We start from the raw sequence: 230000 nt of genomic DNA, 5'->3' as shown, positions 1-230000 counted from the left end.
GCACTTATAAAAAGCCAGCATTTGCACATTCACGTTCGCGAGAGCATGGGACATCGATATGGTAGAGAAGTTTTTTTATTGACGCCATCAGCGAATGGAATACATTACAGGAGTACATTCTCGCTTACGTATTTCTTGTTAAAATTTCTACGCACGTGAGGATTTCACGAAGAAAATACTACTAACGTTTGTTCCGATAGCTGTATGAAGCATATTTTTTATCTTTAAGCCTTACAACATTACATGATAGACAACGCATAGAGTAAAACACAGCATTCGAGGAAAATTACGCGTAATAAGATCATGTTATTTGAAATTATATATATCATTTTGCAATAATATAAAGTACATACCGCATAACATCAAGGCCAAAAGTCGAACATATCGCATATTTAATCAACACACGCGCACGAAAACAACACAATGCAGATGTATGTACATTCAGTGACAGAACGATTACTCGAGTGAACCATGTATAGTATCGCTCTCCTTAACTTGTGGGGGAAACAGTGCACGGAGGAAATATATGTTTATTCCATTTCATGGCGTGAAGTTTTCCCTCGAAGAAACTCCGTGTTGTAGACAGTTCACGGAGGAAATACATTTTCACTCCGTTTCACGGGACGAGGTTTTGACACTAGTAAACTGTCTATTGTAAACAGCGCCGGAGGAAATACATTTTCACTCCATTTTACGGCAATACATTTAACAAACTGCCTATTGTAAATGGAGTGATATCGTCATTCCCTTTATTTACTCCGCCATTTGGTTAACGAGGCAAAATCATGGTTTTATTCTTTTTACTCCATGGTGATGGAGTAAATATATCGAGCTGCAAAATTTTATAAGGCAATCAACCATAAGAACACCTATTCAGGCTTATTTATGTTTACAACAAACCGGTTTTGGTTTCGATAGTTGGAGCGGAGATACGCCATGACGTTGTGATTTTACTGGGTAGCTCCATTACAGGTGACCGCTAAACGCGGATTTATACCCCCTCCCCTCCTCTTCCTCCTAAAAAAAAATAGAATTAAAAGAAATCGCAGCACTACTTTGGTTTTTCTTTTTTATTGAGCGACACCATTATGCACAGACTCACTGCTTCAGTACTTCGCCAAACATTCCTCTGTGGTTTGACGTTACGATAATGCCGACGACATGATGTCCCGAATTGAGACTAAGTTTGGTCTCAAATTAAAATATGAGCGTTTCCCAAGCTTCATGCTCGCTGAATGTCATCCACTTACGCGTGAGAAGCGTGTATAGTATACAACTTCTACAAGCTCGAAAATAATGTGTCGATACTCTTTTGAAGGAGGGTATATTAAACCTTTCACTCCCCGTCTGCGCAGGTTCGTCGCGAGCACACGTGGGTGATTTTGCTGGTGCGCATCGTGGCCAACATAGTGTGCGCCATGGTGCTCGAGAGCGCCTTCGTCGACCCCGGCCTCCTGGACTCGGCGCAGGTCCTGGCGGCCCTCATGGTCGTCTTCGCGGGAGCGCTCACCACCTTGCACCTGCTCGTCGAGGGCCACGAGAAATCGCCCGTGGTCGCTGCACACCGCTTCCTGCAGCTGTTCACGTAGCCGAGGCCCCGGAGCGCTACCTCGAAGGGCCTCATTTCCCCTCGCGGTTCCCGAAATGCTATCTTTCGATTTAAATACAGCTTTTGCAGAACCTTTGATCTTTAGCTTTTCTGAGTGCAGATCCTCCCCCGCGTTTCTTTTGACTAAGCATATATGGACGATCAAGGCATGTCGCGGGAGCCAACTTTTCAACAATTTCAACAAGGGGAGTTGTCTTAGTCCGGCCAGCAAGTGGCTTTACTTTACAGCGGTAAACGTTGCTTTACAAATTACAGTAAGCGTTAGAAGTAGCGCAAGACGTTGCCAAGGAAAGCCCTCACTGCCCTGACGAAGGCAAGTCTCTTTGTGGAAGCGCTGGCTCCAGCGACATTCCTTGTTCGATAATTGTTTGCCCCTTCACGCCTCCATATTCCTGTAAACGTCTGCCATGTCCGGCTTTCTTTCTTACGTGAGCACTATACTCACAACTCTGCCCGTATTCATCGGTACATATTAACATTGCGTGCATCGCCCTCATCTCTGGTAGGTTCCATAACATATAAGGGCTTCCTCGGTAGCCACAATGACCGTTAGGACGGCTGGTGGCGCCAATGCGAGTAGTTAAGGCTGACCAGAACGGGCTGATGAAATAGACGCTGTGGGAGGGCGGATAGGCGGAGGCCGAACGAACAGTATGCCCATGAAGAGGCGAGATCGCAGCAACGTCGGTATACGAGGGCAGCTGAGCTGAAGCGTCGGGGTTCATAAGCGAAGTTTACTTATGTTAATTCTTCTTTAATGATTGCCTGGATGCCAGGGTCAGAGGAAGGAGAAGGGAGCCGTAGCAGGTGGTCAGAATGAACATTTACTGTGAAGGTCTTCATGAACGATGGTGCGTGTCAGCGTCCACAGGACAGTACCAGTAGGAAGGTGAACTTCACATGCATCGGTGGTATACATTTAAAGACTGCAACTCAACGCGCCGGTATGTAGTGGTGGCATCCTATGCGGTAGTTGAATTGCAAGCAGCGTGTTGAAGGCGAAAAAACGAATCCCTTTGAGGATGTGTCGGATATCGTCACTTTGTGACATGGGGAGGATTCTGCGCGAACAAAGCGCCAGCAGCGTTTACTCAGTGTAGGATTGTTCGAGCGATTAGATGCGGTCATAGGGTTTTTTTTCTTCACCATCTCCGCGCGTAGAATTGCTGCACCAAAAATCGGACGCCACATTGTATGTAAAAGTACCCCATTTTCAGGGTCCGGGTTGTGATTTAGGAACCATGTCTTGAGACGTGCCAGAGGTAGATAGAGATATTGCCAACTTTTTTTTGCAAACTTTGCTGCTTGTCCCTTCAAAGGCATCGTTTTCGAAAGTGGTGAACCCTACTTCCTTTCCCGTAACCCTTCTTTATTGGCCTACGTCAAGATGAATTCTTTTTTCACTAATGGCGAATTAGACTGTCGTAGCATATTAACTAAACGGTACCGAACCCGCTCGGAAACGAAAGTCTGACAGCGGTTGACAGAATACCTACTATTCCATGGAAAGCTTTCTGTACATGTGTGAACATTATACACATATGTCGTATGTATGAAAATAATTTGAACAATTGATGTTATGTGTTGTTATTTGAATTATAGACATGAACATTACATTTTGTGTGCAGAAGGCGAGCGGCGAGAGGTAAAAACATTGGGTTAATTTGTGCCGACATAAACAGATGAACTGATCAACATCCTTATACAATCACACATTCTTTTGTACTTCATAGCTGCCAAAATTATAGCCAATATGAGAAGCAATAAATAGAAATCGAAGAAACTCAGTGACGGGTTAGCGGCGAGCGTGGTCAGTGGTTGTTAGAGGTGTGTAGCGATTGATTGATTACACATGGCTGCGGTTTGATTGCATGCGTTATATTACGTTCTAGTCGACTGAGTGGCTCATCGCGAAACATAAAGGTGGTGTAACCTAACGTCAGCGTGCGCAATATGGATTGCTATTGTCACAATAACAGCTCGTGCCGAGAAGTACTAACTTCGCGCCTCAGCAGTAAGATGGAGGCAATGCTCACTCAGTGGCATCATTATGCTGAAGCGTGTCATCCTGAGCGCTGTTTACTTGAAGATCAGTTGCTTCTAGCTCATCGCAAGCGGGCTCTCTCACGGCAGCTTCGGCGTGCTTTCGTTTACTTTCCTCAGGCTTCTTTCACGAGTGATCATTGAAGCGATTCTCTCGCATAAAGTTAAACTCGGAAATACGTTTCACTTCGCAGATTGACGTAAAACAAAACAAACGCAAATTTAGAAAAAGGAACCCGCGAGACGGGGTTTACTGCTTCGCAAGGGCCATATGCGTGCAATTGTTCTTGGTTGCCAAAGACAACATGGCGCCGAGAGAGAGACAAAAGGAGGCGCATTGATGGAAACGTCAATATTAGCCACTGCAATGCAAGAACTGGGCTAATTACAGACATGAACAAATTAGGACATTCGCACACTACGAAACCTTGCAGTACGCTCTTTCTGGAAGGCATTTTTCGTTGTTGTCAGTCGATAAGTACACTGATCGTGTACTCGCGATGCACCTGCAACTACATCGCTATATATATTTGTGGGCGCTGCTCCATGAGCTGAAAACAGCGATCCGTTGAACCGTGCACCTGCCAACACACCGATTCCAGCCTTTACAACGGAAATCCGTACATTGTTGTTTGGCAGCTGCAGGTACATTGGAACTACGTGGTGCACCATGTAGTTCTACGTGCGTCTTCGCACATTTCAGTGCGACGAAGAAAGGGCCAAGAAACAGTGATTGTCTGACCGACAGACAAGGCAGCGAGTTCACTGGAAGGGGGACTCTAGAAGATAACGACAGTAGGCAGAAGATAACGACAGTGGGCGAAAAAGGGACAGTCTTCTCAAACGATCTTCTAGTCAAATCTCTTTCCTCTACTCCACAGATGGACGAAAGGATCCTACGAGCTCCTCTTTGAAACGGGGCGGTGAGTTGCGCCACCGAGCTCTTTTGCTTATTTCGCCTAATGACTTAGCCACATTACCTTAGCTACTTAGCTAGCCTGTTCTGCTACAACACAGTAAAACTCAACTGTCTGACAGCCGATGTAAAAAAAAAAATAGTAGTTTGGAAATGAGGGATCTGAAATTCTCGGAACTATTAGTGGGAATGAACGAGGCTGGGGTTGACCAAGATGTACCGGCACTGTGACGACAACGTGACACCCCTTGGGTGGTGTTTGAAAAGTTATTTCACGGCACGAGCTCAGAAGTCACGCAACATACAAGCATCATGCGTGCAGTATGTGTAGCTGAAGTCGCTACGACAGGGCACGTAAACTTCACATTTGTTGCCACAAACGCTAGTGGACGGATTACGAGTTTCTTCGTTTGACAGGCGTCGGACTCCTGTTCCCGTCGTTGCACGTGAATTCCGTGGCTCGTCACGTTCTTCATCCATGTTAAAAAAAAATTGTCTCTGCTCTAGTAGTTGTGATAGTAAAGAGATCACCAAAGCTGCTATGGACATCGCACCACGTCAGAAACGACGACAAGGGGGCCTAGAAAGAGCTGTCAACTTGCTAATTCCAGTAAAGAACGAATGAGACTCAAAGCAACAGCACGAGCACGTGTGTGTCTTGACTTCTGGTCGCGATGTTTTTTTTTGTTCTAAGCTTATGAAAAGTTTATTTCGCGTGTACGGTCACAAAGGTTCTGTGTTAGGAATGCTGAGGTTTCGAGTACGTTCATCAACCCTGTGGTGAGTGACGAAAGCCATATTAACACAACTGCATGGGTTGCACAAACGCAATGTTCCGTATATTTGCTTCGTTCAGCGTTGAGGTTGTAGTCCTACCACTACTGAACTGCTCCACCGTAATATCGTTGCTTCAGTAAATAAGTGCAAATCGAAGTAAAATTAACAAGTTTAGGCATATGCAGAGAAATCGTCCCGAAGGTGCAATCATGAGCTTCGAAATTCCCTGTCCGCGAATACGCACGTACTGTAAAGCGTGCGCATACCCAGTTGCACAGAGACAGTGTGCGGTGCAGCTCTCATCATGAATTTCATTGTTCGTTTGCCTCCAAGAGTGGCTCATGCCCACTATGGGGGAATGACCAAAATCAGGTGAGTCAACAGAATGATATTAAGAGCCTAAAAAGAAGGGCTTTAGAGAACTTTTGATTAGCTGAAAAGAATGAAATCAGGCAGAAATTTAAGAATTTAGCAATGAAATTGTCTTGATTCAGTTATATACGTCACAACAGCTGCACCAGCATCCCTATTATAATGTCCCAGAGAAGAGGCTCCCAAAATAGAATATCGGGAATCGTTACATTCACTCCAACATAATGAAATTCTCCTTCTCAAGTATGTTTTCTCAATGACGAAAAACGGCGACACGACAGGAAGAAGTGCTCCATTGTCTCATCCTCACCACAGTATGATCACAAGGAGGAGGCCGCCAGATCGTATCGATGCAGATATGTAGGTAGATATGTAGGTATTCGACATGGGAATTGGGTGAGCACGACTTCAAATTTTCTATTACGGTCGAAGTTTCTGCTCCAAGCAAATAGGAGGTGTCGGTAATCAGTGAAATTTCTTAATACGTTCCAAGAGTCATGCTTGTCTCTCTAAGCTAGTCGCAGTTATGAATGCCGATGCAGGAAGAATCGGGAGAATTGGACCACCAAGGGACGCTCTCGGAAAGCTGTCTGCTATTGCATTCGCACCTAATCCTCCGTGACCAGCTACTCATACCAATCTAATTAGTGTTAAGTGAGAAGTTATTAGATAGTTAAATGTACGCGAAATATGTGAGCCACGATTTGCAGTGACAGCTGAACATAAATGTGAGTGATCCGTAACCCCTACAACTTTCGAGATTGATGAGTTCACTTTTCGTAGAGGCAATGTAACCATGAGAAACTCAGCTAAACATACCGGTATGTAGTCAGGAAGTCTAAAAGAAAACGGCTAGTCAAAAGAAAGAAAGAAAATTCAAATTCCAGATTTTTCATCAGCTTGCGTTGCATTTGTCGCAATGACGACGTTTATTTCTAACTCCAATAAGTGATATTGTGATAGCCCATTTATTGCAGCGTAAGAAAAACGTTTCGCTTTGTTCGGATATACATCCTCAAATATAATCTGGAAATTCTCTCTCTGACTGCAAATAGGAGGGATCTCACATAGTCGTATACGTCTAAGGCACAAACAAGTGCCTGTACGAAGACGTCCTGAGGAGTATGGAAACGAGGCCAGGAAGATTAAAAAAAAACCAACAACAATATTACACGCTTAGAAATAAATATGATTTGCAGTTTTATAGAAAAATCATTCATCTTGAGTAACGTCTGGACCGTTAATCACCGAAACCTACTCAAAACGAACGGTAAGCGCGCTTATACGTATAGTACATTGTTGGCAACGAACTTCGGTAAACCAAGACAGAGACGTAAACTTTCCCGTTCCTGAAGAACAAGGGAGTGTAATTTATATGCCGGCGCACCTGATCATAGAACACATCCAATATCCTAAATTGGCGGCACGAACATTTCATAAATCATCGCAAGAGAGTCTTTCCGCATCCCCGAGCGACCGTTGCAAAGCCTTCTTAGCGTTCCTACCACTCGCACTCCTTTTTTATTGATGTATTCAATGTGCGCGCGCCAACTAAGTTGGTTATATATTATGAATGGCTATTTTACCGAGTACACCAGAGGTATATGCTACAGGCGGCAGGTAAGGTTTATATGTGTTGGATCCCTTAAAGGAAAAACTAGGATCGAACATTTTCTGACGTTAAGGGGGAGGTTAATATTCCGGAACGAGTTTTCTATGGCTCACAGGTAGGTTCGCAATCGACTATATAAAGAGTGGATGTCATTGACTGATGAAAAAAAAGAAACGCAACGTCATCTGCGTATACGCATGTGCATATGCCATTATGACAAGGTAGAGCTTGGTAATATGTTCAAGAATAAAAGTGAAGCGACAGCTCCTTGTGGAACCCCATGCGACTGTCGATGCCTATTTGGATAAAATCCTTTCAGAGAGCAATACAATGCTCTGTCAATTAGAAACTCACTAAACCATTTTATTATATATTTTGGGAACTCAAGCTTTGTTAATCGATTCAATAGAACTTCATGCTCTACATTGTCATAGGCTTTTGATATATCTCAAGTTGCTGGAGCTGTAACTTAAGAAGTACTTCTGGCAGGGCGAGTTTGTGCATGGCTATGCTAGGAAGAGTGGCGCGTATAAAAGGACGAACATAAGAAAAAAAAAACGAGGTAGAGAGAAAGAATGTTTTTTCCGTCTACCTTGTTTTTCTCCTGTGCTCGTACTTTTATGCGCGCAACTCTTCATAACGCACATCTATAACTGTAAGTTGTTTCTGGCATCGTGCTAGTTTTATGCGGCTATCCAGAACAACATGAGCATGCCAAATGGAACAGCCAGACCTCAGTCCAATTTGGCAAGGGCTCAGTATGAATTTCATACCTCTTCCTTCCCTCTTCACATTCTTCCTCCGTCACTAACCCAAACTCCGCCCCTAGCGTGGAGTTGCAGGCCAGAGGAGCCTCACTCAGGCCGACTTCTCCACCTTTCTTCAATTGACATGTTTCTCTCTCTCTCTCTCTCTCTCTATGGAAAGCCCTGCGAACCTTAGAGAAGGACATAAAAACTCCAGGAAGGCCAGCGACGTGATACTTAATCTTTGGTGTACGACCACTCAGTGAGTGAAGGAAGAGGGACGAACGTGAATTTCGCAGGCTTCTCTCGTTTAAAATTTAGTTTTGCCGAATTGGGTCAAGCCCGCTATGGCGAGGGTGTTGCCGCTGCTTTGTGTTGACCCCCCAAACAACGTCCCAGGAGATAGTAGTTGATACAGCAGAAGCTGGCAATGTATTTTCATCTTTTTGGAAGGTTAACCTCCCGTCGCCCTTCGCGCATTCTATGGTAAACATTATAGACAAGATGTGGACCTGTAAGACAGAAAAAGCCAACGTGAAAGGCAGGAACGTTACGAAGTATCGCGAACTGTGCGACCACTCGCACCTCTGACATATTTTCCTGTTTTCTTTCTTCACTCGGCGCTTTTGAGGTCAACTGCAAGCAGACAAGCGAAGTTAAAATGAATGTTCATGGACAAATAAGTGTTTTTGAGGCTGGCCTCGAACGCACGCTGCTGCGAAGTTGATTCTGGCCTCTAACTTCCCCCGTTGTGACGAGCATTAGAGAAAAATTCCAGAAGAAGCAGAACAAGAATGACAAGAAAACTGACATATGTGCAATGCGAATTTTTAGATTCTCAGTTAATTTCTCTTTTTTGTGGCCAACGGTCTCGCCATATGTTGAAAACAAAGAGTTTAAATGGAAACTGCTGGAGTGGAAACGATGTACCGAAGGTGAAGCTGCACAGGAGGGGCACAATAAAACTATAAAGAAGCGATATAAAATGGTGAACAAGCGCTCTTCGCACACTTCCCACGAGTTAATCAACCTCCTTAGTTAATCATGACATATTTTGCCCGGCAAATACTTATCTACGTGTGTCTCTGTATTACTGGTTTTAGTGTGAAACCTGAATATCCTGGCATATTGTATTGGGAAGAACGTCATCAATATTCAGAAGAAGTTACTATGTTTATTGGGAAGAACGAGCTCTTATTTTCTAATTAGCCTGGCATTACAATAACAAAGCCAAATCACTCAATCTGTAAGCGGAGATCAGCCAACAAGGCTCTATTTCAGGTGAAGGAGGGGCGAGCATTGGCTTCACATATACGTGTAAGAAGCTGCGGGAACTTTCACTCCAGCAGTTTTCATTTAACCTCCTCGGTTGAAAAGGACTCAACGTCGACATCAACAAGATGAATCGCGTCAGTGCGCTAGTCGTGGATGCAGGCGAAAAAGCTGACTGTTAGGCCCACGGAAAATAATAAATAAAGAAAGGCGGTGGTAGCAGCTGAGGTTGGACCGAAGTTCGACGTCAGTGCGCACAGATGCGTAAGCTTGCCACGCATACGAAACAGGCCGCTCGCGGGACGTCGATTCCCTGCTCTTGAATTTGGCCCCAGCTGCGTGCGCGCGCCGAGAGCGAACAGTGCGCGGCGTAAGTCGTGTAACAATGGAACAAACCATGAAGTAAAGTGAAAAGGACGCAGAGAAAGCTTGCTGACGCCGATGTGCGACCTGTCGACAGAAAAAAGAAAACAACTATTCTTTTGTGAAGAGAAGAGGGGGTTGTGTGTTCGTTCGGAAATATTGTAACAGCCCGCACACGTTATTGCGCACCTGTGATATAGGAAGACGAGAAGATAAAAAAAAATAACGAACGATTTACTTTATTCTACTACGCAGTAACCTCTCGTTAGGCAAGAAAGAGAAAAAAAAAGAAAGAAGCACAAATACCCACTACGCTTTATGACTCGAATACGCCAAGCATATACTTTTTCATCACCGCGATGCTTTCGCTCATATTTCAGTTGGCCATGCTCATTACACATTTAGAAAGGTTCATGCTAGTTTCATAAGGCTTAGTCAATGTTAAACCGATCCCCCGATAACGGAGTAAAACAAATCTGGCTGCGATGTTCAACGGTCGCGCATGTTTCGAAGTGCACACGCTCAGAGAAAGAAGAAAGCGGGAACACCGTGTCCGATGTGGGTATGTGCCACTAACGTCAAGGCTCTCCATCTACATCCTTTGGTCGTCGTCTTCTTTGAAGCGGCATAAGCGCCCGCACACAGGTCTCGGTGCGGCACAGCAGGGGCAGCAGAAAGCAGCAGCAGAAGTGTCCGGTCGACGTGAGCCGGCAACGCCGCGAGGCCCGATGGAGCGCAGCCCGTTCCGCAAGGTGCTCAGGCGCAGCTGCAGGTACGAGTTGTGCCTGCAGTGCCTGCGCACCATCCAGAGGAGCGTCGGCAAGCAGGCAAGGCCGTACAACGCCTCGCGGGCCCAGATGACCGAGCTCGTGAGGGAAGTGTTCGGCGAAGGCACGTTCACGGCCTGCGCGCAGCAGCTCGAGCACGACAAGAGCGGCGGCGACGGCGACGGTGGGGAAGTGCGCTTCCACTTACAGGTGAAGCTTCTGGACGCCGAGGGTCTCTTTGACGTCAGCTATAGGAAGTACGCTCACTGCCGCCTATGGGTCAACGAAAGCGACGGCAATACCTCGGAAGTGTCCAAGCGGAAGTGGCTTCCCGAGTCCACCATCGAGCTGTCCGCCGAAGTGCGCGAACCTTCGAAGAGCAGCCTTGTCCTGGAAGTGCTCGCCAAGGAGCCGCAGAACGCCTGGGACGCCGTCAGAATGCTCGCCCGTCCCACTTCTCTGAGCACACTGATCGAGTCTCTGAGGCAGCTCTTCAGCCACTACTTCAAGGCTCAGTCGGCGCTGAAGCTCGTAGGACGGCTGGAGAAGCCGCTGCAGGAGATACCATGCGTCGGTGTCGAGGAGTGGTACGCGCTTAAGGACTCCTCAGGACGAAACGTAGACACCAAAGTCCAGCTTTCGGTCACGTACCACACCGTGACGACCGCCGACATCAGCGTGCTGGAGAGGATACGCGAGCACTATGCGTTGAGCTTCGTCTTCCTGGAGCACAACGTCGAGAACACCGCCGAGGACAGCGTGGCGCGGTGGACGAAGTGGGCGGATTGCGTAGGGCGACGCGGCCTCACACTGCTCCGGCAGCACGCTATGCAGAACAACATGCAAGACGTGGAGGCCCACTGCTGCCACCTGCAGGCAGTCACAGAGCACAGAATGAAAGTGAATACGCAGATCAGTTTCGTGGTGATGTATCTGCTCCTGAAAGAACTTCAGCTCGAGTTGGGCAGCACGAGGCATCGTTTCGTCAGTGACGCCCTTGATCAACTTATTCAGGGTCTTTCAGAACACATAAACGCTCAGTTGGCGAACCTCCACAACCAGTATTACCTGGAGTTTGAGCTGCACGTCACGGACCTCTCCGGTGCACTGTCGGTGTGCGCGCTCATGGAAAAAATGAGCTCTATGCCCATCGTAGAGTCGGCTCGAGTAGCTCTTCAGAAGAACGAGAGAGAATGGTACCAGCAGCTCGCAGAAAAGTGGGACGAAAACACCACGCTGTCCATCGTCGCGGCCACGCTCGAAGAAATTCGGAGCCACCAACAGAAGGCGAACCGTCTGTTCCAGCAATCCTGGAACGAGACGTACACTAACATCGTCATGCACCAACTCGACGATTTCCTAGTCACTTACCTGCGGCCATGGGTAACTCGGCAGGTCGATGGCGTCATCGCATCTTTGCACGGCGAGGAGGAAGAAAAGACGCTGGCTTCTATAGAAGCCTTCCTGGTGATCAAGACGTTCTTAGAAGAAATCTTCGCCATGCTGAACGTCGACCCCGACGTTCTAAAGGTGGAGCGATACCGCGAGTGGTTCGGAGCGAGAGTCGTCGAGCGCTGGTTTAACCTGGCGTCGCGAGCCAGCGAGGTCGTAGTCGAATTCGCGGCCGCCGATGACCTAGCGCCGCTGAACGCCAACGTCAAATACAGTTCCTCTTTCGTGAAGACGGCGGACGCCATCAACGCCAGCGTCGTCAGCATCTGGGTTCTGCTCGAGTGGTCCGAGCACGCGTGCAGCTTCGCGTTCGTCGAGTGTGTGCAGCAGTGGGTGACCGTCTACGCGGCCGCCATCGAGCGGAAGATTGAGGACGAGCGTGGTAGCCAGAACGCTGCCAGCGGCAGTGGCTGTGCGGTGCCCGCCAGGCTCTGCGTCGCCGTCAACGACTTGATGGGCATCCTCGCTTACGTTCAGCAGATACGCTCCAAAATTATCGACACGTACGTCGGCTCCGGCGAGGGGTTGTCCAGATTCGCGGACGTTGACATCAAAGTCCACAGCACCCTGGCTGTCGTCGGTGCCTCCAAGGACAGACTCCTGGAAATCATTGTGCACCGGCTACTGCCCGGGGTTGAACCCCGGCTCGAAAAGGTCCTCCGGGCGCAGACCACCATGGCGCAAGAAGCAGACGTGGACGGCCTCCTGCGGAGCGTCATGGCTTGCGTCACCTCGCTTAGGGTGAACCTGGAGGCCGAGGCGTTCGAAGCCGTGCTCGGTTCTCTGTGGGCCAAGATGACCACCCTTCTCAAGCAAGCCATCTCCCGGCTCCGCACGCGCTGCGGCGTCGACGCGCGGGCGTACTCGACATCGTACCTGGGTCTCTCTGTGCTCATCCAGCATCTGCCAAAGTGCTTCATCATCAAAGACAGCGGCGGCCTATCGCCGGCGGCAATGGCGGCTGATGTTTCGGCCCGGTTGAGAGAGCTCAAGGAGGTGTTCCGAGACCAGCATGGCGCCGGAGATGTCTGACAACGGCCGGTGACGCCATGGTCTCTCTCGTCCTTATCGAGACAAGCTCAAGTTGGTCGGCCGGGTGACAGGATAAACGTTTGCTTTTTCTTTCTCTCACAATTAAAGGAAGCCCATCGGTCGGTTGCGCTGTTTGTGCTTGAGAAATTATTTTTTGGCTAAAGGCGAGATATCGGAAGCTTTATTATTTACAGCCTTATGATTAGACAGTAGACATGTGGGATTGATGTGGAGGGGCAAAGAATAGTAGTTTATGGGCGTCTAATTAACGCTGTTTCTGGCTCAGTACCAGCTTTATACCTGTAAAGTGGCAACAACGCCCACGAAGGGCTAATTATTCTGTTAAGAATGAAACAGCTCGGCTTTTTATAGGTATAGCGTGAATCGAAATATATATCTTGCAGTAAACAGAACTTCAATTTATTTTTTTCCTTTTCGAATAAGAGTGATAGCGGTAAGAATGTTGAAGCGCAATTCCTAGCGTTACAAAGCCAAGCTGAACGAGATACATAGTCCTGTTAGCTGTAGAAGCAAGAATTATCCGGGGGCGAAATCGCAGGCGATTTTTCCCTAGACCGTGCCGGAGCACTATTTGTTAACATTGTAGCTGCCACAAATACTGCATGTTCTTTTTAGCGCAACAAGAGCCCTTTCACATGTGGCTTCCTTCTTGTAATGTTATGAAATTGAGAACAGGAAATTACTAATAAAGAAGACTTTGCGTGCATAACCGTACTCTCATTTTGTTGTCTGCTGCCGTTATTTACTTGACACTCGATCATTTAATGTATCGCGTGGCAAGCACTTATACCGTCATTCACAATGTCCTCGACACAAGTGCAAACGCGCGCACGCACGCACGCACGCACACGCACGCGCGCCCACGAGCACACACATGCACGCACACACGAGCACACACGCACGCACGTGGCCGACCTGCCCGTAATACCAGGCGTACGATTGCAACTTGTTGGGCTGCACAGGATTATGTGTAAAGTTTATGCGGATTTCACTGAAGGACCTACACGTAGGTAGTGAAACCGCAAACAATATTTTATATAGGCTAGATTTTTGATTATTTACGGTTCTTTCAAGGTAAATGGTACTTGAATGCGGTGTTCCACCTCCTGCTAAAGTCTTACAAGTGAAGCGAAGCCACATAGCGCGTGGTAAACTTTGGCGCCACTTCCAAGCGCTGCGCTTCGCCTTTTTAAGGTCGACTAAAATATCGGCTACACCCCCTTGCTTTTTTTCTTAAGGTTACTCCTAAACATTTACAATTACAGTGGTTGATCTGCAGTCCTCAGCTTTTTATTATTGCGATAGCAATATATGGACACTCCAGGCTCATTTCTGCCGTCGCCGTCGCCGTGAGGTCGGTATGAATGAAAGCGTGTGAGCTATGGTGTGAGGGTGAGCCGGCGAACGTGGTTCAATCTCGCAAGCGCCAGCGAGGAACGCGGCCCGGATGCGTGCCCTCTCCCGTGGCACCAGAGACAGGGTGGTGAGGCGAGGGAGGAGGGGCGTTCTTCGCCGGCGGCTGCTACGGTGCCTCAATGTCCTCCTCGTCCGCCGCTACATTTTTCGTTCTCTATGGCCGCTCCGTACAGAGTGGAGACAACCGTGGCGTCTACTACGGCTTTGCCAACGCGAATCGCGGACGCCGTAGTAGACGCCTTTGGCGGACGCCGGAGGGACGCGTTGCCGGCGCTCGTGTGTCTTGAAAACGGCCGGCGACGTGGCTAAAGTGGGCATCCACGCGGGCCTCATCTTCAAAGTGATCTCCGATGTTTGCAGAGTGCGCGTAGTGCCGGTAGCTTCGTATGCGCTGTGCTTTCGACGTTTCGTACGCGTTGGAGCGACACATGCACGGATGCCAATTGGCTCGCGGCTGCTGCCGCGATTCCCAACTCTAGCGTTTTCAAAGACAGTTTCCGCTGTCATCGAGCGATGTGTGTTCATGTTTACTTGTGCGCGCGTGAAACCATGCTGGTTAATTTAGGTAAAACACGGGCTAGTTGACGGGCTTGTTGGTTTGAATCCTTTATGTAAGCGCGACTGAACAAGGACGTAAAAACAAGCAAGCAGACTAAGACAGCGCTGTCTCCGTGTGCCTGTTTCTTTATACGCTTTCGTTGTGAGTCACGCTTACACATTCTATCGTTGGTAATTTAGTTAGTAAGCTGATAAAACTACTGTCCTTACTTCGTACAGCTATCTACTAATTTGCCATCGCAATCAGTGCTTCGACTTTCCGGTGGAACTTCGGATTTTTTTTTGTCCTGCGAGGTTCAGCTGAACAGATTAATACTGGTTGGTACCGGTTCCGTACTTTTCTTTTGCAAACATATCTGCAACCAGCTGTTCATGTCCTGAGATTTCCTGCCTTATGCCTACCAATTCAATTTTATTCGCCTAGGAACTTTATTCTTACGAATCGCGTACCTGTGAAACAAGCTGAATTCACAAAATTTGAGAGAGCCCGAGCTCAAGTTTCCCCATTAAGAAACAGGGCACTTTCTAATATTTCGTGCTTACGCCACAAAACCGCAGTTTCTTAAAATTTGATTCTTTTAGCGCGTCACAGAGCCGAGCAACAATGCAGAACCATGGTGATATAGGTTTATATTTAAGCTACTAGAACAGTGCCGTTCTATTGCGTAATTTTGCTTTTTTCGCAACGGACAACGTTGCGCACATATTCTCAATTTCCTCTCTGGTTCTTTGCCTTGATAGAACAGCTACTGCACGACACTTCACGTGCTTTTTTTTTTAACCAATGTTGCCACTAACTGCTCCACCCCGCTAGCGGGAAGTGAGCGACGCTCTTTTTTTTTCCTGCGACGACCGTACTGCCGTCGTGCTGCGCAATTCGGATGGTGATGTCGGTCACGAATGCCAAACCTTGTGTCTCGTTGCAGTTACCGAGAGGCGTGCATTGAAGGAGGCACTGCGTTTGCAAAATAAGTACCAAGTCTTCCGTTTTTCAGAGCGTATACAGAGGCTCTAGCAACCGGAGGCGGGAACTCGCCGTGGCTTTACCAGACGTTTAATGTGCGCTTCTTTCGACGGCATACAGAGTCGGATGCCGCGGTACCGCCAACGACCACCCGTCAAGCTGACAGGTACGTTGCTTACGCTCCTGATGCTCATGCTCCACGACGACGTATTGCCGTTTACCTCACTTATGGTGAAAAGCCGATGCAATTGTAGTAACGAGCCACCACAATAATTATTGCGACAACACGACGCACCACGTAACTGAAACGCCATTGCGTTAAAGCCAGCGACGTTTTGAAACCTCACAAGGATTAGGACGGTTTCCATCTGAAACACTTGGGAGCGTCGGCACACTACTGGCACCACGACTCAGTTTTCTTTTTGCGTAATTTGCGGATACATGTCTGAGTTCGACGAGTTGCGAATACATCGAAAGCACATTGGCGTGACCGTCGCGTGGGTTTTCTCAACCTGTTGAAACTTGGAACTCAGTTCGTTGGAGACCACTTGCCTCAACCCGTTGAAACCTGGTGCTCACAGTCGACTGGATGACATCTGTTGTAGAATGTGGTATAAACTTTTTTAAAACAGGGTTGAAGTGCCTCAGACAGGCTGGCCAACGTTTCGATAGGTGGACCTATCTTCGTCAAAGGCGGCCTCGTCATCCTCGGCGTGTTAGTTTTAAAGGGTTGGTGCAGTGACGTCACGTGCGGGTGTTGTCGCTGGCGGCTGGTTTTAAAGAGAGAGATTACAAGAGGGAACAGGCGTTGTCGTCCGACGTCTGTGAGCCTCATTCTCAAGACGAAGGGGCACGCGGGGAGGAAAGAAAAGAAATAGAAGCAGAAAAAAGGCGAAAAAAAAGGAAAAAAAAAGGCAGGGGGGAGCCTGGGCCGTACCAAGACACAACAAAGGGGGGGGTGAAAGAAAAAGAAAGAGAAAAATGAAATCTAAGAAATACGGGGGCTTGGGAGCGTGTTGGGGATGCGAAAGGTTAGGAGGTATTCAGGGGAGTCGTTGGCGGCATGTTTTTGAGGCATTAGAACGGCCGGTCAAGCAATGGGTCGAGTAATTTTGAAATAGTTAAGGTGGCGCCGAGGAGTCTGCGGTGCAATGTGTGGGGTGACTGAAAGGCAGCGGCATGGTCTTTCAAGGGGCACTGCCCCACGCGCTTAACGTAGGTGTCGTTACGGCGGCATCCAGAAGGCGATACTCCGGGTTGAGGCGCCGAAAAAGGCATATTGACTTCGGAATGTGTTGTCGAGGGGGTTTCAAAAAAAAAGAAAAAAAAAGACTAAAAAAGGGGGCAGGGGGAAGGGGGGGGGCGAAATCGGTATAGCAAACAGGAGGGTGACGCGTGCAGAAGCGGGCGCGGGCAAGTGTACATGGAAGAAGGGGATCGTACACTTGGTGTAGACGTAAAATCCTGAAAGAGTACATTAAATTGAGTAGTAGGCAGGAAATTTTTTTTTCTCTTTCCCTTCCCCCTTCCTACCCTCTCCCCCCTTTTCCTCCGAAATGAAAGAGTAGGTGAGGTTAAGAATTAAAGTTGGCTGGTGGCCTAATGTGTTTTGTGTATTGGTTGATGATATGAGAGTTTCAGATTTAAGTTACAGCTTTTAAAGATTCTAAGTTGCCGCGTGCCAAATTAATTCCTGTCGGGTGTAGGCAATTAAACTTGTGTATGAGGTATGATTCCGTGTACTTCCTTTCGCGAGGGGAACGGAAATTTGTTTGTAGTATATAGAGCCTTGCTTTGTCAAACATATGTCCATGTTCATTAAAGTGGCTGGCTACTGCTTTGGGTAAATTGTGTTTTGTGTCCGCGCGGTGACCATTGAGTCTTGTATTGATTTGTTGTCCGGTCTCACCTATGTATTGTTTGCTACAAGCGGCGCATTCTAGACAGTAGACTACATTGCTTGATGTGCAGGTGAAAGCCGAAGTTACCTTGTGTGTGTAATTCGACGCTGTACTTTTTACTGTAGTAGTGGATTGAACGTGTTTGCATGTAGAGCACCTGGGGCGACCACAGGGATTGGTTCCCAACTTCTTCTTTTTCTGTAGTTTGGCGTGCACAAGAACATCTTTAAAATTAGTGTTGCGTCTGTAGGCTACTCTGGGAGGGTCGGGAAAAATCTTCTTAAGTTTCTGGTTGCTGGTGAGAATCGGGTAGTATTTACTTAGGATGTTATTCACGTTTGGGAGTGCGTTTGAGAATTTAGTAGTAAGAAGAGGCGTTGTTGTTCTTGTGATCTTCGGGTGGGGCTTGAGGACCTCAGCTCGATCAAGTTTGGTTGCAGCGATGTAAGCTGTTTGAAGGTCACTGTTTGGGTGGTTCCTGTTTGATAGCGTTTCTTTAAGGTGATCGAGTCTATCTATGTAGTCTTGGTTTTCAACGCAAATGCGACGTAGTCGTGTGGCTTGGCCTTTAAAGATGCCTTGTTTGCAATGTCTGGGATGGTGGCTGGTATATTCTAGGTACTGTTGTTTGTCGAAAGGTTTCCTATACAGCGTTGTCTTTAGTTCACCATTGTCAATGTATATTGTTGTGTCCAGAAAGTTTATGCGCTCAGTTGAGGATTCTGATGTGAATTTTATTGTTGGGTGAACAGAATTTAGAAAGGACACATATTTATCTAGACTGTCTTGGCCATGTCCCCAGATTATGAGTATGTCGTCTATGTATCGTAGGTATGTGTGGGGCTTGGTAGTGCAGCGCGATAGGAAATCTGTTTCTAGAATCCCCATAAATATGTTCGCGTAGGTTGGTGCAAAAGGCGTACCCATGCTTGTACCATGTATCTGTAGGTAGTAACTCTCTTCAAATTCGAAGTAGTTATGTGTGAGAACTAATTCAAGGAGAGACAGGTAAACTTCAGTAGAGTGTTGTGCACTGTGTTTAGACAGCGTTTGTTTTATCGAAGATAAACCATCAGGGATTGGAATGTTGGTGTACAGCGCCGTGACGTCTAGTGTTGCGAGAATTGTGTTGTGGGGTAGTGTGCCTTTAGTATTAATGTCTTCTATAATTCTCAGCAGGTGGGGCGTATCTTGTACAAATGACGGAAGTGTTTTCGGCAAGTTACCAAGGTAGTGGTTAAGGAATGTGGAGATGCTCTCTGTCGGGGTGTTGTTGTTTGATACTATCGGACGGCCTGGTATAATAGCAGTGTATATAGTTCAGCGGATGGAATTTTATGAATTTTCGGAAGGAGGTAAAAACGTCCGGCAGTTTTGTTGCTTGGTTTAAGAAATTTGTATTCTGATGGTGTTATCAATTCATCAGCCAAAAGTGATTTCAGCCTGTTGGTAATTGTCACTGTATAGGACAATGTCGGATCGTTATCTAGTTTGCGGTAATGTTCTGGGTTGTTTAGTTGTCTGTAAGCCTCGTGCTTGTATTTTTCTATTGGCCAAATAACTATACTTCCACCCTTATCTGCTTCCTTAATAACAATGTCATTCCGGCAGCTCAGATTTGAAATGATATGACTCTCCGACGCAGTTGTGTTTTTAGGTCGCTTAGATGTCTTGGATTGGCTTATAACTTCTTTAGTGATAGTTTTAAGGTATATGTCAAGTTCTATGGCTTGTTCTGGTTCGGGAGTCCAAGTGGATTGGGCTCTAAGTGGTGTCGTCCCGGTGTCTGGTGTGTCTGCAAAAAAGTGTCGGATACGCATTCGTCGGGAGAATTCTGAGAAGACAGACTGACGCAGCCAACACCTGCCTCAGTAGGTCTTTGCAACCACGTGCCCAGGGCTTTTGAAAGCAGCTTTCGCCATGTCATGACACCCGGCTTGTGTAAAGAACGGCCTTCACCAGAAACGCCAGCAACCAAGTTGGACTATGCAAGCAATATTGCACGCCGGGCATTTCATCTTGAGCCAAGGGAGAGGAAACTACGTTAAAACTTAGGCACGAAGTTTATGAAACATTATTGGGATTATGAAACATTATTGAATTATTGGGATTTACACCTAAAACGAAAAGGCCTCGTCGGTGCATCTGCATTATCCAGCACAGAACGTTTTTTGTTCGTTTGTTTGCTTGTTCGGTGGACAACAAAGCCATGCGACCCCAGACAACGAAGATAGCGGCCATTCTTGTTCGACCTTTGCTGAAGCCATTTTGAAGGTCGAGTGCTACTGATAAATTCAGAATAAAAAGTAACTCCGAAAAATAACATGAAATCGTTCTTACTGCCCAAACAATGCAAGGTCATTATTTTTTTTAATCGTGCTGTAGAATTGTTCGATAGCAGTGTTTTCTGCTCGCGTGAAAGTTCGAGTGTTCATTCCTGTTTTCTCTTTTCCAACAATTGTGAAAATTGAAACGCGTTCAATTCGCTAATCTAAAGGCAATCATTACATAGGCGTTTTATAGTAACAGGATTGTATGCTGTTGGGTTACCTATTAGATTACTATAAACGCTATCGAGATTCATTGTTTAATTGTGTTAAACAAAAAAATAGAGAGAGAAAAAAAATAACATTTAAATGTCCCAAAAGAACTATGGCCCCAGTCCAAGCCTCCTGGTAGGCGCATGCCTCGTGGCCCAGGACTTTCTTGACATGCTGCGCCAGAAGTAGCGCCATATAGCTTTTCAATCTTTCGTGGGAGAATGGTCCACTCCTCCTAGCTGCCGGCACGCTCATTGTGTGGTAGTTTAAAAAGTAATGTCTTTCTGAAGATGGCGTTGGCAGGGCACTCCCTCAAGGTGTGTACATTTGATGGATAGGCCTCTCAGTGTTCGGAAGTGGGGGAGCCTGGATCCCTGTTAATATAATGCGTATAGGGTGGTGTTGGTAATGTGTGTTCGTACTTTATGCATGATCGATGTGTCCTCTCTTGAATGCAAGCAGGATGGTGCGACGCCCCCACTGGCACTCCATTGTAGGTCGAAACACCATGGGTATAGGAATCAGTCGAAGGCCCTCGGGTGTAGGTAGTGCGAGAAGTGTTTGTATGCGAATGTGGCGTGCGTATCTGTTCTGTTTAGGATTGTTTGTGTAAGATGTGTTTACTTGTAAATGTGCTATTTCTACCCGGGGCCGGCTCATAATGTGAACACACACACACACACACACACACACACACACACACACACACACACACACACACACACACACACACACACACACACACACACACACACACACACACACACACACACACACACACACACACACACACACACACACACACACACACACACACACACACACACACACACACCTTCCTTAGCCTATGTTTTATTTGCGCTATTTTTTGCGTTTTGTCGACCAGCTAGGGAGAAAGAGAAGAGGGAAGGCCAGCATGGGAGGGAGACAATTGCACTGACAGACACATCTCCAAGAGCTACTCCAAGAGAGACTCCAGGATTCTCTTTCTATGCAGAGGTTCCCCTCCTGGCCTCATACATAGCTGGAAACTTCCAGGACGCAGGGCGGCGGCTAGTTTGCGTGTCTTTAATAGTGTCAGTGCTGGGAAAAGGCTGTGCAGTCCCATAAGAGGTGAAAGACGCCGCCTTGCCTTTCGGTGTTGCACCTCAAACTGCGATCTACAGGTGCGTCTGGTCCGCCAGGGCCAAAATTTTTCCCCCAGAAAAAAACAAAAGTGCCACCCTCGACGATGTCAGAGTGAATCGGCTAAAGGAAGGCGAAAACACTTTTACCGCAGGCACGCTGCGCTCCACTTGGCCACTACTGAAGCTCACCGATTTCAGCCGTGACACGGCCTCATTTCATCGTGACATCGAGATCACGCGCGACGACGTCATTCATCCATACGGCACGTTTTTGAGCGCCTCTCGGGAACTCGTTTTCGCCTCGACGACACACCGAATCGTTGTCCAACTGCTTCGCATTTTCTCGCGAAGAGAGTCGTAGGTTCACGGCGCACGGTACAATCCACGTCTCAGGCGAAAGTTGCTTACACCCGGCTGGCTGCTTTACAAATTGAGCACCTCGAGGAAATCGTGAGTCATGCGCAATTCGGAGTGGGTGGGCGCTCAACGTTGAAGGTCGTGCTTTGAATGTTTCTTTAGGTGGTATACAGAAACGTGTGTTGCCGCAGGACATCGGGAAACCGTATGCTACCTTTCTTTTCGCGAATTCGTAAGATAACGGAGACTGGCGTGCATTGTTAGTAATTCAAACGACCTTTCTCGTGCTTCCCACCGAAGGCACCTGCTAGGGCGCGACGAAAAGGAAACAAAACGTATACGAGCGTTAGAAACCAACCAGGCACGCGTGCTTATATATTTGCATGTCATGGCTAGGACGCCAAAGAGCGGGCGCATTTCTCTCTTTTATGCTTCTGTACACATAGAGGGTATAAAGCGCAGTTCTGCACGAAGAAACGCGTCGCGCAAAACGCGGGAAAGGCTCAGAGGCAGCAGTCATGCGAAGGCATCGACGAATTCAGGGTGCCTTCGGAGAAGAGGGAAGGTACAGGTCTTTGACAAGCGCCATACGCACGCCTACCTCAGGAAGGTACATACATCACGAGCAGCCTGCCATAGCTGCGATGTTTTCGGAATCGTTGACGACAGTAGGATGACGATGACGCAATGACGACGATATCATGACGTTGATGACATGACGACGATGGAGTGCCGATGACGTCATGACGACAATGGTATGATGACACTGGAAAGAGTGCGACAGAATGACAACGATGGAACGAGAACGATGGCATGACGACGATTTTATGACAACGATGCAACGGCGGCGAAATGACAGCGACGGTAGGATGACAATGCGATGACGATGTCGGAATGAGAATGACGGCGTGACGGAAACGGTACGACTGCAATGGTATAGCGATGCTGGAATTAGGACGATCGTAGTAAAGACGACGGCTTGAGGACGATTGCATGACGATAATGAAATGACGACGCTGGAATTACGACGACTGAACGGCCATGATGGCATCGCGACTACGGCTAAGAAAGGCTAACACTTGAACAAGCACAGGCTTGATGTATATAATATTCAAATATTAGGATATTCCCATACTAAGGCAGCATGGGCCATAGCGTATTCATGCGAATGCGTAACTCGTATCAGAAACGAGGAGAACGACCGAAAAGCGTGCCTAGCTCGAGGTAGAGTTGTAACCAAGAATCGCAACTCATCCTTGATGGCTCTTAACATCCTTTGCATAGTCAGCCATCTGCAAAAATATAACCTACCAAGTGTAGCTTTACACTAAGTAGCCACATGCTTAAGTAAACTTGCGAGATTATGTATCTCGTTTATATGCGAAGCATATTACGAGAGCTCAACCCAGCTCCTCAGGCGCGGCGGTGTCGCCTTGAATACCACGTGACAACGTGACGTCACGACAGAGGAGAAGTGGCTTTGGCTCAACTCTTGCAAGATGGGCTGGGTGGGAATCGAACCAGCGTCTCCGGAGTGTGAGACGGAGACGCTACCACTGAGCCACGAGTACGATGCTTCAAAGCGGAACAAAAGCGCCTCTAGTGAATGCGGTGCTGCCTTAGAAACGAGCTTTTTCTAAGGCTCAGGCGTGCGTCGCTTGCTCAGGCGCACATTTCGTTGTCGCGCCGAACGCTGCGTTGCTCGACGCTCACCGCGTCCAATGCGGGGCGTCCAAGGCGAAGCAGAGTAACGCATGAGTTGTTTCTTCGTCTAGCCGAACCAAATATAGCCAAGCAACAGCAGTTCACCAAGCTAAACAGTGGTTCAACAACTAAGATAAAGGCTAGTATGCTTCGCATCCTGGGCTTAACCTTACCTAAGCCACAGCCATTTTTTTTCTTTGTCGTATTTGTTGATAAGCATGCCGCATATTTCTTATCAGTTAGCGATATGACTGTGAGCTGGTATGATGAGATGCCAGCGTGAGGGGACAAGGACTGGAAACAAAGGTGACACAACATAGCCCCGAACTATAACAATTCAACCTTTATTCTGATACGCGTCTGAATAAATACTGACCTGGGACAAGCTAGGGAAGACGCTTCTGTCTTTATATAAAGAAATTATACTGCCATATGACGACGGTACGAAAAGAAAGTGAAAAAAGACGACACCGCCCCCCCCCCTCCCCCCCAACAACCACCACCAAGAAGGGAGGAAAGACAAGGATGTCATTGCGAGAAAAGAATGGAGGAGTGTTCGGCGATAGCTCATCACAGCTATCGCTGTAGTTATAAAATTGACTGGCTGCAGACCTCTTCAAGATCAATTTGTATGATATAAAGGGAATATATACATGTCTATGCGTCACAACAGCTATCAACGTTACCGAGCCTAGGTTGTATATGGACATATTTTTCAGATCACTTCAATTTTAGACTATTTGATTTATGTGCACGTTAAAGAACCCCAGGTGGTCGAAATTTTTGGTGCCCTCCACTACGGCATGCCTCATAATCAGAAAGTGGTTTTGGCACGTTAAACCCCATAATTTTTTAAAATTTAGACCACTGGGTATAATCTCTAGACAACTGCGCATAAGAAAGGGAGAAAAAAGATAATGCAGGGATGTTAACGAGGAAAGCGTCTGGTTGGCTACTCTAGACTGGGGAAGGGAACAGGGAAAAGGAACGAGATGGTGAGGAAGACGGTGAATACCGTACATACTTGTGTAAGGGCAGCACTTTCATTTCACAATATTCTGACGAGGCGAGGCAATTATACGGGACCGAGCCTTTTGGTCACAAAGGTGCCGCCGCAGCCGGCGACTTGTGCACACCCCGGATACCCCGGACATACCATTGCATCAGAAGTCAACGCGGAGTCCTCGCCATCTACTAGCGGCACGCGGAAGTACGCAGAACGCGAAAATTCGCCGATGCGCGCGCGCTGCGCTAAAATATTGGTAAGACAAGTCACTTTGAAGGGGGAGCGCCCCAAATGTTCCCATTAGCTGAAAGATAAACGGACGATTAACTTCTATAAAAAAATCTGGAGAATTCGGCCAGATGCATGTCTAATGCTGATGAGCGTGTCTGTTCATTAGCCGTGTGTTCAAAGGGGCTGGTTGTTTCATATTTAAAATAAAAACAGGAACAGCGCAACACAGGGCAATCGAGTAAATAGCAGCGCTCCGTCCTGTGCTCTTTATTCGCTCGTCCTGGGTTGCGCTGTTTCTGTTTTTATTCTAAATGCCTGCTCAAGCCCAGTGTATTTCTTGTTTTTTTTTTGCTAGGTGTGCGAAAGTGCTTCTTTTTTGCACCGAGTGTGTGAACAATGTAAGTCGGGAGAGAATCTAACGCACCGAATGCCTTTCTGAAGGTCAAGCTCATCCAACCCCAGCGCGCTCACTCCAGTAAATGCCCTACAGCAGTCAATAGTGCGCGCAGATTCCATGCCACAGCTTGCATACTGAGCCCAGAATCAATGCAAGTGAACGGACGGCTTATGCTGAAGTAACAGTCCACATTGTTAGCGTTTAATATGTTCTCCGTGGAAGAAGCACCATTGTTCTCGAAAGTGCGAGCTTGCTGGACTTTGCAACAGCTGCGGAGTTCTCGGCAACTGATGTTATTCCAGAGAAGTGCATTTGCTTCCACTAAAAATCACTGACCGAGAATACAACATAGCACTCACAGTCCTCGTTCCTAGCCGCCACCAACACTTTGTACACGTGTTCTGGAAGACATGTTTCGAAATAAACAAAAGCAGGGCCGCCTGAACAAAGCAGTATGCACTTCATGTGCAAGATAACTCTCGTCACCTTGAGGCAAACATGCCCAGGGTGTGAGCGCAAAATTAATTGCCCGCCTATGTAATAAGGGAAAGAAAAAGGCAGCAGGCTTGAGCAATTTCTCGGGCTTTGAATTCATTTATCGTGGCAGCAGTTATTTTACTACAGTGAAGACCCCCACATTATTTTTGTAAGCCTGGTTTTTCCTTAAATGAATGCGCTTATCCATGCGGTATGGGGGAAAAGGACGAAATGTAGCGGTTACAGCGTTGGTGGTTGAGGGGGAGGAAGGGCTATGGGCTCGGTCGCAGTATGACGTAATGATTGTAAGAATTTGAGAAGACATATTTATAATGAAGTACTTATGTGTGATACTTATACGTTGTGTGGAATTAAGAGAAACAGAACTATTGAGAGAAGTAAGCAGCGCACTTATCTTTTTTTTTTGTAATGTGCACAACTCTGTTCCTGTATGGCAAAGTAATGCATTGTAGGAAATTCGAATACGTCGACAGACTTTAGCACTCTCAGACTGTCCGTGGCTAAGCAGGTATAATTTATTTAGAGCAAGTTCATAGTTTTATGGAACCTCAAGTTTGGGGCTGCTCGCTAGAGGCTTGTGCATAACTGTGTTGTTCAGACTGGTGCTTCCTGCCAACCGTCTTGGTGCTTCATGTTTATTTCGTTTCTTTTGTGTCACGATTATCATGGTCAGGTTACGTTGTGGTTAGTGTAGTTAGTATCCAGTAGTTGCGTAAAACAGTCATACTTTCTGGTTACATCCTTCAGTACACGACGAAGTCGGAGCACCTACCTTGCCGATCTATGTTCCAGCTACAGGCCGTGTCATGGTCCTGCATTAAAGGCTTCTTGCTTTTCAGGTTCGATAAGTCGTTTTGAAGGCTCTAGTTGGAAACTAAATCAATCAATCAATCAATCAATCAATCAATCAATCAATCAATCAATCAATCAATCAATCAATCAATCAATCAATCAATCAATCAATCAATCAATCAATCAATCAATCAATCAATCAATCAATCAATCAATCAATCAATTTCCGCAAGGGGTCGTAGTAATAGGTGACGTTCAGGGGGTGCATGCGAAGTTACTCACATATTGTTTTTGCAAATTTTTCCATGCTTTAACAAACGCTCAGCTCTGGCCAGCACCCCTCCGCCCCTCTCCCCGAGGTGTCGAGTTTTACATATCTACCTTGTACTTCGTTTTGTGTGCCCTTTTTCCAGAAAATGTAGGTGTTTAAAAAATTGGTCAGATCACTAACAAGCCACGCCATTCTGTAGATGTGGGGACACTGCGTGCGAATTTCCCAGCACACGTGACTTGTAGGAGTGTGTTCTGTTATTTTTCGATAGTATTATATTGCCACGTGTGCTAATTTTGACCGTCACCTACGTCGCCGCCTTGTTATCGCGTTTTCGTTGTTGCACGATGGTGCGCTAGCGATGCAAGATCGTTCATGCGTCCTGGAAGATGTCGTTTTCTTAGATAGATGGGCACGTTTCCTAAGCTTAATGTGCGAGCTCGGATATGCTGGTGACAGCTATAAATAAAGAACAAATGAGGCGGTGTGCATTGAATCCGATGTCCGCGCTTCCTGCCATGGTCGCCGGTCGAGCCAAGACAACACATGACTACCTGAAATAAGGATCTTCATGCCCCGTATCCTAAACTGCACAATAAATATATTCTCTCTCTCTCTGCGCGCTTGCTGGTTCCACCGCAGCCGAGCTGTTTGACTTCTTTGCGGGCATAAGTCCGCTCGATAAGATACTTCAGTTTACTGCTGACTATATGTATATATATATAAGTATATGTGTGTGCAGCATAACAACGCACCACATTCCGTGCAAATAAGGCAGAGCATAACTACGGTCGTCGTAGAGGTTCAAAGCACCTTGAATGTCAACAGACACATCTGCATTCTCCCTATATTGTTCTCCTCATTTGCACATTCGACTTTCGTGCACGATTGTAAAACAAAAAAGATAAGGCACTGGGTAAGAACCGCAAAAGAGAAAAACGTGACAGGAGAGCAAGGTCGGAAACTTGCATAGCGCCGTGAATTTGACAAGAATTTGACAATGCCATGGTCGATTTTGAAAAATCCGTAAAACTCAATAATGTATGATCACTCCACAGACGCCGTGATCATTTTTAGGCTTTATACAGAATGCTTTAGAATTCGCCTGTGGCAGATAGCATGATTCTAGTCCTCGAGTTGGATTATTCAAAGATGCGGGCATTAGTTGTGCAAGAAATCGAAAGACATTATATAACCTTACTAACGAAAAAAAACAAACATCAAACAACTTCTTTAATAACTACTTTACGGCAGACATTGGAACTTGCGAATCGCAGCTGCTGAGTTTGCAAGGCATATCCAGAGAGAGCGAATACTGAGGACGGCGCCAGTTTCGAGATATGCGCCGTCAAAGTTGCGGTAAAAATGCACTGTTTTTTGCACTTGAGGTAAAAATGCACTTGCTTTTTTCAAGAAAAACGTTGCTTCTTGCAATGAAGCGGAAGAGTAACTGCGACACCGATGTATTTCATCGCCAACTTCGGGGATTATTATATCGAAACCGGTGTCATTGTGAAATCCCGTTCCCAGTGGATATGCCTTGCGAACTCAATGGCTTTCGTAAACTGCGATATAAGGCGTAACGTATATGTGGCCTAATCAGACGAGTAGCCACACGACACCGCGGTATGAAGGAGGCCGATATCTGCCATTTGACGCAGGCTTTCCTAATCAGTCGCGTCGTGTATTCCTTCCCTTACTACCACCTACGCCTTTCTGACAAGGAAAAAGTTAACAGCGTCATTCGCACAGCTCATAAAGCTGCCCTTGGTCTCCCGAGGTATGCGAACACTGAACGATTACTTGAGCTAGGTGTATACAATACCCTAGACGAACTCGTGGACGCCCATAAAACAGCCGAACGTGAACGACTCTCCCGCACCGAAACTGGCAGGGTTATTCTAAGTAAACTCGGGCTGAATCCCGTTATGAATTCAGCAGGAAGAACAACATTACTCGGTGCGGTCAAAAGGCGTTTGGTTATAAAACCGTTACCTAAGAACATGCTCTCTGGGAGACACGACAAGAGGCGGTCTGCCAGAGCCAAGGCCCTTCAAGAAAGGTACCAAAGCAACCAGCACACCGCTTATGTCGATGCGCCAAAGCAAAATCACCAAACTTACGTAGTGAGCGTCGTGACCGGAGAGGGAAGTATCCTCAACGCCGCGACCATAAAAACAGCGTCCACCGTGGAAGCGGAAGAGACTGCCATTGCTTTGGCCATCATGAATCCCTCCGTGCAAACTATTGTAAGCGACTCCAAAAGGGCAATAGTCAACTTTTCGAGAGGCAGCATAGGCGTCTGTGCAGCGCGAGTCCTACGGGACTTTAATAATGAAAACACTGTTGAACTCGTATGGGTCCCTGCCCATTCGGGGAATCAAGGGAATGAGGAGGCGCACTGGGTAGCCCGAGGTCTAATCAACCGGGAGATGTGCCCCTCAGACTCGGATCCCATGGATGAGGCACCGACGACATACCACGAAATAACAAACTATTACAAGCAAAAAAAGGCGACTCTACCCGCCTCCAAACGCAAGCCTCACGCGAGCGCAAGCCTCACGCGAGCGCAAGCCTCGATCCTGCGTCGAATCCAAACTAAATCGTTCCCCAGCCCACATTGGCTAGCCATAATTACCAACGGGCAATGGAACCCAATATGTCAAAATTGCACAAATCAAACATTGGCTACCCAAAATCACATTCTTTGGGGGTGCGAGGGCTTACCCCTCCCAGGTCGCTCCTGCCAGCTCCCTCACAACAGACGTGGGAAGAGCTGCTCAGAACGCCGGACGTAAAAGTACAAAAAGCCCTCGTTGCCTGGGCCGAAAGGGTCGCTCCTCGTGAGGGGCCATCCTAGGACTCGGGCCTGCCAGAACATAACTGAGCAGAATGTCAATAAAGTTGTTACCACCACCACCAAGGCGTAACGTAAATGAATGATAAGTTAATTAATTGTTTAAGTGTTTCGATTTCTCATGCAAGTCATATACGCGTCTCAATAATCCAGGTCAGGGACTACAGTCACGCTATCTGCCACAGGCAATCTTTAAAAATTGTGTAAAAGCTTAAAGATGATCCCACCGTATAGCATACAACCAGCAAGAGCAGACAGTGATTTTCGACGACTGTTTCTTGGCTTCCGCTCTTCGCCGTTCTCGAACTTCCTTGGCGTCTCTGCCAAGTAGCCTTTCGAGTGCCTAGACCGCGCGTGATAATGTTGCGATCAGAGAAAATTCACGTCCTTAGAATTCGAGCGAGTGATTTTGTAACATTGTTTTTTTCTCGCCTGCTCTGAATCTGACGGCAGGGTGAACAAATGTCCTGGACACCATGCTCCATGGCTTCTCGATAAGACCCCTACCGCAGAAAAACATAAAAAAACGAAAGAATAAGGAAACCCGCCGTGGTTGCTCATTGGCTATGGTGTTGGGCTGCTAAGCACGAGGTCGCGGGATCGAATCCCGGTCGCGGCGGTCGCATTTCGATGAGGGCGAAATGCGAAAACACCCGTGTGCTTAGATTTAGGTGCGCGTTAAAGAACCCCAGGTGGTCGAAATTTCCGCAGTCCTCCACGACTGCGTGCCTCATAATAAGGAAGCGGTCTTGGCACGTAAAACCTCGTATTTTTTTTTTCTAAGAATAAAGAAACGCACACGAAAATGGTTTTTCGACAGACAGGTGTGCGACCGTCTCCATAGACGTGTGGAGCAGGGGTCACGAAATCATGGTGTGCACTGTGAAAATGATAAGAGGATCCTCTCTCCGTCTCTGTTCGAAACTGTGTGTTCGCCTGCAGAGGACACCTCAACCGCGCTGCACAGGGGGTAGGGAATGAAAGTTGGTGCACTTTCTCTCCCTCTACTTTCATTCCCTACCCCCTGTGCAGCGCGGTTGAGGTGTCCTCTGCTGAGAGACAGTTACTGCGCTGCACTTTACCCCAACCTTTCCTTCCCATCATCAAGAATCTCCTTCTCTCACCAAAGGAGGCGCAGCAAGAGAGGACACCATCTGGAACAGCGCTCTCCGTTGCGCGTGCCTTGGCGTCGGTGCGCGGCCGGCTCTTGCGTTTCGCGCGAAGCGACGAGCTCCCGCAGCCAATCAGCGGCCGGTGAGGCGAGGCCCGAAAAGAAAGCGACAGGTATAGCAGCAGGCGGGCGGTCCGTTAAACAAGAAACACAAGAAGCGCCGCCGGCCGCTACCGTTGCGGCGCGCATCTCCTCTTTCCGCTTTCAGTCGGCACTGCCGAGTTTGTTCGCCGGGTTGGCGATACGCGCAACACACGCTCGCGTCCCGCTGATCCCGAGCGCTGCTGCTGCTGCTGCTGGAGATCTCGATCGCTTACGAACTCTCTCGCGTTTGCGTGCGTGCGTGCGCGTGCACGTGTTTGTGTGTGTAAGCGCGCCAGCAACCACCCGCCTGGGACACGGACGAAGTGCCTGTTGCGGGCGGTATTTTTACCGCGACAGTTTCTGTATAGCACTGCCGAGCCGAAGCAATCGTGAATTGCACCAGTACACCGCATATTGTCCGCCTTCCCCCTCCACGCGCGCGCGCACGCACAGATTCACCTCTCTCTCTCGCTCGCATACGCGAGATCTGCTGATAGCGGAACCCTGCTGTGGGAGGTCGCTGTCGCAACTCCTGGCTCTTTACGCCCGACCGTCCACGTGCGTGTCGACCCGCGTCGCACTGTCAACCGGATCGGCTCAGAGGTCATCGTCGCCGTCGGCTTCCTTCGAGATTCCGGTGCCGTCGAATCGTGGGGTGAGTTGCCACACTTCCTACTTCACCGTTTGTGTACGCGTGCGCTCGTATGCAATGCGAAAGGGACGGTCGCGCGTATTTCAATGCCGTAGATTACTCGTGAGGTGTGGATTTTAGCCTGACGTTGACAGATGGGTAGAAAGTGTGTTGGTGTGTTTTTTAGGAGCTGGTGATTCTGTCTTGAGGAGCACCTCTCCTGCGTTCGCCATAGACCAAATTAAATTTATTGGATATAACCCCCCCCCCCCATAAAAAAAAGAAAAGAAAGAAAAGAAAGCTCCAGGCTAGGCTGTGAGAGCCGCGTTAGGCAGAGGGTAGTAGGTTGGTTTTGAATACCCACGTTTTTTTTAACGCGCTCCGAAAACACTCTACGCGAGCGCTAGCACTCCCCCACCAATGAAATATGGCCGCAGCGGCCGCAACGCGAACCTGCCACCTCCACACGAGACGCTGTGTGTTCTTGCTTGCAGATTTGGGAATTCGATGTCATAACGCTTTAGAGAATATACAGTTTGCTACAGCCAACGATCGTAATCAAATGTTTCCAAACCTAAACGCCATTCAAACGAAACGTAAGCAGAATGGTGCCCATTCAAACAGAACATAACGGTTGTGCTGATGGGTCCAGAGGCGGAGGGGGGGGGGGGGGGGGGTTGGAGTATGTATCCACCAGTATACACACTAAATTAGGAAGTAAGGAATTGGAGCCGGGATGTCAGGTACAAGCAACGTAGCTAATTCAGGACAAATGGCAAGATGACAGAAAACATCGTCCTGTGTTTTTTTTTTGCCCGCGTGCCACCTTAACACCTGTTAATTGTCAATATCAACTGCCCAAAGTATGCAACATTATATATCTAGCTTGTCCTTTTTCTTAAGCACCCCGTGCTGTAGGTTTGAGCGCGTGCGCAGGGTCAAAGGCAGCTAACGTTAAAGCCACCGTTAAAGAGTTAAGAAAAATAATGACGTGATTCGGAGCGTAGAGAAAATATGCTGGAGCTGGAGATGCATCCGCAGGAACGCTATAAAGATTGCGTTTTGCAGCGAGGCGAACGGTATATATATATATATATATATATATATATATATATATATATATATATATATATATATATATATATATATATATATATATGTATATGTATATATATACATATATGTGTATATATATGTATATATATATATATGTATGTGTATATATATATATATGTATATATATATATATATATATATATATATATATATATATATATATATATATATATATATATATATATATATATATATATTTTATATATATATATATATATTTTATTTACCTATCTATCTATCTATATATATATATATATATATATATATATATATATATATATAATTTATTAGGAAGGCAGAGAGGTCGGCCTGAGCTATCATGCTCTCGCCTGTTACTCTGTACAGGAGAAAACGGGAAGGGGAAAACAAAGAGCGATGAAAGATGATGATGTGGACAGGAACAAGGGATGCATAGTACAATAACACAGGGATTTCCTTAAAACCTGCGCCTAGTGAGGTGTGTTCTTCAAGTGGCCCAGAGCAGCCCTTGTTGCCTGTTGTTGCACATTACATCATACATTGCGCACAAAATGACACTTTCAGGCAATGTTTGCTGCCAATGCCTGCTAGCACAGAAGCCAGCGTGCTCCGCTGCAATGCGAGAGAGGGAAGTCGCGAAACAGATGCTGGAGAGTATCAGACACTTGGCCTTGGAAATTGTGCCTTGCAATTTCACCAGCTACAATTCGTGGATTAATATATTTGCCGTAAATTAGCTAATTACTTAATCGCAGTAATTGTGGTAATTATTATTTTACCCAATATAATGTCTCGTAGAACTAATTTTTATTTACCTATCTATACTATCAGCCGCATGGCCGTTACAGCGTGAGTGCAGACAATACAACTCAACAAGTGTACACAACCGCAAGTACAAACTTTTATACAAACCTAGTTCAATCGACTAGAAACCGACAACCACCATAACAGAATCTGCTAGCGGTTTTGTGGATAGAGTGCGCAAGTGTAACAGATTTACCGACCAATGCTCACAACAGAGCGCTGGGCCTCATAGCAACGTAATAATGATGGCGGACGCATCTGGACACATCTGGCCTACGCGCTTCTGTCCTAGTCTGTAATATGTTCAGGCGGCTTCATTCTGGAGACCTCGTCGTGCCCACCGGATTGCTCGATGTCGACTGAGCTTAAAGGTCAACTCCAGCGATTTTTCGATCTGAACGGATGTCGATGAAATTCTCTGGTTACGTTCCTCTGAACACTTCCGTCATGTCCTCAAGAAAGCAGGTTTGAGAGTTGCAGAGGTTTTTTTAGAAATGAATTTAATTGATTTCCCTGAACACCCTACGTTACCTCCGCCTCAGTTACATGCCACATTGTGTATGACGTCAGAAGTGTTTCATACTGAGTATGTCGGGATCATGCAGACGACAGTGACGAGAGCGTCGAGGAGTCGACGATCGTGAGCTATTGTATGGTGTGAGAAGTTGCTGTCGCGAGAAATCGCGTTTCCTGCAGACAGGCAAGAGGTGGGAAGCAAGTGGTGTTGCGTTGTTGGCTGCACGAACTTCAGCACTCGCCATCCGCACGCACAGTTTGAGCTAATGCCGATCGCGTTCAGCCGAGGTTAAGCCTATATGTCACAGTCGCGTAGTTCATCTACTGCTGGCAGACCTGAGCGACTGACCTGAAGCTAATCAAGCCATAAGGATGAGGAAAGCTCCTTCTGTAGTTGAGTTTTGACTATACGGATTTGAAATAAACCATTGTTTATTTCGTACAGTGCACACACAAAAAGCGAGAAGCGACGACATGGGGAAGTATCGACATCGGTACATTGCCGTTTTCGACGGAAAGCTGCCGGCCGCACTCACCGGCACTTCTCTAAATTAAATGTGACTACAAAAGTGGGTTTAATATTAAGTATTGTCATGCAAACCCATTATTTAGCTTCCGAGGTGCACTGCTTGCCTTGTATCCCAAATGGGCAGCAAGCGTGTTCGCTTCGATACAGCGGCGTAAACAGCCGCGTCGATCAGCTGCCAACGTTGTCGATAGTGTAATCGGCATTGCTGTGAGAAAACTACGCGTTCTCTAAGTGAACGATCATACGCGCGAAGTCCTCCTCTGTGTCTGCTTAACGGAACGTACTATGTGCGTGAAGAGAATACGAAGAATGATAACAGGCAGCATAACAACACCCCGTACCTTGGTCCCCCGATCTCTGATTTCGAAGGTGTAATGGTCGCTCATATCAGCGGGATTCAGAGCGATGCGGTGGTGCTTACATGCACAAAATCTGCTTGTTTTGATATGTTCTGACGTTATTTGATGTCACCAATGAGCGGCTAGCATTATGTCTCAAGCGAACGGCGAGGGGTCGCTGGGCCTGTCAATCTAAACAAGTGCACCAGTCGGTGCTTTGGACTCTCTGCGGCGTTCTTGCGGGATGCAAACGCGGAAAGTCCTGCTCCACATCTTACAGTGACCACGCGGAGCGCTTCTCCGAGAAGGGGTGAAACGCCTGAAACACCTGCCTTGCACGATTGGCATGCAAATACATAATATTAGAGCAAATACAAAAACATAATATTACATAATACATAAGCGAATACATAATATTAGGGCACCGTCCCGAGCGATCATCGGCTCAGAAGGCAGTGAAGGCACTTTTGTGTTCTCTCAGAACTTCTGGTTTGCTCGAGGGACTTTCACTGAAGTGCTGTCCGTACACGTATCTACACCTTCTCTCTCCCTTCTTTCTCTTCCCCTTCTCCCATCCCCCAGTGTAGGGTAGCCAACCAGACTACTGACTGGTTAACATCCCTGCCTTCCCGAATTCTACTCTCTCTCTCTCAAATACATAATGTGAGCCGACGGCATGGTAGTGCGAACGGTGGGGACCCGGGGCGACAGGTGACTATACGTAAGCGCGGACGTAAGCTGCGACACAAACGCGCAGTCATCGTAATGGCGTGGTCGTTATTCCGTCGTCGTCGTCTCATCGCCTTCATTCCGTTGTGCTCATTCATCCGTGGTCACGCCGTCGTTTCCGCCGTGTTCATTCTGTCGTCATCACTATACGCTGTCATTTCGACGTCATCGCGACGTCATCATTTCACCGTGAACACGTCACTGTAATTACTACGTCGTCATTCTGTTCTCGTCATTGCGTCACCGTGACACGGTAGCGGTCGTATATTCGGGGTCATGCCGGCCTCGTGACGCTGTCGTGGACCTTCCGCCATGGTCATTCTAGCTTCTTCATCTGAATGTCGTCTTGCCGTCCGTCGCTCCATAGCCATCTTCCTTCCTTCGCCGCTTGATCGTCATGACTGCAGCGTCGTCATACAGTAGTCGTCATTCCGTCATTGTAGTTAAACTGTCGTCATTCTGTCGTAGCCATTACAGCGTCGTCATGCCATTCCGTGCTCCAACTCCAGTTAATACAGCGCTACCGATTTTTTTGCAACGGGTTTTGCTACCATCGGCCATGTTGCGGATTGTCAAATTGTGCCGAGAAAACATTACTCTGCACTTTTCCCGGCAGTCTCTGAAAACAATAAGCACAGCGAGATGTCTTTTACCATTCTTTATATCCTACCGGCAGATATATATTTTTTTCTACGCTAGAACGCTCAGACGCGGCGTCTAAGTGTCCGAACTAGCAGTCGACAGGCCGGAGCGTGGGGTGTAGGCCCTTGCAGCCTCTGGGCCGCACTATATATAAAATCAGATGACACACGCCGCTCAAGAAAGCCTCTGGCGAACAATACAGAATACAAATCGGCGCACTTGAGAGAGACAGGCGGAACGAACAAAGGGTGTTTGCACGCGGCTCGGTCCATCAAGCACTATTCTGTCGGCAGAAGGGGCGGTGGAGTTGCCTCTTTTGTACACACGTTGTCCAGCCTGAGGGGGCCGTCCTTAAGCGAGATGTCAGCAGAGAAAACGCGACGCAGCGGAAAACCATTTATCCGGCAGAATATTCATTGTTGTGGGGCTAACGTATGCGCGCGGAAAGCTGGTGTTATGAAGGACAGAGTTTGGAAGAAACAGGTGTGCGAAAGGAAGACTGCTCTATAGTATTTTACATTTCGTCAATGGCAAATACGGACGCCTGACAAGACTTGGGTACGAGCTGACACTTTACGAGAAATTACCAGGGTTTCGGGCAGTTATACAATTTTTTCCTGTATTGCGCTCAATGCCTATATGTGTTGTATTCGTCCTCGCCGGAGTCAAATGGTCCAAAATGGTCCCCTTCCTTTTGCTAGATAGTTTGTGACATTACTGAAAGAACAAAATTGGAGTCCCTGTCAACACCCGACCAAATACAAGGAGCCAATCAACTGACGAAGCTTTACCCACTGAGACCAGGATACGAACTATCCTTTGTTTTCATCAGCGAGGATCTCTCGTCCGTTTTTGAGAAACATGCCATTCATTTAGGAGCAGTTAGGAAATACGTACAGTGTCGTTTTGCCGTGTACTGTCGCATGGCAGATGTAAATTGCGTCTCACGTTTCTGTCGCGAACTTTGTCGGGTGTCACTGATCTCGGGGGCGTGCGGACGTTAGAAGAGATGGAGTCGGAAGACGCAGGGCAACACAGCAAACAGATTTTAATTAACCCAAACTCAAAGTAAAACTCATGCAAACAAAAACACAATGAAGAACTAGCACTTATGCTACCGACTTAATAGTCACTAAACAGGGCTCACTTACCGGCCACGTCAGTCCTTAGCACTTTCAGCGCGAAAATCTGGAAACCCCAGCCTATGGCTGCACACTAACAGAAAGGATCGTCCTTACAGACTTTTGACGTTGTACGCATCCTACGAGTCCGGTGCCTGTCAGATCTTCGTCATCGCCGACACCGTAGAACTTGCTGCCTTGATGTCGGCCAGTCCACCTGTCCGTCTTTGAGGCCAGTGTCCCGAACTCCGTCGGTGACGTGGCACTCCGGCCTCACTGGCTACGCCTAACGCCGGGTTTTGCCGCTACTTCTTCGAGTGCCGATGAGACGCCCCGGGGTCTGTCGTACGTGCTGGTCTGCCTCTGAAGGGGGATCATTCCTGAAGTGCCCGGCACCGCCGTGAGAGGCTGCAGCAGGTTCAAGGAGCCTCGCTCGAACGTCGCCGATGTCGACGGCCACACCCTGGATCGCCAGCGTCACGGGCTTGACCGAACATCCATGGCTCCCGTCGCCAGCGCGATGCTGACGCTCCAACCGTCATGGCCCAGAGCCACGTCGATAATGCCGGCTCAGCGCCGCTTCTCTCCCGATCACAGCTCGGGTCAAGCGCCTCGAGGATGATGATGATGATGATGATGTCCTTGATGAGTGTGGTGCTTACCCACTCGCGGGGATTGGCCAAGAGTCGGGCAGACTTTGCTTATGTGTTCAGAAAACGGAGGTAAAAATATAAAATTTTGTTACATGAATTTAGGCGAGGGGCTCCTGCCGTTCGGACGGATCCGCACACATCATCCTCTTCCTTTCTTTTTGCCCCGCATGCTCAATGTGAGATTCTGTACTCCACGAGTGCTTAAAGCAGATCGAATGCATCCAAAGTTACATGAAGTGCAATTTGCGAAGGCGACAATGAGCCGAAGACGATGCAGCTAGCCTTCCGTGTTTCGCGGCGGGGATTGAGCTCGGTTGCCAATTAATATATGATTGCATTCATGCGACTCAGCTTTCAGCATTATCATGTTTCAAATTAAGGGCAAGTAAGCCATTTCCTGCGGCTTACTTCTCACACCGCATTTTTCACATTACATTTTTGGCCATCTGTAAGCGAGGACGCCCTGCGGCGGGAGCTGGCAGTGGAAGCAAGATGAATTCGTGAGAGAATGCGTTTTTTTTCAGTACATGCCAGTTTGAAGTGCCACTGGTAACAAGTTGTTGGATGTGTACGGCGGCTGCGTACGACGGATGTGTACTACCACCATAGAAATTTCACAGTGGTAGGTGCTCTGTCTCACTCCCTTAGTTGTTTTTTGCCCGGCCTTGACTATCGCAGATATACCAAGTGCTCTGAGGGAAGTTCAAACAGACAGAAAGAAAGAACGAAAAAAAGAAAGAATGAAAGAAAGAAAGAAAGAGAAGGCTACACACCCACAGATTGGCGCTCGAAGGTTTTCTTCAAGAAAGAAAGCTCTAAGCCAGTAAGCTTATGCGCTGCACTAGAGACGAACTGACACCACGAGGTGAAGGCAGGCGTAAGATGGGAATTTCAGGCTATAGTTAAGAGAAGGAATAAAACGGTGCCTATCTTCGATTCGCCACCGAGGAGTGCCAGGTCGGCAAATAGAAGACCACTCGGACTGGCGTCCGATGGTTGGTTGATTTCCATCTAAGTATAGCGCATACCGTTTATGAGCGAATCCCAAACGATGCCGCGCGAAGCTGTGCGAGATCTACACTGCGCATACTATCGCGCCATCTTTCGCGTCGTCACTTCGCAATACTCGTGCAATTGCAACTTTGTTTTCCTCGGTCTATTGAAAACAAAGGGTTGAAATGTTCGATTTACAGGCCCGAAGCACGCTGCACCCCTGTGGGCTTTTAAATATGTCCTCCCTCCACAAAATAGCAAGGCTGTGTTTGGTGTGAGGAAACGCCAGTTGCGTTCGACCTGTGTCGTAGCAAATGTTGTACGATGAGCTGCCTGAATTTGTGCGTGGCTGAGGAAAACACCATTCCAACAGAGACAGTCGCAGTTGCTCGTGGTGAATGCAAGATATTTCGCCAGTCTACAAAGCCATATTTTAACGCTTTCAGGCTTCCGACAGCGTAAAGACATACATCAACGAGTGTGTGGTCGATACATTAGAGATAAGTCTATTTAAAAAAAAAAAGCATATGCTTCAAAGCATTTGAAGCGCATAAAGACAAAACATAGTAACATGAAGTGCAGCCTGCGACCTATGCGAAAGTAGTGGTTTAGCGGATGACGTCGTACATGGCATTAGCAGCAAGAGAGAGGGAGAGAGAGGGGGGGATAGAGAGATAGAGAGAGAGAAACAGAAGGGGAGGAAAGACAGGGAGGTTAACCGGTGTAACTATCGACGGGCTGCCCTGTGGTGGGGAAGGGGATAAAGGGAATAAAAGGTTGAAAGAAAAAAACAAAATTGAGAAAATTCACAAAATAATGCGACGCTACGCGCTACAACATTCAAAGACGGTCGCACAATTCACAAGCCCTTAAAAAGTTGAGCAGAGCCCTTAAGGCCGTGAGTGTCGAAACCCGTCTGGACCAGTCTCCTAGAACTGTTCTTCTGTGAAGGGGCAATTGTCCAGTTTTTCGTGCGTGGTCACGAGAACCTCTCTTGACACATTGTAACGGTGACAGTCACAGAGGATGTGCTCGGTCGTCTCCTCGCAGTCGCAGGTGTCGCAGGTAGGGCTGTCGGCCATTCCAATGCGGAAGGAATAGGCGTTCGTGAATGCCACGCCGAGCCACAGTCGGCACAGAAGTGTTGCTACCGCTTGTGGTAACCCTGGTGGAACAACAACTGTTTCAGTATAGCTAACCAGCCGTAGTGGAGAGATTATCATTATTTTATAACAGATATATTTTCCCTTGCTTATTTTTTGTAACGTGCCATGAATAATTTAAACACGCGAGTTTTTGCATTTTGTCCCTATCAACATCGCGGCCGCCGCGGCCGGTGAACCGAACCTGCTGCTCAACAACCACAAACCCCGCAGTGGTTATTGTACTTTCAGCTAAAGAATTTGCGATATCCTATAAGCATTTTATTCGCACTTCCAGCGCTGTGTGCATTTGACTTAAAACTCATTAAATTAATTCTGTTCGGGCCGTTCGTTCTCAGTCGATTACGAATCATCAACTCGCCCGAGCATCCACTTTAAGGTTTATGCTCTTAAGGTACCTTTTTCTAAGTACTATTTTTATTCTCCCGATGGATAGAGGTTGGCTATAACTCGTCAAAACAAAATGCGGAATCCCATTTTTTAAGTCTCCGCCTCGAGACCTCAGCGCCGGTGTACCAGTGGGGGTGGCGTCACAGATTTCGAGGTACTTTCTCATGAGATGTTCTGGCTCAGGGAAAGTTACCGCGATTTGCTAGGTTGATTCTTTAGTTCGCTTTAAAACACAACGTCGTCGCAGCTGCCCTTCGATTTCGCACCTTATCTCGCCTTACCAATGCTGACATTCGAACAACTGGGGTGCGTTCGGAGATGGTTGTTCGGCACGTTCGTTCGGTTACCGGCGCGCGCGATTGGCCTACTCCGCGCCGACGTCGCCAGCCGCGGGGTGCGGCCACATTTTTGGTGACGTCAAAATGAGGACACGTTCCTGTCAATCATCCTCCCACCGAGCATTTCGTCTGCTAGGCGCCGAACCCGACGGGAGCTGGGAAGTTTGGAGCGATCATACGGCTTCGCATGGCGCGTCTGGTGGATTAGATTGGATCCACCGGCGGCTGCGGCATGGCACGTTTGGATCCAATCCATAGTTTAATTCGAGAAAATGGCGCTTCCGTTGGGAACTTCGGTTGTTGCGCTGGCGTTTCTAGAGGAAGGAGGAGAGCGGGTGGCGGTGCGAAACGCGTTTCAAGAAATGGCAGAAAGTGAATTCCGGCGTCGTTTTTGTTTCTCGAAATAAGTAATTCGTTGGTTGTACAGCGAAATAGACCCCATCATCGGTGCCAGCGAGCCACTGGAATGTTGTCGCTGCCTCTTGAAAAGTGCGCCACTCTTCCCGTCGTCTCTTCTTCCTTTTTTCTTCTCGCTGTGCGCGACACCACCTAGGGACGACGCAAATAAACTAATAGTTATAAATTGCATTAATCACACGTACTACTATTTGAAAACATGTTTGGGCTTGAGAAGAAAAAATACATTTTTTTTAGATAAAGATTTCATTCATATGGAAGACGAGAAACATTTCGTTTTGTAGTATATACTGTCTGCAAGCAGACGACAAACGACGGAAGTAAACTTCCGGGGAGGTCACCGCTTCCTGATTGGCTGCTCTCTCCACCCCGCTGTCACAAATTTTGCATACTGCAACTTTGTGACGTTCCAGTAACCGAACAGAACGCGTATCGAACAATATATCTACGATCGCGCCCCTGGTCCAAAAGAAGACGGACCCGTAAGATTTGATGACAGGACAGGGGCTCCCTGTAGTCTGTCACTTTCTCGTGGTGAAATAAAAAAAAAAGTTTAACGTAGCCACCCCTTGCGACATGCCACCGACGCGACCGTGTCCGAGCCTGCAATTCTCATGGCTCGTCTCGGGGCGCTGCTTCGCGCGCCTTGTCGAGTGGTTATCGAGTGGGAGCTCCTGCAGGCCACTGTGGCAAGAACAATGTTATCCTCGGTCACGTGAAATACAAGAGCAAGCTCACTCTTCGCGCAGTGTGAACGGAGTGATGACACTTTCAGTGTTTTTCCCCCGTGAAGTGTCTCTCTTACCCCTCCCATTGAAAACTAAGCCTTTTGAACGAGTTTCGCAAGCCGCTTCCGCGTTTCAGCGATGCAGTCGAGTGGCTCGATAGCTCGCTGTAACTTAGTTGCGTGCAGCACCGACGTGACAAGGAAGCGAAACTGCCTCCCGCGTTGGAGCTCAAGAATTCAAGTTCAAGACAGCTTTTTTTATTGATGCGCATATAGAAAGAAGCATAAGCAGAGTTCCACCGATAGCCCAGTTGGCATAGTGTCTGTTCTAACCCGGAATACATATTATAGGTCAGCCTTGGAAATGCGAAAGATGGCGCTAATGCAAGGTAGTTCATAAGCGGAAACCAATAATCACACGATTTAATATTTCAAGAACACTCAAAAATATTGTAGAACATTTCGCACGCGATATCTCAAGGTTACAGCGTAAACGCAGAGAACACTTTCGATGACTGGTCGAAGCATGTCGCTTGCAAGTTTTGTTGTACTCGTTCTTTCTTTTTTTTCACTAGTCGGTGCATATTTCTTCGCAGATGGGATCTCGTAGTCACGTAGCGAATGGGAGTAGTTCTGTGTTTGCGCACCCACTGAGCCCGGCCGTTGTGCATGGCTCATAGTAAACTCTTCGCGAAGCAAATGCACTCTGCGGCCTCCCCTGTCGGCGGCACAGCGATAACGTCTAGCATAGCCGATGCCAGCGAAGTTCTGTAGTGACCAGTTTGTTGTCGAGCAAGATTGTGTGTTCTTTTTTTTCTAATTAGGTGGCTCGCCGCATTTAAAGGTAAACTTGCAAAGAAAACTTCACTTCGGCTAGATTGGTCCCGAACAAGTCGTACGTGCTACTGAACCAATCTTGGCAATTTTGGAGGACTGGCGGTTGTCTAATTTTCTTAACAACAGCGTTTGTATATAAACCAACTAGGCGCCGCGCGCACTGTGACGCAACTCCCCCACCACATCGCCTCCGAGATTTCCAACGCGCCACGCGGCCGCTGCATTATCTATGAGGTCCATGCCCGAGGAGCCGCGCGGGTTGACTATACGTTCTGCATTTTGCGTTACTGTGGGCGAGCAGTGATGGCGACGTCTTTATTTCGAGTTTCGGTGCCAAAATTATTGATGTTTGCGAGCTTTGCGTTATACGCTTAGATACGCATTTCAAAGGCAAAGATTTCCGCAGAGACCGCTCTACATGCAAGCTGTGTCAGAGAATACTTTCAAAAATGTTTAAAGGTTGCCTGTGGCAGATAGCGCAATTATAGCTCGGGAGCTGGTCTACTGGAAGAGCTGGACATTAACTTACGCAAAAAATTGAAGTGCGTGATCGACTAATTAATAAAAAAAATACTGATTAAATTTTAACCAATTACCTTAAGGCCCATATTGCAATTTACAAATTCCAGCCGTGGAGTTCGCAAGGCGTATCCGACTTGGAACGAATTCTCAGGATGGCACCAATTTCGAGATAATAATTTCCAAACTTTGCGGAGAAATGCACTGGCGTTCCAGTTACTTTAACGAAACCTCGTTTTGCGCATTGAAGCACGATTGTAAATTGCAATATGTGCCCTAAGGTAATTAGTTGAAAACTGAATTAACGAATTTTGTTATTTAGAATTTATGAATTTCATTTTTTTTTGCACCACCCTGACGTATGCACCGCCCTGACGTACATTGCCAGCATGTCAACGAGGGTCTTGTTCAGTCGTTTCGTTAGGCCATTCGTCTGCGGGTGATAGGCAGTGGTCCTCCGGTGACTAATCTGGCTGTACTGCAGGATGGCTTGAGTAAGCTCAGCGGTAAAAGCCGTTCTTCTGTCAGTAATGAGGACTTCAAGCGCACCACGTCTCAGCAGCTCTCTCGCCTTCGGCCCCTGTTATCCACCGCCTTTCACTGAAGTTCCACCGTCGTTCACTCAGCTCAAAATAACGTGCTTAACTAAATATTTTCGAGCAAGTAATTTTTGAAGCCAACAGCGCCTCGCAGAGGTAATAAAATGAGCACCACTCCGCCCGCCCCACTCTTTCCTATTGTGCAAAGTTGCTGTTGAAGACGCATTACGTAAAACTATTCTTTTCATTTCGAGTTGTTCTTGGCCTTCTTGATTGGCTGGCGGCATGCCACGTCTACATTATCGACGATATCGGCCACTCGTTGCGATGGGTAATCTTTATTCTAATGATGCCGAATTCGCAACAATTTTCGCTCGTGAACGCTGTTCCCGATTGGTTGGCCGCCTCTGCTAGTTATATATCCAGCGTCCGGTTAGGGTGAAACTTTATCTTATAAGTAATTCTAGTGGATAATTTTCTTGTGAATATGGTCCCTGATAAGTGACAGTTCTTAAATTAATTTCAACCCTATCTGAAACGTTTTGGTGGATCCCGTAATGCGTGTTAATTTCTCGTGCCTCTCCTTATCAACTCCAACATTTGCGAAATGTCCCCTAGATCCTATGCAAAGTCCTTTGTCGCCATGCAAATTTTCATTCTGATCAAGGGCGCAATCCACAAAGCTTTTCGTTCGTAAGTGCTGTCTGTCATTGGGGTAGGCCACCTGCGTCAAGTATACCTTTTTCCCTTCTACTCTGTTTCTCTTTTTATCCCTCTTAACCCTTCCTCCTGCGCAGGGTAGCCAACCGGAACTACCTCTGGTTAACCTCCCTGCCTTTCTCTGCATTATTTTTTTTCTCTCTCTCTCTCTGTATACCTATGTCCGGCATCGTTCATTACTGGCTAGGATTCTTTCTTACTACCAATCGTACCATAAGAGGTTTTGTGATTACAGGCCCAAGGGTGAAAATCACAAAGCTTTTCGTTCGTAAACTCCTCACAAGTGGCTGGCCGCGGTCGATAATATAACATGCCCAACACCCGCGTTGGCTGGCATCCGTTCTGATGCTAGAAGTCGTGATGTCGCGATGAATTTACGCAGCTATTCGTGATGTAGGACACATCATTAGTAAAGGTGGTCAGACAATGAGAAGTAACACTTTTCAGCAAAACTTTTTTGTGAATTCGGCGCCATGTTTGTTGTTTTGATATACGACTACCTCTTTAGTCGCTCTGTGATCTGTGCGGCGTTCTCAAAAACAGTACAAGTTATTGTGATATACCTACAGTTATCGCGTATACATCAAAGTATCTAGTATACTATGCAAGATACCCACTCCGTATTTTCAAGATTTCCTTCTACTCACACTCTAAGTTATCTTACAGTAACCATCAAAAAGAATCCAGTGGATATCATCTGCGAATATCAAGACTTCGGTCATGTTTTAACACGGACACAGTTAAAGCCAGATATTTATCATTATCATTATCATTTCATCATCAGCAGCATTCCTGAACAGTTTAATTTCGGTTCGAATGATAACGATTGCTATTATTATGATGATGAGGATCTCTTCGTTTGCCTTTTATTGCAGACTCCGACTATGCTTTTTGTTTTCGTTGCGGATGCTTTCCGCGCAGGCGTGTTATGGATGTGAGGAGTGGTTAGTGCCATTACAAAAAAGAAAAAGAAGAAAAGGGACGCAGGTGCAAATAAATGTATCGTAGCTTGACGGACATGCGACGTAAACAAGTACATGACATTTCCTAGGTGACAGGAAGCCATATAGCAATCAGCTGTCAGTGGTGAGGAAAGGTGAAGGAGGAGGTAGGCAGGTTGCGAGGCATTTTGCAAGTGAGAAGATTTAGCACTGGTTTCCGACTCACCGCTTCGCTCACGGTCGCCGGCAGCTGCGACATGCCCTTGAACAATGCGCCGTAGCGTATATAGCAGCGTTCGACGAAAACACCTTCGCCGAGGAAAATAGATGTTGCAGCGAGTGAAACAGGCACTAGTCAAAATGACAAGTGGTAGACGGACAATAAGTGTACAGAGACATTGCTGCAGTTACTGCACATGCAGAGTTGAAAGCTTTTATTTGATTATATTTTATTCCCCATATGGATTGCGGCAAACCCTATGGAACAGAAAATAAAATAAAAAAAGTATACAAAGAACAAAGAAGAAGCCGGAAAAATTCACGTTTCCGGCACCGTACGCGGTCTGTCTGCTGTACGTTGTAGTTGACGTAATAGTGTTACAGTGAGTACCTGCGCCAAGTTTGCATCTGGCCGTGGCGGTATAACGGCAAAGGTAAGGCTGTAACGGCAGACCGACACGTCCCTAGCGTCAACCGCTAGGTATCGTCACCATTTCCCGAACTTTGTTTATCATTTGCATAGTAATCTAGACTTTAACCAACAGACCAACGCCATTTTCCTAAATTTTTCAAAAGCTAGCGTTAGACAAGGTTCCAAATCAACATTTACTAGTAAAGCTTTCCTGTTTGAATATTGCGCTCTATACCTTAAGATGAATCAAAGAATTCTTGACTAATCGCTCACAGTTTCTTGCTATTAACGGTCGCAATTCCCTTACCCTACCTGTAATATACGGTGTTCTCCAAGGGTTGGTATAGGTCCGCTGCTATATTTAGTTTTCCGTAATGATTTACCGACCGAAGTATATTCTAATATAAGCATGTTTTCCGATCACGTCGTGATTTAACACATTGTTACTAATACCGCTGACCAAGAAATGCTTCAGGACCACCTTAGCAGCATTAAGGAATGGCGCGACGATTGGTTAATGGAACATAATCCTCGTAAATGTAGACGCCTGTCTTTGCACTGCCGCTGTCATTCACTTGATTTCCCATACGGAATAGCCAATATCCCTGTACAGTCTGTCCCATCATATAAGTACTTAGGTGTCACTGTGTCTAACGATTTGTCCTGGGCTGCGGACATTACTAAGGTAGTTTCGTCTGCTATAATGGGATGCTTGGATTCTTGCGTCGTCAGCTCCGCCATGACCATCAACACGTAAAATTAATAGCATACAAAACTCTCGTCATATCGAAGTTGGAATGCGCATAACCTATTTGGAACCCCGCGTCACGCCTCCTTTACTAATGCACTTGAATTGCTTTAAAACAGAGCAGCCAGATTCATTCGCTTTTCGTATTCATACGACATCAATGTACCATTCTTGAAAGCGGAATCGGATTTATTACAACTTTCACTCCGTCGCCGTATTGCCACTCTTTGCTTATTTCACACGCTTTTCCACCGCTCACTATGCTGCGTACCCTACATAGTCCCCACCAGCCCGCATATCTCACCGCACGCGTCATCCATTTCAAGTTTCCTGGCCACATACCCGCACTGTCACTTTTGCCACCTCATTTTTTTCCAGTGTTGCAGCAGACTGGATTGACCTATCCTACGACATCGCTGCCATAACGTCCTCATCCACTTTCGCGGAAATCATCACAAATCATTTTTCATTGTATTGAACAATATAAGCCTTTTGAATGTTTGTTCCCACCCCTTATGCAACACCTCTCGCGGGTCTTTTAGGTAATAAAGTGACATGAAATGAAATTATCGTCATTTTTATACCCACCTCGCCAACGCCACTGTCACGATTTCTCACTAATGACGGTACCACAGAGTTCACGTACCATTTCACTAGGTGGTCTATACATATCAGCGCCCCAGCGAAGGTTACCTAAACTGACATGGCCAGTGTAATGGCGCTAGGTTGTTGGATCTCAGGCCGGTAGGGAGTGGTGCCAAGCAAGAGTGGTGCAGGATATATCGTCCTGACGTAATAACGGTAAAGAATGAAGCGCTGCCAAAAACCGAGTAAAGGACGTACGATTTTTTTACTGGAAGAAATTTATGTCAAATAAACAAGCAACGCGCAAAGCACAACGACAGCGGCGAGCACGGTTTCTTCGTATTTGCAGATTGATATTGGTTGGCCGCCTTCAGTACTATTACATACAGCATCAGAATTGGCTAGAATTCCATCTCACAAATAACTCCAGCATACAAACTTTTTTTTTGTGAATACCGGCAGAAATGATTTGTTAATTCAGCCTCTGGGCACGAATTCAACGAAAAAGAAGTTTTTGAACTACATCTGTTCGCAAGAATTGACAATATCCAATGACACAATGTTTAGCGAAAGCGACCGACCGACGTCAGACAGCTCTAACGAATGAAAATATTTCTGAGTTGGGTACCAACTCCTCCAGGCGGACTTGAGTCCGGAAACCAAAGCAGCACTTAGGCGACAGGGACAGAGGCGAGCACGATCACCGAACGCCGATTCGAATCGCACCGGCTCGGTAGCGGCAAGCTATTTGCGCATGCCTCGTCGTCCACTTAGGCCGAGTAGACTCGAGCCCGCGCAGTTTCGAGAACCGTACTTAACAGCATCCGAGACCTGCATGCAACCCGATCAGCACGCTCGCATCTCGACACCGCAGCGATGACAGCGTCGGCCGATTTTCCGATGCAGCAAGTGCGTCCTGCGCGAGAACGGAAACGCGATCGACGATACGGTGATCGCTTTACGATACGACGTAAAGCGATCACCGGCCGCAAGTCATACAAGGTACGCGTGGCAGTACGATAACACATGTGGGTCGATCGAGGCTATAGGTGTTCACTGCTTCGGTTATAAGCCCTCGCGATACGATAGACAGCACACTGAGGAAAATTAACACCCTCGAGGGTGGATTGGATGTCAAAACACCCTCCTTGTACCCTTAGTTGCTGTGAAACTTTAAGAATTTATTGCATTACTTAGCACAACACCCTCAGTGCACCCTTTCATTATTTCAGGATGCCAAAAGGATGTTTTTCTTGAAATACAGATTGCACAATTTAAGGGTGCTCGGGCGCTTCAACATTTCAAGCAAGTGAAAAGCCATAAATGTCTATTTCCCAGTGGTTTGCGCCATGTGATTGTTCGATCACGTCATATTGTCACAGTAGGCATCGGATTTCAACTTGGTACTTGATCTACATGGCGTCCACGGTGGTAAAGAGGAAAGACATAGCTTTTTGTTAGATTTTCTGCCCTGCCTTTCGCTATTTGCTACCGGCTTCGTTTTAGTTAATTGATCTTGGAGCTGTTTCAAGATCAACTGACAATCGTTAGCGAATCATAGGATGTCATCCAAGCGTAGTTATTCAGGCGCAAGCTCTTTCTGGTACGGCATCGGTGCTGGCACAATATTATGCGCAGAAACTCTTGCGCTGTTTTTGCAGTATCGGTTGTGATAAACATTCGCAGGTGCATGCAGAGTATTCTACTACCGATGAGAGCACAGTAACTTATTGTGGAGCTCGACATTAAGAGAAAAAAATGGCGCTGGGCAGGTTATGTAATGCGCAGATTAGATAACCGTTGGACCATTAGGGTGACAGAATGGGTACCAAGAGAAGGGAAGCGCAGTAGAGGACGGCAGTAGACTAGGTGGTGCGACGAAATTAGGAAATTTGCGGGTGCTAGTTCGAATCGGTTGGTGCAGGACAGGGGTAATTGAAGTTCGCAGGGAGAGGCCTTCGTCTGCAGTGGACATGAAACAGGCTGATGATCATGATGATGATGATGGGGGCTTTCCGGTCTTAAAGTGGAAAGACACAACTCTACTTTGTCCTGTTCTCTCCTTCCTGTATTTAACATCTTACTGCTAGCGTTGCTTAAATTATTTCACCTTGGTGCGGATTCAAACATGAACTCATGTCTTGAAGAGGGTGGTGTCAGCCTGTCAGAGCAGCTAGAGGCACTACTGAACTTGTGTTGTCGTATTATTGTTTTTGGTTGTGTCGTTGGACTGGTCGGGATATAACACTTCCGACTGGAGATCTGGGGCGCTATAATGTAAAGCTATTCCAAACTTTTCTATTCCCCTTCTACAATCAGCCCTCCATGATAGGTAAAAAATTTTCGGCTCACCCCCACTTCGCCCGTCTCTCACGCGACATCATGAAAACCGCGAAAACGTCCCATCTGATATGATGTGCGGACACAGATTATGCGTGATTAGACCGAACTAAAGAAAAATAATGATTTCTCATTCGACGCCTTTTTCGCTATAATACTCTGCCATTTGTCAAACCTCTTCGGGCTGCGCCCACTTCACCTGTCTGTCACGCGACATCACGAAATCGCGAAAACTCATGGCGTCAATGTGACGTGTACGGGTAAAACACGCATTAATATATTCCGAACAAAGCTGATTTTTTTTCTGAATAGCCGGAGGCTGCCCCGTTCCGAAAGGAATAGTTGACGGCTGCCCACCGATTTCTCTGGCACTAACTACTGGGAGCGGCCACGGAGCATAGATTTATTTGCGTATAATTACCAGTTTATTGCGATAGCAACTATATGGACACTCCAGGTGCATTTCTGCCGTCGCCATCAGGTTCCGTATCAGGTTCCGTAGGACTGAAAGCGTGTGAGGGTGAGTCGGCGAACGCGGTTCAACCTCGCGTGCACGAGCGAGGAACGCGGCCCACATGCATGTCCTCTCCTGTGGCTCTCGAGGCAGAGGAGAGAGGCAAGGGAGGGAGGGCGTTCTTCTCCGGAGGCTGCTAGAACGCCTCGATGTCCTCCTCGCTCGCCGCTCTGTACAGAGTGGAGAAAACCGCTGCGTCTACTACGGCGTTAGCCACGTGAATCGCGGAGGCCGTAGTACACGCCTTTTGGCGGACGCTGTAGGGACGCGTTGCCGGCGCTCGTGTGTATTGAAAGCAATCTGCGACGTGGCCAAAGTGCGCGCCCGCTCGGGCCTTATATTCAAAGCGATCTGCGATGTTTGCTGAGTGCGCGTAGTGCCGGTAGCTTCGTATGCGTTGTGCTTTCGACGTTTCGTACGCGTTGAACCGACAAATGCACGCGTAGGTCAATTGGCTCGTGGCTGCTGCCGCAATTCCTAACTCCAGCGTTTTCACACACAGTTTCCGCTGTCATTGAGCGATGTGCGTTCATGTTTACCTGTGCGCGCGTGACACCGTGCTGGTTAATTTAGTTAAAACACGTTGACGGGCTAGTTCGTTTCAATCCATGATGGCATGTGTAAGCGCCACTGAACATGGACGTACAAAGGTGCAAACACACAATGATAGCGCTGTCTCCGTGTGTCTGTTTCTTTCTGCGTCCTCGTTGAGTCGTGCTTACATATTCTATCAGTGTTAATTTAGTTAGTAAGCGAATGTTTAGAAGTTTATACGGCCCATAATACCACTATCCTTGCTTCGTACAGCTATCTACTACTTTGGTATCGCAATCGGTGCTTCGCCTTTCCCGCGGAACTGCGAATTTTTCCGCGGCACTATAACATGCTACAACGTTAACGAGCTATTTCGGCACGCATTCGACATCACTTCGCCAACTATTCTTTGTTGAAAATCCATTGTGGCGGCCTTTTTAACGTTCCGTTGCACGCCGCCGCGATTTTCGACCATCCCCCGCAAGCGAAGTAAGGGGAGCGGATGAATCACAGCCGACGGCACCACCCTCTTCAGCCGGTAACCTACTTTCACTGTTTTGGTTCGACCCTATCGAAACCCTCACCACTTGAGCGTCCTTATTGTCTCTTGTCAGCCAGTTAGATGAGGAAGTCTGCTCAATGTAGGCAATGCTATTCGCTTTGAAAGCAAAAAAAAAATGGCTGTGGCTTAGGTAAGGTTAAGCCCAGGATGCGAAGCATACTAGCCTTTATTTTAGTTGTTGAACCACTGTTTAGCCTGGTGAACTGCTGTTGCTTGGCTATATTTGGTTCGGCTAGACGAAGAAACAACTCATGCATTACTTCTTCGCCTTCAAGAGTGGAACGCGACAGCGTTCCCGTCGACCCGCCAAGGGGTGTAAGACAATGGGCTACAGGGCAGCGACTACGCGCCCCGCATTGGACGCGGTGAGCGTCGAGCAAAGCAGCGTTCGGCGCGGCAACGAAATGTGCGCCTGAGCAAGAGACGCACGCCTTAGAAACAGCGCGTTTCTAAGGCAACACCGCATTCACTAGAGGCGCTTTTGTACCGCTTTGAAGCGTTGTACTCGTGGCTCAGTGGTAGCGTCTCCGTCCCACACTCCGGAGACCCTGGTTCGATTCCCACCCAGCCCGTCTTGCAAGAGTTGAGCCAAAGCCACTTCTCCTCTGTCGTGACGTCACGGTGTCACGTGATTTCATGGTCACCGCCGCGCCTGAGGAGCTGGGTTGAGCCCTCGTAATATGCTTCGCATAATAAAAGTGGCCTCCTATAAACGAGGAGCGCGTTTCATTGGGCTTTTCAAACAACGCTCTGGGTTACCGCCCGATGATTGCGTCGGTGGTTGCGTAAATTTGGCGTCAGGAGATTGGAATATGAACAGATCGGAATAGTTTTGCGTTGGAGGGCCCTGGCGCCCACAATTCGAACCTAGTCCGCGTGACGCTTTTTTTGTGCTGTGTTTTTGTAAACACTGCTGAAAATACTTCAGCATTACTTCGGTGGGAGGCGTACAAAAGTGCAGGATAATTATAGAACAAAAGATAACGCTGTAAACACGAAACGGGCGTAGTGTGCGTTTCGGCCAAACACACATCGGCGGAAAGGGTGCAATTTCCAAAAATAATCCTTTCACATGGGTGTACCAGTTCGCTTAAACAACTTTTTCTATAGTAGTAATTGGTTGAGTTGTAGACCCGAGGAAAAACCCTTAAGGGTGCAATTTTCCTTAGTGTGTAGGGAAAGCTTCTTGCATAAAGCTGCAGGAATCGTGCAACAGGGCCTGTACTCGCAAAAATATTCTTACACTGCACAAGCGTCCGTCGGACGTATTATTGCATAATTAACCCATGAATGAAAAGCCTACAATTAAAATGCTTTCTGAGCCGAATTCACAAATTGTTTTCGTTCCTAAGCGCTCTTTACCAGTGGCCAACAGCCTTCGACAATAATATATCCAGCATCAGGATTGGCTGTATTTTGCTTTTATGAATACGCTTATAGGAGGTTTTCGTGAATACGGCCCTGGGGCCGAATTGACGAAAGCTTTTCGTTCGTAAAATTCGTATGGTTGTTTACCAGCCGCGTTAACTAATAATATGTCAAGCATCATTATTGGCTCTTGCAAACGCATCGAGCGTAAAGAAAGTTTTTGTGCATGCGGTTCCAGATGTTCATTCACTGTATAACGCCTTCCTACGATGCAATGGTGGAAAAGAACCTATGCGTTCAAAATTGAAATGCCAAGCGTGTACTTTATTACAGCTGTTGACCGTGTCGTAGAGTACCAGCATGATTGCGACGCCTCTGTGAGATCTCGCACGTCCTTACATTGTGCCTTTGAGGTAGATGTAACAACTCTCTACCTCGTCCTACCCCTATCAATCCTTCGGGTATCATTTTTGTTGTTATGGTGTTTAGTTCCCCACCCACATCGTTCCTAAGCGCAATTGAAAGGGCAAAGGCGAAAGGGAAAACGCTGCTCGAAGCACTCTACGTGTGCACGCAAGGCAAGGGATGTATCGCGCAAGACATAAATTATTCTGTAGACGCCTCGAGTTATAATTAGTCGTGCGGGGGCGTACTCGGAAAGCGGCGATAGCACACGCAACAGAAGCCAGGTTACCGTGATGCAACTCACGGCCTTAGCAAGGTGTTCTCTCTCGATTTGCTTTACTTTTCTATTGTAGACCGTGCCGAACGTTATCTTGATGATGGATAGAAGCACGCAGTTATGTAATAAGCTCGTACAGTGTCGAAGAGAACGAAGTATTGCGGCTGTTTTTGTTGGATAAAAACCTACATAATAACCGTGGAGGTTCAATGCCTGCGGCACTGTTTTGCTGGCAACCAGGTCGGCGGCTTCAATTACTGACTCCGGTGGACGCGTTCGCGTTCTCAAACTTTGATGCGGGTTAAAGGGGCACCAAAGATAAACACCTGCGTCGGTTCAATTGAGAACCTACTCTTTGAAAAATAATTTTGTTATATTGAGGCAAGTGGTTGATTACTAAAAGAGAAAATGAAGGTCCACATCTACATACATTTTTTTAAAATTTTGTGATGAAGCCGAACTCCAGCGAGACTTCACAGATGTCAAAGCATTTTCTCGTATTTCTGCCATTGTGGCTGGGTGAAATGCTCTGAAAGTGGCTAAGTTCAGTACTTGTTTCGTTTAGAATGCAACGTGGTTGACGTTTAGGGGTGAAAAAAATATTGTGAGCTAGAGCCGAGCAGACGTCGTCGAAATTCGTGACGTCAACGCGTGCTGGCGCGGGAACTTGAAGGGGACGAAGGGGAAGGGTGCTCCTGCTTTTTGTTCCGGCGTCTTTCGTGCCTTAGCAAGCCCCTTGGGACGATACAAGTGGCTTTATTGGTATTTCAGAAGAATAACTTGCTATAATGCCGTTTAGGTTACTTTTATCTTAAATGTTCGTTTAGGCTACCTATATGGTCAAAATTTACTCGGAACCCTTCGCTAACAAGAATGTCTCATACCTGGGGCATCATACCTGGGGCATGTCGAAGCGGACATTTTGCTAGCGTCGAGTAACTAACAGGTTCTCGCTTAACGGAGCTTATAGAGACATCGATGCACAAACTCAACAGGTAAATTCGTCGACTTGCGTGACCGTGATGCAAAACAAACAACCCGGCATGTTGGGTGACAGCCAGCGCAATATCTCGACCTACCAGACTCGCCAGCCTCGAACTTTGGCACGTAACGCTACTAGAGCTGGACGACGATGAATGCAATAGCAACGCGGAAAATAATGAATTGAAGGGTGCGAAAAAGAAAGAAATTGCTCCAAGTCGCCGCAGCTATGGACGCAGGTAGCGAAGGACGTGAAAGTTCACCGCGTGGAGGTTGTTTGTAGCTTGGCAGACTTCACTTTTGTGAGTTAATGAGCGTCAAAGTTGGTAGGCTAATTTGTATAACGACTCTCATACAGGCAGGGGCGATCCATTAAGCCGGCTTGGTGAGATCAACACCTGGTAAGGAGGGTGTGGAAACTTGTTTGGCGAAGATAGGCTGTTCAGAAAACAGCACAGTCGTAACGAGAAGCTTGTGCCTTGATGATGGGAGGAGTGTCCTCAAGGCCTTTAATTTTTTTTTGTGTGTGGCTATTATTACAGTAGCACAGAAGCATAGTATAGTCGGTGGACGTTCTAAACGGGACGATGACTAACTTAGTTGTTTTTTTTATAGCGCTCATGGCGTGCTTTCTCATGTTAACAACTTGTACAAATTAGTCTCAATCAAGACTATTCAAGAAAAAAATGGAATGGCGTTTCGCGGAGCGCCATGCGCACGTAAACGTAAACCCTTGGGCTGCAGCTATCAAGCATTTAGCGTAAAGCAGCCAGGAACGTCTCCTTACCAATTAGGAGGAAGCTTTAACTCCAAGCCCTGACGTATATAACACTGGAGCACGAGGAAAGAATAAGGAAGCTGTGATGGTTCATTAACCGCAAGGCCTCTGTACTTGAAAATTCATAACCAAAAGTCTAGTTAACATTGCGTTATCCACACGTGGCAAGTAACAGCCAGAACGCTTTCAATGTGCCATCTCTTGGACGAAAACTGAGGTGATACGTGGTGGTCCATGCATCGCTACGCCATTCGGCATCTCCCGGCGATCACAACCCTCGCTGGCTTTCTCGCGGCGTCCTAATAGGTAAACGTGATTATCCGACCTCCTTTCATATTTCTCAAAGCGTGCCAAGAAGGAAGCGGCTGCGAGGATTTGTCTTAAAGGCGAAATGCACAAGACGCACTTGCTTTAGTTTTCTGCCAAGGTTTCAGCCTGATTAGATATTCAACACGTGCAGTCCTATATCTTCTATGCAGATCTCTGGAGAAAAAAAAAGAGAAAAAGAAAATGAGCACGAAGCGCAGCAACTGTGGCAAACATTTACTTACCCAAGCTTGGACACGACATGCGCATGAAGTTGAGCAGCAGATTCTCAAATATAAAATAAACCGCTCGCGGCGTTTGCGAGAGAGAGAGCGTTACGTTTGTAACGCCGAGTGCGCGGGGCTGGTGATTGCGGCAAACAACGTCTGGCAATTTTGGCGACATGCTTTAAGGCTTCGCTTCGATGAGTACGACTAGTATAAGGACGAGGAGGAAGGAACAAACGTAACGAAGTCGGAATGCTACGAAAAAGTAATTGAAACAAAACCGAACCATCCACACGGCCAACTGCGTATCTTCATTCTGTTTTAGGAAGTACGTGTCGCAAGGAAAAGCGCACGCATCGCTGTCGCCTCGCCCGTTCAGTGTCAGCTCGAGGGTCTTTGCGTGTGTGTGTGTGTGTGTGCTGCGTTCTGGACTGGTCAACGCCGATATAAGAAGCAGCGCCACTGTTGAAATACACGCACTGCACTTAGGGGAGGCATATCTCCTGCACTGAAGAAGGGAACCGAAGCGTGCATCTCGATCTGGTCCGTGAGTTTTCGGCTTTCTTTTTTCCTAATTGAAAGCGACGAAGACGCTTTTGCTCCATTGCCGAAGTGGCCAATACCGGGAGGAATAGTATATATAAGGTGCGCGGAAGCCAATTTAATTGCGTTAAAGGGCATTGGGCCCTGGCCGAGGTTGCATGGGTTATAAAGTCGTTACGAAATGAACACAACTGACGTCACCGTGTTTGTTAGCGAAAAGTACAGAAGGCAAAAGAAGAGCGAAAAGACGGACAAGGAATGAAACCTGAACGAGTTCCTCTAGCTTTCTCTAGCTCTACCTCTAGCTCTACCTTTCTGTTCGTGTATTACTAGGCGTATATTTTGCGCCTCACTTTGAGAATTATTTCATTTCTCTTAATTCAGAAACGCGATCGTAAATAACGCATCACTTTATTCATTCTTCAGTATGGTCTTGTATGTTTTCTTTAATATTTCACGCATGCATTATGTGACCGCGTGCAATACCCTAGCGACTATGCAGTAAATGCTTTTTTTTCGTCTATTATTATGAACATGTACTAAGAGGAAATTGTACTGTATGTTTTTGTTTGTTTGCGGGTGACGAGACCTTGGACTTCTTTTTTTTTTTTCGTAGTCTGTCATAATTATTGCCACCTGCCGTGATATATTTTTGTGTTTCTTCTGCCACGATCTATACTTTGTCGTTGCGTTAGTTTAGTCATTGTTTAATCTGTCATCGTTTTCTTTCTCTGCTTTCTTTTCTTGCTATCTCCAATTTATACCTCTCCGTGCTCTCATTGCCGAAGAGTATAGGCAATCACTGCTTCCCTTCCGGTGGCATTTGCCAGCCTTTTTCTCTGGCTTTCATCTTTTTCTATAGTCTATATGTTAAAATGACATCATCGCTACCACCTTCAATCTCTGTAACAACCATTATAACATCAGCGGAAAGTCATCCCCCCCCCCCCCCCCCACTTTCCCGTTCCCCTCTTCTATTTTTATGGGCATTTCAACCAATTGGAGGCTCCGTTTGGAGTGGTCTGCTTTATGCGCTTATTGTGTTTTCGATAAATGAAATAAATCCAGTCATAATTTGTCCCATCGAAGAGAACCCTAAAGTGGTCATTACAGTTTTTCACTTAACTGAGCTATCAGTGCATAAAAACATGTGGCCCCGAAGCGTACGGTACGTTTGGTCAATGGCTTCGGCTCTGTTGTACACAGCAAAAAGCACGCGCATGCGCTACAGCACTGTCTCCGGGTGCTGCTGACGTTGCCTCGACTATTCGAGAAACGGGAATAAAAAAGGTGTCCTCGTACACGACTTCAATTTTCATACCTCAGCTTCGCGGTGCGCCGTTTCTTTGCCGAAAATGGTGTCTTGCATGCTGCGGCGTTAGTGCACTCGCGGCATCCCAGTATAAACCACATGTTGGATTAATATCCATGAGGTGTTCTCGGTCACGTAGACGCCTCTACGATGTGTTGTTCTTAATCTATTTTACTAAGAATGATTGTTCCCACATCCGACAAGCGGCGGTTACAATTATGTTGCAAGAATGTGGCCCAGATGTAACACCCGGATATTTAAAACGTATCGCAGACATCCCTACTGTAGATATAGGCGTACAATCATTGAAATATACCGGTTCCGCCATATGGGGCAGAAACTTGGAGGTTAACAGGGAAGTTGTAGAACAAGTAAAGGACCACGCGATGAGCGATGTAATGAAAACTATTAGTAGTTAATGACAGAACCATGGTCAATCCACCCGTCTGTACCGCCCTTGTCCGCCCGCGTGGGAAACGGGGCGGCCACCCAAAAGGCGGATCTTGTCGCAAAATTCGGTCCACGCTCAATCCGTACAAGCGGATGGGATCACACGCGCACTCCTATTGACGACGCGGTCTGTTGACAGCTGGCAACCATTCGGCGGAGAAAAGTTGTTAAAGGTTGGCGACTACCTTTGACAGCAGGCATCGCCTACTTTACTAAAAGTAGAGGAAGCGCTGCAGCAGACGACACTCCCATACTTTTGCAGATGTGATTTCAAGTTCCCGCGTCACGGCGAAAATGCGACCCCAGGCTGTCACATTCTGTTCTGCAGGTTCATGTGTTGGATTGGCACACGTCATCCTTGTTCGAAGCACTGCACAGTCATCTTATCTGCGCCACATTTTAAAAATGTATTGCAATCGCATCATGTCGCAACATGGGACGTATTTTCGGACGATCACTTCTACTGCGTGCTGCCTTGGCTGGTTGAGCAAACATCTCGAATCATCAAACGTGCCGCGTTCTACACCACGCGAAAGTGGTAGTATCGCCGGAAGTGATTCGTCGGAAATGTTTGTCTCCGGCGCGATGACTCAGTTTCTGTAGTGCTAGTTACAGCTTGCAAGAATATGGAATGCACGCATTTCTGTCGCGGAATACAGTTGCGTAGGTCGCTAAGTCGCCCTCCTTCCCCCGCCCCCCTCTGCACCTCTGAGCACGCGTATGAGGCTCCGAGTACAGCTTGCTGATATGCTTGAATCTGCTTACTCATGCGATTTTGTTTTGTTTTTTATTTTTCACACTGCCAATTTTAAGAGTGTGCTTAAAGCATTTCAATGCATGAAATACCTTTTTCTTTTTTCACATATATAAAACCACCAAAGACGAAGTGGCGCATAAAACATGATTCTTAGAAATATGGTGATTGCTGCATATAAACTGCTTTTATTTACCGACTGTGTACATGTTACAAAGTTGCTTGTGATGTCCGGAGACATTGAGCTTAACCATGGCCCTGATCCCAGTTGTAGCCCTTACCTGGTTCTCGAGGCCATTAACTCTCTTGCTACTAAAATGGATGGTCGTCACGCTGAGCTAATCTCAACTCTTAATGAAGCGAAAGCCAACCAAAAATTACTTGAGGAGCGTGTTGCAAGCATGAATGCCAGATTAGCGTCCGTAGAGCAGGAAGTCGCCGCACTTGAAACTCAGAAGGAACCTGCTCATATCCGAGGCATTATTACCGGGACCATGAAAACTGAGAATGCATCAGTGCAATCTCGTCTGGACGATTTCGAGGACAGGTAAAAGAGGGATTACTTGATTTTCTATGCTATCGCCGATAGTACCTCTGAAACTTGGACTGAAACAGAAAAAAAAAGTTCGTTCAATTCTTGTGCAATCTCTCGCGCTGCAATTACCCGAAGAGGGAATTGAGCGTGCGCATCGCTTAGGTGCCTTTATAAATAGCAAATGTCGACCAGTGGTAGGGAAACTGGCATCATTTGAGGTAAAGGAAAACATATTAACACACACCCACACACACCCACCTATTTCTTACACACCCACACCATTACCGGAAATGGAAAACGTTTCAGTGAGCAAGGAAGGAGTGGAGGCTTTGTTGTTTAACCTAAACCTGCATTCAGCTCATGGACCCGATGGAATTTCTAATCATGTGTTGAAACAATGTTCGAGACAGATAGCGCCTTTCTTAGTATTATTATTCAACAAGTCACTAGATAATCAAAAACTGCCCGAAGATTGGAAGACAGCTAACGTGACTCCGATATTTAAAGAGGGCGATCGTACACACGTAGGCAATTACAGGCCGATATCTTTAACTTCCGTTTGCTGTAAGACTCTCGAACATGTCCTGTACTCTAATCTGATGAAACATTTGCAAACAAATAACTTTTTCACTTCGGCTCAGCATGGGTTCCGCTCTGGTTTTTCGTGCGTAACACAACTAGCCGAATTCACTCATGACATTGCACTCGGCCTGGACCATGGTGAACAGATAGATGCACTCTTTCTTGATCTGCGGAAAGCATTTGACGTCGTCCCCCACAATCTACTTTGCTTAAAATTATCATTCCTAGGCCTTCCTGAACGTATTTTTGGCTGGATAAAGGATTATTTACACCTGCGCAAACAGCAAGTTGTTCTTAATGGGGTAAACTCGGCTCCAATGCACGTGCTATCGGGAGTGCCTCAAGGCTCTGTGCTTGGGCCTCTTTTGTTCCTAATTTATATTAATGATTTAGTAGTAGGCCTTAAATCAACAGTTAGACTGTATGCCGACGACTGCGTCATGTATCGTGCAGTGAAATGTTATGCCGACATGTCTGTCTTACAGGACGACCTTGAAAAAGTATCTATTTGGTGCAAGCGGTGGCAGATGACTCTGAATACTGGTAAATGCTACCATGTGCAGTTCACAAAGAAAAAGAAAAAATTCCCCAGTTCCTATTGCGTAAATAATGTTGCACTCAGTACCGCTAATGATGTTCAGTACCTTGGAGTTACGTTTTCTGAAACGCTTGACTGGACTAATCATGTTAACTTAATTAGCGCGAAAGCTTACCGTCTTCTTCACTTTTTCCGACGAAATTTTAAGCATTCTCCTTCATCACTGAAAGCAACCTTGTATTTAACAAATATCAGGCCTATTCTAGAATATGCATGCGTTATCTGGGATCCATACACTAAAAACCTCACAGAAAAAATAGAACGCGTCCAAAAGCACGCAGCACGCTTCGTAACAGGAAATTATAATTTTACTACCAGAGGATCCAGAATACGGGAAGGGTTGGGTTGGAAAACTCTTTCTTCACGCAGGAAAATCCTAAGATTGAAATTCCTTTATAATATATATAAAAGTAAAACTGGTATCAACAAAACACTGTTCATCAAGGAGCCGCATTACGTTTCATCTAGGAGAGACCACGCTAACAAAATTAGAGCTTACCAGTGCCGTACCAATGTGTTTAAGTATTCATTTTTTCCTAACACGATTAGCGATTGGAATGAGCTCCCTAATGAAGTGATGGCAGCTTCTAGTTTTGAAAATGCTATTGAGAGCCATATTCTTTGATTGTTCTGTTATTCAATTCTGTACATACGCTACTTTTTTCTGTTTTGTTAGTTAGTTACTTTGTCACTCACTTTGTTTTGTACTTTCGTAGTTTCTATTCCGCTTTTGCGAATTTCAGTGCTTAAACTATGTTGTATTTACTGATGTATTCTTTTGATGTTGCTAAATATGTTTCCATTGTGACAAACTGTATTTTAACCCCCCTACGATAATGCCGTACAGGCGATGTAGGTATACCGAATAAATAATAAATAAATAAATAAATAAACACAAAAGCAGAAACTGAAAGGATCCGGGGTATCCATTCAAGAAGGCTTCTGTCGGGCAACTGGAATGACTAGGAATAAGTTAATTGCATTTGGGAAGTCTTCCGGTCAATTGTATCACCTCAGGCACAACAAATTGTTCATCAACAAAACGTGCCACGTGTATTGCTCTCAAACCGATACTGTTTATGAACTTCAGCAGAACAGTATTGCTACTGCCATCGGCAATGTAGGCAGCAGCGCAATAAATTTACCCGCGAATACCCTGTCCCCCATTTCGAATTAGCATCGCGCGGTCGTACAGAATAAGCATGACAACGATTACTCTGTGCTGTTCACTGACATCCGCTCCATCATGAATAAGCGCGATGCCCTGTCTGCGCTGATCGACACGTGTAATGGAGATATTGTTGTTTTAGGTAGCAAACCGGATGCTCCCTGCCTTTCCTTGTTTTCTTTCTCTCTCTCAGTCGAGACCTGGCTTTCAGATAAAATTGAAAATTCCGAACATTTAGCGTGCAGTAAGACTTACAATATTTATAGAGATGACCGAATAGGACGATGTGGCGGTGGGCTCTTGATCGCTGTTTCATCTGATATCAGCTCTTTCGATATACACGTGCCTTCGCAGATTGAGTTCTTGTGCTGTTGTATTCACATAAATAACAAAGGCGTGATATTTGCGCTTCCTTTCGACCACCCGATAGTACATTCACATTTTGCAATGATATATTTGACTTTCTTAACCAAATCGTTGTTAAACATCGAGCAACACCAATATTCTTGCTCGGTGATTTCAATTTCCCTGGCATTGACTGGGTGGTCGACTTCCCATCAGTGACTCTATCCTCATCCCAATGTTCAACCTCTCTTGATATATGTTCGACCATTGGCCTCACCCAGTTTGTTAAAGAGCCTACCCATGTCACTGCAATTTCTTCCAACATCCTTGACCTCGTATTCACCACATCTTCTGATTCAATTTCTTCATTATCAATTATACCTGGTTTAACCGATCATCCCGTGATTCACTTTGCAATACCCTTACGCTCGCCCCAGCGTCTAAAATACTGTAAGAAAATTCGTGACTACAGTCGAGCAGATTTTTCCTCGATCAATAACGAATTACAAAGTTTTGCCGATTTCTTTTTTCCACAGTTCTGGGAAAGGACTATCGCAGAAGACTGGCTCCTTTTCAAAAACAAGATTGAAACTAACCAAAAAATATACTCCCACTCGCCTACTATCTCCATGCAATCGGGCTCGTTGGTTTAACTTGTGTTTAAAACGGCTTCTTAACGAGAAAAAACGCATTTTTCGACGCTTCAAGTGGTCTGGGGAAACCAAAGCAAAAGCTGCCTACCTAGCTATCACATCTGTATATAACATGGCCATCCGCTCAGCCAAGAATTACTTTTTTTCTGAAACACTACCTCATTTGCCCACAACTAATCCTAAGAAGTTTTGGAACGTTATCAACGTACGCAAACCTAAAGAAATTGTTCTGAAAACTGGTGCTGGATTTCCTGTCCCCCGTGAGCTTTGCTCAACGGATTTTAACAACACATTTTCACAATCTTTTTCTGACGCTCTAATAGATACTTCACCGTTCGCACGTGCCTTTACGTACCCTGACATGGAGTCGATTCCGATCGACTTTGATGGCATATACAATTTGATAAGAAAAGCTAAACTTTCCTCATCGGCAGGTGTTGATACCATAAATTACAAATTCCTTAAGAGTACTGTAGCGTATTTACCTGCTTTCTTGTCATATATTTTTATACAGTCTTTGCAGAGTTCAACATTTCCGGACGACTGGAAGACGGCGAAGGTGATTCCAGTCCGCAAATCTAGTGATACACATAGCCTCTTAAACTACCGGCCGATCTCCTTAACTTCTATTCCATGCAAGTTATTAGAGCACATAATTTACTGCAACCTGATTAGTTTTCTCGAGTCTAATAAATTTTTGCGTCACAGCATGGTTTTCGTAAAGATTATTCTTGTGAGACTCAATTATTAACCTTTACTAATGATTTGCCTTCCGCTTTAGATCGAGCTTCAGTTATTGACTGCATCTTCCTTCACTTCGCGAAATCTTTCGATACCGTCCCACATCGACTACTATTACTGAAACTTAGCACACTACATGTTGATTGTAGCTTGCTTAAGTGGACTGAATGTTTCTTGCAGAATTGAACACAGTACGTTTCTGTTAATGATCATGACTCTAAATCATGCAATGTAACATCCGGTGCTCCTCAGGGGTCAGTCCTTGGGCCTCTTCTTTTTCTAATTTATATTAATGACCTGCCTGATTCTGTTACTTCTAACATAAGGCTATTTGCAGACGGCTGCGTTCTCAACCGCGTAATTTCTAATGAGTCTGACTTCTCCGTTCTTCAATCTGACCTAAACAATATTTATTGGTGTGATACATGGCTTATGAAACTAAACATTCACACATGTAAAGCAATGAGGGTGTCTCGAAAGATTAACTGGTCCATTTCTCAGGGATATGATCTTAACGGTTGCCCTCCTCAGTTCGTCGACAGCTACAAGTATCTAGGTGTCCATATCACTAATAACCTGTCATGGCAGAAGCATATCCACCATGCGATTAACAAAGCTAACAGTTCCTCTTAAAACTTTTTGTGCGCAAACAAACAGAGACGAAGAATAGGGGCAACACAAGGACGAGCGCTTTTAGAAAGCGCTCGTCCTTGTGTTGCCCCTATTGTTCATCCCTGTTTGTTTGCGCACAAAAAGTTTTAAGATGAATCTGTTCCAACTAGGCCGACTCGCAGTTATGCTAACAGTTCCCTTGGTTTTTTACGGCGGAATGTCCGCCTCGCTGCCATTCCGTTGAAACTACTACTATATAAAACACTAGTGCGTTCTAAACTCGAGTACACTTCACCGATATGGGACCCGTACACCAGCTCGTTAACACAGTCCTTAGAATCGGTTCAAAACCGCTCAGTTAGGTTTATCCTCTCTGACTACTACCGCTTAGCCAGCGTTTCTCGCATTAAGCGAAAGCTTGACCTACCTCTCCCCTCTACTAGACGTTGAATTTCCCGCTTATGCCTGTTTCATAAAATATACTACACTAATAGTGACCTAAAAATGACACTTTTTTTGCCTCCGAGCCATCTGTCATTCCGTATTGACCATCGTATGAAGGGGGGTGCCTCAGTGTAAAAGCAATCTATACCTCGAAGCCTTCACCCCGAAAACAAGTCAAGACTGGAATAGCCTTCTCGCCTCCATCGTCACTATAACAGATCATGATGTGTTCAAGTCGGCTATCTATGACCATGTGCTGCCTCATTAACCATTTTTTTCTTTTTTCTATTGCCACTCCTCTCTGTAATGCTTGTATGGCCTTGAGAGTAAATAAAAGAAATGAAATGAAACAAACGTTCCAAACAAAATAAAACATTAAGTAAAGGAGAAAAGTAAGAGATGGGCTCAGCCAATAATTAAGTTCTTACGATGTGTACCAATGTTGTGCATAAGTGGTTAACTTGGCGCAGCAAGGATTTGAAGGTTAAGCAGCGAGTGTACAATTCATCATGACTAGCGTGAAACATGAACGCACAGCGGTTACCTTACCCAACTCATGAGATATTTTCAAGGAGAATATTTATTCAAAAGCAAATAATTTATATTGCTGATAAGACAACTTCTTTCGAGTGAGATCAAATAATTACATTCTTTCTTGCTGGCCTGGGTGGCCGATTTGTGGTTTGCTTACTACTTAGACATACTGAATTTAGCATTTAAACAATGTACAAAACATACCACAGTACTCAAGATTGAGCAGCACCACGGCAGGCATGCTCCCTCTGTCAGCCGTGGCAGCAAACAAGGACGATTGGCTTGAGACTTTGACACTGCCCGCGTCATACATGCCTGTTCTATTTTGATTACTCTATATATGTAAAACAAAGCACGCACAGGACGCACATGATAAGTGAACTATTGTAAGCTATACTCAGGTCATTTCATTTAGTCGGGCAGGGGCTACATGTTGTCTATTTATTTATGTAGTAACAACCTGCTAGCTGACCCAGAGTCATATTTTAGGAAAACGAAAAAACAGCATCGCATGACATAAACAGTTGACCAGTACCTGTTCTTTATTTGAAAGCAAACCAAGATTATCAAGCGATTTAGCAACGAGTTCAGTGACCTATCATGGTGTGAAAATATTATTATATTAAGTGGTTTTTGTTTCTTTCTTAATTAGTAGCTGCTTTAACATCTACAATGAAATGAAGGCTCATATAGCAGAAGACAGGCCCGTACATTAAGTGAGAAAACATCCATTGCCATTTCTTTCTTTGATAACAAATCAACAAACAGTTCCTTAGGTTCAGCTTTGTGATTAATGTAGGAGGTGTTCCGCGTAAAACTGCAAGATTGGTGACCTCCATTATCTATTCACTATTCGAGTAGCCAAATGAGTGATACCCATTTGAGCACTGTGGAAGAGAGCACGGACATTTGCAATCAGGAGGCCACAGTAGCTCAGCCTGTGTGCCAAACATAAAATTGTTCCAGAAGAAATCATGCATACTGGTGAATTGGGTATGCATTCACATATACTATTCAACTCCGCATATCACAACTAATCTTTCATTTCTTGCAGCATTGCTCACCATTGTACATATTTTATTGCAGCGCTGTCAGTGTGTGCAGTAATGTAACTTGACAAATAAAAGCTGTGGTAATTCAGTACACTGAAAGCAACTTTGCGTGTGGCTTAGATAATAGAATTGTGCTATATACGGGATCAGCTTAGTATCAGCCGCTTTCTTTACTAGTTGCTCTGTGTTACACTTGGACTATATGGTGCCACCGGGCACTTCTGTATTCCTGTAGGCACGCTAGCACAGCTTGGATGTGTGCACACACACACACACACACACACACACACACACACACACACACACACACACACACACACACACACACACACACACACACACACACACACACACACGCACACACACGCGCACGCACGCACACACACACATACACACGCACGCACGCACGCACGCACGCACACACACACACACACACACACACACATATATATATATATATATATATATATATATATATATATATATATATATATATATATATATATATATATATATATATATATATATATGCACTGTTTGTAGCTGAATGCAGCATGCATTTCATATTTAGAGCTCAGTATGATCAGTGCAAAAGATTTTTCTCCATTGCTCGACCACCGATAGCTACGTCTGGTGCAATTTGAGTAACATATTCATAATGGACTACTAGATACAACATCTGTTGTGCACCTCTCCTTTGATATTCTACTCTCCAAGACAGAAGACATAAGTACAGACTTGAATTTTTCTTTACGTCAATATTCAAAAGGCAAGCAGGTTTCCGGCTCCACACGTCTCCATCTTTCACACATTGCACTAATTGCATGCTCTGAATGTGCATTCATTGCCAATGGTACATCTTCTAGTTTGAAAATATTTTGCTAGACAGTTTTACCTGTATATTTTTTTAACTTACCCTTAAGTTCTCTGGGCTCTACTTGTAGAGATGCCTCCTTTAGTAGGGGTATCTGTGCTGGACCTTAATTAGTGTAGTAAATGTTATGAAAGCTTTCAATTCATAATATAGAAAACCTATCAAAATAATCAAGAAACCTGCAGACAAGAACATCAGGGCAAGCCAGCTGAGATGGTGGCACTATTCTACTTGTTCTCACTCACGGTTGCGGCCGATATGCTCACAGATGCTCTCGCAGAGGCTCTCGCGCTCTTGCAGATGAAAGTTCACTCAAGTATATTTTCACTCGGGATGAATGTTCAGTCACAAGCACTCATGCAGTGCGGTTGTCTTCAAAAAAGCGCATTAACGCTTTGGTGGCGTTGTGCGTACAAGAGGTCTGCGGCTAGGGTCCTAGGACTTTAGCCTCCGAGAGGGGTCTATCGTCTAAGCGCCTAAGACTTTTGCGTCGAACATCTCGTTGAGAGTTGTAGGCTGGACAATGACACAGAATGTGTTCTATGGTCTCGTTTTGTGAGTAGCATCATCCCGTCATTGATGACGATGTTGGAGATTCCAATGAAGAACGAGTAAGGGCGTAAGCATCCCACAAGAGCAACGCAGCATATTTAAATATAACTCGCAAATGAGTTTGTATCTACAGCATTCTTCCCAGCATATTTCAATATAACTCGTAAGTGAGTTTGTATCTACAGCATTCTTCGCAGCCATCCTCGCCACGAAAGTAGGAGCAGAGGCCAGCGCAGGAAGAAGAAAAACATCGCGAGTATCCGAAACAAAAGCTACCTACTCCCTTATAGTCAAAGCGAAACACTTGTGCAACGTTGCAGCTGCTGAAGCTGAAACTGGCACGCTTGAGCAAACAAAACACTTGGCCTTCTCGTTTTTTTATATTCCTCGCTAACGCTGTTCCTTTCTCGTCTCATTTATTCGGCTCCTAGTGCAGAACGTCAAGCGCGGCTCAGATGCAGTGCCTACGTGCCTCACCCCCCCCCCCCCCCCCCTTTTTTTTTTCAGTGACCGTGGCCGAAGGTGAGCTGGCGCATGACCGGTACTGTCGTCGTAGTATTGCGCATGGAATTCGTTCTTGTTATTTCGCATACGCTTGGTATGCTCTGCTAGAAGTCTTAACACCTAGCAAGTTATTTTCTGAAATCAAGCTTTATTGGCGCCTAACCTGTGTAAGACTATGCTTTGCCAGCAACACCGCAATATAAATCAATAAACAAAATGAAACCAGCATAAGTTGCATTCCTTTAAAATTTATTGAAAAACCCGGTTTCATATAAAGAAAGATTAAGAAGGCCCGTTAGGAGCAATAGCGCTGTCATATGTAAAGTGACAATACCAACATTGGGTGGGAAGGGATTTACAATATGTATCAGTCACGAAAGTATTTTTGCTTTCGTGGCAGTATGTAGCTTATAGGCACATCATTAGAAAATTAGCATTACTGCCAACAGTTCGCGCTGAATTCGAATTTGTCGCTTTTTCGGCGCCATTCATTATTCAGCAAAAAAAAAAAAAGAACACGTGTTAGGTTTGTGCTGTATTCCAAGTCGACGCAGAATGAGTCGTTCAAATATGCCTTGTTGCGCCTGCGACCATTCATGGGAGAACGTAGAACACGTTGCTTTACGCTCTCCTATGCATGAACAGCAAATATGTATTTTGAGGACAACATTGATGACCCGTGATCATCGTGTCTTGAGCATAGAAAGGTTGCTTGGGTCATAACTATCATTACAGCGATCAGCTCTGACAGCTTCAGCAACCTTCTTTACTGAAAGTGACATTGTACCTATGTACTAAGACCTTGTATGTCCTTGTGTGTTATTTTTACATCGCAGCGTTCTGTGTAGGCTGTAGAACGATTAGTGTGCTTTTCTTTCTGTGTTGACTGTTGTTATTTCAGCATGTTTACGGAATCTGCTTTAGTTCGGGACCATTCGCTCGCTTGTTTTTCATGTCATCTCATATTGTTAGACGAACTATTACTTGCGGAGAAGCCGGCGCTACATCGGCTGCCAACATTTAAATGTTATCAAATTAAGTCACTCATTCGCAGAAATATTTCAATAAGCAGTTCTTGGAGATAGGACTTTTTTCATACGCGAAACAGCGGCCAGCAGCATAAAGCCTACCTACAACACATTTTGGACATGATTCCTCGTCTGCACTGCCGAAAAAGCGTATATTTACACCGCGCTGAACACCCTTCTTTGCTACCGCATCTCTCTTTCTATGTCATCATCATCCCTCATCACGCCTTTGTGTCCCCGCTCCCTCTTCCGCTGTGCAGAGTAGCAGGCTAGAGCGCGTTAGCTCAGGCCGACCGCTCTGTCTTATTTAAGATAAATTATCTCACTCCCTCTTTCTCTACCCATCAGAATGAGCGTTCAGTGGAACACATTTTGGTTATTGTAATAGTGTGGCTGCCGCGGTAAGCGAAATGGACGTGCCCCCGCCGGCTGAATCGGAGAATATGCTGAAGATATGCCGACGATGCGGGTGAAATACTTTGATGCCAACTATGAAAAAAAAATGTGAAACACTGTGACATGGCAAACATGATGGCACCTCGAAGGACTGTCTGAAGATTAAACGAACGTCATCAATCTTATGAGAAATTGCAAAAAGCAGATTACTTGCAAGAAAGCAGTCGTGGAAGTCCGAAGCCGCAGCGCACTCTGTCAATCACGTGACGACACTCCAGTGCAGGAGAAGGAGCACAATAATTTCTTCGAATAGTAAGGGACTTGGTAACGGTGGAAGTGCTTTCGCAACTGCTTCATGTTCTGACGCGTATTAGTAAGAACCCCAGCTGCCTGTCGTAGGTATGCTGCTTTCTCGCAAAAGCAACAGGTGAACTTTTCTGCGTGCTGAACCTATGAAGAATATGATGGTGAAATCATTAACCTGCTAAAGACACTTGTCAATACTATTCGAATGCTTATTAGGCGGCGCAATACCTCTGTGGCATTAGTGGCAGAAAAGATTTTGACAGCTCTGGGTCCTGTCCTGCAAAGATAAAAAAACAATGATTCCGGTTAGATGACACCTAGACACGAATAATGAGGTTGCACTGTACGAAAACACCCACTCGGCGTCTTGTCCTGCAGTTCAATGGAAGGCCACTCCAAACTCGTTCTGCTGACTTAGCCATTAAACTCTTAAAAAATGAAAGCCCCCCTGATATCATAGGATTTCAAGACGAAGACTTGCGTTAATGAAGGCGAGCTCCGACTGCTTGGACATACCGTAACACACAGTGCGGTATGCACCTTGTGTATCTGCATCATGTGGCTCTCCTCAGTGTGTAGTGTAGATAGGAGTCATCGGAGCGAACTCTCAAAAGCTTCAATGTATGTTCGCGCAGATTGAGTTTCTCCGCGATAGACATCATGAACATTTGTAACTCCGCTTTCGAGTTTCCAGGTGTAACTGTGCGTCTGGGCGAAACAGTTACAACTATACAACAACCAGTTACAAATATACAACCAGTGTATATTTTCACCCTACGGGGTATTCATCGGATGCTGGTATCTGGGCATTGTAATGCCTTGTGCTGGCGACTCTTTTAACATATGTGGCTATTTATAGCACATAATGTATCACGATGTACGCATCCGCAAGGTCGTCATGGTGCAGAGATCTATGAACCAGTCATCAAACGTCATTATGTGAATCTAAATTTTGGTGCCACTCTAGAGGCATACACTCACCGTTTTTTTTGTTCGTATGCACTGAACAACATTTTCTTGAGCAACGTTGACGGGCTTATTTCGTTGCGTTTGAACGACTTGGCCTTTCAAATATTTTGTAGATGATTACTTGATCCTGTTTGAAGTGAGCGACATGAACAGAAGAGTACTAGACAAGCTAAAGTTGTTCAGGGAAAGTGGGGGCAGCCTGAATTTTACAGTTGAGCTACCAAAGGAACAACAGCTCCAGTTTTTTGTACCTCAGGAGCCCTATAACGTAAAACTATCCCAATCTGTTTTTATGTATTCTCCTGGCGTCAAATATGCGTAACCACCGATGAAAGCATCGGGCAGTCACCAGCATGGTTGTCTCAACAAACCAATCAAACGCTCTCCTCGTTCATAGGAGGTCACTTTTCTTTGCTTGAAAAACGAATAACAGCAATTGCCTACAGTGACCGGTTTTTTTGTTTTATCTAATTGGCCGACAAGAGGCAAGGAGCACAGTCATGTGGAGAGGACTTCGATGGGGCCGAGCTACTGCACTAAATATCGATGACAGGATGAAAAGGGCGGTGCCTACGTCTGCGATTAGTCCGCTTTCCTTTACATAGCTGTTGGTGGGTGGTCGAAAATCTCGGCGTCATGCAACGGAAGCTGAAGAATGACGCTAAAACGGATCCTCAGCAAAGAATAGTTGGCAGAACGAGGTCGTAAACGTAGCGAAAGGGCTCGAGAACGTTACACGGCCACGCAAGAAGGTTTATTACACGCAAATAAACCCATGCTCTCCGCCAGGTCCGAGTAGCCGGTGGCTGAGCGATCGCCGGCAGCCTTCTTTTATTCCTTTCGGAACGGGGTAGCCCACGGCTATTCATAAGAAAATTCAGTTTTGTTCGGCATATTAATACATCTTTAATACGTATACGTCACTTTGAAGCGGTGAGGTTTTGCGGTTTTGGGACGTCCCGTGACAGGCGGGTGAAGTGGGCGCAGCCCGAAAACTTTTGACCAATAGCCGAGGGCTAATGGCGAAAAGGCGTCGAATGAGAAATAACACTTTTTCTTTTGCTCGGTGAAATCGTGCATAATCAGTGTGTACATGTCATATCAGATGGGGAGCTAGTGCTGTTTTCGGGACGTCGCGTGACAGACAGGCGAAATGGGGGTGGTCCAAAGAAGTTTTTGACCAATCGCGGAGGGCTGACTGCAGAATTGGAATAGAAAAGTTTTGAATAGTTTTACGTTATGGCGCCCCGGGTTAAGGTCCCACTGGGAACATGTGCGGGGGTAGAAAGCACCTAGATCGCAAAAAAACACTTTTGCTTTACACCTCAGGTCTTTCAAATATCATTAAGGACGGTATATCTGTATCTGTAATACAAGCGCCGGTGTCAGACATGTGTTGACACAGCGCACACCATTGTCTTTGACCGAATTGAAAAGCTAGATAATGAAAGTATCTGTATTACATTGTAACTAGGTCTTGCGAAAAGGTGGCAAGATGGATGAAGGCACCTAGCAGACACGAAGGCCAACAGAAAGTCGGGATAATCTAGCTCGCCGCACTGCCACATGTTCACAAGCTTATGCACAGTTTACAAAATGTTGCGTCCCTCTATAGTGTGAAGGTTATTTGCACATTCCCTAATAAGTCGGAAAGCATTTTCGTGCATATGAAGCGCAAGGTTCAAGGCGATTCTAAGAAAGAAAGAAAAGTGCGCCGTCAAACATCGAATGCCGTTCATTCCCTCCACAGCAAACGTACTATGGAAGGTACCTTTGCCCTGTTGCAGTAGCCAATTAGGACAAACTGAAAGATTTGCAAACATCAGATTACGAGAACACCAGAGAAAAATTAAAGAGGAAGGATCGGTTCTCAAACATTATAGAACACTGCACCAATGCGAGCCAGCTTTTAATTACACGATAAACTTAGGCAGGCACGGCGACATGAACAACAGTAATTTTAGAAGCATGTCAGATTAGTAGGAACAGTGCGCAGGGTATCAGTCAGCCTTCTATCTCATTAAGCGATAAGAAGATCGAGTGCTTCTTGAACATAGGCAAGCATTCAACAGATTGGCTTGGCTTCTGTCTTTTTCTCTTCTTGTGGCACATGCGCATTCTTTTAGCGTTCGCGCCTTGCGTAATAAGCATTCAGTGGATAGTCAGCGCTGTCCGCGTGTGCTTCTTTGTCATCCGGGTCGTTTCTTGCGCTGAAAGAGCTGTTTGCAGATGTATGAGGTAGGTACCCCAGCCTACGCGGATGATATCGCCTTGTGGATCAGTGGCCTTTCATGCGCTGGTTCGCAACTACGAGCCACGTTGTAAACTGCACTGGATGCAGTGGTAGAATATCGCGATAAAATCGTCCTTCAGATTTCTCAGTTTGAGTCGGCAGCTACTGCCTATAATACTAGGCAGCGAGCACGACCATCAGTGACGCGTTCACGACTTAACAATCCTTCTGAACCATGGGCAACACAACATGATGCCTGTGTATCAACTGTGTATCAACTGGCGACCTGCTTTTAGGGCTGTACGCCAATCATCTCGTCCTGTTCTAAAGTATGCATGCGATAGCAAGGAGAACTAGTGGGCATGGCTGCGATCAGTCAACTGTTCTAAGAGTTTTTGAAGCAACAGTGCTGTCAGGAGTACCTTTTGCTTTGCCTTTGGTCAGTGCTCCACCTCGACTGATGGCTCAGCTGGAGAAAGATCACTGCGCAGCCTTTCGAGCAGTACTGGGCATTCCGTGATCCGAACAATCTACTTGTCGAAGCCAGACCAATAAGACTAAAAGCTGTCAAAGGGCCTTGCACCGTGCAGATCGTTTCTGTCGGGCTTGCGACAGGAAGCTTTTCGAACAAATGCTCAGCAGACCAAAGTCGCGAATGGGGAAAATGACCTCTGTCTTCTGCGAGATCGTGAATGTCGTAGAGGACGAGGCTCTTGAACAAGAATACAACCATGCTCGGCGGCTCTTCCCTATTCACGTTCCCAGGGTTCGAAAAAACAAACAAACAGCAGTATGCGCTGCAGGTCTATGTCAGCTGTCAGCGTCCCTTCTAGGAAACGCACAAATGTTACTAAGGTTTACACAGACAGCTTTGTTCACGAAGGCAGCATAACTGCTGCGTTTTAGTGTATAAAACCTGCAGCATAGCGTTCTATTCGAATAGATTACACGGTATCCTCAACATCTGCAGAAGTATTAAGCACTAATATGGCGCTGAAGTATACCACCCAAAAAACTAAACTGTAAAAGGCTGGTATTTTAAATTACTCACGCGGAGCTGTCAGCCGGCTGCCTAGCACCAACGGTAACTCCCCTCTTTTACACCAAGTGCTTAAGATGCCCTATCAACTCACATATGAGGGCATGACAGCGATGTTTCAGATGGTACTATGGCACATTGGTATCCCAGGAAACGAGGCCGGTGGTTCTCTGGCGGTGTCAGCGCATAACCTTGATATCACCGATGGTAACTTAGGCAAACTTGACGACGCAAGACTGGCTATACGCCACCACCTGCAGCACTCACACCCGGATGAAAGGGCAGTGCCACAGTAGGTCTCTATTGCTCAAGTTACGCATCGGGTGGGTTAATGCCACGCATCACCTTCACCGACAAGGACGTGTCTTGTTTGTGGACACTAAAGTGAAACTCATGAACGTATACTTTAGAGTGGTCAACCTTGCACAGTTGCCGCTGTGTGCTGCTGAGCGAGTTCCAACTATTCAATCTAGCTCGAACTACGCTTATGACATCTCGTTTTCGAAAGGCCGTGCTTCCGCTCGATATGAGGCTCACAAAGCTGCGCTGGAATTCTCATAAACCTCTCAGTCTAGACTGCCGTCTGTAATGCTCGTACGCTGCGTGTGGCCATGTGGCTGTGTCACGGGGTGCGCCTTACTCACCCCTGCTTCCTTTTTTATCTTCTTCTTCTCTTTCTCTCCTTTTTTCTCTCCTCTGCATGCGGGTGGGCCATGTCTCTTTTAAGAGACATGGCCCACTTTTTTTAAAATCTTTGGGGTGCTTACACATGTTTACACGCTTAATAATAATAATCCTTCTTTCAGACCACCGTGGCATAGATTTATCGCTATGCTGTATTTACCGAAACTATGATGGCTTGCAAATTTAGCTAATATATAGTTTAATAAGTAAAGCTCAAATAACTTATCCGGCTGCAAGCACCAATATTGCAAAATCCGCGTACTACTCGTCGTTCCTGTTGTAGGTGAGTACCTTCTCGTAATTTTTGTGGGAAAATCTTTGGTCTCTACGACACCTCAGATGGTCACAATGAGGGTGGCCGCGTGTTTCCAGTGTGGCCTCGTGAGATGAGACGCATGGTGGGACGCAACCACTCTTGTGTGACTCTCTGGCCCAGGGACGATGGCCCGTTGTTTTGCTTCCGTCGGTGCATGGGTGCTTTGTGCGAGAAGCGAGACCTGTCACCTAAGCCATAATTTGCGACGCTGGTATTATGAACTTGTCAGTCACGCTTTGCTAGCAAGACACGCGCAAACAAAACCTCAAACAAGTAAGGCATCCGGTGGGCGATAAGAATGACGCTGTCGAAAAGGCGTTTCGAGGCCAAAGTGGCGACATGTGAGAAATTCCAGGAATCGTCCGCCTCCCGCTGCGTCGCGATATCCTTGCTTCGTAGAGAGAGCTTGTAAAGAGCGTTAGAGAATGTGTGGGCGTTGGATCGGATGGATAGGGAAGAGTGGTGATTTGGGCTTGTTGGTACACTTTGGCTGGAGGTGGTTGAGCGCAGGAATATACAAGGACAAAAGGAGGCACATTGGACGCAAAATGCGGTAGATTTGTTGTAGCTTATAAGTTTACATATATCTCCACTATGTTATAGCAATTCTTCATTTTCATGCTTCCTATGCTAGCCATTCGATCTCCAGTGTACAGATTAGGTGAAGTCATTCGATGCAACTGATGAGGCATTCTTGCCTCTGCTAATGTGTTTTTTTTTCATTGGTATTCTTATTTCTCCCCCGTAAGAACGCACACTTCTACAGATTTGTAGAGCCAACTTGCCTTGCTATTCTTTGTGCATCTTTTTTCATGATCTGGCTTGTTACCTTTAGTGAAGTAAGTATCTCCTTATTATTACCAGCAAATTAAGATAATTTTTGAAAGCATGGGAATAATAATATTGTTTCGAAGGATAGATTAGGAACGAATATAAATAAGGCACACCAGCGCCACCACCTGCAACATTCTTGCCAGAGTAATGCAACAACAACCATGCTGTGACGTACACCTCCCTCAAACATACCAGTTGCGTTATTTGTAAATAGGACTTCTGAAAAAACCCCATTGTCAAGCCCAAAGGAGCCCGTCGAGCGAGTTGGGCGCCAAACGAACGAACGTGAACAACGTGGCCGACGTGAACAGTGCTCTGCAGACTGGAGAGCAAACGGGCTGGTCGACGACGGGTGCTGATAGCAGGACACTGCAGCGATAGTCGATGGATCAGCTTGCGGAACAGCCAGACCACTTTCCACGCACCGTACTCGTGCATTCTTTCGGCTCGATGCATAATCGTCCGAGGGGCAGACCGTGAACTGGACATGGGAAAGGCGTTCACCACCCGACCGCTTGCAAGGCACATTTCTGCAGGGGTCATTCGTCACCTCCAAGCGAAGGCAATTTAATTGAACATGTGCACGATGCAGGAGAAGGGGATTTCTAGAAATGCGCGCCATGGTGGCGTTCGAATGTTCATACGGACAAGGGATCCCAAGTGTGAAATCGAAGACCCTGTGTGTGGCCACATGTTGTGAGAGCCAGCAACAACACCGACATAACAGTGGCTCTCACGCTGATCTATACTATAGTCTGCGGGGGCGAGAGAAGATGGGAGTGATCGGTGACCTGCGAGAGCCAATGATTGTAGCGGTCGGGCCGTGGGAGAGGTTGCGGCCGAGTCTGAGGCCAATGAACAATTCGTGGGAAAGACTACTGCTGAATTCTGGAATAATAGGCAATTCCTCGGAAATAAGAACTGTCAGTTGATTGGAAATAACTGTGCACTGTAGTATGAAATGATATTGCTAAGGGGATAAAGGCAACATTTAATAATAGGATCCTACATTTGTGGAGACGACGGGATGGAGAATAAAGATGTGACCAATTTCCACTGCTTGTACGAAGATATCTTGTATACTTGAGCGGAGAGTAGCAGAACAGAAACATTGTTGTGAATAGGAGTCTCGGATCATAAATTGAATTGAATTGAATCATAAATTGAACATATAAGGTCGCATAAAACAGTCACATCAAGCCTCCTCAACATATCTCCCAGTAAAATATGCAACAATGTCGCGCTGAGGTGTGAACTAATACGTCACAATTTTCCGCTTGATATGCTCTAACAGATGCAGTTTCCAGAATTGTACAATTTTGAAACGTTCTTGTTTCAGTGCAAATTTATGACTTTGTAAACATTCTGCTCATAATTTACTGACATTATCAATTTTCGGCGGTTTCTGTAAAAACGCCGAGGCTCTCAATTGAAATTCGGCTTCCAGCAGTTGATAGAACTTGGCTTTTTCTCTCAAATGCACGTAAATTTATTTCAAATTTGTACAGCAGTTGTATGAAGAGAGAATTCCTATCTTTCATATGTGTTTGGGCAGGTAAGTCGGACACGGAGCCTTGAGCTAACAGCTTTCTCTCATGCCATACTATAGGAGGCCCGGAGAGCACTTTTCGGGAAAAAGACAGAGATAGACTTGTTTTCAGAACGACTCGCAGTCCAAGTTGCCACTTTCGAAGTTCAACTGGAACCCCGGTCGTGGGGTCAAGTCCAGACGTCTAGATCCGTTGGCGAGCTTATGTCGGCTTCTAGCAGCGGCCATAGTGTAGCCAGCGCATTACTAACCTGAAAACGAAGCATGTTTGAGTTAACGAGCTAGCAGCAGCAGGGTATCACACAATCTTCGTTGTATCACCCGCCAAAACAGCACTTCAAGGACTGTGGTGCAGATTATCAAAGACCATGTGGTTCGATGAGTGGACCAACTCGTATTTCTTGTTCACGATTGGCTCTTATTACGTTCTTCACCAAACTTCAAGGCAGAACAGGCTTTAAACATACTCGTTCATTGTTTACGTCTCGAAGTGATGAACACACTACGTTTTTATGGCGCACATGGGGAAGGCCCTCTTCAGAATGTGTACGCGTTGTGAAACTTTGGAAGCCTCTGTAAAACATATCCTCATCGAATGTCTACAATCTGACTAACGTTGGGAGCCACTTCGAGATCCTCTCGACGCCTTAGATAGACAACCCGTTTCTGTGGAAAAGTTGATTCGTACCTCGTCTTGTTCCTACAAACAAAGAGAAGCTGTAAAAAAACCTTGGCGTGGTTTTCTTGTGGACAGTGATCTCATTCGTTCTTTGTGAATATTTAAATTAAGTGACATGAATTATGCCTCACAACAGCGCCATGATGACTGGCCTTGTGTAAGACTTGACGCTTTTTGTATGTTTTGGTCGCGCCGCAGACTTCTACACTCTGCTTTTAACTAATGCATTCATACATGAGTACAGTAATTTTGCTTGTCGCAGGTCATAAGCTGACTCAGTATCATGCATGCAGAGATGTACAGTTTTTATCAGGACCTTTGCATATTTATAGATTGAGTCTGAAGAGTTTCACCCTGAGGGATTGTGAAAGCTTCTGGCTATCCATTCTTATTTTTTTATTTATACTGTTCCCTCGTGCAACTTTTTAGTATATATATATATATATATATATATATATATATATATATATATATATATATATATATATATATATATCTGTGTGTGTTTGTTAGCTATGATTCTGGGAATAGCAGGCTCATCAGTAGCAAAACTGGTCATATTGTCACAGTTCATAAACAAAAACAGCAACAACAAAAACCCTGTCACGTGTATAGCTGTTAGTTGCCTGTGTTATGAGGGCGAAGGCGATGCGTATTATGCTTGCCAATGAAAGAACGTTGATGGGATGTGTATGGCAGAAAGAAGTAGGACACATTCCTAATTACCTGTTAGATATGTGGGTTACTACGGTTACACCTTGAGAAAAAATGGTAAATGCCAATTGTAAAGGACTGACCCGGAATGGGGATATACCCTGTGACACAAGTCTAGTTGCACATATACTCTGTGGCTCAAGTAATTGTCGATTTGGCTAGAAGCGTTGCTTAAGTACCCGCATACACTTACACCGAATCCCAGGGGCAGGCAAAGAACGCTTTACTGCAGTACTACTGACGACATGCGGAAGACTTGTCCAGACATCGTGATACATTGTCGATTTAGATTCAAAACAACAATGAAACAAGCGCGATGCTTGCATTGTAAAGAGGACCGACAGAAACCACTGCTTCAGTGTTGTGGGCACATTGAGTCTGTCGGCGTCGTACCAGATCTGCTTTGCTTCTTAGCCCTTGTGCCAGTGATAGCGCGCGCAGCATGGACCTCTAGAACTTTGGTTTTTAGGGTTGCCTTCGTTCGCTTTCGAACTGCCAATCTTCCTTTAAAAAGTGAAAGAAAGAAGAGAAAGAGCATATAATTGCCCAAGAAAAAACGGAATAACCGATGGGTCACGAGCTAGAGCACCTTTTCCTCCCCCTCCCCGCTATTCATATGCAATTCACAATTCTAAAGACGTTTTGGAGGTTTCGCAACACCTTGTTTCTTGGGAAGTGCGGTAGCGCGTGCATAGATGCCGTTGTAGGCTGGACTCGCACTCATTTCCATTTCAAGTGTGGTGCCCGACGCGTGCATCACTGCAGCCGGCGAATCACGACGGAACGAGCGGCAACACGTATTTGTAAGACGATATCTGGGCAAGAGAGAGCCCCGATTTTTAGTAAAAGTCCCACGAAGCCACTATGAAAGAAGCCAAGAAAAATTTCAACCACAAAATCACTGCTATGGATATTAGATACCGCTGAGTTGCAGAGAGACCTATGTTGGGCTGACCGGCCGTTGTGTGAAAGACCGATCGAGTGAGGGAACACGCAAATAAAAAAGGATATGAGCGCCAATCTCTCTGCGCATTGCAGATCGTGCTGCTGTAAGCCACGTTTATCTGAGATGAGAATCCTAGGTAAGAGTAGAGGTACAACCACGCAGGAACTGCTAGATGCACATCACATTCATATCAGCGGTCAAGCATGTGTTAGACAAATGTATGTTTCGCTATATGATGCGGAAATGAAACTATGAGGTTTGACGCAAACAAAATGACTTGTCGCTTGCTGTTTGCCTCCCCCTGCTACCGAGAGTGTGCGCTGTATATATGTAGCAAGCTTTGTGAGTTTAGCGCCATCTCTCTCTTCTGTCTGTCACTTAGAATATTTCTTTTCCGAATTTTTGAGCTACTATATCAGTCATTCTGAACACTCAAAACTTTTCGAGATGCAAGTATCGCCAAGCACCGAGCTTTCCTGTTAACCCTGGGCTTGAAACAAATAGCCGTGACCCCATTCCACTTCTTGAAGCCGCCGTTTCGATAGCCCCACGGTACCGAATCGCCTCGTGCATAACGTATACCTAGAAGGGGTCGTTACATTCCGCTCTCCTCGCGGGTAGTTATCCGAGCCTGGTGTCCGTTTCCCAACCCGTCGCTTGCCGTGCCGTGAGCGGCACCGCGTTATCTGCGGAACCGGTGTCTGTTATCTCTCGCATGTGCGTTATCTCTGCCTCTCCTCATCGCGACGACGTGCGGCATCTGAGCGTACGGTATAATATTGCGAAGTGTACAGCGCGCACGCCGGCAGTGGATACTGGCGCTCGACCATTTGTTTATGGCGCGTCGTTTGCTCCCCTCGCAGCACCGGTGGCCCTGAGCGCGCGGTCGTCCCGGCCTCCGACGACGCTGAACTCGACGCCGGTGGACGCCGCGTCACCGAACCGGACGAAGACACGGCGAGGCGAGGACGCTCGCTGCCCCTCCTGCAGCTGAGATGGCACAGACGCCGGGAGGTCGGATAGGGTGAGTGGTGTGCCGGTGCGGGATTCGGCGTTTACTTCGCGCGTCGTGGAATCGGTCTTGGGGTTGTGTTGGTGCAGAAGTCGGCTCGCAGAAGGTGCCCAAGGTGTGGTATAAGTACGACGCAAGATCGAGCGGAGTCGTCGCCTGACGGACGCTGCCCGAGCCACGCGTAGTGCGGATACCACGTGGCGGCGTAGTCTGCTGGCGACTACGTGTTTACGTGTGCGTGTGACGTGCACGACCCTTAAAGACTGTTTATTCTGTTGTCGTAGCACAGTGGTCAATGCTGGCACGCATGTTTCGACGATCTAGAGACTCATATTGCCATGCGCTGCAGTCTTTGCTCCGTAATAAGATGAGCGACGGCGCATGTCGAGAGCGTGATGTGTGATCGTCGCGCATTCGGTTCGTTATAAACATCGTAACTATACTGCTGCATCGTGTTTCAAGCAAATCACAAAAACGCACTCGGCCTGGTACTAAACACATGAAGTGGCGGTTGCGAGACCTGAATGCAACGCTTGAGCGATTCCTTCACGCGATGTGGTGATCCTTCGGCAATTTGCGGGAGCGCACCACAAAACAGGAACGAGGTGGCCTGAAGACCACTCTGCAGTGTGGGAAAGAAAGGAATCTTCAGCACTCAAATAATATTGCAGGATACACTTGGTATGCATATAACTGCATAACTGTCGTTTAGCAGTTACGCGACCATCCTTAGCTGTTTCTGGGTGTCCTTCAATTGTGTGAATATTCCTCGCATGTGAATATAGGCGCTTTGTTACCTTGAATCTCTGCTACAAACGGGAAGTGGAAATAGACTATTACAAGGGGATCGTACGTGTGTGATATTGCAGCTGCTAGGTGCAGGTCTTCAAAACACTGAGTTGCTACAGGCTATTGAAAACCTCTCCTTAGCGTGGCGTTGTCAGCTTGACAGAATGTAGCAGCAAAAAAAAAAAAACAACGAAATAACGAAAACGGCTGTAAAAGGTTTGCTCCTTCAAATAATTGGAATTTTCGTGCGTCCGTCTCACGTATAAGTACTCGTGCAACGAGAGCTTTGGGCCTAAATGCTAAGTATATACTGTTGCTGCAATAAATAAATAAATAAATAAATAAATAAATAAATAAATAAATAAATAAATAAATAAGAAATAAGTAACTTAATAAACGCGTATAAGCACACAGATGGCAATTCGGCCAAAGTATTGTCACTCATAGTGGCCTACCTTGTTTCACTGAACTTAGAAACTATTTTGTATTTCAAAGAGAATTGAGAAAGGAAAAAAAAAAGAGTGGTTATAAATGCGTACAAGCGGTGAAATACAGGTTACCTTAAGTAGTTACATTAGCTTAATTGTACAGAAATACACACATTTTTATAAACAGTGGAAGAACAGCGGCAAATGAAGTTCAAAGAGGTTTACAAGATAAAACCACCTTAGTTACTCAACAGAAGTGCCGCTACAATAGGCAGAACGCAAGCTGAACGCGCGCAAAAAGCATCAAAGAAGTACTGGAACACAAACCGTGTTTTCCGCTTATTCCACCTACAGCAAGAACTTTCTGTGCCTTCCGTGCAAACTATGGCGTCATAGGGCAATATTTTATCAGTTCACTGCACTCAGCGTGTTTCATTACTTGCGAATCGCCTCAAATCACTCACAGCGAGCCACCGCCATGTACATTTCAATGCCTGCCGCTGACCGCCTATCCACACCAGCGCGGCGATGATGCTGCCACCTATAGCTCGATCTGGCGGCCAATAGGCATCGTAGCTATCACCTGAAAATATGGTACCGATAATAAATATATCTTATCTATTCCTCAACTATATTTCTCGTCATTAAAACCCCTCTGAACGCGCCATACTCCTCTGGAAACGATCCTGTGGCCATAGCCTCCGCGAGCATTGTCCGATTTCAAAGGCCATGTTGTCACATTCTTGAAAGTACCATCTGCCACCTACGTTACGCTATGCAAACGTTGCCGCAAAACTCGTGTGTTCTTTCAACTTTGACAGTCATCGTTCACGTTGCCGCGCTGTCGGTGATACATACCTTGCCTAAAGCTATATTTAGACGACTTACATCTCCCGGCCGTCGTGTGGCCGTCATTATACGCCAATCCGCAGGTCCCGCGGAATAAACTTGAGGGCGAGGTCGACCTGCAGAAGATGAAAGCTAACTATCACCTCCACCACCGGGACCTTCGTATTCACCGTTTGTACCATCCCCGTTACGGCTGTTTAGAGTGCGGCAGCGGTGACCCTTAATGCCACCTACTGGAGGAAGCTGGAACGACAAAGCTCCTTGTGAGCATGTCCTGTTAGGTGGGCAGGGTTCCGCCGCTCACTGCCACATGCCCGTGTATTAGTAGCGCAGCTTGCCCAAGCCCACTAACTCGCCGGACGCGAATTGTTCTGATTTGAAATAAAGTTTCCTCTCTCTTCTACACTCACGGACCCTTTCTGATGACTATTCCCGATGACAGGAGAAGCCGAGATAGGCACAAGGCGGCGGGAGACGGTTCTTTATCGGCGCGCGAACTTGCACGACAACGCAACCGTTCATCACGCGCCGAGAAACCACGTACTCGTGTAACCTGTCACTGGGCGGAATCACCAGAAAAGGCGGAGCTGCTAAGGAGGCGTGGCTATGACGTCGAGCGGCGAAACCCTGTCCACCTTGCAGCGCACGGTCCAGAAGAAACTGAAACTGTCGCTCGCGACAAAACTGACTGCGTAGCTGGGCGATACGAAATGGTGCTGAAAGAAGATTTCATAGGCGATTTCCAGACCTCACACCGCAACAACGATCCCCAGTGTTGAAGCAAAAGAAACTGGAAACAGGACTAGGGTGGTGGATTGGGCTAGTTGGTAATTCATGATCAAAAATAACGTACCGCGTGAAGGACAAGGAATGCGAGAGACGACATACACAGCGCTGTGTATGTCGTCTCTCGCAGTTCTTGTCCTTCGCGCTGTACGTTATTTTCGATCATGGAAACAGGAAGGGCGAGGCTGTACCGGCACTCGGGAAGGGCGAAATCGTCTGCGTGAGAGACAGGGCGTAGACCTACAGGGTCCAGGTCCTCGGTCAGCAAGCACCGTGGTTATACTAAATGGTACCCGAAGAGAACCGTCTAGTACGACGAAACAGGCGGAATCTGCTTAAGACACGCGGGCTATTCCCGTGCGAGACTGAAGTGTTCAATGACTCAGCGTGGTTCAGCCTTTGGCACGGTGTATAACAGTTCTGGTTCCAAGGGTGCAACCTTGTGCGCCAGGTCGAATACCGACGCCGGCACCGCGAGGGGATCTGCGCGTCGAACGAGACAACCGCTACGTTTTCATTACGACAGTAATTTCAAGCAACCCTGTTCAATTTCTAAGCAGAACTAACTTTGCTTAGACAAGGGAAAATATATAACGGAAGTCGTCATGCTATGGCGACATATGGGCATGTCAATCAGCCATGGTTCTTTTATGTATGCGCGAGCGATCGGTGAATGAACGTTCTTCGTTTGGGTTCACCATAGTGTCGGACACAGTCTGCACGTGTCGTTAGGGGCACCGCTTCACGCCGTACAAGTATGGCGGCCATTATAAGATCAGTGCACCTTACTATCACTGTTATTCATTTGTCGCTCGGCCGAAGACGCGCCTGTCGTGCTGTCACGTTTCTTTTTTACGTAGCTTCTCGACGTGCTCGTCCACAAAAATGGTGGCCACGATTATTTCCCTGCGTAATTACAATTCCAGGCCTCAAGTAATGAGAGGCCCGAAGTTTGTATGGATAGAAACGCTACTTATTTATTTTTAAAAATGGGAAAATGCGCAACTTCGAAAAAATATATCACTCGGTTAGAATGTATTATGCGAAGACGACGTGATGCATAATAGTCTTTTATGACACTCTCCCTCAGGCAGTGCAGTAGTCCTATCCGGATGCAGTTATTCAAGGCACGGAAACTGCCGTTATCGGAAACACCGAAAAAACTGAGCTCCCAATGTTTGTAAAGTCTGACAAATATACCGTAAAGAAATCGACGGTGATCACGTTAGTTTTACTTTGATCATACGTGTTGGTTTTGATTCATTATGAAAACGAAACGTTTACACAAAGCCCCACAAAGCTACGGAGTCGGTAAATTCATAATTCTTAATACGTTCACACCAGAGCATCTTTAACATTTAAGGTGATCTATCGATATTACCGGCTATGGAAGTTCGGGCTGTGCCACATTGCACACCAACGATACGCTCCACGATTTCAATGAAATTTTCTCGCACGCGACGGGTATTACTAGAGGCGTTGAACATTCGCATTCTCGTCTGGGTGTATACTGTCAGGGCTTCTTCACAACTTGGAAATCGATTTTGGAATTTGCGCGCTCCTCACAAACTGTCCAAGATGTGAAGTCTGTGCTCGTGTATTGGAGGTCACGACAGCAAATGCCGTAATGAACCAGGGCTAAATCGTGTGCACCCCAAATACGTCGTCTTGAGGAGACAGAGAGCGATTGCCGAGAGGAAGAGGCGATATATTTTCTGCAACCCTTTAGGGAACGCCAAGACTCAGCGCCTTGGGGAAGTGGGTGGGGGACATAAAGAGGAAAGAAGGGTGAGAAGTGTTCGTCGTAGTCGCAGGAACCATGCCTGGCACTGACCGCTGTGAGAACCTCTTTTCCTCACCGTCCTCCTCCTCTTCGTCTCATGGTCTTGATTCAGCTTCATAAGAATAAAGAAGGAGAAAGAAAAGAGAGCAACTGATCAGGTTTCACTTTTGACCTGTCGCTGCAACCATGGCTGTACCGCCTTTAAACCGTCTTATCAGCGTTAATAAAGAAATGGTCCTTCGCTACACCACCATTTAACACGATGCTGCGGGGTGCAGGCGCACAGTGTTTTTTTCTCTCTAAATCGTGCCACCTGTGCGCTGTAGTTTAACGCATGAGTATTAAACTTGAAAATGTTGTTTACTGGCCTCTTGCACACGATCACATGCTCAGGCATCTTCGCCGTTTTGTTTCGAGCAGTCGGCTTGTCGAAAGAAGATGAAAAAGAAGGCAGCTGGAGGCACCTACGTTGTTGCTGTGTTAGTGGTATGCAATAGTCGTGCGATGGTGTTGGAAGCAATTTGGCTCTCGGAATACACATCTTCGTAGTTCAAGCAGGTAAGCTGAGAAAATGCCATTGCTTATCGAGTGCGGGTATCATAGGAGAGTTGCGAGGAATACTGCGGGCCTGGAGTCATTGTTAAACTAATAATAAGAATAAGAAAGAGGATGAGGAAAGCCACTTGTTGCTAAAGTGTTTAGGGTAAACGTTTTTTAAAACAATGCTTCAAGGAAGTCTGACAGCAGCATGCCGTTTCGGCGAAGCGAAATACTGCTCGAGAAAGGGCAAGAAATTGGGAACACACAAGGTACGAAGAGTTTGTTGCGTCGCCTGTACGTTCATAATCAAGTGACTATTAAGATAACTATTGCTTTCTTGTCGCTGCAAGAAGCGGACTTTCGTGCCGTTTCGTTCAGTACAAGTAACATTGGCGAACAGTGCATTCAGCGTCTTAGTATAGCGTAAAACACTTGCGTTAGCGTATGACGCAACGCTAACGCCAAGATATATGTTACACTGCCCGGCACCGAATAGTCTTCCAGACTAGCGGGAAGGTGGGAGACGTTAGTTTGTTTCGATCGAAACGCTGCTTATTTAACAGAAAGTCTGAAAATGTGCAGCCTTGTAAAAAAAAAAGAAAAAAAACACATTCGTTTAGAGTGTGTTAGCGATGCGAAAAGGGCGTGACGCATAACAGTCTTTTACGGTCGACTTACTCAGGCAGTGCAATAGATATATCCTGATGCAGTGACTGAATGCACCGGCATCAACTTTGACGCCACCTCGACGCGGCTGCAGCAGATATGAGCAAAATTTCTCGTTAAGCCTACTGCGCCACTAATCGAGAGCTTATCTCGAAAACAACGCCCATTTGTCGCCAGCTAACCGCTGTCGATGCAACAGTGCACAAATCTAAAGCAAATATGAGAATTAGTGGGGAAACAAGCGAGTTGAACAGTGCAGGCCGACGACTCGGTATACTTCTGAAGCAGGCGGTTGTGGCTCTCACCTCGAAGGGCGCGCCACCATGTTCCCCTATGCATATAAACCTTTCTATGCGTGCGTTAGCGTTGAGCGCTGAATCCCGGAAATAGCGTACGTAAGAGCCCCAGCGCCGTTTACCTACAGCGCATGCGCACTACGCAACGGTTACGCTAACGTCTTGCGCTTACTGCTACGCGTATGAGCTATACTAAACTGTCTAATATAACGTGCGAAGCTCCTTTATATCCCCCCGAAAGATACACGTCGCTTTCCATAAGGCACGAACCGGGTGCGTAGCCGTGGCTGCGACGACGACACATGGTTTTCTAAGTTACGATAATGGTAGGACGACTTGGCCGTTCAGAGACTACAAACGCGAACTGATGGATGAACACGCACCATCTGGCAACGAAAGTGCAACTATGCAGGCGTCATCAAAGCCCATCAAACCCTGCATAGCTTACCATTGAAACATGTTTTACAGCCAGTTTGCAAAGTTGACCTCTGAATACACATGAATACGTGTTGACTAGCCGGCGCAGTTGCCAATCTCGTTCGGACTGTCGAATCTCACACCTTCGTAATCCGCCATTTAGACTAACAGGATAAATGCAGTTGCAGGAACATCGCCCGTAATTTGTGCGTGTGTGCGGATGGGAGATTTTATCTGCGGACCAAGCAAAAATAAAGCATGGGTGCTATAACATCAAACTATTCCAAACTTTTCTATTCCAATTCTGCAATCAGCCCTCCGCGATTGGTCAAAAACTTTTTTGGACCACCCCCACTTGACCTGTTTGTCACGCGACGTCACGAAAACCGCGATAGCTCCCCATCTGATATGACGTGTTCACACATAATTTGGCCGAACAAAAGAAAAACAGTTATTTCTCATTCGACGCCTTTTCGCCATTAGCCCTCGGCTATTGGTCAAAAGTTTTCGGGCTTCGCCCACTTCACCTGCCTGTCACGCGACGTCACAAAACCGCAATGACTCACGGCGTCAAAGTGACGTGTACGCGTTAAAGATGCATTAATATGCCGAACGAAACTGAATTTTCTTTTGAATAGCCGCAGGCTGCCCCGTTCTGAAAGGAATAAAAGATGGCTGCCGCCGATCGTTCCGGCACTGGCTACTCGCACCTGCCGGAGAGCATGGGTTTATTTGCGTATAATAATACTTTTTGCACGGCCGTGTAACGTTTTGGAATACTTTCAGCAGGTTTACGACCTCGTTCTGACAACTCTTCTTTGCTGAGTATCCGTTTTAGCGTCGTTCTTAAGCTTCCGTTGCATGCCGCCGCGATTGTCGACGAGCCACCGCAAGCTATGTCAGAGAAAGCGGAATAATCGCAGACGGCGGCACCACCCTCTTCATCCGGTTATCTATTTTCAGTGCACTGTCTCGGCCCTATCGAATCCCTCTCCACTTGAGCGTGCTCCCCGCCTCTTGTGAGCCAATTAGATAAGACAAGCCGCTCAGCGTAGGCAATGTTATTCGTTTTTCAAGCAAACAAAAGTGACCTCCTATGAACGAGGAGAGCGTTTCATTGGTATGTTCAGACAACCCTGCGGGTGACTGCCCGATGCTTGCGCTGGCGCTTACGCAAGTTTGACGTCAGGAGATTGGAATAAAAATATACTGGAATAGTTTTACGTTATGCGGCCCCATATGTCGACTCTTTCAAATAGGGAAATGTACTTTTCTGTCAGGAGTATAAATACGAGGAAGTCAGGGCCTGAGACCAAACGGTGGTTTTTTCGCACATGTGTGGTCTCAGGTGCGGCAGGCAAGCTGCCGGTTCCCTTCACACGTGCGATCTTTTAAAAGGGTAGAAATTCAGCCCTGTCGGTACGACGTACTGCAAGTGAAGCGCAATAAACAGGTACAGATATAGGGGAAAACCCTCCGAAGCAAATGCTCCGTCTGTCCTACATTTTTTGGGGAGGCTTCAGGCGCAGTACGATTCTTTAACTTCGAAGTGCTGAGCAAGGGTGGACTATCATAACTTCGTTGCGAAGTCGCTCGTGCGGCGTGCTTGCATGACATCATCATTGCTACGCAGATCGTCTGGCGAGTCACCATGACCTGTCTGCTTTTCTTTTTTTGCGGTATAAGGCAAAGAGCTCTAACACGAATTATGAAAACGAGTAGCAGGGCTGGACAACGGGTCTTGACTAGGACAAACGAAGCGCTGACTTTCGACGAATATTTTATTGCGCATGCAGCAATATATACAGGGGCTTGAATAGGCGGGAGGGAGAAGAGAGCATAACAGAGTAGGAATACATTGTCAGGAAGCTAGCGACGATGACGAGTGTAAAAACAGCACAACTAAATGGTCGCAATTATCCACGTGCAAGATACGTGAGTTCCTTCGTGAGGAGCGATAACGAAGGCACACTCACGCGCATATTGCCTTTATTGTCGATGCAAAAGGCCTCATATATCTCACGGGCACGCTGGTTGCCATAGTGCCTTAGTACTTCGCATTTGTCAAACAATGCACAACAACCACACCGGGAGCTGTGCACGGCTACGTGGCGGCCGACGCACGCCTTCATTAAGTATGAATGTTCTCTGAGGTGGTCATTAACACAACGGTCAGTTTTATCGATGTAGCAACGACGGCAGTAGAGGAGGATCTCGTTCACTATCTTGTGGCATCAATCAACAGGCATTTTAGTATGTTTCATATCACGCGTGCGGGGCCCCACATCTCCCTCATTCACTTTTCGGCACATACTGGATAACTTGTTTTTTTGCAAAAAAATAAAAAAATAAAAAGAAGAACTAACTCTAATGTCGGCCTTATGTGCTACTTTTTTTTGTACGACGACAGACCAGGAGTGCGTAGGGAATGACCGCGGTTCTTGAATGCGAACTTTCCCCTTTTTGATCGTTATGTTTGTCAGGCCTCGGTTATTTTAAGTCTGCTAAAGGACATTCGGCAATGGTGGACCGTAAATTGTCCGGGTAGCCTGCCATTCGTAGTCTGAACACCTGGGTATTAAAACTGCTGCGCATTGTGTGAAGGCACGACAACGACAAGGCAGCCCCAAGGCAAGATTTGGCAATCACACGCTTCACAAGTTTCGAATGCGCCGAGCTGTAAGGTAGGAGGTTCTTCTTGGAGCGAGGGGCATACCGCCAGTACACATGGTCAGATTAAAAAAAAAACAGTTACAGGTCAAGGAGCTTAAGTTTGTTATTATTGGGAAATTCAGTAATTAGTTCTAGTTTCTTCATGCAGGAACGAAATAGGTCAACAATTTGTCCAGCACAACGCCGAGTGTCACAGGTGTTACATCTGTAAAAAGCTAAAGAAATCGTCTAAAAATCTGAAACTTCTTATTCAAAAAGACTGTGCATGCGAAGGCTCGTGTCTTGCCCCGATGCTTAGTGACGTTCTTTTCGCTAGTTATGACAACTGCCTCATGGAATGCCGGCTACAGACAAGCCCTGTAATGGTGTTGAGATTCGTAGACGACTTTTTAGTTTTTTTTTTTGCAGATCTAACACCTGTGACACTCAGCTGTGTGCTGGACAAATTTATGACGCGTTTTGTTCCTGCATGAAGAAACTAAAAATAACTGCTGAATATCCCTATAATAACAAACTTAGGTTCCCTGACCTTGAACTGTTTTTATCTGACCATGTGCCCTGGCAGTATGCTTCTCGCTCCAGGAAGAGCCTCCTACATTACAGGTCGGCGCATTCGAAACTTGCTCCTGGGCATGCATGAGGCACGAATGAAAAAATGGAACGCCGGCCATGAACTAAAACATATATTTATTAAAAAATAAAGAAACTAGTAAATAAAGGAAATAAAGGAACAACCATATGAATAAGGCTTTTCCGCGTGCCATCTGAAACGTCCATTATTCTCCTCTAAATTTGATCGAGACAGTTGCGTCGAAGAAATGACAAGAAGCGAAGAAGCGAACGTGAGGCACACCCTTTCAAATTAGACTGGACTTACGCGACAACCGAAAATACATAACGGTCACGCTTTACTGTGTAGTCAACGCTCAGTTTGATCCCGAAAGATGCCGACGTGCGGTACAGCCGTGACACTCAGGCGATACGGGCACTGGGTGCAACGAAAGCTATCCTTCGCTTCAAGGCGGTGCGTCTTTCTTTTTGTTTTTACATATTGCGCTCCATTCTCGGTGATCCACTTTCGCAAGCCGGTTTCGTTGCTCCGAGACCCGCCTCGGTTTTTAGAGCGCTGGAATCCGTCCAGCCGGGCAGCCGTGATCGTATAGTGGTTAGTACCTTGCGTTGTGGCCGCAATAACCCAGGTTCGAATCCTGGTCACGGCATCGCTTTTTTTTTCGTTCCCATTATTTGATTTCTTGTAGCAAATCACACTTTTCGTATACCTATACACATTAACGCGAAACATCAGGGTTGGGTATACCGGTTTTTGTTCGCGGTTCACTGACAGTCGCGTGGAATCTGCAGCTGATTCGAGCCCGTTTCATTCGCTGTACTTTCCTTTCGTGTCCTGCTTCACTGTGCATTTTGTGCGCTAGATTACTACGCTGTGGCCTTTGCATTGAGCGCCAATCGACAGCTTCCATGAGGGTGATCAGGGAAGATTATATTTCCGTCCTCCTGGGCAGCCGTGATCGTATAGTGGTTAGTACCTTGCGTTGTGGCCGCAATAACCCAGGTTCGAATCCTGGTCACGGCATAGCTTTTTTTTTCGTTCCCATTATTTGATTTCTTGTAGCAAATCACACTCTTCGTATACCTATACACACTAACGGGAAACATAAGGGTCGGGTATATCGGTTTTTGTTCTCGGTTCACTGACAGTCGCGTGGAATCTGCAGCTGATTCGAGCCCCTTTCATTCGCTGTAATTTCCTTTCGTGCCCTTCTTCATTGCGGTTCTTGTTTGCTACATTCCTATGCTGTGGCCTTTGCATTGAGCACCAATCGACAGCTTCCATGAGGGTGACCGAGGAAGAGACCAATTCCATCTTTCTTGGCAGCCGTGATCGTATAGTGGTTAGTGCCTTGCGTTGCGGCAGCAGTAACCCTGGTTCTAATCCTCGTCACGGTGTAATGCTTTTCAAACTTTTCTTTCATCCTGACGCCTGCACTACGAAGAAGCGTTAGGGATGACGTGATACTTCGCGCTTCTTTTTGCGCCTTTGTACGCGGTGTATTCCGTGCCTGATAGCGTGACAGCTGGGTGTGTTGCGTCTGTTGGTTTACTGACAGGCGTTCGGCAACTTTTAATCTGCGCGCACCCTATGTATTTAGGCCCTGCTTTTCCTTCAATAAAGCAAAGCAAGGTGTGTAGTAAACGGCAGTTGTCGGTTGTGCATTGTGAAATGATATTTACCGTATGCGCTGGCGTTGGGGTGCTTTTGTAATTGAAGATGTATAGAAAAACTGTAGTGTACATAAGATACATTATGTGAATGTATTCGCAAAGCATTGCATGCGAATTGTGGAATATGTGCGCTCTTCTCTCTCCTGCGGCATGTTATAGTTTCGTATACTATAGCTTGTTTTACCTTTTTAGTTCTACATTTTAATTAAACATAACAATTACTTTGCTCTACGCATTCTTTGGCTTCACTGCCTGTATCTCCTGATGGTTGTGACTAACCGAGAATGAAGCCGCTCTGATCCCCTAATTCTGGTCGGTCATTGTGTACATAGTGGCCAGGTTACCCAAGTCGTGTCTAATGTAACAGCTGTGTAGCTCTTTTAACGAAAGCTTTACTGGCCGCGAACTTGCGATTTCGCAAGTGGCAGAAATACGAACGGGTGCGAAATCCGGATGCGCTAGTCGTGCGCTATAATTTAAGCAAACGCTGAAGAACCCCAGGCGGTGAAAACTAAACCGATGCTCTCCACTGTATACGTCGTCTCCCATTGCCCCATGTACAGTGGTCTTGGGACGTTAAATGCCACGAATCAATCAATCAATCAATCAATCAATCAATCAATCAATCAATCAATCAATCAATCAATCAATCAATCAATCAATCAATCAATCAATCAATCAATCAATCAATCAATCAATCAATCAATCTTAAGTCTCTGTTCTAATTAGCTCGGAGGCTGCGGGAGCGCAACGTTCAAGTAATATGGGCACGCAATGCCAGTACGGCCGCTCCTATGCTTCGGGACCTCTCTTTTTGTTATGCTTTTAAGTTTCTTTTTTTTTGTTTTTCACCTTGCGCACCGTTCACGGCGACCCAGTTTCTCGCCCGCCTGTCGGGTTGTTGTGCGGTTCTGCCCGGTTTTTCTCTCCCTGCCCGTCGTCCAGCCGGACAGCCGTGATCGTATAGTGGTTAGTACCTTGCGTTGTGGCCGCAATAACCCAGGTTCGAATCCTGGTCACGGCAAGCTTTTTTATTTGTTTTTTTAATAGGTGTTCATTGGTTTTATTTTCTGGAACAACATTGGCTACATAGCTCCTGTACCGGATTAATCTGGACGCAGTGAGTCATGACGGTTAGAAAGCGGTGCTTTGTTTATTATCTGATACAATGATAGCAATGTAGGATGCGTTAGTTTTAATTCAAAGAATTACTACGTGTGCGAAGCAACACAGCGCACAAACAAAGAAATGACAACGCTACAAACGAATAAAGGGACAGAACGTGCATGTAACTATACGCACCTCGCAAGTGTCCGCACAATCAATAGAAGTATCGGCGTTGAATGCCGAAAGCCTCGGTAAAGTTCATAAAATTTACCCAAGTACGGCGCATGGGTGCGCTTTGTACTAAAGAAATCGCAAGGATTGGTGAGCGCGTGCTCTGCTTTGAAATATGTAGCCTATAATCAGTTGTAGAAGCACATCGTTGGTATTGTAATTACAGCTTAAGGATCTCGAAGATAATGAAAATCAAATTGTCTTTTCTTTATGTTGCTGCGTGCGCGCCTAGCGAAGCCAGTGACTATTCTTATTTTAAATGTACGCGCGAAGCAAAGTTCTGCTTTAAGAGGAATGACATCGTACCAATAACTCTTATTAGAAGGCTCATAAAGCTTCGCGATATTTTCGAGTTCCGCGTAACGCGATGAACACGAGATCTGCAGCATCGACCTAACGAGGGCGCACGCGAGGCCGCGCGAGGACTCACTGACCGCGCCGCCTCAGCAGTCCCCCTGCCCCACGGGGAACTCTTGCTTACCTTTAATGAAATCACCACACACTACTATCTGTCAAGACGGGTATTCCCCCTCTCGCACCCTGCCTTATGCAGGGCGCAGGCGGTTACCCTTCGACTTTTACAAGCACGTGCGTACCCTAACCTCGCGGTTCTTCATGCCATATACCCTGAAAGATATCCCAGTGCGGACTGCCCTGCCTGTGGACTAAGGGCAACATTGGACCATGTGTTGTGGGAGTGTGAAGCCATCGGCTCCTCCTTCAGCGAGGACAGGTGGGCGGCACTCTTGGGCAGCCTCGAACTAAACGACCAAACCCTGGCCGTCCAGAGTGCCCGCGATCGGGCCGTCAAGTTCGGCTTGGCGGTCCCTACGTGGGAATAGCCGGGTGGCGTGGGGTCTTCCCTGCGTCTTCTCTGGACCTAATAAAGTTATTTCACACACTCACTCGACATTGATAAAGACGGTGCGAGCAGCTGCAATATCAGTGTATGCCGTACATTCTTCCGCAAGAACGTCACACAAAGGTAATAAATTGTGCGTTCAGCGAGGCCTGCATAAATATTCGTAAGCAAAGTTTAAAGCTTAGCTATAAAAGCTGTTTCCTTCCATCCTTTTGCCCATAACAACTATACTTTCTAATCACTACGCGCTTCCCGAAGCGAGATATGAACAAGGTGGAAGTAGCTGTAGGGTTTCAGTTTTTTTTTTTACTGCGCAATCAAGTCGTACTCAGTGCAGTGACGTCGGGGCATATTGCGATAGCACTGAGAGCCCATAGAAATTTGTATCGGCCAGTGTACATTGATGACATTGAATCTAAGGTGCTTCTCTTCTTTTTTGCGTAGTTGTCTGAGGAATATTTCTACAGCGGCTTTGTCGCACTGGTATACCAGAATACTCCCAAAGGTATCGCGGCACTTCATCTTACTTTATAAAAGAACGGACGACATTGAAAACTAGTGTTCATATATTCTGTCTAAGTAAATGTGCTACACAATACTGTTCAGAAACTGGGTACAGTTTAGTAAGCAGTAGGCACATTGCCGACCGCGAAGGATCGAGCCTGTGGTGTGCTTAGCTATAATCTCGACACCTGCTGATAGATATGAAGTTTGCTTGCATATAGAACGCGCTGTTCCGGGAAGCGCCTTCAGCGCGCTGCTACTTTTGCGAACTCCACGTTCATGGCTGCTCACTGCTGGTGGCGCATGACCTACGCTTTAAGTGCGACTCGCTGTTTTATGGCAATAGCATATCAGCAGCTTCAGAATTGGGGCTTCAAGATTAAGGCGCCCCAACAAGGCACCGCTTTGCTCTGCCTTGGTAATCAAATCGAATCAAACCGCCCGCGAAAACATTGTCGCTGCACGCGTATACACTTTGTGCAAAAGCCATGTAGTTTCGCTGAGAACACGCGCACAGCAGGACAGAGCAGCCAATGATAAGCTCGGGTGGTCAGTATGCGTCGAAGTAGCTCACACGACGATCTATCGTCTGGTTAAAAAAATTAAATTATGGGGTTTTACGTGCCAAAACCACTTTCTGATTATGAGGCATGCCGTAGTGGAGGACTCCGGAAATTTCGACCACCTGGGGTTCTTTAACGTGCACCTAAATCTAAGTACACGGGTGTTATCGCATTTCGCCCCCATCGAAATGCGGCCGCCGTGATCGTCTGGTTGGGCCTTTTCCTTTATATCCATTAGTTTGGTCTGCCTCAGTTCGTTATAAGGAGGTTTCTTTTGGTGCACTAAACACACGGCAACACCCGACAAACAAAGATGTCTTATTGACGCCAAACAGGTCCTCTAAGAAACTTAAAGAAGTACATTCGGGATATCTCTTCTTTTTAAATGTTCAGCTGTCGAGAGGTGCAATTTCCTAAATAAGTCTTCATAAATATTGTATTGCATGTACTGCCGTTTACATATGAAATTCATGCATATTTTTCAAGCAAGTTTTCAAGAGAAACGTTTGCGGCATGACGACGACTTGTTCACGACGACCGTCAGCGCGGGCGAGACGCTTTCAGCAAAGCCAGTTTCGGGCTTTTGAGTGCTTTGGCAGAAATACAAGAAATGAAATAACCATGTCGTATCGTCCAGTCCCGAAAGAGCCGGGATGGAGCCGCACAGACTTCAAACATGTGCCCCCAACTGTGTTGCTCGTCAAGAGAAGCTCACTGTTCTTCTGCAACACTAAATAGGTCACACTTTGTACTTCTACACTCTCCACGTCTGTGTGGTGGTGTCTGTGCTCAGTTGATGCGCTGCAGGTAACAGAGCCACTCCGACGCGTTGCGGCAATTGCTTTTCATTTTATTTTTCTTGTGATCGTTTCGTCTTGTGTGACGCTCGCTCTAACTGATCCACTTTTGCCAGCCGGTTCCGTTGCTCCGAGATCCGCCCCGGTTTTTTGATAGCTGGCATACGTCCAGTCGGGCAGCCGTGATCGTATAGTGGTTAGTACCTTGCGTTGTGGCCGCAATAACCCAGGTTCGAATCCTGGTTACGGCAGTACTTTTTTTTCTCCCGAATGATTTAATGTCTTACGCTATCACGCAACTGATATTTGTTTGCGTGCATATGACGTGCGGAAATTGCAGCCAATTTCTAGCCGTTTCATTTGCTTTGTTTTCCTGTGACATCCGGACTGAGGGTATTCCCCCCCCCCTTTTTTTTTCTCTTTCCTTCAACACGGCATCGTCCCTGAGCTCCCATCTGCACTTTCCATGACGGCGATCAGGGAAAGGTGCCGATCCGTCCAGCCGGGCAGCCGTGATCGTATAGTGGTTAGTACCTTGCGTTGTGGCCGCAATAACCCAGGTTCGAATCCTGGTCACGGCAATACCTTTTTTTCTCCCGAATGATTTAATGTCTTACGCTATCAAGCAACTGATATTTGTTTGCGGGCATATGACGTGCGGAAATTGCAGCCAATTTCTAGCCGTTTCATTTGCTTTGTTTTCCTGTGACACCCGGACTGAGGGTATTCCCTCCCCCCTTTTTTTTCTCTTTCCTTCAACACGGCATCGTCCCTGAGCTCCCATCTGCACTTTCCATGACGGCGATCAGGGAAAGGTGCCGATCCGTCCAGCCGGGCAGCCGTGATCATTCTGCTTCCGGCAGCCGAGCTGAGCGGTCAGCAGAATCATGGGCTCCAGTGGAGCAGCGACAGCGGCCACTTCTGGCCGCGGATCCAGGGTAAACGACGATAAGGATTACGCCTTTATTTTGCCGCAACTTCCTAAAGGACAAGTGGTTATTAACACCGTCTTTTTGCACGGTGATGTTCGCGCCAGACCTTATAAGGTGGAAGATTTCCGAGACGCCCTTCTGCCGACGGGCCTGCTGCCTGATGTGGTATGCATAGGGGCGTACCAGATCAACCACGTCTGGGCAGTGACCCTCAGCGATGCGACTGCCACAAAGAGGCTTCTGGACCTTAAGGAACTTCAAGTTAAGGGACGGCGGTGCGTCATCGTTGACCCGCAGGATCAGCAGGTGAAGCTAAGACTTCATTGGCTGCTGTACGGCGTTGCCGACGAGGACGTTCGGACGGCATTCGCGGCTTTCGGCAAGGTGGAGGAGGTGAGCCGGGAGCGGTGGCGCGTCGAAGGCATGGCAACGAAGACCTCAACCACCAGGACCGTCATTCTCAAATTGAAAAGCGGCATGAAAGTAGAGGACCTGCCACATCAGATACGCGTCGGCGGAGAGTTGGCCTTGGTCGTCGTGCCCGGTCGACCGATGCAGTGCCTGCGCTGCCACGGCACGGGACACGTCCGCCGTGAGTGCAGGGTCCCCCGCTGTACCTTATGCAGACGTTTCGGCCACGTCGACGCTGACTGCGTAAGATCTTATGCCACCGTAACAGGCCCAGTAACTTGCGACGTTGCGGCAGAGCACGTCATGGACGTGGCCGAGGCGGAGGACGCTGCTAAAGGAACGCTAGACGCGGCCTCTACAGCGACAGCCAGTGGGACGACGAGTTCGGCCGTAGACAGCAAGGTGGCTGAGCCTACCCTGAAGCCGAGTGGGACGGCACAGGTCGCGGCCGCTATGGGCCCGTCTACGCGGAGCAGGAGTGAAGACCCTCTCGACAATGGCACGACGGCGATGCAGCAGGACGGGGCCGTCCTTGACGGCGACCGGACTTCGACTCCTGGTGCCCCAGTAAAGCGCCCCCATGACCAGACCAAGGACCGCAACGACAGTTGGACCAGCACCACCGAAGGGCCGCCGACAAAGACACCACTTGGGAGGCGGTCGAGCTTGAAACCGAAGCCGAATGTCCCACCTGAGCGAAAGCCTGCGGACAAAGTGCCGGCCACAAACAACGCCGGGAAACCGGGAGGTCCCGGAGGCGGCTAGCCTAGGGCTAGTCGTGAACGGTAAGCACCATGCTCCGGGCCTACTTTTCTCTTTAGCTCAACATGGCTCAGATACCGTCCCTTAAAATTGCCACTTTAAACGTGAGAGGGTTGGCGGCTAGTCGTAGGCAAAGTCAGGTCCTACGGTTGGTCACTGACCACGATGTCGACGTACTAGCCGTCCAGGAAACTAAGGTTGACGGGGAGGAGGAGACCGGGAGCATGGTGCGCCGTTTCACGACTAGGTATTTTGCGGTGGTAAGCCATGCGTTAGGCACGGCCGGGGGGTGCATTATTTTTGTGAAGAAACTGCCTGGACTGGAAATTCAAAGTACCTTTTCTTGTCAGTCTGGAAGGATTGTTTTTTGCGATTTTGTTTCGTGCGAATTTCAGTTCCGCATCATATGCGTATATGCACCCAATTCTGTGGAAGAGCGTGCCCATTTCTTTTCGAACCTTTCGCAGCGTGTTCGATGCGATAAGCGCGTCATGCTGTTAGGAGACTTCAATTGTGTAATGAGTGCTAGAGACAGAGCCAATAATGCCGGTATGCGTGACAGAAGCAGTGAAGTCTTGTCAAAACTAATCAGTGAAAATGAACTCGATGACGTTTTTGAGTGTCTGGAAGGGGGGCGTGACGTGACTTTTACACGTTTTCAGGGCAGTAGCCATGCGCGGTTGGACCGAATCTACATTTCGCTGGATACAATTCCAAGCTGCCACGGTTTTTCTGTAGTGCCCGTATCGTTCTCAGATCATTGTCTCGTAATATGTAATGTCGGTATAGGGAAACGCAAACATGAGTTTAATTGGGAGATGTGGAAAATGAATGCCTTGTTATTAAATGATGAATCTTTTGTAAAGGCAGTACGGGAGGCCATTAATGGAATACGAGAAGATGCAGCTGAAACAATAGCTGAAAAGTGGGAATGTTTTAAACAAGAAGTTAAAATGAAAGCCTTAGAAAGGTCAAGCTGCCTCAAATTTGAGAGGGAATATAAAGAAAAGGGTTTGCTAACACTACTTCAGCAGCTGATAGCTCTTGAGTGCAGAGAGCCTGGTCTGTACAAAGACGATGTGCGGAGCGTCAAGGAAAAGCTGGAACAGTTCGATAAAGAACGCTATCAAGGTGCCATCGTGCGAGCACGAGCAGATGCATTAGCGGCGGGGGAGACGCCCACAAAAAGGGCGCTTGGACTCGAGAAGGCGCATGGACGGCGAAACCATGTCGATAAGATTTTAATGAATGGGGTTGTTGTCGACGACAACGAAAGCATAGGACGCGCCTTCTTTCAGTACTACCAGTCGCTCTTTGCATTTCAGCCAGCGAATGTAGAGAGTTTCAAAGCCGATTTTCTTCAGCGGATGCCGAGGCTGGCAGATGACGATAAAGAACGATTGGAAGGCAACATTACCGAGCACGAAGTTGAAAAGGCAATCGGCGATTTGAACTCGGGCAAGTCGCCCGGGCCTGATGGACTCTGTGCGGGGTTATATAAGGCTTTCAAAAGAGAACTGGCCCCGTTGTTAGCAGACGTATTTAATGACGCGTACAAGAAGAAATTATTGCCCCCATCTTTTGGAAAAGCGCACACAATACTAATCCCTAAGAGTGATCAAACAGACAAACTCAGATTCGTGTCATCTTATAGACCTATATCACTAACAAACATTGATTACAAGATCTTTATGAAGATTTTAGCTGCGAGACTTCAAGGCGTCATCAAGGAAATTGTCGGAGACCACCAAACTTGCGGCATCAAGGGGCGGTCCATTTTTTCGAACATCCATCAGATGCGGTGCGTGCTGGAGTGCTGTGACGTCGCCGATGGTGGCGTTGCAATACTTCAGCTCGATTTGGAGAAAGCATTCGATTGTGTCGCTCACGTTATTTTGTTTGCCATCTTGGATCATGTTAATGTCGGTTCCATCATCAGTGAGGGCGTGGCCTTGGCGTACCAGAATTGCACGACAAGATTAATTGTCAGTAAGTCTCTGGGGGCCCCCATTAACATCAGGCGTTCAGTACGCCAAGGCTGTCCCCTCAGTCCGCTGTTATTTGCCATCTACATTGAAGCAATGTGTGTAGTAATTAACGGAAATGACAAAATACGTGGTTTCAAATTAGCAGCGACAGAGGTGAAGTTGCTCGCATACGCAGATGACATCGCAGTGTGTTGCACAGACAAACCAAGTGTAACGGAAACAGTATCGGTAGTGAAACATTTCTGTGATGTCACGGGTAGTAGAATAAATTGGGGCAAATCCCTAGGCCTGTGGCACGGGAATTGGGTGGCTGCACCGGACAACTTCGCGAACCTCAGATGGGTCAAAACGCCGACGAGGTATTTGGGTGTTCCTCTCAATAGCTACAATAGTAGTGATGAATATTGGAGGAGCCAAGCCGATGAAGTGAAAGAAAAGGCGGACAGATGGAAGGGTGCGAAGCTGTCTATTTTTGCAAGGGCTACAGTATGTAATATGTTTTTTGTCACCAAGTTATATTATGTCATGCAAGCGTTGTATTGTTCGAGAGCAAATGTGCAAAGGCTGCACAGAGTGTTTGCTGTTTTCATTTGGGGGTCAACATGGGAAAGGTGCAGCCGAACAAATTTGTTTAGAAGAGTGAAGGACGGGGGTGTGGGTTTGGTTCATCTTTTTGTTAGACAACTCGTAAACAGATTCTTGTTTTTTCGCGATGTGCGCCAACCTTTTCTGCGCACCGTATGTCAGCTCAGGTTGAGCGGCGCTTTGCCGGCACATGTTGTTAGTACGGCAAGCGTTACCGGATCACTTCGTGGCTACTTTAAGGAAGTGGTCGACAGCGTAAGATTTCTTTCTGTTCGGTTTTCCATGGATTACCTTTGCGAAGTGACAAGGAAAAAATTGTATAAAGATGTGTGTGACATTGTTTTTCCAGTGCCGTTATACAGAGCCATTTACAGTGGAGGGCCAGGACAAGACGTCCTTAAACGGGTGAAACGAATGCAGGTGCCACCAGGAGTAAAAACCTTTTTTTTTAAGCTTCACACCGGAACGCTCTCCGTGAAGACTTTCATGGAAGAGCGAGGTTGTACCGTACCATGGGGAACGCATTGCTTGATCTGTAAAAAGCAGGAAACCATTGATCACGTTTTCTTGGAATGTTTGGAGGGCTTTTTTTTCTGGGACGTCTTAAAGCGAACCCTGAAAAAAGAGTTACCGGTGGACCCCCAAGGGATAAGGTATCTGTCAATTAAGGATGATGACGGGGTTCCATATGATTTTATTATGTTGAACGCTCTCCACTGTATATGGCGGGCTCGTATGGCAGGGTACTATTGTGATCCTGATGGTAGGCCCGCTCGCGTTTATTTCAGAGAGTGTATGTCGCGATTTATAGAAATTCAGAAAATGCAACAATGTGTTCCGGAATGGCTGTGGAGGCTAGAACCTCTGACAGCCATGAAGGAATTTTAAGTTGACAACGCCTGTCCAATCGGGACAGACGGCTTTGTTGTACGGTATGCCTCTTTTCTTCCTTTTTTTGTATTGCAATGGTGATACTGTTATGTGTGGAAACTGAACGTTCTGCGAAAAACCGGTAATAAATAAATAAAAAAAAAGCCGGGCAGCCGTGATCGTATAGTGGTTAGTACCTTGCGTTGTGGCCGCAATAACCCAGGTTCGAATCCTGGTCACGGCAATACCTTTTTTTCTCCCGAATGATTTAATGTCTTACGCTATCAAGCAACTGATATTTGTTTGCGGGCATATGACGTGCGGAAATTGCAGCCAATTTCTAGCCGTTTCATTTGCTTTGTTTTCCTGTGACACCCGGACTGAGGGTATTCCCTCCCCCCCTTTTTTTTCTGTTTCCTTCAACACGGCATCGTCCTTGAGCTCCCATCTGCACTTTACATGACGGCGATCAGGGAAAGGTGCAGATCCGTCCAGCCGCGCAGCCGTGGGATTCCATTTCCGGCCACCGCAGTGAACGGACGCGGAATGCCTTGCTCCGTAGGGGCGGTTACAGCGGCCCTTGGCCGTGGCACCAGGTGTACGGATAAGCCTTACCCGGATTATCAAGTTGTTTTGCCTCATCTGCCTTCAGGTACATCAGTTTTGCATACAGTATTTTTGCACGCGGATGTTAAAACCAGGCCGTATCGGGTAGAGCACTTTCGAGATGCGCTCGAGCGTCTTGCACTGCTGCCGGAAGTGGTGGCCCTTGGCGCCTTCCAAATGAATCATGTATGGGCGGTGACCTTCCGTGATGAAGCTTCCAAGAAAAAGATGCTTGCGGCAGAAACATTCAACGTGAAAGACCAGCCCTGTGTCGTTTATGATCCCTGCAACCAAGGCATCAGACTGAAGCTTTATTGGCTGTTGCATTTCGTTCACGACGACGAGGTTCGAGCAGCGTTAGCCCCTTACGGAAAGGTTACAGATATCGCCCGCGAAAAGTGGCGAGTACAGGGATGTAATGATAAAGGGTCCACCACCCGTTTGGTGACACTTTTACCAAAGCCTGGAATTACAGTTGAAGACTTGCCTCATCAGGTGCGCGTCGCGGAAAACTTAGCGCTCGTGCATGTACCAGGAAGGCCCCCGTTATGCCTCCGGTGCAATGGAACTGGACATATCAGGCGCGAGTGTCGCATACCACGCTGTGCACTCTGCCGACGATTTGGCCACGAAGAACAAGACTGCGTGCGATCCTATGCAGCGGTAACGAGTCCAGTTAAAGGCGACAAGATGGCTGAACACATAATGGACCATGCTGATGCCGATGCAGCATCCCGAGCAACGACCGAAGAGCCGGCGGCAGACAGCACACCCTCTGACGCGTCTCCACTTCAGGAAAACTCCACTGGGCCCGGCGACAGCCAATCTGGCGAGGCAAAGAGCGTGCTGGTTGGGAAGCCGACTAACGACCAAAACGTCAATGAGAGAAAGGACGCGATTTTAGTAAGCGCATCAGTGACTACCGCGAAAGACGAGACCGAAGGCATTGAGGATGTTGAAATGACAGCAGCCGCTAAAGCAGCTGCAAAGAGGCCTCGCGAGGCCACTGACGGATCTCAAGCCTCAACCGAACCATCGAGCAGCGGCGAGCCGTCGCCGAAGACCGCTATAACGAGACGAATGGGACTCAAACCGAAGCCGAAGATACCGCCTGATAGGCGGACGGCTTCAACATTGACCCCGACTTAGGGGCGCGAAGTGTGTTCAGCCAGCCTGTCCTCAGTATAAGACGTTACATAGCGGACAAGTAGAATGTGACCTGTGCTGGTTTTTGTTATCACTGCCTGTCCAGATGTGAGTACCGTTCCGTCTGTTTGCTAATCCAAAAAAATGGCTGTTAATCTGACATTTCCCCTTTGTGTAGCTACGTTGAATGTGAGGGGTTTGGCATCCCGCAGGAGGCAGTGCCAGTTAGGCCGCCTCTTGTTGGAAAATGACATTGACATAATGGCAGTGCAGGAAACCAAAGTAGAAAGCGAAGAGCAAACGCACAGAATGGTCGAACCTTTCAGGGATAGGTATAATGTATGTGTGTCTCATGCTAGAGGCACTTCAGCGGGTTGCATGATACTCGTTCGAAAATGCACCGATATTGTAGCGCAATCTGTAAAATCCAGTGATGATGGCAGGCTACTATTCATCGACTTTGGCATTTGTGGACTCCTCTGGCGCGGAATATGTGTGTATGCTCCGAATAACATTAACGAACGTGTAGAATACATAGAAAACCTGAGAACATGCATGACGTACGAAAGGAACATAATTTTATTTGGAGACTTTAATTGTGTGTGCAGGCCGCAAGACAGAGTCAACAGATTGACTTACCGCGATAGAAGTGCGACACTATTAAACGCACTTGTAAACGAGCTTGAGCTGGACGACGTTGGTTGTATTTTTGACGGCGGCGAGCACGTACAGTATACGCACTACCAAGGTGTAAGTCATGCTAGACTAGATCGCATATATGTTCCGGCAGTTGTGATACCACACATTACTGCATACAAAGTAAAGAACGTCACATTTAGTGATCACTGCTTGGTGATAGCGACACTAGGAACCAAGACAAAAGTGTCAGTTTAGTTGGAACTTGTGGAAATTAAACGATACACTGTTGGATGATGAATTTTTTGTTAAAAAAGTAAAGGAAAGGATAGATGAAATATGTTCGGTTGAATCTTCCAATTTCACAGCGCTTTGGGAGCAATTTAAAAATGAAGTAAAGATTGCGGCGATTGAACGAGCTTGCGTGCGGCGCAGCATTGAAAAACAGCAAGAGAAAGAACTTAGGAGCACGCTAGATTATATGATTGCGGTTGAGAGTGCTAACCCTGGACACTTTAGCAAGGAACTACGTGACCTTAAAAGTAAGCTCGAAGTGATAGATGAAAAGAAATATCGTGGAGCGATCGTCAGAGCACGGGCTGAAAGACTATGGCTAGGGGAAACGCCTACTAAGCGGGCACTCGGGGAAGAAAAAAGGCAAGCAGTAAAAAAAAGAGATAAAAGAAATAAGATATAAAAACGATGTGACGCGCGACAGGGAACTGATAGAGAAAGCGTCTGTTGAATGCTATCGAAAACTGCTAAGCCCAAAAATAAAAGATACAGAAGCCTTTCGAAACGAATTTTTGTCGCTCATGCCAAGGCTAGGCGATGAAGTAAGACAAACGCTTGAGCGGCCAATTAGTCTGAATGAAGTAAAACAGGCCATTGATGAACTAAACACTGGAAAAGCACCTGGGCCTGATGGACTAGGGGCTGCCATTTACAAATGCTTCAAGGAAGAACTGGCACAAGTGCTACATCGCGTGATAAATGAGTGCTATGAACAAAAAAGAGCACCGTTATCTTTTAGAAAATGTCACGTAGTACTCATTCCAAAATCGGATGATCCCAGGAAATTGTTGGATGTTGAGGCCTATCGACCTATAAGTCTTACGAATGTAGACTACAAAATATTTACGAAGATGCTAGCCAAGAGATTGCAGAGCGTTATCACACACCTCGTATTACCTCACCAGACATGTGGCATCAAAGGAAGGACAATCTACACAAATATACACACCGCTAGAACTATCCTAGAATGCTGTGACATGACTCAAGATAACATAGCCATGATACAACTGGATCTTCAGAAAGCATTTGATAGAGTTAATCATGACATACTACAGTTATTACTAGAACATTGTAATGTAGGTAGCGTTATCAAGGAGGGCATCAAGATGGTGTATGAAGAGTGTGCAGTAAACCTTATAATTAACAACACCGTAAGTGAAAACATTCCAGTACTGTCAGGTATAAAACAAGGGTGTGCGTGTTCGTCTCTTCTTTTTGCACTTTATTTGGAACCCTTATGTTTAAAAATTCGCATAAATAGAATGGTGCATGGTTACTCCTTTTATGCTACTGAAGTAAAGATACTGGCATATGCCGATGATATAGCCATATTCTGCAAAGACAAAGACAGTATTAAAGAAGCTGTTAAGGAAGCTACATCATTCTGTAGTGCTACAGGGAGTGCCATTAGCTGGGATAAATCTCTGGGCATTTGGCATGGAAATTGGGGGCAAACGCCGGAGGCGTATGCAAACATGAGATGGACAACTATTCCTGCTAGATACTTGGGGGTTCCTCTCCAACATTATAGAAATACTGCAGAATACTGGGCAGGAGAGACAGAAAGGCTCAAGGATCAGTCTGAAAAATGGGGAGGGCATAACTTTTCTATGTTTTCCCGCGCTACAGTCTGTAATGTGTTTTTTGTTGCAAAAGTGTTTTATGTACTTCAAGTGTTCAGTATGAGCAGAACTTGTGTCCAAAAATTACACAGAGTGTTTGCCACCTATATATGGAATTCTACCTGGGAACGCACCAGTCGGTTACACTTGTTCCTTTCGGTGCGACACGGAGGGCTTGGTCTGTGTCATTTATTTTTGAAACAAATAGTTTCAAGGTTTTTCTTTCTGAGAGACCAAAGCGATGTTTTCTTGCGTACTGTTATACACATGAGGCTGTGTAATCATATCCCGGATTATATTGTCTCATCAAATGTAGATACGCGTGGAACACTGAGCAGTTTTTGGCGCGAAATAGTGTCTGCATATCAAGTACTGAAGCCACGGTTTTCCTTAGAATATTTGAGCGCAGTGGCACGTAAACAATTGTACAAAGATCTAATTGATGTGTTTGTACCAATACCGTTGTACCGATCCATCTATCAACTAGGACCAGAAAGAGACGTGTTAAAACGAGTTCGAAAAATGCCAGTAAGAGCGTCATCTAAATCATTCTTTTTCCAACTGCACACGGGCACGCTCGCTGTAAAACCATGGCTTCAAAGCAAAGGCATCTTTGTCCCATGGGGATTACACTGCCTGATATGTCGAAAGGAGGAAACGATAGAACACATCTTTTTGGACTGTCACGATGCTGTTTTCTTGTGGGACATCCTTAAACGGACACTTCAGAAAGATTTACCAGTAACACCCTTTGGTATCCGTTTCTTGCCATGTGAAGATCCAGATGAAATGCCATGCGACATGTTCATGTTACTGTGTTTGCATAGTGTGTGGAAAACGAGGATGGCGGTCAGAAATGCGGATGTCGACGCAAGATCGGCCATGCAAAACTTCAGTGAAAACTGTGTGTACATACGAGATATTCTCAAAATCCAGAGGAACCCACCGGATTGGATACCTGTGCTTGATAAGCTGGCTTCTCTGAAGCCATTTTAGCTTCACACTCCAGCCATGAAAAGGCTCACGCGTCTTTTATTGTACTTGTAAAATTGTATTTGAGTTCTGTGTTCGGAAGTTCCAATCCGGTAATAAAGAAAAAAAAAAGCCGCGCAGCCGTGATCGTATAGTGGTTAGTACCTTGCGTTGTGGCCGCAATAACCCAGGTTCGAATCCTGGTCACGGCAGTACTTTTTTTTTCTCCCGAATGATTTAATGTCTTACGCTATCAAGCAACTGATATTTGTTTGCGGGCATATGACGTGCGGAAATTGCAGCCAATTTCTAGCCGTTTCATTTGCTTTGTTTTCCTGTGACACCCGGACTGAGGGTATTCCCTCCCCCCCCCTTTTTTTTCTGTTTCCTTCTACACGGCATCGTCCTTGAGCTCCCATCTGCACTTTACATGACGGCGATCAGGGAAAGGTGCAGATCCGTCCAGCCGGGCAGCCGTGATCGTATAGTGGTTAGTACCTTGCGTTGTGGCCGCAATAACCCAGGTTCGAATCCTGGTCACGGCAATACCTTTTTTTCTCCCGAATGATTTAATGTCTTACGCTATCAAGCAACTGATATTTGTTTGCGAGCATATGACGTGCGGAAATTGCAGCCAATTTCTAGCCGTTTCATTTGCTTTGTTTTCCTGTGACACCCGGACTGAGGGTATTCCCTCCCCCCTTTTTTTTCGGTTTCCTTCTACACGGCATCGTCCTTGAGCTCCCATCTGCACTTTACATGACGGCGATCAGGGAAAGGTGCAGATCCGTCCAGCCGGGCAGCCGTGATCGTATAGTGGTTAGTACCTTGCGTTGTGGCCGCAATAACCCAGGTTCGAATCCTGGTCACGGCAATACCTTTTTTTCTCCCGAATGATTTAATGTCTTACGCTATCAAGCAACTGATATTTGTTTGCGGGCATATGACGTGCGGAAATTGCAGCCAATTTCTAGCCGTTTCATTTGCTTTGTTTTCCTGTGACACCCGGACTGAGGGTATTCCCTCCCCCCTTTTTTTTCGGTTTCCTTCAACACGGCATCGTTCTTGAGCTCCCATCTGCACTTTACATGACGGCGATCAGGGAAAGGTGTAGATCCGTCCAACCGGGCAGCCGTGATCACCTATTTTTGTGAATGTGAAGTGGACCGTTGCGCCGACAAAGTGTCTTGGGGTGCCGATTGAGCACTACAAGGAGACTGCGGGATTCTGGGAAGACGAAACAAAGAAAGTGCAAGAAAAAGCAGTTAAACGGGGTGGCCGTAGTCTTTCAATGTTTGCCCGCACGAAGGTCTGTAATTTATTCGCCGTTGCAAAAATGTGCTATGTATTGCAAGCATTGTCTATGACTAGATTCCACGTGCAGCGTTTGCATAGGGTACTGGCAGTGTATGTATGGGGGTCAAAGTGGGAGCGAACCAGTCGAACAAATTTATTTCGATCCGTCAAAACAGGAGGGCTTGGACTGGCACATCTATTCTTGAAACAGATAGTGTTTCGTTTTGCGTTTTTTAGAGACCAAAAAGACCCATTCCTCATATATGTGATGCAACTGAGACTAGGTACGGCTCTTCCTGAATCCATTATATCTAGGTGTGTAGTCAACAGTGCCCTATGAGCGGATTTCTGAAAGAAGTGATATGGGCATTTTGGTTTCTGAAGGTACGCTTTTCAATGGAATACCTCAGTCACGTTACCCGCCGTGGTTGCTCAGTGGCTATGGTGTTGGGCTGCTGAGCACGAGGTCGCGGGATCGAATCCCGGCCACGGCGGCCGCATTTCGATGGAGGCGAAATGCGAAAACACCGGTGTGCTTAGATTTAGGTGCACGTTAAAGAACCCCAGGTGGTCAAAATTTCCGGAGTCCTCCACTACGGCGTGCCTCATAATCAGAAAGTGGTTTTGGCACGTAAAACCCCAAATATTATTATTACCTCAGTCACGTTCCTAAAAAGCGGCTGTATAAAGATTTAATTGATATAGTACTGGCAGTACCGCTGTACAGATCGATGTTCAGTTTAGGTACTGAAAGAAATGTGCTGAAAAGGGTAAAACGTATGCCTGTCAGGCCATCGGCAAAGTCTTTCTTTTTTCAACTACATTCCAATACACTACCAGTAAAACCGTGGCTTCAGGAAAGAGGTAGTTTTATTCCCTGGTCTCTAGACTGTTTACTATGCCGTCAGCAAGAAACAATTGAGCACATATTCATAGACTGCTGGGACGCCTTGTTTCACTGGCGTGTCCTGCAGCGAACTATAGAGAAAGACTTGCCGATAACACCCTATGGCATCCGTTTTCTCCCAACGGAAAACGAAGGAGTAGTGCCTTACGACATGTTTATGTTATTAGGGTTGCACAGCCTGTGGCGCACGCGCATGGCCCTTAGACATGCGGATGTACGTGCTCGGAGTACTCGCGAATATTTTATTGAAAGTGCCTGTTACATTAAAGAAGTATACGATGCTCAAAATGAAAAACCAGAATGGATTAGATTATTGAACGAGCTTGCTAAACTTGGGCGTTTTTAAAGCCACGTGCACACCAAAGACTGGTGGCACTTTTACCATTTGTAAAGTGTGTATATTTTGCATGTACCATGAAAACGGTAATAAAGAAAAAAAAAAACCCGGGCCGCCGTGTTCGTATAGTACTTTTAAAGAAAGAACTCCCTATAACACCATACGGTATTCGTTTTCTGCCGGTTCAGTGTGAAAGTGGCATACCGTATGATATGTTTATGTTGTTGAGTGTGCACGCAATTTGGAAGACGCGTATGGCGGTGAGGCATGCGGATGTAACCGCACGCCCAGCCAGAGAATACTTTATAGAAAGTATAGCTCACACCAGGGATGTATATTGCGCAGGCGAAGAACAGCCGGAATGGCTACCCGTTCTGAATGACCTCATGTCATTATAATCATCCCCACGTCAAACAAAGCGTGTTTGAAGTTTTTAAAAATTTTTCAGTGTCATATTTTCTGTAAATGCGTTTTGTTCTGTTGTTCTTTAACGTGTGATGTATCAATCAGCGAATTAAAAAAAAAAGCCGTGTTCGTATAGTGGTTAGTACCTTGCGCTGTGGCCGCGATAACCCAGGTTCGAATCGTGGTCGCGGCAATACTTTTTTTTTCTCCCAAATGATTTAATGTCGTACGCTATCAAGCAATTGATATTTGTTTGCGTGCATATGACGTGCGGAAATTGGAGCCAATTTCTAGCCGTTTCATTTGCTTTGTTGTCCTGTAACACCCGGACTGAGGGTATTCGCCCCCCCCCCTTTCTTTTTCTGTTTCCTTCAACACGGCATCGTCCTTGAGCTCCCATCTGCACTTTCCATGACGGCGATCAGGGAAAGGTGTAGATCCGTCCAGCCGGGCAGCCGTGATCGTATAGTGGTTAGTACCTTGCGTTGTGGCCGCAATAACCCAGGTTCGAATCCTGGTCACGGCAATACTTTTTTTTTCTCCCCAATGATTTATTGTCTTACGCTAATAAGCAATTGATATTTGGTTGCGTGCATATGACGTGCAAAAATTGGAGCCAATTTCTAGCCGTTTCATTTGCTTTGTTGCCCTGTGACACCCGGACTGAGGGTATTCGCCCCCCCCCCCCCCCCCTTCTTTTTCTGTTTCCTTCAACACGGCATCGTCCTTGAGCTCCCATCTGCACTTTCCATGACGGCGATCAGGGAAAGGTGTAGATCCGTCCAGCCGGGCAGCCGTGATCGTATAGTGGTTAGTACCTTGCGTTCCAACAACAACAGTCGCCGATAATAAGCGACATGCCGATTGTTTTGCCTAAGGGCGAGTATGCCCACCTTGAGTAGTTTGAGTGATATTGGTTTGTGATGTTTTAATTTGTGGAATAGATGGTTGAAGGTCGCGAAACTTCCCAAAAGTTTACGAGGGGCGCCTTGTATTAAAGTGGCAGCGGATTAGTCCTGACCAGCTGGGGTTCTTCAACGTGCACCTAAATCTAAGTACACGGGTGTTTTCGAATTTCTCCCTCATCGGGATGTGGCTGCCGTGGCCTGGACTGGATTCCGTGACCTCGTGCTACGCAGCCCAACACCATAGACACTAAGCAACCACGGCGGGTGTTGTAGTATAGCAGAGTCGAATACTTTGACAGGCCTTTTTTTCAGTATACCAGGTCACTATTGGACGATCTCGTATTACGTGGTGTTCCTCTATGCATCCAAACGTTGTTCGAGCGGTTGTGGCCGCATGCCACTCAAGTTTTCTCTTTATTCTAGGCCGCTTTAACAAAACACGAAAGGTTTCCATCGAGCTGTCGCGCTTTATCAAACGCGTTTGTCCATGTTACTTACTTTTCACTACTTCCGATAATCACTTGTGAGCAGTACCTCCACATGTTTTGTCATTTTTTCTGAGGCATGTTGTTATGTGCTTGATCATGCCAATAAAAAGAAAGGGAAAAACGTTGGGGGGGAGGGGCAGAGAGTGAGAAATAGAAAAGAGGAAAGGAAGGGTGGGGGTAGTTCTAAGAAGAGCCAAGGGTCTGCGCCGAAATCTCGGCGTCAACAGCCGCCATTCGTCCAGCGCGTGTTAGATGGCGGCGCAATACAGTACCCTTGCAAACACAAAGGTTTTACCAAGGCACGATTAGTATATCGTCTAACTTTCCTACCGAACGTTCATCATCGTGCCCTCCAAGCGATGATCCATTAGCCACGTGTCCCTGCCGCACCGCGGGCTGGAGCGACTATTGCACTTTCTTTTGCCGCACAGTTTCGAGAATAGCGCATTGATTGATTGTTTGATTGATTGATTGTTTGATTGATTGATCGACTCATTCATTGCTGCAAGAACGCGACTGAAAACACTGACGAAACAACGATATGACGGGATACCACACGACGCCATGTGTGGCGCCCTCCTTTTCTTTGTCTTTAGTCGCGATATTGCAGTCGTGAACGCGCACCAGCTTAATCCCTTGTCCGTCCTTCGGATTCATCCATTCATTCATTTGGTGTAGCGTCCAGTCTCACACGTGCGCTTTCTTTCTTTTTTTTGGCGCTGGCGGCTAGCGAGATTCCGATCCCCTTTACTTGGCGCAGAGCCACATCTGTGAGAGCGCATCGCGAGAAAGCAGGCGGCGAGGGGAGGAGAAAGACGCAAATGCACGCAGCGACAGGAAGCACGTATTCCCGCATATGCGAGGCGCCCCACGTGGCCCGGCTAGCTCAGTCGGTAGAGCATGAGACTCTTAATCTCAGGGTCGTGGGTTCGAGCCCCACGTTGGGCGTACATTTTTTTTTTAAACCAATCACTCTACAGCGGTGATATGCGGCTACGCAGTAATTCATAGAAGTTTCCACTAGTTGTCTCCTTTATGACGTGGCTGAATTTCACCGTAGCGTTTCTTTGTGAGCTGTCCTCTGTTCATCGTTGTCACGTCTTCTCGCGGCAATCATTGATGATCTTGATGTTTGCATACGGTATATGTTATTAAACTGATATTGTTCAGTGTTAAGTGTCTTGTACGTGCACTGTGCGTTAGTATTTTGTCTCGTTCGTTTGCATGTTTTGCTGTCAGATGAATATAATTTCGAAATTCTCGTTTTCCGGCAAAGCTACTCCTAGACTATTCCATAGAGGTACCAAACTGCGTGTAACTTATAAGGCATCACGTATGAAATGATGCTCACGTATGATCTCATGCTGTATTGTGCGTAATATGTATATTTTGTAGAGTTTCTGTATTTCTCCGAAGTTTTGGTTGGGTGACAAGTTCAAAGTAAATGGCTCAGATTGAAAAAATAAACATGACATCGCTAATGTACGAGAAAGTAAAAAAATATGGTGTGCAAATGTAGAAGCTCGGGTCAGTTGGAAGCAGTTTATTTTGAATGCTTTCAGAGGGTACACATAGCTTAAAAAAATTAGAAAGAAATGAAAGAGCGCTGTAGTTCCCAGTCGGGAATCAGCCCTCTCTGCCGATCCATTGTTCACACAAAAATGCGTAAGCTGCGAAAGCGATCGACATAAAACTCGTAGAACATTGGAGAGAAAAAAGAAAGTAAGTCGAACATGCTTGCGTTGAAGAATTCTGGTTTTCATGGTAAAGAAGAAGCCTATCAACTCGGAATCCACTGCACCGAATTTGACCAGGACTGTTACATTTAAATAGAAATGGCAAAATCTACCGATTGTACCAAGTAAATATTTTTATCGAGGGCATCAGTACAATAAAAAATACATGATTCATGAAAATCAGGAAGAAATGCGATGAAGATGCAAGCTTAAAACAACAACAACAACAACAACAACAACAACAACAACAACAACAACAACAATAACAACAACAACAACAACAACAACAACAACAACAACAACAACAACAACAACAACAACAACAACAACAACAACAACAACAACAACAACGACGACGACGACGACGACGACGACGACGACGACGACGACGACGACGACGACGACGACGACGACGACGACGACGACGACAACAACAACAACAACAACAACAACATGAAACCACTGTCACGACTCTGCAAAATGCACTTATTGAGACATTTCAATCGTACAAAATGTATATATTATATGGCACTAATTCGGGAACAGTACTTTTTTAAAACTCCCGTAAGGTTTGTAAAGCGAGAACAAGGTGAAAGCTTGCGCCAACATTTCAACAAGTGGACTTGTATTTTTCAAAGCCTTGAAAAATCCAAGTCTACTTGTCGAAACGTTGGCTCCTGCTTTTACTGTGTTATCGTTTTGCTCATCGTCTTGAATTTCCATCTGCCTCCTTCGCCGCGTGTTCCCGCAAGGATTGTAACAAGATAACGTAAGCTTTAGGGTGACATATGATATTTCCCCATTTTAAATTATCTAAATGAAAGGTGTTGTTTACAGGGCTGTGATATCCGACTGTGGAAAGTTGGGCGAGTTAGGGATTATTCATCATACCTTGGTGGGGAATCCGCGCACTGACAAGGTCAAGGCGAAGGCACACAAGAAACCGCGACACTCGCTGCACTCGCATATAGTACTTCATTTCAGAACACGCACTGCATATTTATATATCTGCGGACCATCAGAACTCAAAGATAAGTAAGACAAAACGGCATTTTGAAATTCATTTCCCCGCGCGTGCTCGGGCATCAGAAACAGGCAACATATCTATCATGGTGTGCAATCCTATCCTATTTGCTGCACCCATAATGCAACTTTTTTATTCAATATGTTTTTGTCTTTCTTTTTTCTCGTATTCTTCCAAAAAGGTAACCTCATGGTAGACAGAGCGTCGGGAGTGTAGTGCTTTCTTGTGTGTTTTCGCTGTGTCCTTGTAAATGGGGTGCTTCTTCACCAAGGTATGTCGCACTTGATTTTAGTAAGGTGTTAAGGATCTTGTACAATGTCGTTTTCAATAACGAACTGGATTGCTACGGAGCCCGAGACTGATGAATCGCATGTACCCCGAGACATGTCCGACCGATAAGTGCAGAGTCTGCCGGAGGGAGACCGCAGACTACACGCACATCTTGTGGGTCTGCGTTAAATATCCTGAAGGAGCAAAATCAAGAACGCTCCCTCCATGGTTCGAGGCAGCCACGAAGAGCTACGACCGAGACGATCAGCTCTGAGCCGTCTAGTAGGTCCTCGAGGCACCCGAAAGGCACCAACCCATTGAGCCGGCAACGGCGAGCGGAGACCCGCGCCGAGTAACGGCGACTTCGTAGATGACGTAGGCCCTCGTCGGGGCGCGCGAGCGCCCAACTGCAGGCATAAATAAAGTTGGCTCCAATCCAATCCAATGTACAATGTTTATATTCTTCACGAAACTAGCAAATATTAAAGCTTTACAACCATCGAATAAGAGTTATCGGTAAAGACCATCTTTTTTCTCAAAAGGGTACATTTATAAATGGAAAATCGTGCCATTGGTTCGCAAGAACTCGCATGTCGCACTGTGCGTGATGCATGACAAAGAGAAGGCAACTTGGTTCTCGTTGTTTTAAATATCCTTCTAAGATGCAATCGCTACAACATAACGACGCGCTTAAGACTTGTAAACCGCGAGCACGCGTTCACCAGCTCTTGCGGTTTTCTATTCCAAACTGAACAAACACGTCGTTCCCGCAAATCAAATGAATCTGACCGAGGCTTTCAGCTTTCGATGCTCATGATGCGTCCGTTGGCTGTTGATTGGGTGCCCACTTACGGCTGGTGCATACCAACACGGGCGTGTTGTCTTCCTCTGCCCGCTAATATCCTTGCCAATCTTTCTTGTTTGATTGCGCAAAGTGTTACTGCTAAGGCATATTTCTAATAATTAGCGAGCGGTGGGCTAGCAGCCTGCATTGCCACCTGACTATCAGATAATAAGAAAAGCAACATTTTCTGTCATGACTCACTGTGTTCATTGACGCATCCAGCACACGAGCTAGTACAGGCAAAGTTGTTTCTGGACATAATACCAGAGGTATATTAAAAAAAATTAAAACAAAGATTATGCCGTGACCAGGATTCGAACCTGGGTTATTGCGGCCACAACGCGAGGTACTAACCACTATACGATCATGGCTGTCCGGTGGGACGGTTGGTAGGGAGAAAGAAACTGGGGCGGAGCTCAGGAGAGTGCGACCGGCGGAAGAAAAACGGGGTCACCGTGAACGGTGTGCGAGATCGAAAAAAAAAGCAAAACAAAAGAAGAACCATGTTCGAGTGATTGTGGCCGCATGCCACTCAAGTTCTGTCTTTATTCAAGGCCACCTTAACAAAATGCAAACGGCTTTGGTCGAGTTGTCGCGCTTTATCGGACGCACTTGTCCATGTTACTTACATTTAAGTACTTGCGATAATCACTTGTGAGCAGTATCTACACAAGTTTTGTCATTTTGTCTGATGCACATTATGCGCCCGAAAATGCAAATAATAAAAGAAGAAGACGTCGGAGCGGATGGGGAGAGACAGAGAGAAATAGAAGAAGGGAAAGGCAGAGTGTTGGGGGGGGGGGGGAGGTGGAAGAAGTCGTGAGGGGTCTGCGCCGAAATCTTTGGGTCAACAGCCGCCATTCGTCCAGTGCTTGTCACAAGGCGGCGCAATACAGTACCCCAGCAAACACGAAGGTTTTACCAACACAGGTGTAGTATCGTCCAATTTTCCGAGCGAACTCCAAGCGGTGATCGATGAGCAGGAACACGTGTGCCTGCCGCATCGTGTGCAGGAGCAAGTAAGTATTACATTTTCTTTCGCCGCACAATTTCAAGCATAAAGGATTGATTCATTGTTTGATTGATTGATTGATTGATTAATTAATTAACTAATTCATCCATTCATTCATTCATTCGTGCAAGAACGCGACTGAAGACAATGACAAAAAAAAAACTATGAGGGGATGTCACAAGACGCCCTCTGTTGCTCCCTCCATTTCTTCGTCTTTAGCTGCGATGTTGCAGTCATGAACGCGCACCACCTTGACGCCTTGTCCGTCCTTCGGATTCATCCATTCATTGATTTCGTCTAGCGGTCAGAGACCCCCACGCACCATTTTTTTTTTTTTGCGCTGGCGGCTAGCTAGACTCCGATCCGCCTTACTTGGCGCAGCGCCATATCTACCAGAACGTTTCGGGAGAGGGCAGGAGAGCGAGAAGGAAACAAAGACGCAAATGCTCGCAGCGACAGAAAGCACGTATTTTCGCATATGCGAGGCATCCCACGTGGCCCGGCTAGCTCAGTCGGTAGAGCATGAGACTCTTAATCTCAGGGTCGTGGGTTCGAGCCCCACGTTGGGCGTTGGTTTTTTTTTAAACCAATGTCTCAACTGCGGTGATATGCCGGTGCTCACCAATTTTTGAAGTTTGTATCAGTTGTCTATTGTATGGCGCGGCTGAAATTCGCAGTAGCTTTTCTCTGTGAGCTCTCCTGTGTTCATCGTTGCCACGTCTTCTCGCGGCAGTCAATGATGCTCATAATGTTTGCATACGCTATGTTATGTTAAACTGATGTTCTCCAATGTTAAGTGTCCTGTACGTGCGCTGTGCGTTAGCATGTCGTCGTGTAGTTTGCATGTCTTGCTGTCAGAGGAGTATAATTTCTTAATTCTTGTTTTACGGGAAAGACGGTATAGTCCCAGACTATTCCATAAAGGTACCAAACTGCGTGTAACTTATAAGGCATCAAATATGAAATTATGACGTCACTTGCTGTATTGGGCGTAACATGCATAATTTTGTAAAAATTTCTGTATTTCTTCAAAGTTTTGGTTGGGTAACAAGTTCATAATAAATGGCTCGCTAATCACATCGCTAATGTACAAGAAAGTCGAAAAATATAGCGTGCAAATGTAGAAGCTCGGGCCGGTTGGCGGCAGTTTATTTGGATCTCCGTTAGAGGGCACACATATCTAAGGAAACAGAACAGTGGAAGAGAATGAAAGAGCGCTGTCTTTCCCAGTCGGGAATGAGCACTCTCTGCCGATCTGTTGTTCACATAAAAATGCGTGCGCTGCGAAAGTGATCGACATAAAACTCGTAGGACATTGTAGAGAAAAAGAAAGCAAGTCGAACGTCCTTGCGTTGAAGAATTGTGGTTTTCATTGGTTAGGAGAAACCTTTCAACTCGGATGCCACTGCACCTAATTTGATCAGCATTCTAACATTTAAATGGTAAAGGTAGAATATACCGATGGTACCAAGGAAATTTTTTTATCGAGGTCATCATGTCTCATAAAAGGAGTCTTGAAAATCACAAGGAAATGCGATGAAGCAATAAGTTTGAGCAATGAGTGAAGCAAAGTTGTAACTCAGCAATTGAATAATAATAATAATAATAATAATAATAATAATAATAATAATAATAATAATAATAATAATAATAATAATAATAATAATAATAATAATGTTTATTGCCACACAATATACAAAACAACACAAGCAGGCCGGTCTAAGCCTTAGTTGGCTTGTAGGACTGTGCCAATGAATATGATAGACAAGGCAAAAAGATGTGCAAAAATTGATGAGAGATGAAAAAAAGGTTAAAAATTTGAAAGGCAAAAAATTAAAAAGAACAAGATAACATTTGGTTATCTAGATATAACAAAAATTGAAGAGGTAAATATTGCGATGCAAAAAAAAAATTATGTACAAGAGGGTAATTTTACTCTAGCTGCTTTAAGATATGTTTGAGCGTTCTTTTTGATGTCGCGTTAAATATCTCTTCTGGTAATTTGTTAAATATGTCAGGCACATAAGCACAGCGTCTGGCCGCGCCATACCTTGTGGCTGAACGCGGAACTACATAACGGACATGTTTTCTAAGCTCCCTTGCGGCGGCACGTCTTTGTTTGAAATGGGAATTCCAGAAATGTTTAACGACAACTGTTTCTATAAGTAATGAATGGAAGTTTGGTAGCCCAAGTTCACGGATGATGTTTGCAGATGTTACTATTGGGGAATTGTACGCAACGTTTTTAAGAATGTTTTTTATAATCCGGTCAACCCTGCATCTCCAACGATCCGAACAAAAGCCAAAGACTGTAATGCCATACCTTAACACACTGTAACCTAGTGCCTGTGCTATAATCTTTTCTACAGACAAGGGTGCAATACTTTTGATATTAAATAACAGCCAGGCTACTGACCTCAGTTTGGAACAAATAAGTGATAAGTGATGTTGCCACTATAAATTACTATCGAAATAGATTACGAGATATTTCAGACAATCCACCTATGGAATAGGTGCGCATTTACAATGAACTCAGTCTGACTCATGCAAGTAGAGAGGCAAGGTAATAACAGTAGTCTTAAGTGAGGAGCGAAAACAAACAAGTTTTGTTTTTTGGGCATTTACAACACTTCCATTGTTAGAGAACCAAAGCATTGCCTTGTGCGCGTCATTTAATATAATAATAATAATAATAATAATAATAATAATAATAATAATAATAATAATAATAATAATAATAATAATAATAATAATAATAATAATAATAATAATAATAATAATAATAATAATGATGATGATGATGATGATGATGATGATGATGATGATGATGATGATGATGATAAAACCACTGTCAAGATTCTGCAAAGTGCAATCATTCAGTATATTTCAGTCGGAAAAAATTTATATATTATATGCGACTCTGTAATATGCCACTAATTCGGGAATAGTACTTTCTTTAAAGCTCCCTGAAGGTTTGCCCAAGAAGAAGGTGAAAGCCGGTGCCAACGTTTTGACATGTGGACTTGTCGTTTTCAGAGCCTTTTATAATACAGACCTACTTGTCGAAACGTTGGCTCATGCTTTTACCTTGTTGTCATTTTGCTCATGGTCTTGAACTTCCATCTCCCTTTTTCGCTGCGTTTTCCCGTAAGAATTATAACAAGATAACGCAAGCTTTGGGTGACTAATGAGATTTGTTCATTTTGAATTATCTTAATAAAAGATGTTGTTTACAGGACTGTGATATATGAATATGGAAAGTTGGACGAGTTTGTGATTATTCATCATACCTTGATGGTGAATCAGCGCAATGAGACGGACAAGGCGAAGACACACAACAGAACACGACACTCGCTGCACTCGCAAATACTTTATTTCAGAACGCGCACTTCATATTTATACACCTGCGGACCATCAGACGTCGAAGATAAGCAAGACAAAAAGCATTTTTCAATTACCTTGCCCATGCGTATATATATGATCCGGTGTCATATATATGCCAGCTATCTATCATGATGTGCAATTCTATCTCATTTGTTGCACGCCTACCACAATTGTTTGTTGCACATTTCATTCTGCTTTTTTCCTAGCCTCCTTCCAAGAAGGCAACCTCATGGTAGCTCGTGTGTCACGAGGGCAGTGTTGTCTTGTGTGTTTTCGCCTTGTCGTTATCAGTGCGCTGCTTCTTCACTTTGGTATATATATATATATATATATATATATATATATATATATATATATATATATATATATATATATATATATATATATATATATATATATATATATATATATATATATATATATATATATATATATATATATATATATATATGTATGTATAAATGTAATATATCAATTTGGTGCGTTGCTAAGGATTTCGTATGGTGTTCATATTCTTCACTAATCTTGGAACTATTCTAACTTTACGACAGTCGAATAAGAGCTATCGGTATAATCACTTTTTTTTATCCACGAGAGGGTACCTTTAGAAATAGAAAATCGCACCACTGGTTCGGAAAAACTCGCACGTCAGAGTGCGCATCATGCCTGACAAAGAGAACGCAACTTGGTTCTCTTTGTTTTCAAGATCCTTGTAAGAAACAATCGCTACAACAAAACGACGCGCTTAAGACTTGTAAACCGCGAGCAAGCGTTCATCAGCCCTTGCGGTTTTCTATTCCAATCTGAAAACACACGTCGTCTTTCGGCAAATTAAGTGAATCTCACCGAGGCTTTGAGCTTTCGACGCTGATGATTCGTCCGTCGACTGTTGATTGGGTGCGCACATGCGGCTGGCGGATAAGTACACGGGCGTGTTGTCTTCCTCTGCCCACAAATAGCCTTGCCAAAGTTTTTGCGTTTTACTGTGTGAAGTGCTTCTTCTGAGCGATATTCCTAACAATTAGCGAGCACTAAGTAGCCTGCATGGCCACCTTACTATCAGATAATAAGAAAAGCTTGATTTCCTGTCACGACTTACTGTGTCCATAGAGTCTTGCAGCACACGAGCTAAGCACAGACAAAGTCGTTTCGGGACATAATACCAAAAGAATATTAGTAAAAAAAAATCTGCCGTGACCAGGATTCGAACCTGGGTTATTGCGGCCACAACGCAAGGTACTAACCACTATACGATCACGGCTGTCCGGTGGGACGGTTGGTAGGGAGAAAGAAACTGGGGCGGAGCTCAGGAGAGCGCGACCGGCGGAAGAAAAACGGGGTCACCGTCAACGGTGTGCGAGATCGAAAAGCAAAAGCAAAACAAAAGAAGAACCATATAAGAGCCCCAAAGCAAAGCAATGGCTGTGTTGGCATCGTGCGCCTGTATTTCTTGAATGTTGCAGCTCAGCTGGCCTCTGAACGATTCAGAGAAGTAAGCTTTTGATTGATTAATTGAATTACAAATAAATAGCTTTATTGAGTTATCAATTGATGGAGTTTACCGTCGCAATGGAACTCCAGAGTTAAGGAAGATGGCTCCAGAAAATTTTTACCACCTGTGGTTCTTTAACGTGCACGCATTGCACAGGATGCAGGCGTTTTCGAATTTCCCCCTCTTTGAAATGCGACGGTGCCGCGGTCGGGATGGAACACGTGACCTCGTGATGAACGGCGCCATGTTGTAAACCCGAATGACAAGCTTACTGTTTAAGCCTTGCCTGTGTCGTCGTTTTCTATGCCGCACAATCCCAATAAGACGATGAAAGTGGTGGGCGTGAAATACGATTCTGGTGAAGGTGAGCGCAGCAAGTTGAGTTACTTATAAACTTGACAATATCTGGAATATTTGCAACGCTTTTAGGGAAAAAGATGGAGGTAATGGGATAGAAAACAACAACAACAACAACAACAACAACAACAACAACAACAACAACAACAACAACAACAACAACAACAACAACAACAACAACAACAACAACAAACGCTGTTTAATGAATGCGGGAAACACACAGTGTCTCTTGGAGCGTATGCCTTGCTGGGTCAGTTGGTCTGCTATTAAGGCAATATCGGGTGGTCCTTACGAACTAGGCAACTGCGGAACCCCTCAGGGCTTGGTCCTATCCCCGCTACTATAAGTTCTCCGAAAGGCTGGCCGCACTCCCAAAAATAGGCCGCGTAATCTATGCAGATGATGATGAAAACGTTTTATTTAAAGAAAAAAAAGGGGAGAGGGGAGTTAGGAGAAGGGTGGTCGGATTCCTATTCCGGAATTCCGTTGGTGAAGGCCGCCGCCCTAGCTCTTTCCACGAGGGCTCGCTGGTCCTTGAGGGTTGAGATGGACAGGGCTGCCTCCCATCCTTCCCACATTGGCTGTTTCATAGTTGCAGACGATCACAATCTCGTCCCCGGGGGGATCTCTGGCCGATCTAGAGCAATCTTTCCAGGTGGACATAGATGTAACGGAAGAATTTCTTGCATGCACGGGTGTCAAGCTGTCGCCAACCAAATCTGAACTCCTCCTCTAGAGACAGTCGAGGCAGGGCGTTAGGAACTTCGAGCCTCTGGAAACGCTGCCTGTTGAAATTACAACACGAGACGGGCCCCCCATTCCGAGGGTGAACTTCATCAAAATTTTAAGACTTTTAATCAACGCCAAAGGCTGTAATGCAGAAGCTCTAAACAAGCTGGGTGCGCAGGCGAAAAATATACTAAGACTCATAACGAGAATCGCAAGCAAAAGGGAGGGACTCAATGTGGACAACCTACTCATGGTCTTCCAAGCTTTCTTCATCAGTCATATTACTTGCATGGCACCGTACCTCAAATGAAGCAAAATCAAAAAGAACAAATTCGACACGCTCATCAGGTCCGGTGTCAAAAGAATACCCGGTATTCTAAAATCCGCCAGCACGGTAAAACTACTTGAACTAGGGATTCACAATACCACAGACGAATTAGTTGAAGCACAGTTTATTGAACAGATCTTTAGGCTTTCGTCAACTAAGCTGGGAATCAAGATTCTTGATGAAGCTGGTCTACTCCCTATACAGGCACCACTCGACAGACACCCCCTGTCTAAATTAGCCCGGGAAGGTATAAGAGTTGAGCCCGTACTGAGGAACATCCACCTAATATATAACGAAGGTCGCAAAAGAACAGGGGCTACAACCATCCTTCGACGAATGGATCCTTACGGGGCAGATGCATTCTTCGTCGACGCCACCAAATACGGCAGCGAAGACAGGTTTGCAATCTCCGTCGTTGACGCACGAAAAACACTCATCAGCGCCGCGTCAATCAGCACTAAACACACGAATGAGGCGGAGGAAACCGCGATAGCCTTGGCTCTTCAAGCCGCAAAAGGCCCGACGACCATTTTCTCCGACTCGCGCACGGCGGTCAGGGCTTTCTCGTCCGCTCTAGTTTCTAAACACGCAGCCGGCATAGTCAACAGATCATTTTGTATTAGTACGGGAGAAGAAACTAGAGTTCATACCATAGCGTGGTTCCCGGACCACGTGAACGATCTAACCAACCAAGCGGGTTGCAACCCTAACGAGCGGGCCAACTGCCTGGCGTTTGAATTCACGAACCGCGCCCGAGCTAATGGTCTGGCTCTCCCACAGAATTGCCCCTTCAAAGATCATCTTACCACCTTTCACAAAATTACATCGAATTACAGACACAAGGGGAAGAAATTCCCTCCCCCCAGCCCGAAACCTAACAGGGCTCAGGCCGTTACTTTCAGGCTCCTACAGACCAGGTCCTACGTCACCCCCAGAGCGCTTAGTTGAGAAGACCCGAACTTTCCGCAGTCATGCTCCAAATGCGGTCACGCATGCTGCTCCTTCGACCACATGCTCTGGCTGTGCCCGTACAACGCGGGCTCCGACCTTCAATACAAGTCCAAGTGGGACGCCTTGCTGACGAGCCCGGATATCACGAACCAACCACAGGCAGTCCAGAGGGCCCGCGATGTCGCGGAGAGTCACAACCTCCCTGTCCCGTCGCGGGCGGAGCCACCAACTTGACTGGGAAGCCTTCGGTTCACCCCAATCAAGTTCCTCAGGACACTCTGATAAAGTTCTTGTCACTGTCACTGTTATTAAGGCCTCGATAATGTGTCTGATAGTTGTATTGTTTAGTGGACGTGCGCGAATAAGGACGAGGGTTTAGGAAATGATGAAAAACAACGTGTCTATATCCATATGCGATTCTTCAGGCACCTGGTATCGCGAAGTGTTCGCTTTTCTTCTGCGAACCAGTCACACTACAGTACCGGTTTTTATAGGAGAGAGGTAACGCGCGAGCGAATGCAGCAATAAATAGTTGCTTTTAGCCGAGAGAATCTAGTGTCGGCGCATTTTTCACTTTCGTGAAAGCAATATTGTTTAAGGACTCCGGTGCGGGATATGAAGTTTGGACTGCTCTCCTTTGGCTCTCGTTGAAGCAAGGCTGTTGACACTGGTAACTCATAGCAGACTTGCGGACTCTGACTGTGCAATTCATTACTCCAACGACCACAGAACAGGTGGGCAGTCTCGAATGGCGTTCCACAGCGAGTACGTACCAAGCCTGTTGCGCAAGTCAACTGAAAAGCCGAAAACGATGAAGAAAAGCAAAACCTCTTGCCCGTCTCTCTCCGGTTAAACGGAAGCCTTCTTTGGCCTCATGGTCAAAGGTTGCGAGGTCCCGAGTTCGGTAGCTCACGTCCGACGCTGCACCGTCCGAGACTGGAATGCGAGGTACGGTGGGCCCGTGTAGAGGCTCTGCGTTGTGGCAAACTTCATCGGTAATATTTGGGCAGCAACGACGGGCGCAGCGCAGGAAATCGTCATCGGAGACAATATGGGCGCGCCTGTGTTGTGCAGCCATTCTTTTTGCACAGGGGGGATTACTTTCTACGCGGGATGCAAATGCGGACCGCGGTCGCGCGAAGCGCTGTGGCATTGATTTGTATGGCTTTATCTCTGCTGCCGCCTACACTCTTAGGCAAAGTTACACCCTTTGACTTGCCCCTTCTGCCACACAACAATAATCGTTACCTGCCTTGATGCGTTTCCTTTCTTTAACGCTGCGAGCCCGGAACTTTCTAGTAACGAACGGCGCGCGCGTTATCAAAAGGTGCCCTCTAAAGGGTGTAAATTGCTCTATGCTGATAACGCGCGTGCCGTTCGTTACTGGAAAGTACCGGGCTCGCAGCGTTAAAGAGAGGAGACGCATCAAGGCAGATAACGATTATTGTTGTGTGGCAGAAGGGGCAAGCCAAAGGGTGTAACTTTGCCCAAGAGTGTACGGCGGAAAGATAAGCACGTCCGCTCTACGCACGCCGCGCCACCGCGTCTTCGAGGGGTATACGTCATTGGTGGAGCTATTCGGGGCCAACCATTGTCGGTGCGCGTGTTTCAGTGAACTCTCTACGAGCCATACACTCCACCCCATCAGCCCCCTTCTCGGCCATGCGATTAGAGGTATCGCTGCTCGTAATCGTTTGTGTGAGCTCGCATGATGAGACACTTCTTGAGCCATTGACATTAAGTGGACATATAGCCTCCTATTGGCACGGCTGGGACGCCGGTCTGGCATGGAGCCAGGATGTCCCTTTCGGAAGCTGCAATGTGTCGCTCTGCAGACCGATGAGCTCTCACGATAAAAGGCAGCCATACGCGGAAATCGGGTTTATATATGTAGGAGAAACTGCTGGATTAGCGCGTTGTTTTCTGACTAACGATAGGCAAGCTTTGTGGGTGATAGTTAGATTATGTGTTATCGACTATTGTTATATAGTATCGAAGAGTCGAATACTTTGCCTGTTCTTTTCTTATTTTTTTCGTATACCAGGCTATTATTGGTGGATCTCGTAGCAGGTAGTGCTTCTCTATGCGTCCACTCCATGTTTGAGCGAATATGGGCGCATGGAACTTAAGTTCTCTCCTTATTCCAGGCCGGTTTAATACTGTCGCGCTTTATCAGATGCACTTGTCCATGTTACTTACTTTTCATTACTTGCGATAATCAGTTGGGAGCAGTATCTACACAAGTTTCGTCAGTTTGTGTGACGCATGCTCTTGGGTGCCTGATCATGGTAATAAAGAAAGAAAATGACGTTGGAGGGGGGGGGGCAGAGAGAGAGAAATAGAAAAGAGGCAAGGAAGGGTGGGGGGAGTTCTAACAAGAGCCAATGGTCTGCGCCGATATCTCGGCCTTAAAAGGTACGATTCGTTCAGCGCTTGTTAGATGGCGGCGCAGTACAGTACCCCAGCAAGCACGAGGGTTCTACGAAGGCACGTGTAGTATCGTTCAATTTTCCGAGCGAACGTTCGTCAACGTGCCCACCAAGTGGGGATCGATGAGCAGGAACACGTGTGCCAGCTGCACCATGTGTAGGAGGAAGTATTCCAATTTCTTTCGCTGCACGGTTTCGAGCATAGAGCATGAATCTATCAATGAAGTAATGAAATAATTAATTAATTAACTCATTGCTGCAACAACGCGACCGAAGACACTGACAAAAAAAAGGAAAACAATATGAGGGGACCACACGACGCCATGTGTTGCTCCCTCCACTTCTTTGTCTGCGCTGTTGCAGCCATCAACACACACCACCTCTACCCTTGGTCCGTCCTTTGGATTCTTCCATTCATTCATTTGGTCTAGCGTTCACTGTCTCGCACGTGTCTTTTCTTATCTTTTTTTTTTGCGCTGGCGGCTAGCGAGATTCCGATCCCTTTTATTTGGCGCATATCCACATCTGTTAAGGACGTATCGCGAGAGGGCAGAATTATGAAGAGAGGAGGAAAGTGCAGAACTCGCAGCGAGAGAAAGCACGTATTTCCGCATATGCGAGGCGCGCCACGTGGCCCGGCTAGCTCAGTCGGTAGAGCATGAGGCTCTTAATCTCAGGGTCGTGGGTTCGAGCCCCACGTTGGGCGTAACATTTATTCTTTTTTTTTAGACCAATAACTCCCAAGCGGTGATATGCCGATACTCACTAATTTTTAAGTTTGCATCAGTTGTCTATTTTATGGCGCGGCCGAAATTCGCCGTAGCTTTTCTCTGTGAGCTGTCCCATTGTTCATCGATGTCACGTCTTCTCGCGGCAGTCATTGGTGCTCTTAATGTTTGCATCGGGCATGTTATGTCAAACTGATATTGTCCGATGTTAAGCGTCCTGCACGTACGCTGTACATTAGTATTTTGTCTTGTTTGAATGTTTTCCTGTAAGATGAGTATAATTTGTTAATTCTTGTTCTCCCGCAAAGCCTGTATAGTCCGAGACTGTTCCAGGTACCTAACTGCGTGTAACTTATAAGGTATCAAATATGAAATTATGACGTCACATGCTGTATTGCGCGTAATATGTATAATTTTTGTATAATTTCTGTATTTCTACGAAGTTTTGGTTGGGCAACAAGTTCATAATAAATGGCTTAGATTGGAAAATAAACATCCCATCGTTAATGTACAAGAAAGCCGAAATATATGGAGTGTAAACGTAGAAGGTCGGGCGAGTTGGCAGCAGTTGATTTCGATCGCTGTCAGAGCGCACACGCATCTAAGGAAACAGAACATTGGAAGAGAGTGAAAAGCGCTGTATTTCTCAGTCGGGAATCAGCGCTCTCTGCCGACCCGTTGTGCACATAGATATGGGTGCGCTGCGAAAGCGATCGACATAAAACTCGTAGAACATTGGAGAGAAAAAAGAAAGTAAGTCGAACATGCTTGCGTTGAAGAATTCTGGTTTTCCTGGTAAAGGAGAAACCTGCCAACTCCGAATCCACTGCACCTAATTTGATCAGCATTGTTACATTTAAATGGGAAAGGTAGAAACTACCGACTGTACGAAGTACATTTTTTTAACGCCGTCGTCAGTATATTAAAAAAAATGATTCTTGAAGATCAGAAAAAATGCGATAAAGATACAAGATTACAACATTGTAACCCAGCAACTCATTAATAATAATAATAATAATAATAATAATAATAATAATAATAATAATAATAATAATAATAATAATAATAATAATAATAATAATAAATAATGATAATAGTAATAATAATATAAAGCTACTGTCATGATTCTGCAATGTGCACTCATTGAGAACATTTCAGTCCGACAAAATTTATATTTTATATGCAACTCTCCAACATGGCACTAATTTGGGAATAATACTTTTTTAGTACTTCCTTAAGGTTTGTGAAACAAGAAGAAAGTGAAAGCCGGTGCCAGCGTTTCGACAAGTGAACTTGCTTGTTTCAGAGCCTTGAAAAATAGATCTACTTGTTGGAAACGTTGGCTCCTGCCTTGTTGTCGTTTTGCTCATCGTCTTGAATTTCCATCTCCCGCCTTCGCTGCGCTTTCCCGTAAGAACTGTAATAAGATAACGTAAGCTTTAGGGTGACATATGAGTTTTCTCCATTTTGAATTATCTAAATAAAAGATGTTTACAGGAATGTGATATCTGAACGGGGAAAGTTTGGCGAGTTGGTGATTAATCGTCATACCTTGGTGGTGATTCAGCGCACTCAGAAGGACAAGGTGAAGACACACAAGAAAACACGACACTCGCTGTACTCACAAGTACTTCATTTCAGAACACGCACTTCATATTTATATACCTTCCCACAATCAGGCGTTGAAGATAAGCAAGACAAAAAGGCATTTTCAAGTTCATTTCCACGCGCATACTCGGGCGTCAAAGACAGCTAACCTATCTATCATGGTGTGCAGTCCTATCCTATTTGTTGCACCACTAAAACGATTTTTTTATTGCACATTCTTTTCTATTTCTTTTTCCTAGTGTTCTTCCAAGAAGGCAACCTCACGATGGCTCGTGTGTCGCGAGTGTAGTGTTTTCTTCAGTGTTTTCGCCTTTTCCTTGTCACTCGGCTACTTCCCCACCGAAGTATGGGATACCATGATTTTGGTGCGGTGTCAAGGATTTTGTACATTGTTCATATTCTTCACGAAACTAGGAAACACTGAAGCTTACGGCCGTAGCATAAGGGTTATCGGTATAATGCAATATTTTTTTTCACAAAAGGGTACCTTTAGAAATAGAACATCGCCTCATTAGCTGGCAAGAACTGGCACGTCACAGTGCCCTTCATGTCTGGCAAATAGAAGGCAACTTGGTTCTCGTTGTTTTCAAAACCTATGCAAGAAACAATCGCTATAACACAACGACGCGCGTAAGACTTGTAAACCGCGAGCGCGCGTTCAGCAGCCCTTGCGGTTATCTATTCCAAACTGAACAAACACGTCGCCCTCCCGCAAATCAAATCAATAAACCTCAGCTAGGCTTTCAGCTTTCGACGCTGATGATGCGTCCGTTCGCGTTCGATTGGGTGCGCACTTACGGCTGGCGCATACGAACACGGGCGTGTTGTCTTCCTTGGCCCACCAATAAATAGCCTTGCCCATCTTTTTTGGTTGGTTGTGCAAAGTGATCCATCTGAGGGATATTCCTTATAATTTGCGAACGGTAAGTGGCCTGCATTGCCACCTTAATATAGAGGCTTCCAGTGCTATAGCTCAGTACAGGCAAAGTTGTTTCGGGACGTAATACCAATGGAATGTTAGTAAAAGGAAAATAAAAAAAAATCATGCCGTGACCAGGATTCGAACCTGGGTTATTGCGGCCACAACGCAAGGTACTAACCACTATACGATCACGGCTGTCCGACTGGACGTTTGGCAGGGAGACAGAAACTGGGGCGGAGCTTAGAAGAGCGCGACCAGCGGAAGAAAAACTGGGTCACCGTGAACGGTGCGCAAGGTCGAAAAGGAAAAAAAAAGCAAAGCAAAAGAAGAACCGTATAGAAGCCCCAAAGCAAATTAATGGCTGTGTTGGCAGCGTGCGCCCGCATTTATTGAAAGTTGCAGCTCCGCTGGCCTGTGAACTATTAAGAGAAGTAAGCTTTTGATTGATTCATTGATTGATTGAATGATAAATAAATAGATTGGCTGAGGAATTGATGGAATTTACCGTCGCTAAGCAACTCTAGGATTATGGGAAATGGCTCCAGAATGGATTTTACCACCTGTGGTTCTTTCTCGCGCACCTCGATTTAAGCGCACGAGCGTTTTCGCATTTCGGCCCCGTCTAAACGCGGCCGCTGCGACCGGTGACCGCCCCCGCAACCTCCAGTGAGCTGTACCGTGGCAGTCAAGAGCGTGCTTTATCTCGGGATCTTCAATCTAAGCAATACACAGAACGGTGAAATCATTTTCCTCCGCAACTATATCATGTGGACATAGATTAGATTCATTGCGTTTAAAGGAAAATGGGAAAATATTGTTACTTAGGAAATAGATTATCAAGTTACACTGTCATTTTTTTGTAGAAATATATGAATATGGAAAAATTATTAAGAAAGCAGAAGTTCGACGTTTAATACTCTCGAACTAAGAAATACATATTAACGAAAAAAATCAATATCCCAATTCTGTGGGATGTACCTATTGAGACACCTAAATCTGAGAAAGGTACCACTGATTAGTGATTAATACTATTTGAAACTGTTGCAAGGATTGTTAGCACTTTACGTAAACTGTGAAGTTAATTTGATATTTGTTCGCGTTAATTGCTCCAACAGCTTTAGTTTACAGGACAGCGACTGCTTTTGGTGCAGAGTTACGAATTTGTAAAATATGTGCCTTAGTATTTTTTAATTTAGTAATTTTGAAAGCTTTTATGTATAATGAAACCGAGCTCTTAAATTGAAATTCTGGTTGTTGCAGTCTGTAACACTCAGCATTTTTTTTCTTTTAACGGCAACCCAATTTATTTTAGCAGGTATGAAGGCTATTATAATAGGTCTATATTCAAATAAATAAATTGGAGTAGCTGCCCACGTAAATCGTACTCATCATATATGCGAGTATCGAGAGGCTCCTGGCACGTGGAAACAGTTAACGTAGATGTAGTGTAGATGGTCGCAGACAAATGTCATTAGTAATTATCTGCACTGAAACATAGTTTACACCCTTAAAGGTCGTTAATGGTGTAAATCAGTTTATGACTCGCACCCTTACACCCAATTAGGATGTTAATTGGTAACCCAGCTATTGAAGCTCTGCAACCGATAATATCGCATGTTTGCATTTTATGAGGAAAACATTCGACTCTGCCGGGCTCCAGCGAAAATCTGTTTTATGCACCTACGTCACGCAGTCATCATCACGCCCATGTTTCGGCATTCCAGGGTGCTGCATCGACGTGTCTTTTTCTCTCACTGGTTTTCTGATGAAACCTGATAATTTTGCAAATAGTACAGGGCGCCACGGCATCACCGATCTATTAGGGGCAATGCTCTAGCCTGAAAGAACGACCTGTCGTTTTTCATTTAGCCTAGAATTTACATTCACGAAGCAAAATTATTTGAACTGTGGCCGGCTTCCAGCTAGCGTGCAACTCTTTCAGGGGTCAAGTACAGGCGGTTCCAACCACTTACAATCACTCGATACGGAACGGCCTTACGGTGTCTGTACCACAACGGTGAACGTATCACCACCCTAAATAACAATAAGCGGTACTAGAGAGATATAGGCAAGGAAACGCAAGCGGCTTGAGTACGCAAGCCGCTTGCGTTATCTAATCTAAAACTCGCTATCATCGAGGCGCCCTAGTTCTGTGAGGCTGCGAGAGCTGAAAGGAAGGTGGCCGGAGAAGAGTGGAGCGACACGTATCGGGGAGGGAGGGGTCGCCCACAGAAGGCTGGGATTAGAATAGAGTGGCTGGAAAGGTAAGGGCAAAGTCAGTGGCGTAGTACGGAAGTTTTGCGGAAGGCGGGAGGGCCCATGACCGGGAACACGGCGGGAGGGAGCGGGGGAACACGGTGGGCCAGGCGGCGTCCTAGTACACAGTGATGTTGAGAATAGAGGCACGTACCCGGTGTGCCACCCCCTGGCCACACCGCTGGACAGAGGGAAACGGCGTGCGCCCGTCCGGCCAAGGTGACTGGCTTTTCACCGCGTACCAGCCTGCAGCCCAGATGTGCGAATCGATAAGCGCTCGCATGCGATGGTGTCGGTGCTCTAACGACGCTGGTTGACTACGTGAACACTAACCATGGCATCGGATATAAGTCTATGGCGCCTGGCGGTCTCCGGGGTGCTGTTTATGTTGCGCAGCGGCACAGGCTTCGCACGCTTCGCCCTTCGAGAGAAGCTCTGAATAATGAAATACTGTGTATACATCTAAGGACTTGCACTTGGTGACGTATAATACAGCTGCCACTGCTGCTGAGAATGCACGCCTCACTTTCGTGTTATGACCTATTGAGAGGGGTAAAATTTTCTTTTTCAACCTCCGTTCTCCGTGCTTATGCAGAAGTTACATTTACCGTTTTTCCCCCTTGTTGCCGAATGTTACAAGGATGCTACGTAACAGGAATTATACTCTTTTACTTGTTCGCGAGTTGGGGAAGCTCCAAAAGTCGCACACGGAAGGGTGATTGCATCATGACCCAGCTTGTTGGCCACCTTCTTCTTAACAAAGCACAGGAAAGAGTCGACAACGTTGCGATACAGGTCACGCGTTTGCCAGCTGCGACGTAGCACAGCTGTTATATGTACTGCAGGCGGCAAGGTAATCTACAAGCACCTAGCGGTTTCTTTTTTGCGAGATTGCTTTCATTTGGGCGATAGAGAACGCGCGTGATAGAATAAACGGTGCGGCACATGGGATTCTGGGGTTTTATTTAGCATTTTGTTTGGTTGCCTCACTGATCTGCCGACGAAAAGCTCGGCTGTTCAAAGTTATCGTCGGCCACTTCATTGTTCAGGGATAAGACAACGTGCATGTCAGCGACGCAGAGTCAACGAAAGGTTACGCAAGACGTCGCACACAGGAAAGGACGAGCGGATGGGCAATAGCGCCGCTTCAACTCTTGAGTATACGGTATTTACTTCATGCACAGCAACTTTGTGCCAATCTAAAATTTAAGACAGGCTGTGAGGGAGACCGCCTACAGTGGAGGGCTATGGATAATTTTTTCACCACCTGTTGACCCTTTAACGTGCACCCGGAAAACGCCGGTACATCAGCGTCTTTTTGTATTGCGCCGCTTTCGTAATGTAGCCGGCGCGGCCGGGGATTCGCACCCGCAACGCCATGCTCAGGAGCGGGACGTGATAGCCGCTAGGCTACCGCGGTAGGTGATTGCGTTGTCAATCCATATATAATCTGTTGCCGCAATGGACAAATGCGCGCATTGGACAAACGCACGCATTGGACAACCCCCCCCCCCCCCCCCCCCCTGCACTCGATCTCTCACTTTTTGCCTTTAGCTCTGCAGAGTGGAGGGCTGGAGGAGCTTCACCTCACAGCGGCCACTGCGACTTTCATCCAGAAACTTTCTTGTATTTCTCCATCTTTTTTTGGCCACAATGATTCAGCGTTAGCAACTTCGTAAACATGATGCTGAACGATCTTTCGGGGCAGGTGCAAGATGTCTCAAATGGGTGATCTGTGGGCGCGAGGATTTTCATAGAAGCGGTCATCTTTTCAAAACACGGAGTAAGAAGAGGGAGTGCAGAGCAGGACCCGTGTGGAATGAAGTAAATGAGGTGGAATAGGTGAGCAAGATAATCAGATGGAAACTTTGCGGCTTTGTGGAGTGCTTTCTTTTTCTAGCCTCCTTCAGCCACTGTCCCTATCAGCACACTCAACGACGCACTTTTTCCGCAAAAAAAAAAAAAGATCCTGTCGAGAGTGGTGGCATGGATATTTTAGTCCTCGGGATTAGGAGGCAGGAAAATGTGGATAAAGAAATTTCATTATAGGATCGAAGAGACGTACTTCTCCCCACCCTCCATCCCCCTCCTGCCCTACAGAAAAAAAAATCCCGATTTGCATTGGCCTCGCCATTTTCCTCAAAGCCGCCTTGAACGCAAATATAATGCGAAAGCGGCTAGTGCTACTGCATGGTACAATCGCGCTCAAAGGCTGGTGCGCTTGATCGGCGAATTGATGGCATTAGACGTCATTTTGCACCGTTGTGTCACATCGCCCGGCTAGCTCAGTCGGTAGAGCAAGAGACGCTTACACCCATGTTACACGAGTGACCTTAACCTCGGTTAACGCACCCACGGTTATCGCTAAACGCGGTTAGCGCGGTTACATGGCAGGCGAAACTGCGGTTAGCCCGCTAACCGCGGTTCACCGCCAACCGAGCTTGGTAACCTCGGTTTAGTGTAACCGACGTTTCGGAAACAGGCAAAATGGCAGACGATACTTCTCCCGAGTGCAGCGCTGGCGCTTCCCAGATATCTTCCAAAAAGCGTATCATTTGGCCTGACGCAATCACTGACGCACTGATACGCATTTGGGAAGACAATGTGGCCGCTCGGTGCTCTGAGTAGTCGAAACGCGCGCCTCTGCAGAAAGATGACGGCTACGCTCAACGCCAGTGCTCCCGCTGGGGAAGGACCATACTCGACGATGCAAATGCACCTGAAGCTCGACGACATGAACAAACGTTATCGGTAAGTCAATATTGGGAAAGACGCCATGCAGGGAAGATAAATTATTCAAAATGAAGCCTGTATGCGAGATATCACGCGACGCGTCATTAGACCATTAACCGTGATCGGGATAGCCCATATAACTCTGGCGGACTATGGTTCACGTTAACCATGGTTGGGATTACACTTCCGGCCGCGAAAGCCTACGGACGTGTTTTTCATGTGCTCCAACGGGGCGGTGTTAGCGGCCTAGTTTAGCCGCGGAAACAGGGACTACATGGGAGACAGCCAGGACTACCAAGTGCTCCTGCCTCATTTGCCACAAGGTGGTATTGTTTTGAATACCCTTTTTTTTGCACGGTGACCTACGAGCAAGGCCGTACAGAGTTGAAGACTACCGGGATGCCCTTGGACGTTTGGAACTGCTGCCTGAGGTTGACGCCTTCGGAGCATTTCAGATGAATCAAGATGTCCGAGTTAAAACCAACCACGATGTCCGAGTTAAAATCCACTGGGTCCTCCCTAATGTGACGAACGAAGACATACGCGTGGCCTTTGAGCCATACGGCGAGGTTATGGAAACGACAAAGGAGCGCTGGCGTGTCCTTGGCATTTCTGAAAAAGGTACAACAACGCGCGTGCTGAACCTCAAGCTGAAGGCCGGGGTCACGACTGAAGATATTTCATATCAAGTACGTGTCGCTGGGGAGCCTGCTCTCGTAGCTATTCCAGGCAAGGCGCCACTTTGCTTGCGCTGCCAGGGTAAAGGGCACATCCGCCGTGACTGCCGGATCCCGCGATGCTCACGGTGCCGACGCTTCGGCCATGACGAAAGCGAGTGCGTGCCCACGTACGCAAATATAACGGGCCACAGAAAGGACGCTGACACATTGGATAATATCATGGACGAGGCTGAAGCTGAAGAAGCAGCTGCCACGGTGACGAAGGAACAAGAACCTGTGGAAACGCCTCCGGCAGCGGTACAACAACTTGAGCCAGCTATTGAAACAATAACGTGTGAAAAAAATCTGGCCGGTGCAAACAGTGACGATGCGCACAACAAAATGAATGGAAAATGTCAGCAAGGGAAAGCTTCTAGTGAAGCTATGGTGACCTCGCCAACTGAAACACCGACAGTGCAGTGTCAAACAATGGAAGGTGTTGTAGAGGCGTCGGCAAAGCACATGCAGAGCGACAGTGTCGGCGAACCGGACTATCTGGGTGGTGCAGGTGGCGGGGGGCCGCCTCTGAAAACGGCGTTCACGAGACGAACGTCGTTAAAGCCGAAACCGAACATTCCTCCTGATAGACGCCCGGTGGATAAACCGCCGAAATAAAGGCGGGGATCCGCTTCCCCTTGGTGAGTGAGCAAGATGGCACCGAATAAGCGACGCCGCCTAGACGATGCTGTCCCGTCCAGCTACGGAACTTCGGTTGAGGAAGCAGGCGACGGGCAGCGAGTTCATCCTGACCCACTACTGCCACAACTGAGTGAAGACTCCACTGCATCCTGCACTTCTGGGGTAAACACTGCCCGATCCGAGTGCTCTTCACAAATTAAGGACGAAAAACTTCCTCTTCCCTTACGTGTTGCCACTTTGAATGTACGGGGATTGGCGACTAAGAAACGGCAAAATCAACTTAATCGACTTTTTCTGGAAAATAACTTGTACATAGTAGCCGTGCAAGAAACAAAGATAGAAAGTGAGGAGCAGATGGATCGAATGGTGGGAACTTTTCGAAGGCACTTCAATGTTCGTGTTAGCCATGCGATAGGCACCTCTGGTGGTTCTGCAGTTTATATAAGGAACAACGTGGGCATTGAAGGTGAAAAAGTAGTTGCGTCTGAGGCGGGACGGTTGCTTGTTGTTGACTTTTCATACTGCGCAAGGCAATGGCGTGTTATCTGTATATATGCGCCAAACATCGATCATGAGCGTGCTGTTTTGTTTGAAGACTTAGAACAATTTTTAAAAAGTGATAAATACTTAATTCTGCTTGGGGATTTCAATTGTGTATGTTTGGCTGAAGAACGAGCCAAGAACACCCCTGTACGAGATAAAAGTTCGCGAGTGCTTGTTTCACTGCTCCACGAATATTATTTAGAAGACCTCGGTTATTTATTAAGAGGAAGTAGCCCTATCTATACCCATTACCAGCGCGGAAGCTGTGCTAGGCTGGATAGAATCTGTCACAGTTGACCTTGCAAAGGATTGTGGCCACTATGAAGTGAAACATGTGTCTTTCAGTGACCATAGCCTTGTCATGACTACACTAGGAAGCAACCTCAGAAAAAGCCGTTTTAATTGGGCTTTATGGAAGTGCAACGGGAAACTTTTGCAAGATGAAAAATTTGTGGAGTGTGTAACAAAAAGGCTTAAACAAATGACATCCAAAGGGCCACATGGGTGGGCAGCTGAGTGGGAAAACTTTAAGAACGAAGTCAAGATTATTGCCATTGAAAGGGGAGCCATTATTAGTCAAAAACAAAAGTGTAATGAAAAAGAACTCCACTGCCAACTCGATTTTCTTATATGTATGGAAAGCGGCAATCCCGGCATGTATATAAAAGCAATTCGGGAAGTGAAAAGCAAACTGGAAGTAATTGCAACCGAAAAGTACAGAGCAGCAGTGATAAGGGCGCGAGCCGAAAAGATATGGTTGGGTGAAACGCCCAACAAGCGAGCGATGTGTGACGAAAGAAAATACGCGGCTGAAAACGAAATACGACAGATCATCTACCGTAACGAACAGACATCAGATAGGAGTAAAATTGAGCAGGCATTTGTCGAACATTACAGCGAATTATTTGCGAATAAAGAAGGCGATAAAATTGGGCTGAGAACCGAGGTTATTAATCTAATGCCTAAGCTCGATGAAGAATGTAAGACGCGATTAGAACAGCCAATAAGCATAGAGGAAGTGAAAAGTGCAATAAAAGAATTAACTCCAGGAAAAACAACTGGGCCGGACGGAATAGGAGTAGCCTTTTACAAAATATTCATTGAAGAAATCAGCCCAATTTTGCATAACGTTGTTAGCAACGCCTATGAGGAAAAACGATTACCGCCTTCCTTCCGCGCTGCCCATGTTGTTTTGATACCGAAGACAGATGATCGAACTAGACTGTTATCAGTAGGGGCCTATCGCCCAATAACTCTTACAAATGTGGACTATAAGATCTATACCAAAATTTTAGCTAAACGTTTGCAAAGCGTTATTATGCTTCTCGTTGGACCGCACCAGACATGTGGAATGAAAGGACGCTCGATGTGTACAAACGTGCATGTAGCCCGCAGCGTTCTAGAATGTTGTGATGCCATCTCGGGACGAGTTGCTATGTTACAACTCGATCTCGCCAAGGCTTTCGACCGTGTCGCATACGATGTTCTTTTCTCTGTGCTTGAACATGTCAATATTGGCAAAGTGTTATTAGAAGGTTTAAACATGGCTTATAATTATTGTACTGTACGCATCATAGTTAACAAGAACCTCACCCAGAGTATTGACGTCCGGTCATCTATAAAACAAGGCTGTGCGTTGTCATCGCTGCTTTTCGCTCTTTATCTTGAACCCTTCTGTCTCAGTCTTATTATTAATGAAAAAGTACATGGTTTCAGGCTTCAGACGCATCATGTGAAAATCCTTGCCTACGCTGATGATGTAGGAATCTGTTGCACTGACCGCAATAGCATAGAAGAAGCAATACGCGTCACCAAAGATTTTTGCAAACAGACAGGTTCTGCGATAAACTGGGAAAAAGGTGTCGGTTTCTGGCACGGAATATGGGACTTTAAACCAGAAAGATTTGCGACCATCACGTGGGCAAGAAGTCCTACGTATTTAGGCGTGCCTCTCGAGCAATATAAGCAAACTGCAGATTACTGGGATGACCTAACGCCAAAGGTGAAGGAAAAAGTTGGAGGGTGGCAAGGCCGCGAATTATCGATGTTTGCTAGGGACAGTGCGTGCAATGTTTTTTTTATTGCCAAAGTGTGGTATGTGTTGCAGTTTTTGTCAATGTCACGCATCAACGTGCAGAAACTGCATCGAATATTTGCGGTTTTTATTTGGGGCTCCAATTGGGAGAGAATCAGCCGCACTAATCTGTTTCACCCAGTGAAAGACGGAGGCCTCGGCCTTTCTCATCTGTTCATCCGACAAATTGTGTCGCGTTTTATGTTCCTGCGGGACACGAGAGACCCGTTTTTGAGAGCGATGATGCAAATGCGCCTTAAGAATTTACTGCCCGAATTTGTTGTGTCTAGTGCGGGTGCAATCGACTGTGGTGTAAAAGGTTACTTCAGGGAATTAGTCACGTCGTTTAGGATACTTAAAACACGCTTCTCATTTGAGTACCTGAGCCTTGTACCTAGAAAGAAACTATATAAAGATTTAATCGATGTAATGATGCCAGTACCATTATATAGATCGCCAAACATTGCAGGCCCAGGGCAAGATGTATTAAAAAGAGTTCAAAAAATGAATGTTAGAGGAGCTGTTAAAACATTCTTTTTCAAATTACATGCAAACACACTCCCTGTAAAAACATGGCTCGATGAAAAGGGAATATTTGTACCGTGGACAACAAACTTCCTTTTGTGCAAGAAAACAGAAACAATCGAACACACGTTCATTGATTGTTTGGATCCTGTCTTTTTTTGGGATGTTTTGCAACGAACCCCGAAGAAAGAGATACCGATAACACCACACGGAATTCGATATCTCTCAGTACAGAATGAAAACAGCTTCCCCTATGACATGATCATGATACTGGGGCTACATAGCCTTTGGATCACAAGAATGGGAGTCAGGCACGCTGACCCCAAAGCGAAGTCAGCCAGAGAAAACTTTATAGAGAGCATAACCTACATGCGCGAGGTATATAGTACTTTAACCGAGCCACCAGCATGGATTTGGGTACTTGATGAGTTGGTACGAATGAAAAATTTTTAATTAACCACACTGGTCAAGCAGACCAAAGTGGGTTTTATGTATGTACATGCCTTTTCTGAATAAAAGTGTTTAAAAAAAAGTTAACCACGGTTGAGCGAGTTAACCGCGGTTAAGCTACCCGTGTAACTAGGGTCGTGTGTTCGAGCCCCACGTTGGGCAAAGTTTTTTTTGCTGCTAGTATTATGTCAGAACTATTATTTTTTCACTTACTACGACGCCTGGAACACTTTCTTTCGCTACAAATATTTTTGCTCTTGTTTATTCCTCACATGAAGGCAGGGATGCTACAAGCGAGATTGGGTGTTGCGTAATAAGAACTCAGTACAGTTATTGCGGTTTACTTCAAGAGAGAGAGAGAGAGAGATTGTGAAGAAGAAGAGGTAGTATTTTCTGTAACCTTTTAGGTAGCATGCACGACTCAGCGCGTTAACTTATACACTGCCAATTTAGCGGCGTTTCTGTTTAGCAACCTCAGCCGTCATAACCTTCTCGCTCTCCATTTCTCTCGGCACAAGCACAGAATAGCAGGCTGGAAAATATACTCACATGCCAGCCTGCACCTTCCCAAGTAATTACTTTCTCTTTCCTTCTCTGATAAGAGAAAAAAAGACGTCAGATATTTTTGGTTGTTTAATCGCTAGCGAAAATACCTGCACTTCCATGAGGCGTACACCAAAGATAAAGAAAGGAGACCGCGTATCTCTGTGCTTCGCTGCAAATGATGTGTATGCGCGCAAGCGTTGTGATGCTGTGGTAGTACATAGCGTGTTATTATCTAAACTTGTTTTGCTTGTAGAGCAATATACAAGCGTGCTAACGTATTCCGTGAGAGGCGCCTTCAAGAAGGTGTATTGTGTTTGCACAGGTAGGAGATGTGAGTTGAACAAGTGCAGTTACAGATGAAATTGATATCACCAATTAAGAACCGTTTTCGAAAACAGTTGTTTAAGCCGACGCCAACGAGCAGCGCTGTTGAATTGGTCGTTCTTGAGCCAAGAAGCGAAGTCGTTCAGACGATGTTTGCCTTTCTATGCACAACGCCGCGCACGTCCTAATTCTCTAGCCGTGCTCTAACGTACGTTCTCTTACCTCTGCTCTCTGCCTTGCTAAACCTACAGTTCACTCCACTTTTCTCTGCACAAGCAGCACAGCATTGCTCCTTATTTATGTCCTGTAGGTTCTACAAGCTTTCTGGTCTTGGGTGCCTCGCATGCGTATGACTATCACATTGCGCCTCGGCTAGCTGTTAATGTGTTAGCATTAGGAGTGTCAAAGTAGAAAAAAAAGTGCATGTTTGTGAAGTTTGAGAAACCAGCCACATGGTAGAGGTAGAGAGGGGATGGGAAAGCTTAGAAGAGCGTCTATATCGATACACCGGGTGTCACACGTAACTTGATACAGACGTTAAAAAAATGTGAATGCCACGTAGTAGGACAAAATTAAAGTAATGTTGTTGCCGTTGCTTGGAGATACTAAGATTATTCTTTGCAGTCAGCCTAATCACCTAATTAGCATTAATTAAAAACCAAATTCTATCATAATTAGGTGAAGTGTCAATGAAAAAAATGTAGAGCAACATGAAAAACTTCCGATAGAGCTTTTTGTTGCTTAACACGGGCTTCATAAAGGTATTTTACAAGCATGAAACAAGCCCGCGAATAGACGCTAAATGCCTGGAGCAGCCAGTCGCGCGGCCACTTTTCGTGTTGCTCTCGAATTTCCTCATTGACACTTTTCAGCTAACTATAATATTGTAACGAACAGTTAAGGGAGTTCAGACACAACTATTTATTGTGCGCTAACTTGCGCCCTGGGAGTAAATAAAATAAGACTGCCGCGCTATAAACAGGAGATCATGAATGCCTTCCTCTTCTTCTCTCTCGAGCGTCGCTTCACCTCTTCTTCTTCTTGTACACGCCGACAACGGCCACCTACGATGCGAGTGCGTGCGGTGACAATACGTGCCATTATTTCGTCGTCTTTTTCTACAATACGTCGTTGTCCTCTTGGGGGGCACACGAACCTGCGCGCGTTGTTTTAAAGACGTTTCTGCCTTGTATCATTATCTCCCCTCCAAAACGCATCATCCTGATGCGTAACGTGACGAAATTGTTCGCAAGCTGTTGTCCATACTAAAGTGGTATATGGCACAGAATAGATGTTTGGTAGAATATTCACTGCCTGTCATAATATGGCTTCAGTCTGACCACATGTACAGTTTCTGTGCGACGCCGGCATCGTGATGAGCTCACTTGCCCTTCTGGCGTAACTTCGTAGTTCAAGACACTGATGCGGCGAAGCACTCGGTAAGGACCGAACTAACGGCGCAAAAGCTTTTCGGACTGGCCGCGCGTCCGCACGGGAGTCCACACCCATACTCTGTCGCCTGGTGCATACTCGACTTCTCATCACCGCAAGTTGCATCGGTACGCGTCGATGCGCTGCCGTTGTTGAATGCGATGTCCCGCCAGCTGACGTGCTTCTTTGGCTCTCTGTATAAAGTCGCTGATGTCAGGGTTCTGTTCTGCACTGTCGCTTACAGGCAGCATTGCATCTAAGGTTGTGGTAACGGTTCGACCAAAAACAAGCTGGAATGGCGTTAACTTGAGTGGTCTGTTGCAATGCGGTATTTTAGGCGAATGTTGCACAGGGTAGTATCTTGTCGCATGTACGGTGCTCTAAGTCTACGTAAATTGACAACATATCGGTCAGCGTCCTGTTCAATCGCTCGATTAGTCCATTTGGTTGAGGGTGATAGGCAGTTGTTTTCCTGTGGCTGGCATGAGTCAGTTTCATAATGGATTGCGTCAAATCGGCTGTGAACGAAGTTCCTCCGTGATAATAATTGCAGGGGCACCGTTGTCGTAATACTACCTTGGTGACAAAGAATTCAGCCACTTCAACGGCCGTTTGCACTGATAAGAGAGGATGTCTCGGCATATCGGGTTAGGTAATCCGTCGCTACTACAATCCTTCGTTTCCCTGGTAATGATGTCGGAAAGGGACCGAGAAAGTCCATTCCTACTTGTTCGAACGGTGCTCCTGGGGGTTCTATTGGTTGAAGGAGGCCTGCGGGCTTTAAATGGAGGCGTTTTGCGTCTTTGGCAATCCCGACATGTTCGTACATAATGCTGTACAGACTTCAATAGATTTGGCCAGTAGTACTTAGCATGAATTCGGATGAACATTCTGCTCACTCCGAGGTGTCCTGCTGATGGATTATCGTGACAGGCTTCCAAGGTTTCGGATCGCAAAGCTGAAGGAACGACGAGTAGCAATTTCTCTGTGCTGTGCTCAAGATTTCTTTTGTACAGGACGCGATTTCTCACCACATACGATGACAATCCCCGGCAGAAAACTCGCTGAACATGGACGGGGTGTCCCTCGAGGTCCCTGATGAGTAGGAGCAACTCGACGTCAGACTGTTGGTGATTGGCCATCTCAGATGCGGTCACGGCTCCAAGAAACGGAAAGTCGTGTCCGTCTTTCACAGGAGCAGATTCGACCAGCGCACGTGGTAAACAATTAGTGTCACTGTTCTTGCGATCTGACTTGTACACGACCGTTATGTCGTATTCCTGCAGCTTCAGGCTCCATCTAGAAAGTCATCCAGAGGATCTTTCAGGTTTGCAAGTCAGCACAATCAGTGATGATCGCTGATTGCTCGGAACGGTCTACCGTATAAGTAAGGTCGAAATTTTCCTATCGCCCATGAAACTGTGAGACATTCTTTTTCTGTGGCAGAATAGTTGGTTCCAGTCCTCGAAAGAGTGAGGCTAGCGTATGCAATCACTCTTTCCTCTCCGTTTTGCCATTGAACGAGGACGGCACCGAGTCCTAAATTGCTGGCGTCTGTATGGATATCTGTTCCCGCTTCCTCATCAAAGTGTGCAAGGATCGAGTGGTTTTGAAGTCGCCGTCTTAGCTCATTGAATGCATCTTCAAGTTCACTTAGCCAGACGAAAGGCATATCTTCTTTCGTTAATTGCGTTAATGGCTCGGAAATCTTCGAAAACTATTTGACGGAACGCCTGTATAGGCACGAAGTCTTACGAATCGCCTTACGGCCTTTTTATCGGTTGGTAGAGGAAACTTTTCTACTGCTGCGGTCTTCTCAGGGTCAGGACGGATGCCTTCAAAGCTAATCACATGGCCGAGGCAAAGGAACTCCTGGAATCCGATGTGACATTTTTGTGGCTTTATCGTCAGCCCTGCTGAACTAATAGCTTTGAGCACAGTCCTTAGTCGTTCCACATGCTGAACAAAGGTGGTAGAAAAAAATCACGACGTCATCGAGATAAACCAGACAGGATTGCCACTTTAACCCGGAGAGCACAGTGTCCATCATCCGCTGAAAGGTAGCAGGTGCGGAACAGAGGCCGAACGGAGTACCTTGAATTCGTATAGTCCGTCTGGTGTGACGAATGCTGTCTTCTTACCATCCATCTCGTTCGTCCACTTCTATTTTCCAGTATCCGCTTTTGAGGTCGAGAGAGGAAAAGAATTTCGCATCCAGTAGTCTATCGAGGGTGTCGTCGACCTTCGGAAGTGGATAGACATCCCGCTTTGTGACGACGTCTAGCTTTCGATAATCAACGCAGAAGCGCATGGTCTGATCCTTTTCCTTTACCAGCACTACAGGTGAGGTGGTGCTGGTAAAGCCCACGGGCTGGTCGATGGTTTAATTACGTTGTCTCTAAGCATTTTTTCGGATTGTTTGCTGATGATCTCTCTCTCCTTCGGTGACACTCGGTAGGGATGCTGCAAAATAGACCTCACAGCTTCGTCGACAATGATACGGTGTTTGGCGATGGATGTTCTCTGGACTATCGATGTCGTTGAGAAACACGAGGCGAATTCTCGTACAAGGTTCTCTATTTGCTGCTTCTTACTCGGTGATAGTGCTGCTTCCATTTTGACGGATGTGAGTATGGAGTCTGTGTTGTCAGAAGCCAGTAGTGCAGCATCGGAAGGGCTCAAATCCGTAATCTTTTCATAATCTTTAAGGCGGGCAATGACGTTTCCCTTCGCAGCATGCTGGAGTTCATTTACAAAATTAGTCAGGAAGACATTTGAACACCCTTCACGCAGCCTAACAAGGCCCCTTGCCATACAGATCCCTTTTTCGAGTAAGAGCCCAGTGTTACTGTCTGCTATTCCTTCATAGTCGCGGAATACGGTGCTTCTTACGGCGACAGCTATGCTGGATCTTGGGGGTATCGTGACGTCGTCGTCTATAATCTGAAGCGCATGAAATTGTTCTTCACACTCGAACGTCGCGATGGCGTGCTTCGTTGAGAACGACACACAGGATTCCTGCAAGTTGATTACTGCACCGCTCGCCTGTAAAAAGTCCACTCCAACAATTAAATTCCTTGAGCATACTGACAGGACAATGAAACTGGCGAGGTATGTAAAGCCGCGTATTCCGATTCCAGAAGTGCTCCTGCCCACTGGGTTGATAAAGTGTCATCCGGTTTTTCGAATTTGCGGTCCTCTCCAAGGAATCAGCGCTTTTTTCACTCTTCTGGCAAGTACTTTACTCATAACGGAATGGTCTGCGCCTGTGTCTGATAAAACAGTAATTTCGAGGCCGTCTATAAACAAACATAAATTGGAAACCAGTTGGCTGAGCACCAAGCGGCTGAATTGGACAAGGAAGTGAGTGCAGTTGCAAAGAAGTGCCGGATTGTTTCTTCACAGTTGCAGTGGTAGCATAGGGAGGACCCAGCCATTCCGGTGAGGAAGAAGTGCACATTTGTGAAGGCTACATCCCCGCTAAAACGACCTTCCTAAAATCAATCGGCCTGAGAAAACGCTTACAGACACCCTCGTGTGTCTATAATTTGCTCATGAATACTTTCCTTTTTCCCTCTTCTACTTTATTCCGATTCAGCCTCCTCCTTTCTTTCGTGCAGGGTAGCAAACCACACGTCCCTCTTCTTAACCTCCCTGCCTTTTCTTGCTCTCTCTCTCATGCATCCAAGCTATATGTCGTGCGGCCGTGAGAGCGGCGCTACCGAGTGTAGGTTGTGGTAACGAAATCACGTGTTAACATCGAGAAAACGCGTGGAAGTTGACATATAAGCGCTTACATGTTTAAATGGTGGTTATTACCTCAATAAGAAAAGAGTTATGCAGATTCCAGATACAGTGGGAATCAATGTTATGCGAAGCATTCTGGAAGTAGTTGGCTGCTCAGCAGTGCGGCAAAGCGTTACCAGATGGACGAAAATATTTGTGCAAGTCGAGCAATTCGTGTGACGCTCGTGTGCGTCAACGACAGCAGCAGGGCGACGATGATAGTATGATGGAAACGGTGATAGCATACCACGACTGATTTATTTATTTGTACCAATCTGGGGTGCAATTCCTTGGGCGAAATCTTTTCTACGGTTTCTTTCAAACTAATAAAGACAAGTGACTTGCATCATAGTTTACAGTGGACTGCACTATAACTAAATGCAAGTACGTGCCTCAAACCGGATCAAATTGGAAGTTTAAGAGGACCGCAACGGCCCGCCACTGCGCTGACCGGGGGTGCTGTTGTGAACATCTACAAAATTCCGCCAGTTTGTCAAACTGGCCATCTCGTCAGCTCTCATTGGCTCAGGCGACTGTTACTGGGGTGCTACGGCGTCTCTGATTGGCTTAAAATGTCGTCATTACAGAAGTTGACAATGTGATGGAATTTAAGACTGTTCCAAATAGCACCCCAGCTCATATCGTAGGTAGATGCTGTTGTGCCATGTCCGCTTGACCCAAAGACAGGTGTGTTTTGATTGGGTAAACACAAGTGTGTTTTGATAGAATGGCCATGATCCGTCTCCAACGCTGATTGCATTCGCACCCGCCCATCACATATCCGTTTCTTCGCGTTTGATACGCTTTTGACAAGGGTGCGAATGAGTGTAGCTTGCAATATTATGACATGTGTTGCATGAACTACAAATGCTTTGCAGTGTCCTGCGTAAGGAAGAACTTTACGTAGTCACCTTCCAGACTTCTTATAGTGGCTCGCAATAATGCTCGAAGGAATTCACGTACGATGCGTACATATTGCAACGTCAGCTGTTAAAGGCACTTCGAAGGAAAACCTGTTCTTTCTCCTCTCTTGTCCGAATTTACCGGAGTTCGTTGTTTAGGGCTCATCATTGCGGTTTGAGCAGAAGCTGAGTGCTCTCAATTTTTAATGTGATCACCACAGGTAAAGGAGAAGACGCATCAGAAAAAAATTACGCATAATATTGAATTGAATATAAACATACCACACACTTGAACATACAATATAGGAAGTTTCTTGAAGGCTACACAACGTCAATAGAAACACAACATATCTTTATATAAACTTTTTAGGGCTATCCAGATGCAGGTTTACAGGAACTGAGTAAGCATTGTGCATGCGCTGGTGACGTCCCTAAAGAATGTGGGGTGGAATCTTACTTCTCGTACGTAATAACCATACAACTAGATTAGCAATCAAGCATTAAAGTGTTTCTATACAAACGTTATTCTATAAAAGCTGTTGTCCTTGCGTATACTTTTTGTTGCTTTGAATATGCATTCCTTTCAGATGCAGTAGACTATCATGTACAATTTTGTGAGCGTGATGCGGCTGGAGCCGGTGTCAAGCGTTTTCGAAATTGCTAACCATCTTTGTGAAAACGTTGACGATCGACGATTTCGGTAAGGACCCTAGCGTGTTTTGGGGGTTCTCGATTTATGCAGGCTACATGCTTGCATAAACCTACTAAATATTTTTTGGTGTGTGTTCGTGTGCGAGCTTTATTAGGAAAGACAGAAAACGTCATTAGAAAGCAAATTCAGAGAGAAATGTCTAGATATTTTAACGTACAAGTATTTCGTGAAGAGTATCATCGTAATCCATGTCCAAGCCCTACGATAAGAGTTGTTTGGCGATCAATTATTCGGCTACTGGCGCGCACCACGGCATCGGTCATTTTGCTGGGCTGTTATATTTGCCACGCGCGATAGGTGTGTCAGCACGGAGAGATCAGCTGTGAAAAGAGAACGTTATGCGGTAGGTTTATGCGGAACATTATGCAGCAGAGAATGTTATGCGGTAAGGAAACGTACTTCGTACTAGATTATTCGGCATAACATTCGAGATATAGAACCTTTGCTCAAGCCTGAAAAACATGATTGTTGTCAGTAACGCCTTGAACTTCAGGCAAACAGACAAGGAACGTATTTTAACCGTATCAGCGGTTTGACGTGACAGGACAGATTCTCTGTCAGTCGTATTGGATAGACGTACTGTCGCACCACCCCCTCCCTGCACACACACACACGCGTGTGTCTGTTAAAAGGTTGACAGAAGCAACGAAAGTGAGAAAATAGTAAAGATACAATGTTAGCGTTCCTCATTAACTGGAGAGGTTTGCCCAGCAACATACTTGACATGCTACTCCAGGTGTAATGGAGGAGGGGGCATGAAAGCAAGATAGATAGATAGATAGATAGATAGATAGATAGATAGATAGATAGAGACAGAGAGAGAGAGAGAGAGAGAGAGAGAGAGAGAGAGAGAGAGAGAGAGAGATAGGGAGAAAAGAAAGCACGCACAGTCACACATGCGCAACTCCCTAGCACATGAACTAGGGAACACATCCAACGGGGAGCATCATGAACTGAAATAAGTGGTAATTGAGGCTATGAAAACACCAATTAATTGTTAGTGGTGGTAACACCAACCGTTGTTAATGCGCAAGCATATTTCTTTTTGACGAATACCCCAGCAAACTTTGTCACGCGAAAAGTGTAGTGCCTTGTATCGGCACAAAAAAGTGCAATTTGCGAAGTTGACGTTTAACCGTTATAATTGTGTAAATTTACATGATTGGTAGCTTTATAAGGGACAAGGAACAATTGAAACAAAAGAACCGGATAAAATTGATGAGAGGAAACAGTTCTCGTCAGACCACCTCGAAAGCTTACTTTTCCGCATTAGAAGTGTGTGTGCAGAAAAACCTGCTGTGCGGCTGGCGAGTATAACAATAAGAATAACTGATTGGTTCATGCAATAATAATAATAATAATAATAATAATAATAATAATAATAATAATAATAATAATAATAATAATAATAATAATAATAATAATAATAATAATAATACACGATTGGTGGCGCTAAAGAAAAATGGTGACCTCTTCGTCGCCGCGACAAGGTCGTAACAGAAAGGGAACAAGAGAAAATCGAATAAAATAAAGCAAAAAGCAGCTGTGGTGAAAGCGGTAGTGACGGAATTCTGGCTCAGTTGACACGATCACTTCAAAGGGGCCATGCAACCTTCCTGGCAACTCATCAACACACCTTTCAGTACACGCATTTCATTTCTTTGGTACCGGAAAAGCGATGGGTAGAGATACATAAGCGAAAAGCAACTGCTACCTTTGGGTGGATGTGTCATTTTCCCTCCATTAATTACTTCCCCCCACCTTGCGGCTTTCCGCAGAACTATTGCGCCGAACTGTTGCCTTTGATTCGAGTTGTCGATAAGTTCGACTTCCCCCTGCCATCTGGCATGCCGCCTGGTTAGCTCGTATAGTAGAGCGGCTGCCCCGGAAAGGCGATGATCCCGGGTTCGAGTCGCGGACCATAATTAATTTTTCTTCAACTGCGAGGCATTTCTTTCGATAAACCCGTATGGGTTTCCTTTGTAGCAAATGCTACGTTTGGGTGGATGCCTCATTTTCCCTTCATTAAGCGAAAAGCAAGCAAGCGAAATAGCAAACGAGCCAAAGAGTGCTTGCGCATTAATAGGAAATTCTTGTCGCATTTTTTTCCAGTATGCAACGATCCATAAACCGAATAAATTATTTATTATAGTCCTCTGGCAGCTAAATTCTGCACCCAGCTGGACGAAAAAAATAAAAGGGCACCTCAAAACCATAAAATGTAGGACATGAATTTTCCACAGAACGAAGGCACTGTGATTGTTGTATCTCATGTCAGTGGGTGACCAGGCAAGGGATCAACAGGAAAACGGTGTTTATTGCCCGCAGCTTACGGGCTCCTGATTACATCTAGAATCAACGGTTCACGCACATAGCAAGACATTATAAGTACTTGTGCGCACATGCGCACTAACAGCAGTCTGCTTATCAGGCGCGCTATCGCCGACACAACAGTGATATCGCTTTGTTCGCAGCTGTACACGTGTATAATGTACATGAAACATAGTTAAAGACTGTAGTATATAGAAGCAACGAAAGGCTCGACAAATAGGTACACGTGCTCGCTGTCGCAGTTAGCGTCAGCGTCCTTTTGAGACGGCGGCCTGTCCCTCTTTTTTCCGCCCCTTGTTTCTCTTTATTTCTGCCCGTTTCAAAGTAGCACCAGCTGCGACTGCGGCACCGGCTGCAGCCGAGGCTCGAAGCCGCCGCGTAGGCCACGTGACGCTGCCGGGACGCGTCAGACGCGAGGCCCTCTAGCGTCGCTGAGCGGTTGGACTGCGCTCGGAAAAGAACGGCGAGGCCTCTCCGCGTCGGCGGCACTGGTCGCGTTAGCGGCGGCCACGTTGTAGTGAGTACAGAACCCGGTCTTTCCATCTCTAACTCCTTTTTTTCGCTCGTTGCTAACCGCTATGCCGGTGCTTTCTAACACATTTGGCGGCTGCGGTGTTTAGGAAATCGCGACAGCTTTGGCTCGACGTTGTGGCGGCCCTTTAGCCCATTCTCGCCGAGACCGGCGGCAGAAGCATGCGTGCGTCTGCCGAGGGCCGTTCGGAATCGTGCTGGATGCGACGACTTGCCATTCAAGCGCCCAGGTTGTGGGGCGATCAATTAATATTCCGTGACGCGATGAATTGAAGAAGTCACGATGAATTGGGTAAGCCAGAGTCAGTGTTGGGGAAAGCGCTGCACAGTCACATGCTGCATACACCGTGAAATAATGTGCAGTCTTAAAAAGTGAATAGGGGTGTAAATTGATATATAATGCACATCCTTACGCCCTTTATTTTTTGCTCTGAGAGTGCGAGTTGTAGAATGATTAACACCATTATTCGCTTTTAAAAGTGTACATTATGCGAGTTGCAGTGTAGTGGGCGGAGGTAGTTAAAGGGGCGGACTTTAGCGGTGTGGCTTTATACATATCTGCTGATTCATTGCAGAGGAAGCTAGTTCTTGTGGGCGTCGGACCGCTTGGATTGCCTTTTGTTTTTATTTTAGTTTTCTGTGTGTTTTATGGCAAGAGAAGCTCGGACCCTTATTGGGACAAAACAACTTTACTACGGGAAGTCACACCCTTAAATGAAAAATACAAAAAGAAATGCCTCATTATTATTCTTCAGTTAGCCAGATAATTGGAACAGAAATTGTCCTGGTAGCAGAAGAGGGCTGGTGGCCTAGTGCAGTGGGTATCATAATATTATACAACTTTTTGTTACAGCTTGGCTAACGTTAGCAGGGCCACCCTGTACATATGCATGGCGCTCCTTGGCCATCCCGCGCCCTTGCGCCGCTCAAAACCAGGCATCATCGCAACCATCTGCACTACCCGGGCAGATGTGCCGATCGTTGATTTCGCTCTCTGCGGAATTAGGAGGTGAAACAACAAACCGTACCGAAATATCCACACTGCAACAAAAAAAAAAAAAGGACTTCCAGCGCACAATTTATCTTTATTAAAGCGAAGCATTTTATGCTTTACTTTTATGATTTCGGCACGTCGGCTCAGTCAATTTCTCGCCGTCTAAAGTAAGTCGATGCCAGATATGGGGGAGGAAGTGGGAGGGCATATTATGTGACTCACGAATAACAGCGGCTGCATTTGACTGTTATTTGTATGAAATACGGGCGAATGGCCGGCACGCCCATGGTGTGGCTGTCACAGGAGAAGTTCGGGTCGTTGAACTCGCTATTGAATGTTACGTTCCCATTTAAATCTTATGGCCGGAATCGGCTTCAAGAAGGAGAGAGAGGGAGAAAAGTTTGATGATAAAAAATGCAGAGAGGTTGGCTTGAGGTACAATACTGTAGCCAGTTACTTTGCGCTGGGGGAAAGGGAAGATGGAAAGAAAGAGGAACATGATGGCTAATGATGAGGACAGAATGAGAACGCAAAACATACAACGAACAATTAGGTCTACTCGAAGCCTGGAGTTCAGACGTGTACTTTTTTAGAAAGGTATATAGGGCCTGGGTGGCCTCAGAACTAGATTTAGCATGACATCAAAGGTCTAAAATAACGCCCTCTGACAACGGTGGGCCTTCGAGGTGGGCAAGGTCATTACTCAACTTTTGTCGCTCTTCCGCGTACTGAGGGCAGTCAGATAGCACAGGCTCTACAGTCTTGTACATATGGCTCAGCTCACAGTCTGGAGACTTAGTGCGTTGCATTAGGCGCACTTAGTCACACGTAAATTCCCTCCTAGTCTAAGTCAGTGCCGAAGCCTGGCACAGCTGCGCTGAAGTTTTGGTGCTGGCCGAAATTTCATGTTAGGTTCGAATCTCCGGAGTCGTCTGTGGCCATGTTACGGATGGTCTCAGTGCTTTTATGACGCTTTTCAGGTGATACCTGAGAGAAGGCAGTTGGTATACGCTCTTGAAAAAGTTCTTCGAGTGCCTCTTTCGCTTCGGCATCTGCCAGTTCGTTGCCATGTGCACCACAGTAACTGGGAATCCGTCGACATGTAATATGCTGGCCGTTCTCTTTCCCTAGTGTATACAGCTCGGCAGTTTGAAGAGCCAACATTCTGTAGGAGCTTTCTTTCATTACAATTCTAAGTAGCTGCAGAGCCAATTTCGCGTCACTGAAGAGGATACATACTTAAGGAGGCTGGCGGAAAACAGAGAACTGCCTCGCTGTTTGCCACTAGTTAGTTCTGTGGATGTTGTTGTCGTCCTGTTATGCAGACGAAACTATCGAATGACTAGATGTTCAGGCAGAAATGTTCGATGCGCACGAAATGTTCCGAAGACAAAGCAGTGGCACCGCGGCACGCAGCTGTAGGTCGGCATGCCGAATTTCAGTGAAGAAGCACTGCGGAAGCGGCATCAAACACACAAGGAAGCGGTGTGGTAGGTAGCCGCCTATTAGAGCGTGCCCTTGCCTGTCTTTCACAATGGTGGCAAAAAAAAACAACAGAGTTGCCATACTGTGGCACATGGTTGTAGGGTTTGCGGACGTCCCATACCCGCAGACTGTGTCATTCGCGGTCACATGGGTAACATGGGTCACATGGTGGTGTTTTGATGCCTATCGTCGTCTTGCCGAACGGGCACCTAACGGCTATGCTGCAAAACGTCTTAGAGAAGACGAATGATTTCGCAGCATTTCTTTAACCGATTCACGAAGTATTACATTCACATAGATTTAAACATGTGTGTTGGATCTGCATACTGTACTTCCAGCTCTTTCTACTGCCAAGAAAGTGCACTGATAATGATGCCTGCGACACATGCCACGAGATCTGGATGAAATGTTCTTAAAAAATAAGGAAAAATATCGTTTGCAGCGCACTTAATAGTGTCGGATCAGAGTGAGATTTCTTGCTAACACATGGACATGTTGTCACTGCGAAGACGCAGACTGCAAGCGTCGTGGAGTCGGCGACTCTTGTGCCAGCTTCCGTATTCAAGTGACCATGATATTGAATTTCTCTGCGATCTATGACGCTAATGTTCTGCCCTGTGGCCGCCTCCTCCTCCTGTATGTTCACGCCTCGCGTGACTTCCCAAGCAACGTTACGATCAACATAAGTGGCCCTGTCATAACGACAGAGACTCGTCGCATATGAGATAACGCACAATATACAGGGATATAATAACGTGTTTTATCTGAGATATTTTCTGCGCTCGCTAGAGCGATGCCGCTATAGAAATGTGGGCAGGGAGACGCCATGTGCTGGAAAAATTGCACTGATAAAATTAATCGTGAGAAATGTAAGGAATCATACTTCAACAAGAAGAAATGGGGTTGACCGAGGGGCCCGTTGTGGGATCGTTCCCCACCTGCGGCAAGTTGTTTTTTCATCCACTTTCATTTCCATTAACATTTCTCTTCTTTATTTCATTTATTAAGCACAAGTAATTTCCACTATGTTGTGCTTGGTGTCAGTGCTTGTTTCATATTTTAATTGGTGCGCGTAGAGCGCGCATATTTCGTACAACGCGCATAATGCGATTTATTGAATAATTAAATAAGTTTACCATCCTGCAACAATACGTTGGCTATAAGTGAGCGTTGGGTAGTACTAAAGATTATGTTTGACCACCTAGGGCACTTTAGCGTGCATCAAAAGCACGGGACACGAGCTGTTCTGGCACACCGTCGCCTCTGGAAAGCTACAGTAGACGCCAAATAATCGATTCCGCCACTTTGGGCTCGGGAGGATAACGCCAGTTTAGCCGTGCCACCGCGGTGGTTTGGGAGACAAATCTGACAGGAATATATATATATATATATATATATATATATATATATATATATATATATATATATATATATATATATATATATATATATATATATATATATATATATATATATATATATATATATATACACACACACACACACAAAGTGCAGTTGCAGACATAATCGAAAAAATAATCCTCATCAGCCTATTTTTTGTCCACGGCCGCGACGAAGGCCTCCCCCTGCAGTCTTCACTTATCCCGGTCCTGCGCAAAATGATTCAAACTTGTGCCTGCGAATTTCCTAATTTCATCACCCCATCTAGTTTTCTGCCGTCGTCGACTGCGCTTGCCTTCTCTTGGCACCCATTGTGTAACTCTACTGCTCCACCGGTCATCCATTGTGCGCATTACATGGTCCGCCCAGCTACAGTTTTTGTTCTTTTAATGTCAATTGGAATATCGGCTATCCCCGTTTGCTCTCTGATCCACACCGCTCTCTTGCTCACTCTTAGCGTTGCGCCTAGCATTTTTCGTTCCGTCGCTCTTTGCGCGGTCCTCAACTTGTTCTCGAGCTTCTTTGTCAGTCTCCAGCTTTCTGCCCCGTATGTTAGCACAGGTAGAATGCATTGGTTTTGCGCCTTCCTTTTCAGTGACAATAGTAAGCTTCCAGTCAAGAGCTGACAATGTCTGCCGTATGCGATCCAACCCACTTTTATTCTTATATGAATTTCCTTCTCGTGATAAGGGTTCCCTGTGAGTAATTGACCTGGATAAACGTATTCCTTCATGGACTCAAGAGGCTGACTGGAAATCTTGAACTCTTGTTCTCTTGGAAGTCTATTGGATATTATGTTTCTCTTCAGCATATTAATCCTCAACCCCACTCTTACACTTTCTCTGTTGAGGTCCTCAATCATTTCTTATAACTCGTTCCCAGTTTTGGTGAATAGGACAATGTCATCTGTAAACCGAAGGCTGCTGGTATATTCGCTGTTTACCCTCACTCCAAAGCCTTTCCAGTTTAATTGCTTGAATACTTCTTCTAAGCATGCAATAAATAGCATCGGAGAGATTGTCTCTCCTTGTCTGACCCCTTTCTTAATAGTTAATTTCCTGTTTTGCTTGTGGAGAATCAATCTAGCTGTGAAATCTTTGTAGATAGTTCCTAAGATATTCACCCATGACTCCTGTACTCTTTGATTGCTCAATGCTTCCATAACAACTGGTATCTATACTTAATTAAATGCATTTTCATAATCCATGAAAGCCATATAGAAAGGCTGATTGTAGACCGCAGATTTATCAAGTACCTGATTGGTGACATGGATGGGAACCATTGTAGAAGGAAGCCATCCTGAAGCCAGCCTGTTCTGTTAGTTGATTGAAATTTGAGTTTGAGTTTGAGTTTGAGTTTATTGAACTTTACATGGGGGGGGGACATATGGGGAAATGTATACAGAAACAGCTTCCTTAGTGTGAAAACTCCAATGGGACTTCGTGTCAAAAATGGATAAAAATAATACACAATAACAGAAGCCAAGTGTTCCCTAACGCTATTGGAAATTATCTTTCTGAATACTTTATACAATGCTGAAAGCAAGCTAATGGGCATATAATTATTCAGTTGTAGTGTCTCTCCTTATTGATTAGCATAACATTGGCATTGTTCCAGCTGTCTGGTACATATGAAGTCGGGAGGCAGTGCGTATAAAGTGCCGCAAGCTTCCCAAGCATAATATCGCCTTCATCTTTAATTATAATCGAATGTTATTCCAACTTCTTCTGCCGCTTTTCCCCGGGACGTGTTTGGCAAGGCGCTTCTATCGTCATCGCTATTTGTAGAAGGAGCCTCCTTGTTCTGTTCAGCACTACTTACAATGAAGGTTGCGTGGCTGCTCTTGGTACTATACAGGTCAGTATAGAATTCTTCGGCTGCTTTTACTATCAAAGCTGCTGATGACGTTACCCTGCTTACCTTTCACTGCGTATATCCTGCCCTGTCCTATGCCAAGTGTTCTTCTCACTGATTTCATACTGCCCACATTTTTTACTGCTTCCCCAATTCTTCCAACGGTTTAAATTATAATATCGCTGATTTTCTGCTTGTTTATCATCGCTAAAATGGAGCGAATTATGCGTGATCTCTTGAGTGAGACACTTTTATGCTTTCTCCTTTATTCATTAGGTCCTTTGATATTTAGGAGAGCTTGCCTACTTGTTGCCTTGGTGCCTATCCTCCCACTTCAACTGCTGCTTCTGAAATCAACTTAGTTAAGGTTTCATTCATTACCTCTATGTAATTTTCATCTCTCTGTTCTAAAGGTGCATATTTGTTTGCAAGCACCAGCCTGAATTTGTTTGTTTTGCCCCTAATGCGTTTAGATTGTCCTGTTTCTTGATCACTAATCTTGCTTTTTCTCTCTTCAAATTGAAGACACCCTTAGAGCTCACTAACCTATGGTTGCTGCTTCTTGCCCCGCCAAACACTTCTGCATCCTGCACTATACTGGGAACGACAGAGTATGAAATTTATTACATTTCTTGTTTCTCGATTAGGGGTTCTCCAGGCCCAATTAATGTTGTTGCGTTTCTTCTAAAAGTGGTTCCTTATTCGTTGTTTATTTCCTTCCGCGAATTCTACCAACACATCTCCTCTACTGTTCATAGAAACGATGCCGTAGCTACCGTTTTCTGGTTTCCCAGCCCTGTATAAGCATCACGAGTTCTTCTATCGTCACAAAGGCCAATATTATCCCAGACAAGCCTGATAATTCTTCAACGAATTATCATCCTCACTCGGGAGGGTTCGTGTGTTGACTGTTGCCAGGTTCAGTTTCCACTGGCGCACTGTCCGGATCCAGAGATACTTAGCAACACCTGCCGTGTCGCGGGTCTGACCACCACCTTGTTCAGGTGCTCCACAACCGCTGAGGATTTAGGGCCACGGGTTAATTTTAAGAGTAATGAGAGAGGCAGTGGCCGAATACTGCACCAGGACGGCCAATAATGTTCTGGTGAAGGAGTGCTACACGGAATGATTCCGTCCAAACTCGCATTTAACGCGCTCTGCAAAAACTGTGTGAATGAGCGCGGTTCGCGTCTCTGTGGTCATTAACTTAGCGCATTATGCCGGCTGGCGCCAACGACTGTTTTAACCATGTCGAGGCTGTCATTCATTCAAGTTGAGTGCTGACTGGTAAAGATCAGAGGCTGGCATGAGCATACCGCCGAAAAAACACGCATTTTGTGTGTATGCTGTACTAGCATATTGAATAAAATTTACGCGCACTAACTAACCTCCTCAAAAAGGCTGAGAAGCTAATTATTTGTGCAAGACGATTACGCTCTTTGGCTAGGGGAGGAACTATTCTCCACACAGTAAACGTTTTGCATTTTTAAGGGTACTAAAATTATGGCTACGATATAAAAACCGGCAGATCTCACGCCTTATGGGAATCGATGTAATGCGAAGCAGTGTGCGGAGAGCCTACGAAGTTATCGAAATGACCATGAAAGCACCAAGACGTAGGGGGCTGTTTCATGACCTACATGAGACGCATGCCATGACATTCATGTCATGACGTATCATTTATGTTCGTCGTACACTTTTGTCATGCTATGCCAATTATGGTGCATACCAAGACGTAGGCGGCGGTTTCATGACCTACATAACACGGATGTCATGACATTCATGCATTGACCTATCATTTATGTTCATCGACGCCGTTGTCATACTACACTAATTTTTGTACGTACCAAGTTAATGAAACGACCATGAGAGCACCAAGACGTAGGCGGCTGTTTCATGACATGCATGTCATGACGGATCATTTATGTTCGTCATGCACTCTTGTCATACTGTGCCAGTTATGGTGCATATTGAGTTAACGAAATGGCCATGAGAGCACCAAGACGTAGGTGGCTGGATAGATAGAAAGGTATTATCAAAGTGGCAAATGTTCGTCAAGAAATGCTTCCGACTTAAAAAAATATAAGCAGCTATAATGGTGGTAAATGGGTGTTGAGTAACTTTTGAGCCTGTTATAGAAAGAGTGTTTGTATACCTGTAGGCGTACACCAGTCGAACCTTACCACCGTAATGAGAACTGCATTTTAACTTTAAGCCCATGCTTGACCTTAACTGAGTGACGCCTAAAGGGCATTTTAACAGCTTAGGCACATGGCTAGAAAGTGCGAAACACTTGCAGCATATGGAAGTGCTACTCAACATCTTACTAGACCACGGGTAGGTTAACACGAAAGCCATTATCACTGCACGTCCACAAAGAGGAAAAACAAAATAAACAAATACCACGTGCACTTGGGGATGAAAATGCGCAGTGTAAGATGGGGATGAGATATAACACTCGAACACTCTTGTGAGGCGCTGAATAAGGTCACTGGACACCGTTTATACAGGACAGTGATGAAGCACTGGGGGAGTGCACCTTTGTTTAACCGGGACAAAGAAACAACTCGGCGACGGGAAGGAAAGGAGTCATTCGCTGCAGCCGGGTCCGCTGGTGCGCCAGGAAGGAAAGAAAGAAATAAAAGAAAGAAAGCAAGGAAAGACGGGAACACACGCCCCGTACGTATAGTGTCGCTGCTGCTGGGGACACAACATGCGCTGATGAATGCAAGGGCTCATAATGTATAGGCGACAAAATCATGCCCTGGGCTAACGAGAGAATCGGCTCCGGTGACGCACAACAATGGCCTGTCTGAGCGGTACGCACAAGGGTTACGCAGCGAGTAGTCAGTGCCACGCGTAAATTGGGGAGGGTCGGAGTTGGTGTGCCTATATGGAGGGCGTATTTGTGTGTGCGCGGGAGCCCGGCCTTCTTCAAGGCCGGGTATTCTGCTTATTTTGTTCGTGACCAGCGTACCTGACCGCCTGTCGTCCCGCCGTGGTTGCTCAGTGGCTATGGTGTTGGGATGCTGAGCACGAGGTCGCGGGATCGTATCCCGGCCGCGGCGACCGCATTTCGATGGGGGCGAAATGCGAAAACACCCGTGTGCTTAGATTTAGGTGCACGTTAAAGAACCACAGGTGGTCAAAATTTCCGGAGTCCTCCACTACGGCGTGCCTCATAATCAGAAAGTGGTTTTGGCACGTAAAACCCCAAATATTATTATTATTATTATTATTATTATTATTATTATTATTATTATTACTGACCGGCTGTTGGAACCTATTGTAGTGCTACAGCAGTGGACGCGTTTTGTGACAGCATCGTTGGCCCACTTCGTGGCGTGGCCGCTCTCGCGTGAACAGGGACCTTCGAGCAAGAAGCGTGGAGACTCCTGGCAAAATGAGGATCAACGATAACGCTTACTATCCTTTCGGCCTTCCTATACGCAACTACCTGTCCCTCGCTGCACAAAGGGTAGAAGGACATTGGCTTGCGTTTAAATGCCACTTAAGGTACATTTTCCCGTAAATATAGTGAGACCTTTGTCGGTGAACGTACGAAGATGTTAAAGAATCCACTTTTTAAATTCTTGCGCGCACTTGTGGCCGTGTTACGCTCAAAGCCCACATACATATGTCACGTGGTTAGAGCAAAATATTAGCCACCTATGGTAGTGTTGCGTTGATAGTGGCGAGCTTGACCTGAATTAGATTGAAAAACGTAGGGCTCAACACTCCTCCTTGAAGGACACCACGCATGGGAAGGTGCCTAGCTATGGGACCATTCTCAGTAAAAAACGAAGATAGATCTCCTCAAGAGATAGCTTCTAGCCTCTCGAAACACGTCGCCTCCAATTTCAGCACTGTTAAGAGCTTCGAGAATGTGTTCATGGGCTGCTGGGTTACGTTGTAATAAGGCACTTTTCGCGTCTAAGGGCACTGCCACCAAGACATGCTTCACAAATTTTTGCAGTTATACTGGACTTGCTTTTTGCGCCGTAGAGACGCTTCAGCTAATTCGATGACTGTCGCGTCCAGTATGTAATTATATGCAAAAGACCATAAACAAGCTTTCCTACAGAGCTAACTTTCTCTGACCAAAATGGCCGCGTTCTTGCTAGTAGCAAACTTTGTGCTGATAAAAACGTTTTGAAATTTTCGACGGTGTGACGAACCAACGATGACAGGAATGATGTCGGTGACCCACATACCGATAACTCAAGTGCAATTCTAGCCCGAGGTCCGCCATCATGGTTGAGTCATGGAAGGCGTGTGGAGAGGCACACTTGCAGGTTTTCCATATCGTATATTGCATGAGCACAGCCTGCCTGAGGAGGCAGCGCTGGGTTTCGTAACGAAGACAAAATAACAGCTGGCGCTCTGTAATCTGCTCGCATCCCCAGCAGCTGTACATTAGTCTTGCTGTTTACGCCGGCTTAGTAATAGAATGAATCAATAAGCGCTTGAAATAGCAGCCGTATCATAGAAGAAAACAAGCATCCTTCAGATTTCATCTCCAAAGTTGCGCAACTCTGCCGTGCCTCTCATAGCGAGCGTCGCCGATTCGTGACGCAACAAAGTGTACGAGTTCTAGCTCGGAGGACAAAGGTTGAGATCATGTAGGTGGCCATGAGCGGCTATGTATACTTCCGCCTTTGTTCGGCACACTGGTGGCACTTGGAGAGAAACCAAGCCAGGGGTGGGCAGTTTAGTGTGAGACCACGTACGGTCTCAGCCTTGACAATCGATGTCTTGTTTACAATTTAATATGCACGCGAGAAGCTGGCGGAGAAGTGCACGCATATAATTATATGCGTGGACATATGCCAGCCTTAATTTTTCTTTTGCCTAACCTTGGCACTTGCTTTCCCCTGCTGCGACGCTAATCGGGCGAATCGTTATGCACAACTGATCAACGTGCGGACCTTGATATGGGTGCCTCCATTTGGTCAAAAGGAGATGTCTGATCCTCCTTCAAGCTGCTCATGCCCATAATGTCAGATAATAATAGCCACGTGCGTCGTGCGGCCACAATTAGCTGGCTTTTGTTAACTGAGGGTCTCTTAGAGTTCAGAGGAAAACTTCAGTTAAATGCGTGATAATGAACGAGTGGGCTTTTTCTGGCTGCGCATGTCGTTTATTTTTAAAGTTTTTCTGGCTCAAAGGAGGCGGTTAAATTTTGCAATATCTTTAAATAGAACGTGGAGATATGGCCACGATACTTCTTGAAAAATTGAAAAAATAGTACATTCTATTATGAAAATTTCGAGCTGGTGGGCTTGTAGCTTTCTATTAAAAAAAAAGCAGGATGCCAAAGTTCTATAAACTACACGCAACTCAGCCAAAAGTTGACAATATTGATGCGTTATAGCATCGTCAATCGCCAGTTACCAATCGTCATCTCTTAAAACTGAGATAACCGACGCAACCCCATCGCAATGCGCAAATTTTGACCCCTTTGCACGTTTGAAGAAATATATAGCTATAAAGTATAGATGTATGCTTTCTTTACGAAGTCCAAGAGCTATTGGCACGCGTTGTGCCAGCATTGGCAGAACGCGTGTCGTGCCAATGAATCTTTTAGTTATGAGTCAGCGCTTTGTTTGCGTATGAGTCGTTCGTTGTTTTGTGTTCCGTCCTTGTGTGCAACGTGAGTAGTAGATCGCACATCACCAACTCACCCAAGCCACCACCCTATCTGGCAAAGCTGAATTTGCTTTTGTTTTCAAATAAGACTTAACTCTTCGTTTATTACGAGTCGCTGAGTAGCTATCAAAGTTTTTCTGCCTAGATCAACAAGGTGGCCTGAATTTTAAGAAAATAGCTGTCATCCTATTGACTGCCTTGAGCATTGCATGAGAAGGAATGATTTCATCGCAAAGAAAACTTCGGAGTTGGCTAAAATTTAACCTTGGGTTGGGGATTGACCCTGAGACCAGCACCTGATCATTGAAGTTGCCGTCCTAACGTGTGAGAGGCAGGAACGCGAAGCCGAATTACTTGACAACACGAGGCAACGCGTAGCATTGCTAATGATAAAAACGAGTCGCTCCTCCTTGGGCATTTCGCCAGAATGAATTTTCTTGGGCTCTAAAACACCACTGCCCTCCCTACACTGTTCGCATTTTTGGGATGCGCCAACCTTTCTTAGAGAATGTAATTAATAAAACCCGTCAATAAGTACGCGTATCCAAATCAAAGATCCATAAAAAAACATAGCACCGTATGCCACATATCCAGAATCCCATCATACAAATATAACGCCACGGTGGCAATACAAAATAGGATCCCGTAAAAGACTAGCGCACTCGCAAAAATCTTATCGTATGACACTGTGGTAATAGAGTATACGGTATTAAAGCGAAGCCTTGCAGGTGAACCCTCCAGGTCGTTGCTGACCGCGACTTCCGCTGCTGCCGTCGTCGCTGTTGTCTTGACGAACAGCTCACATGAAAGACAGCGCTCACACTATTACGAATGGTATATGTAGCTACATTTCTACGACCCCGTACCGCAGTGAAACGCAGCAATTACGCAGTGAAACAACAGACGCCGCCCAAACATTTTCAGTGCAACAAGTAGGCTCCGTCAAGCGCGTATTGCCTTCACTAAAGCTTTATATGCCTTTTTTTTCGCCGCACTTTTGCTCGGCTTCTGGCCGAGTGACGTGATCTGGTCCACGACATGGTGCCACAGTAAACTGGGCTGATCCTGGAGAAGGCGTGATGAAAAGTGGGCCAATCCCGGAGACGGTGTAAATCGGTGGTTACGTCGTACACACGTGTCTCGGGGGTGGGGGGGGGGGGGCGATTTCCTCGTACAGCTGATTTTTAATGCAGGCACGAAATCTCTATGCTGCGGTATGCGTTGCAGATGATTGATAGAGCAGCTTTAGTGCATTTATTTGACAAGTTCGCGAAAGCTTCTCTTGACACTAATTTGGATATGTTTCTTCAATCTGCACAATTCTTAATTGGGTATTTCTTGAAAGAGATTGGAAAGGACACAAAGTGTGTTTGCATAAGACAGCTAGCGGTGCGACATGTAAGAACATTATTATAAAGCACCGGTTAGCCGCCATCTCTGCCAGCTTGTTGTCTTGGGGAAGGACCCCGGCTGTTCACATCTTTTGTTATGTGATACCTGATGCGACAGGTTTATGCACCAAATTCAGGGCGAATTTCTTATGTCAGTTTCCCGACTGAACTGCTCCTGTAGGCTTGAAAAAAGAAAAGAGTTACGTGTAATTATTTTCTGACGGGGCGCTCCCGTAGACGGTTAAGGAAGAAAATATCTACCTATAACGCATAAATTAGCTTTATTTGGTATAAGCATAAACAGCATTTGCGTATTTCATAATGAATGTGCCATGCAGAAATGCATTCTTTGGTGCACTGTTGAACTTACATAAATAAAATTCACTGTACTTGGAAGCAACTGTGAATGTCAATAACTGATCAGAGCAAAGCTACGGTACAGGTCCTCCTTCTTATTAAAATAGAGAAAAAGAAATGAAAACGTGAAGTTTACAATGCATACTGCAGCGAAAAAATTTAGATGCATATTTTATAAAATTTGTAGCATTCAAAGTAGTCATTTTTCTAGCGGGCCGAGAGCTTGCAATTATATTGGAGAAGAAAAGTTTGCAAAGTTCATGCGCCGATATATCATTTACACGTACTTTGTGTTACTGTGCGGAGTGTGGCAGCTTTCTATCCTTCGTAGTTAACTTATTTGAGTGCTAACCTGCCGACGCCGTTTTTAAGAATATTAACTACTTTTGTAAATATTTTTAGTATTCCGAAGAGCCTATGATACATCACTGCATTTCTGTATGTTCACTGACAAGAAAAACAAACTAAAGAAAATTGCTTTTGCCCTTTCATATGCACCAGAGAAACTAGTCTTGCTTCTTTTAATGCATCTTCCAGTTAAGCATTAGAGTGGGGCGCATTATCACTCTATTGCCATTTCAATATATCGCCTTCCAGCCGCACAACATCGAGTACTTTAGCATATTGTGATGCACCTATCAGGTTGACCTCTTCCATGATAAAGTGCGCTCAGCTCCGTGCATTATCGCCGCGTTGTGAGATAACGCACGTCGACTGAGAGTATCCACCGTCTGTTTTTCTCCTTTCCTCTGGTGGAAACAGTGGTCCACCATGTCGCTGCCAAGGTTTCGCTGCGACGCCACAACGGCTTACGAGCGGCTCTCGCAAGAGGAAGACAAGCCAGTGACTCCGGCGCCCAAGTATATATTCTCGAACTCGATGGTTCGGAGTCATGTCTTAGCTGATTCGGGACTAGCTCGAGATATTGACTTTGATGAGAAGCTCGAAGTGTTAGCCTGACTGGCGACCACAGGATGCTACAACGGGTGTCATATGAGCGACATAATATATATACACTGTGATTGCACAACCACGCATACATGCAAACAGCACACACACGCAAGAACGCTTACATACATTTCGAAAGCCATTGGCAACATCTCATCAATGTGTCTAGTTGTCAAGAATACTAGATGTGCTTTCGAAACGCGCATGCGGGTCTTCACCACGCACCGAAAATGTACCGAAGCTCTAATGTGCAGTGGCAGTGGAAGTGTAGTGTGGCCATCAGGGATTATCGGTATGTGAAGTAGTAATGCCGTTGACAGCATTATTGAAAACATGTTACAAAATTTCAGGAACGTCACACACAACACGCCTATCAGTCTTAATTTCCACTGAATTTTGCACTCAAAAGCTTTTCGTGGAGCCTCAACTGACAAAAAGAAGCTTCACCGCATAAGGATAAACTTGGGGTACACAAATCCTGGCTCGACGCGTTTCCAGCCATGCACCATGGTGCAGTGTGGCATAGTGTGATTATACTTGTCAGAGTGAGTTTTTACATGAATTGTTTTCAGTTTCGTTCATAGACGCGTTGTGAGCTAACGCATTTCGAAAGCACTTATAGTATTCTTGACAGCTAGAGGCACTGATCAGATAATGGGAATAATTCAGGGAGTCGGATAGAAAGGCTTTTTTTGTTCTGGTTCGGGTTTCGTTCCGCTGAAAAAAGTTCCGTTCCGTTTCTGCTCCGGAACGAAAAAAAAAATGATCCGTAATGGTTCAAAACATTTTCGGTTGGCGTGAAAACGTTTTCGGGTAACAAAGCGTTGTACCTGCAGAAAACGAAACGATAAGCTCTTCAGCGCGCAAGCCCTGGGTCTTGCTACGATGCCGATCTGCTGTTGTAGCGAGCGGCAGGCTTTAGTGGAACGCTCGACCAGCTATCAATCGCACTATCCCTACCTGAGACACGCTAATTCCGACGTTGCCTGACATCGGTTTTTTTCAGATTGTCGACTTTCCCCTTTAACTGAAAACTAAAAAAAAAATATTTCGGTTTGTCTCCGAAACAAAATAATAAATAACGTTTCGGTTACGTTTCGTTCCGGTCAAAATACCGTTGCTTTTCGTTCCGTTCAGACGCACTGCTGTGAATAGCTTTCGAATGTATGTAAGCGTTCTTGCATGTGTGTGCACGTGTTAGGTGTTAAGTTCAGATACAATCGGTGATTCCAAGTACATTACTTAGCACACTCTCTTGGGCATTCAATTTCTGGCTATCGTTGGTTAAGCGCCATCGATTGTTGATATGCTTAAGTGTGGTTTCTTGATCGGTTTCATAATAGATACGCATGAAAGTGTCATACGTTAGAAGGCATTATCGTTGAAAACACTCTCTGTGCTTTGTTTTCCGCAAGTAGCTCTTAACAGTAAATTATAAAAGGTAACGAGAGAGTATGAAGTGCTGTATTGACTAAACATTTGCAGTGAATACGCTGAAGTTGCCGTGAAGTTTTTCTGATCTAATCGCATGAAGTTAATCTCTTCGGCTTCGACATCCTTGTTACTTTCCACCTTGGAGTTGATTTGTCATCGTAGATTTGCTTTGTAAGTTGGAGCAGTGAGTAAAATGCTCAAGGAAAACAAACAAAAGCAAAGAGGGAATATGTCGACAACTACGACGATTTCTTCGAATGGCTGCCAATATCTTGCGCATAAAGATGTTACACGAGCAGGAACAGACTGCTGCTTTGTCAGTCAGTGATAACACTGCTTCATGTTCTAAATTCAATACGTTTAAAATATTGACTATTAATCTGTTTTTTTTTACCACGGCCCTTGATTTGCACAACCAAGGCGCGCGACCATGTATACGTAACCATCCTAGAAAATAGCGGTAGTTACACTTACACGCTGGTGATAATCTCGACTACTGCTAAAATAAACTGAAAAAAGATGTAATCTTTCAATAATTTGACATTTATTTTTTACTTCAACATACTGCAGGCCAATGTGGTGGCCCAAGGAGGTGTGGGTTACATCCAACATAAATGTACATAGCAACAGACAACAAAAAGCAAGCAAGAAAGCAGCATATACTAACACTAAAGAGAAAACTTTTTCTATAGAGTTGCTATTAAGCGTTGCTCTTATAATTTGCTAAATGATCGCTCTTATATCACTATTGCCAGAAAACAGCACTCTAGCGCTTATAGTTAAAATATATTTCAATATCAAACATGCTTTATCAATTGCAATGTCGCTTGTTATAGATAACAAGATCCTGACCCTTCCTCCTCTATATTCTTTCGTGCAGTACTGCTTTAGCCACGAGGCCAATTCTATTGTGCTGCCTTTTGCTGGTGGTCGTGGCCGTGGTGAGCGCAACCAGTGTGCTGGTGACACTCTATGCCAAGGACAGCCTACGCATCAAGTGCCTTCCCGGTTCCGTCCACGTCGAGGTCACCCCTTCGGCGTCAGCCCTTGGTAATTTCAGCACATGGGCCGTGTCTACCGACGCCGCACCATGCACGTCGGTCGCCAGGTAAGAAATGAACTGAAGTTAGCTCAGCCGATCAAGCTGGGACTTTTTCTTGGCCCAAACTTCTTGCGTAGATTCTGCAGCATTGACTGCTACGTGTGAAACGGAGTAAACCTGTTTGAATGGCTTTAATGGCTCCGCGTCGCCTCAGACCATACATCGATGGATGGAAGTTCCATTTGTACGCTGATCATGATGCACTAATCCATCTTCTGAATATGTCGGAGCCCAGAGGGAAGCTGGCCCGTTCGATCAATGAACTCCAGCAAATACGACTTTGAGATCTTCCACCGGGAAGGTGAAATCGGCACCTTACAGATGCCGATTCCCGGTCACGGCTGGCAGTTGAAGTCCCTCGTATAATGCTCAACTTAAAGAAATTATGACAATGATGTGAATGCCTGCACTTCGAGGATGGAAGATTCGATGTACCAGCGATGCTGATACCAAAAGTGCTTCACTTATATCATGACAGCCCTGAGCCTGGTGGCCATGATGGCTTCTAGTGGACGTATAACAAACTTCTTCATATGCGTCCATAAAAAAAACATGAAAAAGGACATAGAACACTATGTCAAATCGTGTCAAGTTAACAAGGCAAAATACCGGCCATGACCCTGTGAACTCCTCTTGCCACACCCTTTGGACAAAACCTTTGATGCCGTGCACATAGACCTTGCCGAACGGAAGAATAAGAGGGCTGGAGTTCGCAAGACGCAGTCTTTTCTGGTTGCAATTGCTCAGTGCACAATAATTCTAGGAGCGCGTCCTGGATTAGAAGACAATAACAGAGTTATGGCCCTACTTGATCGTGTTTCCACTGCTGAAAGTTGTGATATCCCACAGTGAAGCCGTATTTCTAAACAAAAAGCTTCAGCAGTTGAGCAGATGGCCGTGGGGTTGTATTAAGAAATTATGCTTCGTATCGCCTGCAAATACAATGGCGGGGGAAGAGTGATTCGTGGCCTTCAGTAGTTCATCACCATGTGCCCAGCGTTTAAAGGCGGTCGCAGATGCTGTCTAGAAGCGGCTGTGGCTCACCATAGCAATGTGCATAATACTGGTTCAGATTGCAGCCCACATTTTGCTTCTGATGGTGAAGTACGGACGCTACCAGCTGACAAAGAACTTGGAACTGAAGACGAAATGCGCTTGTTGGAGTGCCTTGAAAGCAGCGACGAAGAGCAACCCAAATATCAAAATGTGATGAAGACCGAATTTTTTGACAAGCGGCACCAAGTACCCCTCGTTGACATTGCACTGATTGAGCTTGTACATAAGGAGTTGCTGGGCAGTGGTGCAAGAACTCTTGGCTCTTCCAAAGTCGCGAAAATGTTGCTGCAACAATGTGTGCTTTAAACTATCGGGTCCCTCAATAACGGACAACTAAAATTCACCGCCACAGGCAATGTCTCCGCTATTACCTCAGGAAATTTGAAGGAAAATGGGGGGGGGGGAATGTAAAGGGACGAGACAGAAGATGACGCAAGCTGATAGATTTGACAAGTCGAGGGCGAAGGAATGAATTAAAAGTAATGGCGACCGTATGACTAATTATTCGTCGTGTCGTTACAATGAATACCTCCTATTCCCACTTTCCAGAACTGCGAATAACATTCCCTATGGTATCCTCGTCCTCGGCTTCATTATCTGATTGGTCGATTTAATTATTTCCACCAATGTGGTAGTGAGTAACAAAAATCAGGCCCCGAACTCCTCTTCTCGTTCATTGCAAAGCGAGGGTCTTGCATCTCGCATGTTTGCTGTCTTTAAGTAGCATACGAAGGCTTATTGGTATGTTGCCAGCTGCAGTTGAAATTCCCTTTTTACGCGACGCCATCGTTCAAATAGGGTGTTTCACATCTGCCGCCATCGCTTTGAGGGGCGCTCGCTAACACTGCGCGGGTTAAGTACTGTAGACTTATACAAATGCCCAAAAATGGCGATGCTGAAACGCGCGCCTGCGTAGACCAAATGGTAATGCACCGCACATGTAATGCGGAGGTTGAGAGTTCGGATCCCACCTGTTGGTAGTGTAGTTTTTTTCATCCACTTTCACTTCCCTTAAGCGTATCATTTCTACACTTGAATTAAAGACTACAAATGAATACCCTATGCTTTCCTCGGCTTCCTTGTCTGTTGGCTTCATGTCGCTGTGCATAGCAAAAAATCGGGCCCTTCAGTTTTATTCCATTCTTAAGTATTCTGATGATCATAGTGATTATGGTGGGCAAGGTCATTTACTTTTTTTTTGCGGAGACGCAAAGAAACAACGGTCATCAGGCAGAGCTAGGCCCTCGCTTCTGAACACTGTGTAATGCTTCTTCTTCAGGCGTATCTTCCGCAAAGGCGGCAAGACCGTGGACGCCGCCATTGCCACCCTGCTGTGCATGGGTGTCGTCATCCCTCACTCTATGGGCATCGGAGGGGGCTTTATAGCGACCGTCTACTCACGGTACGTGATGTTTTGTATACTGTCCTCGATTAGTTTATGTATTATTCTGTTTCAGAGGTGACGCTAACACACTTAGTAGTGCTACCGCATAACACTCAGCTGCAGGCGCGGCTTTAAGCGTAACTTGCGAATGGGAGCACGATAACCTTAAGGCTTCTTTTGGGTATCGGAGATTACCTTTGCATTGTGTCAAAATCGCAAAGAAGCAGAGAAGTTCATTTGCTTCTTTCACCGAGACTGTCCTTAGCCTGCAGTTTTCGATATACTATTTCATGCATTTCAGTCAAGCCCATAAGGCGCAATAGAGTTAATCATTGTAGAAAAAATTACTTCCTAACTGGCTGTATCAAAGCCATAGACGCAAAGTATTCTCAAATTCTTTATTGGTTTATTTTTAAATATTCTTAAGATGCTTGTAGAAATAAATAAAGTAAATACGCAAAACGGCGAGAGAAATCGGACGCTGGGTTGTCTCGGGACCACCGTAAGTGTCAAACAGTATTGCGAATACGTGAACGAAGAGATGAGCAATGGCACAAACTGCAAAAAGTATCTGCAGGCTAGCCCTTGAAAGCTAACTCAGCCGTATTCTATGACGTTATCTCACACAATGAAGTCATAGAAAAGAAATAACAATATTTATTTATTATTGCTATTTTTTTCACTAAGGCCCAAGAAAGAAGCACAAGTCCTCGTCGCCCGAGAAGTGGCTCCTGCAGGTGCCACGAGCGACATGTTCGTGAACAACAAGAAAGGAAGCCTATTTGGTGAGGCCACCTTGTCTTTGTCGGTGATGTTCAGTTACGACAGGGCAACGATACTACTCAGATCAGAGTTAGTAATACATACATATAGCATGCAGATGAACGGTAAGGATTTTCTTGACAGAGAGCAACCCGCAGTGTTCGCCGAGTCACTATGGCACCCTGCTGCGGATAATTTGCCATGAGCATGAATTCCGGTGGTGGAAGCTACACGGCAAGGTTGCAGAATAGAGAAAGCCTGTGTATAGAAATTGCGGTTGCATCGAAGAAAAGAACAGGCTCAAAACTGACCGCGTCCCTCGCAAGATACGGTCCAGCTTTGTGAGGTTAAACTTCACAGTTTTCTTTCACACAAAGGAAGAGCTTTGTTTCAAACAGCCTGATTTGTCCAGTTGCTCCGCCCTTAAAGGAAAGAGAGAAAATAAGGGAAAAAAATAAATATAATGTGCTCCATTCGACAAGCGGTGCTTCAGCCAATGGCATTTGGCCATTGTGGGCTGGGCGATTGCGGAATAAGGTGTAGTAGTAGTGCACTGGCACTTACGTCAGAACTGATGGGGCAGGATTCATAACGGTTGCGCTATCCACTGTAATAAATTTCCTTCCGTGGGAATAAAGAGGCTTTGTAAGCTCCCTGTCAAACAAGTGGCAAGAAAAAGTCGTTTAAACGACGAGTGGTTTGGCGAATACAACTTAGGCGTGAAACAAGAAATGTACAAAAAAAGAACAACATGGCATTGTGCTTTCCTGCCTTTATTTCAGTGGAGCCGTGTAGTGACTTATACATGCAAACAAGACCAAAGGGGCATAAACACAACTAGCACGCATGATAGCCTTTTCACCGATCCGTGCTTTGGTTGCAAAAATAACTTGTTTGCCATGCGATAGCCCCTCCGCACAAGGGTTATGGTTCATAGCGTACGATGGAGAGGAACAAAACTGATAATGAAAAACAGTAATATAACTGTGCGGAAATGAAGGAAGAAAAGAAAAAAAAAAACTGGTCTCAGCCATGATATTCAAGCATGAATTTATTTGTTCAACTCGATCTCAGAAGAGCTACACATAAATGCAGTTCTCAAGTTACTTATCCGCCGGATTGCTAGCTATGTTCTTGCTACGCAAGCTATGCTGTAATCCCACGGTTCAACAAGCTATCGGCCAACAAGATTTCAAACGGTACTTCAAGTGATTTCTTGCATGCAGGGTGCAAAGAGAAGGTTTTCAACTGGCGACGACCGCTAGAGTGGCACATTCATAGTCCCCGCCGTCCCGAGTGACAGGTGTTCATCGTACGTGCAGGGGGTCTAGCTGTGGCCGTGCCCGGAGAACTTCGGGGATACCAGGCGCTGCACCGGCACCTTAATGGCTCTCTGCCGTGGAAGGAGCTGTTTAGGGATGCCATTCGGCTCGCGAGGGACGGCTTCCCCATGGGCGCACATCTGGCTAACGCGCTGCGGGAGCATCGAAACGTCGACCCTGCCTTGGAAGAAAACGTCAAGTAGGTTTGGCGCCCAAGTATTGTGCACGCCAGCAGGGGCCTGAACGCAAACGAAGTTCCGTCTCCCTGTGCTCCTATTCTGCCTTCTTAAGGTTGGAATTTAGACGCGGTTTTGGTGAGCATGTTTTCGCGCAGGGTTTACAAGTTGTTGAACGTGTGCCGCAGCTGTGAACTCCCTGAGTTATATAAAGTAAACACTACGCAAGAAAGAAAGAGACCCATCCACATGCACAGGAGGATAATAATCAGTGCATTCTTCTGAATTCTGAGCAGGTAAAAAAAAAACTGTACACGAGAAGAAAGACGGGCAAGGGAAAGTGCTGCATTGTGTTTTTCATTATTCACTATCTTTTTCTGTTTAAATATAGTATTTCTGTTTATTGTTTCGAGAGCGCTCACTGACAATTGTCGCAACAAATACAATGACCTTTCGTAATTTTCGGAACAACTCTAATTTGGTTTAGTCAGCATAAATTTATTGTGGTTTCTTAGACAGAAAGCAAGAGCTTTAAAGAGGACATACAATTGCACTACAGTCGCGGGTGAACGTATTTGTTGGAAAGCACAAAAATAAATTATACTGGACAAGAGATCTATGCATATCTCGCGTTTCAAAGCCGGATTGGTGTATATCAAAACATGACACTGTTTTTGTTGCAAATACAAGGCATTACTGTACGCCCGGAAACGTGATCGTATATATTATTTGACATGGGTCGCATCGCTGTATTGTCGTTAATTTTTCCTTCTGAAAAAAAAAAAGGTTCTTCATGTAAGCCTTTATTTATTTGTACTTAATGGCACTAATGCACTGGTCGATCCCTGGAAACTTTTTTTTTATGTAGCATTCATTTTGCGGGGGTTCGAGATGTAGGGCAAGCTGAATCAACTTGCCGAAGACGAAGTATTGATTTACCCTTAAAGCGGCATTTATCGTGGGCATACGCGTTACAAAGACATAACCATCTGATGCAACGCTGTAGCCTCTGTTCAAGTCGGTAAGGACTTAGCGATGTAACTGCTCAAGCACAGCGACGTTACTGTGAGCAATAAAAACAAGATGCTACTGCATTAGAGTTCACTGTGGTCCCTGCTGCAACGCTGTGTCCTCCTGGACCAGGATAATTTTGGGATATCATATTAATATGGGATTCCTTTTTGTTCTTTGTGAATGTCCAGAGTGGCTGAATGCCCACGCTATCACCGAAATCAGCCAGGCCTGCATTATACCGGCCCTGCGTTGGCAACCGTTACAGACCTGTCTCTTGCAATGGCGGCGGATCCTACAATTACGTGCATAAGATGAATTTCTTCGTTCTGCTTTTTAACAATAAAAAAGAGCCACAGCACTGGTACTGAAATATGCTCTTCAATCTTCAGGACTCACATGCGATAACGTACGCTCGCTTGAAGTGCCCGTCAGAGATGACAATTATCTTGGTCTTGGTCTCAGGAAAGCCTTCACGGATCCCGAGACGGGAGAGTTGCTGGCCGAAGGCGAGCTTGTGACACTCAAGGACCTGGCTACCACGCTGGAGCAGATAGCCGAGTACGGACCCGACTACTTTTACGAAGGAGAGTTAGCCGAGAATCTTGTCAGAGAAGTCCAAGATAATGGCAAGTGCGCATCTTCCACTATTTGAGCTATGATTAACGAATTATGTCCTTTACATACACACCGAAGGAGAGGTTAGCGTGTGGTTTGCAGGATTAAAAAAAAAAACGTGATGTTGTGGCACTATATATACAGGATCTTTAAAGGTTGTCTGTGGCAGATTGCTCAATTGAAGTTCGTGAGGGGGTCTGCTTGAAGCGGCGGACAGTACTTGCGCAAGAAGTTGAAACGCAAGATCGACTAATTAACAAAACTTCACCAATTATCTTTTTAACTGAATAACTTATGTCCCATATTGCAATTTAAAAATTCGAGCCGTAGAGATCTACTTGGAATGAATTCTCAGGGTGAAACCAGTGTTCGAAATATTAATTCCCGAACATTGCGGAGATATGCAATGGCGTCCCAGTTAATTTGTTAACAACACGTCGTTTTATGCATTCAATTACAAAAGTAACTGTAGCACCAATGCATTTCTCCGCTAACTTTTCGAATTGATATTTCGAAACCGGTGTCGCTTTCAGAATTTGTTCCAAGTGGATCCGCCTTGGGAATTACATCGTTAGAATTTGTAAATTGCAATATGGGTCATAAGAGGATTAGCTAAGAAGCTAATTAGCGCATTTTTGTTAAGTATTCTATTTCACATTTCAATTTTTGTGAAAGTAGTGTTCGCCGCTTCGAGTATAACACTTCATGAACTAGAATTGAGCTATCTGGCACAGGCAACTTTCAAAAAATGTTTGAAAGTGTTCGCCAAAACACCCTGTATATACAAACTTACGACAGGCGTGATCGACAACAGAGGGAGGCGTGCAGAGCAGTGATGACGTGCTGCCGTGGCTATAACGAACATGGCTGTAACGTATGAAACTATTGGGCTGGAGGAGAATGCAGCACTTCTTGCGCTTATTGCTCATCTCTGCGTAACTTCTACATTTATACGCGGCGCTCGCAAGGTGCAAACTACTCGCAATCAAATCCGTATGCTGCACGCAGCCACTTTACTCAGTCACCCAGTAACAGAGCAGGCGATGTGTCAAGCACACTAGGAAGCTAAGCATGGCTGACTCCTCCCCCTCCTCCCTCTATGTGCTTGTGTGTGGTGTGTGCGCGTGCGTGCGTCTGAATGCGTATTTGAGCCCGCGATGAGCACAAGGAAAAGGTGAGACCTACAAGACGTGCGGCGGCTGGTGCTCTGCATTTTTCAGAAGTGGTAGGAGGAAAAATACCTCGTTTATCTCATGTCGGATGTTCGTGACTCCTTTTTTTTGCGCAGATTAATCATGCGGCGCAAACCCATCCGGCAGGCCCGCGCTCGTGGTAACACATGAAAAACGCTCGCGCTTACTCGAAGAAAGCGCTCACTGCCATTACCGAGAAAAATGGGCGTTGACCCAAGCCATTGTCAGAAGGAATGAAGTGCAGGTGCTGCGAAATCATGGCTTCGTCGAGTTGTAGCATTGCGATTATCGTGGATAGAGAACATTGGAGGATCAATAGAAGACATTATTTTTTTGTCGGAAAATTCTGAACTGTGATGATGTATTGCAGCGCCGACTGGGCACCTCAGAGTCAACTAGCGCAGCAATGTGGGCTTCTAGGCAGTCTATAGCAGAGAACTAGTTGTAGCGCTAAAATGCACACGGACAGAAGCATAACTAAGGAGACACACACGCAGGGCTACTAGCGACACGAGTGTTTATTTCAATCACAGACCGAACTATATACCCCCCCCCCCCCCACTCCCTTCCCCATTGCCCTTACGCAATGGCAAACACTAATTGCGTGAAGATGCTCACAAAAACACTACCAGAAAGATTACTAGCTAAAATTGCGTGTTACAGGCACACATACAGCGCTTCCGCAAGAATCTAACTCCTTTGGAGATAGCGCTATCGACGGTTTGCGTATGAATGAACTACATAACGCATATATTCTTTCCGCCTCAACGATTAAACGAACTATTTCATCCCGTGTCCCCATGGCACTGTGCGTATGTGTCTCTTGTTCTTCTTCGGTCCCTGTGCCTTCTAGCGCTACAACTATTTCTCTGTCATCTCGGAGTCACCTGCCGATATGTGCGCAGTAACTTCGTCGTTTTACCCCGTTATTTTTGACGACCTATGTACCACTCGGCACGGCACAGCTTAGCTTGCTGGGAGCAGTGGACTTTAAGCGACGTCATTTCTTAGGCGGGAAAGTTTGCCAATGGAACTTTGGCCCGGATCTAGCGGATGACGTTTCCTGCCTAATCGACCTTGACGTTGTATGACAGTGAGCGATAAAAGCCACTCAAGAACCATCGGTGTCAGAGCCACGTCTTTGTGGCAGCGTTTTCGGCTATACGCCGACTTCCGATGCCACACACCTACTCTCTGTTTTCTTCAGGTGGCATGCTCACGATGGAGGACTTGAGGCGCTACCAGGTGACTTGGGAGAAACCCGTGACTGCCCGTTTCAAGGGTGGCATGACCATGTTCTCGGCGCCGCCACCAGCGAGCGGTGCTGTGCTCGCCTATATCTTGGGCATAATGGACGCGTTCCGGTCGTCGCCGGGTTCTATTCTGGAGGACAACGTGACCACCCTGCACAGGTAAAATGATACCCACCTGACCATCAGCAAGGTAGAAGGAATCCATGGCACGTGGGATACATTGTCACCTGACCTGAACACATTAAAACCAGCGAGGGAAAGAGTGCCTTTCTGTACTCGGATCATTCTCTCGCGGCTATTGATGTGTATGTAGGTCAGTATCCGCGACGGACGTTAATGGAAGACGAGAGGTGAAGACAGTTAGACAGAAGTGGAAGAGCAGTGTGATTCCCGAATTGGCCCGCTGTCTAAAAACGGTGGTGCCGAACACACTGGCCCGACACATACTCGATGGTGGTATATGGCGCAGGACGCGGGCAAGAATGCATTTAAATATGGTTTATTTAAGCAATAGCGCGGGAGAGAGGGAGTCCGCATTGACTTAATTCAAGCAATATGCTTGAGGCACTAAACTTGTGCCGACCTCTCCACGTTTCTGCCATTAAACTTTCTCTCTCTCTCTTTTGGGCAAACAATTTTGTCGTCTATTTCTCTTCAATAAATGCTTTAATTGCAAATTGCGCTTAATCCGCCTGCACTGTTTTGTCATCGATACCGCGCTTGATGCCTTTGATGTAAAAAAGAAATAGTAATTTGATCATAAGTAAAACATTTTCATTCGATCATTTGAGGTGAGTAAAAATTCTAGCTAGATATGTTGTTTCATATTCGTAAAAACAGAGCGAATATAATGCAGTACAGTGTAATTACACAGTGGAATTACAGAGGGTAAGGATACAGTGTAATGCACAATTGCTTACTCACGAAAAAGCAGATTTTAATTGCGAACACAGTATTAACGGCTAGTATTTGAAAGGTTAACGTATTTAGTGCAACCCAAGCTCTCGGTGTTTATTACTTTCCGTTCGCAGGTTTGCTGAAGCGTGCAAGTTTGCTTATGCCAGGAGAGCCCGCCTTGGAGACCCTAAATTTGTTGAATGCGAGCAGGTGTGTACTAGTTTTTGTTTAATGTTCCTAACGTGGCTGTGCGTGAATACTGGCGACGCCTTGCTGGACTGTCAGGTTTCCTGTTACGAGTGCCGACGTCTTTGTGTACAGTCACTGACTGACTCTCTCTCTCTCTCTCAGTTCTTTTTTTTCTCTCTCTCTCACATATACACACACACACACGCACACGATGGTGACTCTCTAGCCCTTTTCGCTCTCTTTGTTTGCTCTCCAATGATACAATGACCTTCCCAGAAGAAACGTGGCCACGTTGGCGTTCTCTCTTTTCTGCTTCCTGCAGTTGGTCCGCAACATGAGTTCGCACCACTTTGCTTCCGAAGCGAGATACAAGATTGACGACGAGCGCACATTCTCGGACCCGCACTACTACGGCTTCGTGGACGAGGTCACAAAGCCTGACAAGGGCACGGCACACGCCACTTTCTGGGGAGCTGATGGTGACGTCATCGTCGTATCCAGCACCGTAAACTACTAGTGAGTCGTGCATATTTCGCTTCTTTGTTACCAACACGACGGCGTCTGCGTGTATTGGAACGCAAACCTAGTATACAGCAATCACTCCAGCCTACCGAAAATGGCCTGCGTTAAACTACCGCATGTTTCAGCAAGCGCCGTTCAACACACTTATTCGCAGGCATATGTTCAGAGAATTTCAGGTAAATAAGCTTCTAAGGAACTGAAGAAACTGTCGGAAATATTTAGGTAACACGTACAAATGCCGTCACAAAGTATCGGCGCGCAAATGTTTGTAACGTCTTGCTGATCTGAGCATATAAATTCATGCGATGCCTAAAGAAGTGGTCATTCTCTATATTGAGACAGTCCACAAAGATCCATAACAAACCTACAGTTATTTTTTCACTCATGTAGAATTCTTCGTTTTGTCCACACACTACCTGTAGACAAGAGTGGACTGGTCAGACATCTTCAAAAAACCATAAAAAAGTAGGCATGCCATGTTATTTAAAAGTGAGCATTGAACATGGCAGCCGGAATTTTTATCGCCATATCCAGCCCTCCTACCGTTCTTACTTTATGGAAGAATCACTGGTGCAGTTCTCGAAGGTGGGACATGTTCATGTATGAGAAAGCTTACCATAGTTCGGCAGCAGCTGGGGCAATGCTCCGCGTCGGTGAATCCTAGCGAGCAGTGACTATACTTGACTGTGGGTAGCCTGCGTTGTTTATAGATGGTCTGTAGAGAGTGCATGGCATAAATGTATTCTTGAGAGATCTCACACTGAAAGTTTAATTGAATTATAGAGATACGTCTCGTAGACGGAAAAAGTTTTCATATGAGCTAGAGACTCATGGTGGAGAAAGACACTTGGTATTTGCGGAACTTATTTGGGGGTCGTCAGAAATTTTACAATAATAATTAGAAAGCTAATTGCTTAATCTAAGTTACACTTGATATTTCTTGTATGACTTCAGGAGAAATCTCAGAATTGCAGCATTGAAGTCGATGACAGCTAAAATATTTAATATTAGAAATTTTGGGAAAGTTGCTGTTCGACATACGTGTCTTCACTATGAGCAGTGACACAGACGCTCGTGTTTCGCGTATATTTCGCACCAAATGCCTTCCGAAAGCCTTCCGAAAGGCAATTTGAAGCACTGGAGAATACATCACGTTGATGTGGCTGTTATGTTTGTTTATGGCACTCCTCCGCGTATCACTTGCTCAGTCATTCGAACGTATTCGCGAGAATTCCACAGGTGCGCATGGTACTAAGTGCTCTTTGCACCATGGCTTGCTAAACTTGCGAAGGTGATAGAGCATCCACGTTTCAGCGAACGGGACTACGTGAAGATCAAAGAGCGCCGAATCAGACGACTTGAGAAATATTGCGCAACGCCGATCTCGGAATCCGTCGTTAATGCCGCCTCGTTATGCATAACATATGCGGGGAATAGCACTTCAAATAAAAAAAAAAACGGTATGAATCAAGATTCCATTTCATGTTTTTCTTGCAGTTTCGGAAGCATGTTGCGGACTTCGGGTGGAGTGGTGCTGAACAACCAGATGGACGACTTCTCTACGCCCGGGATGCGGAACTTCTACGGCGTGGCCCCTTCCGTGGCGAACTTCATTTTCCCGGGAAAGCGGCCCATGTCTTCAATGGCACCTGTGGTGGTTATCGACGAAAAAGGGGACGTCCAGCTGGCCCTGGGCGGCACGGGAGGTGCGAAGATCACCTCAGGCGTTGCGCTGGTGAGGGAGACATTTTTGCTCACAAACAATAAGGCACAAAAAAGACAAAGCACAAAGATAGGCATCCACTAGCACCCGCACGTTCATAAGGACCCATGCACAGTTCTAGCCAGAGCGCACATGAGAACAGTTTGGGAGCGGGAGGGGGGGGGGAGGGGGTTGAGGTGGATCCGCACGACTTGCCTAAGCTAGAAATCTTATACCCCCGTCGCACGCGGCACTTTCGATGGGGATCGCGCCCGACTAGAACAATATTTGTCCACCATGTTGGATCCCTTCCGTAGCTTGCGCAATAGAAGCAATCATGGTTACAAATTTGATGCTGACTGGGCTCAATCGCAATAAGTGCCCTGTGCGACTTTGTGCATCTATATTAAACTTTCCTATACATGTTGCGATCTATTTAGGCTGTTGTATTTTAAAAGTTTCACGGTCCTGGAAGAAACTCAGCGGAATTGCGAAAGACCAAAGGCGATATGCCCTGCGGGACAGCACCATGACGCTTTACTTCCGTGCCACAGATGATGAGATGATGATCATGGTCTTTAGTGGCATCCCGCTTGAAACAGGAGACAAATAGTCCCTTAGCCTGCTTGACCCAATCATGTTTTAATACGTCTATCGTCTAGCATGTTGCGTATCTATTTTGTTTCTTCATTGACACTTCCACTTCTATATTGTACAGATCGCCGTGTGGCTCCAGTTTAATCAACTTCTTGCCTGCTTGTCTTCGATGAATACTTCAAAGCTCTCTTGATTATCTCCACTGCTTACCAGGAGGTAGTGCTTCCATCCGCTTTGAGACCCCGCGTTTCTTGAGGGCATTGGGCATTGCTGGCGTGAATAGCTTGGAGTTGTATTAAGATGTGTGGAGTCGTTTCGGGACTTTTGCTGCGTGCAAATGCGTTCATCAGAACACACCGAAATTCCAGGCACATGATTCACCCTGCTTCGAGTATTTGCTCCGGTATGCTTTTTTGCTCAGGCAGCCAACTCGTAGCTCGAATAGGAAGGTCTTTGTGTTATCGCACCGATTTTTATCCCTGATCTTTTTATTTATTTTATTCATTTATTTTGAATACCCTAAAGGCCCCGAAATGCATTACATAGGGGGGGATACAATTCACACATGATATGTCAGCACAATAAAAACGACTGAAGACAACAATCAAGCACAGATTTCGGTAAAAGCTACAGTTTGTAAAAAAAGAAAAAAGACAGAAAACGAAAACAAATTAGGCTGAGTGCACACGATGCAATTCACATTTGCTATACATGCCATGCTTCAACAAGGCACACGCGGCTGGTGGGCGTAGGAAAAATACATATTTAAAAAATTATATACTATGTATATATATAAAACATGCCAGGCAAGGAGTGGCAGCTGAACATTTTATACATTTAAAGATGTGCGCAGGGCAGATTGGAAGGCAGACGGGTCAGTGATTGTTACAATATCATGGGATAGGGCGTTCCATCCATTCCAGTCATTTCTGGCCGTATTTGTTAATCTACATGGTGTTTATTGTTTCCATCCTTCGAATAAAACTTACCGTTTCTCTTTCTATCACTTTCTTGCTGATGACTTGCAAGTTTATTTACGCTTTCAAGTACCTTGTACTTGATTGATAGATTTCTTCACCTCTTCCTCCATTCCGTGTCAACGCTTTCGAGGTACATACGTATGTTACACTGACTAGCCGATTCATTCGTCTGTGTGTCTGCCGCCTGTACGCTAAAAACTCCTCCGGTGAAACGCCACGCGCATGCGCGAAAAAAAAGGAGAAAGAGAGGCGTGTGATTGGCTGCACCAGTAATGACGTGGTTGCTCTCAGTCGCAGCCGAGCACACGCGCAGCGGTTTCTCTCTGGCTCCAAAATGGGTAGGCCACGCGTCATACATAGTCCTGAGCAGCAGGCAGCTTTCGATAAGCAACGCCGCTATCAGGACGGGGAACGAGCTGGCCTACGCCGTACCGATGCCACAGCCTGGGCATAAAAACAGGCTCGTGCAGCCGAGCGCAAGCAGCAACTGCATGCCGAGAATCTGGCAGCCTACCAAGCCATCATTTAATGAACCATCGGCGTTAACCCAGTGATAAATACCGGGGCCGCACGTTTCAGCTTCTCTGGTTAACAATCTCTATGAAGTGCTTAAGTGGTGATTTTTGTGCACTTGAGCCGGTCGTTTGTTTTCATCCACGTCCCCGAGTGGTTCTTCATAAATAACCTTGCATGCCATTCTGCAGTAATCCATTTTTTGTTCAGTCATGGGTCTCCGACGCCAATCGGCCCACCAACCTTTGATATGACGCCACTGCATCTGTTTGCTCCCAAGGAAGTTGGCTACATTGCTATGGGAGTTCAAGAAAAACCATGTCCCTATCCTGCAGAGGTGGAAGGCTTGGTTATCATTTGACCACTTTCTTTAGTGAAGCCCCCAGTTTTAGGTAGCCCGCATTAAACCGTTCAAGATCGTGTCTTCGACAGGATATATGAAAATTTTGTTTCAGCCGATTTGGTGGGAGGGATGGGAATGATGTATCTGCCGTGTGAGCAAGAGGAATGTAATTCCCACTCCTTGATTTGACCTGTGAGTTTTGTTCGCTACATCGTCTTCACTGCAGTATACAGCATGATGGAACGCAGCGAACACGTTGTGCAATGGAAGTTTCCGTCAAATGATTTCTGAATGTTTTTTTACTTATAAACAAAACTCATTTTATTCAAGCTTACTGACATGAGCATCACTGTATGCCGATCCCGAATGCATTATTTGTGTTGTTTACTCTGATGAGCTTCATATAAATTTTCATATGAATGCACGTACATTAGAAGTATTAAATTGACACATGGTAAAGTATTGAAGAATGGTTTGTTATAACTATACATACCGAAAGTAAACTTATCAGAACAGAAGCAGATGTTTATCGTTATTGTTCCCTATGAGATTCCCCATTTCTCTTTCTTCTTTATTAAATATTGTCACGTGGTAGTGACGGTGAAGAAAGAACACAGTAGCAGTACTGTGAAAGACAAAACTAGCTTTTATTGGGTGAACCTGTGCCCACAAAACCGGCTACACTTAAGCACAACGATAGCGGCGAACACAGTCGGCGATCGTCGAAAATCTGATCAGCGGGTCAAGTGCGTCGGCTTTTATAGAGCAGTCGTCGAATGTTCCAGACTAATCGTTCGGACCCGTGTGCCTTCCACAAAGTTCTACACCATTCGCGTTACGCGATGAAATCAGATAACACAAGGTTCGGCGACAACAGACAGCCAGGTAGAAGCATCGATAACTTTGCAGAAACATCGGATACATTCAGGCGCGTCCCTCGCTGTGCGATTACAGTTGTTAAGCGGCGAAACGTGGTCGCCCGATGAAGATAAGTACACGTGTCAGTACCCCCCTCTTAAAAAGCATCGACCCGATGCTATATACAAGCGAAATAAAAACACCCGTAGCAAAGAAAACAACAACAAAAAATAAGGAATTTCGTCAGCTTCCGTAAAAGGGTTTAAGGCGCACCACGTGGACCACTTCAGATCGTGCGCGGCGCCGCTGTGAATGCGAAATGCCGTCTGGCACGACCTCATAGTCCAGAGCGCCAATACGTCGGATGACCTTGTAGGGTCCGAAATAGAGTCGGAGTAGTTTCTCACTGAGTCCTCGTCGGCGTATCGGTGTCCAAACCCAAACACGGTCGCCGGGCTGGTACTCAACAAAGCGTCGTCGGAGGTTGTAGTGTCGGCTGTCGGTCCTCTGTTGGTTCTTGATCCGTAGGCGGGCGAGCTGTCGGGCTTCTTCGGCGCGCTGGAGATAGCTAGCGACGTCAACATTCTCTTCGTCAGTGACGTGGGGCAGCATGGCGTCGAGCGTCGTCGTCGGGTTCCTGCCGTAAACCAGCTTAAACGGCGTGATCTGTGTTGTTTCTTGCACCGCCGTGTTGTAAGCAAATGTTACGTATGGCAGGACGGCATCCCAGGTCTTGTGTTCGACGTCGACGTACATCGCTAGCATGTCGGCGAGGGTCTTATTCAGCCGCTCCGTAAGGCCATTCGTCTGCGGGTGGTAGGCCGTGGTCCTCCTGTGCCTTGTCTGACTGTATTTCAGAATGGCTTGGGTGAGCTCCGCTGTAAAGGCCGTTCCTCTGTCGGTGATGAGAACTTCTGGGGCGCCATGTCGAAGCAGGATGTTTTCGACAAAAAATTTCGCCACTTCGGCTGCGCTACCTTTCGGCAGTGCTTTAGTTTCAGCGAAGCGGGTGAGGTAGTCTGTCGCCACGACGATCCACTTATTTCCGGTTGTTGACGTCGGAAAGGGTCCCAGCAAGTCCATCCCGATCTGCTGGAATGGTCGGCAAGGAGGCTCGATTGGCTGTAGTAATCCGGCTGGCCTTGTCGGCGGTGTCTTACGTCGCTGACAGTCTCGGCATGTTCTGACATAATGGGCGACGTCGGCGGTCAGGCGCGGCCAATAATACTTTTGTTGTATCCTCGAGAGTGTCCGGGAAAAACCGAGGTGTCCAGCGGTCGGATCGTCATGTAGGGCGTGCAATACTTCTGGACGAAGTCCTGTCGGGACAACAAGAAGGTAGTTGGCGCGGGCTGGTGAAAAGTTCTTCTTCACGAGGAGATTGTTTTGAAGCGTGAAGGAAGATAGTCCGCGCTTAAATGCCCTGGGGACAACGTCGGTGTGCCCATCCAAATATTCCACCAGGCCTTTTAGCTCCGGGTCTGCCCGTTGCTGCTCAGCGAAGTCTTCTGCGCTTATCATGCCAAGGAAGGCGTCGTCATCTTCGTCATCTTGCGGCGGCGGGTCAATGGGGGCACGTGATAGGCAATCGGCATCGGAGTGTTTTCGTCCGGACTTGTAGGTTACAGTGATGTCGTATTCTTGTAGTCTGAGGCTCCACCGCGCCAGTCGTCCTGAAGGATCCTTTATACTCGCTAGCCAACACAAAGCGTGATGGTCATAAAGATAAGGGCGAAATTTAGCTGTAGCCCAAACGATGGCGAGGCATTCCTTTTCGGTCGTAGAATAGTTGCCTTCCGCTTTTGACAGCGACCGGCTAGCGTAAGATATCACCTGTTCGACTCCGTTTTTCCTCTGGACTAGAACGGCACCGAGGCCTAGGCTACTGGCGTCAGTATGGATTTCTGTAACGGCGTACTCGTCGAAGTGCGCAAGTACCGGCGGCGACTGCATGCGTCGTTTGAGTTCTTCAAATGCGTCGGCCTGCGGCGTTTCCCACTTGAACTCAACATCACATTTAGTTAGACGTGTCAACGGCTCGGCGATGCGTGAAAAGTCCTTGACAAAGCGCCTGTAGTAGGCACACATGCCAAGGAATCTACGCACTGCCTTCTTGTCGGTGGGCTGCGGGAACTTTGCGATGGCAGCTGTTTTCTGCGGGTCGGGGTGTACTCCGGATTTACTGATGACGTGGCCTAGGAACAGAAGCTCGTCGTAAGCGAAGCGGCATTTTTCTGGCTTCAGAGTGAGCCCTGATGACTTGATGGCCTCTAGTACTGTGGCAAGCCGCTTAAGGTGATCGTCGAAATTGCCGGCGAGAACAACGACGTCATCCAAGTAAACGAGACAGGTCTGCCATTTCAATCGCGCTAAAACCGTGTCCATCACGCGCTGGAACGTTGCAGGCGCCGAGCACAGTCCAAATGGCATAACCTTGAACTCGTAGAGGCCGTCTGGGGTGATGAAGGCGGTCTTTTCGCGATCTCTTTCGTCGACTTCTATTTGCCAATAGCCAGACTTGAGGTCCATCGAGGAGAAGTACTTAGCGTTGCAGAGCCGATCCAATGCGTCGTCTATACGTGGAAGGGGGTATACGTCCTTCTTCGTGATCTTGTTCAGACGACGATAATCGACGCAGAAACGTAGGGTTCCGTCCTTTTTCTTCACCAGGACAACAGGGGATGCCCACGGGCTTTTCGACGGCTGGATGATGTCATCGCGCAGCATTTCGTCGACTTGTTCTCTTATAGCTTCGCGTTCTCGCGGCGAAACTCGGTAAGGGCTTTGGCGGAGTGGCCGAGCGTACTCCTCGGTGATTATGCGATGCTTGGCGACTGGTGTTTGTCGAATCCTCGATGTCGTCGAAAAGCTGTCTTTGTATCGTCGGAGCAGACTTCTGAGCTGCTGTTGCTTAAACACTGGGAGACTTGGATTAATGTCGTAGTCTGGTTCGGGAACCGTGGTCGTCGGGGTAGATGTGGCGGAATCCGAGAGGACAAACGCATTACTGGTTTCCACAATTTCCTCGATGTACGCGATCGTCGTGCCCTTGTTGATGTGCTTGAATTCCGGGCTGAAGTTTTTCAGCAACACTTCAGTTTTCCCTCCATGCAGTCGAGCGATCCCTCTTGCGACGCAAATTTCACGGTCTAGCAGGAGGCGTTGGTCGCCTTCGATGACACCTTCTACGTCAGCGGGTATTTCGGTGCCGACCGAAATAACAATGCTGGAGCGGGGCGGGATGCTCACTTGGTCTTCGAGCACACTCAAGGCGTGGTGACTACGAGGGCTCTCCGGCGGTATCGCTTTATCTTCCGACAGCGTTATTGACTTCGACTTCAGGTCGATGACTGCGCCGTGTTGGTTCAGGAAGTCCATACCGAGAATGACGTCTCGAGAACACTGTTGGAGGATAACGAAGGTGGCAGGGTAAGTCCGGTCATGAATGGTTATCCTTGCCGTGCAGATTCCAGTCGGCGTAATCAGGTGTCCTCCAGCGGTGCGAATTTGAGGGCCTTCCCATGCAGTCTTAACCTTCTTCAACTGGGCGGCGATGTGTCCACTCATGACGGAGTAATCAGCACCGGTGTCCACTAAGGCGGTAACTGCGTGGCCGTCGAGAAGCACGTCGAGGTCGGTGGTTCTTTGTCTGGCGTTGCAGTTAGGTCTTGGCGTCGGATCACGGCTGCGTCGTGTTGAACTGAAGCTGGAACGTCCCGTCGTCAAGTCGTCTTTCGTCGGTGTAGTCTTGGCTTGCTGACTTCGTCGGGATGGCGGCGTGTCGTCATTAGGTCGTCGAGATGGTTTCTTAATCGACTTCGTCGGCGGCGGAGGATCTTCGTCAGTTCGACGAACAGCAACCGCACCTCCATCGGTTGCTGCTTTTAGTTTTCCGGATATGGGCTCGCAGAGCGGCCCCGAGCTGGACCAGTGTATGGTCGGCGCTGCGGTGACAGGTAGCGGCCTGGTGACGGTGAACGGGATGGTCGTCGAGAGTTCCGCTGAGTGGCGGCTAGGTAATCGGCGATTTCACGTGGGCGCTCGCCAAGCTGTGGACGCGGCGCGTTGACGGCGAACCCTCTCAGTCCCAGGTCGTGGTATGGGCATCGGCGGTACACATGGCCGGCTTCGCCGCAGTGATAGCAGAGCGGGCGGTGGTCGGGGGCTCGCCAAATGTCCGTCTTCCTCGCGTAGGTGCGCTGGGCGACGTATTGGCGTGCTGGCTGCGGCGGCGGCGGCGGACGACGGAAGTGCGGCGTTGCAGGACCCTGGCGCGGTCGCGCAGGGGGGCCTCGACGGCGGGCGACGGCGGCGGCGTAGGTCATTGCCTTCGGCTGCGGTGATTCTGGTTCCACCTCAGGAACTCCAAGGGATCGGTGCACCTCTTCTTTCACGATGTCGGCGATCGAGGCCACTTGAGGCTGCGACGAAGGCAAGACCTTGCGCAGTTCTTCGCGCACAATGGCCCTGATCGTCTCGCGCAGATCGTCTGTGGCCAGTGATTGAATTCCTGCGTAGTGGGTAGAGCTCGTACGGCGGTTGAATTGCCGGTTCCGCATTTCGAGTGTCTTCTCAATGCTGGTTGCCTCGCGAAGGAACTCTTCTACGGTCTTCGGTGGGATTCGTACCATTGCGCCGAAAAGTTCTTCCTGCACACCACGCATGAGAAGGCGGACTTTCTTCTCTTCGGGCATATCCGGGTCGGCGTGGCGGAAGAGACGTTTCATTTCTTCCGTGAAGATAGCAACGTTCTCGTTCGGTAGCTGCACTCGGGCGTCCAGCATGGCTTCGGCCCTTTCCTTGCGCACGACGCTCGTAAAGGTGCGCAGAAAGCCGCTACGGAAGAGGTCCCATGTCGTTAAGGTCGACTCCCGGTTCTCAAACCACGTTCTGGCGGCGCCTTCTAAGGCGAAGTAGACATGCCGCAGCTTGTCGTCGGAGTCCCAGTTGTTGAATGTCGCGATTCGCTCGTAGGTCTCCAGCCAGGATTCCGGGTCTTCAGTCGCTGCTCCGTGGAAGGTCGGTGGGTCCCGGGGTTGTTGTAAGATAACGGGGGACGCTGGGGCAGCCATTGAGGTTGTCTTGACCACGATCTTCTTTGTCGCCTCAGGTAGAAGTCCGTGCTCTGGGGGCAGTCCTTGCAGTCTGCGGCTAGCACGCTGGTCTTGGGCGATGTCGGTTTTGTCCTGAGGCTTCGGGCTTGGATCGCGGCTTTGCGGGGGCGTTCGGTACATGAACACACTAGCACCTCCACCAGATGTCACGTAGTAGTGACGGTGAAGAAGGAACACAGTAGCAGTACTGTGAAAGACAAAACTAGCTTTTATTGGGCGAACCTGTGCCCACAAAACCGGCTACACTTAAGCACAACGATAACGGCGAACACAGTCGGCGATCGTCGAAAATCTGATCAGCGGGTCAAGTGCGTCGGCTTTTATAGAGCAGTCGTCGAATGTTCCAGACTAATCGTTCGGACCTGTGTGCCTTCCACAAAGTTCTACAGCATTCGCGTTACGCGATGAAATCAGATAACACAAGGTTCGGCGACAACAGACAGCCAGGTAGAAGCATCGATAACTTTCCAGAAACATCGGATACATTCAGGCGCGTCCCTCGCTGTGCGATTACAGTTGTTAAGCGGCGAAACGTGGTCGCCCGATAAAGATAAGTACACGTGTCAATATTTCACTCTACCATTGATAGTTTTCAAATACGCGTCCCGGAAGGCCCCGCTTAATTGAACTTCGTCAATATGTTTCGACTACGTTCTACTTTCCTAGCGTGTTAGATAACCATATTGCCACATAGCCAAATAAAAGAAAAGAAAAACCCAGAAAAACGGGAAAATGGTCTCGAGAACTGTCACCTAATCATGCTTGTAGTTCATAAACACTGTTGCCTATTTCATACTTAAGCCCGTCAACAATAACAGAAATAATCTAGTGCAACTTGTTTTGACAAGGACACATAAAGACATGACAGGCAGTGCGCTACTCCGACTAGTTTTATTGAAAAAGGCGCAGAAATGCTAGAAAAGTATGTTAGAAAAAATTCATCGCCAACTAGCCCCGCAAAGTGTTTGTTAAGCAAACAGTTTATGCTGTCATATTCACGGCCGGAACACAAATAAGTTTGTTTTTTTCGAGATAATAGTTTTGGCAGCAGTTCAAGATATTTACAAAAACACAAATAGCCTGACAGTGTAGAGGCTAGTAGCGTGTTGGTGATGATTTAAGCAAACGCACAGCTTCGTCACCATTCGTTTGTTTCTTTTGCGCGTGTACGCAGCAAAGCTCACTCTGTTTCTTGACTTTCTACGTTCATAATTATCCTAATTTGTCATCTATACGAGCATTAATGTAACGCCGCGAAAGCTTCTCGTGCTGGTACATTAAGCTTTGTTTTTGCTAACTTGAAGGTGCGCTGCTTTCTTTAACTTCAAGGTGATCATGCGGGCATTGTGGCAGAGAAATAGTATCAAGGAAGCCATCGACTATCCAAGGCTCCACCACCAGCTGATACCAAATCATCTCATGGTTGAGTCATTCTTCCCGAAGGTACGTCATTATTTTTTTATGGCCTTTAGAATTGATATAAAAGGCGTTTGAATTAATGACGGCACACATACACGCGCCCTGATATAGTACCATCAGCGTTTGAAAAAAGGGCGTTTCTCATACAGATGAAAAAAAAAAGCAGTGTTTAAGAGAAGCAATGGCACTTTCGCAGCCTTATTGGCACCATAAACGCAAAAATGGTTTCATTATGGCGGATATCGACAGCCTTACCTGTACTTGGGAGTATTTTTAACAAGCTGCAGCATGCACACATTTATGTTTTATAGAAATTTCTTGAATGAGGAGGATAAAAGCAAAAGTCACTACCTGTGCGCCCGAACACTACACAACAGAAATCCGCTCTGCAATGGAGACTCATCCATGTGCCTTAGGTTTAAGCAGTTTGTTGTAGAATAAGAACAGCGTATTTTTTTAATGCGTAACGCTTGACAATGCGATGGACACATATTAGGTATGCCCTCGTCTTGAGGACTCGGAGTCATTAATTTTGAGCAAGCCCTATACTGCATGGTCTCATCGCTTGATCATTCTGGACCGGTCGCGCTCGGTGATAAAGTTACAAAATAAGCTTTCTTTGTTTCTGTTGCAGGCTTACGTAGAAGAGCTACGAAAGCTTGGCCACAAGGTCACCTACCCGAAAGGGAGATTCTCCATCATGATGGGCGTTAACAAGCATAACGGACGTCTGTACGCGAACTCTGACTTCAGGAAAGGTGGCACTGTGGATGGATACTGAGGTGTTTTTTTTTTATTGCTGCGTCATCGTCACTGGAGTGAATGTGCGGCTTCTTCAGCTGCACGGCTGAAGCTATATATGGTCTTTTCTGCGACTGGACAAGGTTGTGTCTACCTCCATCACTTCGCCCAGGAACATTGTGGAGTGCCAAGAATAGGCTGTGAAGCTAGGGGCATGTGGCTTTAACTACGCGATGTGTTTGAAAACGAGAAAAGAATGTGGAGAGGGGTACGGATGGGCGCGGACGGCGATCCAAGACCGACGTAAGGTGGAAGCTTGAGGCATTTGTGGTCATGCCAGTGTGCTTCCTCTCATGTTCTCCTTATTCTTTCTTTTTTAACTTTAATCTGCCCGGCGTGGATTACAAAGCTTGCCTTGGCAGATATTTCCCAGATGCAAGCATATGTGAGCCGTGAAGTTTAGCTTTCTGTCGAAATGACGTATTCACTCACGTCCATGACTCGGCGTCACTCGGCATGGGTTTGTGAAGGTGTTGTGTAAATACCGAGTTGAGCAGTCATCGCTATTATTGCTGACCCGCGGCCATTCTGCATAGCTTCTGCGTGAGTCTGTATTAACGTAAAATGTTACGAATGCGACACAAAAGAGTGCAATGGGTTCTTACAATGCGCAAAGCGCAGTGCGGTTGCTAGATAAGCCTGATATCGGTAAGTATACGTAGGCCATGCTCAATTATTGATTACCGTGTCGGCGTGGCGGCCGCGGTGCGAATATAGTACGGGTAGGCTGCCTTCAACTTCCACGGCATTCAGCAGCTCATTTTTTCGGCAGCACACGTACCACTCCGAGTGGATTGTATAGCACACAGCCAATGCAAATCAACGCGAAGGAGAAGCATCTGCTAGCAACGTGCTGCTCAGAATCTCGTCCACGTTAGAAATGACCTGTGGCCTGAAAGTCCTGTGCTTACGCAAGCAATAAAGATGTACACGACGCGTCGTATACACGGGAAGAATTCAATTGATCTTAAGCAGATCGAGCGACCTTAAAAGCATACCTCGTACGTTAAAAACTTGCGAAGTGCAGGTGGTCGGTAGCGCTCTGGTAGAAGTAACTACGACTTTAGTGTCTGTGGCACAGTCAAGTACAACAACAGCGTAAACTGATATTTTTCAAACCTAGTTTCTAACAATCATTACAGGCCTTATAGCAGAATACAACTTTAGAAAAAAGGGGAAGCCCCGCCAAGATGACCGAAGCGCGACAGTCGATTGCCTCCACGACTAAAATAGTCCTGCTCAAAAAAAAAAGTGCTTTGAAACGCGTAATTTTCGGCATAAATAAAGAGTTGTATTTTGATAACTTGTCTGGTAGAGTTCTCGTGATTGGAATGCTACAGGACATGTCGGATCGCGAGAGAAAAATAACCCCGTGCATTCTACAATGCTGCGCGTCGTTTGCTTTTTAGCTTCAGTGCAAGGGACAAAACAAGAAAGAGCAGCTGTGTATATCTTTTGCGCTGGTTTGCATATACACGACACATTTACTATTTGCTTTCCGAGCTTAAAGTGAATCAGTTGGTATTTAACAAGTACTTAAATCAAAGCAATGCATTTAATGAAACCGTAACAAACCTGGGGCGAGAAGCCGACCGAGGCAGGAAAGATACAAAAATGCTCCATTCATCGTTTTAAATAAATAATCTTGGTTTTAGGTAGCATAACGTTTATATAATTTTTTTTTTGCTTTGTGTTTCCACAAGCTTGTTTTCAGGAATGTGAATGTGTTCCTTTTCACTTTTGTTTTCGGTAGCCTGCGGTCTCGCCAACTCGTGTAGCGTAGCGTCAGCGACACTCCCTGCAATCTTTCGTCACCTGATCACTGCTGAGAATAAACGCACGCGGCACAAACTCGCAGTGTTAATTCCGCCACGATAGACCAACACAAACAGTTTGCGAATTCGATCTGACGAGGGGCAGACGCACTCGGCTGACGAGATTCGTCCCAGTTCGAAGCGCGGGCGGCCATTTACGGCGGGGTCAGGGCCGTCTGGCTCGTGACGTCAGTCTAGAGTACGCACCCATTGGCAGAGGCTCGTGTGCATCCTCCTTGGAGTAGTAAACGCCCCATATCTTTAAAGTTGTACCCGACCATAGAAACGTACTTATGTCCTGCGAAGGAAGCGCATTCTGTGCATGTACGGGATGCAAACAATTACCTGCTGCTATGGTGCCCACTTGGTGTACAGTTACACTTCAACAATGCTTTGTACAGCCCGTAATGAATTACGTGCCATAGGCGCATTCATAGTCCGCCAATGCGCGGCTTGTCTCTTGTCATGTATATTATATGCAGAAATTACTTTACCGTAGAGCCTCGTGCTGTGCGGAATTACAGCTCCACTTATTATTTTAAGTGTTATTTCAATAAAATAAATTCATTGAAAAATGGGGGTGACTAAAATTTGCTGGTGCGTGTTGGGAACTGAGAAAAATGACAAGCTCTCATGTTCACGAAAGGAGCTCGAAGTAAACCCTACCCTGCCACTACCCAGGACACACCCACTGCAGTCATAGTGCAACTTGCTAAGCCATAGCATGAAAGGCGTTCATTGAAAAGCGGCGCCTGCCCAGCCACTAGTAACACAGCCTGCTAATGCGTCGAGTTGCTGTCCTTGAGGAACCCTTGTGACATGGGTTCGCTTCCGCCCAGCAGCGGTTAAATTTAAAGGGTAATTTTTGTTCGTTTTTGTAGAGTGGCACACACCTCTTGCCACATAAGCAGTGACCCAACACGGCATCAAAGAGGCCTATTGTAGACCAGCAAATACCGACTGGCACATACCCAGCGCTCCAACTCGGCGTTTCATTTCAGAGTTTCATTGAAAAGCGGTATACGGGCTGTTTCAGCTAATTCGGGCCAAATAATAAAAGAAACAAACGTAGGTGCTACGTGTGACGAATCGGCGCTGTATTGCTCCGAGCCCTATGGAGCACGTCATGATATTTTTAACGGTTTAATGGTTAATTAACGTGGATTGCTTAATTAACGTTTTCAATATGAACTCTATCGAAAAATTTTCAATGGAAAAGTACCGGCGCTTGTTCAGGTGCATCGGATTATTTATTCTATGCTGAAATAACGGTCCTGTTAAATTTTTTTCGAGGCGTTTCTTAAAGTGCGCAAAATTTAAAAAGCATCACGTGACTGCCGGCTACCGACCCGTGCTTTTAATGCTTTAAATGTAAGTTGAACGAATGAGCAAAGGCTGCTCCGCGCACAGAGATGCATCGAACAGCCTGTCGGTGACTGCGATGGACCGGAGGCAGCACGGTTTTCATCTGCGCCTTTCATCACACTGTCAGCCTCGGCCCCTACATCGTGTTCTTGATTAGTCCGAAAAAAAGAAAAACGCTTGCGCTGCGTCAAATGCTGCCTCCGGTCCCATATCGCATTCGCACATTGCAGTCGCTTTTTCGTTGAAGAATTTCTTCCTTAAAACGGTACGCCATCTGTCACCTAACGTGCATCGCCGTCACCGACAGCCTGTTCAAAAGATCTGTGTGCGCGGAGCAGTCTTTGCTAATGCGTTCAACTTGCATGTGAGGGCTCTCAAAGCGCGGCGCGTTAGCCGGCAGTCACGCGGTATTTTTAGAGCGCAGCTCTTTGGCAACCGTTCCTGCGTTTCGAGTAGCTGTCGTCCCTCGCCGTAACGAAGGTCATCATCCGCCCACTGCTCTAACTGCGAATGCTCCTGCTGCCACCTCCCGCGCTCTGCGTGAGTCTTGCTCTCCCCTGGTCCTCCAAAGCCGGATCATGTGTCCTCGCCTATCCTCTCGCCCCTTTCCTCCGCGCAGCGCCGTTGCGGTGACTCTCGCCGCCACCGTCCACGCCGCCCTCACCATCCCTTCTCCCGCTGTCGCGGCACTGCCGCGGTGCTGGCGGTGGGTGCTCCTTCCGCCTCGCGCGTCGTCCACGGCTCTCTGCTCCTCCGTCTCCGCGTCGCGTGGCTGTACGGCTCTCAGCCATGTTTCTCGCTTCCCAGTTTGCGATGCGCGTTACGCAGTGGCATTTGTCTCCTCTGGCAGTGTTTCCGCCAGGCTGTCCTTCTCCCACCTCCAGTCTTGCCCTATACCTCCCCTTACCTGGCGCAGTGCCGTTGCGGCGACTCGAAAGACACAGAATTTCGTTCCCTTATTTCTACTTCCCACCCCAACCTTGTGCGGCTATATTGAGGCCTGTCTGTGAGTGAATGAGTGTGTGACCTCTATTCAATACCCCTGTTCTCCTCTCGTCTCCTCATCCCACCTCAGAAGAAACATTAAATAATAATTGCTAATCTCCCCTCCCCATCTCCACGGCGATGACCGACCATAAGATGGCGCGTCGCCGAATCGCCGGCTCGATAGCGGCGGATCGCGTAGTGTGCTCCCCATTCCGGAGCGCAGAACCACCTCCGTTCGGCACTGCGTCTTCTGTATGCCGTTGCCTATTGTTGAAATAAGGCATCAGCTGCGCTCAAAGATCGCATTACCAAGAAGCGTAATCGTCGGCCATCTTTTTTTAAAATTTCGCACTCTTCAAAGAAAGTCTGCAAAAAAATTTAACAAGGCTTAGCACAGATGAAATAATCCGACGTTCCAGAAGAAGTGCTAAATTTTTTTATGGAAGTTAGTATTTAATACTTTAAGTAGACAATCCTTGTTAATAACTCAGCTTGGCGGATTGAGAAAAAAATATCACGGTGGGCTCCATAAGGCTCAGATCAATACAGCGCCGATTCGACAAGCGCAGCGCCTGTGTTTGCTCTTTTACTACTTGGCCCAAGTTAACTGAAACACCCTGTATACCCAGTTCCGCATCTGCAGCGACCCATGTCGGTGACAAATAGGTTCGTTGAAGAGCTGCGCATATGTGTGTACACATCGCCAAACACTCACTCACTGATGTTGTTCCGACGGTTAGTTTCGAACCCTGTTCTCTCAGTACTGCCAGCCTGATGCTCTAGCCATTCCACTATGGACTGCACAGTGACCCAGGTTGGCGAGAGAAAAGTTATATACAAACACACAGGGATATTATACATAGTTGGCCCTAGCAAAATTCGCGAAGTACCAAGGAATGGTAACGCGTAAAAAATGTGCAGATGCCAAACAACGTTCGAACCTAACTTACTCGAACCTTACTTTGAGTTTGAAGCAAATGGGTAGCAGCGGAAACAATGGGACGTGGCTGAGACAGATGAAGCACTGTCTGTCTCAGTCATGTGCCGTTTGTTGCGCTGTTACTCATTTTCTTCAGGCACGTACCAACCGGTCCAAGTTAGCACGTTATCGCTTTGGGTTGGTGAGCTAGCTGCAGTAACGATGCTACCAGGACAGGTACATAACCTGCAATGCTTCTCTGTCCGCGTCACAAGGACGAAGGCAATGTATGATGCTATTCGAAGGAAGAGAGAGAGAAATTTATTTACAGAGTCTAAGGAAGAATGTCGATGAGAGGTATGCACAAGGGAAGTAGGACACTTAAAAAAGCATTTCGCTCATCTATAACCCTTGTGTAAGAGCGGCGCATATCCATTAAAGGGCAACTCGGCGATTTCTTGACTATGCCAAGCTAATAGGACATTTAGGTTCCCGAGACCGCCCTGTCACGTGCCTGATAGTAGAATTGTTCCCCAAATTTGAAAGGAATTGTTAAATAAGCAAGAAAGCCAAAAAACGAAATCGAAGCCTGACCGAGCGAATGAGGGAACCTCTTCGCGTCGCGTCACGAGAAAGCAGCATCATAGCAGCTAAGCCACCGCGGCGGGAGAAAAAGAAGCTTTCGATGCATCCAGATGGCTCATTTATAAGTTCTGCGGTATGTCTTTAGAAGCAGCGACAAATGGAGGCACGTATACCGCACTTGGGATGTAATAAAATGCTATGCAGTGCACTCACCCAGTTCTCAATAAATTTTATCAGGGCAATTAACTCTCAATTTACGTCACTAAAGTCTTCCTAGAAGTTTCTAAGATTCCAGAAATGCAAAGTTGTCGTTGAGGTTGCTAAATTCTGAGATGCTCTGCCTAAATTAATAACAATAATAATGTGTAGACGAATGTCTGCCACATCTCCCCCTCCCCCGTTTGGGGGAGGGGGAGATGTAAACACCTCATGGCTACATTTGGGAAGGTCAGCTGCCGTCGACACCTCCATCGCTGCGGTAGTCGGCGTTGGCGTGGAGGCGTTGGTGCTTTCGCTGCACGGCCATCACGTTGTTGAACTCTCCAAAGACTGTTTGTATCTTGTGGCCTTTTTCTTCAAGCTGGCGAGCGTAGGTCTAGAAGAGAGGGACAACGTTTTGCGCATTGTGGCATTTTATTCTTAGCCTCTCTAATCAAATGGTAGTTAGAAACTTGTGAGCTTGCTCATGAGGAAACAGTTCGGCGTTAATGACAATAACATTGTAATGGAGAACGCCAACGCACCTTTCTTTTTTAAACACATAACGAGAAATGTCCAAAAGCCACATATAGACGTGTACGGTTCCGTTCCAAGCAAGAGGACGCACCCTTATTACTAACTCACTTAAACTTGGAAAAGCAACACCTGCTCTCTTATGCGTCCTCACATAAGAAGGTACTAGACGCCTACACAAGATAAAATGACACCCACATCAATCTTGAGGGTTAATAGGCTTTATAAAGTGTATTTATTACTTTGCTAATTAGTGCACTTCCGGTCGTTCACCGATCACGTATTTGGGAGGTGTCAAAATTATGGAAACCGAAGTTTTTCTGCTTACTGCATTGAGAAAGTTAAGATACTTAGGCAGAAGAAGACGATACACAGCTCTGCCTTTTCTTCGTGAGCAACCTAGGTTTTGCATTAAGAGCTGCTTTGCTGTCGCTGAAAATTTGCACAAAATTGTACTTTGTAGTCTACAATCGTGAAATAAGACGTTTAGTGACTGTGAGTCGCTTAGTCATCAGCTAAACACCAGTACGCACCCATGGCCATATGGTTAAAGATGCATGGGCACCTCAGGGATTTTTACGAGTTGTGAACGCGTAAGCATTAATGTCCAATTGAACACAGCTGAGTGGTCCTTCGAGTTAGGAAATCCTCGCGGGCAAACGATCACGTTGAGACGCTTGGCCAACGCCTCCTAGATAGTACAAGACCGGTGCACTTCGATCCGTGACGTCATGCTACCTTGTCCGACTGCCAGAGAATCTGATTGGGATGCTCCCTAGTAAGCCGAGCTGATTATGACGCAACCACTTTCGTCACGCCGGGCTTGGAAATGAAAATTTCGGTCCAGTAAGTACAATGTCATAAAGCAGGGTGCACAGGCCGGGTATCTAGGAGGCGCTGGTTTAGCCGAGTGAATAAGGCGCTCGGCTTCTGAGCGTGGGGTAGTAATAGGTTCGAAACTCACTACCGCCAACGTTTCATTAAAACTTCTTTCTGGGCGAGTTGGTGCAAACTTGACATAAAAATTGCTACAGCGCAAACACATGCACCCCCCCCCCAAAAAAAAACAAAAACAGCGCTTGTGCCCTGTCCTTCATACTTTGTGGTTGCATGTGTTTGCGCTGTAACAATTTTTACGCCAATGTTCCCCCTGTCGAATTTATTCTGTTTTTTAAACATTCATTTCTTTATAGCCATAACCGAGGCGAAGTTATAACGTGGGAGAAAGCTTGCGCGCACAAGGAACGCGCGGGTAACACAGGCTTCTGAGAGCGAGAGTGACGTGGCGTCGCAGCGATGCCCTTTCCCCATTGCGCAACATCTGGCGCTGCAGCCAGCAAACCCGCTTTTACCCACTCGCTCTCCGCTATAAATTCCCGTACGTGATGTGGCGTCGAAGCCAATGGGAATTTAGCTGCCGTTTCGCTGCTCCAGACGACAGGAGCCGGCCTATTCGCTCAATTGGCCATTTGATGCTTTCGCATCAAAAAGGCTTCCGCATGCGGGGCAGCGCAAGTCAGCCGCTCTGTGAGTGATTATCGCTTTGGTTAGGGAAAGGCAGATGACGGCACCGAAGCTAATTAAACCTGACTAACGTACTTTTCCGTCTGCGCAAACGGCAATACATTGTTCCTTTATGCATGTCAAACCAGGAAGGCACTGGGGTCAAATATTTCATTATATGTTCTTCAATAAAAACCGCAATCTTGGTGCGGAATTTTTAAGGGCCAACGGATTGTGCTAATTCCCAGTGATAACTATACCACTCGCTGTGCATCAAGGAAACCTTACCAGTACGCACTTCGGGATATTGAGGTTCCACCATGACATCATCGGGTGTGAGCTGCTCGTGCAGCCTTGCGTAGTCGATGGCTTCTTTGATGTTGCCGCTCTGCCAAAGTGCCCTCATGCTCACCTGCGGAAACCAAGTGAACGTCGTCAGAGTGCATGCATATGGCTGAGATTGCGACAAACGCCGGAAATAAGTGCATTGTAAAGACAGGTCCCTTTCTGGAACGCATTCACCCAAGGATAAATGCAAACCGTTGTAAATCAGGAAAATAATGTCAGCAATAGCACTATAGCCGTCTAGCTCGGTGCACAGCTTACATTGAATGATGCTTTCATTCAGGTGGCGAAGGCGAAGCGTGGTATGCCTATGTGTATATCGCGCTACAAACTGTGTGGTGGACGTGTATGATGTTGATTGGGGCCGGGACATCACTGCTGTGGGAGCGTGCTATCTTCCGCAATCGTACAAATGGGCTTTAGAGGTGAGCGTATGAGTAGTTTTGAACAGCTTGCGAAAGTCATGTCCTCAAAAACGAAGCAATAACCGACGTACTGCTGCTATCTTCCCTCCTGTATGAGGTAGCGATAGCTAGACACCAGACGACATGTCTGGGACTGCCAGCAGACTCTTAGGGGCTGACTTACCGCTTTATAGGACCATTCGAGTGATACGAAATACTGTTTAAACCTTGCGCGCATCTGCTACACTAACTCGAGCATCGATGCTGTTCTGAATAAGCTTGGATCTTCGAAGCTGGTACACAGGAAGCAGTTGTGAGGTGGAGGGTGGCATCGAATTGCTTAAAAAAAAAGAAACTGGAGACGAGGTATTCTAGGCGTTTTTTTAGAAAGGTTTCTGGAGGCGTCGGTGTTCGGAACTCGTGTTTACACCGGGCTGTGCCATGGCGAGTAGACTGAGACCGTTCGCCTCTCTTTGCGTTATGTTTCGGTCACATTGGGTAATACAGCCTCTGTAGCTATGGCTGGCTCATTGAAGTCCTACTGGGCGAGTAAAAAGCAAACTAATAAGTGTAAGCTGGTCCATGAACCCATAGTCGGTTTGAACTTTCACAAACTAATTGTACAATGACCATAGTGAGGCTATTAGAAATGCCGTAGTTCCGGTATCTAGATAAATGTTAGCCATATGCGTTTTTTAACATGCATCGAAACCTAACTGCACTAGTCTTTCTGCATTCTGCCCCCGTTGGGGGTACGGGCATTGCGGACGCAAATGGTGCCCCCGAACTTGTACTGAGCAGCAGAGCGTTATAGCATAGTCCTGTTATAGCCTGTAAGCGGATGGTCCAACGCCTAGGGAAAGTGAAGGTGCGTGGTGGCTACACAGACGTGGGTGGAAAACAAGAAGTAACATGACATTCCAAGTCGAGAGCTCATCACGAATTGGTCATATTTGGGCAGCAATGCTGTTGTCACAATTGCAAGTTTCTGTGAAATCTCACGCTCTGAAGTTCCGATCAAGCCAATTTTGCTTAAGAGACATCGATATCGACATGTGTTTCCGTCGACAAGTCCTACAAAAAGAATTGAAAATTTTGCTGACGCGACATCATGCCAGACTTACCGCAGTAATTTCCGCCTTATTTTGGCACATCGTTTGTAGTCATTTCTAGCTCAACCCTGTAGAGAAGGCATCTAAGCAACTAATCTATGATCAGCATATCTCAGTGTCATTTTTTATTAGTTGAGAGGGTGAGATAGGTAAATTATTACTTAAGGAAGAGTTAGGAATACCAATACAGGCTCGCACACATACAGCTGCTTGTTATTTTTCTGCGGAACCTCATTCGATCATTATGCAGCAGTTGCAATGGTTTCTTCTAATGATGACGTGTCACTGACCAGAGCCACTGCCGTAATTATCTTGCTTCCACCTGAGCCACCGATGACCATCTCCACGTCTCCGTTGGCGTCAACCACCACAGCGGGGCTCATGGAGGACTGGGGCCTCTTGCCCGGCTTTATTAAGTTGGCCGACGATGGTGCGAGGCCCCAGAAGTTGATCTGGCCGGGTGTCGAGAAGTCGTTCATCTGGTTATTGAAGATTATTCCCGAAGAGCTCCGTATCAGGCTTCCGAAACTGCACAGCGAAGTTGAATAGAAAAGCGCCACATCAGGCCAGGCAAGCATTATCGAGCGCTTAGCGAGACACAGGTTGACTAAGCGTGCGAAAGAGGGTGAGCGTTGGTAATTCATTACCGTATGTCTTACCTGCGCTCGTGTCGATCATGTCGGCTGTTAAGTGAACTACTTCTGTTGGTAGCGGCAAACATCATAAACTGCATGATGTGCGCCCCAATGCAACCGATCCAGAGGACATCCTTAAGTTTTCCAAAATATTTCAATCAATTACCAGAGTACCTGCCACCTCACCGCCGCCCAGCCCTTTAACTTCATTTATTAAGAATTGCGTTAAATACAAGTTTTTGTTCGGCGACGAGCTGCCTAGGCCGTCCGATGCCGGCAGACAGCTGCCGCAGCTGAAGCTGCGCACCACTATCGAGAAACTCAACGATGAATCTCGACACTGGGAGGTATGATTAGACTGCGCTCCTAGTATTGCAACACTGTGTGGGCTACTAAAATATAGCAGGCTACGCGAGCAAAAATTGTAGCACAAGTAGTAATAAATAGATGAGGAATAAAACGATGGGACACTTTGATTTTAAGATTTAATGATATTTAATGGCGATAGCCGAAGGCTGCATGTGATAACTATGCTAAATAATAACTTGATACACGAGCAATACAAAGCGCTTTTATCTCAGTGACAGCGGGATGTACGATAGCCCAGCGCCCAGCGCACAGGAATGAACGAAATACTTTAATTTCCTCTCTCGCAAGATGCTTGCGTAATCGTTTTCGAGTAACATTAATCTGGGTCCTTAGTCAAACTCGAGGAGGAGGAGGCAAAGGAGAGGAAAGACAGGGAGGTTAGCCAGTGTAAGTACCGGCTGGCTACCCTGTGCTGGGGAAAGGGGTAGAGGGAATAAAAGGGGAAAGAAGAAGAAAGGAAAAAAAAATGAAAAGAAAAAAAAATATAAAAAATATCAAAAAAATTTTATTTATTTTATTTTTTTATTATTATTTTTTTTTTAGTCAAACTCGAGATGCCTGCACTAACAGTACGGACAATGATACGGTTTATGAACTACGCCGGAGCGGACTCAAGACTGACTAAGTTATGCCACCGTTTGAATGATGAACGTTTAAGACAGCCCTGCTCTTTAATTTCCCCTTAGCGCAGAGTAGCAGGTTAGAGCGCATAAGCTTAGGTCAACCTTGCCTTTATACAAAATACGCCTTTATAAAAAAATGTGCCTTTATACAAATAAGTCGTTGCCTTCCTCAGCACAACCATCTCTACAGACTGCTCATTCCCAGACAATCCCTCTGAAGTGCGTTTCAGGTTTATTAATATTAACACGAGGCATGTGGCAGCGCACGCAAAAAAAAAAAAAATCATCAGAGCTCAATCTTACGATGAATGTCGACGTTCATGTAACTAAAGAAACATTGAAGCAACGTAGCGACACATCGTATTGCCCGGGCCGAAAGATGTATGCTGCCGGGCTCCTTTCTTGCGTTTCCTAGTGCACTGTGATGCATGAAGTACACAAATAGAGGGAGGAAAAGAAAAGAAGAGAGTGACAAAGAGTTTACGTGCGGAGGCGAATTCAGTGCGGAATGGAAGACGACGACGTCGAGGAGCGTCAGGCACGTGAACGCCTGGGCCAAAAAGATAGAGTAAAAAAGGAAAATGACATAATCGGAAAAGTGCACGAAGTTCCCAGGGGCCAGTCAAGAAAAGGCAAATCGGCCAGAGTGGCAGAAAAGCGAGGAGCGTTAGCGCAAGAGGGGGGGGGGGGGGGGGGAGAGCTCGAGGAAGGGAGGCAAGAGTGAAGATCGGCCACCGGACATGGGGTTGAAGACGTGCCGTCGGGTTCTGGACCCGAGCCACCAGGGCTTCACCCGACCGAGGCCTGCTGTCATCCTGTTCCCAAGCGTCGCTACTCTTACGGAGCACGGCCGGTGAACTACTCTAGCCGAGGCCTGCGAACTTCTGCGCACACAGGCAGAGTGCGAGTAGTCAGGGTACGAGCCCGAGTTTGCACCCAGCTGCCTGGCCGAGACGAAGCCTCCATCTGCCCGTGCCGCCAAACCGCCTGCGTCACCTCTTAAAGCCGGAACGGTGCTCTGATCGATGGCGCATCGGTCAGCCACATTGACATTGTGGTGACACCAACGCCACGAATTCTTTCGCCGCCTCGTCTCCGCTTCTCCGCGTCAAACTGTTGCTTGCATACTCACACTCATAACGTGCACCTAACCCGAGTGGTGTGGGTATACTGTTATAGCTCTTATTGCATTTTGTTTCTCGTCATAGGTTTTTCACTGAGTGGTTATTTTATGCGTTTCTATTTTCATTTGTTGCAATAAATATTTTTTTGTGTTCCGGAAGAAACGGCTTTGTCCTCAATTGAGTTCTCGGAGGCTCCGCCTCAGGGAGCGGTCCGCAACAAATAAAGAAAAGAATGCTGCGCCCTCCAGTGTCGCCGCCACAAGGGCTGCGCGTTGCGTGCATTCAGTTCCGCCGAGCGTTAGAGAAATTTAAAGGATCATTTTTTGTCATTGTAGAGCGGTACGTGTCCAGTAGCACCCACCTAGTTACCAATGTTAGCGTCAAAGAGGTTGATTGAAGAGCGGGCCACACCTACTGGCATGTACCCAGTGAACCCGGTTGATATCAGATGGGTTCAATGCATAGAGGTTCATGCAAGCGGGCAAGTGGGCGAGCGGGGGTACGGATGGACGGACGGTTCGACCGACCGACCAACTGACCGACAGAGCAAAGTCAAACACTACTAGATTATCCGTTCGTAATCTTTAGAATGTTCATGACACTCAAATTTAAATTAAGGAAAAATAGTTAATATTGGACGTTGTAGAACAAAACGAACACTCGCGAATAGGTAAACTGTATGAAATATTGAATTTGATAAAAGGCTGATAGCGGCAGAAAGACAGATAGTGAGAGATAGATGCAGAAAAGACAGATACTGGAAACAGTCGGAGAAATAACGAACAGAAAAATTGCAGGGGCACATGCTGAACGCCAACGTCAGGGAAAAACCAACACAAACGCCTCAGTGGACTGTGAGTTTCACAAGCAGCTCTCCGGCAAAAACGCCCGACTACGCTCGCAACCTTTGCGTAATCCTTTAGGAGCAGTTTGATGTTTGTGTTTTGAGCAATACACTCTACTAGCGCTAAGAGAAGCGTGTCCTGACTGCTGCATGCTGGAACAGCTACAGCATTTGAATCTGATTGACGCAAATGCGGTGCACCGGTGTATTCCTTAAATGGTCGCTATATGCAATTTAGCGCATCTTTTCACGTAAATGTGCGCTCATCTACAACCGGAAACACTGGTAAAACTTCTGCCTGAAGACGCACCAACTTCTGTTTGGAACCCCTGTGTTAGTTTGATCATACGATTCATGGCTTATAGAACATAGGAAAAGGCATTAGAATGAAAGTTACCCATGGTGGGGGATGTTATACCGCCCTTAAGAAGCGAATCGCTTCTTATACTGTAGAACACATTTTCAAGGGATGGCATTAAAGGAGTATAACGTGTCCTGTAATTCACACAAGCCCCGATCGCTCACTTTAGAATGTCATGAGAGAGACAGCTATTCAACCCACTATCCATTTACGGTGCTGGTGACGCTAAGGGCGTCTCCGTCGTCTTCCCACAGGGAGAGGTGCGCCGTGCCTCTATTCTCTGGCGCAGGCGCGGTGTCGAGGCCGTAGTGAGTTGGGTCGTGGTATGTCCTGTCGTCGTCGATCTTCCACCGCGTCGCATTGGCGTAGTCCCAGGACGTCAGGTTCTGCAGCACCTGCACGCAACGAGAAAGAACGTCTCTGTCGAAGCAGCTTGGCTGCTCTGGGACGCTATAACGTAAAGCTATTCCAAATTTTTCTACTCCGATTCTGCAATCAGCCCTCCGCAATTGGTCAAAAACTTTTTTGGACCACCCCCGCTTCGCCTGTCAGTCACACGACGTCAGGCAAACCGCGATAGCTCCCCATCTGATATGACGTGCACACTGATTATGCATGACTGGACCGAATAACAGAAAAATGGTTATTTCTGATTCGACGCCTTTTCGCCGTTAGCCCTCGGCTACTGGTCAAAAGTTCTCGAGCGGCACCCACTTCACCTGGCTGTCACGCGACGTTACAAAGCTGCGAAAAATCATGGCGTCAAAGTGACGTCTGCACATTGAAGAAGAATTAATATGCAGAAAAAAACTGAAATTTTCTCTGGATAGCCGCAGTTTGCCCCAGTCTGAAAGGAAAAAAAGATGGCTGCCACCGATTTTTCGAGCACTGGCTACTTGCACCTGCCGGAGAGCATCGGTTCATTTGCGTACAATAAAACATTTTGCGTGGCCGTGTAACGTTTTCGAACACTTTCAGCAGTTTGACGACCTTATTCTGCTAGCTCTTCTTTGTTGAGGATCCGTTTTAGCGGTATTCGTAACCTTCCGTTGCATGCCGCTGCGATTTTCGACCAGCCACCGCAAGCTAAGGGGAAGTGGACCAATCGCAGAAGCCGGCACCGCCCTCTCCATCCGGTTATCAATTTTCAGTGCACTCGCTCGGACACATCTCCACTTGAGCGTGCTCCTCACCTTTTGCCAGCCAGTTAGATAAGACAAGCTGCACAGAGTAGACAATTTTATTCGTTTTTAAATCAACCAAAAGTGACCTCCCATAAACGAGGACAGCGTTTGTTGGTCTGTTTAGACAACCCTGCGGGTCACCGCCCGACGCTTGCGTTGGCGGTTACGCGAATTTGACGTCAGGAAATTGGAATAAAAACACATTGGAATATTTTTATGTTATAGGGCCCCTGGCTACGTATATTCTCCAATTCTTTCCATCCGCTAACACTCCTTCCTTTCCGCCAGTGTAGGTGTGGTGGAACGGTTAACCTTCTTTTGCAATTAATTTGCCACTTCTCTTTTGCGATATATGCACAAGAAAGGAATGAAACGAGAAGACATCAGCAACAAAAGCAATTGAATAACACTGATCTTGCGTGCTCCGACAAAGAGAGTCACTGGAATTACGATGTTGATTTTTTGAGCGCACTTTATTCTACTTGTTCCGCTTGGAGACGCCACGAGCTGCGATCGCAGCTTTGCCAATGTAATGTAATCGCGCAAGAATATTTATTGATCTCTGTCATTAATTACATTGAGTGGATCCCGGCCACGGTGGCGGCGGCATTTAGGTGGGGGCGAAATGCGAAAACGCCTGTGTGCTCAGATTTAGGGGCACGTTAAAGAATCCCAGGAGGTCCAGGTTTCCGGAGTCCCCCACTTCGGCGTGCCTCATAATCAGATCGACATTTTGGCAAGTAAAACGTCATATATTAATTAAATTGAGTGACAGTAGGGCCTCTAAAATGTCATGTGTTCAACTTTTTTTTTCATAGAGCTGTGGAAAGAATGAGTACTATGACTTCGTGGCTTTGAACCGTACCCTCGCTGTTTTGAACCAAATTCACGAAGGATACTTTGAATCATGTGTATGAGAGTTGAATACTACAGCATTGGTCAACTTTCCCTGGTGTGGGATCTATACGGCGCTGTATTAAAGGATGTCTTAAATATATAAATAAAATATGTTATAGCAAGTATTTACAGGTTACTGCGCCTTTCTGAGAAATATATCTAGGCTTGGTTCCCGTCCCCCCCTCTCACATTCTCTGATAGAAATATGCGCATCACAGGAGTGTCTCGTTGCTGTCTTAGGTTTGATAAGCTATTTGTATTTTCTTCTGATTTCTAGAGAACTGTTAGTTGCAGTTCTGTTTCTATCAAGTGTTACAAGAACATTTTTGTTTACTTACATCTCTTACGTCTTCAAAGCGTGGGTCACCAAGGAGGCTTCTCTTCGCGAAACCAAACTTGCAGGCTTCGATAACGCTGCGCAAAAAAAAAAAAATAAGCAGTGCTGAATTGTCAAGTCATCTTATGCATACAGTGCCCATGACCATGGAAGGTAATGTTAAACCTTTGGATAAGTGCACACCCGCAATTGTACGATAGCTGATATATCTGCTACTTTCATGACAGGATAATCTAAAAAAATGATTATTTTCAGGGAAAATAGCTATTACTGTATTCTCAAGGTAATGTTGGAGAAAAAAATGAAAGAAGAATAAAGTTCTCAAACGGGTTGTGATATTTAATTGCGTTTCCTTCTTTAGTCATCTTATTATTGAACATTTACCAACTAGCCCAAGTTCGTACTATTTAATTCGCTCACAGAATTTAGGCTAAGCAGACGCGGCTACTGTGGTTTACGAGTAAAGTATGGAAGATACACTTTCTAGAATCTTATTCGCGATTGGGTTAGATTAAGCATGAGATTTACTCTCAATGTTTGAAATATTCGGAAACACCGCTTCACATGACTATGGACTTCACTATAGTGATAAACTTAGTGAGCTTCAATTGGCGTGGTGGATTTACAACTTGGGCGCTTTGTTACCCAAATACAAGTTTGAATGACACATTTGCAATGACAAAGAAGATCGGTGTGGCTAATGGACAACTGCCCTCAGAAGAAAGTGCCACGTCTGCCGTGGTCGACCTGCCTATAGAGCGATCTGTCCGCGACACAAAAACTACGTTTGCCTTCCTCCCTTTCCACTATGCTACCTGTCCGTGCTAGGTCAGTAGATCTTACCCACTCGGCTACCCACTCGGCTACCCGCTTATCCACTCAGTCGCACCGCCAAATGACCTTTGTCATTCACTTACGCAGCTCTTCGCTTTATTGCGAGAAAGTGGTTTAGGGAAATCTTAGGAATGCACAAACGGCCGCACATGACGGACGCATATCCACAGATATACTGCTCGAGCCATGTCAGCCATCCCATCCCTTCATAAAAACAAACAAACAAACAAACAAACAAACAAACAAACAAACAAACAAACAAACAAACAAACAAACAAACAAACAAACAAACAAACAAACAAACAAACAAACAAACAAACAAACAAACAAACAAACAAACAAACAAGCAAGCAAGCAAGCAAGCAAACAAACAAACAAACAAACAAACAAACAAACAAACAAACAAACAAACAAACAAACAAACAAAGTATCCGTTCAATGTACAGTCTAAGAATGCATCAAAGCACCGATGAAATCAGTGGGCTGGACGTGCCCATTGCTTGGCTTATGGTCGCACTCTTTTCATAATTCAGCTGTTGCCGTCTGCCGTTACAATGCTGTACCAGACAATAAAAATTTTGCTACTTTCAGTCAAACTCTGTAGACGCAGAGACTGCAACCTGCACACCTTAAGAACGCGGTCACGCCGCATATCACATACCGGTGCAGAGTGAGTGCATCATTTTGAAGCTCTGCGCTGACGTTGTTTCTGAAAGCATCCATGATAGCCATTATGTAGGTGTAGATGGCGCCACCGCCAGGTGGTGGTGCCGTGTAGAGAACTCGGCCATCTTGGAGAGTAACGCTGAGAGCAGGCTCCCATGTGGGGCGGTATGACCGCAGATCTTCGACTGTTAGGATTGCTCCTGGGTAGTACAGTACATTGGAATATTGTAACAGATATTTTCAAAAGATTCGTGGGTCTGCCAAACTCAAAGGTCAATGGTGACCTTTACAGAGTACGAGTGCGAAATCAAAGTTAAAAATGGAAATGTGTTTTCGACCGGAGGACATTTCACGATCATCTAGAGCTGAGCGTTGGCAACATCGCATTACTACGTGTGCTATTACTGGAATCAATGGACCGATGAATCAAATTGGATTACTGGAATCAAATTGCCGCTTGAATGGCCGCTCGGGGCACTTTGTGTGTATTCGCGGGCTTCTTTCACGCTCAGAAAAACACTTTTATGTAGCACACATTGAGGAACAGAAAGCTGTATCAGGAGCTTGTCATGTCACTCTACAATTTTCCCATTCACACTTTCCATCTAATTATATCATTTGAGAAGCTGCATATTTATGTAGACTAATTATGTAATTAGGCGGAAGGAAAAGAAAATTGTTTTGAGTATCTCCATGTGACGGCAAACAACACTGCCTTTGCTCTGTCCAGCTACGTGGCATTTGCATGTTTTTATACTCTGGCTAAAGTTAGCTGGGACACATAGTATAGTCACTTCGATTCCCACTCAGCGGCACTCACTCACATGCATGCTCACTTCCACTGACAGTCGCCGACGTGTCAGCCACGTTCATACTCGCCTCCACTCAAAAATCACCGTCATGCACTTTCGTTCGTACTCACGTTCAACGGCACTCACTCGTACTCATATTCACGTCTACTTAAACTGATCAGCCTATAAGATGTGCTCGCCCATGCACTGGTTAACTTGGAAAAAGTGCCTGCCCATTCACTCCCGTACTTGTACACCCACTGAATGATTAACTTACGCGCTGGCTGCGTTCTTCCTCGCTGTGACCGTCATTTTGAACTACTGAAAAAAAAAATTGAATTAGAATCTGGGATTTTTACGTGCCAAAAGCACGATATTATTATGAGGCACGCCGTAGTGGGGGACTCCGGACCACCTTTGACCACCTGCGTTTCTTCACAGTGTACCTAACTCTATGTATGCGAGCGTTTTCGCATTCGGGCCTCATCCAAATGCGGCGTGGCATGATAGCAATCGAACCCGCGACATCAAGCTCAGCAGAGAAGTGCCATAGCCACTTGGCTATCATGGCGGGTGTTAGTGGTGAAAGACCCACGAGAATAAGAATCAACGTTCAGCGAAAATGGGCTTGCTGTGAACTGAACAAGAACACTAACTGCCACGCTAATGCATGAAATCTCTAGTTACTGATCCGTAATATAAGACGATGTGATTTGATATGTTTTAATGATATGGCCAATTTCATTGCTCTTACCTTCGCTGGCGATTTCGCGAACCATCTCCTTTGCGAATGGGCCCTCGTAAAAGTAATCCGGACCGTTCTCAGCGATGGCTTCAAGCGTGCGTGCCAGGTCCTTCTGCACGAGCACCTCACCTTGCTTGAGGGGGCTACCACGCTCGAAATTCCAGAAGGCATTCCTGAGGTATCGAGTGCCTAGAATTTAGTTTTTTTATTGGGTCGGCTATATTTTGTGTGCTATGTTACAGGTTACAAAAGGGTAAGCGAGCGAAAGAATGCGGGCGAGTCCAAATTATTATTTTTTTTAACAAGAACGAGATAATCGATCCTAACGATGGACTGAAAGCCCTTCATCCAAGGAATTTATAACTATTTCCAGACACGCAAGAAGTTGACGCAAACTTTCACAATTTCTTGACATTCCTCCACTTTCATCGAGAAGACCGAAACGGAATCACCGAAAAGTGCAAATGTACCGCAATTAGCACGCGCCCATGGGAGTGAGGTAGCCGTTTACACTATCACCATCGGGTGTGCAGATCTAGCCTTCTAATGACACTCGCTTCATGGTCGCACAACGGTGAAACATAGATGGTCCCATCACTCATGGATCCCTGCTAACTGTGAGCAGATTGCGCGCTTTGAGAGCTGAGTTGCAGTTTTCTAATGAAATTGGTCGGAACGTACTGCGCTGTGGAAATAAGCTAGTGAAAATTCATTATGCCTAAAAACGGTTATCATTTCTTTTCATGATAGTCTTAGTGTCTTGGATTAGCATAAACCGTCTGGGTTTATCGGTTACCAAGGTAATTAGCCTAATTTGGAAAATTACTTGAATAACAAGAATCTCGAATAATTTTAAACGGTACGCTTCTATGAATAAGTGAATTCAGAGGAAATCGTTCTACCTCATTTATTCGATGGATGAGCTGTCGACCTGTAATCATGACTCAAGAATGTCAACCTATGTTCGCGAACAATGCTAACGATAGTGCCCATCTTAATGAGCTCCTTCGTTGCGCTCATCGTAAAGTCAGTCTGAAGTTTATCCAGACTGGCTTTAAGAAGTGTTGCACATGCGACGCCCTCAACGGCACCATGGATGGCGTCGATCATTTGGGCTGCCTGGCGCCGACGCCTGCGATGCGTCCAACGAGGATTACTTCACTGGCAGTTCCGGTGAACATGCACCTTGTGATATCGGCTGGCGAAATTTAGTAGCCCAGTTTACGGCAGATAAAGGTGTGACATGTACAAGGTTGATCATTCTTTTTATAAGGATATGGCTTGACATAAATTCAAATTATGATGCTTCATTTCATGCCGACATATATCCGAGTGGATACAGTACTATCGCGAGTCCCCCGTTTTCAAAGATTTTTGAACGCGTTTTCTGAAAGACACCTTATATAATAAGTGCGGCAAAGCCCACACGACCTAGTGACATAGTGGTGCTTCAGTAAGTAGCCCGGCAGATCGGCGCTTGTCCAGTCCATCACTGCAGGCATCTGGATCACGGGATTTTCTTAATTTGTAGCGTCATTCGCTTTAAGAATGACAGTCTGATTACGTGGAATTCATAGCAAGCTGAACGCAAGTAGTGCATGCGTCATTTCGCTTGAACACTGCCTCCAAGATTTGTTCTATACAGGGTGTTCAAAGCTAAGCTTTATGATTTTCTTAAAGTTCGGCACTGGGAGGCACGCGATGACCACCTATGTAAATAAGTTATGCGGCCAGGGGCACACAAAGTGAGCTAATAGTTATCGCTGTGACCAGCCGAATTAACTAAAATTGCAGCAAGCGTGTATGTTTCTATTGAAAAGTTAGAGGCAGTTGTGTTTCTACGCAGGAGGAGTTGGAAGAATTCTTCAAGCGTGTGTGCGCTCCGAGATATGCGATTTCAAATTTTAATGGTCGTTCGCATTATTATGGACGCACAAGAGTGAGAATCGGCGAAGAGCTCCTCCCTGATCTGATGCGACGTGGCCGTTGCGTGTAACGTGTAGTCTGACAACTGGGCGGAGGCATTGGCAAAGATGAAGGTTAGGGCACCTTATGCCCTAACCTTTAAGACATAAGATGCAATTGCTTGAGACCATAGAACTGCACTCTTTATGTTGTTCCTACTCGCACATATTGGCACTCATGTGACCGCACTAAGCATTCGTGAGCTACCGACATCGTGCTCAAACATCCTTGCAGTAAACATAACGAGGAGAAAAATTATCGTCATAAGTTCAATTTGAGGTAAACACCTTGTGGCTGTGAAACGAGTGGTCTTACATCATCAATCCACGTCCTCACTGCTTCGTCCCTCCCCCTTCTCAAAAAAAAAGAGAAGGAGAAGAAGTAGAAAAAGAAGTAATCGAACATTGTAAATCGATAAAAGTATTATCACGTAACATTTAGGTTGCATAGAAAATATGAAATCACATTTTCCGTAATCGTCGCTTTCATTTCTTCTAGAAAACAAGTGGATAAGCTGTGCACAAGAAGTCGCGTTAGTTGATGTGAGATGCTATTCACCATCGCGGATCACATGGTCCATTGGGGCAAGCAAACAAGTAGGGCGCTTCGTAGCAGAGAGCATATGGCGTATAATGCCCCACTGGGAATCCTTCGTTGGCCAAGCGAATGGCGTCTTCGAAGAGCGCTTTCCAGGGAAGCCTGCCACCTAGGCGCTCGTGCAGCTCAGCGTAGCCGCGTATCTCTCCGGGGACGGCAATGGACAGGCCGCCTGCAGATTACACCATAATGAGGCAGCAAGGAATAGAGAAATAAAGGTTAATGTAAATTGACGAGGCCACCTCACCAGTTTTGGTCACTTTGGGCAATATATCTATCTAGGGGCGCTATAACATAAAAGTTATTGCAATTTGTTTATATTCCGTTTCCGCCACTAGCCCTCCACAAGCGGTCAAACATTTTCGGGCCCCGCCCCCTTCCCGTGTCTGTCACGAGTCGTCGCGCAAACAACGAAAACACCTAATCTGATATGTGTACACACTCATTATGCACAATAAAGCAGAACAAACGAAAAGCCAAAATTCATTACGATTCTGCGATTTTTTCGCCATGAGTCCTGCGTTAGTAATAAAATTGTCTCCGGGTGCCCCTACTTCGACTGTCTGTCACACGACGTTCCAAAACCGCGAGCGCGACGTGGACGCACTAAAGAGGCACACTAATAAGCGAAGAAAGCAAACTGCACTTTTTTCGGAATAACCGAAGACTGCCCCGTTCCGAAAGGAATAAGAAAGCTGTCCACCGAGCGCTCTGGCACTGACTACTCTGAGCTGCCGTGGGGAATGTATTTATCTGCATATAATATTTTTATGGTGGCAATATAATGTAGAGCCCTATCGGAACGTATACGACATCACAGCGCAAACTCTACTTCAGTAGAGGTGCATTTTAGCGGTATTTTTAACCTTCCGGTTGCACGCCGCTACAATTTTCTACCAGTCACCGCAAGCTAAGCAAGGGGAAGCGGACTTATCATAGCCGCCAGTACCGCCTTCCTCATCCGGTTATCTAGTTTCACTGTGCCAGCTCAGACCCAGTGAAACCCTCTTTACTTGTCCGAGCTCCTCGCCTCTTATCAGCCGATTAGACAAGAAAAACCGGCCAAGGTACGCTATGGTATTCGCTTTCAAAGCAAACAAAAGTGACCTCCCAGAAACTAGGGCATTTGTTTGAGTAGCTCAAACAACGATTCATATGACAGCCCGGTGCTTGCTTTAGTGGTTACGTGAATGGGAAGTCAGGAGATACGAATGAAGTCAAAATGAAATAAAAATTGAATTCTGGGGCTTTACATGCCAAAACCACGATCTGATTATGGGGCACACCGTAGTAGGGAACTCCGGAAATTTCCACCACCCGGGGATCTTTAACGTGCACCAATGCACGGTTGTTTTTGCATTTCGCCTCCATCGAAATGCGGCCACCACGGCCGGGATTTGATGTCGCGACCTCGTGCTCTGCAGCCCAACACCATAGCCACTAAGCCACCACGGCGAGTTCAAAATGAAGTAGAGTTACGTCGTACTGTCGTTGCTGCCATCTTAAGGTAAAATGCAGCTGATTCGTATGCTTCCAAAATACGATTAAATCGAGGTGGCTATTAATTTATCGGTAAATATAAAATGTGATCTTTTATTGTATCTTGTCGCATAAGACACCCGACTCGTAAAGCGGACCAGTCAGCAAAAATTTATATGTTTAAACTACGTCGAAGTCAAACGTTGGAATTGTTACCACATACCTGACTCGCCACGCACACCTACTGTACACGCTGCCCACCTTTTTTTCTTCGAGCACCAGTACCTGGTCACTTTATTATTTACCTGCAATACTTTCATATTTTCGTTTTTAGCCAGCGGCCTACGTTTCCAACTTGCTTATCCCTGGCGTGCGTGCTCGCTAGGCTACTGGCCCTTGCATTATAAGAGTGCGATTATGAACTTTCCTCACACATGCTAAAGAAGTGCATAATATGCAAAGATTTTTTAATTTAAAGTGTCTCTAGGCCAAAGCTGCACCATCATACGTAAATTTCGTAAAGCGGCGACGCGTCACACTTAGCAGGCCCGTGGAGCAAGTGTTTAGACACTACAGAACAGCGGGGAAGGTATTGAATAACTGTTATAGTACTCCTAATTTGCGCACGAATGCTGCAAATCACTAATCGGACCCGCACCACCAGTCTAGTTCAGGTCCAAGAATAGAGATAATAGCTAGACAACTACTACAAATAGTTTAATACCACGAAAAGAGGTCACGAGCAAAAGATAATAAATTTTACATGCACAGCAACAAAACAAATCATATCGTACGTATACGCAGCTGTTAGGTGAAGAAAACTTTTTGGACAACAAATATGTGGGCCAAGTACACAAATAATGTACCATATATGACCACACTCAAGGCGTTCTTAATTGGTTAAGATAGCGTGTCTCGGGGGCATTAGGGGAATCCTTTATGCTTGCCTAGCAAAAACGCGTTTATTTCAAATCTTAATATCATTGCACTTGGTTTATTTATTCGGATTATCCATTTGGTCTTTGCGTTGTAGTCTTTCTTGTCTCCATGATATCTCCTTGACACATAAGTTGTTCTTGGTGCTTGTTACGTTAGTTATGCACCAATATGGCAGCTAAGCCAAAGGCTGCTCCAACGTAGTTTCCGCATGAATTGCGGGAATGTGTACGCTGGTTTGCAACGCGGTACTTGTCCACATGAAGTTTTTTTTTCAAGTAGTGTTATGCTAGGGTACCAAAATTTCTACTAGAGAAGGCAGCCGCATCCGCTGGTTGTGTTCGATTGCAGAGACAATCATCAAGAAGATAACCTTAATGCAACATCTATTCATCTTCTGTATTATAGACATAAAGATATGGCGCAGTAGAAGATCCAGCAAGCGTGACATTTTGTATCGAATGGCTCAAAAGTATGAAATACAATAAAAATACCCCTAGCAGCGTACGACCTATTGGAAGCACTCGATATCATCTGCGTTTTACTCGTGAATATTGTAAAGCTTTGTTATTTCTTGGAAAGCTTGCGGTGTGAAGACAAAGTGAATTCCATTCGCCGTTATCTGTTATGAATAATAAATTCCTGTACGTCACCCATGAGAGACAGCGTAGCTTTCTCGACGAACATGTCCGTGGTCGCAGCCTTGGGAGCCACCTCTCGAGAGATGAGGGACATGACCCGCCTTTCACGCCTGCATTGAAATGAGAGCGCTTACAATCGTGCCGTTATGGTTCACATTCAACGTAAATAAATGCAGTGGTATTAACATACACTTAGAGGCTCTATTATTATTTAGTATTGAAAGTCGAAACATTTGTGCAAAGGTTTCGACAAAGTTAGCCTGATCCAACGAGTGTACAGTTTGTGTGTAAGCGCCTGCAGATTGTAGTAGTTAAGCGGGGCAGAGCAATTGCGCCGAAATTCATTGATTGTATAAGGACAGGATGTCCTATATAAAAAAAAAACATTTCAAAAGCAAGTGAATTTGCGTTGACAGCGCTTCTACACGCGTAATAGAAAAAATACGAGTGGTTTCGTGTAGACGCTTTTGGGTAAGCATTGTGTTGGCATGTTCTGATCGTGAACAGATTTTAATTATTTTAGTAATGATAAGTACGATAAGTTTGCCCTTGATATAAGCGAGACCTTTCGGGACTTCTTTCAGCAGGAGAAGCGAGCGACCGATGCTTGTCATTTATCAGCTTGTCATTTAACGCCTACATAGTGCTTGACGCTTACCCAAAAATATCACGGTATATAGAAGTGCGTAGTCAGGCCCCCATGCGGCATACCTTGAGTAATGTGTTGCGATAAATCCGCCTCCGATGCCCATGAATTGCGGAAGCACAACGCCCATGCAAAGTAAGGTGGCCACAGCTGCGTCCGCTATGTTGCCTCCCTTCCCGTGTATTGTCCTGCAAAGATCGATAAAGTAAACGTGACAGAGAAACTTCGTCTGCTCGGATATGTCAATCTTCGGATTTGGCACCCTGTGAGCTATATTTATAGCAGTTTTTATTAGAGTCTCCACGATTCCAGACACCAGGAACTATCAGCTGACTTTACAGAGGGCAACGCAAAAAAATTTTTTCCCCGGATCTTTAAAAACGGGATCAGTTTCCTTGAGAGTCCCACACAAGAATTAAAAAAAAACTAAGCTTTCTTGTTTTTTAGTGACAGCCTTTGCTAAGGCAAAAGGTTAAAATAGGAAAGCAGGAAGCCTATATGCTTCGCTTGCGATGGCACCAACTAAGAAAATCGCTACGCTATGCGGCGCAGAAAGTCAGCGGCGTCGACGGGCGAATCTTGTTTGGTCCGGCGAGAGAGACGCCAGCGTGAAGCAGAACGCCTTCGCGCGTTCGCTGCGTCACTCGCATTGCCGAAGCTGAGCGCGTCGCAACTCAGCCGGCTGCCCAACACGCTAGAGAGTCGGACCAAAATGCTCGTGCCGTCGCCGAAGTGACGTGGCAGCTGGACGCTCCTCGCCAACAGGACACCGCACACCAAGCAAACCTGCAACACGGTCGCCGCAAATCGTGCGCCTTTCGCTGCAGCGGACCGTGAGTTCACGTAGCCAACATGCAACAGCTTCTGTGAAGACACGTTTCACTTTCGTGTTCTACCGATTCCTATGAAAGAGGGATCGAGCCTAATTTTTATGTCTAGCAGTGGATGCTGCGTTGCTGAATCCTGAAAATCCGAAGATGGTTTAAAACACTGTAGGAGAACAAAGACTGACAAAAAAAGAAAGCGTACTCCACAAAGTGTTCACTATCTACAGTGAGGTTATAAGAATCGACGAATAGATATCGTTTATATCCCATACGTGAGAGCATGCGCTCATTATCAAATAAGGACGGGAGAACCCAGTGCATGAAAACAAACTCGGAAGGAATATTGTTTGACAAAAGAACAAAACAACAATGCATGCAGCCAGCCTACGCCTCCAAATCTATGGAAATCTCAATATGTCAGGAGGCACAACGAGCACAGCTTGTGTGATTTCTCCAAAGGGAAGCATTCTTTGCTCCAGGCACTTTGCGGGAGGTTGGTGGGTAGGTAGGTGAGTAGGTAGGTAGATAATAGTTTTGAAAGCGCAGACAAGGAACACGGCATAAAACGAAGGTCATTCACAGGACAGGCGCAGAAGAGCGCGTGTCCTTTGAATGACGTTTGTTTTGAGCCGTGTTCCTTGTTTGCGCTTTGAAAAGTCAATTACGCACTAACTAGGCCCACAGAAAGTTCTTCTAAGGTAGGTGGGTGTTGTGTCGCCAAATTTCCGACCTTATGTAAAAGAAAGAAATTCATGATTGACACAGGAATTGAACCGTTTCCTGCAAGCAAAACAGCTCAATGCTCTAACTACTAGGCCACGATCGCACGCATACTCCTCTCGACTAGCTATATAAAATCTTTAGGCACGTGCGTCAGATGCCCGTTTCTCACATTCTTTCCTCCTGACAGCTAGCGATTTAAGATCCTCTATTAGACTGCATTCATCTTCGGGATCGGGCCACATGACATTACCAGGTCCTTTCCTCCTACTAGCGTCAGCCACTGCGAGGAACTGCGCGACACTGCATAACGCCTTCAAGATCGGCACAGCTCAAACAGGTTTCAATGCTTCGTCACAGGAGTGCCAATGACCATCGTCAACTTAACAGACACTACATGACACAGTCATCGGACCCGTAACAGCCTCAAAAAAGTACGCCGAAAAAGGTATACGATAGCAGGGGCGCTATAACGTAAAACTATTCCAAACTCTTCTATTCCAATTCTGCAATCAGCCCTTCGCGATTGGTGAAAAACTTTTTAGGACCACCCCCACTTCACCTGTCTGTCACATGACGTCATGAAAATTGCGATAGCTCCCCATTTGATATGACGTGTACACACTGATTATGCATAATTTGACCGAACAAAAGAAAAATAGTTATTTCTCGTTCGACGCCTTTCCACCATTAGCCCTCGGCTATTGGTCAAAAGTTTTCGGGCTGCGCCCACTTCACCGGGCTGTCAGGCGACGTCAGAAAACCGCAAAAACTCATGGCGTCAAAGTGATGTGTACGCGTTAAAGATGCATTATTATGCTGAACAAAACTGAATTTCCTTCTCGATAGCCGCAGGCTACCCCGTTCCCAAAGCAATAACAGGTGGCTGCCGCCGATCGCTGAGGCACTGGCTACTCGTACCTGCCGGAGAGCATGGGTTTATTTGCATGTATAAAGCTTTTTGCGTGGCCGTGTAACGTTTCGGGGAACTTTCAGAACGTTTACGACCTCGTTCTGCCAACTCTTTTTTGCTGAGGATCCGTTTTAGCGTCATTCTTAAGCTTCCGTTACATGCCGCCGCGATTTTCGACCCGAAACCTCAGGCCAAGTAAGAGAAAGCGGAGCAATCGCAGACGGCGGCACCACCCTCTTCATCCGGTTATCTATCTTCAGTGCACTGGCTCGGCCCCATTGAATCCCTTTCCACTTGAACGTGCTCCTCGCCTCTTCTGAGCCAATTAGATATGACAAGCCGCTCAGTGCAGGCAATGTTATTCGTTTTTCAAGCAAACAAAATTGACCTCCTATGAACGAGGAGAGCGTTTTATTGGTCTGTTCAGACAACCCTGCGGGTGACATGCCCGATACTTGCGTCAGCGGTTACGCAAATTTGACATCACGAGATTTGAATAAAGACATATTGGAATAGTTTGACGCTATACGGCCCCAGTTTAAATACAGATTTCTTCGTTGCGCCACGAAGTTGAAGCTTCGAAGACTGTTCTCCATCTGTCTTGTACTTAAAGCTGGTTTAGTGATGTCCAAGTACGTAGTTTGCTCGCTGGTAAACGACAGGATCCTCCTGAGGGAACGCGGCTTGAACAGGACATGCCAAAAGTTGACAAAAAAAAACACACATACACAATGGCGAAATTTGCAAAATTTCGAATTCGTTGGTGCTCTCTGCAATTGGCCGGTTACCTTGACTAATAATAAGTTTAGCATCACGATTGGCGGAAATTTTCTCTTGCGAACAATTCTAGCGTAACATATTGGTTTCTAAATACGGGCCCAGGTTATTTTTAAACCACCTACCTGAGAACATCGCGCAATTAAGAAAGTGACATTTATTTGCTCCTCACAATCGACTGTTATTATTTTTTCTCGAACAAAAATTATTTGGAGTGTCACTTTAAGACAAGAATTAATTTTGTATCACATACTTTAAAGAGGGAGCAGTTAGGGGCACTTTTGTGAGGTACAGCGCAGCTCAGTTATCTTCACAGGCTGCACATCTTTGGCGTAACCTAATCTTCGCAGAGGCTACTTCCTCCCCTCCCCTAGCGCAGCCAGTATTGCACGAGTGAGGAAGTGGATGCGCCAGCAGCGTTTGTGACGTCGAGCCGGCGATGTAACAAGAAAGGCTCGCAAGAAGTGGGCATTGTTTATGATCGTGGTTAAGATACTAAAGATAAACTCGGCGCGATATATCCACACAAAAGGAAGCACGTGATCAGGCTTGATCACGTGCTTACCAGCGCACAGCAAGCGTAACTAGCATCATACTTGCCCTCAACATATCTCTCCTTTCCAAACGCAGAAACATCGCTCGCCTTTGTCTGTTCCATAAAATATACCACTTAATTCCTACACTCAAATCATGCTTGATCGAACCAGCCTTTTTTACTTCTGCACGCTTGGACCATCGTCATAAGGTGAACATCCCATTCCACAAAACGTCTACCTATGGTAATTCATTTCTTCCAAAATCATGCCAGGAATGGAATCACCTACCGGATCCACTAGTCTGTATAACTAACACAGATAACTTCCGTAAGGCACTTACTAATATTATCTAGTATGCCTTGATGTGAATGTATAACGAAGCAATTCCGTTTTCTCCTGATCAGTATTGTTGATAAGTTTTCTTTTTTTATTATCTACCTAATCTGCAAACATTGTAATTTGTATTATGCTTTATTTTCTATCATTCTGTGCTTATTGTCTCACTCTAACTTGTCCTATATACCATGTATTTATATTTAATCTGTATTACTGAAGTTTTCCGTTTTTCTTTGTATAATTATATTTTTTACCATATTATGCTTTTTTTGTGTCACTTTCGAGTTATTTTTACGTTGTACCATGCATTGTCATCTGATTAGTATTCATGTTTCCTTTCTCCTTTCTTGCATACTTATCTGTATTTATTTGCCCCTCCCCTCTGTAATGCTTCATTGTAAGCCCTGAGGGTACTATAAATAAATAGATAAATAAATAAATAAATAAATAAATAAATAAATAAATAAATAAATAAATAAATAAATAAATAAATAAATAAATAAATAAATAAATTCAAGTTATCAGTTATCACTCAAGAGTCGTGTCGTCATAGTTTTTTTGAGACGCCTAACGAGACATCTATGAAACAAGTACACTCCATTTTTATATGGAAAACTTCAATTTCTTTCAACTTCTCCGACGATTTTCCCGTGTTTTAGGCTATGCTATAGTGTCGTTCAGAACTTCATCTTTTTATTAACTTATTTACAGTATGAGCTGCCAGCCATGTCTGTAGAAGCCAATGCGGTTGTTATCTCATTAGATAATCAAACACAATAGTGAATGAATTAGCTAAATACATAATTAGTGAATTTTGGTTGTTTAGTGGATATGAGTTTCAATTTCTTGTGCAAGTAATATCCGCCTCTTTGAGCAGACCATCTCAGAGACTAAAATTGCGCTATCTCCGCAGGCTGTCTTAAAAAAAAAAGAAAAAAAAAGTCAAAGTGTTCGCTGAAACACGCTGTATAAGCTACGCTACAATGTTCACTTGTAAAATTGCAACCGAGAAGATCATTGAAAGAGAAATTTGCTTTGGCACTCGGGGCAACTTAAGACACTTGCGCCTGCTCAATTAAGTCCCTAGAGCGTTTTCAATATGAAAAACAAATAGTTCTTCAGTAAGGAGTTCAATGTACGCTTCTGCCTTGTCGTAGAAAAGAGCCCCAAGCTAACCTTTCTTACTTGGGTCATGGCAGTTTAAGCTTTTCGCTAGGAAGAAAAATGAACCTTTTCTTCAGTTACCTTGGCACCGTTGCACATAACCCAGCTTCAGTAGAGACGGCCCAGTGAGTGAAATTACCGAGGTCAGAAGAGGCCTTGTAGTGCGGGTGGCAGGCAATACTGGGGTCTTCTTGAGCGAATCCACACTTGACCACAATAACAGCGAGCACCAGCAGGGCGTCGCTGTTCCCCATGTAGCAAGCAGCTTCGGTATCGGAGAAACTAAAAGCGCTTGTGCAGCGGAGCGAATGTGCCGAATGAAAGTGCTGATGGGCTGTGGCACAGCTGGGAGTCTGTTGACGTCGCTCTGCTTGTCTGCTGGTCGTGCCTCAGCTGTTTCCCGCCTAATGATGCTTCAGTGAGGCCGGTTTGTTGAACGCTTAGCACTAGAACACAGGAAATAAAACACGTGCCCACTGATGTTTGCGGCATCTGTGGTTTGATCGCTACTTTATTTCACGAAATAGGTGCACAAAATTGAATGCCCTAATAAATGAATCAAACCAGAGGAAGAAAATGAACTCCCGATCGTCGCTGAAAAGTTTTGTTTTGTTTTGTTTCATACCATATACGGGGCATTGAAAATGGACATACGCTGTTTCCTTCACCTGTCAAAAGCAAAAATAAATAAATAAATAAATAAATAAATAAATAAATAAATAAATAAATAAATAAATAAATAAATGTCCAAGCGTCTCTACGGTTATGGCTTTCCTTGAAATTATTGCGGGGTTTCATGGTCGTCAGTCATTCGCTGTTGGTTCGTCTTTCCGGATCATCTGGACTTTCTTTCTTTCTTTCTTTCTTTCTTTCTTTCTTTCTTTCTTTCTTTCTTTCTTTCTTTCTTTCTTTCTTTCTTTCTTTCTTTCTTTCTTTCTTTCCTTCCTTCTTTCTTTCTTTCTTTCTTTCTTCTGCACATATGCGAAAATCGAAGCAAAAGCGAAACTCGCTGACTCTGTACACAGCGGCACTCGTCCTATTTCCGTCTTCTAACCGGATACGCCTCTAATTGAATGACAAGCATGGCGAGGCGACAAAATGTGAACAGGGTGCTGCGGAGCGTAGATGACTTAAAGAACGAAAGCGCTTGAAACGAATCTTTCTTTTCGTCTTGTCATATCTTTCCGGGTCGTCACTTATCTCACAACGGCGAGGCGGCGCTACTGCGCCTGTTGAGAAGCGCCACCATCGTTAAAGTTTTTTGTTCTTTCTATCACGGTTGTCGCACCACTGTGTGTTGTCTCTACAGCTACCTGCGCCTCTCTTTGCTAGTGGCCAGTGTTTGCCACTAGAAACAAATAACACGCTAGTCAACCCCCCCCGCCCCCCCCCCCCCCCCCGAAAGAAAAACCTAAATCCCGCGATACGAGCACCTAAAATCCTCTAAAAAACCAGCTTAATGCCGACCACAATTTACTAGCCAACACGGTTTTAGAAAGGTTTTGTCTACTGCCAAACAACTACTAGAAACTATTCATGACCTAGCATCAATTATTCACAAGCGCGGACACAGTGACATGATCTTTCTTGACCCATCTAAAGCTTTTGACCGTGTATCTCACCCTAAATTACTGAACTTAACAACCTTCTGGGGTCGTACGGCTATTACAAACTGGATAAAATGATACCTATCTGGTCAATATCAATTAGTTCAGTATGAAGATCAATGCACAAACTATGTCGAAATTTCCTTCGGGGTGCCCCAGGGCACTTACTGTTCTTACCCCGCTTCTCTTCTTCTTGTATATCAACGATATGCCACTCAACGTAGATGTCACAGTTCACATGCTTGCAGATGACTGCATTATTTATAAAGAAATTAAGGATCATAACGATCACGTTATTCTAAACAACGGAATTGCTTGTGTTGCGTACTGGTATTAAGACTGGCAGATGGCAGATTAATTTAGAAAAAAAAAAAAAGCTGTATGTCAGTGATAAGGAAGAAAAAAGACCCCATAATTTCAAATATACCATTAATGAAACAGAAATAAAGTCTGTGGATGAATTTAAACACCTTGGCGTTATTCTTGCTTCCGACTTAAAGTGGAGCAAGCAGGTCTCTTACATAACAAGCAAAGCTCTCACCGCGCTGTTTTCGCTCAAGCCATCTATCTCCTCCGCATCCCCTACTACTAAGTTGCTCGCTTGCTCAACCCTAGTTTGTTCGATACTTGAATATGGAATTATCTGCTCATTTCCTCACAAAAAACAACTTATAGTGAAATTGGAAGGGGTCCAGAAGAGGGCAGTTTGATTCCTTTTTAATAAATATCGTACGCAGGAATCTCCTAGCGATCTCCTTAATAAAGCTGGTCGTGCCACTAAAAACAGTCGAGCCCATTTCTTGCGCCTTAAGTTCCTCTACCTACTCTTGAGTGGAGCCCTTAAAAGTTGACATAAACCAATACCTGTTACAGGCACGTACCCAAGGGGAGACCCGGGGGCGACCGCTCCCCCCTCCCTTCCCTATCAACCCACGCCACCACTCCTCACACACATTCCTAAAGCGCCGACAAATCAATGTAGTTGACGGTCAACATTTTGCCGCCTTTTACAGTGAAAGCAGTGTATGAGTAACTTCTGCAGTTTTTCTCGGCATCCATTAACAGAAAAAATCATCATGTGAGCCGATGCTGGTAATAGTGAAGAAAGGGTCCAAGATAAATGGCACATACCCCTTTGGACTCGGGAACCTACAACGCGCCCTTCGGAGTCTTCGGGACCGGCCCACGTATAGGGAGCTCTTAACGCCTGCTTTGCCTTCACCATGGGTGGACCTGGTATTGCAATATTTTTGGAATGGCCTACGTATGGGGAGTTTTGAATGCCTGCCTCACTTCCGCCGGGGGTCCGCCCGGTGTTGCAATATCTTCGGGGTCGGCCCACGTATGCGGGGAGCTTAACGCCTGCTTCACTTCCGCCGTGGGTCGGCCCGATATTGCATTATCTTCAGGCCGACCCACAGTGGAGGTGAAACACTTTGCTTTTCGTTTGAGAGCTTTGACTGTCGTCAGCTTTCGCTGCCATTCCATCTTCACAGAGTGGAATGGTTGTCAATTTTTGCACTCGTTTTGGATGGCGGTAGTTATCGGCATCTCCTGGCGTGTGGAGACCAGTTTTGTCATCGATTCGGTGTCCGCGCTACTAACTCAAGATAAATTCAGTTGTCACCATCTGTTGCAGCAGGGAGGACGTAGTTTATTGTCTTAATTAAAATATTTTATTTTCTTTATAATGCCCAACAAAATTTTTATCTGACCATCTATTTAACGATCACGCGCATCGCTGTTGCTTCGTTAGTTCAACCTTCCTTATTTAGAGTGATGCAGGGGCCAGGAAATAGATTCGGTTCATAGTAAGCTGGTCTGTATGCTCGTGGAACAAGTTGTTGCAGGAGAAACCTGTGAGTTGCGGTTAACTTTCCCTTTTGCTTCATTATTTCCTGGCGAGCGTCGCAGCCAGCGTCGCTCGCCGCGACGCTGACAGATCTTCGGAACGATAAATCTGTGACATGGGTTAGATAAGGTGGAAAATTAGATATTGCAAAACAGCGTCCATCATCAGACCCTGCAAGAACCATTAAACCCATAAGCAATATGAATGTCACCCGTTACCTCGTCTGCCTTTTCCCTAATTGTACAGCACTTTTCGTGCATAATTGGCAACTGGAAACAAGAGTCGCAAGGAGATGAGAAATTAAGCGATCTACTAAGGGAGAAAGCCACAGCAACAGCCAAACAGGGAGGAAAAGCGAAAATTGTTCGTGAAAATATTTATGGATCAATATCTTTTTATTGAAAAAGGAAGTAGAGAAAACGCCACCGGAAGTTGAGAATAATTCCGCGGGGTGAATGACGCTTCTGCAGTTACGAATCGAGCCGCTTGACGTATCCACTTCCCTGCTGCGCTAATGGGAGTATTTTTCTAACCTTCCACGGTGGCCTCAGTACGTCTAGAACCCCACAGCGTCCTGCGCTCTACGCAGTTGTACGAGACTGGGGACCACGAGCCGTTACGCAACTTCCCAAATAACAACACGAATCGGTTTTGGCACTTGGTAGAGCCGCAAACGAGGGATGCAAAAGAATTGTGATTGTTCGCCAAATATACATTTCTCTATAATTCTTCCAGAGCTAATTCGAAAAACGCTACTAGAAATCTTTAATTGGCACTTTCGCTTGTTAACTTGCTCTTGGCAATGTTCTTCCTGCGCATCTTTATGCGCGATTCCATTTTATGTGGTTCTTTGTTTGCCAAGTAAAGAAGCGGCGTATCTCGCAGGTGTACCTGTGAGATACACGTTATTTCAATTCTCTTTTGCGGGTTTACGCGTCTTTATGGCGAATGGTGGGCACTATACACACTTGTACTAGTAAAAGTACCCTTCCCCTAATTTGCATAGAAATGTTTCCTTGGGTTAAGCCCGAGTTGCTTGGCTGGTGGTGGGAGCGCGCGACGCCTCGTCGCGCTGTTTTCGCTCAAGCGATCTATCTCCTCCGCATCCCCTACTACTAAGTCTCACAGGGTTCCTCGTGTATTTCCTCCTCGTTCACGCCGTCCGCGTCCGCGGACGAGGCTCGGGGCAACATAAAAAAAAAAAGGCCTCCACGAACTACAATCAGGGGCCTGACTACAGGTTTAACTACTGAGTAGTGATTAAAATTACCACATGATTTCCTCTGTTTAATCTTCGTATGATCGCGAGTCCTCTGTGTTTATTGCGTGGTTGGCGTGGGCGGGTATAGGGTCGCTGTAATCACTGATCCCGTAGGCCTCCACCATGCCAATCTTGCGAACAACGTGCTCGGGCAGCGTGTAATGTACCAGCCCACATATTAGGAAAGCAGTTGTCACCTCAGTGGACTTTATGCTTCTTAACATCGATTTAATCACATTCAGCAACATGTTTGCGACACGTGCAGTGTCAATTATGGTAAAAATGGGCATCTTTCTACACGCCCCCCAAGAAAGCCAACGTTACATGACTACTATTAAAAAGTCTATCCCCCGCAAGAGTACAAATATGCCCACCAGGCAGCTTAAAAACTGCTAAATTTAGCTGGATAGCCGCTATATTGGCAACACTGCGCACGGCACTCCGTTGCGCTGCGCGTGTACTCTCTCCTAGGTCATGGCACCCGCCTTGCACGTGCTATCAAGATAGAACAGCTGTGCTTGGACCGGCAAAGAAATAGCGATGTATATATACGGGAGTAAAGCCTGCGAGATTCTGTCTCTGGTGTATCAAACTATCATGACTGAGCTGCAAGGAGAAGGAACAATGTGGTCGCGAATTGCAACAAACATCATGTAAAACGGAAAACTTCCGCATTTCGACCGATCTGATTTTGCGCACGGCGGTTACCATGCCAGGCTGCGTTCCTTTAGATACCATGGATTCACGTGTGAAACTGTTGAACTTGAGAGGAGGCTGCTGGCCTCGGACGCGCGAGGCTCGAATGTGTCTGCCACTGTTGTGCCCGTTCACCATGCGAGAGTACCGGGCTACATGGCTACGCGGCCACCGAACTATCGTGAAACAACGACGACGCGAACAGCAACTTTTGCAAAGATCGCGGGCATCGCGGGCATCGCGGGCCTCACGAAGGCCGCACGGTGCCAGTGACCTCATACACAGGGAGGTCGCTGTCCACTCGGGGAATGAGTGGCGCTGGCGTCTGTGCGCAAATAAAGTCCCTCAATAATTTTAAAGTACAGAAAGGCTTTGATCCAGCCGACGACGCCAGCGATAGGCTGATCGGTGACATGTGACCTTGCTCCGCCCCTTTGCCGCCATGAAAGTCCCTGCGCGCCGGGCGAAGAGCGCGCGTTTCGCCTTTTGTGCTGTGCACATTGCTGCGATAATTTCATCCGGGGAGGGCCGAAGTGCCTTGTTGCTGTTAGGTTGGGTGCCGAAACCGGAGGGAGGATGGCAAGAAGTTATTTCGCATCCCGCGCGGAACCAGAACCTAACCTGAAGAAATGTACGGTTGCACAGAATTAGGGGGGGGGGGGACGGCAGGACTGAACCTTCGGTAACTGCACGACTATGCGAGGAAAGTAACGTAGAGAGATACGAATGTGCGAGAGAAAGTGTACACGTGTGTGTGCAGAGCTGCGATAGTATTTCATTCGCGCGCATGAATGTTGATGGCCGAAGTTCATGGAGATTAATGATTTTAGGTCATTATGAACCCGTTGACTTAGCAAGTGCAGTATGACCTAGCATGCAAGTAAATAGCGGGGCAGAAGTGCATTAACTAGCTGACAAATATCCGCATTGCTTTTTACGTAATCTCCACCACAAGCAACGGGCGGTGACCCGCAACGTTGTCTGAACAGCCCAATCAAACGCTCTCCTTGTTCATAGGAGGTCAACTTTGTTCACTTTCAATATGAATAACACTGCCTACACTAAGCAGTTGTTCGTGCCTAATTAGCTGACAAGAGGCGAGGAGCCCGTTCAAGTGAAGATGGTTTCGATGGGGCCGAGCAAGTGCAGTGAAAGCAGACAACCGGATGAAGAGGGTGGTCCCTGCCTCTGAGATTGGTCCGCTTCCCCTTACTTAGCTTGCGATGGCCGGTCAAAAATTGTTTCGGCGTGCAACGGAAGGTTAAGAATGCAGCTAAAACGGATCCTCAGCAAGGAATAGTTGGCAGAGCGATGTCATATACATGTTTAAAGGGCTCGCTAACACTTTACTGCCACGCAAAAAGCTTTATTATACACAAATCCATGCTCACCGGCAGGTCCGAAGTAGCAAGTGCCTGGGCGATCAGCGGGCTGCCATCTTCTATTCCTTTCTGAATGGGGCAGTCTCTGGTTATTCAGAGAAAAGTTCACTTTTGTTCGGCACATCAATGCATCTTTAGCGCCTGCACGTCTCTTTGACGCGGTGAGCTTTCTTGGATTCGTGGCGTCGCGTGACAGACAGGCAAAGTGGGCGCAGCCCGAAAACTTTTGACCGATAGCAGAGCGTTAATGGTGGAAAGGCCTTGAATCTGGGATAATTAATTTTGTTCGGTTAATAATGCATAATCAAGGTGTGCTCGTCATATAAGATTGGGAGCTCTCGCAGTGTTCGTGACGTCACAGGACAGACAGGCGAAGTTGGATGTGGCCTGAAAATTGTTTGACCAATGGTGGAGGGCTGATTGCAGAATTGCAATAGAAAAGTTTGATATAGCTTTACGTTATAGCGCCCCAAATGTGGATGTATGGTGATTTCTGTTCACTATTTTATTGCGGCTTAAGTCCCTTAATATACAGATATATAGATAGCAGATGTTAAGGCCCGAGGGCACTTCCTCGGGTGGACAGGTTTTCGAAGGCTCACCACATTGAATCGGATGAGCCCCTCATGCCATACAAACGTAATGTTACGAGCTTAAACCCTTGAGGCAAAAATTGTAACTTTTATATTTGTGCCATTCTTATGCAAAGTTTAAGTTTTGATATGGCAAATCGATTTCTAGATTAAAGAGATGCGGATGTATTCTCCTGTCTTGCGCAACTACGATTACAGACCTCCGAAACGCTCGCTGTGTCTCACGGACAGTCTTTGCTAACAGACATTAAGTTAACTTCACGGAGACCAATCCACTGGCATTCGTACAAAATATTGAAGAACCTGGAAATAATCTTGCGCGTGGATGGAAAGTGTGCGCACACGTTTACGTTGCTGATATAAATAACGGCGGATACTTTAACTGTAGAATCTCTTTACCTGATACCGCGCGAGAAATGTTCAGCGATGTGTGCTAACTCCGCTTTTTCAGGGAGAACGAAATGTGCACATGCGGTGCTCGCATTAAAATTGACAGCACACGCGGCGCCGCAGCTGGCTTGCAAGTTTCCGGCGATTTTCACGCTGAACACGCCGGGTCATTAACGCACACGGCGATAAAAAACACGTTGAACAACCCGCTGAGTGCTGTTTTCATACACGCGTCTTTAGTGCAGCGAGCTAGGTCAGCGCTCCCCGTGTTTCATGTAAGTTGAGCGAAAGACGAAAAGAAAGAGTGGCAAACAGTGGCTGGGTGAAATTTCCAACGCCACTTGTTGTTCGCCGTTACATGTGCTGCTCAGACAATTCTTCTATATTTAGTTTAGGAGAAATACCTAAGACGAATTATGCAAAAAAATACAGTTCACCTCACGCAAAAGTCAGCTTCTAGTTCTCGCCTCGCCCCACTTTAGGAGCCAATTGTTGACCTCTGTGTTTTCTATACGTACTGTGTAAGGTTCTTTTATACCTGACCCACTTGTCTCCAGCCTCTGTGGGCGCTATCAGTAAGGTTGTGCCTACTATACATAGAAGAGAAGAGGTTAAAAAAATTTGGTGCAGTGGCCCACACGAGATGGGAAACCGGCACACTTTGTATTAGAACTGCTTTCTCAGCCCTTTAGAATGTCAAAAGTAAGCTTTACACCATTCGACTTTGCACAAAACGCTCAACGATTCCGTAAAACCACTCAGCACACGGAAACTCATATCACCCGCCTCATTTCCAATTTTTAAACAGTATCACGCATAACAAAGACCACAACGCCAACGTTGAACTTAAGCGCTCCTTTATTAGTAATTTAGTCCTTCTTTACGACGTACAAATATTGACTACAATATATTACCGTTGATACTCAGCGAGGTGCCCTAGGCAAATTTGGTCCCTAGTGCGAGCCGCTGTAGCTTCTACTTCTACCACATTGTCTAATTTGTCTTATTGTAAACTCTACTAAGCCCACGCGGCTGCTGTGGCCTCTCTCATTGGCTCAAAACGCCAGCATTGTGGACTTCAGCATGGCGGAATCGGACGATATCTATAGAAGAGCAGCCCCCTGCTTTGTTTTTGTGGGGGTAGGTGCGCGTTCCAGAAATTTATACGTGTTTTTTCCCTCTTATATAGCTGCAGTAGCAGGTCGTCTCAGGTAGGAGGCCATAGTACAATCCATGAGCTTGCTTAGAAGAGATGAAGACAAGGGGGCGGGGGGGGATGGCAACCAGAGATCTTTGTTCGAAACAGAATGCGCTTTGTCGTTTAAGCGTCACAAAGTGGCCGGTCTGCAAAATTTGTGACAGCGGAAGGGAGAGAACAGCCAATCGGCCACTGAACTCCGCGGAAGTTGGCATACCTTGTTTGCCGTATGCCTGGGGAAGATATAGTGCAAAAACATTTTCTCACCTTCCAATGAATAAAATGCTTATATAAAAGAATATATTTTTCTTCTCAAGCTTAAAGATGTTCTGAGATCGTAATACGTACAACTACTAAAATTTCTTGCTATTATTTTCTCTGCATGGTCGCTAGTTGGATCCGAACGTGCCATTCCGGAACTGCAGCAGCCGTTTGGATCTACTCGAGCTCACCAGACGTGCCATGCAAAGCCGGTCTCGTAGTGAGCGCGTAGTCGCTTGAATAGAAGACCTCTCACTGCGTTCTTTTCTTAACAGATGACGCGTTCGGTTTGAAAACGATTGATAGGAATGTGTCGTCATTTTGACGTCACCAAAAACGTGATCGCACCTTGCGCCTGACGGCATCGGCGCGGCCTGGGCCAAGAGCGTGAGGTGAAACTGAGCGCGCGTTTAGAACAACGGTCCCCTGTCGCGCCCCAAGGGCACGATCAAATTGTACTTCAGTACCACGTGTTGCACCCTTTATTTGTCCAGAATGTGTAGAATGAGGTGCGCTGCGAATAGCAGTCCGCTATCGTTTGTCACGCATTATAAGGGAGTCGCCAGGGGCTTATTTGTTAAGCATATTATCGCCGTGGTCGTAGGGACGACAGTAGCATGCACAATGTCATTCAGAGGCACTTGAGAAACGGCGAAGCATGGTGCACAGTTCAACAAAGGCCCTATTGTATATTTTTTACCCTGTGCTGGTTCTGTCTAATTTTTTCCTCTCCATGAATACCACGTACGGAGAGAAACTCAAACTATTTCGCTCCCACAGTTTTCCAAGCCTCATGAAGTAGCAGTGGTAACGTAGAAAGTACATTTTTTTCCACATGGATATAATAATGAGTACGGAGTAAATGAGGACTTTTGTTTATTCCAGGAAAGTGAAAACTACTTAATACATTATGTTCCATTGGTCTCTCTTTCGAGCTACTAGGAGTGTTCTGGCAGCTCTATTTACATATGGCTGGCCGAAATCGCATACTCCA

The 230000-nt window shown here is 46.1% G+C and overlaps 4 protein-coding genes and 15 non-coding genes across 29 annotated transcripts in view; 16 read left to right on the top strand and 3 right to left on the bottom strand.

The window, feature by feature from the left end:
* The window catches only part of LOC135895914 (solute carrier family 35 member G1-like), a 42656-nt gene extending 40971 nt beyond the window's left edge, over window positions 1–1685 (top strand). For both annotated transcript variants that reach the window (XM_065424155.1, XM_065424154.1), the window contains one exon: window positions 1356–1685. In XM_065424155.1, the coding sequence (XP_065280227.1) occupies window positions 1356–1589 (234 nt within the window). In that variant the 3' untranslated portion in view covers window positions 1590–1685. The remainder of the gene's footprint in view (window positions 1–1355) is intronic.
* Window positions 1686–10438: 8753 nt separating this feature from the next.
* On the top strand, window positions 10439–12961 carry LOC135895909 (BAI1-associated protein 3-like). The gene has a single exon (XM_065424147.1). It carries the CDS (start codon window positions 10439–10441, stop codon window positions 12959–12961), a length of 2523 nt encoding a protein of 840 aa, XP_065280219.1.
* A 3109-nt stretch (window positions 12962–16070) lies between these two features.
* Window positions 16071–190360, top strand: LOC135895937 (scoloptoxin SSD14-like). Of its 8 annotated transcripts, none has more exons than XM_065424216.2 (13): window positions 16071–16086; window positions 80564–80724; window positions 166122–166349; window positions 168679–168801; window positions 169471–169568; window positions 170868–171066; window positions 172520–172683; window positions 175073–175277; window positions 176150–176225; window positions 176527–176720; window positions 178224–178461; window positions 188163–188276; window positions 188887–190360. In XM_065424216.2, exons 2-13 carry the CDS (start codon window positions 80696–80698, stop codon window positions 189031–189033), a joined length of 1815 nt encoding a protein of 604 aa, XP_065280288.1. In that variant the 5' UTR covers window positions 16071–16086; window positions 80564–80695; the 3' UTR covers window positions 189034–190360. The 8 variants fall into 8 exon arrangements, with proteins under 8 accessions (XP_065280288.1, XP_065280287.1, XP_065280282.1 ...); XM_065424215.2 differs by lacking the exon at window positions 16071–16086 and adding an exon at window positions 30947–31511; XM_065424210.2 differs by lacking the exons at window positions 16071–16086; window positions 80564–80724 and adding exons at window positions 134046–134233; window positions 149526–149714.
* Window positions 91088–91159, top strand: TRNAH-GUG (transfer RNA histidin (anticodon GUG)). The gene has a single exon. It is a non-coding gene; the product is annotated as a tRNA-His (tRNA).
* On the top strand, window positions 91462–91533 carry TRNAH-GUG (transfer RNA histidin (anticodon GUG)). Its single transcript has one exon. It is a non-coding gene; the product is annotated as a tRNA-His (tRNA).
* On the top strand, window positions 93136–93207 carry TRNAH-GUG (transfer RNA histidin (anticodon GUG)). The gene has a single exon. It is a non-coding gene; the product is annotated as a tRNA-His (tRNA).
* Window positions 96427–96498, top strand: TRNAH-GUG (transfer RNA histidin (anticodon GUG)). Its single transcript has one exon. It is a non-coding gene; the product is annotated as a tRNA-His (tRNA).
* On the top strand, window positions 96757–96828 carry TRNAH-GUG (transfer RNA histidin (anticodon GUG)). The gene has a single exon. It is a non-coding gene; the product is annotated as a tRNA-His (tRNA).
* On the top strand, window positions 101968–102039 carry TRNAH-GUG (transfer RNA histidin (anticodon GUG)). Its single transcript has one exon. It is a non-coding gene; the product is annotated as a tRNA-His (tRNA).
* TRNAH-GUG (transfer RNA histidin (anticodon GUG)) lies at window positions 107212–107283 on the top strand. The gene has a single exon. It is a non-coding gene; the product is annotated as a tRNA-His (tRNA).
* Window positions 107545–107616, top strand: TRNAH-GUG (transfer RNA histidin (anticodon GUG)). The gene has a single exon. It is a non-coding gene; the product is annotated as a tRNA-His (tRNA).
* TRNAH-GUG (transfer RNA histidin (anticodon GUG)) lies at window positions 107874–107945 on the top strand. Its single transcript has one exon. It is a non-coding gene; the product is annotated as a tRNA-His (tRNA).
* On the top strand, window positions 110471–110542 carry TRNAH-GUG (transfer RNA histidin (anticodon GUG)). Its single transcript has one exon. It is a non-coding gene; the product is annotated as a tRNA-His (tRNA).
* On the top strand, window positions 112288–112360 carry TRNAK-CUU (transfer RNA lysine (anticodon CUU)). The gene has a single exon. It is a non-coding gene; the product is annotated as a tRNA-Lys (tRNA).
* On the top strand, window positions 116796–116868 carry TRNAK-CUU (transfer RNA lysine (anticodon CUU)). Its single transcript has one exon. It is a non-coding gene; the product is annotated as a tRNA-Lys (tRNA).
* TRNAH-GUG (transfer RNA histidin (anticodon GUG)) lies at window positions 120872–120943 on the bottom strand. Its single transcript has one exon. It is a non-coding gene; the product is annotated as a tRNA-His (tRNA).
* Window positions 126602–126674, top strand: TRNAK-CUU (transfer RNA lysine (anticodon CUU)). Its single transcript has one exon. It is a non-coding gene; the product is annotated as a tRNA-Lys (tRNA).
* On the bottom strand, window positions 129350–129421 carry TRNAH-GUG (transfer RNA histidin (anticodon GUG)). Its single transcript has one exon. It is a non-coding gene; the product is annotated as a tRNA-His (tRNA).
* A 4681-nt stretch (window positions 190361–195041) lies between the features above and the next one.
* On the bottom strand, window positions 195042–214660 carry LOC135895910 (scoloptoxin SSD14-like). 3 transcript variants are annotated; one of them, XM_070533045.1, is made up of 11 exons: window positions 214559–214660; window positions 213860–213957; window positions 210753–210963; window positions 208239–208402; window positions 206689–206893; window positions 205195–205270; window positions 202977–203170; window positions 199110–199347; window positions 197257–197370; window positions 195150–195318; window positions 195044–195109 (listed from the first exon to the last, which is right to left on the bottom strand). In XM_070533045.1, the coding sequence occupies exons 1-10, from the start codon at window positions 214621–214623 to the stop codon at window positions 195172–195174; spliced, it is 1512 nt and encodes a 503-aa protein (XP_070389146.1). In that variant the 5' UTR covers window positions 214624–214660; the 3' UTR covers window positions 195044–195109; window positions 195150–195171. The 3 variants fall into 3 exon arrangements, with proteins under 3 accessions (XP_065280221.2, XP_070389146.1, XP_070389147.1); XM_065424149.2 differs by having other exon boundaries at window positions 195042–195318; XM_070533046.1 differs by lacking the exon at window positions 195044–195109 and having other exon boundaries at window positions 195164–195318; window positions 197247–197370.
* Window positions 214661–230000: the final 15340 nt, after the last annotated feature.

The sequence above is a fragment of the Dermacentor albipictus genome, chromosome 2, assembly GCF_038994185.2.
Source record: "Dermacentor albipictus isolate Rhodes 1998 colony chromosome 2, USDA_Dalb.pri_finalv2, whole genome shotgun sequence".
NCBI lineage: Eukaryota > Metazoa > Arthropoda > Arachnida > Ixodida > Ixodidae > Dermacentor > Dermacentor albipictus.
This window is presented reverse-complemented; position numbering and strand designations above follow the sequence as displayed.

Coding starts and splice junctions, on each gene's coding strand:
- LOC135895909 (XM_065424147.1), top strand. CDS start 10,439: ATGGAGCGCAGCCCGTTCCGCAAGGTGCTCAGGCGCAGCTGCAGGTAC.
- LOC135895937 (XM_065424210.2), top strand. CDS start 134,085: ATGTGGCCGCTCGGTGCTCTGAGTAGTCGAAACGCGCGCCTCTGCAGA. Junction 166,350..168,678: donor CCATGCACGTCGGTCGCCAG/GTAAGAAATGAA, acceptor CTTCTTCTTCAG/GCGTATCTTCCGCAAAGGCG. Junction 168,802..169,470: donor ATAGCGACCGTCTACTCACG/GTACGTGATGTT, acceptor TTTTTCACTAAG/GCCCAAGAAAGAAGCACAAG.
- LOC135895910 (XM_065424149.2), bottom strand. CDS start 214,623: ATGGGCGTTGTGCTTCCGCAATTCATGGGCATCGGAGGCGGATTTATC. Junction 210,964..213,859: donor AGCTACGCTGTCTCTCATGG/GTGACGTACAGG, acceptor TGTAATCTGCAG/GCGGCCTGTCCATTGCCGTC. Junction 208,403..210,752: donor GGACCATGTGATCCGCGATG/GTGAATAGCATC, acceptor TCGATACCTCAG/GAATGCCTTCTGGAATTTCG.